Source organism: Diplotaxodon limnothrissa, linkage group LG22 (genome assembly GCF_057381915.1).
Source record: "Diplotaxodon limnothrissa isolate DT_005_m linkage group LG22, D_limnothrissa_male_GT1.1, whole genome shotgun sequence".
Lineage (NCBI taxonomy): Eukaryota > Metazoa > Chordata > Actinopteri > Cichliformes > Cichlidae > Diplotaxodon > Diplotaxodon limnothrissa.
In genome coordinates this window covers 16,793,549-17,081,906 of record NC_140616.1, presented here as the reverse complement: position 1 = coordinate 17,081,906, position 288,358 = coordinate 16,793,549, and the positions used below count along the sequence as shown (strand labels likewise).

At 42.5% G+C, this 288,358-nt stretch overlaps 3 protein-coding genes across 4 annotated transcripts in view; 1 reads left to right on the top strand and 2 right to left on the bottom strand.

Moving 5' to 3' along the window:
- Positions 1–13,455, bottom strand: part of mylipa (myosin regulatory light chain interacting protein a) — a 14,157-nt gene extending 702 nt beyond the window's left edge. The window contains exons 1-7 of the mRNA XM_085346036.1: positions 13,245–13,455; positions 11,905–12,095; positions 3,906–4,091; positions 2,844–3,041; positions 2,573–2,737; positions 1,367–1,790; positions 1–787 (exon numbers count right to left, since the gene is read on the bottom strand). The exon at positions 1–787 is cut by the window's left edge and continues 702 nt beyond it. Coding sequence (XP_085202162.1) covers positions 593–787; positions 1,367–1,790; positions 2,573–2,737; positions 2,844–3,041; positions 3,906–4,091; positions 11,905–12,095; positions 13,245–13,331 — 1,446 coding nt within the window. The 5' untranslated portion in view covers positions 13,332–13,455 and the 3' untranslated portion in view covers positions 1–592. The remainder of the gene's footprint in view (positions 788–1,366; positions 1,791–2,572; positions 2,738–2,843; positions 3,042–3,905; positions 4,092–11,904; positions 12,096–13,244) is intronic.
- A 38,898-nt stretch (positions 13,456–52,353) lies between these two features.
- dtnbp1b (dystrobrevin binding protein 1b) lies at positions 52,354–86,022 on the top strand. Its single transcript, XM_085346709.1, has 4 exons — positions 52,354–52,519; positions 81,436–81,603; positions 84,063–84,206; positions 85,682–86,022. Exons 1-4 carry the CDS (start codon positions 52,354–52,356, stop codon positions 86,020–86,022), a joined length of 819 nt encoding a protein of 272 aa, XP_085202835.1.
- Positions 86,023–90,050: 4,028 nt separating this feature from the next.
- Positions 90,051–195,189, bottom strand: jarid2b (jumonji and AT-rich interaction domain containing 2b). Of its 2 annotated transcripts, none has more exons than XM_085346878.1 (18): positions 194,570–195,189; positions 146,621–146,747; positions 138,647–138,773; positions 125,150–125,373; positions 112,826–113,038; positions 109,710–109,954; positions 103,274–104,726; positions 100,570–101,174; positions 98,460–98,552; positions 98,048–98,166; positions 97,817–97,887; positions 97,550–97,664; positions 97,284–97,389; positions 96,986–97,168; positions 96,223–96,353; positions 95,671–95,857; positions 91,902–92,009; positions 90,051–91,628 (listed from the first exon to the last, which is right to left on the bottom strand). In XM_085346878.1, exons 1-18 carry the CDS (start codon positions 194,612–194,614, stop codon positions 91,395–91,397), a joined length of 4,386 nt encoding a protein of 1,461 aa, XP_085203004.1. In that variant the 5' UTR covers positions 194,615–195,189; the 3' UTR covers positions 90,051–91,394. The 2 variants fall into 2 exon arrangements, with proteins under 2 accessions (XP_085203004.1, XP_085203005.1); XM_085346879.1 differs by having other exon boundaries at positions 100,633–101,174.
- Between the last annotated feature and the right edge of the window lie 93,169 nt (positions 195,190–288,358).

Below are 288,358 nucleotides of genomic sequence, written 5' to 3'. Positions count from 1 at the left end.
ATTGGCATTAAAAAACAAAAAATGTACATTAAGAAAAAATAACTGCATTTCAAGCCATTACATAAAAGTTTTAAAATGTCAAAGCTTCAAAAATAATTATTAAAAAAAACAAAAACACCCTCAATTAAATACCGTTTTTAGCCAGTCTAGGAGCTACTCATGATGGAGCATTCAACCAAAATACAAGTTCAAAAGCATAATTGTGTATCAGGTCAACTGATGCAATAATTTAATTCACAATAAGAGCCTAATCTTAATAAAAATTATACTGTGGCAGGGCATAATGATATTTAAAAAAATAAAATAGACAATGTTTGGACAGAATGACACACAAAGAGCAAAAAGGAAGGAAAAAAAATACTAATGAACCAGTGACAAACTGAACATCATCAAAAACAAAGAATCAGTGTAGTTTAAGTGCGGAGATCTTTAAATATGCTCAGGAGTTTCTATTTTTGGTCATTTCTGAAGTTCAGTCAGGGACAGAAAAAGGGAAAAAAGCTGATGAAAAAGCAAATGTTCCTTCTTTTGTATGAAATCTGTCTGTTATAACTTCAAAGTGTTCACGGTGGAGTTCTTGGTGGTGCCGTCTTTATGTGTGGTAGAGCTTGTGTTCATACTCTGTGGTGGAGCAGGTGTGAGGAGAGGCCGTGTCTCTGTGGATGGGCGCGGGAATATTGCTGCGGTGCTGGTGGTTGTCCGTCAACGTCAGGTTCAGGAGGCTGGTGCAAGTGGGCAGGTAGACGTGCTGCACGTGCTCCACCTCCGATCGACACACGGGACACAACTGGGGGGAAATAGAGGAAGAAAAGCATTTAAAATACATCTGTTTAAGAGGGGAAACAGGAAAACTGCACCACTTTCACAAACACGTAGGCCTCGTGATTTCAATGTTCAACTTTGATCGTGCTGCAGTGAGGGCAACACAAACTTAACCACAAAACTAAACTGTGATTCTTTCCAAAGAAGTAAACGTTTCCTTTTGCCTTAAAGTTTCGGAGTGATTCACACATTATTAGTTGGGTCACGTTTCCCCATTTGAATTAATAGAAGAGAGATTTGCCTGGCTGACATAATCCCTTCATAAGGGCACACTCACACACACCATCTGCTTCCACAAGATGGGCCACATTTAGCTGATTAAGTGTGGGGGACAATCAGGTCAGCAGAGTGTAAAGCAAGGCTTTGGATGTTGTTTAAAAGACCATAAAAAAAAAAAAGATAAGAATCTGGAGCTAAAATAATTTTAAAAGGCTTTTGGTGAAACTGAAAACTCAACGTAGGAGCAGAAACTGTTTGATTTTCAAGCAAAAGTCACTTTTAAGGAGTCATTTGTCAGCACATGTGACTGTGGAGAAATCCTCACCTGAAGCTGATTTGCGCAGGTCTGGCAGCACACCATATGGCCGCAGGGGCAGAATGCAGCATCTATCTCCTCCTCGCAGCAGAGCATGCACAGCAGAGCCTCTCTGAGCTTCTGCAGACGTTCCTGCAGGGCGCGGCTTTGCTGGCAGCTGCCACAGTCCAGCCCCTTGTCCTGCTCGCCGTCCCTGCTTGGGGAGCGTGAAGGGGAGTAGCGATCCCTGCTTTCAGAGCGGGAAATCAGGTCCACCACGCCAGAGTTGTAGAGCGCTCGCCGAGCGTGGTCGTACACTTCCTTGGCGGTACGTCGGATGTCAAAAACGTACTTTTTGCCCAGGTTGATGTTTTCGTTGAGGAAGAGTGAGGCGAGGTGGCCCTTGAAGTCTCTGCTGTACTGCATCATCACTGCATTGGTAACTGTGTCACACCTGAAAATAATAAAAAAAAAAAAAGCATTAATACTACTGCCAACGAATTTGAGCTTTGATTTCAGTTTAAGATAATCAATGCAAATTGTGACTTGCAACCATCCTGTTCCATTTACTACTAAAATACATGATTTGTCTGCAGAGTTAAAAAAAAACAAAAAAAAAAAAAACAACTATCCTGGCAGCTAAAGGACAGGTCTGTCTTTGTATCATTGTGATTGAGAACAATTTCATAGCTCAGCCATCTAAACTGTCCCTGCTCACTGCAAAGAGAGTTTTGGGGACACACACACACACACACACTTTTCACTTTCATATTTACTTAAGCAGGTCAGGCAGGGACACTTTATGCTCTCCTAAAGAGAACAAAACAAGTTTTTACAGAGCACATTTTAGGTTATGTTTTACTGCACCTCTCTAATAATTCACTAGTGTTAAGTGAAGGATAGTCCACAATAAACAGACTGGTGAATGACTAACAACAAAGACTGCTGACACACACACACACAGAGACACACACACGTGCATAATGATACACACACAGCTGTGCAGCAATGCATAAAAACTTATTTCAATATTTAAACTCATCTGGGCTCATGACATTAGGTGAGCTGCAGACTTTGTCCTGTGATTTCTAACATTTGAGATGCAATAACTTACAGTTATGGTTTAAAGCTTTGAACCACTTCTCTTAAATGCAGCCACATAGCTGCAGTACATAGGCTTTGTGTACTATATACACGAGTCGCTGATCTGGGATTAAATATGGCTCTAACCCTCACCTGTAGAAAGCATGCGTCTCTGTGATGGCTCGGTACAGGCCGCTGGCTGCCCGGTTACTGATCAGCTTAAACAGAAGCACAACGCTGTCATTCGTGTCCTTGGTAACTGTCAGGTAGACACTTTTCCCCGACTGGGTGGCGATCTGGATGATTGGATAGCTTATCCTAAAATAAGTTAACAGGAAATTGTTAAATGCTGCCGCGTCCTGTATTATCAAACATGCAGTTATATTAGAAACAAGGTTATTACTATAGATGTCGGTCGTTGTACCTGTTGACCAAGCTGAAATCCTCCTTGCAAATAGCGATGCCTTCAGGACCAACTCCTATTGCCATCCTCTGACCGTCTGCGTCGCGAGCCCAGTGCCACTCCACGCCGTAATGCTCCAGAGAGGAGACCAGCTGCAGGGCCTGATACTCCACTGAGCCCTGGCTCAGACCTTCTAGAGTTTTGTGTCTGGAAATGATACTGCAGGGGCAAAAAATGTTTTTAGTCAGTTGCAAAAAAGCACAAGAGTATATGTATTACCATACTGAGAGCTATAAAATATATAGAGAGACCGGGCCATTTGCACAACATGTAGGAAGAGAAGGGGAAGCTGTGTTTACACTTTCCCATCTACACGTGACATTTCGTAACAGAACGCGATCCATGTTCTCATACGTTAAAAACGCAGTAAAACCGTCGTCCTTGTTATATTTAACGAGAAAGTGGGAGGTTCTGTTAGTGAAACCCTGCGAGCACATGCTTTCTGATCTCCTGTCAGCTTCTGTTTGCTGATCAGTGTGTGCATTAGCTCACAGCATACACCAACCATGTGGCTGTGCGTGATGTGTTCTTATCTGAGTCTTTAAGTCTTTCACTTGGAAAAGAAAAAAAAACAAAAAAACAAAACAAAAAACTGCTGCAATGTAGGGGAAAAGTGCAGTCTAGTTTAAAAGACAGTTCTGTTTAACTGTACTGCTTCCTTTTTTGCTAAAGACAGCATTTTTATTTCTTAAATTATTTTAATATTGATGACCATTAGCTGCCACATTATGCCACCTTTGGCTCGTTGCCATGCTCCATTATTTACTTTTCATCATGCCTCCTCGGCTGGACTCCTACCCCCCTCAAAAATAGCACGGTGGCTTCAGTGACTTTCCAGTGGTACAGAGTGTCTTAGAAAGCATGTTTGTGGGCTATAAAAACTACAGTTGTCTCATAAACTAAGAAAACTTCACTAGAGGTAATGTTAGGCTGCAGCATAATTTATAACTTAGTACATCTTTCATGTGCAAATGTCGCATATTCACAAAGACATTTTATTTTCATGTTTGGCAAGTGCTGTACCTGTCGATGGTGGCGGGGCTGGGCTCTTCTCCACACAGCTCTGAATACCAGTACTGGGCTGTGTTTTGGTTGTAGTCGCCAAACTCCGCCTGTGCCAGGAGTGCACTCAGCTCCTCGGCTTGTTCCGAGCCCATACGCAGGTGACCGTTATGGAGGTCCTCCTTCACGTGCGTAAAGAAAATGTGTCTACATGGCAGAAAAAGAGGAGAAATAAGAATTTTTCACACTAAACTCAGCACTAGTGGAGATTTTATTTTGTTTATTTAAAAAAAAAAACAACTTTACCTAAATAACCAGTGGCTTAAAAAAATAAACAGAGGGATTCATTTATTACTTTTGACATAGTCATGCAGAACCAACTTCCATGTGTTATACTCAAGTCACCCAGACATGTCAGAGCAGGTGGTCATTGCAAAGCTTAAATCCCATCACAGACTGCAACTGTGTGTGCAGCAGAAGGAAAAACCACTTGGCTCGTACTCAGCGGTTACAACCACTCTCTCCGTTTCTACAACTTCCTCAAAAACATACACCACTAACTTCCTTTAAGTGTAATTTCACTGGAAACCCTAAAAGTAAAAGTTGAGAAACAAAGTTAAAGATGCAAACAACAGCTCTCTAATGTCATGCGCATTTAGACTTTGCAGCTCGATGGGAAACTGAACATGCACTGCTTGGGGCTCGATTACGTGACTGCCGGCCAGGCTCTGTGTGTAATCCATGTCCATCTCTTGGGCTTCTTGCCAAAAATGTGATATAGCCATTTAAACCCTAATTACGTCGTTACTCATGCTTGTGCCTAAACCAAACCATTTCTGCTCCGAAATGTGGAAGTTTTACAGTGGGCAAGAACTGTTATTGTTTTGAGTTAATGTTTTAACAGGGAACACACAGTTCTGGCGTGGTCAAGGAAAATATCTCCATACTCCAAAAACACAAGTCTTGACATGTCTTGCTATTGTTTTGACCAAAAGATGTAAGGACTTTTCTTCCTTCTAGCAGCAGGAGACAATACGTCAACAGGAACACCCTAAGTGACTCAGTTCTTACATCATGAAAACACTGAACGCAAGTAACCCAAACGATCCTTCCTCGATTCGACCTATAACAAAGTAACTGTCTATAAACCTGCTCTGCAGCTTCCACCGGACAAACATCCTGATTGTCATCTTTAGTCCTCCAGTGCTCTACAAATAAAACTTAAAATGCACTTTTCTCTCTTCTCAGCATTTTTTTGGGAGCTCCATATTCCTGATGTAGACTTAAAGCATATTGTGCCTCAAATTGCTCGCTATTTCGACTAAAGCAAAACCTCCCTTGGGCCAAAGTTCCCTTTGAAGCATGATGCCAAGAGAGACATTTTCATTTGTGCAAATCAGGTCATACCGTGACTTCGGGATATTTGAGAAGCTTTACAAGGACATTTATGAGTCGAGTGGAGAAGAAGCACTCACCACACTCTTCATTATGTGTGTACAAAGCCTTTGTTTTGATTATGTGGAAAACGCATCTACTTGAGAACCCCTATGGGAACTACAGAAGACATGGATGTGGCGTTTCCTCTGTCATCTCAGGGGAGCAGGAGGAGCCCACACAGAATATGCACATGCAGTGCATCAGCTTTGCAATGCAAAAAAAAGAAAAAAAACCAAAAACAAAACAGACACCTCCTCCAACACACATTCGCAGTGTTTCCAGCAGCAAAAAGCAGCTGTGGGGCACACAAACAGTCAAGTCTACACCATCCCAGATAAAGCCAGACTGTAACAACGAAACCCCGCAGCTGACTAGCCTCAGGCATAACAAACACTGCTTTGATATGGTGTTAAACATCCCATTCCCTCAAGCACGCGCACACACAAACACTGCAATCTATTGTGTCAAGCCCAGCAGGCGTCATGTGACGGCGAGCTGCTCGTTAGCTACCTGCCTGACGCAAACAATAGGACCGACTTGACGGAGAGGTTACTACAGGTTGCCGTAAAGGGTTACCATAGGGCAAGCCGCAGAGGTTACTCTAGTTTAAGTGGGGACTGCCAAGATGTACATTGCTGCCATGAACGGCAATTAAAATTTCAAAAGCGCCCTTCAGCACAAGTGCGGACCTGTTGGCTATCGCAGCGCCGATAAGATAAGACAAGACAAAGAGGAGACGTACCCAAAACTTTTACCTCAACATTGCTCGACTTGTGTCAGTGTGCCATGAGATGCACTTTTGGGCCCTTCCCTTTGGCTGCAGGGTAAGACACCAAACTTGTGTTACTCCAGTGTTGTGGGAAGCCAGATATGTGTAAACAGGTGTGCGTGCTTTGCTGAGCTCAGGCTAAAATAACTATTAGGAAGAAAAATCTTGAAGAAGAGGTAACTAGAGATCATTGCTAGTCGTTCCTGTCTGACGAGCCTGAGGTAACAAATATGCACTCCACTGAACACCACAAAAACAACTCGGCACACAACTGCTTCATGTGCACGCGTCCTGCTGTTGTGCTTTTAAACACTGGATTTGAACAGCAACACCACACAGTCACAAATTTAACCTGGTAAAAGCAAGTTTTATCACTTTTGTCCCTGTTAGTTACAAGGCAAGGACTTCCTGACCTATTTGTTGAATAAAGAGCTTTTCAGACAGCTGTGCTAGGATCGGGCAGTCTCAGCACCTGTCAAGATCCTTCCTATTAGACAAGCAAGAGCCCATAAATTCACAATATAACCCAACATGGGAGTTGAGCTTGATTTGCTGATGTGGTCTTGATCCAATTCAGGCAGACTTCCTTAAATTTACTGTGCAGCTTCCTTTTGGAAACACTGAGAAAGAAAGGAAGGATTTGTGACTCAGTATGTCTGGACGCATAAAAAAAAAAAAAAAAAAAAAAAAAGTGTTAAGTCTTTTACAAATCCTTCAGGGTTACGCGTCTTTTATAACGGCAACAAAAGACAACAGAAATGGACAAATAAACCCCCTCAGGCCCAAGCAAATTGGTTTCCAAGCAGATGATAAAGAATCTAGTCACCGTGACCCCCCTTTGAGTGACCGGAGAGCCATTTATCAGCAGCTAGACAGCTCTGAGTCACAGTGTCAAGGAGCAATGCATGATACTATCCAGATACATTTGCACATGCATCATTACTGAAGAAAGTACTTTTAGAGCTGCAGCCATCATCTCAGCATTTGTTTTGTTCTCTAGGCTGATCCAACTAGCGTGCACACATGCAGACTGAATGCCAGGAAATGTGCACAAAGTCTCGTGGCCTACTTCTACTGTATTACTTTGTATACACCCCATTGCTTTGTCTTTTAATGGAGAAAACCCATAAACAAAGGCTTAAAAGGGTTACTCATTTACAGTCATAACACTCGTCAGTGCCAAGAGAGCACAGGTGAAATGAAATCTCCTGAAAACAGAGCTTGTGGATGTTGTGGAGATCGTTGTGTGAAGGGCTGTGCAAGAGTTTCAATACTTGATTGCCTAACTGGAATAATTCAATTAAAGCAGGCCTGGGCCCTGAGAACGAATATTTCAAAATAGGTCACCGGCCAAAGAGCGGCGCTAAGAGGGATGAAGATATATTTTTCAGCTGATTTATTCTGCTCCGTCTTTGAACCATTTGAAAACACTGAAATATCCCTAAAGGAATTGTCCCCCCCTCCAGCAACTCAGTGAGAACCTTTAATTATTATTTTTTTCTAAATACATTTGCTCTGAAGAAGAAAACAGAACTTTTCAAAGTCAACTAAACTTTCCAGTATGTTCCACCCATCTATAAAAACCATTTCATCTTTTTTTTGTGCCGTGACCAACCACCAAGCTGAATGTCAACCGGTTCATTTCACAGGAGAACAAAACATCCCCGCAAACTGAAACCTAACACCTCCGCCTGCACTTCTTTCAGCCAATCACTACTAGAGTTTCCGACCTCATCGGTTGGACTCTCAACAATGCGGTTTGTAAGTTAGTCAAATAACACCCTGCCAGAAGCAATGTGTCGTGAGGTTACTAGCAGTCAGTGAACTATAGTTACCTCTGCTCATCCTCTCTGAAGCTGTGGGCGGTTTGATCGCATAGTTTGATGCACAGTTGCGCAGCATTAATGCCAAGCGCTAAATAAAACTTGCTTTTGAACTGACAAGTTGGACTGAAAGCCGACACTGTATTAAAACAAAGCCGCTGCTTGTCTGCAACACTTCTTGGGTTTCAAGCAACTGGCTGGTAAAATATTGCCATTACTGCCCAGCATCAAGTTCAGGCACCATAAAAATATAAAAACTGTCATGTTGTGGCTTCAAAAGAACCACGGCAAGGTTACTCAAGTGCACAACAAACAGACGGTAAGAAATTTATACAGAAGCTGGAGGAGAAGAATTACTGATTTTAGAGCTTGCAGATAAAACAACACTCAAAGACCCACAGGCATCATATGTGATCTTTGGCTTAATAGTCTGTGTAGCATGTCACAACGACCTGAAAACGATAATCGAGTGTGACCTGCATAAATTGTTTTTGTAGAACATTCACTCTAAGAGGCCGTGTATGAACTTTGTCAAACACGGCTCGTTCTTCATAGTCCTTATCTGCAATTGTGCGTTATAGAAACAAAACTGATCTGCTGAGAATACAAAAAAAAAAGAAGCAGTCAAATTGAGCTTTTTCTTCACACACACACACACACACACACACCAGCAGAGGAGACCGTTTAGGCAAAACTGTTTAGGGTTTGTCCGTGTCTTTTCTACTTGTGTCACCATCCTGAACAACAGTGATTCAAATAAACATTTTATTCAAAAGCCATAATCAATTAAAATAATTCTCCTTTAAATAAAACTCACTTTGAGTTTGATTTGGATTGATGTTAAACAAAGGCTTAAACCAGAGGAGGCACACGGGTTAACAACCAGGACCTCTGATACAGCCTGTGCTAATAGCTGTGCCTTCTGGGGCCATCTAGTTTTTTGTTTTTTTACTGCCTGACCAGAATGCTAAACAGGAGTGCTAATGAAGGGGAAAACATTCACATATTTAAACTATAAATGCCCTTTAGCAAGTAGCGTTTAATGATGCAGATAACAGAGACTGTTGAGGCCCTTCTGTCAGCATCCTTTAACCAATAAAAGCAGCATTATTCCAGTAACAGGTCAGTTGATGCTGGATGTTTTATAGAACTTATGGAACGAAGAACTTTTACGAACAGAAGAAAAATACATAAATAAAAACAAACAAGCTGATAGAGAGATGGAAAGAAGCCACCCCAAGTCAATTTTATACACAATAGCATAAACTGTTCTAGACAAGCTATATTAAACAAGTCTGCAAAAGAAAAGCAAACAGATAAAAAAGTAAATGAGGTTTTAGAAGCATGATCTGGGACACTTATCGCAGATGCAAGCTGAATTTAAGCCCCGCAATACAGTCACACTGCATACCCTCTTAAATACTATGAATTCAGGTTTAGAGTCTGAATGTCACGTTTATCTACCAAAGATTAAAATGAATTGGCAGAATGTGCCCAAACAGTCTGCTGCATCTGAGCATTAAGGCTTCTTTTAATGCTCACATGCAGGGTTAACACTTGTGACCTGCTAGGCTTAAAGCAGCAGCAAAGTGCGCAGCAGCTTATATAAGCAGCTCTGCAGGTTCATCAGGTTATGTAAGGTCTATAAAGGCCCATAAGGGGACAGTGATGGTGGCAAGGCTATCCTCCAAGCTCTGCATGGAATATTTACTAAAGTTCGCACACACTTGCTACTTATTGCTCAACTGAACACAAGAGGGGAAAAAAAATAAATAAATAAAAAAAAAAGCAGCAGAAGATACTCAGATGGGTACACAAATGCCCTCAAAATAATTATTGGATGTTCTGCTGCAGTGGAAGGTGTAGGGGTGTGACTAATAAAAAAGGTTTTTTTTTGTTGTTTTTTTTAAAGTGGACTGTAGAAGATGGCTTTGTGTCATGAGGCGTGTCATGACAGCATGTGTGCATTCAGAGCAACTTTCAGGAAGTCTTGTAGCTTAACTAGGTCAAAGGTGACAGAACAAGAAAAGGGAAGCTAGTCTGTCTAAGCACCATTTGCTTAAATTTTGAATTTATTTTCTACAAAGCAAAAAAAAACAACAACAAAAAACCAACCAAACAAACAAAAAAAACCTCCAAAACCCATCTTTCAGGAAAACGATGCATTAATCATCCATGCATTGTAGCTACACAATAAGCTAAAACTGGTCCTTTTGCCTTTCTTTACAAGTACAAAAAATTAATCAATTGGTGTAGAAGGTCCTTGCATGCCACTCTTTTGTAGACCGTTCACTAGCAAAGATGATGTTAAATGCACACACACGAGATAAAAATCAAGAAAAAAAAAAAAAAAAAAAAAAAAGATGCGAGTCTTTCATAGAAATGCCACCACTCTAAATGCACTAAAAGGATTTTCTGAGCCACGTGCGATTGTCCTCAAAATGCTGCTGCTGTAACATCAACAGCTTGGCCTTCTCTCTAAAAACTGATGCCAGTGTTTGCAGGCTCACCCCTCATATTATATCACATCTGAGCAGACGGACGGCATGAAGGCTGAGCCAAAATTAAACACCTAACCTCACAGCGTGGTGAAGTGTGACATGTGCGAGTATTTATTAGCAGCGACCCACCTGACCTTACCTGCAATTTAAAATCTTTATCTCACTTCTTTTCACCGCCCACCCCCCACGTCTTGACCAAACACCAGCCATCTGCTGATAACTCCTGCTAATCTACTGGAGGTCAGCGCACAGGCAGCCAAGTGTCCTCCGTGCCCTTAGCCCCCCTGACTGTCCTTTCACTTTCTTCTTCAAAAGGTTGCCAAATATGGGCTACAGTGGAGTGGAATAGGAAGATGGAGGGAGAAGAGCCAGAAAGAGAGGAAATAGGAGTGGGCACAGTTTAATCGCCCAACTGCAGCACATGAAGAAACAGTAGAAATCCCCTCTTTTTACATTTGATAGAGCACAGTGAAGGGAGAAGGAAGAGAGTCGGAGCAGTAGGTGAACCGGAGAACAACAGGGACAGTTTAGCTTGATAAATAGTTCTAGTGGAATGCTGCAGTTCAAGTGCTTCCTTGATTCATATCCATGGTATCAAACACTCACCACATCGCCCGGGGTGAACATAACATCGACTCCATCAAAACAAGTTTTTGGGACTCGTTTCAAAGGCTGAAAATTCACTTTCCATTTATAACTTTACAGTCTGTGGGCAGGGGACTACCGAGTCAGACAAGCCTGGGATTGTTACTTGTTTTTTTAAACTAGTCTACCAGAGAAGGGCACATGTTAAAACTACATGTCAACTCACTGTAGCAGCAGTTTTGCTTGCCATCGCCTAATGACCAATAAAGCACAGAAAGTGAACAAGAGTTATCCAGAACTTCAGCTGCAACTGTTATTCTAATTGACGGCATATTCTCGCAAGGGTAAGCACCCATCACACAAGCTTTTCCCCAAACCGCATCTGCAGAAAAAGCAGAAAACGGGAGGGCTTTTGTTCACACGAAAAACAGCCACGGCCAATTGAAACAAAAAGATATTTCGAGTTGAATGGGAGCAGTGACGAGAGGTCCTGGCTGTCACACAGAGGGTCCCTGGGGGTAGGCTCAGAGCAGCACACAGCACCAGAGCTGCTGGATCATATTTCCTGCCTGGTGCTTCACCAAAATGACCTATAGTAACCCCGGAAGGACTGGGGAAGAGGTTACTATAGGGCATTTTCACTTTGTTGGAAACAGTGATCAGATTATGCTCTGGGAACTCGCCAATGGTGGCTTTGTTTTGTTTCCCCAAACACGTGCTCCTCATTAAAGTCATGAAAAAGAAAATTGATGTCATTTCTTCGACCCGTTTTAGAGGAGATGACAAACACATTTACACACTCAAAACAATAAGAGGAAGTAGTTCAGAGTTATAGCTGTTCTAAGGCCTATGAGCAAATTTCCTTGCACACGGTGTCTTTACAGCGGGCAAACTTTCAAAAGTACCTCGTCTGCTCCTGCAGAATCAGATGGGGCTCCACGAAGAACTTGACCCGCAGCCTGAGCCGACAGGGTGTCAAATTATCCATCTGCTGGCTGATGCGGTTCCTCAGATTCAGCCACAGGTTTTCTCCTTTGCTGCCTGTGAACTGCAGCCCAAAGTAGTCTACTTCGATTATGCCCAACTTTCTGCAAACCTGAAGAAAGGCAAAACAAGCGGGGGGGGGGGGGGGGGGGGTCACAAAAAACAGACGAAGTGAGGCGTGAAGCTTTTCACCACAGGACAGTGACAGATGGTGAAGAGCTCCTTTAAAGAGGCAATCGATAACTTTTCTTGTCATGTGGAAAGTGACGAGAACCAACTGAGTAAAGTCCCACTGGACTTTTTTTTTTTTTTACAAGGAAATTCACCAGTACTGCTGTTACTGCAGATACGCCAACACACAAACCCCCATCAATATTCTGAAGCTCACGAAGTGAACTTGGAGAGCCCTCCCGGGGTACAGGGGCTCATCAAGCCCGCAATCCCACGCTCCTCCGGCGGCAGCAGCCATGGGTTTATTACATAACTGCTGCTGAAAGTCTGCACAGGGAGCCAGGAGGCTGAGATAAAACTCGTTCTGTGCATATTAAATAGATTAACATCATAATGAGGAGGGGAAATGGCAATCAAAGGAAATAACAGTTACTACTGTGTCCATGTTGAGTTGGGGTGGTGGTGGGTAGAGATGTGAAAAGCTAAGTTTCATCTTGAGAGGCGGCAGGATGACCTGGAGTAACCTGCACAAAGCCATCTGCCTCTGACTAAGCGAAGGAGCCTGAAGTGGCAGTCGGCAGCTTCCCAGCAACCTAACAAAACTTTTCTCTACGTGTTTCAGCTCCGTGTCTTTTTGACAGAAGTGACACTTTAGAGGGTTTGTATTATTAAAATAAAAGAATAACGAAAGAAGAAGAAAAGGACACGAAAGAAGAAAGAGTTGACCTTTTTTCTGCACTTGGCGCTCAGAACATTGTTTCCTCAGTCCTAGTTTGCTACAAGCAACAAAGCAGGTGACAGTTTTGTTGTAGCTTAAAGCTGAAGCTCAATGAAGCTGTGGCGAATTAATTAATTCAAGAAATAAAAACAAATAAAATCTTCTAATCGTGCAGAAACTCGGCTCTTCAGTCTTATTCGCCACATATAGTCGACTCATAAATGAGCGCGACACATTAGAGGTGAAGTTGACTGAAACATAAGAAAATATTTTTCGGACGACCCGAGCCGTGCTGGCTCACCGACGGACATACGGCGACGTTATTTTCACATTAAGACACAAAGAAGAATAAAACGTGCAGCCCGTCTTTACCTTGTTGAGGCAATCTTCACCGTTCGCCTTCGCATCAACTTCCACTTCCATCACCACCGAATCCGGACGAGTAACGTGGCAGAGCATTTTGACTGTTTTGTTTCTGAAAATCTTTGGTGTGCCACTCTTTAAAACACTCTACCAACTCTCGAGCCTTCGCTTAAAAAACCCCCACAACCCCTCTACATCAAGCCGTCATCACTTTCTTAGCCCTTTCACTCCGTTTGGTGTCCGCAGCCACCAGCTGTAGGGTATATCAATGAAACGCCGCGCACAGCACCGCCTATTTGACATCCTGAGCCAATGAGAAGTGGCGTATCATCCGCACGCCGCTCGGGCTCGATCTCGCCTCTCGTGCCTTGAACTGTGAGGAGTCCACTGCGCCCTCACTTGGCTCGCCTGTTACATGCACCTGAACTCACCTTGTCCTCGTGGCTGTGATGTTTCAGCGAGCTCGCGCGGATCTCGGGGTGAGTTTAATGGCTTGTGTGCCGTCTACCCTTCGTTTCGTGTGAATAATGTATGTGGAAGCAGTCCAGAAATAACTCCCATAACTGGAGCGCATTCAGCTTCGCTGGCTTGCTGTTTTCCATCCAAAGCTTTTTGTGATTTTTTTTTTAATATACATTAGCAACTTCAACTTTTCCATAACGCTGCTCCGTTTGAGTGTCGGAGAACGTGAAACTGTTTGATTATAGTGTGTCAAGGTGGGGGAAAAGGTCAAGATAAAACGACTAAGAGAGACTTAATAATTCACCCTGCTCTACCTCATCATTTCTTCACATCTTGCTATTTCATGATATATTATTCAGCATCAGTCTGCAGTGATGCCAGATAAGACACTGCAGAAAGCTGCAGCCACACTTAAACTATGGAGGCATAGTATTCAGCCAAGCTCTGAGTTTTCCTGCCAGCGGACATTTTAGAGTAGATGCAGTGTGCTTCTCTATATTTTTCTACTCCCCAGCCACTGCATTACTGCCTCGCCGAGTCCTAAAAACACTCACTTCATCATCTAGATATTGTATTAAAGCACTTACTTGGAAGGGATGTGAAAATAAGGTTCAGCTTTACATACTGCACATTTAAAGATGTATAATGTGTTCTGTGGCCCTTTTATTTGGATCACTTTTTGAATGCCAAAAAGCACTGACACTTTTCTTCAAATGAAGTAATTTCCTGGCAGCTGTATTTTTGTCTGTGCTAGCTTCCGATTTATCACATTTAAATCTTACCTGAGGATCCAGGTTTCATTTATTTATGCCATGAAAATCCTTGTGAGACGAGTAAAGTGATTTCACCCAAACTTGGGTTCCGGATAGATTTTGCCAATCTGGGTAGCACCATAAATTTTTATCAGGGCTCCATAAACACAAACAGAGTAAACAGGCGAGTTTATTGTGTTAAAGGTGGCTACAATTGGTCACGTCATGTTTATCTTTTAAAAAACTGATTGACGTGGAATCTGTAGAATGTGATGTTCATGTCATATTGAATTCACTTAAATTTAGTTGTATTCATATTTCAGGTTACTAAACAACAGTTGCCTTCAGGTGCTTTAGAGTGTACGGAAAGACGCTACAAAATTAGAAAGAAAACCCCAACAACCACGCAGCACTCTATGAGCAAGCACTCTGTGACAGTGGGAAGGAAAAACTCCCTTTTAACAAGGAGAAACCTCAGGCAGAGCCAGGGTCAGCGAATGGCAACCATCTGTTGCGACAGGGGGTAAGGAGAGGATGATGGGACAAAAGACACACTATGGAAGCGGGTCACAGATTAATAGTAACTAATGGCGATCGTGGCTCAATTACAAGGCCTTGTAATCGGAAGGTTACCGGTTCGAGCCCCGGCTTGGACAGTCTCGGTAGTTGTAAGGTAAGGTAACTTTATTTATACCTAAAGGCAAGGTAAATTTGCTTTACAGAAAAATGACAGCATTTGACATCCCTTTAAAAACACACATACCTAGTAAATATATAAAACTCACTGTGACACATACTTTAATATTTCGAATCAAAAACAGTTCTTATTTAATTCAGTGACAGCAACGGGGACAAAGCTATTTTTATAACGCTTTGTCCTGCATCTCGGAAATAGAAACCTCCGTCCTGAGGGAAGAAGCTGAAATTCACCCCTTAGAGGATGGGAACCATTTTTAAGGATTGATAAAGCCATCCTCTGTACCTGCTTAGAGTACAGGGAGGCTAAACAAGACTGTGGCTCACCTATCAGACGACTGGACCATCTCACTATCTGATTTAGAGAGTTTTTCTCTGTGACAGAGGTCTGACCAAACCATGCCACCAAACAAAAGGATAAAACAGACTCAATAAAAGAACGATAAAACAAAGTTAAAATTTTTTGGTCAATGTGGAAATGAACAAGTTTCCTAAGGCAATAAAGGTGCTGGTGACCCTTTTTACAAACTGATTTGCAATTTTGATCAAAGTTCAGTTTTTCATTGATTATGGTCCCAAGATATTTATATGATTGTACTTGCTCTATTTTCTGACCTTTAATTAAAGTGACTCCGTGCCCATTTTGTTGTTTCCTAAAATCAACAACCATGTCTTTTGTTTTAGATATGTTCAGCTGGAGATAAGACTCCTCACACCACTGAACAAAGTCATCAATGACTGGACCGTGGTTAATTTCACCCTCTTTCAGTAAGCTGACAATAACAGAGTCATCTGCATATTTAATAATGACCCTGTTTTCATGTCTGCCCTGACACATATTTGTATAGAGAGTGAATAATAAGGGCGATAGGACGCACCCTTGAGGAGAACCTGTGGAGGAGAACACTGGGTCAGACAGAACCCCATTTATTCTCACTCTTTGTGACCTGTCAGTTAGAAAATCTAAAATCCAGCCCACCAGGTTTTTCCTGATTTCAAACTGTTCTAAAAGTCTTTTAATTAAAATATGGGGCTGTATTGTATTAAAAGCCGAAGAAAAATCAATGAAAAGAAGTCTTGCAAAGGTCCCTTTACTCTCTACATGTTTAAGAATTAGATTTAGTAAAGTCAAAAGTGCGTCCTCCACTCCTCTGTTAGGCCTGTATGCAAACTGCATTGGATCCAGCTGACCTTCAGTCTCTTTCATAATCACATTTCTGATGATTTTTTCAAAGACTTTCATGACAACTGAAGTGAGGGCAACAGGCCTGAAGTCGTTTAGAATTTTTGGACGACTAGATTTAGGGACAGGAACCACGACTGCTTCTTTCCAAAGAGAGGGCACATGTTGTGTTTGCAAGGATTTGTTAAAAATAACCTGAAATATAGGACTGAGTTCATCAGCACAAGATTTAATTAGGCGGCCACTAATATTATCAGGACCCTGGCTCTTGTTCACATTGACTGTATGAAAGGCCTTTTTAACATCGCTGAGTTCAATGATAAAGTGCTGAGTATCTCTCAGTTTCTGTTTCAGTTCCAAAATATCCTCGCTAAAATCAGAAGAACTAAAACGAGCATAAAACATGTTTAAAGCATTTGCCAAGACACTTCACCCGTTGCCCGGTGGCGCCAGTGTCCGGCAGCCTCGCCTCTGTCAGTGCGCCCCAGGGTGGCTGTGGCTACAATGTAGCTTGCCATCACCAGTGTGTGAATGGGTGGATGACTGGTTGTGTAAAGCGCTTTGGGGTCCTTAGGGACTAGTAAAGCGCTATATAAATACAGGCCATTTACCATTTAATGATTAAATGCACAGAGGTGTGTAAACACATAGAGTGAAAAGAGGTGAGTGAAGAAGAAACACTCAGTGCATCATGGAAAGACCCCTTTAGCCTAGACTTTTCGCAGTATAACTTATAGAGAGGATTCATGGGTCACCTGATTCAGCCCTGACTATAAACTTTATCAAAAAATAAAGTTTTTTAAAAGTTTAATCTTAAAAATAGAGGGTGTGTTTCTTTCCGAAATCCAAACTGGGAGATGGTTCCACAGAAAAGGGGCCTGAACGCTGAACTCTGGGTCCCATTCTACTTTTAAATACCCTAGGAAACACAAGTAATCCAGCAGTCTGATAACAAAGTGCTCTGTTAGGATAGGTACTAAGAGGTCTTTAAGATATGACATGGCCTGATTATTCAAGATTTTGGGAGAAAGATATTAAATTGAATTTTAAATATAACAGGGATTTATCAGAAGAAGCCAATATGGAAGAAATATATGCTGTTTTTCCTAATCCCTGTCAGTACTCTAGCTGCCGGATTGTGGATCAACTGAAGGCTTTTCAGGAAGCTTTTAGAGCGATCCAATAATAATGAATCACAGTAGTCCAGACTAGAACTACTAGGTTTTTATTGTTGATCACATCAGATAAAACCAGTATGAGAAATGTTATTATTCTCATTTCAGTCATTATCAATTTCTCTTCCCTTCAACGACACATCGCTGCCTATATTCAAACGTCGACTCAACAGATTTTATCTGATGTAACATGTATGTGTGTCTTTCTGTGTGTGAGAATGTCAGCCAGCTTGGAGTAGGCAATGTCCTTTTGCCCCGAGGTGATGCAAGAAAGTGTGCAGTGAATGAGCAGAGAGACGTGACGTCTGAGCAGCCACCAGGACCATAAATGGAAAAGCAAGCATATAGCCAGTGACCTAACATTCGCTGTTAGTCTGGGACTCACTGAGCAGACTGCCCTCATAAGACCACAAACACACACGTACAAACACGTACTCTACTACTACAACACAAAGAGCTCCAACAGGAGCACAGCTGCTGTTGCTGTTATTGGTTTAAGCTTTCAAAAATTCTCTCTTTGTCCTACAGCACCCCAAAATAAAGTAAACACATGCACACACAATTGGACAAATGAACCAATATTTATGGCAAACACAAAAACATCTGGAGCAACTCATAGTGATTTTAATGATTCTTTTATTTTTCACTTTAATTAATTGGGTAAATAAAACATAAAATACTTAATGTATATTTTGGTAGCCTGTGACAAAAATAGACAAACTATTTTTGATGCATATCATCGCAACTGTAGCACAAAGAATAAAGCATAGAAAGGAAAATCGTTCTCACGACTACCATGTTGCACATCTAGGTCAATTTCAAGGGTAGGGCATCTATTTTTTTTTCTTGTACCATCTGCGCTCTTGCACAAACACAGACCATTTGTAGACTCCTGGTTCGAGGCTAGGTATGACATCATGCAATGTGACATCACTTCCCTTTGAGGCAAGTCACATCTCACTCGACTGAAGCATGAACACAGAGCCACGCAGGGGATTTGTGCAAGAGTGTGTGTATGTGTGCATGTGGGCACATGACATCACAACGTCATCACTGCCCAGCTCCACTGGCATAGCTGTGCCTGTTGAAGCAGATATTATGTCAGAATGTGCCATGCTAGCAGAGCTGCTGCGGCTGCTGTTGTTGTGATAGCTATTACTACTTCGCTTCTTTTTCTGTCAATCTGTCGCTGTTAAGCCAAAGGAAGAGTAGTACTGGGCAGCTGGAGGAGAGGAATTGTTTACCAAAGTATGAGGAGAGGCCAGAGGGCCAGCAGCTCCTCTGAGTCTGAAGAGAATCATCGGCCATGGTCGAAAAACTCAAAGGATCGGTCGTCACCGCGTGGACGCTCGTCAGAGGGAGATTCATCGTCAGAGTCTGATGTGGAGGCAGAAAGAGCAATGAAGAGGAGCCAGAGGTTCAGCAGTTCTTTCAGCTTTGGGGAGGATCAGGAGGCAGCGTCAAAAAACAAAGGTGAAGAAGCAGAACCGTCACCAAAGAACTCTAACAGAGTTTCCGTCAGAGAGGTGGTGGAGTCGGATTCTGAAGGAGAACATGCAGAAATGGAGGAAAGAAACAGTTTTTGTGACACCGATCAGCCAAGGTCAGGTTTATTCAGGCCTCAAGAATTATGGCTGGCGGTGACAAAATGTCTCTCCCTCCGGTGGCCCCCTTGTCTCTCCATCAGCAGACAAAGTAATAAGAAATTAGCCTACCAAGTGGATCTTGACCAATTGGAGGACACGCAGTCATCTGTCACCTCAGAATCAACCAATGAGAGTTCTTCTAGTACATCTACCTCAGATGGCAGAGATGTGTCTTCGGTGAAGCAAAAGGAAGACGACGTCAGAAGCAGAGGGGTTAAAAGTGGCCCGCCCACTCGTCGAGGGGTGTCTCGGTCCTCTCCCAGATTACCAAGAAGCAGACAAGCTGCAGACTCTGTGCTGGCTTCGATGATGTTGGAGAAAGAAATGTTCCTGAGGATTGAGCTTGTTGATTCAGGAGAAGAGAGGGATGATTTACGCTACCGGGCAGAATGGAAGTTATCAGAGAGAACTAAGGAACTGGCAGAGGGAGTATGGCTCTCTCGAAGCCTAACAGCTAATAGATTGACCTCCTAAATCAGAGGTTTGGTTGTCTTTGATGTGGTGGACTTCATACCATGCACCATGTAGGTTAATTATATTCAAATCTTAGTTAGTCTGACTGCTGATTAGAAATGGCCCAGATTTCGGTGAATAATCAGTGAGATTGTTTTTGCATGAAGACTGTGTAAACCACCGCCTGCTGATATAAACTGTGCTGATTCAAATGCAGTCACTGTGGCTAACTAATTAGAAATGCTATTTTCAGAAACGCAGCACTGCACAGTTAGTGTCAGTGTTTATTTTTTTGCCTTTCTGGGTGTCTGAGAAAATATTATACACATGGCTGGTTCCATGTGTGGGAGGAAAGGGAGATTTAATCCAATATATCATGTGTTTATGAATAAAAGCCTTTTTTGCAACCTGGAGTTTGTTTTTATGAGTAGTGAGAGAATAGTAAAACCACAGACGGTCATACCATGCTGAAATTTGAAAATAAATGCATAGAATAAATGAAAAGTTTAGATGAAAAAAGTGAAATTATTGTGCAAAACTACTACAATGTAAACCCAAAACCAATTCTAATGGACATTCTGTGCCTGCAGGTTATAGTAATCCCACTTAGATTTGTTGTGATTTGTACTGTATTGTACTACCAGTTACAAAGATCACATTAGGGAGGAATACTGGGTGAATCCAAGCAAGGAGTCAAGCATATCATTTTGTGTCCGCTCACTGACCTCTTTATTAGAGGCACTTTGCTAGTGCTGGGTTGGACACCCCTTTGCCTTTACAGCTGCCTTAACTCTTCATGGCACAACAAGGTGCTGGAAACATTCCTCAGAGATTTTGGTTCATATCAACATGACAGAATCACACAGTTGCTGCAGACTCTTTGGCTGGATACGTGTATATGATGTGGTTGTTTGAGTTACAGTTGTTTTCCTTTCAGATCAAATCAATCAGGCTATTCTCTTCCAACCTCTGACATGTTCATCACTGCTGATTCCCATTTTCTGGCTCTATGGGAAAATCCTTGTAGATCAGCAGTTTCTGAAATACTCAGACAAGCCCGGTCACCGTTCGTCCCCATTCTCATGCTCTGTTTGAACTTCACGAGGTCATCTTGATGGTGTCTAGATGGCTAAATGCACTGAGTCACTGCCGTGTGATTGGGTCATTTGATATCTGAGTTCACAAGCAGTATGACAGGTGTACCTCACATGTTGACCAGTGAGTGTATTCTTAGTATCTTGTACCAGGGACTTGAAACACTATGACTTGTGATGTGGGTGTGTTACATACACTACCAGTCAGCATTTTGGATACACCTTATCATTTAATGGTTTGTCTCTATATTTTTAATACTTTCTACATTGTAGATACAAACTGCAGGCATCAAACATATGAATTATGTAGCAAAGAAAAAAAAAAGATAAATAACTCTAAATTTGTCCTATATTTTAGATTCCTGAAAGTAGCCACCCTTTGCTTTGTTGACAACACTGCAAACCCTTGGTCTTCTCTCAATGGGCTTCACAATGCCGTCCCCTAAAATGGTTTTCGCTTCACAGGTGTGCCTTGTCAGGGTTCATTTGTGGAATTTCTTGTTGGGACCATCAGTTGTGTTGTGCAGAAGTCAGGGCTGTCAGCTGTGGACCAACCTATTTGACAAATGCAAGAATTCATACTCAGTTCATCATTACTTTAAGAACTGAAGGTCAGTCAGTCTGAAAAATTGCTGAAACTTTGAATGTGTCCCTAAGTGCAGTCGCAAAAACAATCAAGCACTACTATGAAACTGGTTACCGCCCCAGGAAATTAAGACCAAGCGTCACCTCTGCTGCTGAGGGTAAATTCATCCTAGTCACCAGCTGCAGATATTAACAGCACCTCAGATTAGAGCCCAGATAAATGACACACAGAGCTCCAGTAGCAGACACATCTCTACATCAACTGTTCAGAGGAGACTGTGCGAATCAGACCTTTATGGTCAAATAGCTGCTAAGAAACCACTACTGAGGAAAAGCAGCAAGCAGAAGAGATTTGTTTGGTCCAAGAAACCTAAGTAATGGGCATTAGACCAGTGGAAATCTGTGCTTTGGTCTGAAGAGTCCAGTCAAGATGGTTTGGGATGAGATGGACTGCAGAGTGAAGGCAAGGGCCAACAAGTGCTCAGCATCTCTGGGAACTCCTGTCGGACTGACTGTTGGAAAACCATTTCAGGTGACGACCTCATGAAGCTCATCGAGAGAATGCCAAGAGTGTGCAAAGCAGTCATCAAAGCAAAGGGTGGCTATTTTAAAGAAGCTAAAACATAAATGTTTTGAGTTATTTCACACTTTTTGACTACTACATAGTTCCTTAATTATTCTTTCATAGTTCTTGATGCCTTCTGTGAGAATCTTGAATGTAAGTAGTCATGAAAATAAAGAAAAACCATTAAATGAGAAGGTTGTTCCACACTTTTGACTGGTAGTATATGTTCTACTTAGTGTGTGACTTTTCTTTGCTGCTCAGAGCCACATGTGTGTGGTGTACAGATGTCGAAAGATGCATTTATGTAGGCGTTAGCCAGACTTAGATATATGCAAATTGCTGAAATGTTTTAGCACAGTGTGCAATTATGTTAAACACAAAGGAAAAAAATGAAGCCAAACAAGTGACAGCCCATCATGACTGCTCATTAGGCAAATGATACATGTACTGCTGAAAATGGCACAGTTTAATAACACAGTAAAACCAAATTGAGGATTTATAAGTAGCTATACCCTATTTGTGTGTGTGTGTGAGTGTGTTTTTCGTAGTTTTGTTTTCCCACAGTCAGTGTTTCTAAGTAATTAGCTGTACAGAGTGCCTCTTTTCCAGTGCATTATTAAATTTAAGTGCTTTTTGCCACTGTGGAGAAAGCCATTTGTATTTTTAAACATTTAGCAAGAAAACATGATCCATACTCTGGATTCCCTTCAAATCCAACAAGTTGAAATAATCACATCAGTTGTTATATTCATATGACGTCATTCACAGTCAAACAATATGTCTGGATGGTTTCTTTTTACAATAAAGTAAATGACACTAAAGAATGAAACAAGTACAAGTAATGCTCAAACACTTCAAATCAGTGATATTACCTTTTAAGACGTGGTTGGTTTACAGTTAGACATATCTGTCAGTAAGCAGACCGTGCTGTTTTCTTATGCCATAATTCACCAGCTATTGCTCGGCAGGACACTTTATCTCTTTGGCTGGCTATTCCAGGAACAATCAGCCACCTGACATCTCCTGGCAGGAGGCGTTCGAGGTTGTAATGACAGAGTGCGACTGAAAAAGAGAAGATTTTCTCATCTTCTGTTGAGAAGAGATGAAATGCAGAACACAGAGTGCCCCGGTCCATTTTCTGACGACGGTGTACAAGTGTGTTTGTAAACTGTGCTTGAAGGAACAGTCCCCAGAGATAGTTGCATAACATGGTGATAGACTGCAAATCCTAGCAGAGGACACATGTTCCAGTGGCCAAAGGACAAATGTGACTTCATGGAATTTTGAGGTCCTAGGAGGCCAGCCAGACAGCAATTGCTTCATCTCCTGAGCCTTTTAGTTATATTCTATTAGATTTAAAGCATTTTAGAGAACCCATTATACCATACTCTCAAATGTGATCCCGCTGCTGCTTTGCCAGACTAAGACTGTTGTAGATCATTAGATTAGCAAAATCTTAACTGGAAAAAGCACATCAATGTGAAAACTAAACTTTCTTCCAAACTTTGAATACTTGTCTGGGACTCTTGGTGAAATTCCAACTTCTGTAGAACTGTAAAGTGAATAAAGATGACTTACGCCCCCAGAGGCAACCCCCACCCAAGAGTACTTTAGGAGACTTGGTTGTGACTCAGCAGCCGGCGCTGTCACCTCACAGCATGAGGCCGCAAGTTGAATTTCCTGCCTCTTAACATCTTGGTATTGCTTTTAAGGTCTGCTCTGGTTTCCAACCAGCCATGCAAGTCAGATGGAGTGAAGGCATGATGGTGGCAGTTATTATCGCTCAGCAGAAATAAAATAGGAGTAAGACTGCTAGTGGTAATGTCAAGAGTTACTGTTTTTGTTAACAGATGTGCAAAGTTGCCATACCCCCGTCAAATGGTCATTATTAGGTTCATTTCTACATCTCAATTTTTTTCACACTGTGCAGAAAACATGGAAGAGAGGGAGGAATAGAAAAGTTAACTCGTGCATCTCGAGAGAATATAGATTGTTTTGAATCACAGGAAAAGAGTATGTTCGTGCATATATAAGTCTTCTCTTGCGTACTATATATGCCTGCTGTCCCATGAGTGGGTGTATTCTGCAGGTTAATTTGTATAGATTCTGTCAGGTACAGAGTCGGCAGATAATTCCCCATTTGCACCTTTGTATAAATTTTTAACTGAGGTAAAGCGAGGTTAATTCTCTTCATTCTGGCACACTGTGCTGCCTCTTATGTATTATAGATGTATCTTATTATTTGCGCACGTACGCATACATGAGTTGTACAAAGGATCTGTCAGTCAGACTCAAAAGTGTGCTTGCTTCTTCATGGATTTTCCATTTCAGTATTTATACTAGTAAAATACTAACTAACAGATGTCATGAAAACTCTGTTTTCAGCTAATATTGTTTCTGAACTGGAGATCAGAGAACGTATGACGAGATTTTATCACAAATCCTCAAGTGAGGCCAGAGAGGAAACAAAAACAACAGATATGCGACAAATTTTTTTCCACAACAGTTTTCATTTGCCACAAAGTCCACAAGCTCGTTATGTTTTATGGCATTTTCTAACTATATTATTGAGAACAGTAAGCAACGAGCAGCTCATGCTGTTCAAGGTCTTTGCTGGGCCAACATCTAATGTGAAACCTCTTATGAGCAATACAATACAAAACAGTTGGGCACTGGTGTAATGTAAAAGATTACATGAAATTAAAATTGCAACTTTTCCGACTGACCTGTTTATAATCTGTATTGTTAATTCCAGACAGCCAGACCTTATTCATGCATTTAAAAACATGCCCTAGCTTACTGACGTGCAGTAATGCCAAAAGTGTCATAGAGGGGCATGAAAAACTTGGTGAAATGAGCACGTGTTTTGGGATGATGAATTGATGTTGTGTGTGTTTACATTTGTGGTCTGTCTGTGGAGGACAAAGGAGAGTGATGGATGATTCCAGCAGGACATTTGTGGTGGTGGCAGAGATGAGTCAGCCATGGACACAAGCACACATGCACATACACACACCTGCACGCTTTCACCAACAGGCTTTGCAGATGGCCTGAAGTACTCTGGTGACATCCTTGGCTGTTGCTGTTTGGGATTCTTATGCGAAGTGTTTGTCCTTGTGGGTTCATAGTCTGCTGCGTGCTGAGGCGTGTGTGTGCGTGTGTGTGTATTTGCCATTTTGCTGCAGCATCAGGCTGGTTGATTATGTGATAGATCACTATCAAGTCAAGAGACTCCTCAGTAATGCCTCCTGCTGTCACCGGCACACATACATATTCTCTCCTACGACACTATTCTAGCAGAGGAGACTGCACACAGGCACTGTTGGTGGTGAAGTGGGTATTCTGCTGCTTTTCACATAGCTGAGCGGTTAATTTTAGCCGGCTGCAGTAATCACCAGAACTTTAACCCTCAAGTTGTCAGGAAAGGAAAACTTAAGCTGAGGATTTTGTGCCTCAAAGCAGTACTGGACATTCCTGCTGAGAGTGGGATGGGCGTGACGGATTTCTGCGAATAATTCCCATTAATATCACTCTTCCTCACTCGATTTTCTGGGTTAAGATTAAGCCTGAAGCAGCTAGGTTTGCTGTGTAGTAAGAAATTACCCTTCTGATATAAGACTCTTTATCATTTCTGCATCAGAACTCGTATAGCACTCTGAGTGGTGGTGTTTTGACTGCTTTTATGATTGCTTGCTTTTACGCTTTAATTTCCATAACCTTTTTACTTTTTTTTTTTTTAGTTATATCATCTTATCATCCAGTTACTCTCTGCAAAAGCAACGAAACATGCTATTTAAATGCAAATATGTTTTATTGAATTGACATTTTCCATCAGAAAAGGTGTGACCCAAGCTCTACATCAATCAGTGGCTATTTCTCTCTCAAGTATACACAGGTGGGTTATGGGAACAACATACTACATATAATGATATTTTTATGAAACTGTATTGTCTACTGCAGCGGTCCCCAACCTTTTTTGCGCCACGGACCGGTGTATGCCCGACAATATTTTCACGGACCAGCCTTTAAGGTGTCGCGGATAAATACAACAAAATAAAACTAGTTCCGGTACCGAAAAAAATAAAATTTATTCATAACACACGTGAAAAGACCCAGAAAAACCGAGTAAACGATAAAAACGATAACAAAATAACGCTGAAAACCGATTAAAAACCCTGAAAACTATACATTTCACACCTGAGCCTCAACTCTCGCGGCCCGGTACCAAACGACTCACGGACCGGTCCGAGGCCTGGGGGTTGGGGACCGCTGGTCTACTGCATAGAATAATCCTATAAGTTCATGCTGTGGCTTTACCCTACAATCTAAGCAATTACCTAATTGTAATTTTTCTAAGTGTGAGCGCCTCTCAAAGAGCAGACATTTTTGTAGTTTTCAAGTCTGGAGCGTTCAGATGTGTGTTAACGCAATGAATCTTCCAGGTGGTGGACGTCCCTGCAGGTTCACAGTCTACATTTCAGACTCTTAATGTGCTAACTGAGGCTTATAAGGTTAAAGTCCACAACAGTGCAATTAGAAAAAGACTGAACTTGTTCTTGTTTGGAAGCAAGATGGCCAGGAGGAAGCCTCTTCTCTCTACAAATAACGTGGCAGCAAAGTTTAGGTTTGCAAAGCTCCATCTGAAGAAACCACCAGACTTCTGGAACAATTCGATTTGGACAGATGAGACCAAAGTGAAGATGTTGGAACAAAATGTACAGTGTCACGTTTGGAGACAACCAAACACAACATATCAGCACAAACACATACTCATACCAGCTGTAGGCACAGTAATGGGGAAAGGGGGGAATTTGGCTTGTTTTGCAGCCACAGGACCTGAAGGGTGTACTAGGAAGGAAGTTCAGCACAGAGAAAAAAGACTTAAAAGATTAGAACCAAGTATAAAACATTTATAAATTTCTGCAACTAAATACATGCAAATTCCAGTAATAATGCAACACACAGTATGCACTTCTTTAACTTTACAGTGGGGCTTCATTTGATGGGTTTAGTAAGGTAGGGCTGAAAAGGTTACATTTATAAAACGTATTCCTACAGCAGTGAATCAGTATCTCTGCGGTATAAAAACATAACCTACTGTTGACAAGGATATGTATTCAGCACTTGTTACCACAGTGATTTATACAAGAAATAAAAGAAGCAATTTTTGTGACACAGAAAACTGAATTTAAACTTGACATAGTTCACTAACCTATTAATCTTTCTTTGTAGCACACCCTTCTAAGCTTCTCTGTATACTTGGGCAAAAGGATCATAAGCACAGCAGCAAATCTACAACAAAATGGCGAAAAAGAAAAGAATCGCGCTGATGCCGTGGCCCAATCAAAATCAAATGCTTGCAGCAGGACCTGAAGAAAGCTGTGCATAAACGAATGCCTGCAAATCTCAATGATCTGAAGCAACACCATGAAGAAGATTGGGGCAGGTTTCCTCCACAACCATGTGAGAGACTGATAAAGTCACACAGAAAACAATTGCTTTGAGGTATTACTGCTAAAGATGAAACTCTGTTTTCACATGACTGGAGCTAAGCTCTTTTTCACTGACTCTTTCAAGCTAGGCTGTTTAAACTGAATTAGCTCACTTACTGGTTGTAGTCTATGTTTAAGCAAAAGTATCTCCCACTTCATGGCAAGCTGCATATGTAAATATATTGAGTATACTAATGGAATATTTCATGACTCTGGCTATTAATGGGAAATACTCACAGTATTCTTAACAGTTATAGTGCCACAGAAGAGCTAAACAAATGATCTATTTATTTCAAAGGTCAGAACATCACCTCAGGAAATGTTTTCCTTTTTGTTGTTTAAGTGATATGTTAACTGATTCTGGTTTGTAGCTCAACAGAAGTTACATTGAGGGATATCTTTAGTTTCTTTTTCAGGTTTCCACTGGTTAAAAAAATCATGCATGGTTGCATTGCAATATTTCACATATTAAAAGAGATACACTGTATTTTGCCAAGGATTAGTGAACCTTTAAATGTGTATTTTACTGTATACTGGACCTTCTATCAGCGCTATCCATTAAACTCAGGCTGGAGCCTGTCCCAGCAGTCATAGGGTGAGAAGCTGGATACACTTTGGGCCAACACAGAGTGACAGATATCTATTGACATGGACAACTACAGCCAGCCATTATCATCAGTTAACCCAACATGCATGCATGTGTTTGGGCTGTGGGAGGTAGTTTGAGTACCTGAAGGGAACCCATGCAGGCAGGGGTAAAATATGCACGTTGAAAAGCTTACGGTGGCCGGTGGATTTGAACGCCTCTTGCTGTGAAGCGGCATTTCCAATCACCACACCACTGTGCTGCCAAAGATAATATTAAAGTGCTGTTATTCTCATTATTAAAGAAGTTTGTATAATTCATAAGTACCTTGTTTTCATGTTGGATTTAATTGACTTAGACAGAATAGCACAGGAATGTTGCACAGCCGGATTTAATCAAGTGAAAAATTGCTGCAATAGTAACCCACGCAATAAGTTGTGTCAGCCATGTTTAGCTCACTACACTGTCTTACCGTCACACAAACCGTACCTTTAATGAAATGTTGTAATTTATTGGATCCATGTATCCTTATATTTAGTATAAATATAAGCATGGATCCACATAGAACAAATTCTTGCTCAAATATGCATCAGAATTTCTTCTTAGCACCACTTTATGCAATAATTATTGTCTACTAGTATTAAAACACATTTTCTTACCTATTTATGTAAGAAGAAACATGGCTATCAGGTAGAAATTGTACAGGAGTGAGTGGATATTATTTTTTGTCAGACTCAGTGTAATGTGCGTTCTTTCTCATCATGGATCAAATGGCACAGCAGGGCTGCAGTGATGGAACATGTGGATGTCCTCAAGTGAAAAGAGGAGAGAGACCAGATGGGACCAAATAACCTGGCAGACTTGATCTGTCTCATTTCACGGGTTGTCATCTTCAAGAACGTGACAAACGCAGGCAGAGACAGGACCAGGAAAGCTGGTTTGTAGCTGCGTACGGTGGGAAGGATTTCTTCACATTTGATGCAGATGTTTACTTGGACTCGAGGATGACCTGGTTAGATTTAGGTCGTTAAAAGTCGAGCTCTCACTGATGTTACAAAACACTATTTTTGGACACGACTTGAGAATTATAAAGCAACCGATTCCAAAGGTTCTCAAAGTATCTAAAATGATGAATTAATGACAAAAGGTGAAAGGTCAACTTCACTGTGACATCATAAAGTTCTGAAATTATTATTTTTTTGTCTTTTCTGTTAGGCTACACCATAATTCAGTTCAGTTTATCCACATGTCCTGGTGCTTCTAGGCCTTTTGTGAAGAAGCCCCAGAGAGCATTATATAGAAAAAAAAACTGCAGCAGACAGAGTAAGCAGAACTGTCAGTCTATTTTTCTATTTGAAAAGAGCTACTTCATTCGTTGTCTACTGCTTTGTTGAAGATGTGTGTGTGAAAAGGATTCAAAATTTCAGCAGCCTCCTTTTTTTTTTTTTTTTTTTTAAAGCTTTTTTGGCTTTTGTGTTCCTCTAATTCAGCTTTACTGGCTGAACAGAAATACACTTAATAACTGTCACAGGCAGCAGAGAACGAGAGCTAAGCGCTGGATACTGGAAGATAATTTCACAAGTTTATAATTCAAAGAACACACAGGAAAACTTGTAGCTAGGGATGTTCCAGCGACTGGGCAGGCAGATCTTCAGAGATGACCCAAAGTTTAGTCCACAGAATAAGATGTGCTGTAGGAGGAGGGACAGCAGCTTCAGTCACAGAAATGTGCACAATAGACAAATGGTGGCCTGATGATACATCACCAGAGATCGTGCAACAAACTGGCACGACTGAAGGATTTCCACAGCCTTAAGAACACGTGGAGAAACCTGAGTGATTAATCACAGGTGAGCCAATTGAAGATCTGCTGTCAGGTGTGTCTGATAAAGGCGAAGACAGGATGCGCCAACGAACCACATCAGAGACAGATAAACAACGAGCCAGAGAGAGAGCAAGGGCGGCAGGGCCACCCAGGAGGACAGAGGGACCTTGACAATAACTTTTAATATAAATTTCTTCAGTGTTAACCTTCTGATATCAGTCAGCATGCTTTATACAGTTTGTCAAAAAGCCCCTTAAGAGCTGCCAAAACACATCAGGTCCTGAGGACTGAGGTGTGGAATGAAGGTCAAAGTCTGCGTGGACTGAGTGGATGAAACGCTTCAGTGGCAGGTACTGAATACCACACTCACATCTTCTAATATTTATTGGTGCATCAGGATCATGGGCGGATATGAACACATCAGAAGGGCTCACTGACCTTTTAGCAAAAATTATTTTAAGTTGGTGAGTCTTATAAGTCTTATTGCCAAAAAAAAGACAAAAAATGGTGATGAAGTGATAATCAGTGACAATTTTTAAAAAATAATAATTATCACTAAATCAAAGCCTAACATCCCAAATTTATTTATGATCATGATCGCTTAATTTGAAATTAATAATGTGTCCAAATATGTAAACTTGATATCTCCCATTTTTAGTTACATCACTCCTCTTAGTAGCATTAGGTTACACACACACACACACACACACACACACACACACACTCGGCACAATCACTTTCTTGCTGATACAGTGTATTAGGATATGTTCCCTTCCCTCACCGTGGCATATATGGAAAATGTTCTGTACATTCACTATCTGAAAAATAGCTATGTGCACCCAGAATAAATGGGCTGTCACCATACCAGCTTGGATACTGTCATCTTCGCAGCATAGTGCAAGGCTGAGAAATACGGGTGGGAACTAAATCAATCCATATTGCATGTTTTTTCCATACTTACTTTTGTATAGTCTTGGCTGCAACTTTTCGAAAGCATAAAATTAGTATTACAGATGGTAAGGATGAACTCTGTGAACTACAAAGATTTATTGAAATGAGTACGTGAGGTAAGGCTCGCATTAGGAATGCTGACGTCAAAAAAATATTATACAGAACTTATAAGAAAGTGAATCTCTATGTGATAGTGCAGTGGTTTATCTCTGAAGGCAGCTATGGTGTAGGCCCGAAGGCTCTGGGGGAAATCAGTGCATGCAAAGTCTGTGTCACAAAGTCATTGTCAGAAGTATTCCTCCTCCTATCTCTGACGTGCCCGTTCCCTCTGCCTCTCTCCTGCTTCAATCACACTAATCATTTTCCTTGTTAATTGCTTCTTTACCCCACAGTGTTGTCACGCCTGTGTGACAGCTCATTTTTTCCTGTGCTGTACCTGCTCCAATGTGCTCGTCCATATCTCGGTGTTTTTGTTCAAATGTAACAGTACAAAACGGTGGCTCATATAGCCAGTGTGCTTGGAAACTGATAGACAGTCCAGCACGCACTTATAGTTCATGTGCACTTAACTTGGACAGATGACACGCTATCAGTGAAACACTGGTAACTTTCATGTCATCACCGTATTGAGTAACAACATCTAGGGTGAAGACAAAGTTACTGCTAAGTGTTAGAGCTTGCTAAAAGTCATGTTAATGAGTAATGGGTTTACATTCCGGCTCCTTTAAAATTTGCATAAGACCTGGGACTCATTACAGCAATTAAGAAACATAGGGTATATAATTTACTGTAATTATCATGTAGACTCACAGATATCTTTGCTAGGTATAAATGTTTAACTGCTTGTTAATGCAAATATCAATCACGTGCCTAAATGCACTGAGTTGCTGCCATGTTGACATGGTCAAGACGAGCTTGTGAAGTTCAAATCGAGCACCAGAATGGAGAAAGAAGGGGATTTAAGAGAATTTGAACGTGGAGGTTTGTGCCAGATGGGCTAGTTTGCTGGGATTTTCACAAACAACCATTTCCGAGTTTTATAGAGAGTAGTCCAAAAAGACAAAATATCCAGTGAGCAGCAATCCTCTGGTGAAGAGAAGCCAGTAGGAAGGCAACAGTCGCTTAACTAAGTAACTCAAGTAACCACTCATTACTACCAAGGTATGGACAAGAGCATCTCTGGACATACAACATACCTGAACATTGAAGCAGATGGGCTACGGGTGCCGCTCCTGTTAGCCAAGAACAGGAAACTGAGGCTACAATTCTCATGGGTTAACCAAAACTGGACAACAAAAGACATGTTCCCTGCTCTTATGAGCCTCGACTTTTGCTGTAACATTCTGATGCTTCGGTCAGCATGAAAACATGGATCCATCCTGCTTTGTGTCAGTGATTCAGGCCCTGCTGATGTAAGGGTGACTTAAAATCCCTCAGTGCCAGCTGAGCATTGTTTAAACACCACAGCCTACCTGAGTGTTGTTCCCAACAAATGTCCATTCCCACAGTGTATCCATCTGCTTCAATGTTGTGTTTCCAGCAGGATAACACACCACGTCGCAAAACTCAAATCATCTCAAACTGGTTTCTTGAACATGAGAGTGAGTTCATTGTACTCCAATGGCCTCCATAGTCACCATATCTCAATCCACCAGAGCACCTTTAGGATGTGGTGGATCGGGATAAGCAGCCAACAAATCCGCAGCTACTGTGTGATGCTATCATGTCAACATGGAACAAAATCTCAGACGAATGCTTTCAGCACTTTGTTGATTCTGTACAACAAAGAATTAAGGACATTTTGAAGAAACGAATGGGTCTAGTATGAGCAAGGTGTAACTAAATATTTTAATTCTACTCCGGCATTCAGTAAGCAACAGCTGCAATACTGCCTGAAGTAAGTTAATATCTAACTAATTATGTTCTATAATCCATGCAGCTCACCAGTCAGCAGTTTTACCTTAAGAGAGCAAGGGGTGCTTTTTATTCTGCAGGTATTTTACTGCGGTGTCGTCCCAGTCCTTCTCTAGACAATGAACAGAAATCCAGAGAAACACATGATCGAATGCTGAACACATCAATCAATTATTACCTGATACTGTTTATCACTAACTGTTACGAATCATTACTGCTACTGTTTATCAAGCAAATACAGGGACTATAAAAACGACACCACCCTGTCCACCCTGTATGTAGTCATTCATAATATTATAGAGATTGAAAAGTTCAAATATCAAGGTTACATTTTTAACAATTTAGCCAACACTGCTGGTCGAGTGTTTGAGCAGGTAACAGGTCAGTGTGTTGCCCAAAGACCTTGTCAGATCACATTAGGCGATATCTCGATTAAACCTGAGCGCTTTCAGTCGCACCAGGGCAAGTCGTCGCTTCCTTTTCCACAACAAACTCAGAAGATGGAGACGCATCAGCATCAACACCGCCTTAAGACTGGTTAAGGTGCAATGACACATTGGAAAACCTATGATGTGAACCTCTGCCCCGCAGCTAAACAAGACATCACTGTCATATCTCACCCATTTAATATATCACCCTTCTCTGCTTCTCTAGCCTCTTTTCACATGCCCTTAGTGCTTCTGAATTCTTCGGTCAGTCCACGCTTTGTTCTGTACAGCATTTTTCATAGATCTCCGGTGCACAGAATCAATTTAGGATAAGAGTTCTCTAGCGCTGGTGGAAAGGCATTGAAAAGATGGTCAGACAAGTACAGTTCAAAGCTGACAAGCTGTGTCTGGATACACATTAAAGCTTATTCAGTGCTTTCTACATCTCCTTGCCTTAGGGCATTGAAACAGAGGGGGAGAGTGACAGAGGGGGAGAAATATTCATGACTGGATGAGCATCAAGGAGAAATGGAGCAGGAATTAGAAAGGGGCTATAGCGGCAGTGCATTCCCTGTAGTGTAGGCCCTGTGCACGCCAGTAAAATGTCTTTAAAACCTTTGAATAATGAGTATTAATGAGTACTGATGCAATTTGTTACACATATAAGTGGTTAAGAAGATGGATGGGTATTCCATATGTGTCCCAGCAGATGTATCCAGGCTGGGCTGTATATATGCCACAACTCAATCACTTTGTGTTTGGGAGATGGGACTGTGCCTGTGTGACGTGTCGGGCAGGCTCAGGTCCAAACTGGCACACTGCCTGATGACTGTGACAGCTGCCAACAATGGTGCCCATAAGGGGATGTGGCATAGAGTGTGGACCTCAACAAAGCATAAGGCCATATATCAATCTTTTCACATTGTGTTAAAGTCCCAAAGCACATCTCCCTCACGGCCCACTATTGTTTTGGCAGAACACAGCTACAAATGAAAGTGTGAGGCTTTGCTAATTCGTTGGCAATTAAAGCACAAAGGAAGTCATTTTAATGCAAACTCCAGATATTTCTGACCGGTGAAATGTTTTTATTAGTCTTCCCTGACATCCTGAGAAAAGATTAGTGATCAGTGAGACACCACAGGACAGAATTCAACAGCAGCTATAGTTTTATAAGCTGCTGAATATACAGTATGGTGTCCGCATACTATAATTGCATTTTCTTGTCAGTCTGATTAGATAGAAAATCTTGCACTGTATGCATGATACTACATCTGCACGGTGAAGCATTTATCTCATGCTTCCCCACAGTCTGTAGAAAGTGATCCATCTTAGAGTCACTAGAACAGTCAGCCTGTCCCTAAATGTTACTACTACTACAGAAACATCTTAATATGTCGGCCTATCCTGTAGTTCATTTAATGACAACATTATCTTGTCATTTAATATTCTGTAAAAACTTTTTTTTTTTCCTTTAACCTGCAGCTCGGCACCAGTTTGAATACTGACATAGCGTTTTATGAACACCATTTCTACCCAGCATGGAGAAATTCGGCGGCAGTGATCGCAGATTTGCAAAGTTTCCTTGTTTGCTCAACTTTGACATCAAATACATAAATTAGCATCTCAACAATGGTAAGCGGGTGGTGGCGGCGGCAGCAGCAGACCATCCAAAGCAACCGGTCATTTTTATGTTTGTATTCACATCAAACTTTTACAACACGTAATATAAAATCTTGCATAATTTGTCACAGTGAGCTGAATGCCAAACAACATGTGGGTGAATGCCTTCAGTTGTTTGCATTCACACATAACTTTGAGTTTTCCAGTCGACTAGAAATCAACGGTTGTGTGTCCTTGAGATGTTGTGAAGACTGACTGCATAACCAGCAGGATACATTTAAATTATTATTAGACTGGGGTGCTTTGTTTGTCCCTATAGAGGAAAAATTAACATGCGTGTCACAAACTCATTGCTTCCTTCGACATTTATTATACTTGCTGTTTATAGTCTAGTTCATCTTCTTGGTTATGTAATATTTAATTAGCTTGCGTGCTCGCTCCCTGTTCCCTCTATCTTGTCTCCATGTCTGTTTATCTTCTGTCCCAGTGCCAAGTTTGCATGTGTTACTCTGAGTCTCGCTATGTAAGTGTGTTTGTTCCTGTTTTATTTTGATAGTTTTGTGTCTTGTGTGCTTTGTATTGACTTTAACTTCCCTCGATTTTGTTGTAGCTGTCTCACACAGTGTTTCCCATCTCCCTAATTACCTGGTGTGTATTCAAGTTCTCAGTTTCTTTCTGCTCTTTGGCATGTTCCTAGTTTCTGCCTAGCCTGAGTTATTTTGTCATCCTTAGAAAGCGGCTATTGATTTTTACATTTGTGTTTTTGGAGTCCTGCGTTTGGGTCCTCCTTTGCCTGCCACACAGTTGTCCCTGACATATCATTGATGAAAGTTGTGTTGATTTCTTTCAGGATTGCATGTTGTGGTCTTGTTGTGATATTTACAGGGTGACGACTCCTGAAGAATGTTTCAGTCGTCTGGTTTTCCTCCCTTTTGTGGATAATTTATCTTATTGTGGATGGATGATCAGCCAGATCTTGTCAGGTAGAAATTCTTGTACAACTTCCAGCTCCATGCAGTTCTGTAAATCATTTTCTATGGTCCTGTGAAGCCTGAGCTGGTCGCACCAAGTAGTGTTTTGTGAGAAATGATCAGATTTTATAAATAAATGCTGATTTCCTGGTAATTAAACTTTTTCTTCTGAAAAGTATCTTTATTACTTATTCGTTTTTACCATTAAAAATGGCTCTGAGACAATTTAAGGCAGCGACTCATCATGCCACTTCTTGCTCAGTATACAGTATAAACTAGCTGCCCCAGTCTGCATGACCTCTCCACTGGCATCTGTAACTGGAAGTGTTTTCAAAAGCTGAGTAATGCAGTTGAGTATGCACAACCGCCCCATATTACCCGGAATGAACAGCAAACACAAGTCCCTTCTGACACACATGGAGTAAGCTTCACTTTAGATCTGAGTTCACTGAGTCGGGAGGATATTTCTAGGTCAGTGAAACAGACAAGCACTTGTATGCATTTCAGATGTGCTGTAATTTTTTACTCTTCTCTCAGCGATGGAGAGGGTCAGTTTACGCTTTATTTAGCTACATGAACTGTCAGCTCGCTCGAGCAAACTTGCTCGTGTTTTTATTTTCACGGCTAAACCAACATGTCACTGGTAAATGTTTAATTATATAAATGAGAAAGTCAGAGTGAACTCAACTTTTAACCAGGGAGTGACCGTTAAAGTGAGGAAACTCTGTTGTTTAAAAACTTCCCATCTTTAAAAATGCATGACCTGTAGAGAGAAGTATTTTTCTGGACTTAGATGCTGCAGGTGAGCTCACTTTCTGTTTAACGAAATGACAAAGCCTGGTAGATAACCACTGTGAAGTTAATCTGAGTCAGTTAATTTAGGTGTCTATAAAAAAGGCTGGATTTAATCAATATTTTAAATGTCAAAAATATCCAAATTTTGCCACAGCAAACCAGTTGTTGTATTTTAACAGCTGACACAAAAGAGCTGTGATTACTCTGAAAATATGCTGCAGTGTAAAAGAAAGTGACGGAGATGAAAGAGTAGCTTTGCTGTTGGTGTCACTGAAGAGACAAACATTACCTAATCTATACTGCCCTCAACAGGGAATAGGTGAATTCTCAAAGGTGGTGTGAGAAATATGGAGTAAGGTACAGTAGCTGATTAGTGGAGTTGATTTAATATTACATCACTGCTACATGTGCTGTAATTTTATTTTTTTTTACATTTGACTACATCTAAAGGTAATTAATGGAATTACAGATGAGGACAAAATTATTAGCCTCCTATGATTTATTGATTTATTGATTTATTTTTGTCAAAAAGTGCTTTTATAACATAGCAAGGGATTTTCAAAATGGCATTTCTTAACAGACTTTCTTTAGAAAGCATAAATGACTTCTATTTGCACACAATGACAGAATTATTTCACAACAAACAAAAACGACTCATGAAAAACAGACGTTTTTTTTATTGGGCCTTGGAACAATTGATGTGCTTTAACTTTGTAATCTTATAAAATCAAGTTAAAACTGAGGGTTACCTTTTAATTTGCATCGTGCCAAAAAGAAAAAGTCAGTTTAGACTTGAGAAAACGAATCGTTAGTGATCACAAAGCAGGAGATTGACTGTTTCTGAGTGTCAAGAACTGGAGTGAGAGGTTTCATCAAGACATTCAAAGAGGGCCACACAGTACAGAACAAGCCTGGCAGAGGTTGGAAGTAAAAGATTTCAAAGTCTGTGGAAAGTGGTGACAGACGTGAGTAAAGACCTCAGAACAATTCCAGAGACACCAGTGAATGACTTGACTATATCTCAAATTGTAGTCTCAGAGAAGATGATGACTGGAACCCTTAACAGGAAAGACTGTGAGGTTTCAGACTGAGAGAAACTTCACTTCTGCAGAAGAGACACCTTCAAAGCCACACTGAAGTACATTACTGTGCAAAAGTGTTGATTCTCCTCTTTATATTTTCCCTTGTTTAAAAATGGCTTCTTGACAGCCACCCTTCCACCAGATGAGGCTTCAGTGAACAGTAGATGGATCAGCTGAAGGTCCAGTTACGTCTCTCAGGCCCTGTTTCAGGTCTTTGCTGGATTTGCTTCCTTGTTTCTTAAGGAAAAGCCTTTCAGATACTGATCATCTGCTGATGGCCTGACACTTCTTCTTTTGTCCTCCACTTGTCTGTTTTTTTCCCCCCCAAGACATACTGCACACCATGCTGAGATATGCCAAGTTTTTAAGCTAATAGCTGTTTGCGAATCTCACTGGTGGTGGAATAATATTATTTTATATCTGTCAAACTGTTTTTTGGAGATTCGTGTAAGGAAATTAGAAAAAAAATATTAGTTTTGGCCCAGGCTGCTAGAAACAAAGAGACAGGTTATTGATGAAGCTCCTCCACTAAAGACCAGCATGACCAGCTGATGAACCCTGTGCCTGAAAAGAGTAATATTGTTACTGGATTAATTTGTCACTGTATCTGTGCTGCTTTAAAAAAATAAACCCAAACAAAAAACCTGCAAAATCAAACCACTAGATGGAGATGTTGATCTATTTAAATTCTTCACCCAAACAGTTTCTTTTCTCAGTGCACTGTGGGCCTCACTCACATTGTGAAGTGAACCAGGCAGACCAGATTACAGCTGGTGGGGTCTAAAGATTAAAGCCGAGGGAACTTAGGAACAAAGAAAGTTCACATAAGTGGTTTGTTTTTATACCACTTATCTGCAGTTAAAGCTGAAATCCATCAAATGAATTCCTTTCTAAATTAAATGCAGTCCTAATGTGATCTAAAGCTGAAACATTGTGTGGAGCTTCCTTAAGCATTTTGAGTTCAGACAGAATTACAGTCTAAATATTATTTATTTAGTTTAATGAGGATAGGGAAATTTAATATCTTAATTAAGAAAATGAGTAAAGTCTCCAGCTTGATATCAGAGGATATTACACAAAATTAAAATATAGAAGTATAGCCAAGTGGCGTTGCTGCAAGACTGTGATTTTCTGTCATTTGGGGCAGCACTGATATTGCATTATGCCAGTAAAAATGTTGGATTAGAACATATTTCACGAGTGTTGGGTAAATTATGGTTTGAATTAGCTCTCGTCCCCAGCTCAAGATGCATTTGTCAAAATCTCCCTATGTATAGATGGAGCATGTCTAATGGCACTGCTAAAAATGAATGGGGGGAAATATTTAAATGATTGGGCAGAGAGAAAAGTATTACCATAACCCTTTCTGATCCGTACATCACAGTAAAGATTGAAAAGAATCATGCCACCCGTGGTTGTGTGTGTGTGTGTCTGTGTGTGCAGTGCACTGTGTGCAATACCCTGGGGATCAGTCATGCTGGGCTTTTGATTGTGGCAGGGCAGTCTCGGTGGAACACACTGACATACTCTCAGTGAATGAAGAAAAGATGGAGTCTGCGTGCGCGGAAAGCCTGCGGGACTATTTTTTTTCCCCCCCCCTCACTTCTTTTTTTCCCAATGTTGTTTTTTTGCTTTGTCATATTACACACTCGTTGTGCTGAACAGCTCATTGTTTCCAAATATCAGAGCATGAAATACACACACACACGCACACGTGCACACACGCACAAAATCCTTTTCATAATCTCGTCTGCTTTGAATGCTGACTTTATCCCATTTGACTGAATGAATCTCAATATAGCCTCGCATGAGCACAGTATGTGGGGATGGTAACAGGAAAGAGCTGACTTCCGTATAAGCTCTCGACAGCAATAGGCTGAGTGAGTGGAAGAATATGCTGCCTGTGGATATAATGCCTCAATAAGCCGAAGATGTTAATCTAAAGACCTGGCTCCATGCATCTGGCATTTTTTTTTCTTTCGTTCTGCACCTTTTGCCATCTGCATTCATCCTGTTATCCTCATTAAACGATTTAAGAAGTTTAAACAGTTAGATTTAATATTTGTTTTTTTTTAACAATATGACAGAGATTTGCTGGGCTTTTTATGGAGCTTGCAAATTAAGGGAACTACAGAAGATCATCTTCCATGAGGCGTCTGATGGTTCACTCGCTCTAGAGCAAAAATCGGATGCTAACCTACTTACAACTGAGGAAAAACAATCTGTGGTTGCTTAAGATTTTCAGTAGTTGCTGTGACCAACTGGTTGCTCAGAAGTGGAAACAGAGACAGATTGCCAAAAAGTTAAATCATGCACCGTCTCCATAGTACTGACCATACGGCGAGTTGGTATCTATGCACATTGATGATTGGATCAGAGCTTTAAATTCAATTTTCTAACAGAAACTATGCGCTTCAGATTAAATGGACCTCCTCAGCTACGCTACGTGTGAAGTAGTTAGATGAGAGTGAATCTTGTCAGGAGAGAATCTAAACTTCCCTGTAGATATGTGCTCTGTTATTCCATCCATGCATACATGCACTGCGTAGCTCTGAATAGCGTAGCTGGACTAAACACTGAATGGATGTAAAAATATTGGTAAAAGAGGAACAGCTGTGTATCCACAACACAGAAAAGTTGCTCTGGGCCAGAACGCCAGTCATTATCTAATCTTCTTTGACGGAGCCACTGGCTGAATGACAATGCCGTGTTTCGGGACAGCAGCAGGGAAAGCCAATCATCTGCTCTATTTTGTATTCAGGCCTCGTCTTCGCACAAAGGTCTCTCTTGCTGTTGGCGTTTTCTGTCAAGTGATATTCTGTTCTCACCGCGTCAGGGTCACTCGTTTATTTATCCCAGAACAAACTAGCACTTTTGATCGGCCTGAAACATTGACATAAGAATTCAAGTACAATGTTTAAGTCGAGTTTTTGATTCACTGATGCTTTTGTGACATTTTTTTTTCTGTGTGCATTTTCAGCAAATATTTAGGGCATGTCATAATTTTATTATTATTACAACTACTATTTATTATCTTTCTATATTACAAGAATGTAATATAGCATGCATAAATATATAAATAATTACACTGTCATCTTCTTTTTGCTGTTCGCTTTATGGGTCGCCACAGCCGTCCCACTGCCTCCATCTCATATCTGCCATCCTCCTCTGTCACATCAACCCTCTTCACGGCCTTCTTCACGACATGCATTAACCTCCTCTATGGGCTTCCTCCTTAACTCCTTCAACATCCTTTGCCCAATGATGTTATTTTAAGAAACATTATTTTTCCCTGTGCATCTTCATCTCTGCCAGAGTTAACTCATCATTAGGGTCCTGCAGCTAAAACGGCTTATTTTGGATTAAACTCCACGATGCCACGCGGCAGTGTTTGCGTTTAGATGTTTGCGTTGATTTGTTTGTTTATTCAGGTTTTATCAGCAGATTGAATGAAGAACAGACTGAAACACAGCTCGTACATCATGAGCTATTATCGTTCTCTCACATTACAGAGTCGCATTTCTTTGTGCGTGTTTTAAGTAAATTTGGGGCAGACTATAGATAAGAGCACTCTGTGTTGTTGATATGCATTACATAAATCACTTTTAGATAAGGGAGTGAGGCTTAGTTGAGCTCAGTTTTCAAAGTCACCTTTTTAAGCATGCCAAACAAGGCTGTTTTCTTGATATATAATATATTGTTGCCTCTAACCACTGTAGATATTTACATTATTAGCCCAGTGGTAGCAGTACTATGTCTTATAACATTATTCTCACCAAAACAGAAAAGTCTTAAGGAGAGGAACTAGTTTCAAAGGGATGCAACATGAGGGCCAAAGTCTGTAATAAAAGGTCAGCTTTTGGAAAAGGTCAGGATCAAGAAGGCTCCCTGTGGCATGAAATGAGGAAAATTCAAAGTGCTAACAAGGGTAGTGACACAGGTCAGGTCATTGCTTGTGGCGGCTGTGTTACGCAGCAGGATCAGAAGATTGCAAATCTCTGTGTTTTAAAAACACGAGCCGTCGTCTTCTTCTTTAACGTCGCCACAGTGGCTCATCTCCCTCTGTCTCACCCTATCTCAAGCATCCTCCTCTGTCACACCATGCACCCCCTCCATCACTACTTCACTCCTGCCTCTACATTCAGCGTCTTTTGTCCAGTATAGCCACTATCCCTCATCTACACGTGCCCAAACCATCTCAGCCTTGCCTCTTCAACTTGGTCTCCAATCTGCTCAACCTGAGCTTCTATATACCATATACAAGGCTTATATATAACAGAATGAGCTGCAGGTCACCTTCCCAGCTTTTAGACAACATCGAGTGCATAAAATGTGAGACATCAAACAAAAATGTGTTCACATCTTTAAAAGTGTTACCTAAAATAACAAGCATTCAACCTTTAATACTGATTAATGCTGATTTTTATCGGCAGGTACTCTCCAAATCCCTAACAGAAAACCCGTAATATTAGGACCTTTAGGAATACTGTGCATTAGAAGAGAGAATTAATTATAATTTCTCCTGCAAAACCTGTAAAAACTCCCTCATATCATAGTCTTTGCAGTTTTCTCTGCCTGTTCTGAAAATGGCCCATAAAACATGTTTTTCTTGAACAGATTGTGAATAACGAACCGTCCCCACGTCCCTGTCGCCCAGTGGCTAATTTTCAATGGAAATGACGAAGGCTGGTGATTAACATGGGAGCCATATTGCATCCTTAATGATTCCTGAGTATGTGTCTCCTCGAATTGACTAATGCAAGAACAGATGGCCCCATGGGTAAAATCCAGAGACACTCACTGTGCCTGTGACAACTTTGAAAAGTGTGCCTATGAGTCATTTTGTGTCTGAACATTTGCGTGTGTATAAATGTGCTCACAAATGTGCTTTCCCAACATTTGCATCCTGTGGGCCATTGCTCTAAATAAGAAAGTAGATTTAGTGAGACAGCGTGGTTACATAAGAATAAGACAACGCTGCGTTTTTGTTCGAAGTGGGTTTGGGGTTGTTGGGGTTTTTTTTTTTGTTTTTTTTTTGTCTTTTGTATGCCTGCATCTATTGTCACGGGTTGTAGAGGTATCATGGACATTTTAGATGAAAAGGTTAAAGGACCACATGACTTCCTCTGTTTGTACACAGTCTGTCAGCTGTGTATGGAAGCCCGTTTCCGCCACTAAAAAAAAAAAAAAGGATCCATAACTCAAAATTTCTAGTTATTTTCTCGAAATTTCAAGTTATTATCTCGAAATTTCGACATATTAACTCAAAATTTTGAGAAAAGCAACTCGAAATTTCGAGTTAGCGCTGCCAATCAGTAATCTACGTGAATGACGTCATTTCCATGTTACCCGGAAGCTGAAGCCCTCAGCTACAAATGCTACAGCTAAGCTACCGGTATTACATCCAGTCGTGAATGCACAGATTGCTGAGTGTTTTCAGCCTGGCTTCACAAATGATGAAATCCCTGTGTTATTAGCTGAATCACATGGTGTTACTATCAGCAAACATACTTTAATTTGTTGGGATCCGTTTTTGAGTGCGCGGTCCTGCGCCATATGCTTCCGTGTAACAAGAAAGCGACCTCATTCACGTATATTTTTGATTGGCAGAGCTAACTCGAAATTTTGAGAAAAGTAACTCGAAATTTCGAGTTATTTTCTCGAAATTTCGAGTTATTATCTCGAAATTTCGAGAAAATAACTCGAAATTTCGAGTTATGGATACTAGCTTTTTTTTTTTTTTAGTGGCGGAAACGGGCTTCCATAGCTGTGGGCATGGGGATTGGCAGAAACAGTTACAGGTGCTGTGCAAAATGCTCATTTGAGCCTCTAGTTCCTCAAACACCACCAGGATGTGAAACATGTTGACTCAAGAGTTGCAGCAGAAGATGCTGACAGAAGCTCAACTGTTCTCAAGAAAGCACCCACTGGCTTCTGTAGCAGCTATCGAGTCGTTGACATAACTCCATTCTTTGCTGTGGGCAATGTCATAGCATAGCTTCACGAGATTCACAGTTCAAAAACAGTCATTACTTGTCTTATATTCAGACTTTGTGCAGCCTCTCAGTTCATCCAGTACCTGAACCAAACTACTTTAGCTCCAGCTTTCTTTTGATTGGGTGCCCTTTGCAAAGAGGAGGCTTTGAGTCAAGTCAGAATTGCCATTCTTTTGTAAATGCACCATTCAACCTTGGACACGCAGGCCAGGTTTAACAGCCAAGACACAGCGGCTGGGAGCAAGCCGCAGTAACTGAGCGAGCTTAAGTGGCAATGATAAAAACAAAGAAATAAAAACTATTTGCTGTTATGATTTTTTTCATAGTGAATTCTTTCTTAAACATAAATGGAAAGGCGTGCATCTTTGCACCCGTCAGCACAGCCTCACAGAAAGGTTTACCATGTCAGATTTTGGTGATAGGCTTCCACTACCCTGAGGCCTCATGTTGTTAGCCAACGGCAAATAGCCTCTTTTGTGACAGATCCAACTCTAGTGCAGATGCTATTTGTACTAGGTGTATTTGGCTTTTCCATAGTGTCATATAGTTTAACAATAATGTGACTTTCACTGTGATAGATATATCTAAAGCATTTTCTTAATTATTCTCCAACTTCTTGTCCTTTTGTCCTAAGGAGAGGTTTTCTTCATTTTAAGAGACATGGGAAATCTCCTGAAGGGTCTTCTCTAACGGCCTGCTATTCCTATAGGTTGGTGCAAGATGCCTCAGCATGTGACAACATACACTCTATAGCCAGCCATAAAGTGCTTTCCTAGGGGCTCAACGCCTTGTAAAATACCCACGATTGTTTTTCCCACCATGACTGTCCTAGATAGTTGAGGTTACCCTCTTTCTCCCTTCAGGGTGGCCCTGGCGTAGGGGATGTCCAGGCATCATGCATACAAACTCTGTTTCTAATGGATGAGACATTTCATTTCAGTCACACTGGACTAAAAATAGGACGGCAGCCTCCTCGTAACTAGAAAAGATCAGCAGTTGCCTGGCGATGGCACTGAATTTGATCACTTTTGGTGACAGATTGCAAGTAGTTGCAGTGATCAGCTGGTTGCCCTGAGATTTAGCGTGAAACACCGCCATGCTCTGGGCGAACACTTTCAATCTGATCGCAGGTCGCCTGGTGGGACGCAAGCTGTCTCCAAAACCGTTGCGGTCTGACTCAAACTGACTGCAGGCACTCTCAGACAGATGGATAACGTTTTGCAATTGCCATCTAATTTGTAAATGAAACAGATGTTGCAATCAATCTGATTCGGTCTGTGCTGCTGTTTATTATTGCTGTTTTATCACCATCTTGGCACAACAAAGAGGACAAGTGCTGTTTTCCCTATGGTGACTCTAGCATTAGCCAGGGGAAAATTAGGACTTTATGTAGTTGTAAATTTACGATTGTGCTGTTAGTCCTGGACGCTCGGGTTCTGAGAAGGTCCATAGGATGGTAATGAGGATTTGGAGGTCATCGGTCATTCTTGTTGCCCAACTGATTGGGAATTATTGATCGTTTGATTCTCGGTCATAGTTGTCAGACACATTGATTGTGCCATCTGCTGCTATCTCCTCATGGGGAACAAATAAGCAACCATTCAAATCAGAGTGGGCCAAATGACAGATAGTAACTCTTTAATGATTTTTTGTAGTTTGCTGGGAGAGTAGAAATCAGGGCTTTCAGTCTAAGACAGTCAAGTGAAAATATTTTTATTCCATTAAATTTTATATGTTTCACGTGTGTAAAAGCAGTTCAGCCAGTGTAAAATATCCTAGAATATTACTGATACTGTGGCAGTCTACTTCCTCTTCTTGTCTGCTTTGAGAAAAGTGGCAGATTGTATATGAAATGATACAAATTGCTGTTTCAGTATGTTTAATATTATTCTACTTTTATCATGCTTATTTTTCCATTGTATTGGGTGGAAAAAAACATAGCATGTGGTCTTAACGTGGTGTCCACTTCAACAACAAGCCTGCGGGCAATTATCCCTTGCACTGCATTGGTAATAGGTTATATTGTTATTATTTGGAGCATCTTAGCACATTATTAGCTGTATTTTTCAGCACATGTAGATGGTACAAGCCTGTAGTTGCTGGCAAAAAAAAAAAAAAAGTATGATGCATTCCTCCTCTAATTATGACCCATTTTACAGGTTGGTACTACACCGCCCACGTGGAGAGCTGCTGAAAAAACAAAAAACAAAAATTAATGAACTGCTGGAAAATATTAGGGAAAATATGTTATAAAGGACATGTAAACAGGATTGCTTTGACAAACACCTGGGTGTGATTTTTATCCGTGAGTGACTCATTATGTCCTAACATATTAGGATGGATGGCAATATCATTTTTCATATTCTGTTATTAGTTTGTCAGAATTATGTGCCTGTGAGCCGCTAATGTGCCGAGCTAATTTTGATCTGCGTAAAAAGTGAATATGCAGAGAACAGTTTTAATCCACATGACATTTCAATGAAGCTGAGGTGTGAATTTTGGCTGGGTTGATGCATCACCCTTTTCTGTTATAGATTTGCAGCTGTCCTTTTCTCATCTTCTGATCTTCTTGCCCCATCTTTAGCTCTAACACAGATGATGTCATATTCGACTCTAGAATGCTTTGGTATGCAGAGGAGTTCATTTTGGACTAAATGACTGCAAGATGCCCCGGTCATATGGCTGCGAAACAAGCCCAAATCACACCACACATCACACCTCCACCACTGATTGATAGTTGTTATGAGGTGGCTGCTTGGTTTGGTTTTCATCAAACTTGATGTGATGCATTATGGCCCTTTGAACTCATCTCTCCAAAGCACTTCTGTTCCAGAAAAGAAGCTTTCTCTTGCAACCCTTCCAAGCTAGCCTTACCTTTTCAGTCTTTTTCTAATTATACTGTTTAAAAGCCCGTAGAGTCTGAGATGTAATTCTTGGGTTTCTTTGCACTTTCTGTGAGCAATACATGCTGACCTTGTTGTGAATTTATCACAAGGTCCACTCCTGGAGTTATTCTCACTGTAGAATGATGTCATGGTCCTTCACAGATTGATGGGCTTCATTGCTGATGTCTGCCACACATTCGCTTTTATAGAGGTGCTCACACCTGTTGATGATCAGTTATCAAATGCATTTTATTAGAAGCTTAAACTATTCATTCATAAGGAAGCAGTAAAGGTGTGCTTAGTTTTCCCCATGCTGCTTCTGTATTTTGGCTCAGTCTTTCTTAAATAAATAACATGATGTCATATTTTTGAGGTTGTACTCGGCTAATTTTAAGACCTGCTAAAAATTAAATTATTGTTTTTATGTCCTGATACATAAAACCTTAGAATTAACACAGGGTGTGCTTCCTTTTTCACATGACAGATTTATGCTCGATCAATTTAAATGAGAGTTTTCTGAAATGTGTCTGACCTGTGTTCTTCTTCACATCTTTGGCAGTAACTTTTGCATTACCTATTTAATCTGCTTAATAGCACTCAACAAGTATGGCACAAGGCAGCTTAATGGGAAATGTATTTAATCTGACTTGCATATCACAGATTGCCCCTGCCTGATCATATGTCTGATGAAAAATAATGTGCCCAGAAGCCTGCAATAGGGACCATATATTTTAGACTGCTGTGTTGGTAAACTGTATTTGTTGCACTCATAAATCAATTGTTAGTGCCAACCTGCAAGAATTGTATTAACCTATCCATCCGATTTCAAGTCACATATCCAAGTTATGGTCATGGCAGTAATGAATCAAGCTGAGCAGTCTAGATGTACTTTCCCACATTGACGTCCCCCTGCTCCTTCTGGCGTTCACATGCCAGCTGGGAGGTGTAATCCCTCCGGCTGTGCTCCAGGATCTCTTCCAGTTTAGTCAAGAACACTCTGAAAAGGAAGCACCTTGGGGGGTCACCAGGCGACTGAACCACATCGAGCTTCTTTTCTCATTGTGGCAAAGCGCAAAAGTCCTCCTGAAACTCTTTCAGCTTCTCTTTTGTTAGCTTGTTACAATGTCAGCAACACTGCACCCACTGTAAGTGAACAGTGTCAGTGTCTTTTGCTCTTGCACCACATCCAACCTCTGGCATATGGAGTAGCAGGAGTGCTAGGGAACTCTCCGACATTTATTAATACTGCAAAAGCTACGTGTAAGTCACAAATCAACACTTAAAGCAGTTAAAATGATGTTAATTTACTGGGATATGTAGTTTGATTCTCTCCTCTCAACTGTTGACAAATAAGGATATGTAAATTGCAAAAAATGGCTAATTTAGGCTACTTATTGAAGTGGTGTTTCTTTGGGACTATCTATTTATGATATAGTCTGTTGGAAGTTTTCCTGTCCTGTTTCAAGATCCTAACACAGCATCAGTGCCAAAGAGCTTAAAATATCCAAGCCTGTCAGAGCCACTCAAACCAAAAAGGGGATTTTCAAAGTGTCACTGAACTGATAGTTACCTCAGCTACATTAATAAAATAAACACTTGCTCATCATTTAATTGTGAAATTTGTGGCACAGGTACATATCGGGCAAACAGGGTCAAACCCACGCCTCCACTCAGGCAGGGAGCTGCGATCAAAAATTTAGGACCATTTCAAAGAACTTGCGGTAACTTCAGCTTCTTTGCAAAGATGACGGGCGGGCGTAAACAAGGAATAAAGATGAATTTAGACTGGAATGAAAGAGTGTGTATGAATCCTATAAAAACACAGATTTTCTATGCTTGCTAAGATATTAGCATTTAGGGAAGATGAAGCAGGTTAGGCCAACTCCCCCGTTAATTATGTTAACAGTAATATGGCAAAAAGAGCAGCGCTGCTCTTTCCCCAGTTTTCGCTGGGCTTCTGGACTAAAGAGTTGAAAAGTTTATGGATGGCCTGGAGAATTTGGCATTTCTCTACACAGATTACATAAAACTGGTAGGCAGAATGTCAGTTTCCAAGGCAACTGTATTTTTTTAATTATTATTATTATTTTTTGTATGTGTGTCTTTTCTGTCATTCTCATGTCATTTCTCTGAGTGCACTTAGTTTTCATCATCAGCTGATGCCTCTGTGGGTTTCTAAGCTTTAGTAATGGTGGGTTAAGTTTCACATGGGAAAGTGTGTTTAACAAGCTGCGACTTTACAGAGAGATGATGGGGAAGGAGAAGGAGTTCAAGCAGCAAAGAGTTTTTGTATGAATGCAAAAGACTGTTGGATTAAATGAAAATGTTTGATAACATTTATTACTGTAATGTTTAGATATGTGTTCATCTTATTTTTTGCGTCTAGACGATGTGAGTTGTAAACAGGCTCCAGGAGAATCTCATTATGCTCCCAAATAGTGCTGCGTAAACATTTACCTGCAAATGTCAATGTGTGAATTAAAAGGCTTTTAACTGAGACTTACACACTTACCCCAAAGTATCCACTGACTGATGATGTAAGTGTGATCTTCTGATACAGGGTGGTAGTATATTCACATTACTTTAGAGACAGATGGCTGTGTAGTAATTTTAACATTCATACTATTTGCACTGTATGGACGGTTTAGTTATATTTTCCAGTTTACAGTGCAGTGAAGTTCATATTCTCTGTGGCCCGCCCACACATTTTCACACCACAAGCTGCTTTGTCTCGTTCTAAACATTAAATTCAGCCTTTTTTTCCTCTCTCAAATGAAACTGGGACAAAATGAATACATGAAGAATGTTTATACTTTTAGAAGTATTCGAACAACTTGATTTACAGGTTTATTAAAAAAGTACTGTGTATATTAGTAAAGCCTGAGCACACATATTCCAATGGCTTGCCCCAAGGATCCTATTTTTAGCTGCATTGCACCAGTGAGATATGTTATAGGACGTTACTGCCAAATTTGAACATACTTGGATACTAAATATAAAAGGTAACTCTGCTTGGAAATCAGACACATTCAAAACTGTCGAGTCTCGACTCGTCTAAAAGAAAAGTCTTAATTTGTTCTTTTATAGCTGTTGAAATTCTTTTTCTGCTTCTGTTCAAGAAAGTGCTTTGAGGTATCATCCCATGTTTGATGAATCATATATCTCCCACATTCCTTCTTGCTGGGTGACGATCTTATGCAGTTTTTAATATTGTTGATACTTTTCTCAAGGCATAACCATTGACTGATGATCATTGGTAAGTAGGTGAGAGTCCTGAGATGGGTTTGGGTATAGAGCTGGACTGATATATCGATCCCACCGATTGCACAGTCATACCTAGTACAAATAGAACAAAACACAGTAGACTTTAAAGTGGATTTTTTTTAAAAAGTGTAAGAAATGTGCAAGCAAAAAACGAATGATTTAATGAATAAATAAAGGATTAATCAAATGATTACTGCACATATTATTATTGCCCCCCAAAAAGCTGGAGGTAGCTTCCCCGAGGGAGGTAGCCAATCAATGTTAGCACTGATTAAGGCTGTTGCCCTGCTGTCAAAGCTGTCCTTGAGTCTGTTCAGAAGTTCCTGACGACTGTAAGTAACTTCTGCTCGACATACAGTAGGAAAAAACACATACATCCACACGTATACATATAAAAAATATTTAAAAAACAAAGCACCGAACGTGAAAAGAAGTAAGCCGCTGCGTCTGTGTGCGCCGCCATCTTGTTCGGCTGGTGATGTATTAGTATCGGTTTTTATAACAACGGATGAATAGGAATTGAAAGTAAAGACGAGACAGGAGAAACACCCTTCGATCATGTAATGAGTGTTGCTGTTGCATAATTTGTACACCAGAGGGCAACATCCCTGTTGGCAGCTCACCAAGCAGCTGTTCTGAGCACAGCTGAATTAGAGTGTAAAGAGGAAATCCACAAATTGTTGTAATAGTAAAACAAGATTGTTTGTGAACGGCATTGTTACATTATCTTAAAAAAGACTCGCATAACAAATGTCAGGGAACTGTTTATGTTTACTGTGTCTGATAGAAAATCATACGTCTGGGTCTACCAGTAAAAAAGGGAAGTCTTGAAAGGAGTGTAGCAGCTTCACTCACATTTATGACAAGAAGCTCACAGCAAACCTGGAAATTGTCACAGTCAGAAGTCGCTGGGCTTCTGAAAGTTATATAAGAAATTCCTGCTAAAGCCTTGAAAGGTTTCTTTAATCCCCTTTTTCTGTATTGATATGTTGTCCAGCCACAGTGCTATTAACCAGGCTATCCATTAATATCTGTACTTTACCACTGGTGAAAGAAAGAGTTTTAAATATCTCTCAAGGCAGCTCATTTCACTACATGAAAAAGCTAAGTCAAAACAACAGCTGCACACCACTGCAGTAAAAATTAAAAATATGTATGTAGCGCTGTTGATTAGTTATTCACAAATTAGCTGTTATATTTAGTCACGTTTTTCCATGTTTATTTCTTGGGTTGTGAGTGTGAATCAGGGCAGTTATCTGTTTAATAACTCGCTTTTTGTATTGCATGATTTCATACTCAAAGAGTCCATCCTCAATTCCAGCCGGTGCACTTTTTACCCCTCCCACAGCTCATTCTCTGCTGCAGTTATAATCACCCGTAGCTAATTAAGGGGCTTATAATATTTCCGTTGAGTTGCCTGCAGCTTTATTTGTGCAGCTGTGTCCAAAAGCTATCGATTGTGGCTGCTGGTGTTTGTAGCTTGTTTTCGAGCAGAACGGCCCTACAGGCGCTGAGAGCTTTGAAGGATCCTGAAGATGAAGGGTAAGGTTGACAAGGTTAGCTTTAGTGTGTGTGTGTGTGTGTGTGTGTGTGTGTGTGTGTGTGTGTGTGTGTGTGTGTGTGTGAGAAAAAGAGAGAGGTTTTAATTCCTCTTTAAACTCACTACCCTATGTTACTCTAATAAATAAAAACATTATATATATATATATATATATATATATATATATATATATATATATATATATATATATATCTCCATAATACTGTGTCAGTGGCACTTGTAGATCAGAGAGCTGTGTCTTTGCAGGTCCCATCACTTGAGCTCAGCATGCATTGGAAAAGAGGTGGGCAATATGAAAGAAAAGAAATCGGGAGGAGTTAGTGAAGGACATGAGAGGAGGCGACAGAGCTAGGTGGATTTGTGATGCTCTTCACAGCATCATGCTAATGAGGAGGATTATTATGTCCCCCCCCCCTCAGGCTGTGGAGGCACAGTGTGGGCACAAGTGTGTTTCACTTTTGATGCTGGGATTTGTGTGTAAGGCTGTTCATGTGTGTGTGTGTGGTACATGACAAAAGCAGCAAGCCTAACCTTTCAGAAATGGTTCTGTTTAGCTACCTTGACATCTTTGCTCTGTATCCACTTTAATAGGTGTTCATAATCCCTATTCATTAAAATAGCTTACTCCTCCAGATATATAAAGTCTGCAGACTGGGTTAAGAGGCATCCATGTGTGTTTAAAGGTCAGAGCCAAATGTGTTCACGAGTTACGATTTCTAAAATTGCTCAGCTTCACACACAAACCTACAAACTCATAAGCGTCTATGCTCCTTATTTTCTATCCTCCTTGCGTACACACCCTCTCTCCCACCCCCTCTTTGCCTTCTCTTTTCTACTCAGGTCCCCCTCCTCCCTCGCTCAGCAGCAGCTAGTGGTATGCGCCAATCGTCTTCGCTCTTCTCCCTTCTCTCTCTCTCTCTCTCTGCACTGTCAGCCTCAGCAGTCTCCACACCACAGCGAGACACTGGTGCAGCGCTGATCCCCCCACATGCACGTGCATGATTTGTGAGTGGCAGGTTCTTAAAAAAAACAACGCTCAGCACCGAAGTGTGTACAAGTGTGCATGAGAATGTTTTTCTGAAGCATCTTTTTGTGCCGAGGAGCATATGTGCTGGCCGAGAGACAGTGTGAGGATGCATGGTTGGCAGGTGTTGTCGTGATCGGTGGAGTTTTTGGTGTACTATCGTTGTGTTGTCTGCCTTCCCCCTTCTCCTCCGATTTTGGTTATCCTGTGAGGACAAAAAGCATCCTGCTGGGATGTCCACCTCGCCTGGTGCAAATGATGGGAGCCAAAGGAACTCTTGTAAGTGACTTTATTTCATCTTTTCTATTCGAGGGTAGTGATCTCTGTGTTTTTCCAGGACGTCAAATATCTGAATGGTGCTGATTTTATGCGAAAGAACCTTCCTTTTCCCATTCAAATAACGGATGTTATTTTGAAGGGAGGCCTGGTCAAGACAAAAACAGGACATAATTTAAGTAAATGTATTTTACCGTTAATGCATCGCTAGGGAAATAAAGACTGCACTTTTTACTGACAGTAGGAATGTAATGTCTGCTGATGTGTGAGATTTGGCTTGTGTGACACTGTACTGTATGTAATTAAGAAAATGATATGTAAATTAGTAAAAGTGAAGTAGTCCAACGTGTACAGACTGCTACATGTTTACATGATGCAGCGCTCAGAGGGGTGTGTAATGTGGGAGTCCGTGCGTGCGAGTGTGTTTCCACACATCCTGGAGCTTCTCCAGCTGTCGACGTATCGGGAAAGTGCCGTTCGTCGACTGACAACCAAGACAGCTGTATTTTCTCAGGAAAAGACCAGATGCTGATGTCATTCGTTACCGTCGAACTATCAAATATTTCATTTTAACACCTGTGTTTGGTGTAGTCGCTGTTAAAACTTATTTATTTTCTTGTGTTTTTGTGTTTTGTTTTTTTAGAATAAGCTTAAAAACTCATACGATGTCATTTTCATAGCGTAAATTAGTTTCCTTTGTAAGTGTGTTTGTACTGTATCGATAGCTTTAGCTGTGCAGGGCAGTGCTAGGTTGTGGAAACAAGAATATGGCTATACCGTGTATTCAGTGGGTGAAAGTGTGTGGGACTCATGTGCGTTTTTGTGAGTTTTAATGTTTGACTTCATTCTGGCTTCAAGTAACACACACACACACACACACACACACACACACACACAAAGGATTGCTGTACTGTAAGTGGGTAATTGATAATACGAAGTGAGTCATTTTGACTCATTTGAAAGCTCAGTGGGAACATACACACACACACACACACACACACACACACACACAGGATTACATTGACTGTCTTGACTGAGGCACAGATCACAGCTGGGAAAATGGGCCTTCTCTTATTGCTTTCATTATTATTGCACCATCCCCCTCTTCCTCCTTTCATTCCCCTTCTCCTCTGTTATTTTCAGGATGTTATTTACTGTTCAACCTTTCATAACTTGCCTGGAAACCTTCTGTGTGTCTGGGTGATGCATTAATGATCACACAATGACACACCCACCCACAGTAGGTATCAATTGTGTGTTTGCGACTGAGGGCTTTTTTTGTATAATTACACTGTTGTATGTTCTTTTATTTGGCTGAGTAATACTGAAGCCTCCGTTCTGCTCTTTCATGTCTAGTTCTTGGTTGCTTTGTGTTGAATTTGACCAGTTTGCTCCTTGTCAAGGCGCATCCATCACATTACCTTATCACAGAGCCGTGCTTTCAGAAAGAAATATCAAGTGACTGCAGGCTATGATTACTGATTTACTAACCATAATGTTACATAACCAAAAGCAGCATCTGAGGACACAGTGTAACCTAAAGAATAGCTTTTAGGAGAAGAAAACCACAGATTGAACAAGCGAAAAGGAAAAGATCTCATATCTAAGGTAGTATAAATAAAGCAGCCAGCGTGCTTGTGATCATGAAATACAAATTTAGTGCTCACTGCACTGAATTTATTGATTAAACCCTGAAAGCAAATCATCAGAGATGATACGAAGAGAGAGGATACTTATGAACTATTTATGGACTTGTGTTTTTCAGAGCGTCTTTTTTTCTAAAGTGGCAGTATTTTTATCTGCATCCTGTCATCTTGACTCAGTGTGATATTATCAAAGTGTAATGATGGTGCAGATCTCTTCTATCCTCGTTAGTTTGTGTCCTCTGTAAAGGAGCAACAGCAGGCACCTGCCACTGAGATGGATGTGCTGTGTCATCACTTCCTCAGCCAAATGATGGCTTACCTCACCTCTCTGTTCCTCTCCGCTATTTTCCCCATCTACTCACCTCTCTTACCCATCCCCACCTTTCTTTCTCTTTGTGCACGGTTACTGTACACATCTGCTCTCTTCACCACTGGTGTCCTTAATCTCCTCTCCTCTGCCCCCCCCCCCCCCCCCCCATCGCCCACTTTATCTAGGTTCACATGAAACTTTAATTGCATGTAAATCAAAGTGCTCCAGATATAATTAGTCTTTTGTGCTGCTTTAATAAGGAGAGTCTGCACTATTGAAATATGGTAGAGTAGCAGACTCCTGCACTATCTCAGATAGCTAAAGCCACAGGGCAAACTCAAGTTTTAATGCTGAAGGAAGTGACGTGAACTTTTGAAGTGAAGGTTTTTAGTAACTTAAAAAAAATGTATTCCTGGTGTTTTTTGGTTGTCCTTACTAGTGTAGGGTTGATCTTCCTTGTCCCTGCATAAAAATCTGTTTATGTTCACCAAACAATATTTGATAGGTAAATGCTCATTAAAGGTATCAGTATTGGGACTATGTGTCAGAAATATTGGATTTTAAAATATTGGTGTCTACTTTCAGCAGAACGGGAATGTTGGAAATGTGACAGCGAGCAGGCAGCAGCACAGAAGGTGGGAATTTTTCATGCTGAACCAATTATTTGCTCGTGCTAAAAAGTTAAAGCTCTCTAAATGACACGATTGTTGTTTGAATCTGGCACTGAAACGAAAATGTCTCCAGTGAGTAAGACACTGTAACTGTATGCTTTTATTTTTGCATACATTTCTCCTCCTCAGTTGCTTTAGTTAAACTAAAAGCAGTTAGCTTGTGAATTATTAGCATATTCAAACATTAATCACAGAGCTTATAAACACAGAGTCTGTGCACGCTGACGTGTGTTTAATTTGTCTGATCATTGTCAAAGACGGCCTTTGAGATTAGAAGAGATCAATATTCACTTCAACTGACTCCTCTTCTTGTTGCTTTGTTTTTGCTAAATGACAAAAAAAAATTGATTATTTTTAGACCTTTTTCATTGTTTTCACTGCTAGTCATTAAGCAAATAGGCTCATATTTGCACATTTAATAGTCGGGGGGGTGTTTTTGTTAATTTACCCACTTGTTGTTGAGTCACTGTCAGGGGTAGACATTTGTTCAAACACAAGTAAGAGAAATGAGACAACTGCAGACCGACTCAGAGTGTAATTAGAAAACGTGCGCACGGGTGAATGTCTCTGAGAAGACAAAACACACCGAGCACAGGCTTGCTTCCTTTATTTATAAGGCAAAAATGGGTTACATAGTACTTCCTCTTTTAACTGTCAGGGAAGAGGTTAAACATTAAATCAGCTTATCTGATCTTTCACACACTGGGATAAGAATACAGAAGTATATCATGCTTTATCTGACATCACAGACACTGAAGTGAAGAATGCATCATTATATCATGCTGTCAAACATCTCAGACACTGAGGTAAGGAATGCATCAGTTTTCCTTTAACAATAGACTTGGTTAGGTGATTCTTCAACAATAGGCTTGGTTATGTGAAAATATATGAACACACAAAATATAAGGCATACTTGGTTAGAATATAAGGCTTACTTGATTATATTGTATTATAGAGATTTGGTTATAATGTATAATGTAGAAAATCTCTAACAGTCACACACATGTCAGCCACGGATATGCAATATTTATGACATCTCTCTGTGTGCTCCAGGTTTGTTTATTATCCTTTTGTCCCCCTCTTCCTCCCTCCCTCCCTCTTTCCATGACTCGTTTCCACCTTCCTTCTTTCCAAGTCATGTCCACCTGGCTTAACAGGTGTTGCTGGCAAACCGTTAACAATATGTCTCCTCTAGTAACACTCATAAGTTTACTCATCTGTACTAGAGAGACCGCTTACAGTTTGTATCTGTTGCATAAATTGTAAATTGGCGATTTTTAATGTTTTCATTTGTTACTTTGTTATGCTTTTGTATAACATGTTCAATTTAATTAGGCACGGATGGACAAAGGGACGAGGGAGACAATAAAAAAAGCGAGACAACATTAATGGGGAGTAAAAGGAAGACGAGTACAAAAACAAAATGACATGAACAATGAAATGATAGAGCAAACAAATGACACTAAAGAAAGGAGAGAGCAGCGAAAAGGAAAAGGGATAGGATTGAAAACAGGTGGAGGGTGAAGGAGAGTGGATGATGAGACATGCAATTAGTGACTCGAGAAAAATAAGAGATTAATAGTAGAACAGGCCTTTAAAGACTAAATCAAATCGGGTAATACAGTAAAGAAACAGAATATTGATGTTTTAGAGCAAGACAGACACAATGTCTGGAAGTCTACTAATTGGTGCTGGCTGTGGTGGTGAAATAGAGGAACCCAGCACTCCTCCTCTACAGCCATGACAGGATCTTTCATTAATTTACAAATACCGACAGATAAAAGTGAGAGAACCATCTTGTCACACACGATGTCCTATCATTACTGTAGTTGTGACATATTTTCAGAGGTTTTGGCTTAATGCACTGTGGTTTAAGTGATTAACCTACAGAGCATTTAACACATGTAATATTATTACATAATACCAGAAGCTCTTCAAGCCCTTTTATATGTGCTGTCATATGTGCTTGTTTTTAATTTGGCATGCTAGGATTTCTGCTCAGCCGTTTGAATTGTTGAAACATCTCAGCACATTAAGAAGATATCGGTTGTTTGGTTCAGAATGTACAAAAAGAGGATCGCATGCACTCTCGTCAGGCCATGTGTGAGTTAATGTAGATTGTAATGGAGTTGTATAATCTTTCCGTTACCCTTTTTTAGTATCACAGCTACAAATAAGCTCCTGTTGCTTATCATGCTGAGAAATTATACTCTGAGCTGCGTGACATGACAAAGGAATAAATACTTAGATCCACACAAAGCGTAATGACTGTAATTAAAGGGACAATAGTGACTGATATATAATTTTACACACTAAGGAAGTGCGAGAGGGATGAATCTGAATTTAAGCTGTCAGGTGATTTCAAACACCCTCGCAAATGTGCCTGGCGGTGATGTAAAACTCAGGGACGAAGATGACAAGCTGCTTTAAATTCACACACACACACATTGAAGAGATTAAAAAACACCGTGCATTCTCATGCATAGAGCATCTATCCAAATGTGAAATCTCTTTTCTCATTGCACAGAAAAGAAGCACGTGTAATGGGTGTTTTTGTTTCAAAACCTGGTCACAGATGGTTTAAAACTGAATAAATAAATTAATGGGGACTTGCTTTTCGTCCCCGTTGAGAAGATGCATGGGTCCATGATGTCACTGTGTAAACACAAACAGATTCCCACAACATGAATCTTATCTGGAACACACACTCATATATACAGACAGATTATCTCAGTCTGCCTTTCGTTTACTCTGTCATCACAAGATGACAGCAGAGCAGCTCTTGAGATATAAAGGAGTCGCTTTTGTATATATTTATATAATAGTTGCATTATCCCACGTGGCTGCCTCTCGACCCAGGTTTATATGCACACATTTCTACCACGGTTATTCATAGACCTTTGTTGAGATGCAAATGAGGAGACTTCACTCAGGCAAGTCTGCTGGACCAGACGGAGTGAGTCCCCTTGTCCTCAAGGCCTGTGCCCCCCAGCTGTGTGGAGTCTTTCATAAACTGTTTATGCTGAGTCTGAGTCTGCAGAGGGTCCCGGTGATGTGGAAGACATCATGCCTCGTCCCTGTACCAAAGACGCCTCGTCCCAGTGGCCCCCAGGATTACAGGCCCGTGGCACTGACCTCCCACATCATGAAGACCCTGGAAAGGCTCATCCTGGACCAGCTGCGACCCATAGTAAGACCACATCTGGATCCCCTTCAGTTCGCTTATCAGCCTCGTCTCGGAACAGAGGACGCCATCATCTACCTGCTCAATCGTGTCTACACCCATCTGGACCAGCCGGCGAGCACTGTAAGGGGTCATGTTTTTTGACTTTTCCAGTGCTTTCAACACCATCAGGCCGACCCTCCTGGGTGATAAGTTAGCAGCGATGCAGGTGGATGCTTCTCTGGTGTCCTGGATTGTTGATTACCTGACAGGAAGACCACAATATGTACGTCTCCCACAGTGTGTGTCTGACAAGGTGATTAGCAACACAGGGGCACCACAGGGGACTGTCCTCTCCCCCTTCCTCTTCACCCTCTACACCACAGACTTCAGCCACTGCACAGAGACCTGCCATCTTCAGAAGTTTTCTGATGACTCTGCGGTGGTTGGATGCATCAGCAGGGATGATGAGACAGAGTACCGGGCTGTGGTCGACTCCTTTGTCACGTGGTGTGAGCAGAATCATCTGCAGCTCAACGTGGCAAAGACCAAGGAACTGATCGTGGACTTCAGGAAGACCAGGAAACACTTGACCCCTGTTTCAATCCAGGGGGTCAGTGTTGACATTGTGGAGGACTATAAATACCTTGGAGTACACATTGACAATAAACTGGACTGGGCTAAAAACACCACAGCACTTTACAGGAAGGGCCAGAGTCGTCTCTATTTTTTGAGGCGACTGAGGTCCTTCAACATCTGCCAGAAAATGCTGAGGATTTTCTATGAGTCTGTTGTGGCCAGTGCGATCCTCTATGCTGTTGCATGCTGGGGGAGCAGGCTGAGGGTCGCAGATGCCAACAGACTTAATAAACTGATCCGTAAGGCCAGCAATGTTGTGGGGATGGAGCTGGACTCCCTCAAGGTGGTGTCGGAGAGGCGGATGCTGTCCAAGATAAAGACAATGTTGGATAACACCTCCCACCCACTCCATGACATGTTGGTCAGTCACAGGAGCTCGTTCAGTGAGAGACTGAGATTACCGAAAAGCACCACTGAACGACACAGGAAATCATTCCTGCCTGTGGCCATCTCCCTGTACAACGCATCCACTTAACACACTGTTTGCTGCTACAACTACACATGTTTCTTTTCCAAATATTTATTTATAAGTGACTTATGTATGTATGTATGTATATATATGTATATATTGTACTATTCTTAGTTAGCGTATTGTCTGTCTTGTCTTAATGTTGGTTTAAAATGGAGCACTGTAACAAAAAATAATTTCCCCCAGGGATCAATAAAGTATTCTGATTCTGATTCTGATTCTGATTTGTGTTTGCGTTAGCATGGGCTCCTACAAAGAAAGCATGAAAGAAAGCTTCTCAATCCATAAAAAGGAAATTCATCAACTGAAAATTACACAAAATAACACATTATGGTCTCACACGACCTTCAGTTTGTGTTCTTCTTGGACATAAAGACTTTAACCGAAACATACATAGACAAATCTCAAATGCAGTTTATATTTACCTTACTGTAAAAATGTATTGCATTCTCGCTTCCACCTCTCATCAAAAGCACTTGTCTCTCAATTCAGGTGACGACAGAAAAATATGCAAACTTTAAATAATAAAAAGACCATGTTGCGTATGTGTCAGAACACCTGCTCTGGTTGAGCACGACTGTTTGTCTTTAAGCTAATCTATCATTAATCAACATCTCTGTCACAGTACGGCTGTGTGCAGGCAAAAGAAGGACCCAAACGCAAACTCACGGAGACGAAACGTAAACTCAAAAACACAGCTTTAATGCTGGCATAAAGTGAAACACAAAAAACAGTACTGAACTTAAACTGGGGAGACTAAAGCACGGGGAAAAATCACACAGCTATGATGGAGACTACGACACTGACAAAGAGAAACACAGGGCTTAAATACACAGAGGGATAACGAGGGAATGAGACACAGAAGGAGGGCACAGCTGGGAGAAATCAGGACTGGACGAGACAGAGACGCAAAACTAGAAACACTCACATGAGGCATGGACCTTCAAAGTAAAACAGGAAGTATCACACAGAGACGCGAACTAGACACAGTGGAGACCGCAACTAAGAAACAGAGACAAACCATAAGGCAGAGGTCTAAGAACCAAAATACACAGAGGGAAATACTCAGCTTTGAACACAAGAGACTAGACTAGAGGGAGTAACAAAAGACCAACCATGAGAACATAATGCACAATGCAGGGTGACAGAAAACAAGAAACTCAAACATGCAAAGACACACCATAAACAGAACAGAGGGGGCACAGAGAGACATGAAGGGCAGGGGAGACTTAACATGGGTTGAAACACAAGGGGGAACTAATAAGCAAATCAACATAGGAGGCCTAATGAGCTAAACATACTATAAACATCAAAATGAACTAAAACTCAAAACACTGGGTCCTAAGACCCAGGATCGTGACAGAGCCCCCCCTTCAAGGGCGGATTCCAGACGCCCAAAACCAGGAAAAACAAAACAAAACCAAAAACAACCCACCCAGGGCGGGCGGCGGGGGTCCAGGACGGAGGGCCAGAAACAAAGCCACAAAAACACAATGTCCATCAAAAACACAGGAGCGCAGGGAACAGTTCACAACTCCTCAGGGGGCCGACCCGGAGGGCGACGGTCCAGAAGTCCATAGTTCATTTGATCAGGGGGCCGTCCGTGCGGACGGCAACGGCGGCGACACGGAAACGGTTCAGGGGGCCGACCTCGACGGCGGTGACGTGGAAACAGGTCAGGGGGCCGGCCGTGCGGAAGGCGACGGCGTGGAAACAGTTCAGGGGGCCGGCCATGCGGAAGGCGACGGCGTGGAAACAGTTCAGGGGGCCGGCCGTGCGGAAGGCGACGGCGGCAACTCAGGCGATGGCGATCAGGGGGCCGGCCGCGCGGAAGGCAGCGGCGGCGCCCAAGTGTCAGGCGTACCGGCCGAGGCTTGGAGGGCACAGGACCAGGCGACGCTGAAGCAGAGGCTGGCCCAGGCGTAGCAGAAGCACAGGCAGAGGCTGGACCAGGCGTAGCAGAAGCACAGGCGGATGCAGCCGGACCAGGCGACGACGAGGCGGTCGCAGGTGGCGGCTGGACAGGCTCCTCGGACCCTCCAGCGGAGACAGGAGGCTGGACAGGCTCCTCGGACCCTCCAGCGGAGACAGGAGGCTGAACGGGCTCCTCGGACCCTCCAGCGGAGACAGGAGGCTGAACGGGCTCCTCGGACCCTCCAGCGGAGACAGGAGGCTGAACGGGCCCCTCGGACCCTCCAGCTGACGAGGCGTGAGGCTGGACGGGCCCCTCGGACCCTCCAGCGGAGACAGGAGGCTGAACGGGCCCCTCGGACCCTCCAGCTGACGAGGCGTGAGGCTGGACAGGCCCCTCGGACCCTCCAGCGGAGACAGGAGGCTGAACGGGCCCCTCGGACCCTCCAGCGGAGACAGGAGGCTGAACGGGCCCCTCGGACCCTCCAGCGGAGACAGGTGGCTGAACGGGCCCCTCGGGCCCTCCAGCGGACGAGGCATGAGGCTGGACGGGCTCCTCGGGCCCTCCAGCGGACGAGGCATGAGGCTGGTGTGGTTCTCCGGAACCACCAGCTGATGAGGAAGGCTGCTGGACGGGCTCCTCGGGCCCTCCAGCTGACGAGGCATGAGGCTGGACGGGCTCCTCGGGCCCTCCAGCTGACGTGGCATGAGGCTGGACGGGCTCCTCGGGCCCTCCAGCTGACGTGGCATGACCAGTAGGTGCAGAGACGACCGGCTGAACAGAAGGCTGAGCAGGTGATGGAGCAAATAACTGAGCTGAACAATGGGGAGCTGGCTGAGCTGCACAGTGGGCTAAGGGCTGAGCTAACGGAAGCACAGGAAAGTGAACTGTGGACTGGGCTGCTAACAGAGCTAATGACTGAGCTATAGACTGAAAAGCATGCAGTAGTGACGGTGGTGATGGTTGTGGACTGAACTCTGAGCCTTTAGCAGAAACAGGGACGGGTACAGGCACATGCCGGACACTAGCCACTCCCACCCGAGGAGTAGGTACGGGTGCGGAGACGGGCTGTATCCTGGCTGACCTCACCCTGGGGACCGGAACAGGCACCGGCAACGGCCGGGCAACTGCCCTTCCCACCCGAGGAGCTGGTACGGGTGCAGAAAGGGACAGAGCCTCAGCCGGCCTGGAAATCAGAGCGGGGACCAACTGGGCCTCCGCCTCCCCCACCCGAGGAACTGGTACGGGTGCAGAGGTACGCCGGGCCCGAGCTGCCCTGGGAGGAGAAACACGAGCAGGAAAAGGAGCAGGCTCAGAAAAAACAGTCTTAGAAACAGCAGGCTCAGGGTCGACAAAAATAGATCCATCAAAAATGAACCCGCCGTCCACTTCGTGTTTAGCAGTCTTAGTATTAGCAGTCCTTGTTTTAATAGTTTTCGGAATCCTTGGGTTAACGGTCTTAGAGTGAGCTGACTTGGGGATGACTGAACCAGACTTAACAAAACCTGAACTGACAGAACCTGAACTGAGTGTTTGAGACCTGGTGACATTGTTCACAGTGTTTCCTTTAACAGCATTTACAGCCTTAGGCGAGTGCTTATTGTCTTTGATCTCTCCCCGTTCAGAGGGAGCGAAATGAAAAAACTTTTCCCAGTCTACGTCATCATCCAAAAGGGAGACTCCAACCGTGTCTGGGGTGAATTTATTGTCCTTTTCAGTTATGGCTTCAGGTGGGATGTGTGAAAGGCAGTCATTATAACTCACCACCGGGAGTTGCTCAGCAAATGAAAAGTGACGGCGGCGTGAGCGTCGCCTCCTCTGAGGTGAGAAAGCTGACGGGGCATACAGCTGAGCCTCTGACGTGCGGGACGGCAATGCAGAGGCTGGAGCGTGAGCATCCGAAGAAAAACGGAGCACTCCCACCCGAAGCGGCCGAGGCTTGGGTGCGAGCGGGGCAACAGGCGGAGGATTTTGGCAACTTCGGGGACCTCCAAAAGCCAGCCGAGTTCCGCGGAATAAGTGCTCATAATCCGGAGCGCGCCACGGCTTCCAGCGGAGCTCCTCCTCCAGCTGGGCGAGGGCTGCCTCCTGGCGCTCATACAGCTGAGAGCGGTTTGCTGGGTCCATGTAATGGTCGTAGTCTTCTGTCACAGTACGGCTGTGTGCAGGCAAAAGAAGGACCCAAACGCAAACTCACGGAGACGAAACGTAAACTCAAAAACACAGCTTTAATGCTGGCATAAAGTGAAACACAAAAAACAGTACTGAACTTAAACTGGGGAGACTAAAGCACGGGGAAAAATCACACAGCTATGATGGAGACTACGACACTGACAAAGAGAAACACAGGGCTTAAATACACAGAGGGATAACGAGGGAATGAGACACAGAAGGAGGGCACAGCTGGGAGAAATCAGGACTGGACGAGACAGAGACGCAAAACTAGAAACACTCACATGAGGCATGGACCTTCAAAGTAAAACAGGAAGTATCACACAGAGACGCGAACTAGACACAGTGGAGACCGCAACTAAGAAACAGAGACAAACCATAAGGCAGAGGTCTAAGAACCAAAATACACAGAGGGAAATACTCAGCTTTGAACACAAGAGACTAGACTAGAGGGAGTAACAAAAGACCAACCATGAGAACATAATGCATAATGCAGGGTGACAGAAAACAAGAAACTCAAACATGCAAAGACACACCATAAACAGAACAGAGGGGGCACAGAGAGACATGAAGGGCAGGGGAGACTTAACATGGGTTGAAACACAAGGGGGAACTAATAAGCAAATCAACATAGGAGGCCTAATGAGCTAAACATACTATAAACATCAAAATGAACTAAAACTCAAAACACTGGGTCCTAAGACCCAGGATCGTGACAATCTCTAAATGAAAAGACCTGCAGTACACTCGCTCCCGCTCTTGCACTGACATGAGTTCTGATGAAAAATTCATCAAAGAGAACATGTGTGTGAGCCTTTTCTGCATGGTGTGGCAACTCTGTTATGTATAGACACACATAACACAGGCCCAAAAGTCAGCGCACTGCAGATTTTTCACGCCCCTTATGTTATAATATAAGCTCTAGACAGTTTTAAAAAGAGACAGTCGTGTCAGGGGTTTAAACTGAAGCATGCACTGGCTCCACTTGAAACTTTGCACATCTATTTGTAAGACGATTTTTACATTTTTATGCTCAAGTCATCCCACATTGTGCTTATGCTTCACTGGTTCTGTGTTTGATGCTGTACTTGTTATGCATGTATAACTCCACACTGTCTCTCACTTGATTGCTATGTTATAGCACATGCAGCTGTTTGTAGCGGGCAAGTCTGTACTCTTATTGGGGATACTGGCAAAATGACATGTGTTTTAGAAGGTGTTATTCATCACGTATGGTATACCCTTTAAGTCTACTTGTGCAGCAGTGGGGCAGAGTTTCTGCAAAATTGGCTGAAAGGCTCAGATGCATGTCATCCCAAAATCTCTTTCACCTATACGCGTCTCCTCCCTTTCATCAGCTTTGTAAAATAGGGAATAATCATGGAAAGGGTCAATAGGTCATTCTGGAGTGGCGTCTTCACTGAACACTTGCGGTTGTGTTTTGCTGAAGTAAGACTGTAATTGCATAGAAAAAAGAGGGCACCCTTGCATAATGCATCAAAGCCTGCATGAAATGTAAAATATTCGCATATTTTATGGTCCAAAACAAACTCAGCTTGTGTACAGATTCTAAATATATGAGCAACATGCATCTATTTATTTTCACGAATCCCAAATAATCTACAAGCACTGTAGTTGATTTAACCAAACTACAGTCCAACTGTAATATTCTAGCTTTTGCATGTTCACAATATCAGCATTAAAAAAAAATGCTGCAGGGCATGTGGTCAGTGATTTTGCTGTGTATTTTAGTCAGTGCAGTCTTCCAGAGATTTTAACTGCCTTTTTATAATTGCAAGGGTCAGGTTGGCTAGGTTTCCCAATTTACACCCAGTCATTACCACTTTACCCATCATTAAAAAAGACATCACTCTTATTGGTGTGATAAAAGCTCCCTTCAAGGCAAGCAATTAACACACTAGAAAACGCTCCTCATCCTCCGTTTCTTTCCTCCTCTTTTCACCCGCTCTTTTGGCCTCTGTTAAGAGTTCAGAGGTTTCTGTGATGTAAGCCTTTTTAATTGTCTCCCGGGGAGACGGGTAAAAAATTTTTTTATCTGTTTCGAACAGTACAGCATGACATAGCCATACTACGTGAGCAGATGTGCTAAGCCTTTGTCGAGGTGTCATTTGTGTCCACCGTAGTTCAGCTCCTCGTTGTTAATTGCTAAGAGCCGACTGGCTGATAAATGATTTATTTGGCAGAGCAGGAAGTCTCTTTGTCCCATATTTATCTCTGTGCACAGAGAAGAGTATGGGAAATGTAATTTTTTATTACTCATTAAGACACAGTTAATCTCCATTTGAAAATATGTGTTTAGCAGCATTTAAAATTGCAAACGAAGCAAGACTGGAACTGCCAAATCCTGATTAGCCCGAGAATTCAATATCCACTTACTAGGAAGCGTCATTTCTCAGACCTGTCGGGAGCATTATATCACACCGGGCGTTTGGTATAAAAGACAGGCTCGATGCAGTCAGCAAAATCTGCATCAGAGAGCGTGATGAGTGCTCGTGTGGGCAGTGCATTTTGTAGGCAAACGAGAATGTTATTTTTTAACAGATTGTGTGAGGCGGGTAGTTTGACATGCTTGTGAGGAGCTAGAAGAGCTGTCAGGTGTTGTCAGATGAAACAACTCTTTCTCCCTCTCATTGCATTTCTCTTTCACCAGATATGAGGAATGTTTCAAGGCCATGTAAACTATATATAGTGGTCTTATGTAACTGTGGGTCACAAAGCTGCAGTTTGAAGAAAGGCAAGTACAGATTGTTAGAATTTGACAATAGACTGTGTAGAAAATGACTTATTATATGCTGGACAAATGCTGGATATGTCCCATATGCTTTTTAATTCTCTGTGATTGACCCTATTTCGTTGCCCTGCTGGTGTAAACTTGGTCCTTTTAAGCATGCCTGTTGCATGACTTCATGTAGTATTGAATGTACGCATTTAAAGAGGCCAGATGCCTTACAGTAGTAGGAACGCATTTGAAAATGTCAGCTGTCAGCTAAAATATATTAATATTTTTTCATATTCTGTGCATACAGTGCATTTGTGCATACTCATACATGCTGCTTCGGGCTCTTTAGATGATAACATTTAGATTTTTGAAATATTTAACTTCATAGTCGCAGAAGAAAACAAAAAGGACCTCCCAGAGCTGAAGCTCTCTGTATCTGTGCAGCAACAAGACAGTTTTGTACACAAAGAGTCAGCTGAATACCACATGATGAACATGGAGTTTGTCAGATAATTATGCAGATAAAGCCTAATGCATGTTGTCTTTCTTCACTATTGTGCCAAGTCAGATTAAAAGTGAAATAGTAAACGCATCCTTTCATGTGTCATGTTATATAATTGCATCTGTGGGTGGTAATGTGTGTTTCTGCGTTTGCTTTGGGATGTACGTCTTTGTCTTTCAGCTTTCAACAAATGGTCTGTGCTCATACGTATGTCACACACGTAGATACTTTTATTTAAGCATTTAATACTCTGGTTATGCTTTGGACTGTTTTTCTTTTTTTACCTGGACTGTAGCTATTTTCAGTCCCTCAAATCATTAACAGTTGATACTGCTGGTGCTTCAGTTATTTCAAAGATAGTACTTTATTAGCCATCTAGGTTCTGACAGCTCTGGCTTTACCCCTTAAAACCTAGAGATTTTGAGATTTCTACATCAGTGTGATTTTAGTTATCCTCCTGAAAATTCTAAATAAATTGCACAATACATGTTCAGAGTGCAAAAAAATTGCCAGCTGTTGCAAATATGATACAAATGAAGACTCATATACAATCTTACATTTGTTCAATATTTACAAAGGTATCAGTAGGTTCAGTAAACACTCCATTTCCAAAACAATCTAATTTAATGGTTCATGCTTTAAAGGGTTGAGTCTTTGCAAGATCTCCTGCAGTGTATATAGTGTCGTTTTTCCAATATTTAACCATCACAAACCTTAAAGCTGGGGAGGACAGTTTGAGTTGAGTTGATAACTCGTAACTAATTCTAGTAATTTGAAAAATTCTCTTATTTTTGTAACAGGTGGCTTTTCAGAGAACACAGTCGCACAAAGTTGACACCTAAAGGACATTTTAACAAAAGCTCAGTGCATGTTCAGCCTTATCCGAACACATTCTGCAAGGTTAGACTCACATTTACAGATGTAACCTTCACCCCTCTCACTTGTGATTGGTACATTCCTAATTCCAGCGTGCAGCCTTCTGCTGTGAATCGTTGGGCTGCTACAGTAGCTGACACCTCTGATTTGCTGCCAGGCCTAGTCGTGACCCATACGCTCTATTAAAGAGTGTGTGCGTATTCATGTGGGTATCTGCACACATTCCTGCCTGTCTAAGCAATTTGTCTCTTGTTCCTTTTATGTGACTAATTGACAGAAAACAGTAAAGCAGGTAAATAATAATGGCAGCTCGCTGTTTTGTCACATTAGTTAAGGATGTGTTTCAATGTGGAATCAGTCAAAAAGAATTATTCACATCAATTAGGGCCGTTTACTACACCATTACAGTCTACGTGGGGTCTCTGGAACGTTAAGCCATTTTTGGAATGAAAAATGTCCTGTTTTCTGGTAGAGTTTAGACTGTGAATGACTAAGCAGGAGGCAAAAAGCCCTCCTACAGAGCTTTGCCTTACATGTTGGTGTGCAGTTGCCTGGTTACATGTGTAGCTAGGAAAACTGATTAAATGTTTGTTGATACTCTCACTTGATTCAATATTCTACTGGTTACTGACAGAAACACTGACAAGAGCATTAATGTGTGCCATCTTAATTCATGTGGACAACGCAACCATTTAATTTCAAGGCTGGGGATCTATTCTCGGCTACTCAGGGAGGAGAGGGAAGCGGTTTCCTCCTCATGCTATATACAGTGGGAACAGAGTGTTGATGACCTCAACGGTGGATATACACTGAACAAAAATATAAACGCAACACCTTTGTTACTGCTCCCATTCCCCATGGGATGGACGTAGAGACCTAAAATTCATTCCAGATACACAATATAACCATCCCTCCCAAACAGTGGTCACAAATCAGTCCAAATGTGTGGTAGTGGGCACATCTGCTATATTGAGATAATCCATCCCACCTCACAGGTGTGCCACATCAGGATGCTGATCTGACATCATGAGTAGTGCACAGGTGTACCTCAGACTGCCCACAACAAAAGGCCACCCTGGAATGTGCAGTTTTTTGCGCTATTGGGGGTCTGGGGACCCAGAACCGGTCAGTATCTGGTGTGACCACCATTTGCCTCATGCAGTGCAACACATCGTCGCATGGAGTCTATCAGATTGTCAATTGTGGCCTGTGGAATGTTGGTCCACTCCACTTCAATGGCTGTGCGAGGTTGTTGGATATTCATGGGAACTGGTACACGCTGTCGTATACGCCGGTCAAGCACATCCCGAACATGCTCAATGGGTGACATGTCCGGTGAGTATGCTGGCCATGCAAGAACTGGGACATTCTCAGCTGCCATCTGCCCTGAACAATGTGAACCATGATTCATCCGTGAAGCGCACACCTCTCCAACGTGCCAGACGCCATTGAATGTGAGCATTTGCCCACACAAGTCTGCTACGGCGACGAGCTGGAGTCAGGTCAAGACCCCGATGAGGACGACGGGCATGCAGTTGAGCGTCCCTGAGACGGTTTCTGACAGTTTGTGCAGAAATTGTTTGGTTGTGCAAACCAATTGTTCCAGCAGCTGTCTGGGTGGCTGGTCTCAGACGATCTTCGAGGTGAACCTGCTGGATGTGGAGGTCCTGGGCTGGTGTGGTTACACGAGGTCTGCGGTTGTGAGGCCGGTTGGATGTGCTGCCATATTCTCTGAAACGCCTGTGGAGACGGCTTATGGTTGAGAAATGAACATTCAATGCACGGGCGACAGATCTGGTTGACATTCCTGCTGTCAGCATGCCAATTGCACGCTCCCTCATTGCTTGTGGCATCTGTGGCATTTTGCTGTGAGACAAAACTGCACATTCCAGGGTGGCCTTTTGTTGTGGGCAGTCTGAGGTACACCTGTGCACTACTCATGATGTCAGATCAGCATCCTGATGTGGCACACCTGTGAGGTGGGATGGATTATCTCAATATAGCAGATGTGCCCACTACCACACATTTGGACTGATTTGTGACCACTGTCTGGGAGGGATGGTTATATTGTGTATCTGGAATGAATTTTAAGATAAGATAAGATAAGATAGAACTTTATTAATCCCTCGGGTGGGTTCCTCTGGGAAATTCGACTTCCAAAAAAAGCACAGCAACGACCAAAGTTACAGTTACAGAACTGTTTTATATATATAAAACACCCAGCACGCCCCTGCGGGCGGTTTATCCTTCAAGCTCGGGTCCTCTACCAGAGGCCTGGGAGCTTGAGGGTCCTGCGCAGTATCTTAGCTGTTCCCAGGACTGCGCTCTTCTGGACAGAGATCTCCGATGTTATTCCCGGGATCTGCTGGAGCCACTCGCCTAGCTTGGGAGTCACCGCACCTAGTGCTCCGATTACCACGGGGACCACCGTTACCTTCACCCTCCACATCCTCTCGAGCTCTTCTCTGAGCCCTTGGTATTTCTCCAGCTTCTCGTGTTCCTTCTTCCTGATATTGCTGTCATTCGGAACCGCTACATCGATCACTACGGCCGTCTTCTTCTGTTTGTCTACCACCACTATGTCCGGTTGGTTAGCCACCACCATTTTGTCCGTCTGTATCTGGAAGTCCCACAGGATCTTAGCTCGGTCATTCTCCACCACCCTTGGGGGCATCTCCCATTTTGACCTCGGGACTTCTAGGTTATACTCGGCACAGATGTTCCTGTACACTATGCCGGCCACTTGGTTATGGCGTTCCATGTATGCCTTGCCTGCTAGCATCTTGCACCCTGCTGTTATGTGCTGGATTGTCTCTGGGGCATCTTTACACAGCCTGCACCTGGGGTCTTGCCTGGTGTGATAGACCCCAGCCTCTATGGATCTTGTACTCAGAGCTTGTTCTTGTGCTGCCATGATTAGTGCCTCTGTGCTGTCTTTCAGTCCAGCTTTGTCCAGCCACTGGTAGGATTTCTGGATATCAGCCACCTCCTCTATCTGCCGGTGGTACATACCGTGCAGGGCCCTGTCCTTCCATGATGGTTCCTCGTCTCCCTCCTCTTTCTTGGGTTTCTGCTGCCTGAGGTATTCACTGAGCACTCGGTCAGTTGGGGCCATCTTCCCAATGTATTCTTGGATGTTCCTTGTCTCATCCTGGACTGTGGTGCTGACACTCACCAGTCCCCGGCCCCCTTCCTTCCGCTTAGCGTACAGCCTCAGGGTGCTGGACTTGGGGTGAAACCCTCCATGCATGGTCAGGAGCTTTCTTGTCTTTATGTCAGTGGCTTCTATCTCCTCCTTTGGCCAGCCTATTACCCCAGCAGGGTACCTGATCACGGGCAGGGCGTATGTGTTGATTGCCCGGATCTTGTTCTTACCATTCAGCTGACTCCTCAGGACTTGCCTGACCCTCTGCAGGTACTTGGTGGTTGCAGCCTTTCTAGCGGCCTCTTCATGGTTCCCATTTGCCTGCGGGATCCCCAGGTACTTGTAACTGTCCTCTATGTCTGCAATGTTGCCTTCTGGTAGTTCAATCCCCTCAGTTCTGACTACCTTCCCTCTCTTTGTTACCATCCGACTACACTTCTCCAGTCCGAACGACATTCCAATGTCATTGCTGTATAGCCTGGTAGTGTGGATCAGTGAATCGATGTCTCGTTCACTCTTGGCATACAGCTTGATGTCATCCATGTACAGGAGGTGGCTGACAACTGCTCCGTTCCGTAGTCGGTATCCGTAGCCAGTCTTGTTAATGATCTCACTGAGGGGGTTCAGGCCTATGCAGAACAGCAGTGGGGACAGAGCATCTCCTTGGTAGATCCCGCACTTGATGGTAACTTGTGCTATGGGCTTGGAGTTGGCCTCTAGTGTTGTACGCCACATCCCCATTGAGTTCCTGATGAAGGCTCTTAGGGTCCCATTGATCTTGTACAATTCTAGGCATTCCAGTATCCAGCTGTGGGGCATCGAGTCATAGGCCTTCTTGTAATCAATCCAGGCAGTGCACAGGTTGGTCAGTCTGGTCTTGCAGTCTCGGCTGATTGTTCTGTCTACCAGTAGCTGGTGTTTTGCACCTCTGGTATTCTTGCCAATTCCTTTCTGTGTCCCACTCATGTATTGACCCATGTGCCTGTTCATCTTAGCCGATATGATGCCTGACAGGAGCTTCCATGTAGTACTGAGGCAGGTTATTGGTCGGTAGTTGGAGGGGACCGGTCCCTTCTTGGGGTCCTTGGGGATCAGGACCGTCCGGCCTTCAGTTAGCCATTCCGGGTGTCTCTCGTTAACTAGCAGCTGGTTCATTTGTGCTGCCAGACGCTCGTGGAGTGCAGTCAGCTTCTTCAGCCAGTAGGCGTGAACCATGTCAGGCCCTGGTGCTGTCCAACTCTTCATACTGGAGACCCTTTCTTGGATATCTGCCACTGTGATGGTTACTGGACCCTGTTCAGGGAGGTCGCTGTGGTCTGCCCTCAGATCCACTAGCCACTGAGCATTGCCGTTATGGGTTGCATCCTTCTCCCATATGCTCTTCCAGTATTGCTCCGTCTCCAGCCTTGGTGGTGCTGTTCTCTTATTGTTCCCTTGCCACTGAGAGTACACCTTTGCTGGTTCTGTGGAGAACAGCTGGTTTATTCTCCTGCCTTCTATCTCTCTGGTGTACCTCCTCAAGCGGCTGGCCAAGGCTGTGAGTCTTTGCTTGGCAGTTTCCAAGGCCTCAGGTATGGACAGCTTGCTGTATTTCTTAGGCACCTTATTTGTCGCACCTTTCTGCAACTCCGTTAGTTGGCTAACCTCCCTCCGTGCTACTTTGATCTTGCCCTCTAGCCTCCTTCTCCATGGAGGGTACTGCCCCTTGTGGCTGTTCAACTTGTAGCCAAGCATCTCACTGATCACTGCTGCCGTATTGTAGATCAGCTTGTTAGTGTCGGTAATCGTGGTTGTAGGTATTGCCCGTAGTGCTGCATTAACATCATCTAGCAGACCTTCTGAGGGTACTTCACGTAATCTTGGTAACCGGCTACGGGGGATCCAGGTTTCAAGCTTGGCCATGATCCTATTTTTCAGGTCAGTTCCTCTCGCACTCAACGATCCTTCTCCTATCGCACTTGGGGCTATGTACCCAATCTCGGGTGGGGGTGATGATATCTCCCCCCTGACCTGGCGTCCTGACTCCTCCTTGCCGTAGCATTTGTGTTGTACCTCGTCAATCTCTAGCTGTGAGAGCAGTCCCTTCTTTCGAATGTTGGAACACTGAGCTACTAGTTGTTTCGCCGTCATTGTGGATGTTGGGTATCGAAGAATCCATAGGTCCCTCATCCTATTCATGTAGCCCCTTCCGCCGGGGTTACTTGCGTAGTAGCATTCCAACAACGCCCTGTTTTCGTCCCTTGCCCACCGATGCCTTCTTGTTCCAGTAGCCCACTTTTCGTCAGGGTGCCCTGGTTCCTCAACACCTGACGCGGACCTTGTTGATCCGGGCGACGTCCGAGCCGGCATGCCTTCATATTTATCTGTCTCGCTCATGTCTGCGGTAGGCTTGCTTAGCATAGGGGGTCTAGCCTTAGGACCCTTACTGGATACAGACGCCCCAGGCAGGAATCGAACTTGCGATCCTCTGTTCCAAAGGCGTGTAGTTTAACCACTACGCTATCCAGCTGCTCTATATATATATATATATATATATATATATATATATATATATATATATATATATATATATATATATATATATATATTTTTTTTTTTTTTTTTTTTTTTTAGGTCTTTTAGGTCTTTTAGGTTTTTTAGGTCTCTACGTCCATCCCATGGGGAATGGGAGCAAAAACAAAAGTGTTGCGTTTATATTTTTGTTCAGTGTAGTAAGGTGGTGGAAAGAATACTTCCAGGATCTCCTTGATCCCGCTGACATGCTTACTTTAGTGAAGTCTGGGGACGAGGGGTCGCCCATCACTGTGGACAATGAAGTAGCCAAAAAACTCTCCGGTGGCCTAGGCCCTGGGGTGGATGTGATTTCCCCTGAGTTCCTCAAGGGTCTGGATGTTGTTGGGCTGTCGTGGTTGATACGCCTCTGCAGCATCACGTGAAATCAAGCCTCTGGATTGTCAGACTGGGATGACGGTTTAAGAAGGGGACTGGAAAGGGTGCTCCAAGTTCAGGAGCATTGCACTCCTGCTCTCTGGGAAGGTCTGCACTAGGGTGCTGTAGAGGCGAGTCTGCCCGTTAGTTGAACTTTGGGCCCCAAGAAGAACAAAGGGTTTGTTTTTTTTTGCTCTGGTTGTTGAACACTGGATCCTCTCTTTATACCCTTGAGGTTGTCTAAGAGCGCACAGGAGTTTGCCCGCCTAACCTATATGTGTTTTGAGGATGTGAAGAAGGCATTCGACTGTGTTCCTTAGGGCATCCTGTGGGGGTTCTCTGGGAGTATGGATGACTGGCCCATTGTTCTTGGCCATCCAGTTCCTGTACAGGAACTGGATGGCCAAGAACAATGGTGGCAGTAAGTCAGGCCCTTTCCCAGTTAAAGTTGAGAACCAGAGGGAGAAATTGCTTCCCCAAGTGTAAGAGCTAGAGAATCTCAGGAGATTGACAGATGGATGCAGCAGTGAAGCAGAACCTGTATCAGTCTGTTGTGGTGAAGAGAGAGCTCAGCGTGAAAGCAAGGCTATCGATTTAGCGGAGAGTCTATGTTCTTATCCTGACTTGGCCATGAGCTTTGGGGAATGACCAAAAGAATGAGATTAGACTGAAAATGAGAGAAAAAGCATCCAGTGAGAAAAAAACAACTGTAAAAGACTCTTGGAAAGCCTGAAGAACTGTTGCTCAAGATTATATTAAAAAATGACAAAGTCTGAGTCCTTGGAAGTAAAATATAAAGAAATGAGCGTAGCTCAAGACTCAATAATATGTTAAATAGCCCAGGAGAAGTCAGTGAAAAAAATCTACAGCACAACACATTCCTGCCTCATACACAGTGTTTTATTGTTTTCATTTTGTCTGAGAGGCCCCTCATTAGATACCCATCAGCGACTGAGGCTGCTGCATCATTGCGAACACTTATTTGATTACAAACCAGTGAAAACTAGTTTCTGCGTGCTCGCCAGCTGTGAATGCCTAGTGAGTAAAGTAACAGTTGTGTTTGTATGCCAGTACATTGGCATATTAGCAGAGACAAATTGACTGTAAATATTTTGAATCTGTGACGGAGACTTGTGATTTATGGGGAGGGAAAAGAGCTGGGAATGAGACATCTGCCCGAAACTTGATCCAAAATTTGGGCAGTGCAGATGTAACAGGTTCTGTAGAAGAGGATTTAATTTTGTTTCCATACAGCATCCCCATCCAAGATGCTTTTAAGTATAGCATTCCAGTCCATTTTAGTCACACACACTTTCTCCATACATGTACTCCATTTTTTTCTGTTCCACCTCATATTTATTCTGTGCACAGTAACATTTCAAAATACTGAATCTAAAGGTTTTTTTCAGTTGAAAGTAAACAAAAAACCACAAAGAAATCAATTGCCCACTGTAAGATTATGAAAGCATGAAAATAACGTGGTAAACTCCCCCACGCAGCGTGTACTCCACAGTGTAGCCCACACGGCAACGCGGCCCTCTCGCGAAAACATTTCAGGAGCAGTAGCAAAATGCTCCAAACGTTAATGTGTCACAAAAGCCGCACAATGATTCAATATCATTTTCCAAATGAATTTCCCTGGTTGGTAATAGAATGGGCCACACACACTTTATAACCATATTCATCAGTTTTCCACGGTTCAGTTAGGTTTCTGTGTAAATTAGGGCCAGCAGCAAACGTGGAGCGTTTTTGGAGGGGGAAAAAATGTAATATTGCAGGAAGATAAATAGGCTTGTTCTTCAAAATATCAGAGACGGTGAAAGAGCTGCAGTTGCAATCTGAATCTCGTGTCCTGAAGCCAAAAGTTCTCAATAAAACACTATGATTAAAGGCTGTAGGAGGCTGAAAATTACATTTAAAACGTGCTGTGGATATGCAAGACACCTAACACATGCACACAGTTTTGTCGTTTTTGAACTCTGCTATATCCTAATCAGATGACACGTTTTATTTATTTATTGTCATGTATGTTATGTACTGTAAACAGCAGATAAGATGAAACTGCTTCAAAGCTGTTAGCACTTGACTGAGAGGAACTTCATGAAGCCGCCACAGTCGCGTTTTAGACACGAAAGAAGAAGTAAATTACAAACGAGACCCGTAGAGAGTTGCATGCCTGTGTACATGTGGGAGTAGTAAGGGTGGTAACAGTGAGCTTGAGCTGTTTAAAGATAAAGGAAGTAATAGCGAAGCCTGCAGAGTGCATGCACATGTGTAAATCAACCAACAATGCAACTTAGATTATTAGAAGCCAGCAGTCAGCATCAGAATACAAACAAATCATCCAGTCATGGTGAGGTCACACTTGAGCCACATAGAGAGAGAGGGTAGTCATTATATGTGTTTTATTTACATCACGGGGGCTGCCTTTGGCGGAAACCTGAACACTTGAGAGATATAGCGAGGCGCACAGAATCTAAAAATACCACGGCTGAGGGAGCAGGGCTTAAGAAGAAGAATAAGAAGCAGTGGCTGTCTCTACTGTCAGCCCTGCCTCTTGGTGTTCAGGCTGTGTGTTGCTGTCTCAGAATGAAATATTAGGCCTTTATAAGCAAACGGAAACAAATCCATGTGAGACCAGACGGCTAATTTAACGTGACAGATGAAACAGGGAGGGTTTTACATCAGATATATTGAATGTTTGATCTGTTTAGCGAGTCGGTGTGATGTAAAGTGTGCGAAACGGCCATAATGAGATCGTGGATGGATTCTTTGAGCTCTAATCAAAATAACAGAGGAGGGGGGGATCATTTGTGCTTTGAGTTTTATTCATGGCTGAAAAATGTCACCAGTGCTTTGTTATGACGAACTAAAATGCAGCTTTTTTAAAATATCTGTAGCGTCTCGGAGTAGATGAAACAGTTATTTTCATAAAGGTAACACAGACTTTGACATCAAATAGGAATACTGCACTTCAGTTTTACATTATGTGGCATCTCCAGCACTGCCGTTAAGGTCGTGCCCTGTAGCCATGCCCCTGTTCTCCTGTCATCTCTCTCCAAGAAAAGCTGGAACACAAGGATGAAAACGTTTCCCACCCACACGTTCTGCATCTCGCTGCCACTCCTGCATTCTCTTCGTGTCCTCCTGTGTATCACTCTGCTTTTCTAGCGCCTCACACTCATGCAAACGCATATATAGAAGCCTCCGAGGACCGGTGCATAAACGATGGCTCCAGTCCCAGGCAGGCCTCACAGGCAAGCTGGCTAGCAAGTCCACTGACGCCTTCATCCGTTTACCCGTTCATCTGTCCGTTTTAGGCTTCAAACCTAACCCCCTCTTCACTGGCAAAGCCCAAAGGCAGCACCTGATGTGTGAAGCGCACACCAAAGTGTGAATGAGTGCCTCAGCCGGGACTTGAATTGGCTGCTGATGATTTACAAAAAGACATATTTCCATTTGAAAAGGTTTCTTTAAGAGTTGCTTATCATCGCTGCTACTGTGTTTGTGCTCCGTCTGAATGCTCTTTTTACCTAAGGAGTCTCACCAAAGAGAATTCTGAAAGCTCTCTGATTAAAAAACCCTATTTTAAAAATGTGAGCCCAGTTTAGCACTGAGCCTCAAAACAGATCGAGCTAACCAAGTCTGCATGACTTGCTTTCTCGAAATAGGGTGTGAGAAAATGAATGTTTGGTCACATCTAGAGCTTGATTTCAATCCTAAAGACTGTAATTGCCCTCGGTGGCACGTCGGCCTCTTTAGTTTTCACCTGCAGACACTTCATAGCTGCTTCTAACAGTATAGCTGCTAAAAAAAAAAAGGGGGACAAAAATAGTGCACTTCCATATTTGGGTGCACGTTTACATGCCATATAAAAGAATACCGCACACTTGTAAACATAATGCAAATAAAGTGCAGACTGTGTTTTTATCACAGTAGTGGAGTTTATTGTCAATAAGGAGTAGGTACATTAAAACCACACACATAGAGACTCACACGCACAGTCGCCCACACAAGCATCCACACACACACATGCGTGCAGCCACACACACCCTGACACACCAGCCCCTTTTCCTGTGGGTTCTGCTTCCTGCATTTTGTAGAGCACGAACAGATGTTTCTGTAGCTCTGAAAGCAGATGATTTGAAATTCACACATCGTATTGAATCTGAACAAGAAGACTGAGTCTCTGTGGATTTGCTTTGCACACCGGAGAACCGAGAAAGAGAGCAAACTTTTTGGAGCACGTGATTTAAAGTGCGCTGTTTCCTCCTGTGCAGCTGAGAAAGAGAAAGCGTGTGAGGGGATGGTTACACTTTTCTTGGCCCTTTTTTTGTTTTTGAACGATGATTGTGGAAACCGATGCGCCGTCAGGTAGTAAAGTCGATGTTGCACTTCATGTTCATGTCATAATCTGCTGCAGGAAAATGATTGATTAAGATGTTTGGAGATTGTGTCGTTTTAGATTGCAGTGACGCAAGTGCCACAGAATCCATTTCTTTAAATAAAATCGTTATATTACTCGACATCATATGCTATGACTAACATAATGCTGTTGGCTCAGCTCCCATGAATCATCCCCACGAGCTCACCTTTGCACGCGTGAATCATCTGCACATTTGTATACTATGTCCGTATGTGCGGCACGGCTTCAGAAATTTGTTGGGACTTAATGACTTGTGCTCTTCTACTAAACTCATCAGCACAAACTTAATCCTGCAGGCTAAATGAGCGAGAGCTAAAAATAGTCCCTGCAGCTACAGTGCCATGCGTAGCAGGATACGGTTGTCTGGTATATAGCAGTGATGGAAGAAGACCGGTGGGGGTGAATGGAGGGATGAAGAACTAGAAAGATGACAAAAGAGGTCTTCATTAAAAGTAGAGTGGTTTTCATTTAAGTGTTTTGAGGTGGGAGTACTGGCATAAACCATCACAGTGTACGCCATATTGGAGTATATTTATGTTCTGATTTATATTTGAACCTTTCGGGAATCATGACTTTCATGGCAGTTCTCAAAAATCTTTGTCTGCGGATCTGACGGGGAAAGGAATAATAAGCTTCCACCGGTAGGCAGGCAGACAAACAGATGGATGCATTCAGTCAGCAGGTACATAGATGATGCAAATAAATAGTCAGGGGAAGCTAATAATGGATCGAGAATTAGATTAGAGACGGAGTGATTAAAAAAACGGGATCCTGCTCTATTGGTAATGCCTTCTGTCCACATGTCCTAATTATACCTAAATGCATTGCCCTGCTTCTCCCTTACTCCTGCTCGGTCTCCTGCTACTAACCCCACACAATGCTTGACAATCTTAACAAAGCTTCCCTGAGGCCCCTTATCTAATAGAGCAGTCTCTACAAGACACACACACAGAGACACACACATATGCATCGCAGCCAGCAGCGAGTTGAGGGGGAAAGATGAGGGAGTAATGGGACAAAGACAAGTTGTCAGATAAATGAGATAAATTAGACACTGAGTGAGGAACGACAGAGAAAGAGAGAGAGCTATTCTTTTCCAACTCTCCCAGGGTTGTTGCTGTGTGTGAGAGCTCTGGTGGGATCTCATTGTTCTTTTTTGTCCTTGTGTGTGTGTCCGTGTCCATCTGCTGCAAGCCACAGTGTGTTTTATCAGGACTGAGGTCTGGTGCTCGAGCAGAAGGACGCATGTGCAAATATATGCACTTGTGTTTAGGAAACACACAAAATCCTGCAAATGCACTCGTGATGGACAGTGTAGCAGATGTTAGTCTTTGTAGGTTTACTGTGAGCATCAGTGTCAAATTTCTTCACTGATTTTTGATATTAAATTCATTTTTTAAGCCTTCATTGATTCAATTTGATGTTTTTTGTCTATGTTAAACCAGGATCAAAGATATATGTCACCCATTGTACATGCGTTGGCATCTTGCCATAGTTACTTGGGGGGGGGGGGGGCTTATATAATGCTGTCATTTATCAGCAGGAGAACAGAGAACTAAAGAGACAGCCAGTTGGAGACCCCAGGCTGCCACAGTGCCCACGCACACAGCATCATGTTTCCACTGCATCACTAGACATTAAATTAGCTTAAATTTGCTTCCTGGAGACGTACTTATTACTGCAAACCCTAAAACTAATCCTTAACCTGGTCTTATCCAGCATCCGACCTTAAAACAAGTCTAGATACTAACATTTGTAAAACTTTACATTGAAGTCATTGTAATAAGCATTAGTTTAATCAGGTTTTCAGATATAAAAATGTCCTATTAGTTAAAACATATGTTTCATTAACACTGTCACTAACACATCATATGAAATGTCATATTTTGAGACAATCATACGCACTTAAAGTGTGTAAGAAGTTGTTCCTCATTTCACCATTTCATGCTATTTTTTAATGGAACTTTTAGTATTTTTGTTTAGATTAGCATATGCATGTGCTATATAGTTATTAGTAGTTAATCACGCTTTTTTAAGCTACTGAATCCAAAGAGCTTACAATACCTTATCATGTTAATCTAAAGAGCTTGAAAAGAAATGTGACTGAAGAAGCTTCTCAGTGGCTTTTCTTTCCAAGCTCCTTAGATTACCACAACCTGGATGACGGAGAGTCTACACAAAATCTTATTGGGGTTATTTTACACTTATTGAGAGTGTGAAAGGGGTTTAATACCTATTACCTTAACAAGGACATTGATAGACATTGGAAGCTGGATGTCGAATATCGCCCTGTACTCCAGAGTTGACCGTGTTCCAGTAGCAGCAGTCGGAAAAACAGGCTCTATTCTGCTTCCTAGCAAGGTGGAGCCATTCATCCATCACTATGAATGCCTGGAGTACAACGCAGTAGCTCTTATTCCTCATTTAAAAAAAAGAAGAAGTAAAAACACAGCTGCAGCACATTAGAGTCTGGTCCGTGCTCTGTGTATGGCTTATTTACTGAATCACAAATACATAACGGGGGTAGTACAGAGCACACGTTTTACACATTTGCTGCTTTTTACGCTTACTTCTTACAGTCTTTAATTTCAAAGTTGAGATTGGTGTGGCTTCACTGGCTTTCCAAGTGTGAAATCTGACCTGAGGGGGCGTTGCAGCTGAAAATTGTGATTCCAACTTCCAAAACGTGAATTATCCTCCTCCTCCACCGTGAGACATTTTCAGCTTCCGGGAGATGGCCAAGCGGGCTGCTCAGGCCAATCACAGCCAGTCTGAAAAGTCAGAAAGTCAAACATTCAGTATATGACAGGCCCTTTTCATCTAAACCCTAATTTGTGTCAGATTCAGAGCTCTGAGCCTCGCCTTTGATGCTACAGTACCGCTCAGGATACAGTCGGCAGGTTTACCCTCATGTGCACTCCACTGAGTGTGTGCCCTCCTGTGAAACCGAAAGGAGACAGAGTTTGGAGGTAAAGAGGAGGGTAGACCTCAGAAAGATGGGCATTTTCGGTAATACCAGGGTTCTCATCATTAGCCTCCCATAAAGACTGATGAGCGTGAGTTGGCATCCTCCTTTCTCCTGTGTGATGAGTCATTAACAGTAAAACATTTTGGAACAGAAAATGAAGCGCACAGCAAGTAGGCCTTGAGCCAAAGACATCCAGAAAATGGACGGATGAGCTTACAGAGACTGTTAGATTTAAACTTCAAGTCATATTGCGCCATATAAAGCTGACTATAGCTACACTGCAAATGTAAATCCACTTTTGGTTCACAGTGGATTGGTAGTACTTACATTGTCTCACTTCATGTGTTTCTAGTGGAGCTGGATGCAGAGCACGCACAGAGAGTCCCCGGGGCGGAGCAAGGAGGGGGCCTGCCACCCCAGGTGAAGGTGAAAGAGAGGCAGAAGTTCTTTGAGGAGGCCTTTCAGCAGGACATGGAGCAGTACCTGTCTACCGGCTACCTGCAGATTGCTGAGAGGCGAGGTGAGGAGGAGGAGCGGTAAGGTCAGACGTTTTCTGATATTAGTTTAGTTTCCTAGCGCTCCGTCGCCTTTAGCGCAAAAGGAAGATGTTGAGGGTTTCAGGTTTCGGTAGTATTGTGTGCTAATTCTTTAAAGGTGAATGCAAAGGCGTGAATAAATTTCTTTACTATCAGCTGAGACCTTCACACTTTAACCGCATACCATGAGATTGAGTCATAATGGCTTTACGTAGCGAGGAGAGCCTGTCACTTAACACACGAGTAGAGTCATTACATTTTAAATGATGCCACCATGATATATAAACGTACTCTGGGATTGTAACAGAATCCCGCTGCGCCTCCATGTATTTGCTGCCAAACGTCTACTGAAATACCCAAAGCATGTGCAGAAACAGCTCCCCGCACTGAGAGATGTTACAGACTCCACTGGCCAGTGTTTGTAATGTGATTTTTCTTCTTCTTTCCCTCATCTGCCCTCCTCCCCACATCACCCTGGAAATGGCTTAGAGAAGCTTGTGGAGAAGTAAGGACGGAGGGAGAGATGGAGCAAAAGGAAAGAGATTTAAGGAGCGTTCACTGAAACTCAAAAGGCTTTTTTATCAGTGCAGTGAGCGGAATAGTCACAGCTCATTATCCGAAGAAGCGTAGCACTGTATTGGCTCTTTTATATTAGTGGTACAAAAAGACTGGACATGTTTATATTTAAAGTGGTTAAAAAAATAAAATAAAAATCACCTGAAACCAACACCTCTCCATGACCAATGAACACACAACTCATAACCCTTAATATAGCTGTAAATCCCTACAGCAGGGCGGCGCTACTGAAGAGCAAAGATACAGCTGGAGACTCCGAGAGCGAAAGGGAGGCTGCAGATGTCATAAGCCGCTGAGCCATCAAAAGCTAGTCCCAAGGGTCTTACACACACACTCACTCACTCACTCACTCACTCTCTGCAATCTCACTGCAGGCAGAGACAGTCCTTCCCAGCAGGAGAACCTTTTAGGCAAGGTCACGGTGGTGCTAAAAGAAGAGCATGTTAGAGGCAGTCACATGGAAACGATGCTCTCAACGTGGTGCTTCCTGGACCTAGACTTTCACATAACATAACCACAGCTGTCAGTTGTGTATCCATGTGTGTGTCTTCCCGTTTGTTTGCCTATTTATTACATGGAGGAAACGGAGCTTTAAAAGTGAAACAAAACATCCTTCATGCTATGCTTTACGAGGCCGAAGAGCTACTATGGAGGCGACTGCGTGGCTGACAAAGCAGATATGGAAGCGCCTGTCCACCGAGGCCCACTGAGCAGTCTTTAGGCAGAATCAGAGCCTGAAACGTGTCACAGAAAGCACCACTGCTGTCCTCACTGAGCAGAGGAGATAAACGTGTTTGTTTCATTTATTCACTTTCTGTGCGTACGCATCAACAGTCACTGTGTATATAAACTTAATGTGCGCGTGCGGACATTCAGGCGAGTTACCCAAGTTGAGGCATCTGAAAAGACGGCGCTCTCCTGTGTCTGTGTGGGATCTTTTTGTGTTTTGTGTTACTATTTAAAGGGCAAGGAGACCTTGGGGCAGTCTCCACGGGAAATAACATTCCCCTTCTGTTTTTTTCCTCTTTCTTTACTCTTTTTTTTATTCTGCTCTCCCTCCCTGTGCCGCCCTTCTTCTGCTCTCCTCATTTCTTTGAGGTACGGTAGCCAATGGCGTCTTATCTCACTGCTCTGCAACAACCAGTCATGCTGCTTCTTCCTCATGCTCTCACAACCCCGTCCCCTCATCCTCTTAGTGTACCAACTGGCTGTTTACGACGCATGTGGCACATCACGATGTGGTGGGTGGGGAGGGTGGAGAACCCCCTCCACCCTCCCCACCTGTGCAAGGCGGTGAATCCAGGCTTAGCTGTAGTGTAACAGGAGTTTCCAATCAATCTATGTATTGGTGGACTATTAAAACATTAGACCCATTAAACATTCTGATGTGCTGCCTTGCTGTCAACAACCACACATTTGTGCTTTCATATATAATAAGAACGTCAGCAATCTGAAAGAAGCGCCTCAGGAAATCAGATTTCTCAAGTTTGTCAGCTATCTCTTTAAATCTCTTTCACATGCTTTAAATCACGATGTCTATTTTTAACTTTAAAGCAATATTCAGGCATTTCAGAAGTACTCTTAGCCTTCACGGGAAGAATGTTGTTACTTCAGTTAACGATACCTGCAAATTCAATATGCTGAATTTCCAGGTATTTCCTGTAGGCATGCTTTTGATGTTAAGGTAAACCAAATATGGTTTGTATGCATTATATACAAGCTTATCCACTTTGAATGCCATCCAGCTTGAACATGCCCATTTGCTTCTGCAAGAAAAAAACAATCCCACTGTTGCTGGACTCAGCCCGTGCTGCCGCGTTCTGCTGCAGTGTTCGCTAATACCTCATTTACCCTTTGCTGTGTACAGAACCAATAGGCAGCATGTCATCCATGGAGGTGAATGTGGACATGCTGGAGCAGATGGATTTGATGGACATGTCTGACCACGAGGCTCTGGATGTGTTTTTGCACTCTGGAGGAGAGGACAACAGCGCTGCCTCGCCTGTTGCAGGTCGGAAGCCGTGCACACAAAGAATGGCTGTAGCCTGAAGTAAACAGACTGGTTATTGTTATACTGGCTTTTGATTCAGTGCATAAAACTCACTTAATCTTAGCGATAGCGTTCTCAAACTGTGCATTAAAGTACCACCCGGGTTCATCTACAACAAATCACATATCTGCATTTGTATTTGAGACTACGTGGACTGATGTCAGATATATGTTCCGTCATAAAAGCACAGTCCAGATGTTCAACTGTCAGTTGTTTTACCCTAAAAGGACATGAGATATACACTCACTTGAAGATTTATTAGGTACACCTGCTGGTAATGGGTTGGACCCCGTTTGCCTTCAGAGCTGCCTTAACTCTCCGCTGCACAGATTCAGCAAGGTCCTGGAAACATTTCTGGTGTTGTCTTCTGATACCGTAGCCCATCTTCAAGTTTATTATTATTTGAATTACTGTTTCCTTCCTATCAGCTTGAAACAATCCTGACCTCTGCCATCACCAAAGTAGATCAACAACATATTTTCACCCAGAGAACTGCTGCTCACTGGATATTTCCTATTTTTCAGACAATCCTCTCTAAACCCTAGAGATGGTTATTTCAGAAAATCCCAGTAGATCAGCAGTTTGTGAAACACTCAGACCAGCCCATCTGGCACCAACAACCAAAGTAACTTAAATCACATCTCAGGGGAAACTGGCATCATGGATTTGCAGCCAACAAATCTGCAGCACCTGTGTGATGCTGTCATGTCAATATGGACCAAAATCTCAGAGGAATGTTTCCAGCGCCTTGTTGAATCTGTGCTACGAAGAATTTAAAGCATTTCTGAAAGTAAAAGGGGGTCCAACCCTTTGTCAGGTGCAAGGTGAGTGCAATTTCCCACCGATCGTCCATCCATTCACTTCCGCTCATCCCAGCTATTGTAGGGCAAGAGGCAGGGTACACCCTGAACAGGTCGCCAGCCTGTGATTCATAACAAATTCACTGAAGCAGAAATCTGACAAGCACACCACATGATGTAACACACGATGCACCATCAGCATCTGTCCAGATCTGCTGAGGAAACATATTGTTGCAGTCAGTAATCTTCAACATCTGAGTTCCTCTTCGTCTGATGCTACACTTTCTGTTTACAGTCGATCAGTCCGTTGCAAGTTTGAACTAAAGCTGTGAAGTCATTCCAAAGAAACGAGAGCAGTTGCCTCATTTTATCTGCAGCAGCCCTCGGCCTGAGACAGCAAGTAAATAATAAATAACCATAAATAATAGAATTATTTGGGCTATTTAAGGGAAGTGGGTCCAGTTACGCACAGACTCAGAGACATAGTTATTGTCTGTCCTCCTGCCACCCTATCAAAGTCAACTATTTAATTTCTGTTTATTTAACTGTTATTTAAACTAAGAAGTTCAAAAAATTAAGAACAATTTTTTTAGTTCAAAGTGTGAAGTTACCCACTTCCCCCCTCCTGTCTTTCAGGTCCAGACGTCGAGTCCTTCACCACAGAGATCAGCCTCCAAGTTCCCACCCAGGCTGAGCTACGACACAAGCTCTCTTCATTATCATCCACCTGCACTGACTCCGCCAGCCAGGACACAGAGGCCGGGGAGGAGGACGAGGAGGAAGAGGAGGAGGAGAGTGAGCAAGGAGGAGGAGGGGGGGGCGTTGGGGGATCAGGAGGAGGAGGAAGGAGGAGAAGACCCCCTGTGGTAGTGACCCTGGATGAAGAAGAGGTGCACCCTGACACGGTGCTGGTGGACAGGGCGGAGCGCGAAGATCAGACCAGCAAAGACTGTGAGGAAAGCAGGCCAGAGGTTTGAGGAGAGGCGGAGTGAGACACAAGCACCCAACAGCTGCCAAATCAAACTCAGAACCATATTGGCTTTGTTCTTAATATTCCTCTCATATGTCAGAGAAACATATGATAGAAAGTGCAACCTCAGTGCACTAACTGCCACATGACCTTACCTTGAGAGACGCCAGTTTTCAATTCTAATTGATCTTATAAAACTGTTTGTTTTATTTTTCCTTTTCAGCATAACGCCATCTAACGGCTGAGCGATTCTCCTGTTTCTTTGTTTCTCCTGCTGTATGTCGAGGCCTGTTACTGATTAACGACTGAGTAATGAGGACATAGAAACACACCAAAAATCACCCACACGACCCTTCTGCTATGCTCCATCCTTCACTGCGCTTATAGACTGCAGCGGTCATGTGTTTCCCATTATTGCTTGTGTTGGAGATTAAGCGTGGAGCCTAAAGTACCCCATTTAGCCAAAATAAAGAAGCTAGCTTTTAAAATCTAACTGCAGGTCAGAAATGTGAAGTCAGTTTTTAATCTGTAAAAGAAATGTTGCCATGCAAATTCACCCGCCAAAGATTTTATACTTTATAAAATCCACGTGTGTAAAACCACGGGGATAGCTTTGGTTCTGTTTGCACAGGTTTTCTCATGTATGTGCTCTATGAAACTGTTCTAGGGGTTAAAGCTCTGAAATGAGACTTTCAATTGTGCAATTTCTCTTCCACAATTCATTTTAGTGCAACAAATGCAAAGATGCACTACTCAAAGAAATGAAGGGAACACTCGATCATCACTTGGTATGACACAAAGTCATTTAAACCTCAGCATATCAGTCTTTCCTTTCATTTGAAGCAATGCTGCAAGTGAGTTTTTCTCCAGTCCAGCTCCTCTAGGACTGCAAAATGACCTCCAGCTGAGCTACTCGTGCATGTTTCTCACCAAACTGTCAGAAACAAACTCCACGAGGGCCCGATGTGCTTCAGTGCAGAGCCCGGCACCGTGCAGCTCAAGTATATCCGCCTGAGATCTGCCATCCTGGAGGAGCCGGACTGCTTGTGCAACCTGAACAGGCTGGAGGTACGATCCTCATGCTAGCAGCTGTGATAAGGAGTAAAAAGACAAACTAGAGGATTAGGAGGGATAAGGAGAGAGGATTTTTGTGGTGGTAGTCTTGTTGTTGCCTCTGGTAAACCCGTTATCACTATGATTTGCACCAAAGCAGCTGAAATGGATTCACAATGCTTTCTGCTTCCTAGCTGGACAGACTTATATCACTGAAGTTCAACCGACTATGATGCTCGAGCGTTCCCTTAATGTTTTCTTTGAGCAGTGTACTTATTGATCGCTTTTTTCTGAAGAAAAAGGATGAATATTTTATCACTTTCTGAAACTAAAAAGCCAAAAGCATTTCTTTCACTGTTTTTAAAGTCTTCTAGATCACGTCGGATGTAAACTAGTTCAAAATGGTTTTGTGCCATTACCCAGTAGAAACAAAGCTTAATAGCAGGCAGGCACCTGACAGTGGTTTCTGAAACACATTGTATAGCAGACATGTGGGTGGAGATCGGGTACAATGATAACAATGACTTACCACACACACACACGACAGTTAACCTTTGCCATTCCTTTGATATGTGATCTCTGGGTGAACTACTTCTGTTGAACGAGGACCAAATCCCTGCTGTGGACAGTGTGCTATGCACCGGACAATGTCCAGAAGACTGAACTGCATCCAGACCTCTGTGTCTGCAGTTGTTGACATTTGCCTAAAATTTCTGACTTGTTGCTAATAAACATTTGTCTCCCGGCGTTGTTTAATTTTCATCCGAGTTACAGCAGTAAGAAAAGAAAAGTAAGAAGTCTTGTTTTATAGTCCTACCATTTAACAATGGAAAGCTAACACAGTAAGAGAATAGACAGAGCGTTATTAATAAGGGGAGAAAGGATAATTAAATATTTTATTTTGTGTGAGTTGAATTTCTGTGTATATTCATTGTTTAAAAAAAAAAAAAAAAAGGGTAACTGGAAATTAGGGGAAAGCAATACAAGAGCTCAAAATGACTTTGAGGCTAAAAATGAATGCCTTGGTTTATTGTGAACAGTAAAGAGTCTGTGTCGATACACAACAGTGCGCTTTAACAGGTAACTGTGATGCTCATTTTGAGCCCCATGCAGAGCGTCCATGTGACAGAGGATGCTAGTGATAGGGTGAGGTGGAGGCAGTTGGTGCGCTGTGGTGACCAAAAGGGAGTAGAAGAGAGGAGCAGGATTCTGCTGGGAAAGCTTGCAATATGATTCACAGTTCAGAATAATCCTCCTTTGTCTCATACAGGGCCCCATCATGTGCCTGAAACTAGCTTTATCTGATTGGCTGCATGCCACAAACAAAGTCTGGACGGGGGTGTTGAGATGACCATATGACCATCATACAGAGTAAAGACTGAAACTAAAAAAAATTTAAGTGGCGAAAACAAGTTTCCATAAATTATTTTTTTTCCCTCAGAATTTAAAACAAACACTGCACATAAAGTTCAGTTTAACTTACTGAACCAAAAACCTGAAAAAATTAAGATGATTTAAAAATATTAAAATCTAATTGATTTTCTGTCAATTACCAATAACTGAATAAGTTTTAGGTCACGCTCCTGGGTAGATACTCCCAGAGGTAAGTGAGAAAAGACTGAGGTTATTTCAAAATGCCATCGTCCATCCCAGGGTCATGGGGAGGTTGGAGCCCATCCCTGTTGTAATGGGGTTCGAGGTGGAATATACGCTGGACTGACTGCCAGTCCGTCGCAGGGCTAATGAGTCTCCACATCCCTAAAATATCCATCTAATGTTACAAATCTCTGAACTGTGAATTATGACGCAGTTTGGAGAGTTTCTCCTCGCCATCCAGTCGGAAATCAGCACACCAAGAGACACACGAGCAGGTTGGAAAGAAATGACAGTGAATTGTCAGTAAGTTTTTATTAAACCTTAAGTACAAACTGCAAAAGTAAAAAACAGTCAATTTAACCAACATGAGACTCTCTTTCCGAATGAAGGGAAAGGCCGAGTTACCAAATAAATTAAGTCACCAAAGACCCCACTGTGAGCAAAGTAGTTTATACTGTAGAAAAGGAAGGAAAAAAACAAAGAAAAAAATAACTGAAGGACAAACAAAGAAAATCCCATCTGAATAAAATATATTGTAAGGCCATAAAAACTTGACAACCACTTTTTTTTTTTTAAATGTTGAAAACACCCGACTTGGTATGTCATTAAATAGTCCTAAAACAGTTCAGTCTTCTGCAAGGGACAACAACCAACAAACTGGATTATAGGATTTTTTTTCCTTGACAGTCACCACTGGCAAGCTCAGTGCAACATGAGTAGCTACTACATTTTTGTTGAATTTTCAGTAATGAAAATGTAAAAACCCATTTTTTTTGTGTGAACATATCATTTTTTTCCCTTTTCTTTAAAAAAGTAAAGCTAAACAAACAAAACTAGATCAGGAGGCCAGGGAGGAGGCGGGGCAGGTAAAGGGGGGGGGGGGGGGGGGGGGGGGGGCAGTCGTTGGCTACTCGATATCTTCTTTCTTAGCGATATAAGCAGCACTTAAAATTTTTATACACATTTACCAGAGCAACCCTGTAAGCGTCAAACTCACATGGATGAAGAAAGGGAAAAACGTAAGGCTTTTTCTTCATCGACCACTCTCCTCTGGAACACTTTCTCTCTTTCTCTGGTCCTTCCTTTCTTTCTTACTCAACCCCAGAAAAAAAGGCTCAAGTATTTAAAGAAATTTACAGGATTATGTACAAAAAAAAAGTTGATGTTTGTTTGCGTTGGGCTTTTTCTCCGCTCTTAAAAAACAGAAAAAAAAAAATCACTAATATATCTGGAAAGGGGAAAAAATAAAAAAAAATAAAAAAAGACAGTAGAAGAAAGAAAAACTTGGATTTGATATTTCACATTTTACACTCTTTGACTAGTGGCTCTACTTGAGATAACACATTAGATCAACAAAGCTTAAAAAAACCCCAAATAATAATAATAATAATAATAATAATATAATATAATATTAATGTTTACTGGTACAGATGAAACAAGAGGACTGGAAGAATGGAATGTTAACACGATTGCACATCTAGAACCAGAAAAGCCCGACGAGCCTTTCTGCCCTGTGGGGGTCGGGGGGCGCGTGAGCTAGCAGAGTGAACCAATAGCAGGCGCCAACCCCCAGATTTTTTTTTTCCTCCTTTAAAAAGAATTTTGTGTTGTTATACAGTAATTATAACCAACAGCACCAATAAAATGGATCTCCTTGCTAAGTATCAGGCACCATTTCCACTTGCTAGTGAAGAAGGGATCCCTCCATACTACAAGGAAGTGAGGTGACCTTTTCACAGGTCAAGCAGCTGCAGCTCTGCCCCTCTCACGTCCGCCGACGAACAGAAAACAAAAAAGAAAACGTCCACAATGATGACAAAAATAAAAAATATACACAGAAAATTTCTCACGACAAAACAAAACTATCGAAAAAAGAAAGCTAAGATTCATAAACTGAACTTGGGGAAAAAAACAAAAACAAATTGTAGCCAACCAACAGTAAACCAACATCATCTGTCTTTCAAGTTTTTTTTACCTTGCATCTCCAACCCACATTTCATTAAAAAGAAAGAAAAAATAGGCAGGAACTGCATCAAGAATACATTAAAAGTGATTCCTCTTCCTCAAATAAAGGACAGAGAGAAACTTTGGGCAACTACTTGATGTCATTTTCATTTCACAAAATCATGGGAGGGAGGGAGCGGTGGTGAGTGGGGGGAAGGCCGCCTTTTCATTCCTCCTGTGTTCACAGTTGAGGGACATGTGATGTATCAGTATCATGGGTGAGAGGAAGGCAGGAAAGAGTGATGCAAGAAAAAGGTAATTATTGTAACCTCCTATCAGCTGAGGAAGGGTGGAGGTGGAGCTAAAGGGTAAAATGAGGCCTGTCAAGTCTGTGAACATTATACTTAATGCTTTCAATATTGACTCGGAGAGAGAGAGGTGTGTGTGTTCTAAAATCATCCAAAATAAAAACAAATTCTTCTTTCACACTAGTGCAAAAAAGACATCTTGCTTTTCTCTTTTTAGTTCCTTTTCCTTATAACAAGCCTGTCATTACTAAAGGAGAGGAGAATCTCTTGCTTATTAAAGAGATGGAGACTGAGGTCAGGCAAGGGGGGTCTTCAAAGCTCAAAAACAATCTCTAACATCGGGCGGTGAAGAAGGAGCGGTTTGATAGTGATCCTGCTTACTGTGGAAAAACAAAAACACAGGGATTCAGAGAAGTGGAGGGGGTGTGGTGGGATGTGGGCACAGCACACATGGGTGGCAATGTTGAGGCGTCCCGCCTCAGGACACGGCAGCGGCCTTGGGCATGTGGCTGGACGACAGGCGGGCCAGAGACACCTCTACGGTGGCGCGTTTTCGGGGTCCTCGCTTGGCTGGCGATGCTTTGGCAGGGCTTAAGCCGTGGCAGGGGTCCCCTCCTCCGCCACTAACAATGACTCCTCCAGCGTCGATGCTTCCTCCGTTCTTCAACATGGCTCGTCCGCACACCTGGCTCACCAAACTGTTGATTTGCTCCTGTGTGGCAAAAGGAAGCAGAAAAAAGTGAGAAAAAAGGTGGTAATGAAGCAAATGCACACAAATCAAGAGCAGAAGGTAAAATGGAATATGGCAAAGTACAGGTGTGTCTACTGTTAAAAAAACATAAATAAAAATTTGAAAGTCTGATTACACCACAGGTACAACTCAGTATAAACATTTTCAGTAGCGGTGTGAAAAGCTAGCTGATGTCTCCCCCATCTGGACAGAGGGAGAATGGAAGCATAGCAGACCCACACAATGGTAGCTTACCTCATCATATCGATACATCATCTTAAGGCCTCTGCAGGATTTGTGCTTCTCCACATAGCGCAGGGCACACTCCAGACAAAAGACCACATTGTCAGTCTCCCGAACCACCTAAACGGGAAAAAAAGGCTTTTAGTAAAACAAAGAATTTATTTTCTTAGTGAAAAGTGGAAATATTGATAAATCTCTATAATGTCTCATACTCATCATGCTTATACTGTTATCTCAGTAGTATTAAGTATGTTTAGTAAGTTACCTTTAACTTACAGAGCATACTGCAGGAATAATATGTACAAACTGAAAAAAAAACAAAAAAAAAAAAACAACAACAACTCCTAGCGCCAATTCACAACAACAGTTGCCTCAAGGCGCTTCGTGCTGGACCCCACAATACTATAGAGAAAACCCCAACAATCAGATGATCCCGTTTGAGCAGCACTTGGCGACGGTGGGAAGGAACAACTCCCTTTTAACAGGAAGAGACCTCTGGCGCAACCAGGCTCAAGGAGGGGCAGCCACCTACCGCGACCGGTTGGGGGTTAGGGGAAAGAAGAGAAAGGAGAGCACAGAGAGACCATGGAAAATGCACAAGCTACGGGAGAGAGTAGACAAAGGTTAATTAATATGCAAAATTGGCAAACAAATTCATCAGGATTGAAAAAGAGGTCACTGGAAAACAAGTGCATTATGGTCCCTCAGCAGCTTTTAGCAGCATAACTAAGTGATGCTTCAGGATCATCCAATCTGATACTGGACACTTTATGAACCACAGGTAGAGTCGAACTTAAACTCTGGATTTAGAGGGGCACCAATGAAGAGAAGCCAGGATTGGAGAAATACACTCTCTCTTTCCAGTCCCTGTGAGTAGCTTTGCTGTGGCATTTAGAATCACCTAAAGGCTTTTAAGGGAGCTTCTAGAAAAGTCCAATAATAGATGTGTGTTTAATGTGCGAATTAAACGATATATCCCAGTTTAAAAAAAAATTAGTCCAAGATTCTTCTGTGTTTTTGGAAGCCAAGGTAATGCCATCTAAAGTAACTTCATGGCTATAAGAGATTTTAAGGTCAAATACAATAACCTCAGTTTTTTCTTAAGTAGAAATTAAGAAATTACCAAATCTTTTTGAATCATCTGGCTTCATAGATGGATATGACTTGGTATCATCTGCATAACAACAAAAAATGTATGCAGTGTTTTCTAATAATACAACCTAAGGGAACCACATATAACGTAAAAAACAAAAACATTTAAAAAAATTTAAAGTATTGGGCCCAGGACAGAACCTTGTGGAACTCCATGAATAACTTCAGTGTACGACGAAAACTCCCCATGTACATGCACAAATTGGGATCCATCAGATATGATTCGATAGATCGATTGGGTCTAACAGACATGTTGATGTTTACTTGAAGTAATTACTTCAGTGAGATCAATTGGCAAGAAGCACTCTAAATATCATACATCTGACATTTTTCAATAATGGTAAAAATTGTATTTGAAAGGAAATTCGTGAAGTCATTATTACTGATAGCTAACAGAACTGAAAAACTGATTAGCCTGACTAGTGCTGAGAAGAAACATGGGGTTGTTCCTGTTTTTGTCTTATCAGTGACAAACAGCATGATGGCCTAGCTTTACTGAGGACTTGTTTTTCATAAGGAATCAAGCTATTTTTCCAGGCCAGATGACAGTCTTCTAAATTAGCGGATCCCTAATTTCCACCATCTGTGTGAACTGTACCAGGGAGTCACACATTAAGATTAAGAGATCCTCTATCGTATCCTCTGTATAGACATCTACTGTATAGAAATGTTTTCCAGAGCGCTGTAGTTCATATTTTAAACAAAAGAGGTTTTTTGAGAAATACATTAAATGCTCAGTTCCTATGCAATATGTCGGGACAAGGTCAAGAATGTGATCAAAATATTGAGTTGAGGGTAGTAATGAATTAAACACAGTGTTGAAGTTGTTGTTTTCATCATCTACAAGCATAAATCTGCCAACAGAAACTTTTTGTCTTTTACAGTTCAACTGTTTAAGGCTAAGGATAATTACAGCTGTCTGAGTCTTTGCGGGATTAATAAACTAGAGTGAGAGATCACTGCCTTCATTTAAACTTAAAGTGTAACAGAAAATAAATCAACATGTTGATCGATTATTACATCATTTACTAACAGGGACTTTGAGAGAGTCCTAATATAAAAAATAAATCAATATTCAATTGTTTTGCTCTATTGAAATAGTTTTCATATATTTCTGGGAGCAGATGGTCTCTGTGAGTTTGGAGGGGGAGGGAAGCTGCTGAGAGACGTGTAAAGTTGCATACATACTGGAAGCGATTTGCTAATAGGGGTTGAAATTTGTAAGCATTTACTTCCTCCTACTCCCCTTTGAATGGAAAAAGGTCAGTATTTTTTCTAAGTGATGGAAAAAATACAGACCATTTTGTTAATAAACAAAAAAAATTATTTTTTGTTTATTAACATTTTTTTAAATAATATGTTTGAAATAAAGATTTGATTCAGATTCAGACTCATCGTGCATCGCTTTGAAGCTGATCGTTGGTCGCATGCAGACTTTTCAGGCTCCGGTTGCCTAGGTGACCCTCTAATGTATTGACTTCCAGGTCATACGTCAACCAACTGTATTCTTCACTCTCACTAATAGTCTATTCAACTGGTCGCTTTGAAGTTGAATACAATCTATTGCAGATCCCTCCCACTTTGTGTCGTCAGCAGTTTTTGCGCCAAATAGTGTTCAGATATTGTTTCTGTGATCTCTGCTGTTGCTGCAAAACCCTTCCAGTGTGTACACAGCTTACAAATGCAGCTCTGCTTCCTGTGCTTGACTCTGCATAGATCATCCAGAATCAAACACATGATTTTTGTTTTTTAATAAATTCAGCAACATTCATAGAGATGAGAGCTGCACCACCCATAGTAGGATGGTTGGAGTCTCTCTAAAAAAGACCATGTTTTCCACAGAAAGTTTTCCAGTTACCCACGAAGCCCATATTGTTTGCTGGACACCTTCCAGACAGCCTGCAGCTAAAAGACAACATCCAGCTATGCATGTCAACCCAGGTCAGACTGGGGAGAAGACGCTGTTAGTAAAGTCACACACTAACTCAATGTTAGTTTTAGTGACTTGTGATTAAAACAACTGGATGCCATTACTTTCAATCTGAATTACAGTCTAAGTAAATCTACGTTTATCTTTAGTTCAAACAAATGCTCTGCTGTTGGAGTCTGCAGGTTCACGTTTCTAAGTATGAAGCTGCCAATGACCAGAGTTTTTTTCTCTGCAGGTGTCGCTGAGTGGAAAAAAACACATGGTTAGAATTTTGAACGTGCTAGTTGTGTACCAAGGGCTTCTCTTTCGGACTGCGCTTCCTTCCAGCAGCAGCCGGCCTTTCTTCCCGGCAGTGCATTTGGGTGACAGCTAAACTACTTTGGGCCTGGCTAGCCATTACAGCTGCAGGTTTACTTTCAACGATGTGGAGCCATGCCTCCAATTCACCAAGCCTGGCCTCCAGCACAACAAAAAAGGTACTATTATTATACGAAACATTATCACTAAAGCAGGTCGAGTAGTAAGAGACCTACAATTACAGCCACACTAACCAGATGTAGGATTTCATTTATAAATATTTAGGATGAATATGTTGACTTGAAGGAAGGAAGGAAGGAAGTCCTTTGCAGGTAAACTGAACCCAAACCATTTAACATTTGACACACTGTCATGTTAAACCCCTGGGCGTTGTGCTCTCACCATGGACAGGTAGCAGAGATGTTGACAGATCTGGCAGCGCCTCTCTGAGGACTCCAGTGTCAGCCATTTGCCGCGAGGCTTCTTACGTCCCTCGATGGGTCCCAGGCTGCCATCGTGTGTGCCATAACGGGCAGAGGAGAGCAAACCTGCCTTGTAAAGTTCCTGACGTTGGCGCATCTCTATGTTCCTGATGGACAAAAACACTCTGAGTGAGAGCGGAAGTAAGTTTGCTGCTATCAAGGGGAAACTATCAGAGTGGAGCTTACAGAGAATGGCACTTACTCAGATCTCAGTACAGTAACACAATGGATATAATTGTATTATAGCCAACTTCAATCACAATTTATTCCTCTTCCTTTACAACAACAGTACATTTAGTCATTATAAGGTGAATTAGACCACACCTATCTTATGAACATAAGCTGACTCAAACAAAACCCAGAAGTTTGATACATAATAGGCAGTGTTTGATGTGGCGATCTTTAGAAATCTAATAAAACTGGATTTGTAGCTTTGCCGTGTTTGTCGTTTGTATGAGTTGTTGCATCATACCTGAGGTCTTTGAGAAGGGTGGAGATGGTGGTGAGGAGTAGGCCGTTGTCCCTCTTGGACTCAGCTGTGGCGATCTGATACAGTAGCTTCTCCATTGAGAATGGTTTGGCTATACAACGACATTTCAGGTCCTGTGAGTGGAAAAAACAAACAAAAAATCAGCCATTTAATATCTATTTTTGTCCAGCTTTCAGCCAAAATATAAAGGTGTGGACTAATATACTCCAAGAATGCTGACAATGTATAACAAAGAGAATATTTGTAGTGTAACCAAGATCAATGTTTCTCATCCTCTCCTATGATTCCTCACTAAAAATGTTTGTAATTTGCAAGAGCGTGTTTCAGGCAGTGCTCCACAGTGCAGCACATTTTATGAATGTCACATTACCCTGAAGGGTAATCTTAATGTGGCTGTGGGTATGATAGCATTGCTGAAGGTAGATGTACTTCCATCACTGTTATGCCCATAATGACAATGGGGAACATTTTCTTCTCCTCTATTGCAGCTATAATGAAGTCCAACGAGCCAAAGGTTTACTCGGGAGCTCTCTCACGCTCACAAACATGAAACAGAACTCAAAGGTCAAAACACCGGCTGAATTAAGTTCATTTCAGTGTTAATCACCTCTACCCAAATTGAATCTTTAACAGCTGCAGTCCACAGCACTGTTGCGAAATAAAAACAAACAGTGATGTAAAATGTGTCATTATTCATCGAAATGGCCTTTGGTTCAGCTTTGTCGGCCCTGATTTATATGCTGACCTTTGCGGCTTGGTAACCCAGGTTCATCCAGTGTGGTGTGGCAAAGTGCACCGTCTCTGACACGCTGTAGCCACAGCACACTTTAGAGACAAAGGCACCGGGGAAGCAGACCACAAACTGGCCACTCCGCTGGACAGTACGATAAACCTTGATGCCTTCACGGCACAGCACCTCTGGAGATATCTGGAAGAGTGAAATAAACGGCGTTACATTTCCAAGTGACTCTGCAAAGTTTTAGGATCAAAAGCATCGCTTCCTTCCAGTTAAAATATATGTGAATGGATTTTTATAGACTTACCATGATATTCTTCTCCAGCATCTCTAGTCCTGGCGTGCCATTGGCCTGAAGCAGTGTATGGACCACCTTGTTCAGCTTAGCCTTCTCCTCAGCAGGGATAGAATACCTGTCCGAGCACACACACAGACATCAGTTTCAAACTTTTCACTTAGTTTTCCTTTATTCAAGTCTATTAGTTCTCTCGTCTAATTTTACACATTTTTACCATATTAACAAGTTTTTGGTGCACACACTTACACTGAGACAACGCCTCTGTGCATACTTACCAAATGCAATCAGCACCAGTGTGTAAGTAATCAATATATGGAAGGCGATTTTGGTCTCGAGACCAGCATGAGGTAGAAAAGACCATGCCAATGTTTAGCCAGGGAATGGTCACCCCTGTAGAGACAGGAAGGTTAAGTGAGACAGAAACATTAATATCTGCAGGCTAAACAACAGAAACGGCTCAAACATCTGGAGTGATCAAGATAACACAGACCATCTACATTTGTAGAGCAACGTACAGACTGTGCTATGAAAATAATTCTCACCAGGCACAGCACCCAGATGCCTCAGTATGGATCCAGAGTTATTTGGGAGGACATTGAGGTTCCATCCATGTCTGAGGAAAGAAGGAAAAGAAGACGTTTTTATAAGAATGACTTTTGAGGAAGCAGATAGTTTGACTGTTAAAAAGTTTTATCTGACCGGTGATCAGGTAAAGACTTTGCTGCAGGTAGAAAAATGTACCCAAACTCACAAGATGGATGAGAAACACTTACTTTGAAAATGGCTCTGACTTTCCTGTGGGGAAACCACTGCCATGTGTACTGGTGTCCACCTTCCCACAATGCACTGCCACATGGCAATCTCTCTGTTCCACAATCCTCCAGTACTCTTGCTGCAAGAGGACAAAAACAGAAAACTAGTAAGAGAAAGTATGCATGAAACTGAGTACAGGATTCAGGTGTGCCTCATGGTCAGTCATGCTGGTAGCTGACATCGAGAAGAAACCAACTCACCTTTTAAAAATGATCTTAAAGTTACGGTCTGCTTGATTTCATTAACAGATGTATTATTTGATAGGGCTAAATGTTTTCTCATTTAAAAAAAAGTAATTACAACAAAGATTTAACACTGAAAGCTACTTTAGATAATGAAGATGATGTTTGATAAAGATGACAGGATGCTAACCTCAACCTCAGCAGCAGACGGTTCCTTGTTAAAGCACATGGTCATGGTGTTCCGCGCTATCCTGAAGAAGTTGGTCAAAGACACCGATTTCCCCTGCAAATCACATGAATTTAAGATTAATCATCAGTGGAATCTATTTTTCCCATGATGCATGAGTCATGAAGTCAAATGGAGGGCGATAAGGATAAAACATTGCATATCTGACTGTGTGTGTTTCTATAAGGATCTCTACTCCCTTTGTTAGTGTGAGACACAATTCCCCTGGACTTGACCCTCTCCCACTGACACCCTGCTACACAGAATCTTTGAAGGTGACCATAAATCTGCCAACTCTGAGCCTGAAGATGTGCAGACCAGGCTGAAGTTTGACCTTGTGGATTCCTAATGTTCACAGTGACATTTTGTTTTTTTCTTCTTTTTCCCTCTTATGTGTTTGCAAGTACTATCTGACTTAGTTCTTTTTATGATTGCACTAGCTTCAGGGTTGTGAAACAATGCAGTTAAATTACAGTCTGGTGCACTGACAAGACTTTTTGTCATTCAGTAGCGGCGCTTTTTCGAGCTTTTTCCCAGTGTAATTACAGTTAATTACACCCTTGACGTGCACTTTGTCCTCTCGATCGAAAAAGTGAAACATAAGCTCCTCTTGGGGGGCACTTGTGATGAATAATAGCCACAAATCTGAGCTCTGCAAAAAAGTGATGAGTCACGTTTTGACAGGACTTCCAAGTCAGGACAGTGACAGCCATTCACATGTCACTGTGCACTGAGCAGTACTTGTATAACTACAGGGTCACGTTTGTTGGGGGGTGGGGGGGGTGGGGGGTGTACATACAGAGGGATTTGGTTACCAAAAGGAAAGGACAGAAAAAAAAAATCAAATGAGATCCAGATTGGAGATGGGTGGGGTATTGTGCAGTGAGTGAACACAGAAAGTTTAATTACAGTTTCGACCCAAGATGCTGCTTCAAAATAAATGTACACAAACAGTCACATGGCCCATTTTTGTGCACACAGAGTGAACAATTTCAAATTTCCACATGCGCACAAACTACTGGGGGTCGAATAGGTACGCAGAGAATTTGGCAAGAGTGAGAGAAACTGGGTGGGGGTGGGGGGCTGTGGAGAGGACTGGATATTTGGGAAAATAGCTGAGAGCAAGGACATGGGCTGAAGGAGAGAAGCCATGAGGAGAGGGCTGGACGCAAGGAGCTGAAGGGTTATGAAAGCTTGTGGAGGCGGGGCTTTGGAAGTGTGGGGGGGATGGGTACGCGCTGTTTTGGGGGCTGCCATTTCTCTGACCTACATTTTCAGCCAGCCATAATCAGCAGGCCTGCAAGCGGGCTGGGGAAATGCATCTTATGTGGTCCACAAATACACACATGAGCAACTCTACAGACCACCTTACCAAACACAGCTGCACAGAAATATTAAAACAAAACCACAAGAAAATAAAACTGCCGGCCCCTCACTTCAATGGCCCAACTATTTCTGTGTAAAAGCAGGTGTGCATACTTCTGAGGTTTGCTTAAACAAACCACGAACTGTGGCAGTTAACAGCACGATATTGTTACCAAGAGCACAGTAAGAAAATTCATCTGTGTGGTTAACAACATCCCAACAATGTCTCCGAGTGAAATCCACTTTGTTGAAAACAATATATAGCACAAGCAAACAGGGTGTACATTTGGTCGCTTAAGATGTGACAGAGGAAACAGTCAAATTAAGTGTTGAATGTTTACACCTCATGAGCGATATATATCTCGATTCACTGAAGTCTCTCTAAAAAGGTGCTCTGGCACTGACGACAGGCCAGAAAAGATAGCTCCAACCGCACATTTACCATATAAACAAGACAATGTACATCAGGTTGGACCAAAGGAGTAAAAGAAACCCAACAATGCCTGCCAAAGTGGTATGAAAATAATACTAAGGGCGACCATAACATAAGGAAATAAGGTAGACGTCACTTGTTTCCATGCCTTGGAGCTGATCTTTAAACAGCAGGTCAATAAGAGACAAAGGGTGTTAACAGCATGTAATGACTTATCACAAGAAAAGTGCAGAGAGCAGAAACGTATGCATAAGCAATAACAAAAGGTAAACTTACGTGCCTCTTGTCTGTATGCTTCAAATGTGTGCCATAAACAGCAAGTGTCGTCTTCATCCTCACCTTGTAAATACATTTGTGCTGGTCACTGAGAACACCCCTGTCCTCCACCTCCTGCTCTTCCGCATGCTGCCTGTCCTCTTTGCCTTGTTTTTCCTGAGCGAAGAGCCGGCGCCGGCCTGCTTTGACCTGAGCCTCCAGTTCCTTCAGATGGTGATACACTCCATTGGTGCGGTGGTTTCCTGTTGCCCCTCCCACTATCCCGCCAACGAGCCCGTTTTTGGGCTCGTAGCGCGGCAGAGAGAAAGCGCCAGGCGCTGAAGAATCTGCGAGGCCCTCCAGAGGGCCGCGGCGAGACTCCAGGTCCTTTTTCTCCTGCAGCACATCAGTCTGCAGTCTCAAGCGCTCCTCAGCACCGAGTGAGTCGTAGGACAAGATGTACTGCAGGTAAGCCTCCTGCAGCTTGGCCAGCCGATCCTGTGCAGACTTGGGGATGCGCAGGAGGTCGGCGAGCTTGGTCCACTTCTTCAGGTCCATCACCTGCTGCATGCCGCCCATGTCATTGATGAGCTGGAAAAAACGAGACAGGTCCACTTCGCAGCCACCTGCATGGAGCAGAAAAGGAAGGTTCAGTAAGAGGAGAACATGAGCAGCACTTACAAAACCAGCGGCAAGTGGTGGTTTTGGAGTGCGTTCAACAGAACATTTGTTTCATAGGCTAACATGAAAAAGTGACATAAAATAACAATTTTGACTCGTAAAATAATGTCGTGTACATAAAGAAGTTTTCAGTTTTCACTAATATAAACTCCGCTTTTTAAAAAGTCGCAGAAATCAAGCTAATCTAAAATAATGGGTCATCTGCTCCTTTGGCTAAACATGCCGTTCCCTCCTGCCCAGTTCATTTTATTTGAAACAGCCAATCCACCTTTCAAAACGGATCTGAACCTTCATTGTGCCAAACACAGACACAAATTACTGTTAATGTAGAACTGATCTGCTGGGGACAGTAAAAGAAGTCATTTGAAACCAGGGTACCCTGGCTGGCTGTGCTGTGGACCGTTGGCTGCCAGGTTTCTCTGGCCAACAGCCCTCACTCTAGCCCTGGCTCTAATCTGTATTCAGCTGTATATAAAAGCTACACACAGCACAAGAGACTGCACAAACTCAACCAGGGCAAAACTAAACAGCCACTTGTTTGCACACATGAGAATTTGCACATGCACAAAGCTCACACATTGGATTTCCGTCCCGACCCGAGGCTGTTTAAATGCTCATAAAACGCTTATGTCATCATGAGAAATAGAAGGTGACTGAGCAATCTGAGAGAAATATTGTTTTCATTGGCCGCCAGGCTCCTTTCTGATATGTTCCACATTGTTGCTGTCATCTATAAAACGGCGAGATACAAATCAGGTCGAATACTGCTGAAGCTCTCGGAGAACCAGTGATATCAACGGAAACAATAAGTAGTGCATAAGTGTCACAGTAAACAGTTTTATAGAGCAAAGGAGGCCAAACCACAGTTAAACTGCAGAATACAAAGGTTTTTGTGATTGTAAATCATCTTCTTTGTTGTACTTATCACCATAAACAGCAACATGTGAAAGACCAGGATCCAGGAGAAATTAAATTAGGAGTCTGTGACAAACCATACTCTGTGTGTGCGTCGATAAAGTACTGAGCAGATGTTGCTATTTTGTAACCTGTACTTGCACATTTTTTCCTATAAAGAAATTGTTTATTGAGGGATGTGGATAGCCATGTTTTGACTGGGTTGAGTGTGCTTGTGTTTATGTCTGTTTACTTGTTTGCTAATAATCACTCTTAGAAAGTAAGCTCTGGTTCTACGTGACAGTGTGCAGGAAGAAACCTGTGGCCTATCACTCATCACTCAAACTCTGCACATACTTTACATGCTCAGTATGCTCATTTACAGTTTCATAAATACATTCGGGAGTATGATAGAACAGCTTTACATTCTTTCATATAGAAAAAATAAAAACTAAATCACATCATATTCTCTCATGCTATAACATTGCTGTTGCACTCATTTCTCCCTCTGAAACATATCTCATGTTTCTTTAACAGCCTTCTGAAAAATCAAGTCCGTTCTTATTGGTCGGCAGGCAATCTGACAATGAAATGAATGAACAGTGCTTGAATTCAGTAATGCAGCAACAGAAATCAGCGTATGATTCTAAATGGCACAAACTATGTCATTGCACCACATCACACCATTTATTTTTCATGCTTACACAAAGAATCAGCAATTCTGAGTTCCCCCTTCAGCAATATGAGAGCACTGTGTGACCAGAAACAACAACAATTCACTGGATCTTCAGCTCTTCTGACTTTTATGTTCAGTTGTGCCAGAAAAAATAAATAAATAAAAAACACATGTGGCATCATCATGGTCAAGACTTTTTGAGGCAGCTGCTCCTTGTTTGTGGGCATGCTAAGCTGGCATTTTTGCAAATGTGTTGCAAACAAGGGTTTAAAAATAAAAAATAAAAAAAAAGCCCGGTCAGCCAACTAAGCATTTTAGACTGTTCAGGTGCAGCTTGCAATTTTGCAGAGCTTTAACATCCCTAAAGAAAAAAAAAAGTCAACTCCAAACAAACAACACAGCATCTTACACTTAACACCCTAGCATACAGTACTGCTACTGTACATTCACATACACATGTGCGTGTTCACTTACCAATGACAGGTGGCTCATCCATGGTAATGCCCTGAGATTTAAGGTGCTTGCGGATGCAAGCCAGCCGCTGCACATTGGGGCCCCAGCGCCGGCCCAGCATGTGGACTCTCTGCACCTGTGTAACAAAACGCATCTCCTCGCTCAGCTTACACTCTGGTCGCCAGTCTGGTGGTGGCGCCACACGGCACATGCCAGCCACTTCAGCCTGTTCCCTCACTGCATCCAAGTACACCAGGGGGTCCTGAAACTCCCTTGGAGCCGGCCGGAAAATGGGGACTTCACCCAGGGCTGCCCAGCCCTCCGGCTTACTCCGGTGGCGCTCCCACTCCTTCTCTTGCTCGCGTTCCTTCTGACGCGTCAGCTCTTTCTCACACTCCCACTCCTTGTCACGGTCAACAGCCCGCAATGCTGCCGGTTTGAGCTGTCCAGGGCTGTTGGTGGAAGTAAGAGGAGAAGAGGTGGAGGAGGACACAGAGGTTTGTTGGGGGTCTGAGGTAGTGCTGACGTGACTGGGGTTCGGTGAGTGATTCTGGCCTAATGAGGGGGAGGAGGCACTCCGACCATGGGACCTGCTCTGCTGCTGCTGTGCTTGTCGTATCAACATCAGCTTGCCAGCCGATGCCCGCTTAGGTCGCTGGTTCACCGGCTCCGCGTTGGCTGCTGGTGTAGAAGGAGGCAGGGTTTGTTGAGGAGGGAGAGTAGAAGATGGAGGTGGGGTAACAGGTTGAGTTTGTTTAGGAGAAGGGGGTGTTTCTGATTCGTGTCCATTAGAAATTGGAGTGGTAGACGAGGTGTTTTGCGTGGTAGCTTTCTCTTGATTGGCCACCTTCTTGCTGCTGCTGCGGGTCTCCAAAGGAGTGGATTGGAGCTTGGCCTTCTTGGCCTCAGTGCCATGCGTTTTGGCTTTGTGCTCAACCACCCCCGTCCCCACCGAGTTGAGCAGCACCTCCAGACGCCGCTTGGAGTTCCGCAGTCCTTCTCGACCATGGCACTCCCCCTGGCCCTGCTGGCACAGTTTCTGTGCATCCTCCTTGGCCAGGGTGTTGTGCCGCTGCCCATTTAGCCTGCCGTTGGGACGGCCGCCGGCAGCCACATTGTGCAGCCCATTGGATAGTAGCACCTGTTTGCGGGTTTTTGCATTGCTGTGGTGGGCTGGTGCCGCTGCTTTTCCTGAGTTGGCCAGCCCATTGCTGGCTGCTGGCTGGCTGTGCTGATTGTGATTGTTCGCTGACGATGGTGCCGAGGCGGCGCTGTTGTGTTTGTTGCTGCTGCTGAGTTTGGTTTTCTTGCCCAGTTCTTTCTGTTTGGCTTTGGTGTAGGTGACGTGGCCCTTGGACACGGTGGCTGTGTACTTCTTCACAGTTTTGGAGGGCAGTCGGAAGTCGCGGCTCTTTTTGGCACCATTGACGGCTTGTGCCGAGCCCGCCCGTGTCAGCCCGTTTACTTTAGAAACCTGAGATGCACAGAAGAAGCAGGGAGAGACAATTGAGACATGTTAGATGTCATAGAGTGACCAATCTTACAACAATCATGTGACTACAGTACGTCTGTTTTAGAAAAAGGACTCATTGTAAGAAACAACAGTGGGTGGCATGCTGACCGAGTTTAAACAGAACAGAACTGCTGTTGTCAGGTCAGATTCCTTTCATTGTTAAAAACACTATTACAGCTAACATAGTATAAATGATTTTCCCAAAACGCACACACACGCACACACAGAGAGAGAGAGAGAGAAAATAAAATTATCAGAATGTACAAGCCAACACATGCAGGGGCGTGGGCGCACCCACACTCCATGCTATGAAGAGGCCAAACATTCAGATGCTAGCTGTGCAGTAAAACATTTGGCTGGTCAGACCAAAGCTATTTGCGGAAACCGTCGCTATTCATTAGGGAGCCAATCAACTGTCTAGATTACTATACTTTTAAAATCTGCTGCACTTTTGTAGACTGCTCTCAGCACAACGACTGAGATTCAGCAAAGGATATGTGCAAACCAAAACCAAAGCCACTACATCCTGAGATAAACAACAGTTTAGAGCGAGAGCGAGAGAGAGAGAGAGAGAGAGAGAGATGGCAGACATGAAATGGAAAGCAGGGATGGCTCCTTGATTTCTGCTAGCAGATGGCTGGACAGTATGAGGTAGAAGGTGGGGTCACTGGGATGGAATAAAATCCCATCAGGACGTATAAAAATAGCCTTTTATTTGGCTATCGCTTTTTTAAAAATGCCAGACTTCATTTTTTGGGGTAAAAAGGTGTTTTAATGGACATGATGGAGAAGTATGGAGAAGCAAGTGAGTGTATATTGAGCCCATGTGTGTTTAAGTCTTTAAACCACCAGCTGTAGATCTGAGGTTTGGTACAGTGGTGTCTAGTTCCACCGCTAGCATACTGGGATGCAGCTGTGGGAAGAAACATGGCCACCCTCTCCCTCAGTTCAAAGAGCTCTACAGCTGCCTCAGCACACGTTAAACTGTGTTGTTTTTTTGTCTATTTTCCCATTAGAGCGTGGCTCTTTCTGATGTGCCCATTATTTGTCCAGCTTTCACTCACATTTCTCTTCATAGCTTTATTTCCTGCCTGTCTCTTTTTCCCCTCCCCCCAAAGGTATTTCATCTCTATACATATTTCAGAACATTATCCCCTCTCATCCCACCTTAAAAGCTGCTAGAGGTGTCTGTGGAGTAAAACATCCCTTGCACTCTAGGCCAAAGTATAAACACTTTATTTTAGTACCAATACCAATATCTATTGGCAAAAAGCTAATATCTGTCAGGGCTCTACTTTTACCTTCTTTTTGGTTAGCCTACACATGAGAATGATAAGAAATCTTAAGATCTTAAGAGTTAAAGATCCCTGTTTGCTTGTATGAAATGGTAAAGTGGGAAACACGGCTCTGTAGTTATACCAGTGAAAGCTCCTTCAAATACAAGCCAACATGATTTTATTGTATGTCTTTTTTCTCATGTTTCAAAGTCATGCATTCAAAGCACGGCTAGGCAGATTTGTACACAACACATGAGAGCCCTGCTTTTCATTAGAAAACATGAAAAACAAAATGCGTCTGTATTTTATTGCTGTCATTCTGCTGCGTCTGTCTGTTTGGACTAGCTGGAGGTGGACCACATGAACAAGGCGGGAGGGAGGATGGGAGAGGATGGAGTTATCAATCACAGCCAGGGCGCCACAGGAGGGAGGTGACAGCCGGTCCATTGACAGGTTCGCCTTTGAAGGGCTCTCGTGTCACGTGTGTGTGTGGATTGTATTGTGTTTGCCTCAGGTGGTGGGGGGCCGACACAAAGACCAGGCCATTAAAAGATAAGGGGGAACTGAAACCTAACCCTGCCTCCGTCAATCACTCCCCCCGTCTCCCTACATACACAAACGCTTCTTCTCACAATGGAGGGAAAAGAACGCCAAAAATAAAACAGGGGGACAAGGCAGAGGGAGGAGTAAATGCAGATTGAGTAGAAATAGGAGCAGATAAAGTAAGTCTGCCGGCTAAAACGCTGTTTTCATGAGATAAACAGTGACAAAAAAAAAAAAAAAAAAAAAAAAAACTCCTACGACTCCAAAACTTGACTACTAAAAAGAATATATCCACAGATAAGAAAAGTTTCAGGCAACAGGTTATTTAGGGCAACAACGATGTCTAAACAGCTGTCTGTCATAAAGCTGCAGGATAAATATGGGAAGTATTTGTCATATCTAATCAGCAACTTTTGCTGACAATGTGAGAGACAACAAAACTGTCATGACACCTTCCTGCCACAAGAGGGCTCAGAGGACCGCCTCGCTTAAAAAGGGTGGGGGGGGGGCTCTCAGCAGGTCTCCCTCACTTTTTATTTGGTGTGGTGGAAAAGGAGGAAGGCAAGAGTGATGATGAGGTAGAATATGAAAGAAAGAAAGGTTCACTTCTAATAGCGACTGGCAGCGAGAAATGAAAAGAACGACGAACAGAATAAGAGAGACAATAAAGAGCCAAAAGGAAAAAAAATAGAGCACACAGAGGCAGGAGGCAGGCAGCCGGAGACTGTTCATTTGCACGTGAGCGGGAAGGAGAGGGAGGGGGAAAGGAGGTGGGTCTAGATGACATCATGTGTTGCTATAGCCCAGCTGAGGCCTGCCAGGAAGATTTTTAACACAATATCTGCAGGAGCAGGCCCTGAGAAGGCGGGGGTGGGGTGGGAGATAGACAGCGAGAGGAGGCCAGCCAGAGGATAGAATAAGACAGCAGAAAGTTTAACCCTTTCAAAGCTTTGCTGACTCACAAAAGAAAGGAAAAGAAAGAGACGCAGGGGAAGGCAGAAAATCCGGCCCTACATGCAAGATTATTGTGTTTGACAGGCACAGAATTATTTACTTACTTTTTTGTAAATTGGTGTGTTCTAGTAAGTCCATAAAAATGTGTGTGTGTGCATTTTGATCATACAGAGATTTGGTCATCTTGTGTGTTTTCTGATGTTTATGGCTGCTCAAAATAAAGACAGTGCTGAATGTCTGATACGCAGCGTACAAACTTATCCATCAAATGTTCCTGTGATGCAATGACAACTGGTGGGTTAAATCCTATTCTGAACTCTAAACGGTCTCCTTTGCTGGAGTGATTTATGATGCAACCACCAGAACACCTTAAAAGTGAGGCATGAATCTGATTTAAGTCTTCAATTTCCTGTCACTTGCAAAGCAACGCAATCCAGGCAGGTCAGGCTGATTTTTAAGCAGTTGAAGAAAGGTCACAATAGCCCAGCACCAACAACGTACACAGTTTACTAACCGGCTCATAGGAGCTTGCTTGAAAGGATGCCCTGATTAATGCAACACGGGCATTTGAATAAATAGTGGAGGAATGACCATATTCAGTATTCAGAATTGCAAATTGCATTCATCAAACTCGATGCCCTACCCAAGTTTATTATCTATGCTGCACAGTGTGGCTTGCAGTAGTTGGTGCCTTCAGAGAGGTTAATTGAAGACTGCGGAGAAACTAAATAAGTCTTCTTCCAAACAATGGAGTCAGTCCTGCTGCTTTTTTTTTTTTTTTTTTATTAAAATGGATCAAATCATGTTGTTTTTTTTAAACTGTATATACAAGCTGCTATTAAATTAGTGAGAATGACCATGAATTGAATTATGATCATGTTTTACCCCCTTTTTTTTTTTAGATTAAATACACACAACCACAGAGTTTGTTTTACTGCTACAAAAATCACTTGACCTTTTCTATGGCTTAGCCTGAACTGTCACCGTTGGTAATGTGTCTAAATTTGTGTGTCTTTTGAACACACATGGTTAACACACAACTTGTTCATGATAATTGGAGGGAGAGCGAAAAAGAAAAAACAAAACTAATCCTTCCAAATGATTGGAGCCATGTTGTCAAGGGCAAAATCAGTCTGTCTGACACAGGAGAAGAGAGAGAGTGAAGCATGAAAATTGGTAAAAAAAAAAAAAAGAAAGAAAGAAAAAAGAAGACAGTGAGGATTGCTGAATGAGAGAACATGAGGAAAACCAAAACACACCGTGCGATAGAAGCAAAAGAATAACACTGGGTGCCAGCAGTGTGCGAAACGGAGCGAGGGAGAGAGTAGAGGAAGAACAGCAGAACAAAGGCCGGTGGGTAAGTGAGGCTGAAGTTTGTCTTGGCAGGCAGTCACTCTCATTGAAATTCCTTGTTGGGTTTGCTGGACAATTCCAGCCACTTTAAAAACCTGAAGCACATGTCTGTGTTTACACCAGCAGCAGTGCGGTGGAACAACGAGAAAACACCACCGCGAAATAAAGGCTGGCATTTCAAATATGGCGGGTTAAAGACGAAGCAGGAGCGAAAAAGGAAAGCCGATCGAATGCGGAGCCTCAGCAGTCACCTGCCTTTAATTAGCCAGCGTGGCCAGAGGAATGACACTTATCAAGCTGAAGACATCTCCAGCCTCCCCTTTTCCTGTTCTTCCCTCTTTCACTTTGTGGGGTTCCTTGAAACCTGCTAAGTGCCATGGAGAGGCAGGCAGGATTTCACAGCCCCTAGCCAGCACTACTAAATATAGCTGCAGTCGCAGCAGGCCAAAACACAATCATTACTCTCCCAGACACAATGGATGGAGGAGAAGGGAGGCAAAGAGAGAAGAAGAGAGGAGCAGAGGAGGAATTAAAAGTGTTAAAAATAATAAGATCTGTAAGAAAAGAGCAAAGTAGGAAGGAGGTAATGTAAAGAAAGCACTGCAAATACACCACAATACATCAGAAGGTAGGCAAGCACGACACAGGAGCAGTTAGGAGAAACCACAGAGAGGAAGATTTAAAAAAGATGGAAGATGGGTAAATAAAAATGGGAATCTCTGGAACTGTTTTCACTCTTTTCCATCTCCTTTCAGCCTATCACAGCTCTGACACGATACTGAGAGACCAGCGCTGGGCACTTCTGGCCACACACTACCTGCTTGCGCAGGTCCTCTGAAGTTCTCCTCAGTGGCAGCCCGTTGGCTGAACCTCTACTGTTGGCCATGGCCTGCAGCTCCCTTGCGTGCTCCCGCGCCTCTGCCCGCTCGCTGCGTTCTCTCAGGAGGGGCGGAGGTGGAGGTGGAGGGGGTGGCAGTGGCGGGGCAGGCGCATCCCTGCCGTGAGCGCCGCCCTTGGGCCTCGGACTCTCCCTGGTCCCCGCTTTACTGTGGCTGTGAAAAACTGGAAGAAGGGGCAAAGATGAAACACGAGGATCAGGTGTTTTGCTTTTGCAATTCTTAATAATAAAAAAATTTAAAAAAATAAAAATTGCTGCCTGCCAACATCTATGTTTTCGTATGCCTCAAAGAAAATCAGAGTGAGAGAGGAGAGAAGAAACAGTTCTGTGCTTTCCAGATTCTGGAGTAGAAGTTTCTAGTCTGCGGAAGCCAAAAGCAAACAAACAAATTAAATAATTAAGCTACTGCAGAGACTGGAAAGTTCCAAAAGTACATACTTCATATATATATATATATATATATATGTATAGGACATATAGTATGCTTTTCAGCCTAGCATCTGCCTGTGCCAAAAAGCAGAATGGGTTTTACCCATTTGGGACTAAACCACAACGACCACATAGAAAACTCTACACAAACATTTGAGGTGACAGGCTTTTGGCAAACATATACGCCCCAATCAGTGAAATATGCATGATTTAAGGTGGGCATGAAAACGCCTTTGTGCTACGTGTCAATGAATCTGTTCAAAATAGACTTCGACTACATAAACCACCCCCGAGATGATGCTAAGCGAGCCCAACAGGAGAGCGGCAATTAACATACATTGAATGGCTCTCTCTTCAGCTTTTATGAGGCTCAATTTTAAAGTTTTACAGTCTTAAAATCAGCTGCAGCGCGAACACGCACACAGCACAGTATGCGTTTATTCTGAAAGGTGCGTCATTGTTAGTTGGTAGGTGGATGTCATGTTTTTTTGTTTATTTTAGCAGCAGTGCGTGTTGATGTGTGCAAGCGTGTGCATGCTTGCTGCATTGCACGTGTGGTTCGATGAAAAATGGGAGAAATTCTGACATTTTGAGAAGTGAGCTAAGCAAGAAACGGAGCCCAATAAAAGCTGTTTAATTTAGCTATGTCAACATGGCACATGGCCCAGAGAGAGAGGAGACAGAAATGAAGGGATGGCGCCCTGATGAATGGCCTACAATCTCAGGCCTTTCCTGTCTCTACCTCCCAGAATAAAACCTCTCTCTGCGTCGCCATTTCTATTTTCCCATTTCCCTCACCCCCGCCTCCCATTGAGCCCATATAACTGTCCTCCTGCTGGAGATTGGCCCAAGCTGCATATTAAAGTGTCACGTTTGACACAAATCTTAATACCACAAAATGTACCGAGGTGTGAGCGTGTGTTTTTTTCCTCCACGAGCTTAAACACTCTTAACCAAAGCAGCGACCAGGTCGTCGTTGACTGCGTGCTCACACCTACTTGTGTACACTAAATGCCCGTTGCAGTGTCTTTAACCCCCCTCTCCCCCCTCATCTAGAGCGTCCCCTTGCAAAGTATATCTACCGATTTACCCCTTATCTATTTATTTAGCATATCACAGTGAAGGCGCCGAGGTGCTTTGCAAACAGTGTTTGTATATGAGATAAGAATAAGCTGTCCTCCTGCACAGAACAAGCCTGGGTTGGTTCAAACAGGTTACACTACCCCACCGTGCGTGCTACTTATACACATGCGTAGCATACACACTATATTTTATGTTTAAAACTGCAGCTACAGATGGTTTTTAAAAGGATGAGGGGGAAGTACGCGTAGATAGGAGAACGCCAGGGGCCGGCACTGCTCGGGAGCGAGTGACATAAAGGCAGCGAGAGTTTAACGTTTAGCAAATCAACGAACCTCTCCCTCCCGCTTTCTTTTAATCCTACCAGTGTCTCCCGTAGTCTCTCTCCTCTTTCACATTCCACTTGAGAGGATGACCGGGTTGGGAGGGGGGGGGCTGAGCAAAGTGTTCACCTTTCAAATCCTTTCTGGCGGTAATTTTACAGACTTAGAAGGGAGTGAAAGTCAGGGATGGAGGAAATGTGAAACTAGATACAAAGCCCTTTATGGGGGGATTTTATATCTGAAAACTATATGAGACTAATGGTTTGTAAGGGGAAAAATAAAATAAATAAAAGGACGAGATTGATGTGAAAAAGAATGGGGGTCAGAACATACGTTACAAACCAAATAAATAAAGTAACAGGGACAGTAGAAATATTCTGGATTCTTTTAAATCTGCTCTGCTGTGCTGCAAGTCTATTTATAACCAGACTGCTGAAATTGTGTCATGCTTCGTTTCAGTTTGCTAAAACCCAAATTTAACTCCTATTGGAAAAAACATATAAGAAAGCCACTTGTTAATTTGCAGATTTCTATGTAACATTTCTGCAGCGTTTTGCACAACTCTGTATGTGTATTCATCCAAATGTCTATTTGCCCCAAGGGGCATGCTGTAACTGTGCTGCGTATGTGTATCAAGGGCCCTGGCCAGCTGTTGCAGTGTGTGCATAAACACCTTGTTAGGGCTTAGTAAGCTAAGTGTTAATTGGGGTGGAAAGAGTTGATGCGCCGCTCCACTATCCCCATGTGACTGTGCCTCCCCCTCCTCCTCTGCAGTTCAAAACAGCAGTGCTTAGGAAATCGCTCACATGCGCACATGGGCACATGGGCAGAGGGACGCACACAAACATACTCTGACATGAACTGTAAAAATCAGGCTCTTTGTCGCGCGACTCATTCTGTGCTCCTACATTAACTCGATGCTTTTCCATGGTTTCCATTTCTCCGTACATATTAAACCCATCCCTGGAGTGCCCCATCTTTTCCTCCTCTTCCCTCAGTTACATCTCGTAGCACCACTTTTATTTTTCTGCGTTCTCTCCTCCATTAACTCTTCTCACCGGGGTCTCCGAGGCACGTTACACCGACAGAAAACATTCCCCCTTCGTTCAGCGTGTGAAGACGGGAGATGCGCTTTTGGTAATAGAAAAAAAAAAAAAAAAAATACACGACGTGCTTCGTTCCGAACTCTGACGCCGTCCTTACCGTGCCCATTAAGCGGCTGCCTGGCGGGAAGCTTGCCCTTGCGGGGTGTCGAGTGGCAGGAGGAAGAAGCCGAGGCTTGGCTGCTGCTTCCCGCAGAGTGTACGCCACCTCCATTCCTCACCTGCTCCTCCTCCTCTTCGTCGTCTTCCTCCAGGTCCTCCTCCTCCTGGGAGCTTCCGAAGTAGGCCATATTGCTGGGCAAGGCAGAAGAACCTGAGTGCAGAGGGGAGGTGGTTAGTAGGGGGAGGAGCAAGGAAATAATTACAACTTAAAAATAATTTAAAAAAAAAAAAAAAAAGAACACCTCTCAACTGGAAGTTTAGTCTATTGCCAGTCTGCTGTCCTACTTCACCACAATACGCATTAGGGAACCCCAAGTGCATTTTAATCTCAGACGTCATAAAGGGAATCAACATCAGCACGTAAGTGGTGAAATATTATAGCAAAAATAGAAGTTGCTCAGGGGTTTAAGAATAATGGGGCTTTTCATCTGTTATTATCCCAGTTGGTGGCTTATTGATGCTTTGTAAACTGCTCTGCACACAGCAGTGCCATTGTTGCCGACAGTCAAGTGGAGAAATGCACAAACACAATTAAGGAAATGTATAGCACAATGTCAGAATGATGACAGAACGACAGGATATATGCGTATATCATATATACCCCGCTCCCCCCAGTACGTTCCCAATAGTTCATTAGATATTGTACCATCAGCTTCATTTATAGAACTGTCATTGTCAGTGGGTTAGCTGACCATTGTCTTGTAAACTTCTCACTGGGCCAAAGAGTTTGACAACAGCCGCTGTGGTTCTAGCAATATCAGTAGCAATGCAGTAGCAATGCAATGCACTGTCACGCGGTGCTAAGGGAGAGGGAGAGAGATGACTAGCAACTATTTTATAGATAGCTGGAAGCGCTGCAAGTACGCAACAAGCCGTCTTTCCACAGAGGCTCTTGATGGTGACAGTTTTATTGAGAAATATATAATGTACATATCTAACTCTGGTTTCTAAAGTAACTCTTCCACAAAGCGCTGCTCCCTCGCTCTCTCTCTAGCTGCTGAACTAATCCCAAATCTGTCGCGTTCACTCTTCCAAACAGGATTACTGTCAATCTCCAACTCTACTGGAGAAGAAAACCAACTTTCTCTTTTTCTTTTTACTTTTCCTGTCACACTCAATCACTTTCATTGACATCTGAGAAATCTAACTCGGTACGGTGTTTGGCAGTGGGTTGCCTATAACATTACCTCCGTTAGCTCGACGCAGACATACAATCGCTCTCACAAAAAGGTCATAAAGCCCAAAGCTATGTTGTTAAATCTCATAATGTTGTACTCGTAAATCAGCGTGCAAAAACAGCACATGCAGGAATAAAGAACGGGAAGGGAAGCATGCAGAGCGCAACGGCAGTGATGTCTACGAATACAGAGGCGCAGTAGGAAATCGCTCAATGCCTCGAACTGATTCCAGAAAAAGAAAACAAAAAACCACAAATACAAATACAAAAATCTAAAAATGAGTAATAGATTATGAGTTTTCCACCTATCGCTGCAGGTACTCTCGGCAGGCATGTTTGGGTGAGTCTGTACTCAGTTCGTCTGTCGTCCCAGCATATCACCACATCACTTGGTGCACTTACATTTTCGTTCTGAAGATGGGATTGAGTTTAAGAACAACAACACGAGGACATGGTGGCAGAGGTGAGAAATCGAGCTAAAGAAACTGAATGCCAAAGCATCTTATCGGCTTTCGCTGGGAGGTTGGGTTTTTGCAAGAAACAAATGATTTTCTCCCGAGGACTCTCACTGCATGGACTGTAAAAATCGGTACTCACCAATACTACAGATCAAGTACAACTCTGGATCCCAGAGCAGACAATGAACAGCCCATTGTTTATTGTAATAAACCCCTGAGAACTAAGTGAAGGAAACCGACCGCTCCCGTGTGCAAAACGCTTGTGTATGCAACATGCATGAGTGACCTTGGGCACACTTAACATTTTTAACTTTTTAACTTGTACAATTAGTTTAATAATGTAATAATAATGTAATTCTAAAACTACATGGTTACGATTGTCGATTTGTGCTTAACGGAAATGTGTGATCATGCCACATTCTCACAGCTTTAATTAAATCTGGCTGCGATCAGGAAACCGTGGATTTGTACAAAGTTGTTGGTCGTTTATGACTAAATCGATTACATAGCATGAGCGACCACTGTGGGTCTATTACCCTTTTCAGGGGTTTCAATGTGTAACGGGCAATTAATGAACAGTAATGTGTGATTATACACCAATTAAAATAATCTTAATCCTCTGAAAAATAGGCTGAATTCAAATAGCCTGCCTTAAACTGTGGGCCTACTTAAATTTACATAGTGGATCTAAATTTATCCAAGCACATTATTTAATTAGCTCACTTGTTTTTCGAGAATATATTGAATATATGTAAGACCATTTTACATCTTATGAATGTAATACATTCAGTGGATGAATTAGGTGTTATACTTTCTGGACAGGCTATAATTTAGCAGGAAAATTACACTTGGAATTCATAAAGTGTTAAAAGGCCGGATAAAATGTTTTAGTGAGTGACAGTAATGCAATCATGTGTTGGTGATATGTAGAGTACTGTGCAAAAGACTTGAACCACCCTTCATTTCTCTGTATTTTGAGAGGAAAAGGGTGAAAAAGGTGCAATAATGTATAATAATTTAAGCTTTCTTGTAATTTCCTGAAGTCTTCAGGAATAGTTCTCCAGGATCAAGGACATTCAAAGCTCTTCTTTGGATGTTGGCTGCCTTTTAGTCTATTCTGATCCAACACTGCTTCAATAACAGTGAGGTTCAGGCTCTGGGGAGGCCAATCCATGACTGATAGTGTTTCTATCAATGTCACGCTGATAAATGAAGCCGTTACCAATCAAACGCTTTGCAGATGGTATTGCATGGTGGATCAAAATCTGATGACACTTTTCTGTGTGTGTGGGGGGGAATACCCAGCAAAGACCTGACACAGGACCTGAGAGATGCATCCGATTTCTCAAGTTCACCCAATTTCTTAAGGACGTTACTTTCAGAAACTGTTCATCTGCTGTAGACAGTTTTTCTTTTGTTCTCCACTTGCCAGGTTTTCAGCCTTAAGAGCTCTTAAGGAGTCACCTTGCAGGTGCAAAAGCACTATTTGATGCTCGTCAAACTGAGGTTTTTTTGTAGATTCAAGTACAGAAAATTGGAGCAAATGGTGTGTTTTTGCGACAGGCTGCTAGTAACAAAGAGCTGAATGATAATTGGTTCTTTGTTAAGCCGTCCGAGTTTTGGACAGCACTGTATCAATTTTTTTTCTGTTTCTGTTTCTGCTCAATCGAACTCAGTTTCTGGTGCAATTTTTGTTACATTTCTGTGCTATTTTGTCCTTTGACATTGTATTTTTACCTTTTTATATTATTGTAGGTACTTCTTCATGCTTTGGCTGCTCTAACATAAGAACTTCCCAGCTTTTGAGATTAATAAAATACTTCTCATCTGATCTGTGAAAAGTGTTCCACAAAGTGCATTTACTTCACAGCTGCCTGGATACATTCAACATTTGTGTGTGTAGGTGAGATTACAGTCACCCTTTAAATGATATCCTGACTAAGGCTAGGCTTTTCTAATAACTGTTACATCCTGAAGAACTCAACTTTATGTAACCATCACCTCAGAGTAAACGGCATGCTTTAGAAAAAGAATCCTTAGGAAGATTGCTGTAAACCAACAACTTACACTGGCACGGATTTGATGGCTTCCTTTTCGCTTTGGAGAACAAAAAGAAGCAGACTCGCTGAAATCATTATCCTAATTTTCCGACTTCCTTTTCTGAAGCGTGTACTACATCTTTAAACATAGATTAATTTTCGTTTTAAAGTGCAGTGACTATTATTGGCTGGCGAGAGGACATGTGGTTAGCACATGTCACGTTACATTTATTTTGAAAACTCGGTTTAAATAGCACACACATATCAAAGCTTTCCAAACACAAACTAAAGCCTGGTAATAATAAATCTTGTTGTGCTTTGGATCGTACTTGCTTTGGATCGTAGAGAGGGAGAGAGAGGGAGAGAGGGGGGAGAGAGAGAGGGGGGGAGGGAGGGAGGGAAAAAAGTGTGTAGTGGCAGCAGATTCCCTGAAAATTGCTGTTTCATCTGCTCTGTTTAACTTCGTACAGAGGTCTGACAGAAGTAACTGTTCTACATAGTTTAATACAGTCTTTGCATTCAGCCATAAAGTAATGCTGCATTTCAACATCAGCTCACACACTCCAAAAGAACTAACATAAGAAGCTAAGACAACACACGTTCAGTGAGTGTTTATGTTGTGGTTTTGAGCATGTGAAGCAGAATGCAGACAATTATGGGAAAATTACAGTGGCACTTTTTCCTGCTACACGTTTTCTGGCTTGTAACCGTGGATCTGACCTCCGCATGCACAAACCAACAAGATCCAAAAAGCACCAACAATTGTCCCTAGTGCCCCCCCATAAACACACACGCCAACAAACACAGAGCATGCACACCTCGTTTATCTTGGCGACAGAGCAAACGCTCGTCTCGTAGACCAAACAAACACTAAGGCGGTACGCACACCGGCCCAATCAGCTTCTAATGACTTGCTTCATTAGCTAAATGGCTGTAATTTACTGCCCTAAGCAGGGGTCAGCAGGCCAACGGCAACAGACCACAGGGGCACCTAAGGGCAAAGATGGGGGTGGGCGCTTGTTTTTGGATTCCAGGCAAATGGAGATGAACCGGTGAACATGTACAAACACTTTTATCTTTATGTGAACCGATTTAATGGGATTACGGTAAGATAATTGTTAGGACTAGCTATTTAGCTTGTATATTAAAAAACAAAACAAAAATAAAATAATGTCAGATTGGTACAACTGAACAGTTGCGAGCTGCTTGTTTTCCTGTGCGTGTTTAATTGTGAAAGAGCCTAAGAGTTCAACACAAATCATTTAGTCTTTATATTTTTAATGAAACAAAGGCTAAAAATTTGTTTTGTAATTTGCTGTGGTGATGTGCTGGGAAAGAAGAGAAATGCCACAAATGATAAAATAGTGACTGAAGGCAAGGTTCAGACAAGCAAGGGGATGTCACAACAGCACATGGGCCTAGAGACCCGTCAGTAATTTTGGCAGCCTCTGGTCACTAGAGAAAAATCCGTATTCTAGTCCTAGTTGGTGGGTGTGGTTGCTAGGGGCTGTTAGCCATCGCTCGATGAAATCTGTTGAAATGATGATTTTGCACCAAATCTCTTAACAGTTGTTTTTGTCACAAGCAGATCTGCAGTAGTTGCCTATAGTTTCCATGGAAGATGCATGCAAGCTTTAGTGAAACAAACTGGAAACAGAACATTTGTCTTCAAATTTAAAGTTGCGCTTCACCACTGCAACCAACACATTTCACCGATTCACGCAATCGCCTGCCAGCAACCCACCAGCAACCCACCAGCAACCGCTTGCAACCGGTTGGGGAATGCACATTTCTTGCCCACCGACTGGTGGTTGAGAGATGGTCAATGACAGATCTCTAGGCCTGCGTGAATGAGGGCCCAGTATATTCAAGATCCCCACAATAACACTGTCTGGGATTTTGGAGAGCAGCAGAGGGAGGGACAATTACACAGACTGAGCCTGCCAAACATATTTAGTGATCCAATACTGACCACTGGCATGACCACAGCAGTGGCAACAATACTTCTGGAGCAGATACCAGACATTTACAGCCCTCATCTATCAGTGCCTTAAAACTGTACAGACACACTCACCCATGCACACAAGGTGGAGAAAACACAGCTCATTCTTTCCCCAAGATCTCCAACAGGGCATGTGCCCAATCCCACAATTACACCAGTTTTTCATCCACCTCATTCCAGACAAATCATAATTAGGTCTGAAAGAGTCTATTAGGATTGTCATTTTTAACGGGGCTCTTGGGTGGGGGGCATAATTATAAACCCTCCATTCTCTGGCTACCCTTCTTTTGTCCCCTCAACTGGAATTGAAACAATGAGGACAATTTAAATAGTCAATCAGGAGGGTTTAGCTGCCATGGGGACATGTGGTTGTGCTGACTTAGTTGTAAGTGCTCGATGTGTGTTCAGGAAGTATGAACGCTGTTTTGAAGGGAAGGTAGGAAGAGGAGGTAAACACGGGTCCTCCGGTGAGGAGAAGTTACAACAGCTGAGCTGTGCCAAAACTCTTCATCGTTCTCTTAGAGGGGAAAAGGGATTAGGGATTACATTTCCAATTGACATTCCTTTATGTCAGCTAAACCATTAACTCCACAAACAGCGGCTCTGCTTTTAGAAGAGAAAAGCAGACTCCGTGAGTGTTGCATGAGGAACTCCTCCACAGAGTCATTACTGAAAAGAAAATCACAAATGTATGCACACACATATCGTTCCAGGCCTTAAATCAAAACAGCAATCATACATTTGGAGGAGAGAAAAGTGCATTATCCCTGAAGGAAACACAGCTGTCACAGCAGCAATGCACTTAAGAAACACACGAGTAGCTGTCAGACTTGAATCTTTTTCTTTGAAAGCAGTCGGACGAGTGAAAGCAGTGAAAATGTGTTTCTAGTTTGGCAAACAATTTCTGGCAATAAAATACAAAAAAACCAACACACACACAGACATTATTAATTCTAACAATCTAGCCACAAAGATAAAGATCCTTTAAATCCAATAAAGTGCCTTTATTAGAACTAGCTGTTTTTTGTTGTTTTTTTAAAAAACAGATGTGAACAACTCCTCGGTTGGTTTTGGTTCACATGTGTAATCACAAATGGGGATTCTGAGGTCTTTGGTTCACTAGGTCAGAGCTGGGAGGTTATGTAAGCAGAGTGGATGGATTGGCCTCACTGAACCTGAGGAGAGGCACCACACTGGGGCTGGCAGGCAGAGGAGAAAGCCCACAGGGCAAAGAGCTAAGCGCTGTTGTAGCGTTCACACGCGCACACAGGCACAGGAAATTACAAAAAACAGGAGTCTTGCATAAGAGACTCATTTGCAATAGTGTGTGCACACAGTTATTAATTTACTCCCTAATCGTTAAGCTCATCTTCGGTACTGTGTGTACTCTGTGTGTGCATTACTGTGTGTTTGTTCCTCACTGAAGCAAATAAAGTAAATGACAGCTTCCCCAAATGAATCACATAAAGGTGAAACTACTCAAACAGCTGTTATATCATTTATAGCCCATCAGCAGGGTGCATGTCATACACTCAACATTAAGAAAACTGGCCTCCAGGGCTTCTATAAGCTTGGTTATAGGTTAAAATTTAAAGATTACTGGGCAAAAGGTTAAATAGGTTTCAAAGGCAAGATAAAGGCAAGAGAAGGACATTAAAAAGGTGAGCATGGCAGCAAAAGCACCATTATGGCCAAAATGATAGTCATTGTTATTTTGATCTATATTGAAATCACAATTATAACGCTGCTTTCAGTAACATTCTTGCTAATGTACAAATGCTGCACAATAAAATTAGAAACCCCCTTTTTACTTAAATCAGGGTGTCTGTTACAGGAAAAACATACATTTCAAAACTTGAACACAAATTAAAATCAACAGAACGCCATCACATTTTTCTACATTCTCCTGTTAATTAGAACATCTCTGCTGACAAATAAGGTGTTTGTTTACCTTGCCTAACTGCCTCTCCCAGAAGCAAAATAATTCTTTCTTTGTACCTGCTCGATGGATGTGACTAAAACCTGAAGCAGAGTACTTGACAGCTGTGAGATCGCTCCCTTTTTCCACTGTAATGTTTTGCATACAGCGCAAGTTTTGGAAAAATAACTGTGCACAGAGATAACGTCTCTTTTGTCCACCATGTTGACCATTGCCACAGAGCCTTCGACGCTCCCCTCGTTTAATGGGCTCTTTTCTTTGACCAAATGCGATTGTGTTGGTGAATAAGTGTGTCTTTGTGAGTGGCGTGAATACGCTGCACGACTACGGACGACTAAGATGACGTTTGACAAATCACGCTAGCAACCACTGTGTGTTTCTCTTGGCCTTCATGCATTCATTTTACTGCCATTTGTGGTGTGTTTTGAGAAATTGAATAAGTTAGTTGTGTTGCTCTGTGGCGCACGCACAACTCACTCAGCCGCACTCTTTCCATGTGATTTATTCACAGTTAACATCTCTTGCCCTAAATCCCAAGTATTTCCAAACAACTGGCGACATTAGATTTTTGTTTTGACAGCCTGTTATCGGTTGCATATCTGCCTGTTAATGTAGTGTTACTGGTCCGGACTAGCCCAGGAAACTTCAAGCTGCGCGGTGCAGGGAACAGCTGTGATTGGCACATGCGGCCGTGCTGTCAGGCGGTGATTTACGTTTGCTTTGTGTTCTTTTGTCGGAGCACGCATTTCCAATATCGGTCGATCGCGTTCATTTAACTGTGGGAGGCCAAAAATCAGGATTAAGATTAAAAATTGATTTTCAAGTGTCTGCAGTTATTGAGGATTTTGTGTTTGTGCAGTTTCGGGTGCATTTTTCTTTTGTGTGTATTGTAAAGACTGGGGAACACTTGGGTTATAAATGATGCAGTGTGTGCCAACAATTACGGTGAATACACTGATACCAAGTCAAACATTACTCAGTTGATTTTTTAGAAAACAAAAGCAATCGAAACCATGTCAAATCATTTTGACTTTGACTGTGGGGGTAACTTAAATACTGAGCATCTCAATTTGAAATGAACACCTTCACTCTGCTCTCATCAGTATTGCCCCCACCCTGTATGCAGCAGTACTACACTGTTACAACAGGCAGACAAGGCCAGAGGCAGACTGTCTGGCTACCACCCAAATGGCTTTCTCCATGGATATAAACAGCCCAAGTACAGGCCTGGACCACACATAAACACCATTTTGAGAACACAGGCAAGGACTGCGCACTCTGGCTTGTTTGCTACGGTGTGTGTCTGTGTGTTTGTGTGCAGGAGAAAAAGCTGAACAGTGGGATAAACACACATTGAACATAGACCCAAGACAGTGTGGGTGGTGAGCATACATGATGTGCATCCTTCTATATAGTAGATAGAAATCTCTGTTGCTGTTTTTTTGTTTCTTGTTACTTTTCTGTCCAGTTACTCCCACGTTGCATCAGAATAATCCAGCACCCCCTGCTCCCCCATGGAGGAATTAAAAATAGCTTTTCCTCAGATACAACAACAACAACAACACCACCACCACCACACAGCAGTCAGCCAATTCATTATCATAGGGAAAACAAATCCCACAAGAGCAAAATGGCGTCAATAAACAAGCTGGGATCGGATGAAAAGGTGCACCAACAACATGTTAACTGCAATTTCTCAACACAGACTGACACACGAGTCCTGCTTCTTTCACAACATTTCTTTTTCTTTTTTTTGGGTCGCTCACTTTATCGCTTCAAATCTTTCATGTTTTAACTGCTTTTATGTGGCTGTCTGAATGAGTGATGGATAGAACCCATTGGGTGGATGCTTAATGTTTTCCAGATAAGATAAGCAAACAACACTGCAGTGGATACACGGAGGGGGAGGAGGAGAAGGGGGGGGGGGGGGGGGGGGGGGAGAATACAAATTTATGCTTACACCTTGAACGTTTGACCTGGGTCACACCCCAGAAATCACCACTGATGAGATATTCTGGGCAGAAATGTCACTTAATGCTTACAGAAAAAGAAAAAAAGCTAAAAATCTGATCAAAATGAAAGGGAAATCAGGGCTATGATTACACAGCTGGAGATTCTGTCAGAGACATTTTTGGTAGCTGACATGAAGGAGCCTAATGTGTGTGGTGGTCAGATCACCAGAGACATGTATCAGAATCTTAAAGGGGATTGGAGCTTTCAGATATCAAAGACTGGAGTCTCTTTGAAAAGATTAACCAGGCTAACACAGATGTCCTCATGGGCTGCGTCTCCCTATATACCCTGCATGCTTTGTGCAGGTAGTTGGCGCGTAGACATAACCCCCCACCCACACACGCAGAAAATGGTATGAGGGCACACAGGAGATAAGCAGGACAGGGCACATCAGTGGTTGGTGTGGATTTGCGCACACACACACACACACACACACACACACACACACACACACACAACCTCAAGGGCTCTGCTGACATTCTCCCATGTCCCTCTCTTGGTAAGGGTCCCTGCATATGGGTCACATGAGAGGCCAAGGGGAAAACTGAGCAGAAGAAGCCCTGCAAAGGAAAATGTCATCCTCACAGCATGGATGGAGCACACACGCACAGAGAGCCAAACTGGTGTCTATAAATACAGTGGTAGAACAGGGAGCGGCAGCACTGGGGGGGCTGTGGAAAACTGTTCAATCGTTAGCTTAGCAGCCTAGCTCTAAAATTAGCATTAAAGTGCAGCAGAGTGCAGCTAAACACTCGCTTGAAATCTGCTCGCAAAACACTAATTCAGCCCTTAATTATAAAGAGAGACAACAGCAAAACTGAGTCAGAACAAGTCACCCACGCTTCATTAGCCTGCAACTGCTCGTGTGTAAGGCACGGCGTTAGCTTAGCACCAAGTGATTAGTCTAATTTCAGCCACAAAGTATATGGGACATTGTATCATTAGCCTATGTAACATCATGGCCTATATATGTAAATCAAGGCTCATCACACGGAAGGCTCGAGTCCATTTTAGCAACTTCCAATTACACGTTTCTGAATGAGCCCTGTAAGGTTAAAATGACATCCCATAATAGGAGTATTCTCCTCAGAACAGGAACATATAGCCATTACGCCCGACAGACTTTAATCTAAATTTTCCCCCCTCCTGAGTGTGGAGCGGACTTTTGTGGGAGGGGCAGAGGTTAATAACGATAACGGCAAATTAATCTATAGAGCAAGGTGTTTCTGTCTTTCACAGGAATTAACTTCGGTTGCGAGGACATTTTAAAGAAAAAAGGGTGGGTGAGATATTCCACGAAGGATAGAAGTCACAACCAAGGTTGTTTGAGATAAACGGTCCTATGTAATGTTTGGACCTTGGGATGAACGTGTCACTCCCTCTCCTCTCATTTTTCTTAAGAAGGGATGATTGAGAGCAAGGGGGTTATCGTTACATCACAACACATTCAGACAAGACATGTAGTAGACGTAGCTGTTTCAACATATACCTTACAGTGTAAACAGGAACAGCAAATTAAAGAGTGCACATGCATCAGATAAACCTAGAAACTGTCAAGCCGTCTCTATACTGAGCCATGATTGTCTCTCACCGATTCAAGATCGTATCGGCCTTGAATCCTGAAACTCTTGCATATTCTACAGAGGTTTTTGCGAGCTAAGATTGCAGATTTTTAAAGAGAATTTATAGTCCTGGGTCTTTTAACCTTGGCCTTGGAAATGTTTTAAGGTAATAAAATAAGTAGCACTTCATACTTTTAGCGCAACAAGAAAAAAAAACTTTTTGCAGTGTCCTGGCAGAGGACTAACCCCCTCTGTATCCCGGCCAGCGGAGCATAGATCATAAGTAACATGAGCCCTTCATTAACTCAAGAGGGAAAAAAAGAACAAGAGTTGTTTAGCAACCTTGAGCGTCGAGGATATCTGCGCTCCTTTGAGTGACTGCGCTCAGTTTATCAGGTATCCTTTTGAGTTTTTAACCCAAATAGACAAACAATGCTGCTGTATGAGACAAAGAGGAGCAGCGCACACACGCGTAACTCATTTGACTGCTAATTGCTCTGCTGTGGCTTTTCCACTTCATTTGACATCAAAAGTGCTACACAGTGTCAATGAACCTGTGCAGAGTTTGTAGTGCAGGCTGTGTGAGTACTCCATGTTCGAAACAGCTGCTGTAGTAGAGGGTGATAGGCAGGGTGTTAAAGAGACAGACAGTTGTTGAACGGTGGGAGGGGGAGATGTGTAAGCTGATGAAATGCAGGATAATCTTAGCCATGGGCAAGTATGCAGTTAGATGCAGCATGTGTGAAGGGTTTTGTCTGTGTGTGTTATGAGTGGGTGGAGGGTGATCAAAACCTGACTTAACAAAACTTATTCTAAGCTCCCTGGAGTTGCTTATGCACGCATCTTTATGTGCATAGAACCAAACAATAGGGAAGCATATCCTGGTGTTAGGATAATTAATATGCAACATCCCCTTTCTAGCGTTAGACCTCAGCCCCGGTCCCTTGAATAAAAACCTCTTTAATATCATATCTGCAGCGTTCTTGTTAAACAATATGCTTTCCCGCTCTGCCGCTGGTTGTAGGCACGCATGTAATTATGTCTCCATCTGCTCCACTCTGCTGCATCTTACCTCTGAGGCAGAGGAAGGTGAGAAAGTCCTCCGTCTTGGGCTTGCGCCTGGAGAGGTCCTGGATGGAGGAGGACGGGGATGAAGCGGAGAGGGATGAGAGGGACGTGGATGGCACCGTGGAAAGGCCGGCGTTCAGGCCGCCCGAGTCAGCAACTTTGATGGGCGTAGTGCTGGGCGAGTTGGGCTGCGACTGGGCAAACTTCCTCTGGGCCTGGAGCCGAGGCCTTGTTGGGAGGGGAAAGAAAAACAACAAGTTAGACCCTTGGATCCTTTGCACATAAACACAGAATTTACAAGTAACATAAGCCAGTGTGTTGGAAGAAGTACAACATTTAACCCCAATGCAGCTCCGTCTGCAGCTGACTAAAAATAAAACAGAATGTGACTCTTTTGCATACCTGCAAACCCACTCTATCATTTTTACTACTGTGGCCCACTGGCCATTGTCTCACTGTAGGGAGGTTTCGTTGAAACAATTACCCTCTAGCGAAGAATTGATTACTCTGTGCGTGTGTGTATTTGTTCAGTGAACGGGAGCGAATCCATCATGATCGCTTTGATATGCAACAAGCGCACATTCAGTGGCCGACTTGCCCATTCTCACCGATAGTGTGGGTGTATTTAAATGTGTGCATTTACATGAGCTGACGATGTTTTCACACATGTAGTTGTAGTTCCTCTTTTTCATTCCTGTTAAGCGCTATTGAATAAGAAAAGAAAAGCGCCTATAAGGCAGAGCCTCTGCTGTCAGTGGCAGCTGATAAAAACCAACTACACAAGGACAGTGTGCCAAAACAATCACATGCTAACCGGCAACAACTTTCTTCATCTCCCCATTTTTCTGTCTCATAATTTTTTTTCCACCCTCGTCTCCTCCTCACTCCTCCTTCCCTCACTTCTGTTGCTACATTGTACGCGCTTTCCTCTGTGATGCACAAAGCCTTTGAGACGTCGCTCTCATTTTTCTCTCTCCTTGTCTCTTTTCTGTCTTTATTTCACAGTGTGTGCCAGAGGAGGCGATGGTAAGAGCAGAATATTAAAGAGGTAGATGTCTCAGAAAGCAACGGACTCGCTTGTCACACACCACCTCTCCTTGATACACGCACGTGCAGGCACATGGATGCAGACCCTCCCTCTCCACGCGCACTTAAAAAGTAGGCGCGTGCTTATACACGCATGGAGTATAAAAGTCGCAGAGTGTCAGGGGCCGTGTGAACCATCAAGTGGCCTCAATCGATTAGCGCTGAAGTGAGAGAGAGAGAGAGTGAGTGTGTGTGTGGCGGGGGGAAGCTATGCTGTAAGTGTTGTGGAGTAGTGATAGAAGCAATGCGATATCCTGGTATTATTTGTCAATTTGCTGCGGACCTGACTGAGGTAAGGATAGATAGGATCATGTCTGGAGAACACCCACAATGCATTTGGCGTAGCCACTGAAAGGTGCAGCGCTCCGATTACACTCCAATCAGAGAACAGAGCCGAGTCAAAACGTGTCAATTTCCTGGCCTAAGCTCAATATGTGAGAAATTGAGAGATGATTGCTCACACAAAGCCCTACATTTGGTGGCAAGGTTTGAGGAAAAATTGCAGTTTGTTTACCAACAAGCAGTGAACACTGAACTCTCATCAGTCTGGATTTTCATAAAGAAAATTTATTAACACACGAGATCCTAATTTAAACTGTAAAGTTTTAGGACTTGCAGTGCTCGAATAAATGTGGTATGAAAAGCCATTTTCATACAGGAGGTGCCAATAATACTGTTACGCAAAGACGACGACTATCAAATACGCCACTGTGCCTCCTCCTGGGCCTCCACCTTTTAGGTATAAGATATCCATTTTACCCCCATCGGAAATTTATGGGAAATTTCGCATAACTAACAAGTGAATTCTGTCCCCATGTTGTCTGATCAACCCCCCCCCAAAAAAAACAAAACCAAACTGTTCAGTCCAAGTGCATGTTTCTCCTAAATTTAAAGAAATTCCCCCAAGATGTTCAGTAGAAAGGCGTGGACAGATGTACGGAGAGGTAACCCCGAAAAAGCAACGCCTAGAGCGTGGGCTGTCGCCGGCACCGAGGTGTTAAAAAGGGAACGTGACTATTCAACAAGCAGAAACCGCAAAATGAGGGCGGGTGTCAGTTCACACAAGGCTGTGATCTACTTGCAAAAGATAAAATAAATACGAAGGGGATAATAATAATAATAATAATAATAATAAAAAACAGACATGGAGTAAATGAAGTGCACAAAATGCAGAAAGCCAAGTTTTTCCAACCAGTCAAACAGGTTAGAATGAGTGGTAGTAGGAGGGGGACGAGGAGAAGACATGGGGCAAGAATAGCCCTGCACTCACACAGAAGCAAGATGTAGTGAATGAATGAAAGAAAAATCAACATATTATCAAGACCATAGAGGACTTTTAGAAGAAAAAGTAGAACTGGAAACTGATTCTTCAAAATCGTAATGCTCCAAGCTGATCAATGCCTTGGGTCATATTTTCTGGACAGTAGAAATGAGTTTGACAGTTGGGTCAAAACACATGAAAGTGAAGCTTCTGCACACCCGAGTCACTCTAGGCAGACTCTGCGGGTCTTCCAACTATTGAAAACCAGTGAAGAAACCACAGAGAAAAATGGAGAGAAAGAGCTGAGGCAAGCACAACACTTACAAATGTAATCAAAACTGGCACCGTTAACAATAAAATTAAGCTGAAGCCACATTTGTGTGAAAGCAAGAACAGGAAATGACGTGACATATAGAGGAGAGAGTGTGTGTGTATGAAAAGAGGTGAATCGATCATAGTAACATTACCCAGAAACATCAAACTTGAGCACTTCGACATATAGACGAAGAGCCTGTTTGCTGTAAACCGTTAACCCAAAGTCCAAATTTCAAACTCGCCAAAGCCAACAAACTGTTTCCATCTCTCGTTTTATATCGCAAGCAGTCCGTCTTGATGTGATTACAGCATTCGCTATAATTGATAGCGAGCCATGAACACTTTCTAAACAGTAAGCAGAGGGAAGATTGAGCTCTCCATAAAAGCCTCTTAGGTAAGCTGAACCCTGCAAAGTTTTATTGCTGCAGCCTTACATAAATAGGATCCTATTTAACAGGGGGGAGGGGGGGGGGGGGAGAGAGAGAGAGAGAGAGACACACCTGGGATTATGACAAGCAAAAGGATACGGATGGAGACAGATGAGCTAATAAAGTGATGTGTTTACTACATCCCGTCTAGACCATCAACCACAGCCGGCCAATCCGCTGTTACCTTTAAACTGACATCAAAGACACTTCGTGCTACCACCGAAATATTAGTGGAAACATGCACAAGTAGAAGTTCACTAATTGGGCTAAATTGTGCAGTGCCAGGTCTAATTTCCTCATTTCTTCTTTTCTTTAAAAAAAAAAAAAAAAAAAAAAAAAAAAAAAAATATTGGTATTCCAACAGCAGAGATATGGCTAATAAAAAAAAAATTAAAAAAGGTAATAAAAACAGATCTGCTTTGCCGATGATGTGATAATGCAGGGTTACGAAGAGAACATAAAAGCAGATAAATTAAACCACAGCACTTATATTGCAAGGACTACATTTCAGCTAGCAGGTTATTATTTAACAAAACAAAACAAAAAAGCAGCTCTCTCCCTCGAAAACAGCCTAACAGGATTAGTGTCATCATCATTACGAAGGTGCCAGGAACTTAAGAGCATGAAAAACATTTACAGCAACGAGTTCAGCCAATTGTCCAACCAGTTTTGCCACTGGAATCATGTCTTTCTAGCAGTCATGGACGATCAAACGTGCATGAGCACAGCAGACACGGGCGAAGCAATGCATCCAAGAGACGGGAGGATGGTAACGTTTAGAAATCAGCAGAGGAGGAACAATTTGTAGTGACTTTACTGTTTTACTTCATGCCTGCTCCCACTGCACTAAGAGCCGAGTGGTAATATGAACCCCTGATTTAGCCCTCCGTCTGCCCAGTGGTCTGTGTGTGTGTGTGTGTGTGTGTGTGTGTGTGTGTGTGTGTGTATATATGTGCAGAAATCAGGGTACATCACGTTCCCAAGCGTGTTGAGGTATAGAATACTGGCTGGTATGGTGCCATAGGAAGAGAGTGAGGCTTACGCAAGTTAAAATTAAACTGATTGCCCTGACTGACGGAGAGCGAGAGGCGAGCCGGAGAGACGCGGGTAGGGAAAAGAAAAAAAGAGGAAACTGGGCTCCAATAGCGGCAGAAAAAGAAAAGAGATTACAGCAGGATGTCCTCATTCATCCCTTTCTAATCCACCTATCATCCATCCTTTCCTCCCTTCATTCCTTCCTGCTGCACCCCCCCACCCTTCAAAGGGCTGCTCTAATGTCTAATATTACACAAGCCACAAGAGGCACGAGAGCATTGATTATCACTGAGAGAGGTAGAGTGAGAAAATCTGACGACCCTGTCAGCCAGAGATCCTGGCAAACGGAAGGAAAAAAGGCAGAAGAAGAAAGAATAGAATAAAGCACTATCTCACTAACATATATAATGAAGTGGGTGGGTGGGGGTGATGATGAGGGAAGAGAGAGAAAGATGAGACACAGCTAGTTCAGTGTGCTTCACTTAGAAGAATTCCACTCTGTTTAAGCAGTACAGCTGCGGACAGTTGACATAGATCATCACAAGCACATGGACCCTGTCAGTCAAACGCGGAGCAACTTCAAGCTCTCGTCTTCCGTCTCCATCTTATCAACATCCTCCCAGTGACAGCCATTTCCGTGGGAGTTTCTAAGATGGCCGGGCTTCTCTGTGTGGTCAGACTTACGAGGGTGCTGGCAAGCTTCCCCGCCTGCTGAAATGGCACAGAGAAACACGCTGTCTACAAGCTTCAGTAACTGACCCTCATCTTTGACCCGTGCCACTGGAGGAAGGCCAGCAACAACTGAGTTTCTTCTGCAGACTCGGTCAATAACTCAATAACCCGCAGCACAGCAGAGCGTTATCGCAAACACAAACCTCCGGTCTAAACTGGCTCCTTAAGTCAGCTTCAGCACATCAGCAGGGTGCAGAGTGCAGCGGGAGAGGGGAGGGGGAAAAGATGACTAAGCAAATGTGCCTGTTTGTTTTTAATGGAGCTGAAACCAGGAGAATCATTAAACCTCATATCAACCCATTTGTTGCATAAAAAGACTGAGAATGAATGCAAAAGAAAATAAGTTAAACGCTGATTAAGCAGGACTGCTACACTAGCACGTTTTAGTGACTGAATATGCTGTAGCTTTGGCATCTTTCCATATTGATGAAGCTTCATGAAAGCATTATTTAATTTTAGCATTAGAAAAATAAAAATGGCCTGTATTTGTATAGCACTTTACTAGTCCCTAAGGACTCCAAAGCGCTTTACACACCCAGTCATCCACCCATTAACACACTGGTGATGGTAAGCTACATTGTAGCCACAGCCACCCTGGGGCGCACTGACAGAGGCGAGGCTGCCGGACACTGGCGCCATCGGGCCCTCTGACCACCACCAGTAGGCAACGGGTGAAGTGTCTTGTCCAAGGACACAACGACGAGACTGTCCAAGCCGGGGCCACGATCGCCCATAAATAAAAAATAGAAGTTCGAAACAATCCTGGGTGCCTTTGCAATTTTAATAGAAACCTGTGCAACTTCAATGTTTTTCATGTAAGAAGACCTTTAATGAAACTTGTGTCTGTGGACTTGAGGTCAAATGCGTGGAGTCGCCACAGTGGAGCTCTGGCTGTCTGGTTTGTTTTCAGATATTTGTTGCACCACTGCAACCAGATATTTAGATGAGGCTGGCGAGGGAAACACGAGCTAGCAGCCTGTGTGTTGATTTGCGCACGGTCTACTCTTAATACAAATAAATAAATAAAATAAAATAAAATAGACAATTACTTCTAAACTAACTTTGCATCGTAACCACCACAATCTGAGAGAAGGAGAAAATAAACTAAAACCATCTTAGACAATGAAAATCTGGGTGCTAATTTTTTATCGTCTTCGACATGAATACGAGCACATCTGGAGAGACACTTTGTCTGCAGCATCTGTGGCTGGGCTGCACTCAGACTTGGCGTTCACTCCCATGATAAAAGGTTATAGTTTGAGGAGATGAGAACTGATCCAGAGTCTGCACCTTAGGGGATGTATTAATTGGCTCCAGATGGCCCACATGGTCCTGATAAAATACCACCTCACTGCAGCTGAGTGTGAGAGTGTGCGTTTGTGTGCGCGTGTTGAGTCCGAGTGGTTTCTGTCCACTTAAAATCACTCCGTTAATGTTTATATGCAGCGATAAAGCCTTTCTATGTTTTTAATCTGCTCTTCTGCCTGATTTAGATCATCGGTGAGAGCATGTGTTGTACGGCAGTTTTAGCAGTTGTTGTACACAGAAATTATATGAAGAATTTCTTAAGCCCATAAGACTTTCACTCATGAAAATGCAACGAAAACAGTGATGACGCTGTAACTGTTAGACTGTATGTGCAAACAACAGTGTGAAAGACTGTATGACAGAAAAACCTTAAGCTACTATGTTTGATACCAAACCAGAACGTTGTATTAAACAGCACAAGATGTAGCACGCTACAAAGTTATAAATAACACGTTACTGCGATCACATTACACTTTTCAGTGATTAAGTGATGACATTACAGTACACCTCAGTTATATTCTGTTGCAGATACAGACAGGGGTGTTGGGGGTCACTGTGTCCTCCCCCAGCTGAATTTTACTGATATACTTCAACTAAAAGTTACACTAACTTATACAATTTGGTAATGAAAATGTAAACACCCATACAGGGTCCTGCAGTTTGCCTGGTTATTCAGTACACAGTAGTTTAATGCTTCTGCATGACTGAGCAGATCGTGCTCGTGCAGCTTGTTTTTTTAAGCATGACCCTACTCAAAAAATTGCAAAACAATTGGAAATCCATTAAGGATATTGATCCTCACAGACAGCCGTCCTAGCGTGTGGCGAGTTCACCGAACCACTTCTGCACCCTGGAAAAAAGGTCTCTGATGTTTGTCTCTGCGATGTAAGGTATTTTTGCACTTTTATAACTGTGGGTACATCAAACATGCCTGCGTCCGGGAGAGTAAAAACACTGCTGACGACATCGGATCTTTGCAAGGATGTGAACAGCATGCTAACATAAAGCTAGACAAGCAGCTCTGCCCAGCAGCACTCAGTGACAAGCATTCAGGCTTGCAGCACTGTCGCCTTCATTTCTGCATGTTCATGCTTCTACAGTAAAATCGTAGTGATGAGCGCCTCGATTTCAACTTTACCTTGTGTTATCGTTCACACTTTAAAAAGTACAGTTTTGTTTTTTTAAAATGCAGAAATAAATTTGCCTTTAGCGATGCCGTTTTAGCCTCAAAGCGGAATAACCAAATTGTGTATAAGTGCCCAGATTCACAAACCCTAAAGTTGATGACGAGCGCTCATTATGAGCAGTTTTAAGCGAACGCTCATTTAACTTCCTGTGTTTATTGCTTTTCTGTCTCCATCCATTTAGAGGAGGGATGGCACTGCAGTGATCTGACCGGGTCAACCCTGTGACCTTTGTGTAAACAAACAGCCCACCCATAGACTCCCAATCACATATACAATGAGCATGTGCACAACAAACAAAAATAAACACAATCATTAACTGTCATGAAGACAAATATGCACACGGAAAGTCTACCTCCTATTGTCTCGCTCTTAAACAAAGAGTAGTTCACTAAAACAGGCTGTTACTAACCGCAGTAGTGATGCTTACACCAGCATACAGTTTGCAATGCTTAACCGCTCTGTGACAACATCAGGATAAATAAAGATGAGTGTTACCAAGATGTGAGTGTGTGTGACTGTGTGCGAGTTTGTCACATAAGGAGCTTCGGTGGTTTCATGCTTCAAACAGTCACAGTAAGACTGATTTTCATTTGAGATTAAATATATAGCAGAGCCTGTGTGCACATTTAAATATAACCTTGCCCCCACCCTCTTTTTTTTGGAGCGGGGGTGACGAGAGGGAAGATGGTGTGACAGGCAAATGTGAAGAGAAAGCCAAGCCATCTCTGTGAATATATAAATGCTATATTAGGTCAGATGGAAGTCACCTTTTGTCCCCTTTGTCACAAATGAATGAGTTGTGTTACACTTGGGCTAAACGCCACTGAAATAACCACGTTGACAAAACACCAGTGGGTTCAAAGGTTGTTGAGAGTGATCATATAGCAGAGAAGATTAAATAAAAACGTATTTCCCGCTTTGATTCCTTTTTTATCCTCGTGGCACTACGAGATAAACACGAAACCTCGTACTTAAATGTTACCTTTGCTGGCAGGCACAGTCCATTGGGCGCAATGATTTGGAAAGCGCCTCTAACCTCGAGTGGTTTTAGGGACAGTGCTGTATGCATCTTTGCTAGTAGTTGCTGGGTGAATTTGGTTACAACCTCCGTGACATATTGTAGGAATATATATTTCATTCTTGCAACTGGTGGTTGCAGGATGGTTGCTAACCAGTCTCTAGGCCTTTTTAACCCTTAACAAGACACACTGCTCAATTCAAACCATTTGACTTCTGACCTAGTCCACCTTAAATTTCTCATGGGAGTGGTGTGCAGGCACGGCGTTAGTCCAGTTACCCAAATTCAATATGGCATGCAATATGTAGACCTTCAGTGACCTTAAGTTACTGCCAATGATTGATAAGTAGGTAGGAACATCGATAGAGTAATAAAATAAAGACTAGGGAGATCAACCATAAAACAAACATTTGAGTGCATGCATTTTCTGCTACATGAAGAGCAGAAGTACTGTGTTCTGTCATGTAACTACCAGAACAAAAACAAATAACCTTACAGTACACGCACACACATTGATTGCTCCTAAATGATCCATCTCCCACTTGTGTTTCCAATTTGCAGAAGATTCCCAGGTTGAGATGAAAAACCGACCCAGTCAATGGTTCACCGCTCTCTGCTGCAGATCATCTCTGTCAACACACTGAAACTTTTCCCCTCCTCGCCTTTTCATGCACACCTTTCAACTGAGCTCTGGAATTAATATTACAACAAAAGGGATGGCTTGCATACGAGGTCATGCTTTTTTCCCCCCTCCTGAAAGTGTTATCTAAATTTAGATATTCTTATCAAATCATACATTGATTTGAATATAATGACAGAAAAAAGGTACTTATGCTCACTACAACAGTCTGACACATCTCAACATTTTGGCTTACAAAAGATCAAATTAGTACTTTACGACTGCGTAACAGTAAATCCCAAGAAGCGTTTAGACTTTGTTGTATGATGCCATAAGGAGCGCCACGCAAACCAGTTTTCACATGCTCAATCTGTGCTACAATTACACTAGCATTTGACAGTGATTACGGGAGCCAGTTTGTGTACTGAGTGACATTATGCACTGTGGCGGATGGTTAATACTCCTTCACCCTGCCATTTATTTCAGTGGCAAGGAAGGCTTTCATAAAGCCGCGGCAAAGCAGCGACAACGAGAGGAGAGTTTAGAGGAGATTTTGGTGAGTCACTGACAGAAAAACCAGAAGAGATCATTTAAACTGCAACGGAACGACTGTCCAGCGTGGCCTCACGTGCTGTAACTATATCTGAATCTGCTGTATTTTTGCAGCAGCAGGTAAAAGCAGCAGAATTGCAAAATACAGCGTGAACATTGTTATTCATCCATTAGGCGCTGGTGGAACAGCTAGGTGCTGCGGTGCATATAGGTCGCTACACGATACCATCTAAAGCAAATTAATAAGCACATTATGGCCCTCTATTAAAACGCACTCACTGTGTGCGTGCGTATTAGTGTGCACGTGTGTGCAGGCCTGTGCGCACATGCATGTAATCCCTCATAAATGGAAACGGTGATTATGCGTTACTGACAAGAGGCATTGGTTATGCTAGACAAGACAAGTGTGTGTGTGTCTCTCCGTGTGTACACACTTGGCATTCATTAAGTCGAAACAAAACAAGCAGCAGCAGCTGAGTGTGTGTCTTGGCTGAGAAAACAGAGAGAACAGATTCAAAGAGAGCCAAAAGTGGGGTTCAGTAAAAAAGAAGGGCGAAAAAAGAAAAAGGAAGGAGGAGAAAAAAAAAAAAAAGAGTGAGAGAACACTAAAATTAAGCTTAGATGTTGGTCTAACATAGATACTTCTGCCCACAAACACACAGCGCCCGAACTTTTGCCTCAAAAGTTTGCATTTGCTTTCACACACAGCTGAACTACTTGCTAAAAGTCAGATTAAACAAAGTAAACCGGCTTCAATAAATCTTGAATGATGTGATCAAATATGCTGGAAAGTTTTAAACATTTACAGCTTGCCCAAATAAAACCAGGTTAATGTTTATCAAAATTCAGCAATGGATTTCCTACCCACACGCGCCTCTGTATACAAAACCAAAAATCTTCACGTCATTTAAAAGTAAACCACACTGGAATCCGGTTTTGACTGAACCATGAGAGCGGCAGCACAAAATTCAAACAGAAGACTTGTGAATGATTTACTCATTTCACTTAGGACTGAACCAGATTCATCGGATGATGACTAACTGTGGTAATTATTTGAGGGGACGCTCCTGTAAAACAAACACACACACAATCTTAATATGAAACTACAACCTCTTTGTTATTGACAGGTAAACACACGTCAGGCCGTTTTATTAATCAACCTAAGTCAAATATGGGAGAGGAACAGAAGAGCAGGAAAACAACTAGGTCAGTAAACCGTGGCATTAAAGAGACTGCATAGGGTCGTGAATCTAAGAGAGTGTGTGCGCGCCTCGACTCAAACTTGGCAAGGGAGCCCCATTTGGAGAATATGGTCAAGCTTGTAAGACAGGGCTACAATAAGCTGGCATGTTTGACGGGATGTCCTGCCAGTCTACCCACCAATCTCAGGAGCATGGGAAGGTAAACACAGAGCTGATCTCAAAGACTTCTAAAGAGCGCCGCTTCCTGCCAAAAATTACTTGCACCTGTCCTTCTGTCTCTGCCCCTCTTCCTATCGCTCTCTCTTCGCGGCTCCACCCAGCCTCTCTTCGTCTACACTCGATCCCTTCATCCTCGATCCACAAACTTTTCCTTCACGCAGAATTGGAAGGCGCTACGCCATCGCTCCTCCCTTCTGTTTTGGCCAGTGCCAGGTGTAAAAAGCTCCTGGCATCGTCACAGTTAGGCCCGTTTAGGAACAGTGCAGGGGCGCCCACTGCCAGGGCACCGGAGTCATCCTTCAAGCATAAAGCGCACACACAAAATAAGCTTTTTAAGAGGGCATTAGGCATTGCCAAGTACTGGCTAGGCTTGTGTTTCATTAGCATCAGATAGAGAGTCTTTCTTCATTCAGCCCCACTGTGAGTATGTGTGTGTGGTGAACTAATGAAAACCACAGAGCAGGCTGGCCTCTAACTGAACTCCACTCAACACAGAGCACTAGAGGCCACCAGAGCAAGAGAAAATGAAAATGTGAGCTCATCTTTATTATAATTTACTCCTTCAGCGCTTTTCTTCCTTACAGAGATGAGCATTTATGCTTTACCATCTATTTAAGCCACATGATCCTTTGGTTATTGCCTGGTCAGGCAGCCCACACTGCAATTGTGACTGTACAAATAAACAAAGTTGCTGTGTCTGACTTTAAGATCGACTGTACAAGCAGTCAGAAACCGCAGAACTTCACCGAGGCTGAAAACTCCCTTCAGAGCCTGTGAACGTGTATGCAGTCCTTGGATCCAGAAGAATATATGGATCCACATTAGGATGATCTTTTCTTGAGGATATCAAAACAGAGTCTCAATTTTTTCATATTTCCAAAAGAAACATTTTCCCTATCTTGCAAAACCTTCCAAAAACATATACCCAATAATAGATCTGGATCGTCTCCAAACGCTACTCAGTTCCCAGCCAAGCCTCATTTCTGGTAAAATGTCCAAACAAAAAGAATCACTGAACTGATGAAGTGAGAAAGAAAAGGGGGGGAACATTCCCTTCTTTCTTTTATACTTTTATCTTGTATAAGTTGGCCCAGGGGCCACCTGCTTCAAATCAAGGTAGATGAAAGCTCGTAATAACCAAAGTGAGATTTTGAGGTTACAGTATCGAATGACAGCTAGGAGGACTTGGGCAGGTGCTTGATGCGCGGTGAATGGAGCCTGTATGGGCTGCTCATTACAGAAGGACATCTGCTGCTGTCCGGCCCCCAGACTCCGCCTCCAGCTTTACACTGACGCTTGGATATCGTGTCAATGCGTGTGAGAGACCAGAGGCAGAACAAAACCACACACACACACACACACGCTTGCACAACAGGAGGAGGCATGTGCTCTTACTCACATTCACACCTGCTACCGACAGTGGCTGTCAGCTTGAGAATGAAAGTATAAATTTAAAAAGAAAAAAAAAAAAAAAAGGTTTATGGCTGCTGCTTTTGGACACAGAAATGTAAGGAGGAATGCATGATGTTATCTCTGTGTGGATGCATTGCTGAGGTACACACATAACAGATAATGTGAAATCTGCTTAAAACTCTGTATCGTTTACTTCATTGTAATCTTATTTCAGCTGAAGATTTCAAGCCTTTTTTTTCCTTTTCATGCTGAACACATTAAAAGCATCGCATTTAAACATCATTATATCACCCCCCCCCAACCCCCGCTCAAGAACAATCTCTGAAAATGACTGTTGTTTCACAGACTTAATCATTTTCAATAATTCACGCATTACATAAACGCCTTCATAAAAAAATAATGCTGGATGGAAATTAACAGCTTTTTTGTGCTCAATTCCAATTTTTAACCGATTCATTCGGAAATGCATGGGAACATTGTTTCAAGTGGCTAATTATAAGTGACTGAAACTGTGTTTGCATTAGGAGATTTAAAGGGGGGGGAGGGGGCTCATTAAGAGACCTAAGCGCTATTTAAAGGCTCATACTATTTACGCAACTGTCGCAGAACTCAGAGGCAACTTGCTCCACATTTCACCACAAACATTTGGGAGAGAAGAGGGGAGAAGTCAAGTCAGAGGGGAGAAAAAAAAAAAAACATGACAAAGTGTGTATGTGCAGCAAGTTCATAAATCAGTGCAATGTTGCAGTGAAACATTTTGGAACTGATTTTTACCGGGGATGTTGTAACGGGGGTATTACGAGGGGGGGGGGGGGGGGGGGGGTGGCATGGGGAGACAGATTGAATAAATTATGGAAAGAAAGAGCAGATGAGAGAAAGGGGAAGACGAGGCATGTGTCTCAAAAACAATGAAGAGAACCCAAAAGCAGCTGGTGTCATGTGGCAACCTATGAAACCTCCGAGCTCAGAAAAGTCAGCGCAGTTCTGCTGCACTTACAATTTATACCAAGTGTGCACAGCATGCTCTCAACTTCTCACAGTATTCTTTCTGCATGCATTTAACACCCAAACATTCTGCAAACTTCTTTATAACTCAGCGACACAGAAACATCTCACACACACACACCTCTTTTTTGCAGGACTGTCCTCGCAGTACTCGCTGCTTCCTTTCAGGCCCTGACGGCGCAACGACCCGTCTTCTTTGTGGCTGCCCTTTGACCCCGAGCCGTTGAGCTGCCCATTGGCGAGGGAACCTGGAAAAAAAGGAAAATGGTTACAGCCTGGCCAGCATACGTTTCCAGCTTTCTGCCGCCATTCATACAAAACGCTTCTTTGTCAATAAAACATTAGACCAGAGAATCAATGCTGAATATCTAGATACATCTTGAGCCTCTGGGGAATAAACAAAAGTTTATATATGACAGTGTTAAAACATCCTTTTTTGATGTCATCATTAATTACGGTAGTTCTGCTTCATCTGAGAGTGTAGGGCACAGAAAAAGAAATGGCGAAAGAGTGACGAACACAAAGAGAGCACAAATTAGTTAAACATCTCAAATGCACAAGTACACCTGAGCCAGACATACCTGTATTCACCTGTAGAGGTTGTTGCAACATTTTTTTTATTTTTTTTTTTGCATATACTTACATACGGGCCTTCACACCTCATAATGCCACAGCTTTTTGCAGCATCATGGGGTAGTTTTGAAGAGGATCCGAAGAAGTTAAACCCTATGACACTTGTAGTATAAAGAACAACTTTACTGCTTGCCCGACTTGTATGTTGCGTGATGGTCCTTCATCAGGGTCACGCAACATATTACAGACAAGGAATGTTTCACTACATATCGTACTGTGTATGACTGTGTACGTGACAAATAAAATTTGAATTTGAATTTGAATGTGTCACACATATCCACATACACATCTGCTACTGAGGCAGCAACTGGGTTGGGCTGATCATGTGGTTTGGAGTCAACCGTTGCCCCTGGCAATAGGGAGAAACCAGTGGGAAATTTGGGGTGGTACCTTATATAGCCATAAGCTGGAGAAAGTAGAACTGCGTGGTGGTGTTTGAGTTTTGCCCCAAATTCAAAAGATCTGAACTGAAAGAAAACTTTTAGATGATACAGGAAAAAGAAAAATCCTATGCGAAATATAACGTGATTAATAAAGAACAGATCATAAAACCATAAAAAGACAAAAAAAAAAAATAGAAATCTCTGAACTGCTATAGAGCCACCAGTATCAGCCCCCTGGCCAGCTTAGGATAGAAAGGTACTGAATCTCCTTCATACTGACATTTCCCTACGAGCAGCTGTTGTTGTCTTTGACTTACAATATGTGACGCTTGCCCTCTGACAAAGAATTTTTATGAACAACCTAAAGCCATTCGCAGAAATGGCTACTGCTGGGCTTGACGTTCTCCCTGAGCCCAATTGACAGAGCCCTAATTAAATATTTAGCAAGCAACTCGCACAAAACAAAATAAGCCCCCCAGACAGATTCTTAAATCAAAAGCAACAACAGGCACCGAGAATTCTAATTAGGTCAAATGTAGGAGTCGAAGTCAACGGTAATTGAGGCAGACAACCAAATAAAAAAAAGATATCAACAAGATTTGGTTTCAGCGTACGCGGCTCCTGTAGTTGTTGGAAGGTGTACGCAGGGGCTTGCCCGATTTAACAACAGAGCGTGAGTGGGCTTGCTTATCAGGGAGGCAATTGGACAAGTTTAAAGCTTTTTGGGGTCATTACAAAACAGGACAGCGCTGCCAAGGAGACCAATCGACTGGAGACAGAGGGGCAGTAACACGTTTAAAAATGTACTTCCCTTGCCAACTCAAGTGTCACTTTGCTGAGCGGAAAGTTGAAGATTTATATCAGTGAGTAAAACAACACTGCAAACATTTGACACAGGGGATAATTCATCCGATTTTTTACCTCTTTTGACCTGTTTTGACAAGCATTTCTGCCTGGCTGGACTTTTGGTATGGCAGGCTGCTGAATTATTCACATTCATTTTGAAAAGAGCAACAGTGACTCACTAAACACTCACATCTCACAGGGGTTTGTTTAACAAGAAACTTCATAAGCCATCATAAACCCTTTTATTCACTGAAAGAACACCTCCCCACTGGTCTATCACCCTCTCTCTTTTCTCTGAGTAACTCGTAGTTTTCTCGTGACACCCGGCCAAATTCCTTTTTGACTGATGCTTCTGAAAACCCTGCTTCACAAACTCCTAATAGTGGGTGTCAAAAAGGAAAACAAATTATTACGATTAGCGCGGAGGAGCACGGGTTAGAATAAGTGGCAACTTGAATGATATCCTGCTAGCAAAGACAACTGCTGCCGAACAAGCCCGGGCGTCGTGTCATCTGAGAACGATCGGACGGGAAGCGGGGTGGCGAGATCAAATGATAACGGAGGAGACAGAATGAAGTTGAGTGATTGTAGAGCAGGTTAAAAAAAAAGCAGGTTTTCAAACATATGATTTAACTGAGATTTATAAAAGTGCTCTGGGCTGAATGAACACACACACACAGACAGACACACACACACACACACACACACACACACACACACACTTTCTCATTACTGCATAAACAACCGGGCTGTTGGGGTTTGCTCACACACGCAAGGCAGGTCAGCACCTGACTGCGGAGATACAGTCATCAGATGTATCTTTGCGCTCATAAAGTTAACAAAGACCGCCACGATGAGTAAGGCCATCGCACTGCTGGCAACGCTTTATATGTTGGTGCTGGAGAGCCTCTAAGTCTATAGGCCTGGGGTGAATCACTGCCTCACAATGTCTTGGCTGGCACGAAAGGCTTACATTCGTACTCTTTTAATGAATCAACTCCTTTGAAGTCCCCTTCATAAAAGTACTATTTTATAAAACGGGGGTTAAAACATGTTCATTCAATCAAATATTGGAATATATTCTAAATATTCAATTAAATTAAAACATCTTTCAGAGCTTAATATGTTGGCATGAAAAATGGTAATTAGATTTTTGAGGGGGGGGGGTCATATAAACCGATATGAAAATGGGCAAGAGACTCATTAGAACTTCTGGACAGGGGAACTCACACCAGAGCAAACACAGAAATAGCTCATTAACTTTAATTGTGCTCTGAAAATGACTGACGCGTGATGTCCCCACAGAACGCAAACAAATAGGCAGAGGCACATTTCACCAGCCCCACCGCCCCTCCAGCTTTCCATCGCTTTCCCCCTACCTTGCCGCTGCCATACCCCATTCCTCCAAAGAGTTGTTCAACATATGCTGGTTGCACATGAGTGCCCATCTGAGGGGCAGAACGGAGCATCTTGGGGGAAAAAAAAGAAAAAAAGAAAAGAGGGCCGGGGATGGGCAAGCGTGGCAGAAAGAGGGGAGGGTCCTAAACTCAAGCCCCTGGAGCTCCTGAGGACCAGGCCAGTGGGGCATTCCAATGGCTGGTCCTATTGGGAAATAGGTGGGGTCTAATCAGATTTTAGGCATGCTTAACTAAGCCCATCGGATCCGCCGCGTGGTGCTCACCTCGACGTCTCGAGAGGATGGGAGGAAGCGAATGATGGGGCTGAGAAGAGAGCGCAAGCTGCAGTACTAAGTAGAGCTATAACTACATTCATGCCATGGGAAAAATCACACAAAGTAAAAAAAAAAAAAAAGAAAAGATGGAGACAATCAGGGGCAGAATGTGTCCTTACAACAAAGAATACATGAACAAGAGCTGCATGTGCAAAATCAAAGATATGGTATCAGACAGAGAATCCAATAAAGACCTTAAATACAGCTATGAAAAGAAAAACAAATGGGTTAGCAGACGTATGGGAGTAATTTGTCTGGTGACTTCCTAAAATTCCATATTATGCTATTTATTCAAGTAGCCCTCCGTGCCTGTATACAATTAAAGTGTGGGATAAAGTAAAACAAAAAAGATGGGCAGCTTTATTGCAGGAAAACTCCTTGTATTATCCATTCCCAGACTCTTTTTTTGAGAGTAGAAGCACATACCAAAACTTACTGCCTGGCAATGGGATTTGAAATAGCCCCAAATATAGTGCTCTTCCTTCTAAAATTAGACCTCATAGTGCAGCTATGACCACAAACCAGAACAAAAAGCTCGCAACTATGTGCATTTCTGTAACACGGCATCTGCTTTTGTGCTGTTCAAGGCTATAACTGAAGCATCAAAGGTAAAGAATGGACACTATCATGGCTCGAACTGTTGTGGGAAAGCGCGAGAGGGCCGAGTAGACACAATCTCTCAGCCTCGCTTGAAATCCAAACTCGCCTTCTTCCAGCTACCGTGATTTTCTTTTATCACCACCTCCCTGTCTGTGCTGGTATACCTTCATCTGTCGTCCTCTGTCCGGCATCTTATCACCAGAGAGAGAATAGAGGTCCCACACAGTGCTTCAAGCTGCCACGGGCTGCCACTCTGGACGTGCAAGCGGGTGGCAGCACGGGAAATGCAGACAGACAGCAGAGAGACAGCAAACTGAGAGCTGAGGGAAAGGCCATGATGTGCATTAAAACGGGTAGGAACAACAAGTCGTGAGACTGGCAGCCAGACGAGAAAGGGGAAAAAAAGAAAATAGAGAGCGAGAGAGAGGGGGGACAGTCGGAGAAATGGGCAAACAGGGAGCCCTCTCTTCAGCGCCTCCTGGAATTTGGCCAGCAGCCAGTTCCTCCATCAATAGCACTCAGGGAAATGGAGAGAGAGGAAAGGAAAGGGTGGGTGTAAGCGAGATAGCGAGGTAGGGATGTGGCTACAGAGAGATAGCTTTGACGAGTCAGAAGAAGAGGAGACTGAAGGGTGGCAAATGGCGGAAGAACGGGGCAGGGAAGGGGAAAAGGGTGAGAGGGTTAGGGTGACAGGTAGCGTAGATACTTGGGACAGAAGGGGCAGAGTACAGGAAGGACAAAATGGAAACGGGAGGTAGATGGCGAGAAAGACGGAGACAGATGAAAGGAGCTGTGGGAGAAAAAAGGGGGACTGTGGGCGTGGAGATACATAATCGAGGAGATTGAGCAGCAGGCGGGAGAGAGGAGACAGGAGCTCGCGGAGAAGGCAGTAACCAGAGTCCTATTGATGTGTAATGGAAACCCTGCGTTGGAGGAGGGGGGTGGGGGGGACAAACGGAAGGACAAATGGATGGAGGGAGATAGGGAAAAGTAGGAAGGAAAAAAGAGAAAGAATGTGGCTGCGATGCGTGGATTAATGAGCAGAAGCTGGGATGCAGAAGGGCATAATGCTATTTGATAAATAATGCAGGGAAGGAGGCACGAGAGGCAGGAAGTGTGATGGACACAGACGGACGGCTGCCAGCTAGCAAAAGGTAAAGTGGCTGGGGAGATGGCATGATTACTGGTTATGGACAGGGAGAAGGCTGGGGTGGGCGGGAGATAGACCGGCACGTGCGGCTGATTGACAGGCCGCCACAACTCCCTCTAAAATAGATAGCTGCTGCTGCCACACAGTGACGGAGGAGGGAGGAGAGAGGAAAGGGAGAGGGGATGGAGAGATGCCCAAAGTAGGGGCAAAAAGCTGCTTTAGAAGCTTGGTTTGATGACGACCAGATGCCACGCTTTCAATCAGATCTGAAATAACATGAATTCAATCGTCCATTGACAAAAACACTCTGAAAAGCTTGATTTTTTCAGCGTTCTGTCATTGGGATTAAAAAGAAAATGCCAGTCCAAGAAAATGGACTGTTTGTCATTTTCAGTTTAAATAATCACAGTTTTACAAATTTCGCTCTTTAAATTTTTTTGTCAATTAAGTAAATAAGCAAGGAATTTCCTGCCTTGCATCATTTCATCAATGTCCTATCCAAAATGGCTGATACTTCCACACAGACGACGACGCCTGCATGAGGCTGAAAAGTGCGGCACATGTCTGGCCCCAAAATATGCCCAGTCTCTCTAACCCGCAGTCCTCTAAAACAGCAGGGGCTGCCCATTCAGGATGTAGTGCATGCTGAGTGTGATCCTCCAAAATGGCTGACAGTTTCACCACAATGTCTGTGCGAGAGAGGAAACTGTGCCGCTCGCACTGCCTCCAAATCCTCGCTAACCCACGGTGCTCTAAAACAGCAGGTCCCGTCTATTCAGCCCGACTCCCTTTTGTGTCAGTGCGGGCTGCTGTCGTTACCCCCGGTGCGACAGGCTGCCAACGCTTTCTAATGAGTCATTTTTATTCAGGCGATAAGGTCAGCTACCCGCGGCGGCTTAAAAGGCCCTGAGGAGCTCTGGAGTGGCAGCTATGAGATGCCAGACAGACGCACGGAGATGTACTGGCACACAAGGAGGGGAGGGAGGGGGTGGCACTCAGAACCACTATGGACAGAAACACTAAAGGATTTTTATTTTATTTTTTTTTAATCTTTGTGTTTAATAAAGAAAAAATGGCAAAAATAAGAAACGAGGAAAAGGAATAAGCTACATTTCAAAAGAGGTTCCCACCTCCCCGTTTATGCCCGTCTCTCTTTCTGCCGAGCTGGAAGACTGGGCGTGAACTTTCAGAGGCTCTTTTTTCCCTCCTGGTTTCTTTCTTTCCACGTCTGGGTTGTGTTAATGTCAACTGAGAATAGCTTCTGAGGCACGTGTGAAGTTCAAATCACCGCTGTTGGCTGGCTAAGGGCTTTTGTGTGTGTGTGTGAGTGTATGTGTGTGTAGGAACACCAGTGTCAAACAAAGACATGGTGGCAGCTTGGTTCAAAACAAGCTGTTCATCCCCCCTGTGGACTCACTCTTCTCATGTCGTTTCAGCCTCTCTTTTTTTAAAAAAAAAACACACAAATTCCCTCAACTGTTTCTGGAGCAGGCTTCGACCATGGGATTGGATTTATGTCTTTAGTAAGTAATTTCGGGTATTAACTCAAGTTAAGGCTTCTGATAGGCTCGTGTTTTAATGAGCCCTGACCCCAGGATGGGTGTAAATGTGTAAAGCTATTGAGTGGAGGTGGAATTAACAACACCTATACACATGTTTTCTTGTGTGTGGCACTGCTGGAGACCTCATCTGTGTCCCTGTGTTTGATGCACAAACAACTTTTTCAGAAACAAGAGGGAAATGCTTTCAGCTCTGAGGATGTGACACTGTCCCGAAAGACGGCCCAGTGACCAGAAACAAAAAGGATAATGAATGAAAATGAAAAAAAAAAACAAAAAACTAGCAACTGTGACATTTCCCCCCCTCAAAACATGACTGCAGCCATTCTTTGCCTCTGATTCTGTCACAACAGCGTGACAGTTTTCAGCTTCGCACACCTTCTGCACAGTTTCTTTTTACTGTGGCAAGCTGTTAACAGCACACTAATTGGTTTCATTTGTTTTTCTCTCTTTGCAAAGTCATCAGCTACATAAAGAGCACAAACGGGACTTTTCCACTAGAGGAACCATTATCCTTGAGTAGGAACCTTGGAGGAACTTTGTGTGTTTCTACTAAAAACATCCCTGCTCTCGCACTCGTACCTTTTAAAGGTTTGGGGATCTTTGGAGGTGGTGTAGAAGTGTCACCTGTGCCTCACTTTCTATCCTATTACCACTGTTTTTGCATGACTACCACCTAATGGACTGGAGCGGAGCAGTTTCAGCAAACCCAAGTCCTTGAATTTTCAGATGGGTTATTTTGAGGATCTAAGTCATTTCTCTGGACCTTTATTTAGACCCTTGTCCCCGCAGTAGAAACACAGCAAGTCCCTGCAAAAGGTTTTAACCTACAGAGAAAGATAATCAGTTCTCCAAGAGTTCTCAATTCCATTAACAAAACAGCCAGTCCTGTGTGCTTAAGGGTTAATCTGTAGTATACAGCAAACTTGCATATGTATAATCACTTACTGAATGCTGCTGATGTGAACAAATAGGCCAGTTTACCTTATTTCACACTTTAACACTGATTAATTCAGCAAAGTATTACTGCTGTACAGTATACACCTACACATCTACTCAATCTGCTCTTTTGTAGCACCCAACCCAGAGACAGTAACAAAAGAAAATGTTAGTGCAAAGATGAGCTATGCAGTATTGCATTTACCTCCTTAATGCTCTCCTTAGAGCATTAAGGAGGTGGACTTAAACCCACCATTAGAGTTTGTGGTTCCATCCCCATCCAGCTGCCGTTTTTGTGCAGTCCTAAACTCCTTTAGGGAGAGGTAAAGCACCTTTCGCATAACCCGCTCCTCCGACCACGGGATCCCATCACTGTCATCCTGTGAAGATATCAAGAGGGTGAAAATGGATTAGTATAAGCCCTCATTGCAGAGAAAAACCACAAGCAATGTGCATTTCCCCATTTTCTCTAACCATTAACTCTGTTTCTGTTCACATCATGTTTTGGAAAGAAAAAAAAAAAAAACTTGGCAGACAAGAACATGAAAAGCACATAATAAAAGACAGTATTTGTAAGTTGGACAGCTGTTTATGGCGGGCCATTTCCTTTGTTTCTTTTTGCAGGGCAACAGAACTTCCAAAGTAGTGTGGCGTTAGGTCAAGGTCAGGAAATGCTCACAGGGCAGCCAGGCTTAGATTTGTCTCAAAACAAAAGAAAGCTAAAACTAACGTCAACAAAGTCTGTACATTTTCACATTTTTATGAGGAGATAACCACATAATTACTCAGCACATTCAGTGTAGCATAAAAACTCCAAAAATGACCAAGAATTAAGGAATTACTTAAGGGGGGAAAAAAAGTTGTTTTTTTAGCTAAACTATGAACAAGCTATTACAATTAGACAATGAAAACTGAAAACTAATTTTAAATTATTTTATGAATAGTTAACGCAGAAATAAGGAATGCAATTTTTTTTAAACAGATGGTCAAAACAGAACAAAACGGCTAGTTTGATTAAAGTACTTGTAAAAGTTGAAATTTTTAGCTAACACTGTGGATAAACAAACGAATGTATTAGCAAGACACAGTGGATATTTGTAATAATATTAGATAAAATTATGAAACTTTTAAATTATTTAGCTAAAAATATGGCGTTAGCAATGTAACAATGACCTAACAGAGTGGAGAAACAGTTAAAGCTGTTAGCTTACAATACAAACTAAATATAGCTAAATCAAGAAGAACATCAGATAAATAATCCGAGTTTTGGGTGACGGCTGTGCTAATGTGTGAGTTATGATAGATTTAGTAAAGAGAGGAGAAAAAACAAATAAAAAGATCCGAGTACAATGGGGACTCCCTTCCATATTGTTCTTATTGCATCCTTCCCCAACATCTCTCACTACATAGTGACATTAGCATGACACACTATTAGCATAACATAGCATTAGCTTACACACGGGGCAACACATTTGCATAACAATACATTAAGGGGTCGCATTTTCCCCACAACGCCGTGATCGGAGAGCATTAAAGCGATGAATAGGTAGGAAGCAAATGAAAAAGGCATCATGGGACTGCGAGTTTATGCGTTGCTAATCTCTCCCAGTGAGAACGAGACAAAAGTTGTTATTGTCAAAAGAGGTCACCAGGAGTCACATGCACACACACACACACACACACACGCACAACACATCCTTCTCCGAGACATGACCCATTCAACTCGGTCTGGGCAACAAACACAAGATGGTTGAATTTGCAGCACATGGAGGGAAAGTTATTGGAAACACTCATTGCTGGCACTGAGAGTTTTAACGGCTTATTGGAAAAAAATATTCCAGCGCAAAGAGCATTCTTAAAAGGGTCTTTAGTGAGTGTCCAACAGCAATCACCATACTTCTTTCCTCCCTTGCTGCTTACACTCATTGCTCTGACAGCTGTGTTTGATGTCGAACAACGCTAATGACTAAAGGAAATGAGATTAGGACATGCGCAACAACAAAGAGGTATTAATAAATAATGGAAGCTGGAAATAGCTTTTCTCTACTCGAGTCATGGGGCGAGTGGTTTTCAGCTGTTAAGTATCAGAAAAGAAAAGATTTGCTGCTTTTATGTAACCAAAAAAAAACGTAATGTATGCTAATTATCTGAATTAAAAGCACATTTCTAGTCCTGTCGACCCATCTCAGCAAGCACATTTCCTTCTGTCTGAGTCAAATGTAAAGAGGCAGACTTGTGTGGGAGCACACTGTTTGTTCATCCAGTTGACTCAGACCACTGGAGCTGGCCCTGCTAAGTGGCTGGCGGACACTGCATTATTGGGTGCATTATTTTAAAAATAAATATTTAAAATTCCACATCGAGAAAAAAAAAATTTATAATAACACTCATATCAAACTGTTTTACTGCTGCAAGATAACAACGATAGTATTAAAACAAATTCTAAAAGATAAATAAATAAAAAGTCCAAAAAAGGAAAGAAAAAACAGAAGCAGGGGAGTAAAGATGACGAGCTGTGGGAACACAAACTGTACTTCTGTGTGCGTGGAAGATAGAGAGCGATGTAATCTTATCCTACTGGTATGGATTCTCCCACAGGCGAGTGAATAAGCCCGTTGTTTCCGACTCCTGGGGTCGGAAATGTTCTCTACACACAATCAAACATGCAACTGAGATATGATAGGAAGGAGCAGAAAATAGTGTGAAAGTGGTGGGTTGCCTTTACACAACTTTATTTAAAAAGGAAAAAGAAATAAGCCAGCACAGTACAAATTTTGGATTACAGGCCAGATGCCAACTTCAGCGATATGGTGTCTAATTTAAATCTTATTAAAAGGTCGCAGAGATATCTTGAGTGTTTTCTGTTGATACGACTGTAACACTGACAAAACTGAAGATTCTCTTTGTTGTTTCCGTCTCTTCGGTGGATAAAAATAAGCTCCTGCCTTTGTTTTGATTTCTGAGGTCTGCCCGGGGACCCTTCGGGGAAAGGCCTCAAGAGCTGGTGAGGGGAAAGGTGGGCAAATATTAAAACCTGAGTGTCTGCACATGATGGAGCTGGTGGGTGACAGCCATGTCTGCCTTTATACAAGACACACACTCGCACGTGCACACACACACACACACGCTCGCATGTGCACTCGCACGTGCACACACACACACACACACGCTCGCATGTGCACTCGCACGTGCACACACACACACACGCTTGCATGTGCACACACACACACACACACACACACGCTTGCATGTGCACACACACATGCTAGCAGACCTCCCAGTGCACTGATGCTTCGCAGCCTCTGACAGAGGGTGATCGGGTATTTTTTGGGGGCATAACGTGCAGTCACTCATTACACTGTCGCACACGCACACACGCACACACACTAGAGAGACAGATAGTGGGAAGTATTCAATTATGCCATTTTCTCCTGTAGTTAATGTCATCTAATCCATTCACTGTGTGTGCATGCGAGTGTGTCTGTGTGTGCATGTGTGCAAAAGCCTGCCAGGTAAGCACCAATTACCTAGACAGCTCACTAGCACTCTTTCCCTCCATGGTGTGGCAGAAGGCACACACACACACACACACACACACACACACACACACACACACACACACACACTATATCTCAGGGTTACAAATGCTCTCATATACAGATTCTATGGCTCGACACACACACAAAAACACCAGACACAGCTGCATTGGGAGAAAAAAAATGACCTTAAAGTTCATCTGTATTTCTTTTCCTCTCTGTTTCGCTGTGGTTTCCTCACAGTAGTTGGCAGATTGCCACAGATATTTCCTGCACTGTGTACACATGCGAGACTGGGGGAAAAAAAAAATGCAGGGAAGAAATGCTGACCGACTTTTTACCGAGGGGAGAAACGAAAAGAAAAAAAGTGACGGTTAAAGCTGTGCTCCGCTGCAACTGCTCTAACCTAAAACTTCCCAATACTTGCTCATAGCTGCACGAGATCAATTAAACACGTTTCCACAGCCATTTTCTGACCCAAGACAAAAATGGGCCTTCTGATCACAAGAACCTGCCTGCATGTGTGCGTGTTTGACAAAATGTTGGTCAGCATTACAGAAACCCTCCATAACCATATACATCGTGTTACCAGAGGACAAGCTTAGCATGAGACAAGAAGAGAAACATCTACTCAAACAACCAAAACGAGCTGCACCTCACTTTCCCTGACAAACACAGCACACCGTGCGTGTGCACGTATGTGTGCGCCTGCGCTTGTGAGGCATTGCCAGAACTCTTCAGAGACCGCTTTTACACAGAGCTACCTGGCACTGACACACACATCTACCCTACAACTAGCTCCCACCAGGCTAGTGGAATTCCACTAATGAGCGTGGGGACCTTTTCGGTGCACACAGTGCGTATGTATAACCAAGTGATGCCTCAGGATAATTGTGCGCTTACTGTCACCGAGCAACCCCACCCCCAACTCTTTTGTAATACACAGGTAAGCCATCCTACAAAACACACACAGATACACATAAATGCAGGCGGATAGGTTTAAAGCATCCATAGGGATAATGCGCATGAAAAAGTGTGTCATATAAGATCATTACATCTCTTATGTCCTGTGATGTTGCTCTCAATTTAAGTATGAAGTACAGCTCTAAAAGGAAAGAAAAAACAGCTTAACCACTGGGCTTCTTAAAATACTTTTTCTGCTCCATTTCCTGACATTATCCTGGAGCTGGCTTAAACGGCTCAAAGTATAACTGGAGCCCATCTTAAAGGTGGGCAGCAGTAGCCAGGCAAAACTAGAGTTTTGCCAACAACCGAATAATCCCGGTCAACACAGGTGTATAAACAGAACTGCGCAAATGTTTAAAAGCAGTCTTGCACTGTGCCAGGCATAAGCCCTCAAGAGTCTGCGCAGGATTACATCCATCGCTGCATCAGCACCAGCTCATTAGCTGGATAAAAAGTGGCGCCGGTTCCACTTCATAAGTCCAGCCCCCGTTCAAATGCTCCTCTCTGCAAAGCAGGCAAATCCAATAACCCAGAATGGAGACTGAACACATGTTCTAAATGTGGTGTAAGACACCAGGGTAGGGGCAGAGAGTTGGAGAGGAGGATGGGGTTCTGAATCTTCTGGGCATCCACTCAAAAAGTTGAAAGAAGAAAAAAAAATTTTTACTTGAGCATTCAGTGGGAATAAACGGTGACAATACAGATCTCCTCAGAGACCATATTTAACTCCCATATTAAAATATCACACGCAAACAATGGATTCATTTCGCACAACAAAAGCATGTTGAACACCAGCCCAGTCTGATTTCATTACCAGTATAAAAATACCCCAGTGCCAAAAACTCAAAGCTGTACTTTGCCAGTGTTTTGTTAAGTACTTTTTTTAGAAGTGTGTGTGTGTGTGTGTGTGTGTGTGTGTGTGTGTGTGTGTGTGTGTGTGTGTGTGTGTGTGTGAGAGAGAAATTACTTATTACAACATGAAGCAAAATACGCACACACAGAAGCTGCCTTTAACACAGAGACTCACTGTTTATCCCTGGTGCTGCTACAGAAGAGATGATTAAACCCAATACGTGCTTTCTCTTTTTATCATCAAGATGATATACAACTCATGAATAACTAAAAACACAAGAGAGCTACATGTAAGCGACACCACTACTGAATGAACACAACTCGTTAGCATTTCAGTCTACCGCACGTATAAAGCCGCACACTTGCGTGTGCATACATTTCTGTGCAAGTGTGGGTGTGCGTGCGTGCGTACAAGCTAGCGGTTCTATAAATAGCTTTGTGCTGCTGCCGACTGTGCGGATGTCACAGCAGAGGAATGTGGGCCATGCGCAAGCTGCGATCCACTCTACAAAACTGGCCCAAAAAAATCTGTTATTCTAACACATTTCCTGTTGGAGCACGGACGGAGCAATAGCAGGACAGATAGATGGAGGAGAAATGCTATTTTAGCAGAGCCTGGGATTTTGTTTTCTAGTAGTCGGGGACGGTCCCTACACCACTACTACCCATCTCTTTTCCTTTCTGCACATGTTGAGCTTTCTTACCACTAACACATGGTCCCCAGATGACTGCAAGGACTCGACTGCTGAGGGTTCACAAGCAGTGCAGATGACGTTGATAACAATTATTTAATTCCCAAATACATGACTGGGGCCTCTCTCGCATTCATGACCAAGCGTTTCTGGATCTGAAACATTTAACCCATTAAAAAGACAAAAACCAGCGACAGAGTGGCAATGGGAGTACTGATGAGGCTGCAAAAGGTTCAAATTATGTCCGACTGAGCACTGCTGGGACTCCTTGTGAGTGACGGATACATATGCAGTATCTAAGCAGTGCAGTGATTCACTTAAAAAGAAAATAAAGAAAAACTAGAAAACTTATTTTGCCTTTCTGAAGCTTATTTCCAACGTCGAGTGTAAACAGTGGCAGCTGTTCCCTAAAAATCCCACTTGTCCTCATCCTACATCAGCAAGATCAACTAAAACCAGGCCAGCTTCCTTAAGCATGAAGCATGTGTTTGCGTTGAAAATTTACATTCCGATCCTAACTACATCCTGGTCCCCACTTCCCTTACAGCTTCAAGTACACCGGATGCTTAGCTCAGCTTGGACCTCAGAGAATAGCCGAACGGAACAAGGTTTCGGGGGTTGCCTGGGACAAGGGGCCCTATATAATCGCCTCATTATACCACAAGCTCACTGCAATGGAATGTGTGTCTGTGTGCACACACACGCACATCTGTACAGCCAAAGGGGCCTTCCCTCTTCCCTTTAAACTAGTCATGCTGGGATAGCCCTAGCACTTTCAGAGTATTTCCATCTGCAGAAGAAGAGAGAGGAAACAAATGCACAAAGACTACAAGATGCCTCCTGTGATAACGTGAAGACTTTAAAAATCGAGATCTTCCCGTGGGCAGAAATGCTGTTGAACGTCACTTTGTCGACATTCAGCAGATCAACGTTTCTCCACGAGAACAAAATGCCTTCCGTCTGGTCACGACGGCCGCTCGTGCTGAGCCGGGCTCGGTATGAGACGCGCGCCAACCTCCTGCGTCTCCCCGCTGTCAATCATATCAGCTGTCTGCATTTCCACATTCACGCACGCACGCACCGTCTGAATCTGAGCGCACGTAAGTGACAGACTGCCAGAGCTATTCAGCCCTGTCGAGCATTAAATGCTATCAGGCTGGTAAAAGTGGAGCACGGAGAGTGAGACAGAGAGATGGAATGAGGGTGGGAGCTTTTAACACACACACACACACACACACACACACACACACACACACACACCTTAATTTGACTGAAAGAAATAAATGTCACAGAGCTTTGAAGAGCCTGTATGTGTGTCTGTGTGCATCTCCATTAAGCCCGCTAAATAAAAATGTTGCTTCTCATGGATGGAGGGCAATTTACCTCGTTTCTGCATCTACTTCAGTCCACATTAACATGCCAAAAAAAAAGGACTGGTACTCCTACAAGGCATGTGCCAATGACCCTCAAACAACCATGAAAAAGCAGAGAAGAAGAAACAGCACATAATATTACATAAATTCCAGCAGCACCAGCTACATGAGCAGGTGAAGCCTCTTCTGAATTCTGGGCCGTTAGCCTAATTCTTCTATATCCTGGAACACCGACTCAAGCTTCCTAACAGCATGTGGAAGGAGTTGTAGGTTTTCTACTCTGTGCGCGTCATACCACACCACACTGGAGGAGCATTAGCCGAAAAAAGAAAAAACCTGCACTCAAAGCTTTGACTGTCGCCAAGCTGAGACAGGACAGCAGAACTGCTGCTGAGGGAATTTTAAGTGTCTCTCATAAAGTGAAATGTTCAAGGAGTGGCGTGGTATCAACTTTGCAGTGGCTTCACACCTTGTTGCCATGGCTTTTAGGGCTCAGATGAGGAACATTCTTCATACTGTGAAGTTACATTTGGTAGGCTGAGCCACGCTGAGCCACGTCTGGCCTTACAATAGGCCAAAACACATCAAAACGCCTCATGATAGGAATTGTGCATTAAGATATAATATTAAAAGAAAAACAAAAAAAACAAAACACTGTGCGCGTGTGTATGTACACACCAGTGTGCAGACTTTCCCTCTTTGATCTGACAGACTGCACAACAAATGGCTCTCGTTTAATAATAACAGCCTCATTCAACACATTTACTCTCCAACTCTGTCACAATATCAGTTTCACTTTGGCTGCACGCCGCTGACCAGAGGTTTAACTCATTTCTGTACACCACGCGTGCACAAACACACACGCACGCTCTCCAACTGTGGTCACGTGCAGTAAGCTCTGATCAACGGCACTACCCAACACGCTGCCATTCATCACGGCGGCTGCTACGTCGCCCTGCTGTTCCGCCAGGATCCCTGAAGAATCTGCTGCTGATCGCATCCAACAGAGCTCCATTTCAAAACACACAGACATTAGGTACGGCTTCTTATCAATGGCAACAGCTTACTTCATTAACTAAGGAAATGTGCTCTTAGGTTCCGATCAGAATGTTCGGCACTAGTTGCCGAGTGCGTGATTATGAAAGCCATCGCGTGCATTTATCATTGAAAATATGGTAAGAAAGTGTCGTAAGATGTAAGATTGTATGAGGCCGCAAAGCAGATGGATGGGTAAGGTATCAGGCAGTCAGAACAGTTCTTGAAAATTATTGTAAGATTTTACAGACACAGACTTTAAATGAGAACAGAAAAACCTTCCAGGCCAAAGTAATCCTATGAAATGATGAGTGGAATCTTAGTTAACTCTGTTAGATAATTGATGTAAATGCCAGAGGGAAAATGCAAAGTGGGATCATTTCCACAGGTGTGCGTTAGCCTCGTCGCGCAGCTGCTTGCCAGCTACCACGACACTTTGTTTTGTAAGATTGATCATATAGAAGCTTGTGCTAAATTTGGTTTCTCATAATTGGTTTTTCGAATGATTTAATGCTCTCTAGGGTCAAAAACTAACTAGGCATGATGATGATCATGAACAAGTCGCCAAAGATGAGTAACCAAAACAAACTGAAAAAACAGCAGACAGACAGAAACACGACTCCCTCGGTTTATTCGTTTAACTGCAGTGATGCAGCCCATAGCTTTTACTAGCCGCCAGCTTTAATTTGACAGATTCTAGTGCTGTTAAGAGCTCTTATGATACTGCTAGAGACAAATAGTGCTAAATGCTTGCTGCGGTCTGATGTGCATGTCCCGTGCACACAAATTCACATGCCTAATATGCATGAAGAAACTGTAGGCCTACATTAGACTGTATAGACATATCGTGCCAGAGTTGAAGCCCCCCCCTTCCTACAAACAAGGAGGGGACAGGAAGGCAGAAACAGGAAACAGAGTAACCTCATTAGCCTCATGCCTCGTCTGACAGGAACAGCCTGCAGGCTCACAGGCCTCGTACGAATACACAGAAAACCACCAGCCTTTGGTCAGTTTATGCAGCACCCGTCTGCTACTGGGGGAAGACGTCTTTTGTAGGAAACCAAGTTGCTGTGAGGGCAACACCTCAGGGAGACTTTTTGTTTTGTTTTCTCCGTGTTAGCCTTACATAGCCACGCTCTGAGAGAGCACCACAGGATTACATCTGGAATCCAGTTCGGTAAAGCTGTAAACAATCAGACAGGAAGAAGCACACAAGTGCCATCAAGAACGGGGTCTACTTTAAAAACAACAAAAACAACAACTCATACCCCGAGGCACGAACCTCATTTGGTCTTATTCTGCACAGGCACGGTGAGCTGCTTTTACTAGAAAAGACACATTAATCCCTCACCACCACCACCTTTCCACAGCTATGGCACTGAAAGGATATTGAGCGTGTGAAAGAGCGCACGACTTGCCCACATAAAGGAAAAGTTACATGATGTGTGCATTGCCAGAGAGGGGTCAGATCAACCCGGATGAATACTGGAGGTCGGCGGGGGGGGGGGGGGGGGGGGGGGGGGGGGGGGGGAATGACGACTCAGATATCGAAAGTATCGATACCAACGCTGGTATCGGTATTGTGATTGATACTAGTGCGATAGGATCAATACTCTCTTTCCATCCTCCAAGTTCAGTAGGTTGTTCACTGAACTGTGTTTAATAAAATTCTTTTGGAAATTAAAAAATAAATAATGCTGCAAAGATGCACTCGGGGAAATGTCACACCAGTTTTATTTATAGCCTATAGCACAGTAAAACATCAGAAACTCACACAAAGTGCCTTTAAGAGAGGCGTTTTTACATTCCAGGTCTCCAAAATAACAGTTTTGTGGTGTGTGTTTACTTGCCTTAGCTAATTATTGTGAAAATGAAAGATTACAGCGATTTAGTGGCTATTAAAACATTTTCAGAATTCACAAATTAACAAGTCTATACATCATACTGCATAAGCGGCCTTTATAGGTTAAAAGCATCAATATTGGTATCAGCAATACTGGTACTGTATTTACTTGGTATGAGACCGATACCAAAAAAGAAGTAGAAGAAGAAAAAGAACCTCTTGCTGATCACAGAGACAACTACATTTAAAAAAAGTTTTTATTATCTGAATTCTGCTTGCATCTCTTCAAATTCAACAAATGTGGATGACCTCTGACCCTGCTTTGCTCATCTTTAAGGCCCCTTCTTGCATCTCTTCCAACCAAAATAACCAGCGTCTAATATGCTCAAAAGGTAGCGCCTTTTGTTGTGAAGTGAGTCGATTCAGGCTTTAAAAAGCTTGTGTTTGTGTGTGCTGATGCACTACAGTGGTAGCCTTGGCCCAGGCTGGTCAATGAAGTCGGATGCGGTCATTGTAGCTACAAAAGTGACTTAAAATATCCCTTTTCACACCTTCAATGCTCATGTGCTTTCACACTCGCCACTCTACACAAACCATTTTTAGGTATTGTGACAATTTGTTCTGAAATTTAAAAAAGAAAAAAGGAAAAAAAGCAGTCCTGTGGGTTAAAATAAAATGGGTTTAGAAACTTGCCTACTTTTCAGAGATCTTTTTGAGAGATAGTATTTTGCATCCGCTGAAGATTAAGTGAGCCTCGTCAGTGAAATCAAAGGCCATTGGTCGACACTCAGAAATCACCTAATGCGTTTGAAATTGCTGTATTCGAAAACAAAACTGTTCCACAAACAAAATTACTGTTATTACTTTTAGACAGTGGAAACCGTCCAGCGATGATGTAACACCGTGATTTTTGGCTCGCCCTCTGCGCTACATCCTTTTTGACTCGAGCAGTTTTTCACACTGCAGCGCATGTGTGAAAAACGGCTCGCAAGAATGAAAACGTTCGACGCAGTCACATGGATCTTAAACCTGACAACTCCCTGGTACGAAGCCTGCGTGAGGCCTGACTGTCCTGTGCTCTGCACAGCAAGCAACAGTCTGTATTAATAGTCTGTGAGAGGTCATATTGTGTCCTGCTTTCTTGCGCTAGTCAGGAAGCTTCTCAGTTCCCTCAAGTTCATGTGCGAGAACGGTTTCAGTCAGCACAGGCATCACATACTGTGCCAAACTGTGAGTGTGTGTACAGTGGTCCCTCTACAACCTTAGCGATGTTTACCTTGAAACCCTTGCTCAGCATCCTTATGCAAACCTCTATAGTCATACAAGGATAAGTCGAGTTTTTTGCAGCAGTTTTGATGACACAAACTAACAAGAAGAGGGGGGAAAAAAAACAAAAAACAAAAGCAACTTGCCAGACTCAGAGATGCGTTGCTAGGAAAGGTGTAGGAGACAAGTGAGCAAGCAAAGGAGTGATGGAAGGCCTGCTTTTCTTTGCTAGTCTGTCATGCACCCCCCCCCCTCCGTTACTGCATGCCGCAATGCTAGGTAATACACTGCCCAGTGTCATTTATTAGGATGGATGGCAGTCCTGAAATGGCCTGGATCTGTGCGAGAGGAGAGGCTCTTGTGTGGCCACTCTGGGCCTGGTGCCGGGTGGCATTGGTTGGCATCACCCCCTCTGCAGCTGGTAGCAATATTAACCCGCCTGTTGGCAGACGGCTGGTGGGGCCGCGCGGGCAAAGGAGCAAGCCAGACAGGAGGTGGGGTGAGTGTGTGTCCTGAGTTGCCCTCTGTTGGCCCTGATGCGTTTGCACACTTGTGGGTAAGTCACTTGAGGGTTAGTCTGACTTTGTGTATCCAACTTCACAGACATGCTCTGGGTGTGGTGTGTGGCTACGGGAGCCTGCATGTAGCTGCTTGTAGTGGTAGGTGGCGTGAGGATCCAGACCATAAACAAACCAAGCTGAGATGGGATGAGAACATGACAAAATATTGGCTAAAGATCCAAAGTCCCATTTAAAAAAAACAAAACAAAAAACACTGCAGGCCTACATGGAACATACTAAGTCATAAAAAGCTCGGGCGAGCTTCTCTCAGAGGTTTTCTTCTTTTGGGTTTGACGTCTGATGGGGGTCTTGTTTACTCTCTCACAGGGACTTGCAAATTCCTAAGATTGGCAGATACAACTTCCCACTGGTGTACTCAACAATACCACTACCATTAACAAGATTCCTTTAAAGTATAAAAACAAAACAACAACACATAAATAAAAACAGTCTTTTTTTAAACAACAAACAACAACGAAGACTGTAGCAATTTAGCAATTCACCTCTACGCAAAGTAAGCTTGTTTTGGGAAAAACAACCTGACACCGATCGTTTTTTAGCCTGATATCACATGCCGCTGAACGTAAAGCTGAGAAGAAAGAAAGTCTCTATGCTAGGACTGCTTTTCAAAGTAAAGAGACCCATTTTCCACTAGCGTGAGTGGGGCTGATGACAGCAACAACAGAATAGCTTGTACAGACCATGTAAGGTCAAGTCTCTCTCTGGCTGACAATCTCGCTAACAAGCCCATTGCAACACAGCTCTTTTGACACTGTACACACACACAGATCATCTCTGAAGGACTTAAAGGCTCACATTATAAAAGAGCTTGTCTCGATCATTACAGACAAACTGTGTCCTGCTATGTGTGTACACACACACACACACACACACACACACACAGTCAAGGCCACAAGGTGCGCATCCATCCCTTTATCCTATCAGCTACAGCGCTGTGAAAAACTCTTAAACCACCCCTCATTTATTTATATTTTGCTCCAGGACTTTCTTACTGTACTTTATTTTTTTAAAGGTGGTCTTGAGCAATAGTTCTGCAGGCTTTCTGAAGGTCTTTCAGCATTTTTCTTGAGACAGTACTCTTACCTGATCATATTTGTGTTTATTAAGCAACTTAACACAGACTTATGGGAATTTCAAGCTCCAAGTATATTTCAGGATGGTTGTGCAGTGTGTGCTTAAAAAGGATTTGAGGAAACTGGACAGCTGGGGAACAAAAAGAAGTAGAAGTAGGCCTAAAAGCTATATATAAAAGTCACATAAAGAAAATTGTCTGTAGGTAATCATATGTATTCAAATATAGCTTACAGATGACTCAAAGAATCTATACAAGTCAAGAGCACACGCCTTGTCACCTACAAAGAGGAATACATTAAATCCTATCCTGTACCCATCCGCCAAGAAACCTGAACGTCTGCTAGCAGAAATCCAATTCAGATTACATGCAACATGTTTATTCAAGCCTTGTGTAGTTAGTGGCATTTTTGACGACTCGCCAATAATTTCTCTATTATTTCATAAACAACTATTATTTTCGCAGTGTTATACTGCTAAATAAAAAAAAATGAATCAAACTATTTTGAATGAGCTACAAATACCAGCTCGGTGGCAAGTTAATTACCCAATTTAACAAAACAAATAATCACCCTCTGGCTCTGAACCAGTCTACCGAACTATTTTCCTTATGGAAATGAGCATGTTGTGTGCACACATAGGCTTGCATTGCATTGGGGGAGGGGCTGACATCAGCTGAGCAATTCAGAGAAAAAACATGCATAGGCTCTGATGAGTCAATAGTTAAGGCCTGCTTTTAGTTTGTTGCCTCTTCTCATTAGTGAGGTAATCAAAGACAAACTTGGAATGGGAGGAAGCATGTGTTGAAACGCTGTCTGTTAGCTTCTCAAGTAACTCATGTACACACACACACACACGGGGGATTTGCACTGGACGTACACTTGCAAGTACTTCAGGCATTAACCACATATAGTCACATATTAAAAAAAGGATATACGCTATACACCAATTACATTTTTGCAGAATTTGACATTAAAAACCAACTCAATCATGAAACTTTCAGAATAGGCAGCTGTGACTATCCTGGAAAATTCTTAATTAGCGGCGATATCCAGCAAGTAGGCTGAAGTGCACCAGAGTGAGAACAATCTCATACTTCAATCCCGACAAACTTTGAAACAGCTAACACAGTAAGGAGAGTAAATAAAACGCAGTGAAATGGTGAGAGCAAGCCGTAAATAAATATGGCAAAGTGCTACAAAAGCACTCTGTGACCAATCTGGAGCCATTCACAGGGGAATGGAAAAATCTACGCAACCTCCTACTCACACGACCTCTCGCCACTTGACTATTTATTGCAGTCCAGATGAATCTTGTTTATTTACCCAAACACCGTGCCACAATTTAGTCCGAATGAGGCAAATTAAATCAGACCTTGTGAAATCGCTTCACTTCCCTGCCCTCGTTTCGTCCATTAAATTGTCATTGTTGGCCATCCTTTTACGAGACGTGGTTAAACAAATGCAGTGCTCAAGGAGGCGAGCACAGCACCAGACAGCACAGCACACCCCCTGCGACCCGCCTAGGTGGGTGAGAGGTGGAGTACCTGGGCTAAGTGAGAATTTATTTTCTGGAACATTTAGTTATATGCATTTTTTTTTTTTTTTTTTTTTTTTTAAATTGGTACCATAAGGTTAAGCAGAAACCACAAAATGTAAACATATGGTCAATATGCCGAAAGAAAATTAAAGCTATAATATTAACAAAAGATTATTTGCAGAAATAAGCAACTAATTTCCAATCAATCAAAGACCACGTGTGGTTTAAGCGCCACACTGATTTCATATCCCACAAAAAAAAAAAAAAAAAGTCCAGCTAAAAAGGTCAAGGGTCGAGGGCAAGCAGGTGGCCAGAGAGGTGGGGGTTAAGGTTGACCTCTCGGCAGTCACGTCAGTGGGTGGGTCTCAGTCACTCTGTTCAAAAGGACCCGTCAATCACAGTCACTCATTTAACATGCGTCGATTTCTGGTGGCCCCAGGGATCCGGCCAGCTATTCCTCTCTGGCCCCTTTACCCCCAACCAGAGGCAGATAAGGGCCTCTTTACATGACAAAGTGCTGTGGAAGAGCAGGCAGAGAAAAGAAAGAGGTCCCTTTCAGTTGCTGATGGGGGAGCAAATCCTCTGCCTGCAAGGGGGTTTTGATCACATGGTTCTTAATTCCAAACGCAAGGTGAAATTGGGACTCCTGGATTCCTTTCCAATCGTTCATATTAAGCAACTTTATATTACAGTCGTTCAAACCACAGATCTGAACTTTCTAAAAATGCATTGAGTAAAGCTTAAAGTGTAATCTTTATTAATCTCTTCAGGTTCCAGCTGGTCACAGCATAATAATCAATATTTTCAAGTCATGCTCTGAATGTGAATACTGTGGCTACCGCAGCACTCTTGGCACAATTTTAGATCGCAGCTGCAAACTTTCACCTGGCACCGAACCTCTGCCTCATTAATGATGTGCAACGTGCTCAAACTCCCGGTGCTTAAAAGCAAGAGAGACGCAGCAAATTGTCATCTTTTGTCTTCAAATGCGTGCTGGAATCGGTGAGCCGTCCTGGCCACGTGGCGTGAGAGGAGGAAAGGGAGGAAGAAGATGAGAGAAAAGGAAAAAGGGAAAGCCTGGTTTGCAAAAACTGGCTGACTAACAAAGCGTCTGTTGTTATGAGTAAAAAAAAAAATTTTTAAAGGAGGGGAAAAAAGCAAAACAAAGAAATGTATTAGCACAGAGAAGATCGGGGGGGTTTGGGGTTCAGTTTTGTTTTTAGTCTGAGCTGGAGAATCTCCCGTTCGAGCCATCTGCCCGTGTGAAAGCAATCGTAAGAGTCAGACAGTTTCTGCCAGCAAAAAGAAGAGAGAAAAAAAAAAGAAGAGGAAATGAAGCGATGCCACAGGGGAGTTGGTAGCAGAAAAAGGAGGGAGCGAGGACAGGTAGGCATTGTGTCTCGAGTTTCCCTTTCTATTCATTCACCCTGGTTCCTTTTTGGCCTCTTGGGGGAGACGGTAACTGAAGAGGGTGTTAGAAATGTTTTGCTGCTCAGATGCTGTCATCAGCAGACAGAGGAAGTTTTGTACGCGGTGGCCTGTAAGGATGAAGGAATTCAGAGCTGATAAATATAATGTGGATATCTTTTACGATTTCAAGGAGACGTGGCACGCCTTTCCGGGTGGATCGTACGCCTCTGCGAGCGTTGGATGATAAAGCAAAAAGATGAGGCCTGTTTAGTGGCGTTTGTTCATCTTTAAAAACCAGGCTGACCAATATTAAAAGGCTTTTCCTCGATATGCACAATCAGCTGGTTTCTTTGATATAAACAATATGCACCACAGGAGGGGGGAGATAATTGTTGACAGTCCCACAGGGCAGTGATAAAATTGTGATTGCTGAATTATTGCTGCACTGCTGGAAGGGGGAGGGGGCATTTAATTTCAGACAAGGTGAGGGTATGATGGAAGGTTGTCCTATAGGCCCTGCTGGCGTTTCTCTCCCTGGGGAAGTTGATTTTTAAAAACAGCTCCCCCCTCCTCCTCCTACTCCTCACCATATTTCACCCACATTTTCAAATCCGCACAAATCTTCATCCATCACCGACAGCGAGGCAAAATAAACAATCATACTGTACATCCATCACTGTCTGTTTAATGCTGCACGGCTCTGCAAGGTGGGGACTCTTCAGCGTAGCGGCACGTGTGCGCTCGCTAACACACATCAGCTCAGCGCGCGCGCGCACTTCTAGCGCCGGTGGCGAGAACACAATCCGTAGGGGTGGGTGGCATGCTAAAGCAGAGAATTTCTTTTGTGGATAACAAGCCTGATCCAGAAATCAGAGAAAACCTCGCCGTGTGCGGCCAATACGAGGCCGGCGCCACACAAGTCAAAACTTCCCGGCGAAAGGAGGCACAATCATCCTCTCGCTCAGCGCCCATCACCTCTGAGAGAGCAGGCATGAGTTACATTCTAATTTGACTCCGAACTACCGACGCGTCTCTGGTGCGTCCTTCCCCCGGCAGCCGGCGGTGAAAAAGAAACATTAAACACTACTGTAAATACAGGCCACCGAGAGGGGCGTCGGGTGTGCTGATATCAGTGCTGCCAGGGACTGATCCTGTCTTTAATCTAAACCTTAGATCTGGGCTCTCAATCACAGCGTCTGCTTCAGACCCAGAGTCTACTGGCCATCGTCACCTGGCCTTCCCTCCTCTCATCTAACACTTCATAAAGACCATTCATCCCACCATCCTTTCATCCGTCTATACCAGGGGCCTCGTTAATCCTCCTCTCCATCCTGACCCTGTACCACTCTACTGGACTGGGACAAACTTCAAAGAGCGAGAGAAAAAGAGAGAGAGCAAGAGAGATTGGGTGGGTGGGTGGGCGGGCAGCTGTGTTGTGCTTGGCCTACACCACAAAGCCTTTAGAGGACACACACACACACACACACTCTTCAGCACTAGTTAATCTTTGAAGAAAATGAATAACTAGGCGTAGTAAACCTGGACCAATTCGCCACAGATCTGGCACAGACCTGCGTTTCAGGTCTGCATTCCATTTATGATTTAATTAATTAAATATTACTTTATTTCTTTAGTACTCAATAAGTTGTTTCATGTCAAGGAAACAAATAGAGAAAAATCTTAAAGTCTTCCTCAGTTTTGGTGTCATAAGTGTCGATCTCTTTGAGAAAGGTGAAGATATTTAGACTATTAGAAGGTCATAAAATGCATGTTTGGCCATATTCACAAAAAGATGTTGCACATCTGTCACATGTGTAGCTAACTAACCCTTGGAAAACCCCAGAATCTCTAATGGTCATTAAACCAAGAATATATTGACGTGTCAAATGTACAAGTATAAACAGCATTAAAACATGAACGTGAAAACACACAGACGCACACAAACGAACAAGCAATTGATACTGGTCTATAGATGTATTCTGGCCATTCACTACTATCAAGGACATCGCTTTCCCACAGGAACATGTACCATTTAACCAGAGAGTAGAACTGGACAATATCCCCTCAGTGATGAGCAGCCATTAGCTGCTCTGGTACACAGTGTGCTAAGCTAATGCTTGACCCCATATGGGCTGCAATGTGCTTTGGGAAGGGGTACACATAGAAAGAGAGAGAGAGAGCTTTGACATCCCAGCTAAAAGTGACAGCCTGTGCAAGGGGGGGGGGGGGGGGGGGGGGAACCTCACACAAACACACACATCAAAACACACAAACACACACAGCTGATGACAGCTAAGGGAGCCTGACATGCCTGCCACTGGTAGATGTATGTTTATTTTATTAACCTGCCACAGACTCTCGGCATGCCGGGGGGAGGAAGGAGAAGGGGGGAAAGGGTTGGTGTGTGTGTGTGTGTGTGTGTGTGTGTGTTCTGCTTGCTGTGACCTGTTAATGTACAAGCAACGTGAATTAGGTACATTTATTTGGAATATTTCACTTCTTCACTTAAAATGCTTTCCCTCCAAGCGGGGAGAAATTTCAAACTGACACTTAAATTGTGTCCACATACAAACACGGGAGAAACCCTCCACGTTACAGCTGAAGCCTGACTTTGCAGTTACGGAACAACAAAGAGGTCTGAAACGGGTGAAAACGATGGGAACGAACAGGCACGCAGCACTCAGCTGGGGTTTATTTTGCCAGCATGTTTCCATCGGAACTTCACAACCGCATTAAGCGGCCCGCTTTGTAGTAACTTCTCCAAGCACTGATAAAGCCTTTTTCTCAGCATCGGCTCAAGACGGTTATTTGAATGTGAATGACTCATCGCCACTTCTGAAAAGATACGAGTTTTATGCAGAAATGAGCCATTCCTGTGTCGCCTGCCCTTCTTGCCAAACTGCATTTGTGACGCGGACCCACAGTATCGACCAAACCGCCTCGCCTTATCGCTCCAGCCTAGAAACCGACACCCACCCAGCTGCTCGCGACACGCCCCGTCTTGATACCAGCCAGTCCTGCTCTGCTCATATTGACATCAGCTCTTTTCCTGCTGAGGGTTCTACATGCAGCGATGAAGAGCGTGCACGCGTGTCCGCTGCGAGCGCCGCACCTCTTAATTGATTCATGTGCTTTAATAAAAATTTTTTAGAAAAAAGCTCAAGCTCTGTCCCGCCTGGAGGACTGCACCTGTCACATAAAATCAGCCGACAGAGTGAGAACAACACGGGGCTTTTAAGGTCCTGTGCTGCAGCTACCAAGACAAACACATGCACAGGAGACGAACAGCACAGGTGTGTGTATCTGAGGGAGAGAATAGAAAGTTGAAGCTGATGCATGTGAAAAGTGCTGGTCAGCTGTTGCTTTCTGGCCAGATTAACATCTCTGTCGCACGCACACACGCACACAGATGTGCGATATAACGGTCTGTTGACAGTGACAACAGCAGATACACACATTTATATCATGAGGGTCCAGTCTCCTCCAGTCAAAAATTACTTCTGGCTCAGTGGTTTTTCCACCTGCCTTTTAGCACTTCCAAGAAATAAGCTGCCGTAAGCGTAAGTACCTTAAATTGTACCCAACGTACCATTTAAAGCAAAGCTTGTGTTTTTAAAACGTCCTGAGCAGGGCTGCGTGATTTACAGAGCTCTCATAAAATGTACCATTTAATTTAAGCTGATGATCTGTTAGCAAATGCTCACAATCGTTTTCCTGTAGCTGCTCAGCGAGAAACCTTTTGCCAGTTTTATTTCTTCTCCGCCGTTTATAACCGAGGGATTGGAAAAAGAGGAGGGAGGGGAGGGGGGGGAGAGCGGTACAGAGAAGCAGACGAAATACAAGGGCGTAATTGCACGCCACTTGCAATCAATTTGAACTCTGCTTTTTGTGCTGTTTTCAAATAGAAGAAGAACAAAAAAAACACACGCTAAAGACATCAGAAATATGGAATCAGCTCAAGATGCTGTTTCACCACCTCTCAGATTCTCACCACCTCTACCAGCCTGTCCTTCCCCTTTTTAGAGCAACTGTCAACTTACATTAAAGTAAGACTGAAGCAGAGACGAGGCGAAGCGGCTAAAACAAAAGTAGAACATTTGTCGCACGTTTTCATTTGCTGGCTCGAGGCTAAATATGTGTGAGTGGAAAAAGAAAGTAGAAGCCTTTGTCCTGACTTGTCCTTCAGTTACATTTGTTAACTAAAATTACACGAACGCTGGAAATAATTCAGGTACAGTGCAGACCTGAGGAGTCTGAACCGACACCATTTCTCAGCAGTTTCAGGGAAACTTGTGGAGCTTGTTTCTGCAGTTCTGCCAGTTTCAGTTTCAGGCCCAAATTTTCTATTCAGCAAAGTCCAAAACTCACAGTGATGCAGACATTTCACTTCCTCTCTCCTGATATAAAGCTTTCTAAACGGAGGAAACTGCTGAGAGTATACCTAAAAAAAAAAAAAAGAATTTAAAATCCATATGTATGGGAGCGTCGCTTTGTAAGGCAAACCAACTTCTGCTTCAATGGGACTCAATTAGCAGAGTGTTAAAAACTACAGCATGCGAGGCGTTCTGCTCGGCCCAGACAAGGCAGTTGGAGACATGTGAGCCAAATCACGAATGCTCGTTCAGATGCTCTCACCTGCCAAAAAGTGGTCGTAAATATTGCTGGAGGCAGGCGGAGCTGGCTGGGGAGAAGCCTGAGGCTCTCGGGCCAAATAGGCCACTGGCCTTTACAAAGTCTGGTTGTTTCCAAACCCCAAAACATGCCCTTCCCCAGCCTGCCAGACACTCAGTTTTGTGTCTCTCACCAGCATACTGCCATGGTAGAAAACAAAAACACAGTCCAGACAGACAGGGTCAACGCATTACATCGCAACTACCCTTTTAAATCATTTATTTGACCAGTTAGACTTGCAATCCTCCAGCTGACAGCGAGTCGGCTAGAACAGCAGCAGCTGGTTATAAACCAACATCATGCCAGCTAAAGTTAAGCTCAAAAGTCTCACTTTCCCCTCTGATAAATGGTTTGATTCCACTCTTACATCATATGAGAGTCCAAAAATGTTACAAAGTTTCTGCAACGCTGGATCACTGTGGCAAAAATCATCAGGCTTAAATAGCAAAGCTCAGCATATCAGGATATTAAGTAAATACAAGGCCAGTAATGCAGATACCAATACTTAACTTCTGAAGACAGCTTATGTAGGAGAGAGAGCGAGCAGTGATGGTTTATGAGCTTAATCGTCAGTTTGCAAATTCCGAACACATTTTAAAGACCACTAAATCACTCAGTTTCACTTTCCACAACAATTAATTAATCCAATACAAAATACAGATTTTCATCTATCTTGAAACTGTTTTTCTGGAGATCTGGAACGTAAATGTGCCCGTCTCTAAAGCATTTTGGGTTGTTTATATGTGCCATAGGCTATAAATACAACAGAAAGGCTCAGACATTTTTCATAGTGCATGTTCGAAATATGTTTTCATTTCCTAACAAAAAACAAAAAAAGACATTTATTTACGAGAAGTCACGGCTACATACTGAACACAGGATAGAAACAAAGCTTCGATACTATCGCACTAGCATCGATCCAATACCAGCCGTGGATATTTGGTTCTATCTGCCCACCTGTCTCCCTCGGCATCACTGTTATTGGACATCAGTGAGCTTCACTCAAGTGAGCCTTTCACAAAGTTGTACAGCCTCATCGTGCCACACTGGGTATTTTGACATCTGAGGTAAACGGTGAGCTGAGAGCCGCCACTACAGTATAGTAAAGATGTTGATAGCCTGTTTTTTTTATTCCTGATTTATTGCTAAGTGGTGATATTATTCAAACAGTAGACAGTACTACAAACTTGCTGGGCACCCGGGGCCATTATGGGCCTCGGAGGGTCAATCACAGTGCAACTGTACAGAGTTCTACTTTCATTTAGATTAAAACACATGTGAACTTAACACAGATGGCACAGAGGAGAATCTTTTCTTTTAGATCAGCCAAAGAACTAAGAAAGAAATGAATGAGCTTATATGGTACATGTCAGAAGGAATGCTATCCGTGTAAAGCATGCCACATCCCCTGTGGGCGTTCTGACCAACATGTGTGAGGAAGTGCAAAAAGGTGTTATTGGCTGCACAAAGTCAGTCAAATGCATTTCTTTTCTTAGTCGTAATGATGTCAATTTAGATAAAAACAAAGTTGCATTGGTGCATCAAAAGTCTTGAAGAGCTCTTTCCAATGCCACTGCCCCCCTTGCTTCAGGAGACACCGTATGCTTCAGCTGCCCACAACTCCCTGCCCTAAGCATAAATGGTCCAAACCCATGTGCAGACTCACACTTACACAGATAGACACACTTAAAGCCTGACAGCCTGGCGCCTGCTGCCAGAGGTAGAAGAGAAGCAGCGAAGGAAAAGGAGAGACAGACAGACACGACATCCAGAAGGCGCCGCCGCAAAGGGCTCCTAAGTGAGGTCATCTTTTTCCCATGGCTGTCATTTCTATCCATATCTGAGACAGCCGCGCCTTCACTTTAATGCCTTCCAATAGATCCATTATCACTCAGCGCATCTAGATGAGATCAACTATACATACATGCTCAGGGTATCTATGCAACTACTACCACCACCCATATGGGTTCTGCTCCTTAATGAGATTTGGGGAACGCTGGAGGGGACGAATGAGCTGTGAAGCCAAATAAACTTCTCTGGCTTTTGAAAATTTTTGCTTTGGGTTCTTGATAAATGAAGTGTCGAGCAGCCGCCGGTGGTATTTCCTGTGTGGCGGAAAAAGAAATATTCAGCAAATTTAGAAATTAACCTTCTCGCGAGCGAGCTATTGCTTTTTAAAGGTCACGTCAACTGCACGGCCGAACAGCACGCGCTTATGAAACCTGGTGACGTGGTTCCGCGGTGCTGTCCGATGTTATTCTGGCACAACAAAAGCCGCCGTCTTTGCACGGAGCTGTCCGCAATTTAAAACTCAGGCCGATTCATTGTATAGAAAAACAAGCAACAAGGTTAATAAAGAGCTTGTGGTGCACTAATACAACCTTGCGCTTACATAATCGCCAAGTCAAAGAGCCCGGGTCCTCTAGCAGGTAAAGCGGTTTCTATGCTTCATTAAGCGTGCCGCGATTCCCTAGGCCCTTTTTTACCAATTTAGACAGGAAATGACATTGTGTTGTGTTAGCATTACCGAAGCGGGGCGGGAAGTGTTTATGAGATAGAAAGAGGGAGGGACCCTGGGGGTGAGGGGGAAAGAAAAAAAAAAAAAAGGAGTCAGCAAAACTAGACTTCGAACAGTCAGAATGTTTTCCACAATACCGTCAAAGTGAAAGCGATTGATAAAAATCAATTAGTGATTCAGCACACAGTTGTGGCGGTGCACAGGAAGGATCCCCGGCGTGCCGTTACCTCAGCTACGACAGCAAACAGAGGAAGGACAGAAAACAAGAGAGGTGGACACAGAGACAAAAGAAAACAGGATGCCAGAAGCAGGCACACAAGCTTAATCACATTAACACTGACTGCAGAAAGGATGGGGGGGGGGGCAGAGTGCTGTAAGACAAAGCCGTATTGGAAATCAAGTCTCGTTCTGTGAGCTAAAAAGGTCAGCATGGTCACAGTGCATGTGTGTGTGCGCACTTAACAGGTTGGGGCCACTGGAGAGCCCAAGGTCTGCAAAGTAGAGGAGGTCGATAGTGCATTACAGAGAGAAAGAGAGACACAGACAGAGAGAGCTGCTGTGTGTACAAGGTCCTGTCTGTCTATTTGTACGCCGCAGCAGAGGCACCATCTCCACTGGGAGTCGACACCCGCCTGAGTCAGTATGCAGGAGTTTGACAGGAGGAGGCTGAATGAATAGGAAAGCTACGCTCCATCCAGTGTCTTCACAACAGCTTTTATATCTACTTCCCCCGAAACACCAACTGCATTTGCAAAGAGGGTAGAAGAAATTTTGATACACACACACATGCACACAGAGCCTTTCAGCTTTAGTCAGCGGGTTGCCTCTCTTGGTAGACATTACATCATGAGGCGTGGCCTGAGAACGATGTGAGATAGATTCTCACGTTCGCATCCGGCACTCGTCCAAATCCCAAATTCCCATCCTTCCATTTCGGCGTAAGTAGCAAACCCTCGCGGATTAACGTGAAGTCTCACTAATGAACGGCGCGACGGAGACGGCTGTAATTATGCCCTCATTTTCCTGCGTGGAACTTGGTTGATTTGATTAGGATTTTAGAGGCGGCGAAAGGACAGCCAGAGAAAAGGAAGCAAGCAGAGGAGGAGGAGGAGAAGGGGGGGGGGGGGGGGGGAGGAATGGTGAGAAAGCAGAAGAGACGGAGATGCGTGGGAGTGTAGTCGCAAACTGACTGGCAGTCCTGCTGAGGGCTAGCAGGAGGTGCGCTCACGCACACACTTATTCACACAAACACTCGCACACATGCAAAAATGGGCCAAGGCATCTGTGCCGGAGACCTGTGTGAGTCAGGCTGACTAGATGATGAGCAGTCGCTCAGAGAGGAATCAGACCCGAGCGAGGGAGAAGTGATCTTGATGTGCAGCCAGCAAAATGTGGCTTCGTCGCAACAGAGCTCAGGAAGTACGCAACTTGTCAGACGGATACGTTCACTGAAACACACACAGACGGGCAGGAGCACAAGGTCTGAACTATAACTGCTTGTGCTCGTACACCTCGGCGTAGTGCAGCTGGGACATCTGATCATCTCTTCACGAGTACACATGAGCCACATGAAAACACACAAACGCATGAAGAAAGACTTTTTCCAGCCTCAACGAGACATTTTGGCAACCCTAGAAAAAGCTTCGTGTCATGTGGTACAGACCGAGTTACAGCTGGAAATTGGGGAGCAGCTGCATGGGGGTACTATTCAATACAAGCCAAACGTATCTGTTTCGCTGCCTCCCCCCTCCACATGCCTCTTCCTATATACTAAATTATTTCCAATGACGACCCGGTTTACCATCTTTCAACAGCAAGATCCCACACTCCCCTGCAACCCTGAGCGCTTCTGCATTCCGTGGCTCACAAAAAGCTTCGGTGTAATCCTCCCTCACTTCACTCAAAGCTCTGCTGCGTGCTGTAAATCCATATAAGAGCATCAGCGTTTCCGCATTGTAGCGTAAACTGCATTCCACCGCTGCCCTCGGTGTCCCCTCACTAAAAAACACGGACAAGACACTCTGGCTCCGGCCCCGGCCATCCATCTCCATTTACTTGCCACTATGGAATCACGATCTCGAGCTTTTCTTTCATGGATGGATGAGGGTCGCAATAACCTATTGAGAAGGGCACGCACATTTATCTGCACTCCATCAAATGGATTTACCAAAATCTACCATTAGATACCTGAAACTCCTCGTTCAAATGCAAGCTGGCACAAGTTAGGGTTAGGATCTTGCACACATATACACCCACAGACAACTGTCTAAACTCTGGAGCCGTCTGCTTAATCATCGACCACGTGCGAGGGGTGGGGAAGGGTTTACTCGGCAGGATCAAAGGAAAACCTAAATAACCAGAGGAGCACGGTCAGGTGAGGGATATGGCGTCCCGACCACATTAAAACTCCCCCTAGCTCTTGACTTACAAGCCACTTTATAGGGTCTCTAAATGATTCCAGCCAAATGGACTGTTAATGAAACACAGAAACTCAATGGGAGAGCCCTATGCAATGTATATACAATATCACTGGTGAGTAAAAAGAGCCCGTGCTTTGATAAGGTTGAGAGAAACACCAGCCAGGGATTGAGGTCAGGTTCATGTCAATAGACGAATGAGCAGTCTGGTTAAAGGTCTACAAATGCTTAGTTTAATATGTCGGTTTAGACCACAGCATGCGGTCCAAGTTTGCTTCCAAATCCCCTCTTTTTTTCCCCCCGGCGTCTTGCATCACTGCATAAGGAAGGAAAAAAACCAAAACAAAACCCAGATTTGTCAAGTTAAACATCTGAAATCTTTCCATGAGTGAATAATAGGTGGTGGTGTCTCCGTCTTTAAAGTCTGACAACAACCCAAAAAAAGGAAAAAGAAAGAGGGTTGCTGTGACTCAGACAAGCTACAAGAGACAGAAGCAACCTGAACCACAAATGAGATTTTGATATTCACCACAGACCGAGCTGCAACAATCTGTTTAATATCCCCAAAAATAAAAATAAATCCTGCGCTGCGTTTCATTTCGTCTGTTCGGTGCAATTTCGGCCCGTTTCATCTGCCCCACCCAGATGATTGACTTTTTCCTCTTGCCACAATTACTGTCTTTCTTTAGCGGGGAAATCGCATACTCAAGAGGATGGTCAAACCACAATGTCAAACCACGGCGCTAATAATAACGAAAACAGAAAACACGTTTTAAACCGATGCCAGGGTTTCGTGTTTATCTCCAACAGAATCTGACGTGGGGGGAGGAAGTGACAACACAGGAGTTCCCACTTCGTCATCAACCCGTGCCCCGAGTTTAGGAAATACCTCCAAAGCGTGACTTGTGTTTGTCTCAGAAAAATGATGCTACTGCAGCAACCACAACAAAGCCTTCCTGATCATTGAGCTGACTCAAATCGGTCCCCCTGGTTACGGTGCAATGAAACACTATGATTATGAAAGGAGGGGGATGATGCAAAGCCGGGGGGGGAAAAAAAGGGGGAAAAGAAAAGCAGAGGGAGAGTTGGTCGTTGGAGGCAAATCCAGGTCTGAGTCAGAATCCCCTGAATCGTTCTTTTCATGTCGGCTTCATTATTTAATGAAAACCAGAAAGATTTCTCATGAGGAAACATCCAGCAGAACGGGGTTAGGAACGAGTGAGCCGAGGGAGGGGAAAAAAAGTTTGTAATTTTTATTTTTATTTTTTTTATGTCGACTGTGTGGGCATGCTGTCGTCAAGCTTTGAAAAACTGAGCTGACAGGTTTCTGTGAGAAAAAAAGACAAAAAAGTTCCACTGGTCATGTGTGCTGCTGCCAGATTTTTAAAGCTGGCGTGAACAGCAGCAGATGTCCTAATAAACTATGAGAGCATCCAGAGACCCAGAATTTTTTTATTTTTAAACAAAATCAGAGTGTCATGTCAAAATTTATCTCCCCGCTAACATTAAGAAAAGAAAAAAAAAAAAAAGGAGGCATAAATTCCTTGATTTAACCTGGCAATGACCCCTTTTCCTCTTGATTGTCATCTTCCTTTCCAGAGGAGGAAACGCTGGTTTCTCGTTCCTGGTTGTAATCAAAACCGTTTTTCCCCTCTCTCCTTTCCGTCCATCAAAAACACACCCACGCACGGAAGCTGGAAAAGTGCCAGAGGCTGAGACCTGAGGAGCACGTTTCGCCGAAGTAGAACACGTTTAGGGCTTCAGACAACGGCAACAACTTAAAGAGATCTACCACTCAAACTACACTTTCCATCAAGCCACGACTTCAGAGCCAAGAGCGCAGAAAGACAATCAAATGTGTGCTCCTGTGCATTTCAGTGTGTGTGAGAGACAGTGTGTGTGTGTGTGTGTGTGTGTTCTCATCTCAACTGAGCAGGAAGAACAAGTTCAAAATGATTTGCAAAGCGTTTATCCTGCTATAAAAAGCTTAAAACACTTGTGCACTCTGCGTACAAGCTCATTTTGTCCGTTTTTGGCCCAAAGCAAAAGGTCACTGAAAGCGAGGTCCTCACAGGTCAGCATGGAGAAGCGCCTTCGCGCTGGCCCGTGCATAAATAATCAGTATTAATCTATCGAGCCCCATTCATCTCACACTGACAAAAAGGGAACGGAAGGAAACCTGAAGCAATACAAGAAAAATGCGATGTAGTGAGAATGACGTGGCATTAAGTGTGTTTATGCGCAGATGCTGAGGTCTGCGAGGACATTCCTTAGATTCCTGAGGTTAAGCATTTCGGTCTTACCAGAGGAACCTGACAACAGAGAGAAGAAACCCCGACGAAAACATTTAAAATATGAGAAACAAATTAATGCATGTGTTCCTTGCCAAACTGGCATCTGCATTGTAACATCGAGCTTAGTGTAATGTTGTTAGGCTCGGGGTGAACTCTACACACCCTTGGAGATGGGAGGTAAGTGGGTTGGGGGTGGGTGGGACATTGTGACTATGACCCTTTAAAAACCACAATTCCCAGGAGGCACTGGCAATTTATTGGCTATGGGGTAGTCTGGGAGTCTGGAGCTAACAGAGTCTCTAACCAAAATAACTGGGAAAAGAAGCAGAATTAGCACAGGAAAGGCCACAGGGGAGTGTGTGTGTGTGTGTGTGTGTGTGTGTGTGAGCCTGCACAGATAAATGCTTCTGTGCAGTGTCTGCTCGCAGCGGAAGACAGGCCAAAGTGCTGCTGCCCCAAACATTTAGGGAACAGCCATTGATCCCTGTTCTTCCCCCACTTGTCTCCCATTCGCTCTCCCTCCACACCTGCTCCCCATCTTTTCTCCTCTTCCTTTTTGCCTACAACTTCGCCTCGCCTCTATCACACCATACCTGTGTCCTCTCCCTCTCTCTTTATTTTTTTGGACAAGCTATGTCAGTCACAGCTGGACCATTACTCCAATAAACAATCGTCGCTGAAATCAAAGGTTTTTAAACCTTCCCTCCCCTCCTCCATTTCTAGTGTAAGTGGTGAGTTTGTGGTGACTGATAGCCACGCAAACCACATGCACATGAAAAAGAAAAAAAGAAAAAAGAAAAGAAAAGGAAGGCCTTTGGGTAAACCCCCCCAAAACCCGCCTCCCCTCAATTTCCCAAGATTTTTTCCCACACTTTCAATCCCTTTGCGCTTGTGCAGACCGATACAAACCTCAGGAGGTCATCTTTTCTAGCCATAAAACCAACTAATGCGTGATGCGGGAATTTTAAAAAAAAATTTTAAGGTTCCCCCAAGTTTGCAATCACCAGTATCCGGGTTCCCATTCCCACTAAAGCTTCAGAGCGCGGGGGAGGATGGCATCCTGTCAGAAAGATTCAAAACTGCTCTGTGCGAAGACTCAGTAGGAAGAGAGGCCGGCACACTGAAGCCTTTGTGATCCAGCCAGCCACCCACACGTGGTGCTAGGCTAACAGATAGCAGCGTCTGAACGACTCCGCTGTACATGCTAAAACAAGGTGAACTATTCTGTAGGCTGTACGGGCAATTAGTGTGAGAGTTTAGAAACAAGACTACTAATAAAGGAGAAAATGACATGATTTTCCACTCTTTCAGATTTTCTTTTCCCTTGTCAAGATGTTTCAAGCCATTTCTCCATTGTTCATGGTTTTAAGGGTTATTTTCCAGCTCTGAGCTTTTCCATTTCCTCTGTGCATGGCACTGTTACTCTATCTTTTAAAGAAAAAAAACAAAAGAAAAGCACCTTTATGATAACTAGAATACCCAAGTTTGCCACTTTAAGCTCAAAATCTGCCGCGTACAATTTCCGTAGGTACTTGGGGCCAAAATGCCCCAGAAAATAAAGCTTTTGTAGAACCACCGACAAACTCAGATCTCACACTTTTTTAGCTGTAGCATTTGGGTGGTGTGATCCAACTGTAAACATGCACTTTACCACATGAATGCATTCACACAAACACACTCGCTTGACTCTGGGCTTTCTGCATCCTATCTGCACAGCTCATCACAATGGAGGAGTATGTGAGAGTGCGTGGCTTTGCATCATCTCGGCTTTGCTCATCACAATGGAGGAGTACGTGTCAAGGCGCTTACGTTTGTAATAACTGCACTGTACTCGTTTTCCACGCCTCCACTCACCGAAGAGGTCGCACCTGCCACTCCCCACCCCGCCAGGTAAAGTGAGCAGCCGATGGAAGACCTGTTCGCCGAGAGCCATCGCGTCCCGTCGTTTCATACAGACACCCCCCCCATCAGCTTGTGCACACCTACACACACACACACCGTCGCTCACTCTGCCTTGCATACACAAACACGAGCTCTCAGAAATTACCATCTAAAAGATGTAATGATGTGGCTCGGCGTATAGACACACAGCATGGTGCCGTTTTTCTTTTGTAATCCACAGATAAGTGGGATCAAAGACAGAAGGGGCAAATGTCAGCATGTGTTACTAGCAGTGTGTCTGCGTACAGCTCTCTGTGGTAAATTCACCTGCATAAGGACTCGGCATCATTTGAGGGGGGAGAAAGAAAAAAGAAAGCTACGTGGGATCTTATTTCCTGGCAATCAAGTGTAGTGTTGGAGAAGTGAGTGGCCCAAACGTAATAGATTGTGGATGTGACTATTTTTTGGAAAACCAGTGGTGACATAATCAGATTTTCCCCTTCTCTGAGCTCTTGATGTTTATTGGTGATGGAGGCTTTTCTTGCCAGCTGTGTAATAATGAAACTCATTTGAAATCAGGTAGTCTTCCTGTCAATACAGCTGAGGAGGAAGAGGAGGAGGAGGCAATGGTGGCGGTGCAGGGGAAAGTATACGGATGACTAAGAATAAAATATTATCTGAAAGTAATGTTTCATACATGCATGCAAGACTGAAACCAGAGATACAAGTAGCTCCGTAAACATTTAATGGCGGCGCACACAGATTCACAAATTCACATTTTAATAAATAAAAAGAAAAACTTGTACTCTTCGTGAGATTCACAACACCTGACGCAAGTTAAAAGACAACCATTTTTCACTCTTTCAAAGCAGTTTGCGTGTCGAAGCTGCAACAGGAGGGCCGAGAAGGAGGCCCCTGCTCTATCCCTGGGGAAACCCTGTGCATGCTTGCATGCCAGGCAACTCTCCTGCTGGTTTGAATAATTAACTTGAGGCCTGTTCATCGTCTGGGCTCATTCAGAGGTGCTGGACCGTTGAGTCACCCTCTTTAATTCCACCAGGTTTTAGCTTTAAAATATAGATAAATATATGTATATATAGGGAGAAGGGAGTGGGCCTTATGGGACGGCTTAGGCACGCCACACACAAACTTTCTCCTCCTCAAGGTGTGAAAGTGTGTGGTTTGTGGTGACTGTCATTTCAGAAAGAAAACAAAAAAGGCTGATACACAGCTTCTCTGATCAGTTCCCAGTAACCCAAAAGACGGGGATTTTTGCTCAATGTGGACGTGCCTTTGACACTCTTTCGGGGGGTAAACAGCATATCGCAGATATGATGAGAATGGTGTATGAACAGAGGTGACAGCAATGGAAAACCTTAGAGTTAGAAGAAGAGTCACAATTAGCAGGAATCTGAGTTTGTCATCTTTCTTCCAAATACTACAAAATGACCAGCTTTTATTTATTTTTTGGTAAATTGTTTAAACGTTATAATCATCAGTGTGACTTTCATTCATGAAAAGTTAGGGAAAAATACAACACAAGTTTTCCGGACCTGAAGTCTCTCACCCAAACACCTGCACTTCCGAATCAATGACTTATTGACTGGCCAGAGGCAAGCAGTGGTTTTTATTGTATTTGGCAGGTCATTGATTAGAGCATGCCCTGATCTCTCCCCTCATCTACATTCACCTGGACAACTTGGGTGTCTTAGGGAGACTGAAGCAAAGAAGAACACACAAGAGAGATCTGTGCGCTTTGAATGTCATTAGCACATACTTTTACTGCGTGCGCTCACAAATCGCTAGAATAAAAGGAAGAAGCTACCTCAAAAATCGCCTCCCAGCCTATGGAAGTAGAAAGATGTGTAACAAATGCATTTTTAAGCATTTCTCCTGCTGCAAACAAAGCTTAAGAAAACTCAGCTCTTGTACAGTGTACAACATACCCAAGGACATAGCTCAGAAGCCATTACAGAGCAATCTCCAGCTCTGGTTTCACTTCCCATTAGCCATTCAGAGCCATGACAATACCCAGGGGGGAGAAGGTGCAGCCGTGGCTTTTCCTCTGCCAAGGCCCTCACATCAGTCAGTCGTTTAGCCCTCTGTAGCTCAGCAGTGCCATGTTGTGCAATACAATATATATATTTATATATTTTTTTAAAGTTATTTACGCTACCTAGTCTATCTTTTGATACTTTAAAGTGAAATTTGTATGAGGTAGCAGTCAACCACCCACCTTCACAACTCCAGGGGCACATTAGGATTTGAGAGGTCACGTTTGGAAACTGATGACAGATGCTGCCATTATCATGAACATTCAGAATTAAGCATTACTTGCACATATGCTTTAAACACTAGAGCTAAAAGGATGAGTGGCGTGTGTTCTTTAAAAATAAAGACTTAAACTCTTAAATCTGAGCCGTTCATGTGTTTCCTCTCAGTTGTGCGACCACAGCCACATTCTTGTCCTGTACAATTGTCCTGATTCCCAGGTTAGGCTTACCTTACTGCTGCCCTGAGCCCCGGCCCCAGATTACCCCATCAATCCCATTTTATTCCTCTGGCTCAGAGAGCCCACCAATCAGATGGCAGGATGGGGAGGAATATGATAGTGGATTGGCTCTTGTGGGGGGGAAGGGGTGGAGCAGCTCAGCCATCCCCTAACAACAGCAGTGCGCTGTGAAATGAGCGAGTATGAGAGACATAATTTACCCTTCCAGTTTTACCTCTTCCTCTACATTTCTTTGCCTGCCTTTCGTGCCAGTGCCCGTTTTTACCCTCTCTCGGCATTCCTCAAACAAACACCCCATCTTTGAAAGAGCAAAAAAAAAAAAAAAAAAAAAAAAAAAAAAAGTGCTTTCCCTGTCCAGTCTCCGCCTCCTCTCATCACTGCCTCAGCTATCAGTCTGCATATGACTGCTGACTCTGTTGCTTGTAGCGATGCTGAGCAGAGCTCTGCCGTGGCTTCGCTGCCACACACACACACACACACACACACACACACACACACACTGAAGCCGGAGGAGGTCAGGCTGATTCCTGGCGGAAGGAAACAAATTACACACCGTGTGCCCACACATGTATGCAGTTGCACATGCACTAGCACTAACAGCTAAGCTCAAGCCGAATGGGATCTCTTCTCTGACCTACTTCTTTACCGTCGCACAGAGGGAAACACTGGGCAGGCTCAACATAAACTCCGCAGAAAGACAGCAGGACCAAAAAAATAAATAAATTTAAAAAAATCTGCTGTTCGTGTGAATGCTCAGGAATAGAAGCAGCTCCTAACCCAATGTTTCAATCCCCCTACTTCTTTTTCTTGTGGTTAAGAGATGGTAAAAAGAAAAGGAAAAAAAAAAGGTGCCCCCTATGTCGGCTGGAGGTGTAACAGCCAGCTCCAGCCTCAAGCAGCCATCTTGTCTGTTTGTGTACGTGAGGAGAATAGAAAGGTTTTTTTTTTTGTTTTTTTTTTAAGAGAGAGAGAAAGATTTCTCATCACCGCAGCAAAATGCACCTTTTAAGTTTTAAGGCCTCCACTGTTACAGCTTTCAGGTTTTGTATTTAGAGATCACATTTTCTAATCCTGTGCCTTGATCCTCAAACGACAGGGACAGATTTTTTCCCCTCTTCATCACTGCAGCTTTGGATGTCCCACAAGGCATCTCCATTCAGAGAATTTTCAACCCCCCCCAAAAAATTAAATGGCCTTGATGCGTTTTCTGCACCGAATATTCATCCAGAACTGACAGAGAAAACATCAGAAGTGCCGTTAGATCCATCTTTTTACACGGCGTATGAGAGCACACGCACCACTTCAAGCACTAATAAAACTCCTCCTGGCTTCTGTTGGGATCCTTTTGTTGGTTACATGTTATTACACCTGAAAATGTAACTAATTCTCATAGCATAAAGGGTTTTCTGCAGATAGGCTGATTGACTGAGTTGTGGTCAAACTAATAGTCGATTCATGGATTACAGCCTGTGAATACAGAGTAAAGGTCTCTTGCATGCCTTAACAAAAGCAGTTCTGCTATTCATATTTATGAAAAGAGCAAAATGATAAAAGGTTAGAAGGTTTGCGCTACAGCTGAAAAAAGGCAAGCTGCTCGTGCTAAAAGAGATTCTTAATAAAAAGCTTTTAAAAAAAAAAAATAGTTTCAGGTAGTTTCCAGATAAAATTCGATATACATGAAATCTGTCTAAAAATCACACAAGTGTAAAATTACCCCACAGCTGTGTGTATTTTTATTTAACGGCGTTGCGGTTATCCACGGTCATGGTTGATCTTCAGTTTGCCATAACACCTGCAGCTAAAACAGGTGAACATGACAGAGGGATGAGAGGTGCTTCCCAGTCCCACAAAGCCCTCATCACACACCTCCAACCATCACACACACACACACACACACACACGGGAATCCCACAGAGGGGGAAGCATGTGCCCATTGTTGGGAGGGGGACGGGGGTCTCACGAGCCCCCCCCCTGCTCTTTGAGAAGTGACAATAGCTGCATTGAAAACACCTACCAGCCTGAGAGATACTAAAGGAGAGGGCGAAAGAACAGAAAAGGGGACAAAGAGAAAGCAGAAGAAAGGAGACTGCAGACTCCAAATGGATACGCATTCACCTCCTTGTCATGCAGAACATTCGTCCCAGAAGGAAAGTAAAGTCTGGTGTCAGCCTAACTTTACTTTGTACTCTCTCATGAGAAGAGGCAAACAAAATAACCGTTTCCAAAAAAAAAAAAAAAAAAAAAGGTGAACTACAGCAATTTAGAATCGGCAAGTCGTTCAATATGTCTGTTAACTTCTGATGGGTCAGGTTGGACCTGAATCACAATAAACTGCGTCTGTGAGTGACAGACGCCTTCGCAAATCAATCCATCTGACAAGTTATTCATACATCAACGCCTTCATTTATGGAAATCGCATGCAAGCTCGCTGTCAAAGCAGTGGACACGTCCGCGAGGGCCGGAGTTGTTTAATCCTCCAGACTCACGGTCGTTTCGGGTTTTTAAACCGCACTGTAGATGGATTGTTTATGGGATTTATTCCACCGTCGAGAGGAGAGAGACGATAACCTCTCGCTGTTTGAACCTCTCGCGATTTTGCAACCACAAGCGCAGCTAGGAACTCAGAGGGGGGCCTCACGTCAACAACTCGCTCTGCACTTGAAACAATAAATATCTAATCCCTGTCATGTTACAGGGCCCCCCTGTGCAGCTCTGGGCCCCACGAATCGATCAGGGTTTCCCCCTTTAGGTGCCCCCATCTGTGACACACACAAAAAGGGAGTATTCAGGGGGATTTGGTCTGCGCCGCAGATGCGATAATAACTCGAGTAACTAAATGAGTGATGCGTTTTAATTTAACTATTTGTATAGGAGGAGAGTGAGCAGGTAAGATTAGTTTCTTGCTTTACAGAAGTGCTAAGAATACAGGAGTTTTCCCATGATGCCACACGGTATTTCAAAGGGGCTCTGCTATAAACTGTCATTCTGTGGAATCCTTGTAACAGCCTCAACTTTTGTGCGTTTTCCCATAAAAATACAAACAATTTCGAGTTAAACTTAAGAAAAAAAAAAAAAAAAAATTCCCAAGGTGTCATGTTTCACTACGCTGATTCGGCGCTACGGGACACCCAGCAAACGCTCCGGCTCCAACGCCACTGATCGGAACGAAGAGTACGTCACGTAAGCCGGAGTCGACACGGGAGATTAAAAATTCAATATAGGCCAAGTCACTCGATATCACAACCATCATATTTCAGCCGCACTAATCAAATTCACAGGCATGACCTCTGGGGTATATTAAATGTGTATATACAACATGTGTCATCTCTCAAATGTTTTGCGGGGGGAGATATCCATCTACTGCGGTAAATACAGTGCGAAGGAGAGCCAGCAGCAGTCACAGTAGCTACAACAAATTTGCTCCCCATAAAAATGAGCAGTGGATGGATTTCAGCGTGCAGCTTGCCAGAACCACGGGAGGGAGACTAAATGATTATGTTACAACAACACCGCCCCAGCTCTCAGAAAACAACAATCACGGTCTAGGTAGGATATTGCGGCGGAGTAAAAATTAAAGGGGAGTGGGAGCGAGGCAGACAGACGGGAGGACGGAAGGGGGGAGAGCGGGAGGCATGGTTTTAGGGAGATCATCAGGGGCTGCGAGCACGTTTTGGCTGTTCGTCTGTAATTGTGGTGCAGACTGAAGCCACGACAGCGCTTCATGTCCTCTCATTTTAAGTTCGTTGAGGTATGGGGAGGAAAGAAAATCCTGTGTCCAAACAACTACGACAGACTCATCCTGTAAAGAGCCCGACATGTCAGTCAAACTCGATTTGGGCCTTTCCACACACCAAAAAGTTCAAACCCCAAATGTCAACATTTCCTGTCATCATTCAGCACCCTTGCCCCATTTTAAGATTTTTTTTTTTTGGGGGGGGGGGGGGGGGGGGGCTAATAAATACATTTAGAAAGTAAATCTGCGTCAACCCTTTCAGAGCAGAAAGGGTTGAAGCAGATTAGCAGGGAGATAAGACTGCCAGCTGATCGTTAATGGAAGCCACCATAGCGCTTCTCTGAAGGTTAACAGGAAAAGCAGGGCCTAACCACCAACACAAATGCTCCTTCACACCAGTGTCACAGGTTCAAGCCTGTCGCCACAGTAAATGTAGATCTTCTGCTTTATCTACATTAAACTCATGCACGCTGCTGCACATCAAGCTGATCTGCAGGGCCCAGATTTCTCAAAAAGCACCTCCAAACAAGTGAAATGGGCCGGGCACATTAATCAGGGGCCACATCACGCTCCCATTTAAAGTTTGAAAAACGTTCAGATAGAAAGAAGATGGTCTTCAGCTAAAGCAAACAATCTTTCAAGACACTTTTAGCCTTTAGGGAAAACACGCACACAAACTAACCTACCCTTACACCTTCACAATCACAGGGTTAAAAAGGTCAGACTCTAGAGCCGGGCAGTGCTTTCACACAGAAAAGAGAAATCACTTTGCCATAACTGATTATAACAAATAAATAAAATAAAGTAGGCCTTCAGAGTTTGGAGACGGGAAAGCTGTGGGTCATAATGCACATCTCCTTAATTCCTAATGTGCATTTCCAAATCTATTACTCCCGCAGGGAATAACATACAAAGCACGTGACCGTTAAAGTACAAAAACAAAAGTGACGTTGCCTCAAAACTTTTTACAAAAAAAAAAAAAAAAAAAAAATCAAGAATGTCAAAACTCAGAAAACAAAGATACCGACGGCTAAACTAACAGCTCTCACACTGAAAACAACAGCTCATTTACATCTCACCTACACCTCAAAGTGCGAAATCAAAGCCCATTTTCTTTGTATTCTGCGGTGTCCAACATCTTAAGCCCTTTTAAAGCCGCTGTGTGTGTGTGTGTGTGTGTGTGTCTGTTGTTGTTGCTGCAGTTGTATGACTGCAGATTACAGTGTAGCCAGAGAACGTTACGAAACAAAATCAGGGCTTAGGCGAGGGAGTCCCGCTGCTTTCGGACCTGCGGCGTAGGCTTCAGGAGTACAGGGGAGAGGGGGGAAAGAAAACAACAAGAGGCAATTAAGGAATGATTTTCAACTCAGTTTGGGACAAAACCCTTGCAACTCACCTCCCTCAAACGCACACACACACAGTCTTGCTCAACTAGCTACACTGTCGAACACAAAGGCAAATTCGGGGGCCTAAGGGGCCCAGAGAAAGGGATGTGGTAGCGAGGGGTGGGGGGAGGTGAGGGACACTGCAGTATAAATGCTGAGAGGAGGTTAGAAAGATGTGTGTTAACGTGAAAGAACAGACGGCGTAGGGGACAAACCGCGTGGAGGGAGAAGGGGTTTCAGAAAGAGGTGAATAATGGCATCGGTACAATGGGAACGAAGAGCGAAGGTGATGCATGAGGGGCTATTAGATGGCGTCAGCTGAGCTAGCGCCCTACAGGAGAGCGACGCGCTCACATGCTTACATCACACTCCATCGAGCAGTTGATCTCAAACTGCAGTCAGAATAGGAAGTGAAAAATTAATCTAAGGCTGAGCAGAGAGGAGGGAGCGTAAAGGTAAACCAGTAAAAGAAATTAAAAAGAGAGACACTTATTATCGATGTTTTTGATATTTTGCTCTCCAACCAGCTGCTGGTTTGATCCCGAGTCACCCGCAGGGTGGTACTCGTGTATAAATTAGGTAACTGCGTTACTGGCTGCACTTGTCTGAGTCAGCCTTTCAAATAAATCCATCACTGAATTTCTCAGTATTTAAAAAAGAAAAACCCAAACGGATCCAGATCAAGAGCTAGCTTCTCACGTACATTACAGCAGTGCTGTAAAATCTGTTATCAGCGGTTGATCGCGCAGCGCATTGAACCTCAAAATGTAGATCACCATCAGACGTGTCATCACTTGTGGGCGATGCTTAATGGTGCCGGTTGCATCTTTTTTCCTCCAAGATTTCCATTTTGTTTGTGAGCGAATTTTTCCAGCCTATACGTTTATTATTAGCTCATCTTAAAGACAAAAGTCAACAATTTCTCTCTAACATACAGGCTCAAACTGTGGCTTTATAAATGGCATGAATGGGCTCCAATCAACCAAAACATCAAAAATATAAATCAATCAAAAATACCGGTTAGAGGTGATCAAACTAATAGCAAACATGGGCTAATCTTAAATTTCACACACAACTCACAATATTATTTTTGGTGGCATACAGTTGGGTTTTGGTGCCCATGCATGAAATCTGACTCAACTTTGACACATAAAGACAGGAGTGACAGCTGCAAATTTAAATACAGCTACAACACTGCACACATACAAATCTCAAGAAGTGAGAAAAGCAAGGAAAAAAAAGAAGAAGAATGAAACCATCTCCTGGAAAATGAAACTATTCTGCAGAGAGTAGATCTACTCTATTGATTAACGGTGAAATTATGTAATAAGGCAGCAGTTCTCCACCACTTGGGTCTCCAGACAGGAATTTTTTAAAGCAAACGAAATAACAATCGTCATAAGTGACCGAGCGCTATGACTAACATGAAATTCCACTCTTGATTTCTGTGACTGAATGACGGGGTGCTTGCTCAAAGTGAAAGTGTCTGTCAATAATGTTTAAAGCAAAGAAAGGGCTTACGGTCAAGAAATAAGGCATTGTCAGAAATTGCGAAAGCCTAACCGTTTCCTATGACTATCGCAGCTTACGGAATATAATCATAAGATCTGTGTAATACAAGAAAAAGGATGAGTAAACAACAGAACAGCGAAAAGTACATTTTCTATTCTAAAGAAAGAGTTGGTTACTGCTGCGCTACTTTCTCTGTTTTCCTCCATAGTCTCACAATTTCATCTGCAGCAGAGTCTTTAGTCTCAATTTTAAAATTTCTATTTTTAAAACTATTCTACTGACTTGTGTTGAAACAAAAATTTTAAAAAAGTTTTCCCTTCTCAACTACATGTTCTCAGTTTCACAAAAAATTGATTACTCATATCACTACAAGACAAATCGAGTAACTTCCCCAGAATGCAGCCGCGATCCTGATGCTTTAACAACAACCTAAAGAGAAAAAAAAACAAGAAGTCGTTTGCTCAGAAATAGTGTCTGCGTGTCACTTTCTATAAGCCGGGGGTGGGAGGTTCAAGTCCCCACCTTTCGTGCACGTAAAGCTACACATCACACGCATAGCCAAGGGGGAGGGGGGGTTAACCTCCTGCTCTTTGGCTTGTCATTAATGTTTATCCAGAATTTGTTTCTACATTACTCATTACAGTGTGTGAAAGTCGTCATTCTGCATCTGTGACAATCTGGCTCAGTTACCTCATTTCCTTTCCACATCCTCAAACAATTACATCTTTTAAATAGACACACACACACACACACACACACACACACACACACACACACACACACACACCCCAAACATAGAGGTTTACATCAGCAAAGAGCTTCAGTCTGAAGGAGCAGGCCTTGCCTTTAACCAAGATCACCATGGCTATTCTACTTGAAATGGTGCCTAATTTGATTATTGTTATCCTCCTGGATTTCTTCTCTCTGACGATCACAGGTTGCACATTCCAGAGCCCACTTCTCTCACTTCTCTCCCTCCCTCCCTCCCTCCCCCGGGCCTTGTAACGTTTGATCCGGGGCCAGGGGGAGGCCGGCCAGACATTCAGCCCAGAGTCTGGCGCCCTCTCCTCAGTGTACCATGCACTATAGCTCCCTGCTGCGCGGCCTGGAGGAAATCATGCAGCTACGAGAATTGTAAAAGCCCTCATCTATTGAGCAGAGGTTAAAACAGGGGGAACAATGCCTTTGACTCACATTCTGCTTCCCTCTGTGGAAAGCCTTAAAAAGCACCTTAGAGAGAAGAAAAAAAAAAAAAAATCAATGGGCAAAAGAAAGGAAAGAAAAGTCGATATTACTTCACCAACTTATCTATTCATACCCTTCTTAAACATGTTTTCCATTTGTGGGAATAGAAAAAAAAAAAAGATTCATGTGACTATTTAATAAAAAAAAAATGTGAAAGATTTACCAACTGTGGCATCACAACCCCCGGAGACTCGGACTACATGCCCTCGTGCGTGTATGTTTGAGCGCTGCGTTTGTGTCGGGCTGGGCGCTCACACAGATGTGTCGTATCAAACTGTAAGAAGACTGCGAAGTTTTCTTTGGCAGTGCAAATCAAAACAAAGCAGATGGAGGAATGCAAGATGTAAGAGGAAGAGCTCCGAAACTACCAACAACCTAAACGTGTCGCTGAGCAGTCTGGCCTTTCTAACAAATTATTCTCATATGCAACACACACACACACACACAGAAGACAAGGAAACAGATTCCAACAATGCACGGGCTCCTCCTCTGCAGCTCCTCTGCAATTTCACAGCTAGGCGTGGAGAAAAGAAAAAAAAAAAAGAAAGGGTCCCCTTCCTTATTCTCCTTGTCCTCGGTGTCTTAACAGAAAACTCCCCGATGCCTCTCTATCTCCAAAGCTGTGCTGAGTAATCGAGCAAATGAGCTGAGAGGGAGGAGGGTGAGAGATCGAAGTGGAACAGATTCAAAAATTCCACTCTGTATTCCATTATAAGACATGATGGGAGCCGGGATAATGTGATGTTTTTTTGTAAGAGAATGTGGGTGCAGGAAGGACGCACTGAGGAGGAATGAGCATTTCACCTGCAAATCAAGTTTATCCTGCCGCTACCTTCCTCATCCCTCCTGTTCTCGCACATCCGCGCTGACAAGGGAACCGGGCACATCCGACAGCTCAGGAGCAGGAGCCACAACACGGACCCCTCCCCTCCCCAAAGACTGCGTTTCAGCACAGAAACATGTTCGGCTCCACTCCTCTACATACTGTTTGAACTGTTGCAAGAAGAGGGCCAGATGCAGTTAACACCTCTTCTGTGAGCAGACATTTTGCTCTAAAGATCAAGTCAAGATTTAGACTCGCTGTTCTGTCTCTACATATTCCCCCCCACACCCCAGTAAACCCCCGTTAAAAAAAAATTCTGCAAGAGCTTAAAAATAGAGATTAAGCAGCAACACTGGCCACCCAGCCACTCTGCTCCAATGGCTCATTACGCCACATGACTAGGAGGGGAGGGATCTGCCATCCTGAATTAAGGCCTCCCCCTCATGAGAGGCCAAATGCTTGGTTATTTAAAATAAATAAATAAATGGGTTATATTTGAGTGCTCTTTAACTGAGGGAAGGTCACCGACCCATGCACGTTTGAGAGCTACAAATGGCTACAATGGGAATAAAAGGGATAAATGTAACTTTAAAAAAAAATTAAATTAAAAACAAAAAACAAAACAAAAAACAAAACACTGGAGTGAGGGGAAAAAAGATTTAATGAGAGAGCAATGTGTAAGCCAAGTGAGCACCGTGCCAAAGAGGGGTCTAAATAGTGTGACCAGTGGCTTGTTAGCAGAAAGAGACAAGCTGCTCTATCTATCATAAAAGAGTGATTCATAGATTACTGTGCTTAGCAGAAAGCTTGCGAGACTGTAAACGCATAACAAGAACAGCTATGAATGTACACTTCATGGTAAGCGTGAACAGGATTCCCGGAGCGGTATCTGATGACACTGTGCAACCAGCTATCTTTACAGAAAACACGATACGTCTGCATTCAAAAAGGAAGCCCAGGGATTTCCTCATCTGAACCGGCTCGGCCGAGATATTTCGTGAAGTCGTGCGCGCGGCCGTGCGGGCGACGAGAGAAACGGTGATATTCCAGGCAGAAAGCTAAGGGGAGGAACGGAGGATCGATAGTGACTGAGCCTCTGCTCTTGTTGCTTCATCCTCCCCTGAGGCGTAATTCACTGGATGTTTAAAAAGGCGACGGGAGTCACAATAGGGGATCAGATGGGATTGACCACGGGATGAAAATGTGAGGAGTGTTTATTAAACTGATGCGGTCGAGATGAAAAGCGGGGAGAAGGTGAGCGCAGATCGGTCAAGAGGCGCGCACGATGGTCATTAAAAGCTAATGCCGGTGCGAGCGACAGCGGCTCGGTGATTCCAGAGAGCATAGATTAAAAAGGCTGCGCTGGAAACAAAAGCAACCGTAGGTAATGTGAAAAGAAGGCACCTGACAGAGCTCGGAGGATGATATCATGACCGATAATAATTTACATCCTCCTGTGGATGAATGTCCTTCGCTGGCCTTCTTATGGCCAAGGCCAAACCAAAGACAAAGCTAAAGTGTTGATTCAGCTTCACGGGGATCCTGAACGGATAAGCTGTGGCAAACAAACACACACACACACACACACACACACACACCCACCCCCACTCGGGGGCTGACCAGCTGTCTCACACTCCCCTCCCCAAAATCTCCATCCAAACCTAGAGGGGCAGGAGGAAATAAATCACTCAAATGAAGATGCACACAGAGGGAACGCAAGTAGTGTACGTCACACACACACACACCTCTATCTGTATGAGCTCTCCACTACTGCAGTGTGTCCAACTACTGGACTGTTTCCTCCTAAAAGACACACCTACGCAGGCTTATGCGCACTACACCTGACCAAAATACACACACACACACACACACACACACACACGTATAACAAGGAGCGTCACACCCAGTTTTATTTCACTGCTCTTGCAAATAGCTCGAGCCGCTGATACCCACGAAACGCGTCGAGGTTGGTTTTAAAACCAGTTTATCTCACCTACTGACTGCAGGTGTACACCTAAAGACCTTTGCCTGTGCGTGTCTGTGAGTGTGTGCATCAGTGCCAGCAAAGAGCCGGAGATTGTGCTCGGTGCCAACAGCTGATAAGAGAAAAGGTCGTGTTGCATAACAGGAGTTTGTGCTTTGCGCGCCTGTGACATAATGGAGTAGGAAAGGGATGCAGGGAAGAAGGGGAGCGAAGGCAGAGGGAGGTAATGGGTACGAAGGGGTTTATGTTAGAGGAAGTAGCCGAGCTACCTTGGCATTAGAAGGCCGCTGAACACCTTTCGCCGATCCAAATTGAAGCCGGCAACTCACAGAACGCTTTATAATGATGCCGTAAACTCTCCACTGGCAAAGCAGACTTCATTTAAGCATAAAAGCCACACTGCCTTCTCATTTAAAGTGCAAACCTAATAAATACGTACATTTAAAAAAAAAAAAAAATATCTAAAAGGAACGAAGAAGATTGGATTAAAATTAGGCTGGGCTAGCCAACTTCACTCCCAGAGATCTTTCTGGCAGCGCTTGTCAAGTTAGCAGGCCCTGTGAGAGGAAGGATGAGGCCAAAGGGATGTGAGGCTGGGCCTGCAGTGTGGGAAGGCTGCTTCTTCTCTTCTGCTTCAACACACAACTGTTCGCATGGGGACACATTAACTAACGCCTGGTGATGTTCACATACCTGCCAACTTCAGCTCTTGATACATATGGCTGTGTTTTGTATGTTTGTTTTTTTTTAGGCTTTGATTTCTCTGCGCAGTGCAAGCAGCACATAAAATCGCGATTTTGTTTCCTTCATTTTGCACTGTGTGCAAACTGCCAGTAATCTCCATGAGGACTTTTATATTTTGCTGGCAGTTGCTTTTATGCCATGCTGTTACAACCTGGCAATGCAATAAAAGCAGGTCCAGGTTTTATTTTGCCCCCCTATCGGTGAATGTAAAAACAAAACAATACAATAAAGGAGAGTAATGATAGTTTCAGATTAAAAGAACCCCCCTCCATTGCTTTTCATTCGATCCCACCCAAAATGCTGCCATTTCAATCCTCACCTTACCCCCCCGTCCTCACGTTCGTGGAAAATATATGGGAAGCACCTTCACAGAAGCGGTTGCGTGGAACTCAACTGTAGTAAACAGTAAAATAAACAGGCAGTAAAATGTCGCTCTTGCCACGGTACACTTTGCTTTTGCCCCCGTAGTCATAGTGACAGAGAGGTTGGAAAGTGAACCCTGCCATGTTGCACACGTGAGGAGAAGAGAGCTCATGAAAGGAGAATTTGCATTGAAACATAAGGTTAAATGAACCGCACTGAGGCTCAGGCACGGTGAAAAAACAACCCTGTGACCCTCTCTTCATGGTCCTACATGAGGCCCACATTTCATTTGGACAGCTCAAGAACGAGAGAGAGAGAGAGCGAGGCCGAAAGACTGGGGGGGGATAAAGAGAGGAAGGAGGAGGGAGAGTCTGTGCCTTTGCACTCCCCCATTCTTGCCATGCTCTCTATTTTTGTTTCCTCTTTTTGTGCGTGCTCGACGCACACACTCACAGTGCAATGGATTTTCAACTTGGCCCTCATCAGTTGTGCGCCTGATGAAACAAACACTGACAGCCTCTTTACATTTGTAAAGGCCCCTGCAGCAGCTGTGCTTGTCCCACACACACACACACACACACACACACACACACACAGAATCAGAGGCCTAGCCCCTGCTGGGGCCTACAGGAAGAGCAGACTCTGCACAAAATGGCCTGACTGCACTGAGCAGCTACTCTCGCTTACAACACTCACACACACACCAACACAGTGTGTCATGTTTCGTTAGACAGGACGAGTCTGCCACACATTAGTGATACCTCAGCCATTACACAGAGCTGACCCCTGGCTCAAGAAGGCGCCAACAAATAAGAAAATAAACCTACAAAAATAGATTTTTCTTCGCTGACATGAAAGCAGGAGACAGGTGAGCTTGTCCTCTGGATTTGTTCTCTCCACACTGGCGTTTGCAATCCCTGTGGGAAATGATGATCGCCCTGCATTGTTTCGTTTTGCTTTTTTTCCCAAAAGAACTCGCTCACTTCACTATTTTGAAATCGTTTGTGACCGTTGAATCTTCAGTGTCATTCGCAGACAGCGGGCGTTCATCGGGTGCAGAAGGCAAGGGTGGCAACCCGCACTCATGTTTCAGGGGGAAATGGTTAAGCCAAGCATGTATAATTGTCTTACGCTAATTACCGGGGGAGGGGTGGCTCACTAAGGGGCCAAGAGTCCTGTCTCAAAGCATTGGGGGGGGAGCTGGGCCTTGACGAGCTGGACTCCTCCAGGTTTTTGTAAATGCGTTTGGGGGCCTAGTTTGGTTCGGGCCAAACATTATGCATTGACTGCAGCTGCAGAAAACACATGACAGATGTGAGACACATGCACACAAAAACACACATAGCACTGGGATGTGCATCCTGCAGTCAAGCAGCCCCCATCCCAAAGTCCAGATGCTTTGTCACCAGAGCTAATACTACAACGAGTTATTAAAAGGCTAAATTTATTTATTTATTTATTTTAAAACCCTTCCAGTTTTAGAAAGCCTGAAACTGGCTGGCCACAATGCAATGCCTCAATTTTAGACGGGGACTTTTATATCAGTTAGTCATAATTTCTACAGCACATCCTGTTTCCTCAGTTCAGGGAGAAGCTTACACATAAGCGGATCCGATCAAAAACGTGTCATCTTTGCAACACTCATCCCACTATTACAGCACAAACGTGCACACACGCGCACAGCAGAATTTATGGTCAGTTAACATCAATGTAACTGAAACTATCCGGTCACGCTCAGAGGAAGATTGTGTCAGAAAGATCACCATCGTGGCTGAACATAATTGATATAATAATAATAATATTTTCACCATGGGGACAAAGAGCACTTTATTTCTGTAATATTCACGTAGTAGTGAAGTTCCAAAAAAAAAAAAGGAAAAAAAAGCCTGAGCTGCAATGAATAACCGGCACTTATTGAGTCTTTGCTAAAGATGACTCTCCTTTATGTTGCTTTCCAGCAATGTTGATGCCAGCAACAATAATTTATCAGTGATGGGTCAGTAACATAATGCCCTACTTTTCCAACACTTATTCATAGGACACAAGGGGATACCCTAAAAAAATAAAAAATAAACAAAAACCAAGCAACCAAAGTGTCCTTAATAATTCTCTGCACTTGTTGCGGGGCAAACAAAAAGCTCACGAGCAAATGCACGGACGCAGACCCCCCAATTGTTCACACAGACCTGTTGCTCGGTTTGGCCCTTTGCAACACTTTTTGAGACTATGATTTTGAACGCACCCTGCTCCAAAAAATAACTAACTAACAATAAATTATAGAAGAAGTGCACACTTTTATAGGTGTAGTCCACATGGCGTTTAAGTGAGGATGGGTTTTGGAGGGAGGGGGGTGTGTTTAGCTCTGCTGATTTCAGTCAGTCGAGCATTAGCGCACGTGAGATGCCTCGTGCCTCGTGCAAATAAAGGCAACAATGTGTCCGGTGGGCGCACAGCAACAATCTATACATCAACGAAGTGCAAAAAAATAAAGTATATATATTTTTTTTTGGGGGGGGGGGGGGGGGCAGTCATAATTTAAAAATAAATAAATGATGGTGGCTAAAGTACAAGCACACTGCGAGATTAAAGTCTTTGTTTAGGTCACGCAGATGGACCGCTATAGCGAGACTGTAATTAAAGCCAGGGCCGAGCTGGACTAGCTCCTGGTTTCACAGCCCCTTCCTCCTCTACAAAATTCACCAGTGTTACTTGCAGGGACACACACAGAGAGAGAGAGGGAGAAAATGGTCGCTTCATACATGAACCTCTGCAATGCGACTGAACACAGTCTCTTTAAAAAGATGGAACCGCTTAGAAACACTTGTCTCAAACATGTCCACCAAGTAGTGTAGCGTTAAACCGAATTAAGCAGCCGAGGAGGACCTAAAGGCTAGTTAGCTATCGCCTCTCCCAACACCTCCCGTAGTATAGCAAAGGAGAGAGAGAGAGAGAGAGAAATGGAGTTATCCCCTCAGCGAGCTGCTGCAATATCTGCTCCTTCTCAGAGGTCACACGAAGACCTGCCAAAATCGCCGACACCGGCGCTGGACTTGACTTGTACAACGGCGGTAAAAGCCGAGGGCAGGCGTGTAGCAAACAAACAAACCCAGGAGTGTGCCCGCAGCGTTTCGAGAGGTGGAAATTGAATGAAAATGCCTAATCGCATGACCCCCTTTTTCCTGCTGCACGGAGAAAATTAAAGAGCCACAACAGTCCGCGAAACATGTCGGTTTGTCAGCCCCACGCCAAAAACACACACACACACACACACACACACACAGAGATATATATACACCCTGCGCCAGGACTGTAACACTTAGCCACCCATAGACTCGAGCATGAGGACGGGTTATAGTAAGCCATATATTCCGAAATGCTCAGCATGGGACGAAATGAAGTCGCAATAGCCGAGCCATGGCCGACAGGCTCGTCTTCACGACTCTGAGTAGCAAGAAACGGCTAGCGAACAAAAGCGTATTCTGGGAAACTGTTTGCCAAGTCTTTTAATTTAAAACCTTTTAGGGGCCTTGTAGCACAGCCGAAGCATGCTATGCACAAAATCACGGGTTTAAACCGGCCAAAATAAGCGAAGCAATGCCCCTTCACTGCTACAACCAGCACCACTAAAGCACCCGATGTTCAAATAGCCTAAAACATGGTCGGTGTCGAAGAAACGCTGCAGCAGACGTTGAATAAACATTGCTGTCTCTTTAAATTAAAAAAGGAAAGAAGAAGACATGTTATTGTTAACACGTCGAGGCAACTTAAAGGCGTTACATTTTGGAGGATATTTGACCCAAATGGAGCCCAGGCTGCATGATGGTAACCTTCACCAGCCCGTGATGGAAAGTTTATGCGTTTTCATCGAGGCGAGCAAAGGCAAACTTGAATAGAGCCGATATCAGTGAGCATTTCTGGCAATAATAATAATAATAAAAATACCAGCGTTCACTTACATATTTCTTTTGGATGATATTCCTCTTAGGTCGTTCCTTGCTCATTATGCAATCCCCCAAAAATGTTTGGCTATAGAGAGAATGGCCACATGAATTTCTTTCTTTGACTATCGCTTCTCCCGGAGCTCCAAAGGACGATTTAAATCCCCGGCTCTGTAAGGAAAAGCTTGCTGGCTTTGCAGAATCCTCCTTCGGTGTTTCCCCGTTTGAAGAATTCGGATTAAATCCCCCGGAAATATATATATCTATATATACAGATGTATATATATAAATATATATATTCAAGAGTCGACGACGAACAGAGACGGACTGAAGCCAAACTCACTTGGGGATAACATAGTCAAAACAAATGCACAACAATAAGTTCCATTCGCTCCGACAGCTCGGCTTCTCGTCTCTGCGCACTCGCTCCCGGCTCCTTTCAAATGCATGAATGTAGCTGTGGTGATGTCAGAAAAGTTACATCTTGTTTGAGGCGACGAGACATCGAGAAATAAATAAAATTACAAAATAAAACGTTAGGTGTCACGTCGCTTTCCTTTTTTTCCCTTTCTTTTGGAGGGGGACTGGGGACTGGAGCCTGAGGTCGTCGACAGATCCAGCGGCACTGCTGTGCTTACCGAGAGCAGCTCCTTTCTTTCACTGCCTCCGCCTCCTCGCACAACACCGCCACCATCAGCGGCAACTTTAAAAAATTCTCGAGAGACAACCCCGAGCACGTAGCCCTGCTAGATAAGCCTATACCGTGTTCTTTTACGGATTTATGGTGTGTTTGTGGTAATCGTAACAAGCATTTTTTTTTCTAGTAATCCTGCACTACATGGCGCGTTTAAAGTCCTATGCAGCAATAGCTTGCTAAGGTCATTTCGAGGAAACACCAGTGGTCACAATAAAGTTTATCTTCTTCTTTAAAAAAAAAAACAAAACTCTTGTGTCTTGGTTTTGATGTTAAGACAGTTAGTTTTATGCTGCAGTTTTAATGGGATTTAACATTTCCACTAAGAAGTTGTTAGGGGACAAAAAGAAAAAGTGAGGGTTCCCTAACGCGAATTTGAATGCGAATGACTGCCCCCCTCCACTCCCACACCACAACCACACAACCTCAGAGCACGTGGTTAAACATTAAAGCTCGACCTGAATGGTGGGAGATGCTATACTTTTAGGAACTTTTCAACTGAGAAAAACTTATTGTTATAGAGAAGAGAGTTTCACGCCCAGTGTAATGATGTCACTGGTGCAGTTCCACAGAGCGACTTTGCAGACCAGCAAGAATAAAAGCATGATGTGATCTGAATGCATTAAGCAGCTTCATATTTTTAAAACTACATATACACATGCATGCATGTGTGTATATATTTTCAGATATGCTTTCTTGGATTCTTTTTAAAGCACTGTGTAGTGACTGTTAGCTGACTGGATGTCCTCATCCCCCTCAGTATCAGTGGGCTTGCTGTGGTATTACTCTAATGTACTGAGTGGGATGGTTGCTCCGTTTGAACCACAGAGGTAGAGGTAGTTAAAAGTAGTGTGTGTGTGTGTGTGTGTGTAGAGGGGGAGGGGATATTAAGATGAATATGCAGCTTTGTCTCCATGGTATACCCGAAGAGAACTCTAACTGTATAATGATGCTGCTTTTTTAAACTAGTTGTTACTGAGCAGTGCTGGTTCACTGAAAAGTGTGTTTAGGCCACCAGAATGGAAGAAATATTTCCACTACAGTTTTTTATTTTCTCCAAGAGATTCACTGCATTGTCCATAAAGCTTATTGATAGATGGCCTTGAAATTTGCTACAGAGCTCCACCGGGTCTGGAGGATGAATCCTTCAGACTTTTTTAATTCCTTTTTGCCTTTTTATATAACCAGCAGATGAACATTTTCTCTGAAATATGTCAACATATAAACAATGAGCTGGTGGTATTTCAAAGTGCACATAGGGGTGATCTGCTTAAGAAGTACTGGGTGGATTACAATCAGATTTGCTACATATATTCATTTCTCTCTGTGGAAGAACTGCAATAAATTTGTTTTTACCCAAGCAGAAACCTTGGGTAAAAACTACAAAAAGAGCTGGTCCCAATAAACAACCATGCTAGATTGGTCAGTTTTAAAGCAGAAAAAAACATAGTTACAGCCTGGCACAAAGAAAATGTTGCATTTTCTTAAAAAATCATGTTAAAGTTAAGACCAATCTATCAGCTGAATGCTGATAGATTCTCACTGGCCACTTCATTAGGTACACCTTGCTAGTACATTGGTGGAGCCCCTTTTACCTTCAGAAGTACCTTAACTCTTCGTGCCACAGATTCAATAAGGTGCTGGAAACATTCCTCTGAGATTGTGGTCCATACTGAGATGAGAGGATCACACAGGTGCACATTCATGATGGGAATCTCCCAGTTCACCACATTCCAAAGATACTCTATTGGACTGCAATAAGGGGACTGTGGCAGCCACTTGAGTAAAGCGAATCATTGTCCTGTTCAAGAAACCTGTTTGAAATCATTTAAGTTTTGTCTCACAATGCGGTAACCTGCTGGTAGCAGCCAACTGAAGATGGGTACACTGTGGTCATAAAGGGATGGACATCATCAGTGGGTTTAAATGATACTCAGTTGGTGCTAAGTAGTCTCCATTATACCATTATTACACCACCACTAACAAAATCCTGAAATATGAGGCGGTGGATCCATGCTTTCATGTTGTATACAGCATTCTTGACCCTACCTCAAATGTTGAGGCAGAAATCGAGACTCAGTTTTCGTGCCCTGTGTGAATTTTTGCCTCAGTTTCCTATTCTTAGCTCAGAGGAATGGCACCCACTGTGGTCCTTTGCTGCTGTACTCCGTCTGCTTTTTTTCTCTTCTTGGGACCATTCTCTTTAAACCCTAGAGATGGTTGCATGGGAAAATCCGAGCAGATCAGCGTTTTCTGAGTTAGTCAGACCACCCCATCTGGCTTCAACAGCCATGCCACGTTCAAAATCACTTAAATCAACAAGTCATGTTGACCATGTCTACATGCTCAGATGCACTGAGTTGCTGCCATGTGATTGCCTCATTAGATATTTGCATTAACAAGCACTTGTTAATGAAGTGGCTGGTGAGTCTATGCACGCCATGCTTGTATGTTTTACTGATCCATTTTACGGATCCAGGTTTGTTCCAAGTTAGCAACCATGCGCTAACACTTCTGATCCAAATATGGTAACTTCTGGCTTCAGAGAACCACATGGCAACAGCTACACCACTGAAGCGTCAAAAAGAGGTATGGCAAAGTCCCGGTGGCTATGTCCATCTTTTATATACAGTCTTTAGTGTTTCCCATAAGCCACTGCTGCAGCTTGAGTAACAAGTTGGCACTGACTCAAAGTACAATTGAGTCTGATTCTCTAACTGAGCTACTAGTATGGGAGCCACCTCTACCACTTGTGAAAGTTACAGTTGGTGATATCTATCTTATTTGCCTGCACCCAAATTACGTATTAGGACATATCTGCGTGGGCTCTCTGGCACAAGTCAGATAGTAAACTGGGTGGGGTTTGAACATGCAGGCAAATGTCAGCAGAAAGTGTTGCTTTAGTTAAACCTAGCAATTAACCTCATAGTTCAGCATTATCAAAGCAGACAGCACATGCAAGTTAATGTATTGAGATGTGAGCCCTTTCATCTGCGGGTGATTATTTATTAGTCTTTGAATGCCTGTTCTCCTCAAGCTCGCCTCCAGAATTAGACCCAGGTCCATCCCAGTACACATACTGCATGCGTTACTGGGTTTGGTTGGTTAGATATACAACAACTCAAAGAGTTAACAGTGGCACACACATTTAGACTTACATTCACAACTACAGGCATGTTTTTACTTTCCAACTCTTTGCCCTGGTGTTTGCACGTACGCGTACAAGTAAGAAATCCTAAAAGAAGATTCAGCATGTCCCCAAATCACGTAAAAGCTGAAGTATAAACAATCACCAGCATCCAAATGATCATGCTGATTTCATTATCATTCATGTAATGGGGAGGAGCTATTGATTCCTGTCCTCTGTTTGATGTAGATTCAGCGTAACGCACCAAATGATCAAAGCGCCGAACTTACCCTCAAATGCACGAACAAAGACGCCAAATCAATAGTCCACGGATCAATAATTCTAAGCATGGTTTGTAGATGACATGATATTTATGTATTCCCCCCACCTTTCAGTCTCGACCCCTATTCCAGTTCTGCTGATAGGAATATGTGGATAGAAGGGATAATAGTAGCTGCTGATCATGTGCACTTTTATTTTATATGCGTTTAAAATCACGTTTTGCCTAATCAATCATGTCTACAGCGTCATGGACATGAATGCTATTTTGAGACAAGACTATGTAAGCTGCCTTTAGCCCCCCCCCGTCACCTGCACTCTCCGGAGGGGGGGTTATCGGGGTCTTCTGCCCTGCTGGTGCTGACATTTAGGCCCACATGAATCAATAAGACAAGCTGAGGAAGGATGCCTGAATTTCGCAGCGGTCGACCTCACAGTTCACATTTAGCCCACGGGCAGAAGGGTTGCAGGCTCTTCTCTAGACATTTTTAGCCTGATTTTTTTCCCCTATGTGCAGACCTGTAATATGCGGTTTTCAAATCTTCTTGTTTGCACAATATTTCAAATGTATATATTTATATATCATAACTGGGAAGTTCGGTAAAATGTGTCGTGGGTGTGCTCATAGCACAGATATGTTAAACACTAGTGGTCTGAGTGCATGAAAGCATCTGCAGCACAATTGTTGCTATAGTTAACAAAAATGAAACTTTAAAACTAAAACTAGATGTAAAACATTTGAACTATTTCATAGAAATTAAGACAAAATAAAAACTAACTGAACTATATGGACACTTTCGCTCTTTTGCCTTCAGAACTGCTTTAATTCCTAATGGCACAGATTCATCAAGGTGCCAGAAACAATGCTCAGAGATTTTGGTCTATATTGATGTGGTAACGTCATACACCAAGAGGTGCTCTGTAATCTATGTTCAAGAGACCAGTCTGAGCTTTGAATTGAATTGAATTGAAATTTATTTCAGTCAACAACAACAACAACAGATTATAATTTTACATAAAAGTACTAAAACAGAAACCGAAAAAGGAATAGGCTGAAGCCTTATGGCTTATACTTATCCTATCCCTTACCCCCAGCTTTGTGAGATGATATGTTATCATGGTATGTTATAAATAACTCATCTGTGAAGCTTCTTCTAGCCAGACTTAGCTGAAGAATCTGTTTTTAAAACTAAATGCAAAAAAGGTACCAGGGATAGCATTATCAGTTTGCGTGTTCTCTTAATTGCACAGAGACTTTAAAGATTTAAACTCGCATGAGTCAGTTAAAAACAGGTTTACACCAAGTTCCTGTTTTGCAGCCAATAAAAAAAAAATCCTGAATCACATCACAAAACAAAGCAGAACAAAATCAAATGTGTAAAAACTATTTAAAAAAAACACCCCCAAAAATATATATGGCAAAGACAGTTGTATATGTTTTGTGTGTGTTTACTTGTGTATACGTGTGTGATAGAGAAGGCCAGGGATTGATTAGAGCTTTCACTCTCAATGTGGTTAATTGCCCAGTGAGGCTTAGCAGACGGTGCTGGCTAGATTGATGTCCGATAGCCAAGAAGAGGGGGAGTCTGGGTGTGTTTGTGTGTGTGCGTGTGTGTGTGAGATGCAGGGAGGGAGGGTGGCGTGGGGGCAACAAATCCCAAATTAATGTTGAAAGATTGAATGGTTAAATATCGCACACTATGGAAATAAACCCAAAGGAGTTTCCTTTCAAATAAAAGAGAGGAAAAAAAAATCCTTGTAATCACATCTGCTGAAAAATAAAGGGAGATGTACTGAAATGGGAAAAAAAGAAAGAGCCATGTCACCTTTTGTTTTGTTCAGCGCTAAAATAGCTCGAAGATCCCTTTGGGATCAGTTTGACGACATCTTGATGTTTTCATCTCTCCTCGGTTCCTCTGAACTTGCTTAATCTTTAAAAGCAATAGTTTCGTTCTGGCGCCGGATCAAGCGGCTCAAATCCTCGTTAATCTATCTCTGTCTTTAAGTAGATATTAGTGGGCTTGCCAGAATGGCTAAAACATCTCAAATGGAGCTAGATTTTAATCTTATGGTCAAAAGTTCCTGGAAGTTGAAAAGGAGGAGATATGTATGTAAGGAGGGCCGGAGTTATCTAGCTGTGTGTGATAGCGTGGGGCAGCTACAAGCAAGTGTCAGGGCTGGCAGGGTGTCTGAGGAAGCAGTAAACTCATGGATGGCTTATACGGTCCTCTGCTTTTCACACAGGGTATTGAATCTCTAAGTAATACGAGCACCGGGGATATTGAATAGCGCATGTAAAAGAAAAAGAGGAAGAGAAGAATAAGGAATAAGGAGAAAGGAGACAACAAAAAGATTTCATATGATAATATATAAGTATTTACGACTAATGGCAAGACATCTGAATTCTTTTTGTTACCGGTAATATTTTTTAAACAGGATACAGGAGGCCTGTTTGTCAGTGTGTCTGATAATCATAAACAGGAGCAGGAGTCAATAAGATCTTAACAAGTGGAACAAATTCTGCCGGCGCTGTAAGTTTATTGAAGCCTGTTTCCAATACAAAATTGGTTTCTAGAGTTTTTCTGAGTTAACAAAGGATGATGTGAATGGCTGTTGTGCTGGTAGAGAAAGACTAATTTTTATTAGAAAAACACAGGAACTACATGTTCTCAACCCAGTATTCGTGTTTCTAGTCAGGAATAAACGTGAGAACTTTTTCCTTAATTTAGATCTTTAATTTAAGCTCAAAATAAAATCTTTGAGACCTTGACCTTGAATTAAACTTGCATTTCATTGGAAATGTGAAGCTGAACAAGTGCTTGTTAAGTGATGACATTATTGGCCCCGTTTCCAGTCCAGGCGTCTACCGTGCTGAGGCTGTTGCTTTTTTGATGAGTTGTAATGTTTTGTGTTTTGTTTTATTTAAATAAGATATTCGAATGCTTCAGAAAAGAACGACTCTCAGGGCAGCTAATATTTCTCTGTGAACATTAAGCTTTTTCATAGCAAATAATCGAAACCATGAAACCACATATTAATGACTAACCTCGTGTTATGGAAATATCATCTCAGACGTTCTCTCAGCTGAAGTTTGGTCCATTTTCAAAGTCTTCCTTTTGCCAGGTGATGACGTTTGTATTGAAACTTGTTTCTGCCACTGAAGAAAACTTATTTTTCCATCTGTAAGTCAAAATTTCAGGTTAGTGTCTCAGAATTTTAACGTACTAATTCATCATTTTGTGTAAACGATGTCAAAATTTTGAATTATTCAGCTATAACTCAAAATTTAAAGATACTTAAAAGTTTTGAGATGTATAACGTGTTGATTTCAGATATTAACTTGAAATTTTGACTTCTTTTCAGTCGCAGAAACAAGCTTCCATACATTTGTCTCTGCCAAATCAGTTACTCTCAACACAAACTTATACTGAGAACAATTTAACCCTTGTCCTGCATCTTTCCTATGCTAATGTAGCTTAACTTTTGCTCTATAGCTAGCCACCAGACTATATTCCCAAATAACTCCACTTCTCTAGCCCTCCAAACATCAGTGCTATTTAGTTTTATGTCTTTGTTTAAGTCCAAAGTTATAGCAGAGCTGTATGCGTTTTAGAAACACTGCAGTCAGAACATGGTTCATGATCTTTAGGTGGAAACTAGCTTGCTAACTTCCTGCTAACATCTGTTGCTGCTAACCCTTCTAAGTCCTCTTTTTCAATGATAAACTTGATAGTAAAACGTGAGAACAGACAGACTGATTGTTTGATTGGAGCTGAAATAATTTCAGCTCTCGATGGTGCCTTGGTGTTTTCTTGATGTTTGGGAATCCAAGGAGAATTTGGACCCGGATATGGCTAAAGACGTCAATCTTTAAAAGTCAGTGTTAAATTCAGTATTTTCTTAGATTATTGTTCAGTATTCAGGAAAATTTGTTTGTGCTTAATGGCAGATTTATTTATTTATTTTTTAAGTTTTCTTCTTTTTCAAGGTCCAGTGATACAACAGACAGAGAGGAGGGTTGTGCAATCTTCAAATTACTCGTGCCGAAATTTGAATCTTACAAGCACACTCATTAAATTGAGGTTAACCTTCTCCATAGCCACCTCTTACCACTCCCTCTCCGCTGTTAAGGGACTCCTTGGGATCACAAACTATTTATTTTTCAACCACCCCTCCAACACACATCGCCCCTTCTGAAGGGACTTGACAGTCCCCACTCTACTACCGTGGATAATTGGACACCTTCAGCATGAGAAATCCCTTGCTGGAACAAAACATGCACTGACAAATTGTGTAGACTCATATCAGGTTTGTCAAATATGAGCACAATGGTGAGGATGAGACAGAGGAAGACACAGACTTGACTGAACTTTAGCTACAATCTAGATGTGAAAGGTACACAAAACCCCCTTTGGCAGTGGTTCTTTCTGATGCGATGCACACACTGAACATCTCACTTCCTGAGCTTTAGTGTGGTATATGGCAGGATCAACAGGACGAAGATCCACGCCCTCAGGCTCCACGGTGGAGTTGTCCTGGGGGCATGTAACTAAAATCAGCACGCTCTTCACTGTGCCCTGCATTGACCCATCTGGAAGCTAAATGCAAAACTGTGTGAAGATCAGAGCCAAGGGATGACCTGCCCCTATTTCTGCCCCCAAGGCTGCTGTTGTGTTTTACTAATGAGGCAAATCTTCCCAAGCTCACCTGGCAACTGCAATCCAAGATAAGTCTCACTGTTTAAACTGCAGGCATTAAGAAAAAATAGATGTCAACGGGGTCTTTTTTAAAAACCTTTTTGCCTGGAAATTTCCTATGGTGGTTAGATCAAATATTACATTATTAACAAAACTACGCAAAGAGTTATGTAACTGTCAAATTATTAACTGACAAAATAATAGTGCCTACTAATCATCAGGAGTCTTATCATTTATTTTACCTTGGTATTCATTCATGAAATGTAAATAACTTGCCTCAATCTTTTTCTAAACCTGACCAAACCTGAAAATAAAGGAAGAGTCCAACAGGACATGGACAAGATTCTTGTGATTTACTCCAACATCACAGAACCTGCTAGATTTTGCTCATTTCAAACCAGTTTCATAAGAATCATTTGGAACTTTATGATATTCATCCAGATTAAAGCAGTTAACCCACCCAGCTTGATAGTTCTTGGTTTGCAGCCCCAGGACCTGGACAACTTGCAGTTGTTGAGTCGACCATGAGCTCCGCTGTATTCCAAAGTATTCTAGAGTCAGGTATGAGGCCATCTGTCTAACAGCCAAAGCCTGGCTAAAATGGGGTCATGCAACAGGGCAATGATTCTGGGCACAGCATCAAATCTGCAACAAATGGCCAGAAAAGAGAAAAATCAAGGTGCTGCAATGCAACAGGAATAGGCCAGGCCTCATGCTGTGGCAAGAACTTTAGAGAGCAGTGCATGAATGAATGCAAAACCTCATTGAAATGAAGCAACACTGTAAATGATGATGTAAGAAACTGAAAAACTTAAACAGAAAACGATTGCTTCAAATTATTTTGAACGAATCATGAAAGAATCATAGAGAGCACTTGCACAGAGTCCTGTTTAAAAAGAACAAAAACCTCTTTTTCACACAATTGTAAATGGTGTAGTCTACTGTCAGTCCAGTTTCCTCATTCTCTTTACGATCATTCAACAGTTTTGTTCCCTTTTTCTCACCTCAAACCAGTCTAGACTGGTGTGCAGCGTGGATGAGTAGCTAACCATGAATCGCTCATGAGGAACAAGCAGCTCTGCAGCATTGCCAGGTCTCTTGTGTGTATGTGGCGACACAGAGAATAACGGCTTTAATAATAGCATTCAGCCACAAAGGTTTTTTTTTTTTGCAGTGAATAACTGGCTGACTCATGTGGGTCAAGACCTGCCACAGGTGGGGGATCCCAGGCTGAATAAACTCACCCCCTGACGGTAGGCAGCCATAGCCTCGGCGGCCCTTTTCACCCACCCAGGACACCTGCACTTGATACAAAAGCCATCCTTCTCCGATTCTTTTAGGGCATGAGCAGGGAAAGGGGAAAAGATGTGGGGCAGAACAGTACAGGGGGGGTTAGATGGGTTGAGGTGTGGAGGGAGCAGGGTGTGCGTGCGTGAGTGGGGGGGGGTTCCTCAATCGTAACCACGCGGAAACAAAGTAACACAAACTCAAGCCACAGCAGGGGAACAGCTGGAGCACACATAGACAGCTTTCTGGGTGGTCCAGGAGGGAGCGAGAAAGAGATTGTGAGAGCTTGGGCGAGAATGAAAGACAGAGAGATAGAAAGAGACGGAGAGGGGTTTGGGCGAGGACAGAGATGTTGAAAATCGAGGCCATTAAGGAGAGGTAGTGCAGGAAAAACACAAAGAAGACCAAACAAAAAGAAAACAGGAGTGTGGAAAGCTGCTACTTGTGAGTTTTCCCTTTATCCCACCAATCATGGCAAATCAATACGAATCCATATCTAATTACTCAAAGCACCCTTTGCACCAGCGGCTGCTATTAGAGGCAGAGGTTTCACTCAAAAGTGCAAGAGAGGAGTGCAGAAAAAGCTACCAAACTGTTAACGGGCAAAGATGGAAAACGTCGAGAGGTCTGGTCTCTAAAAAAGACACACAGTGAAACGGCTCTTCGCCTTCTTCCTAACGTTCACAGCGGCTGTGTTAAAGTTGTAAAAATTCAGCTGCTGTTATAAGAACAATTCTCCTTAATCCTTTCACACGGGCAAAGTTGGGCTGTTGGCTATTAGGAAAGCATTTGATAACCTCATCACAAAAGGGAGGCATTCACTGGCCCACACTCCCTGTGCTTTCTCTTACGAGGCTTATCACACCGACATGGCTTGCATGATAAAAAAAAGAAAGAAAGAAGGTAAGTCATGCGGGAGGTCCTGCAGATTTGCATATCCCCTGGGTGCACGCTGTAATTTACCTACATATGTCCCTTCCCTAATAGGCTGCAGTTGGCTTAACGTCGGCCTGTGTTTTTGGAAGCGACCTTACTTGATTGTCTATTTGGATTCACAGCTCTGCTCTGATTTGCAATTGAAAGGCATGTAATTGTACTTGAACTAACTGAATAACTATAGGGTGTTGTTTTTTAATAGGGTGCATGAGGGAGAAAAGGATTTTTCCCCCTTGCATGCTTGGTTGAAGCTTGTCCCCTCTGAGTGACATCTTCTCCTTCATAATTCAGTTTCTTTCCTCGTGTTCTGTGAAAAATGCAGCGCGTCGGAGTGGAGCTGGCCTGATTGCTCAATTTGAGCACAATCATATTTCACTCATGATATTACTAATCTTCCAGTATGTTTCACTTGGTGATACATCGCACGTCGTACTCAAACAAGTAAAGTGATGTTCGTGATTCGCATTCGTTTATTATGACATTCTCCTTTCACCTCCTGATACGTCACCAACTTGAAACCGCCATAAACTAAAGACCGACTTTGTTCCTGGTCATAGTCCTCTGCTTATCTCCTACATTTGACTACCATAATTTCCCTCTCAACTGCACTTCTCTTTGATTGTTGTGGGTGCCTATAACTGAAAATGCTGATCCCATTGATGCAGGAGCAGTCTTGTATGTGTGTGTGTGTTTGTTAATCCCAGCTTGTTATCCATGACATCAAATCCAATTTATCCAGATTTAACATCAATTCCCAGTTCGATGGAAAGGAAAAGTAGCAGAATATGAATATGTTTTATTGCTTCTCTTCATTTTTAAAAAAATCTTTAATAACCGTGCCTCTCCTGCAAAACAGTTATCACTTTTCCCGTTTTGATATTAAACAAGATTAGGATTGCTAAAAGGTTAATGAGATTCCCTTCTTTTGAACACACTATGCTTTATTTCTCCCGTTCAGAGGAAGTCATAAACATCCTCCCTGTAATAACGAATGGTGATTATGCCGATGATATTAATTATCATTACTTTCAATTACTACACCCAGCCAGGCCCTGTCAGTTATGAGGGCAGCTCCCTGCGGAGGAGCCGCCACCCGCCGCATTCATTAGCCGAGCCGAGTGAATGTGCGTTTGTCTCTCTCCTTCTCCATCTGCCTTTCTTCTTCTCTTTCTTCCTCCTTTCTTGGCCTTTGTTTCATCCTGTTATCCCCTGCCCTATCACCTGCGCTTGGCTAGCGTCGGCGAGCAAAGGAAGCCGCACGTACAGTCAAGAGTAGCCCGGTGAATGAATGAGGTGAAATGGATGTTAATTGTAGAGAGATATGAGATGAGCTCTGAGGGAATCCGCTGCACAGATTGTGCAGATTCAATTCCCTTTCTCTCTGTCCTTTCCCCTCCCTCATCCTATTTTATTCTTCTCTCCCATCTCATTTCTTTGTCATACTTCTTGTCATCGGTCTCTCGCTCAGTCTATTTGCTTTGTCGCTCTCCCTTTCCACTCTTGCTCACTCCTGACATGAAGCATCCATTTTCGCCCCATGAAATATGGAGAGAGCCCTCATGAATTGTTTACAGGTTAGCAGCACGCATGCCAGTAGCAGCAGGGGGACAGGCTCAGGTTTGCAGGAAGGCTGCAGTGGGTGAGAGGACTGGCCCTCACAGATATGCTCAAAATCTGCTAGGGACTGATTAGTTTGGTTTGCCACTTTTTTTTTTATTGTGGCAAATAATTTTTCAATAGATGCACAAATAAGCATGGTGTGTTTATCTGACACACAAGCCCGAGCTTTAGGTGTTTTAAGCCAAGCTTCAGTTTAACCAACTTGTTTGCATCTGCCTGGGGCAGATAACTAAAAGCTGAAAACGAGAGGCAAACTGTCATATTGTTATCAGGTGCAATGGTAAGTTTAAGCCCATAGTTTAGAATCAGAATCAGAAAGGGTTTTATTGCCAAATGTTGAGCAGGTTTACGACGCTTAGGAAATTGCTGCGGTACTTAGTGCAAACATACTGTCAGATAACGCTTAAATAAACATAAAAATTAAAATTAAAAGTGGGATAAAGACCCAAAAGCAGCATAGTAGAAAAGAATGCTGGATGAAAACAGGTAAATTGTAGAAAAACAAACGTTGATAGCAACTCTCCGACACACTCCAACAAAGGTTAAGTCCAACAACATAAGGTCCAGTGAAGCAAGCCAGATAAAAATCCAACAGGTCAACCACATAGTGGAAGATGAAACCACGCAGAATCACACCGAGAAATACACAGAGAGAAAAGAGATCAAGTGGATAAACTTAGAAGAAACATGCAAAGATGCAGGATTAGACATATAAGGACTAAATCGGAGGCACAGGTAGAAACATTCAAAAATGAGGAGGTCAACAAACACAGGAGACAAAGAAGGCAGGGAACTTTAAAATAACATCTCTACAAGGAGAGATATGAAATCTTCACATAAAGAAAGGAAGATGCAGAGAAAACATTCACACAGTTTTCACACATGAACTTCCGACAGTTTCAGGGGAATCTGGCTGGGATACTTTTCACAGTTCTCCTTTCCTCATCTGTAGCAACACAGCAACAGATCGTCTGCTTCAGACGTGCTGTCGCTTTTGAAAAGACTCCATGCTGTTACACTCGAGGACCCTGCTTGGAGAGAATGTGCAAAAGCCACACATGCGACACTCACTAAAATGCACTGAGATATTAGCTATGCCGTTACCACGTCAGCACGATCCGGTTTCATGTGGACTTTGAGCTGGGAAGCCCCAATTATTAGAACCTATCTTCAGTGACAGTGTGAATAATGAACCCTGCCACCGATGCTAGGGGTTAAAAATGGGGTTTCGGTTATGGTGTAGATCTGACGCAGAAGTATAATTTATGTGTAAGAGAAGCAGAAAGTTTGGCGGCTGTGGCTTAGGAGGTAGAGCGGGTGGTCTACAGGTCAATGATTCGATCCCGAGCTCCTGTAGCCTGCATACGGGCAAGACACCGAACCTTGAGTTTCCCCCGATTGTGTGCACGTGTTGAACATGATGATGATGATGATGACCAGAGCTTCATTTTTGGGTGATATTTAAACAATCAGCCACATATTGGTAGCTTCTGCGTACTCACTGCAATGCTTTTCTTCAATTATACAAAAGTTGGAGATTTGCATAACATTAGACATTTATGTTTCATGACTCAAGTCAGTCCCAGATAATATGCCAGTGGATATATAATTCTTAATAATGAATAATGAAGCACACTCTTTAAAAAAAAAACATTCATTTCATTGTGAAAAACTTAGTAAAACCTAAGGAATGGCTACTAGCGTAAGGAGACTTATGACTACTTTCTATTGCTGCAGCACTAAAATGTTCACCTTCCGAATGCCCAAAGGACTGAAGAAGAGAATATGAGGAAATGGGCTGGGTGCTGTAATGTGAGTGCTCAGATGGTCCAGATTTATTTGGTTGGTCTCACTGGACGAAACTGAGTTGGTTAATATCCTTCTGATGAGCTTGTAGATCACGTCAGCGTTGCACCACAGGGATACGGAGGATGAATATGGAAGCATCAATTAAGATGTACTTCGGTGAAGGTTTTATCAGTTGTGGCTTTTTTTCCTCGGGCCTAATAGCTTCTGATTGATAGCAATGAACTTGAGCGCGAGGGGTGTGCATTTCAGATGGACAGATAGAGCATTTTGAGGGCTTGCTGACTAAAGTGCTTTACTGCAGCTTGTGCACTTGTGGTTTTAATGGAGTGCTTGGGAGCCACACCACTTGAGAGGTTGTGCGGCTATATTATTAATCTGTTCCCTTCACAATTTCTGTACAGTACTGAACTGCGGTGCCCGGTAGAAAGAATACAGATGCAGTGCCGTCATCCCCTTATCTGTCTCTTTCAGCCTCTATCCTCTCCCCTGTCTTTGTCACTCAACCTCTTTCTCCGAAGGCTGTCTGAGGGAAGGAGCTGGAGCTGGAAGAGGGAAAGAGGAGATGATCAGATCAATATTGCTCTCAGGAAATGGGCTTCGACTGTCTGACTCTTTGGGTGTCTCCTCCTGCCTCTGCCTGTCTTTTGTATAGCTAGCTTGTCTGACCGTATCATAGGAGCGTCGTAGGCCAATTTCACAAGTAAGCCAGATAAGAAGCCATTCTGAGCATGTCAGCGTTAGTGTGTGACAAGCCTGACACGCAGTTCTCATGCAATGGGTGGGAGGCAAAGACAGTAAGAGAGATAAAGAAAGTGGCGAGAAAGAGGAAGAGTGGACAGTTTCTCAATGTCACGAGGAAGTCGTTTCGAAGTTGGGTAGTGACGGCTGTCTAACGAAACCACATTCGATTTTGAAAGGCAGCGAGTGATACCTCTGTATGCTGTTGTCACCAAAGCTTCTCAAAGCTTTGTGGATGCGAGTTTATGGAATTAACACTTTCCTAATATTCAACCAAGACATTCAGAGTAACAAACCTAAGAAACACAACCAGCCACTTTATCGTATTAGAGGTTAGTTACATTCTCTTCTCAAGCCAATTTACATTAGCGCTGGCTTGTTTTTCCATGTTAATGAGCTGTCATTACTCCCTGCAGCATAAACCGTGACTACATGTGGGTGTTGTTCACTGTAAAAGATCAGCTTAATAATGTCTGTTGGTATAGTATAGTTCTTCAGTGATGTGCCTGCTGGTCATGTTTTTTGGTGTTACTTATATAGCACTATCTAAAATCTTTTATCCTAGGGTTATAAAACATTACTTGCACACAGAGATGATGATTTATTTTAATTGTGATGTACTTTATGCTGAACCTTCAGTTCAAGGAGTCCATTATGTGCAACTGCACATGTGCAGCTCCCATGTCCCTTCAGGTTGACGTACCTCTGGTTTTCCAGTGTTTGGATTCCTCCCTGGAAGTCCCATTCTGACCCCCTGTATGTGCACACTGGTGTGCATCACATCCAAACAGCGATCCTTCAACTTGAATTTCATTCTGGAGAAGAGGACTAAAGTCCCCCGAAGCCAAATTTGGAGAGCAGGGCATGTGGTGCAACAGTTTCCTTGTACTCCTGTGCTTTCAATGCGCTGCGAGTGGCACTGGTAACTTTTTAGGGTAATTATTTCCCCCTAGATGCCTCTGAACATTTCAGTAGAAGTCCTGATTGTGGCCAGTGTACACATTGTAATGTAAACATTCAAGCTCTAAAAGCGGGACCGTCCTAATCTGAAAAATAAATTAAAATGAGGTTTTGCTTTTCATGAGCCGCATCTCTGAATTCTTAATTAAACCTCATACTCACAGCAAACAGCTGTAACATAACTAAATTTGTCATTTATGTGGAGAAAAGCAAATGAAAATCATAATAAGGAGGCAATTTTTTTCTGCACAGAAGACCAAACTGCAATTAAAGGAATTAAAGAAAGGCGTCAGAGAGTGATGGATGAGCTCGACTGAGGTTCAGACATCGGATGCTCTGTGTGTATTTCCTAATAGAAAGGTGCTTTAGATAGAGCCATCGCTTGCCCTCGTCAGTCACAGAGCGTGATGAAGTGTTCGTCTGTTCTAAATCCAACATTTCCACACGCCGAGGTAAGCAATAATTTACTGTCAAACATAGTTATATGCTTTAACTGTTGAGGAGATGAAGCTGTAACCACAAATTGTGCGTCAGCTGGAACATCGTGCAGATGTCAGGCCCGGTAATGGCTCGTAAACTGTATTCTTATTAAATTAAGGAAGCGTGTCGTTTGTCGGATATTTGTGGTGTAAGATCACTGGAAAATAACCCAAATGATGATTAGGAATCTCAGGTTTTTTCCCTTTGGTTTTGGTGCTGCTTTGCTGCTCACTATGTGTGTGTGTGCATACGTGCACAAACAGCCAAGTGAGAGAGGAGGAAGACATTGTGTGAGACAACACGAAAGTTGTGGAAGATTTTGTTTTTGTGCCTCTGTGTATACAGATAGGGAAGTTTCCACTACAAACTACTGCTGTTGTTAGTCCAGGACAATCATCTCATCTCTGTCACTCTATAACACACACACACACACACACACACACACACACACACACACACACACAGAAACACATACGTCTTCACTCTTATGGACCTGCTACCTAGAGATTAGCTTCCCCACAGAGGGGTGTGGCTGTGGTGTTGACCACTGTCCAATCAGGCGTGACCTGGAAATGACAACCAGCCAACCACCACTTCCAGATCCAACTGGTCTGCCAAGGGGACGTCACATGATGGGACCAACTGTCACCACACATGGTCTCTCTCACTCTCAAATCTGTCCATTTTAGTCTGAGTAACAATCCTGCCATTTATCCTTTTATTATTATTATTATTATTTTAAAAACAGGGAAAACAAAACCTCTGCTTTTTGATTTGCCTTTCCCCCAGCTGGAATGAAGACTTAAATAGGAACCAGCTTATTTTCTCCCTCTTGTACGTTCATGTTTTGTTTGTGCACAATGCTAAGAACACACTCTGTGCTTGGACATTTAAGTGATTCAGACCACTGCTTTCACTCCCCTGATGGCGTTAAATCCTGCAGAACTCTCCTGCGCCTTCTTCTCTGCTTTCCAAGAGTCAAAGGGTGCTTTTTTTTAAGAAGATAAAAGTGAAAGGACTCCCCTCTTTCCTTTTGCTTGGAATTAAAAACACACACTGCACTTTGTACAAAAGATTTTCCACAGGTGCACAAACATCATCACATTCTTTGTTGTAGCCCACAGTGACCTGACTGATGACTTCTTATTTGTATCTGGAGCACCTAGCCATTTTCAGCTTCATTTGATTCTAAATACAGCAATTCTGCTCTGGATAGTCACACTACATTAACTTTCCAAGGAACGACAAACGCGCTGTTTGTTTTGGACATAAAGTAAAGGCCATCTTGACCTTCAACGATCACTCCAGATAAAATATCACCATTCAAGGCAACGCTTTGTTCCAAATCAAACACAGCCAGCTATTCGCAACAGTGGGGTCCTTCTGCGGTTTCTTGAATCTAACCTCTCTTGATCTCTGTTTGCAGGACTTACCGGACTTACTATGTGGTTAACCTGTGATTATTGGGAGGATTATGCTTATACTTTCCTTCCTGTGCAGGTTGACAATGCAAAATTATGCAAAAGGGAGAAAATGCAGTGTTAATTTTTTAAGATTTACTGAATGAGTAAGGCTATGCCATCAGTTAAAGCTCTTCTTAAAAAAAAAATAAAAATATATAAATATATATATATCTCGGTTAGCAAGCTGGACATATTATTATATGTATTTAAATGTTTAATTTACTCAGGAACTCCTGCAAGCAAGGCTTGAGCAAAAGAACTATCCGTCTAGCATGCACTGTCTCCCCACGTCTGGAAATGATTAAGGCTGTTGGGGCAGCCTGGAACCATTACTGATGTACACTGATGAAGTCCCATTTGTTTGAAGTGCAAGCACTCTGCCTGAGCTCTAATACTTGTGTGCACGTATGTGTGTGTGTGTTTATGTGTGTGCATGAGCAAGCCTGCATACATCTGTCCGTCCCTGTGCATGAGCACAGTGTGTTTGTGTGTACGAAGTCCTCCTTCTCTCTCTCCCTTTCCTTTGTCAAGCTCACACCCCTAAAAACTCGATGCAGGGAGGAAATAGGCTCATGAGGAAACCTGATCTCTTTGAAGTGTCAGGCTCGTAGTTCAAAACCGTTGCCGGCCATCAAATATATGTCATCAATTCCCAGTTTACGTATAAAGCGCTTCCTCTGGCAGCGGACGCGTTTTGCCATTGTTGCGTGGCCCCTGTGCTACGACAAGATAACCCAACAGCTTTTTCCTGTCGCTGACATTGTTTTAGCCACAGGACATCAGCGTGTAGAAGAGACAGGTTACTGGTACAGAGGAGAATTAGGTAGACGTCTCAACATATGTTCCACGCTTTTTTGGACAAATGATCGGGATCTGGAGCGCATTCTCCGAGTGTTGGTGTGATTCACTGCAACTGTTCGCTTCAAACAAAAGAGCCATGTACAGTAAATCTGTTTCAGGTTGTTGGCCAGAGGATAAAAACTGAAGCTGGTCTATTTCATTTGTAGTCAAAGGCTACGGTGCGCTCTGTTGTGATGAACGTTTGCCCTTGATCCGCTGCATGTGTGAACAGAAAAGAGAGGAAACATCTCTTCAAGAAAATAACTCAGTGGGATTATAATGCTTAAAGCGTCTGATTTTCTAAGAAAACCCTGAGATTTTTACCCACACAAAGCATTAAACTGGTGTTTTTGGATCTGTGACCTCGATATCTCTACGTTAACTTCTCTCTATCGTAGAGAGATGAAGGTTTATATGGATTAAATATGTTATGATTATTCAGAGAGCATTAGAAGTAGATGTAGTTTGTTACTTTAAACAGAAGCCAGCCTGACTGTTTTACCTTGGTTCCATCTATTTTGCTAAGGCCTGACAACCACCAGTTGCTTGGGAAAAATTAGTATATGTATATGTGAGTGGTTGTTGGAGGTTTCTGAAAACCTCCCTGTGATTGCTTTGGTTGCTAGCAAAAATGAATGTGGTTGCACGTAGTTTGCACAGAAGATGCTGACTTGTCTGCAAATATCCACCAACTGGTTGCTGCTGCAAAGAGTTTTACTTTGAAGTTGGCTTCAAAGTAAAAGTTACACCTTTTGAAATGTGCTGTAGTAGAGCAGTAAGGCGCAACCTTTACTCTAAAGTCAAACTGTCTCAATTTCTGGTTAGTGTTCAACTTTTCCACATTCACTAACGTTTGGCGGATAGTTGGAGGGTGTTAACAGACAAGTTGATGTCTTCTATGCAATCTGTTAACGATCAAAGCAATTACAAGGAGGTTTTTGGTGAAGCATCCTCTCTGAGACGGATTTTATCTAGCGAGAGCTGACAACCACTCACCAACCAGCTGGTGAACATACTGATCTGAGGCCTAAGCTAATCTAACTCTGCTGGTTTTATTGTAATAAAAATGTGGTGCCAAAAGAATCTTGAATGTAAATCTATAGGAAAGACAGTCGTTATCTCACTTCTGCCTCCAACAGCCAATCAAGAGCCAAAAAGCGAAACAGATTAAGCTGTTATGTTTCATTTCAGTTTTTACTATGCATACATAGTACATAATGTAAAGTAGTAAAGTAGTAATAAAGTAGTAGTAAAGTAGTAATGCTACTACATAGTGCATAATTACTGTTTTTTTCAGGCTGTGTCTGTAACCCTAAATAAGCATGGCATTTGTCTGAGCCATGAATGAGGTTGTAATGTAGTACAACTTAACACTGTAGCTCTCATTCAACTCTTTAGACAGAAGCATCAAAGTAACTGCCCCCCCAACACTGAAAAAATGCACAATTGTTGTTTATAGCTTCATATTTACTTTGCTTATTTAATAGCAGCATTGTCATTTAGGTTGAAAAAGGATGTTTGTGAAGTTAGCTGCTGAATCCTGTACTGTATTTTATCACTGTGTGGTTTCAGCCTCTATTCAAGCTCCAGCATACAAAGACTCACAGGTGCGTGCTAGAAAAACACAAGAAACTGATTAAATCTCGAGTGTGCTTTCCAGAATCTTCCTGTTTGTTTCTTTGCTCGTCTTCTGACTGTGATGCTCGGACATTATCACTCACGAACTATTATTATTTTTTCGCCCCCTCGTCATAATGGACCGAGCCATTTAAAATCATTAGTATGGCTCTTTAATTGTCAAAGCTTGAGCCTTGTGTTCAAAACCTCGCTGGTTCCCAAAGAGATTATTCTGCCAGTGCAGGTTAATTATTTTTATACAATCTAATATTAAGTGAGAAAAGAGGAGGAAAAAAACCCCTCATAGGCACTTTCATCATTTTCTCATTGTTGATCTGTCATCTACTTACAAAGCCTGAAAGGGAGAGAGAACGGGGAAGGCAGAGCAAAGGGTTATTTAAAGGAGACCTAAGGATGTCCTCACTAATGGATGATGCTCTTTACTCACCAGAGCACAATACTGTACACTTCCATTTAAATTCAAATTACGCCATTTGAGGTTCAGCACGAGGGTGTGTGTGTTGGTGTGTGTGTGTCTGTGTGTGATTGTGAAAGTGTGTGCGCGTTACATGGGAGGGCCGTGGTGAGGCACTTTGTAGTGTTTATTGTCGACAATGAGGTTGAACCCCTCTTAAAATACAAGACAAAAGCGGAGAGGTGCTAAAGGGCAGGAAACAGCTCACTACTTCACTTCCATTTCCTTCAGCACCGCACACACACACACACACACACACACACACACACACACAGTGATGTTTATGTGTGTGTTGATACTATAAATGCAGTGCTTTAATTGGCTTGTAAATAGCTTCACTTTTTATGAAGTAATACACTGCTGCACTGTTTAAAATGTATTCGTAATAGAGGAAGTCTACCTTTCCTCTTTATTCTTTAAAGTCACGTGAGCGTGAATTCAGTGTTTGTGAAAACAAGCAATGTGTTTTGTTACGTGGCTCAGATCGGCCTTCTGAGTAATGTAGCAGTGTAAAATTTCTCAATCCAAGATCACGGGATCGGGATGCATGTTAAAGATTAATACTGTGACTGATAAAGTTTGAAGATAGTTACTGGATTATAGAATCACGTCACAGGATTAGAGGCCTAAATACTAGAGATGGCACGATACCACTTTTTTATGTCCGATACCGATATCATAAATTTGGATATCTGCCGATACCGATATGAATCCGATATAGTGTTTTTTAATCAACAAAACTGTTTTTTAAATATCTTGCTGCATTTTGTATAAGTTCATACTCAAGTTTAAAACAACAACTACACTAAAGCTATTCTGTTATACCTGTATGCAAAAAAAAATATTTCATAGTTCAGCAATACTGATCAATCTAATAAACTTAAACCTACACCATCCTCCCTATTCTGGTATTTTAAAGAGTACTTAGCATAAATATTAAGCAACCTAACTAACAGGGTTCCAACTCCCAGCAACAACAAAAATAAAAAAATAAAAAATAGGGAACCACCCCTCACGCCTCATGATGCTTAATCGACGTAATCAACCTTAATTTGATGCAGTGTGAAAAAAAATGCACAGAAATCAATTATTTTTCAAGAAATATTAAATAGATTCAACATCTTTCTTCAACAAAATTGCAGACTGCACAGATGGTACCTTCCCAAAGGGAAAAAGTACTATAGCTTACTAGGGTATATATATTAGACTTAATAGTCACTATATACAGTAATGGACTTCTATTCATTTTGCATCAAATTAAAACTTTGGGTGTCAGATAATTATTTATTAAAAGCTAGACATTTTAAATGAGAATAAGAAAGAAAAGTATGTCTTTGTGCCCCCTTTTCCCTGTTCATGCCCTATCGGCCCCCCTGGCTAAACTTTGCTAGATCCGCCCCTGCACAGTTACCAGCGTCAGCTACGTAGAAAAAGATCCTCGAGTAGAAAGTAATATTAAATACATTCTAACAATAGCTGATCAAGCTTAAACGTGCTGCTGTTGTTCAGCCGCTGGTTTACTCTTTCTGGTGCAAAGTGGGCCAAAAACAAACTAGAGAGACGGACTCGCGACAGAAAAGCCGATCAGCTGATCGTTAAGCAGTTTCATGATTGAAGTAGCAGCAGAAGAGGCAGTCGCTCCATATATCGCTTGTTAAGCTTAACGCAGGAATGCTTTACATTCAGAGATGGACTTACACACTTGCTTTACTTCTCTCGGGGATAACTTTGTCGGAGATGAAATGCTGGGTTGCTAGCGAAGCTCCAAATGCTATCCAGACCACCGACAGGTCCCCATGCCACAGCCGCTCTATCACGTGATGCATACTGCTCCGACGTGCTAACGTTCTGAGGTGAGTTAAGGCGTGTTGCAAGTTTTGTGAGGTGCTTTCGTGATATTTAATGGATCGGATTACATTTTTTATTTTTCTCCGATATCCGATCCAGTAATTTAGGTCAGTATCGGACCGATACCGATACGTAATATCGGATCGGTCCATCTCTACTAAATACAATGTTTCAATCCTGCATTTCTGAGCAATAAAATAACAAAATGATAAATATAAATGAAAGACTTTTGAAAATACTTTTGTTAAGCTAGATTTTAAATGTCACTATGCATCAAATCTGTGAATTTAATCATGATTAGCTCTCTATTTGTCGAAAGTATTTAGCTATTTTATCAGCACCTTTTTATTCGTTTTCACCCTTTTAAGAAATGTGGACAGGAAATCTGCCTTTACTTTGTTTTGTATGAAAAAATTTAAGTTATATTTATGGGAAACAGGCCATCATTCCTTATTCTTAAGCTAAATAAATATCATAAAAATCCATACTATGTTAAGGATCATTAAAGAAACATGCCTCACATTCACAAATAATAAAATCACAGTTTCAGAGTACAAAAATAAAAGATAGTAATGTTCCTTACATCTTTAAGTAGTGATAAAACTTTTAAAAAGAGTGTTAAAAATGTAAATACCAACAACACAATTAAAAACGTTTGATTTTTATACTGTTGAGATACCACTAGCCCTACATATTTATTCATTATGCTTCCATTTTAAGATTAAAAGGAAAATTCAATTTTAAAATACATCATAACTGCAACCAACTCGACATCATATTAATACAAAGCTCAAAGCTCTTCAAAGGAACACAGAAGCCCAACATAAATGTAAAAATACAAATCACCCTTCCACTCCAGAGTTAGTTTGCTTTAGTTTAATAAAGATGTGGTAATATGATTGCTCTGCGTTTGCAGTAAGCAGGTAATTTCTTTCATGACTCTCTAAGAGAAAAGTATCAATAACAGAAAGTGAAAGATTAAGACACATAATTACATCTTCATAGTTGCTCGAGAAATCCAAAATGCAGATAAATGGTGTAACATGTCAAAGACCCCACACAGAGTTTACTAGTGGGAATTATAAGAAGTTCAAACAAACTCTTTCTGAGTCGCTCTTCTCCAGCAGACTGAAACAGGCCTGGTATATTAACACTGCACAGCAGCGGTGAGCCTAAGGAGTTGCTAATTACAGTGTTTCTCTTCACCGCAGACTAAATCGAGACTTGGTGGGTAACCTAACTCGATGCCACCGCTTAACCTTCATCTGACCTCCCTGCAACCAGCGACAAAAGTTTCTCTGTATTTGAATGCAAATCTAAGGACCACCAGATTATCGTGTATCCAAAACACTCGTGCAAGCAGCAGCCTTCACTGAAATTAACTTCTAAGATTCCATCTTCTGTGCTAAAATAGCCAACCTTGGGTTTATATAGGAAATATAGTCAGAATACAACCAGTTGCCAAGTGAGTCAAGTCCTTTTGCACAGTGACATAGACGAGTTGCACTTACTAGACTAAAATACTCAGCAACGATGTGCCAATCTCTCTCAGAGGGACTGCTGTCAGTCTAAGCTGTAAGTCTAACAGGAAACAGAGATCGTTTGCTTCCAAAGTAAAAGCTGTGGCTTACTGCTGCAGCCGCCATGCTTGAAGGCAAGTATTCTCTGTTTTCAGTTGTATCAAACGTTTTACTGTTTCGCTACAACTGGGGAGTAGTTCATGTTTGCAGATCCTTTAGCGTGACAGCAAGTTAATTTCACTGACCAACAATTTTCATCATAGTTTCCTTTTTTCCCCTGATGAGAAGAAGACAATAACTAGATAAATGCTAATGCACTAGGACAAAAATTAGGATGAAATATACTGACACTTTTGTCAACAAATAAAAATGAGATGGAAATATTCTAATTGAGATCCAATTAGAAGAAATGAAAACACAACAAAATGTCCTTGGAAGAGAAGAGCAGACATTTGATGTCAAGGAAAATCAGAAGCTTGTAATATTTAGTCAACTAAAGCCTATAACTAAGAATTCAGATGCCCAAACTAAGACAAACTGAAACTAAAGATAATTTTAGTTAAGAGACTAAAACTAAATCCAACTAAGTCAAAAATCTGCAATTTCCTCGTACATGTACAATGACAATAAACGTCTGTTCTACTCTATTCTAAAATTAACACTGCTGCTAGCGAGCAAAGCAATCCCAAGGAGTGTTTCAGCACCGCACGCCTCTATGCAGCTGATTTCACCCAGCAACTTCATTGTGGGAATACATACTTTTCCCTAGCGACATGTGGTTACCAGGGAGTTATTGACCAGGCTCTAGGACCGTGTGAACGAGGGCCTGCTCGTCTGTCATTGGAGTGTGCTGTGAACCAAAACTACACAGAGAGGAGATTCCAGCTGGATTATCCGGAGAGTGTTTTAAAACATTTACTATAGTTACGTGTTCTTAAAAAGCTCCAAACTCAGCGTCTCGATTTGTCTTCATAATGTATGGCTGTCAACGCTTCACAGCCCTCTGAAAAAGACACCAGAGAGGCTTGCCCTTAACTCTGGGCTTTCTAAAAAAGAGGCATTAGTCCATGTTTGGGAATGAAGAATACGTGTGTTTGTTTGCACACAATGCCCCAGGGCTCCAGGTGTGCTCACCCATCTGCCATTTACATCCCTTCAGGTAGAACAGAGCAGAGTGAAGGCAGTCAAGATGTCCAAAGATCAAGTTACACTTCTCTCTCTCTGTTCCTCATCACTCACGCAAAAACACAGCACACACATAACAGAGCGTGCAGGAGGTCCATGATCCGTGAAATGGGGAGTAAGGGCTTGAGGCCAGAGTGATGGCTGTGGAGAGGAAGGGAGTGGCATGATTGATGAGAGAGATCAGGAAGTTATGCAGTTAGTGTTACAGGTAACCGCGGGGATGTGGGCGGAGATACGGCTGCGGCGTACAATGAGTTTATTAAATGACACAGAGGGAAATAAAAAGAGACGCTCACGCGGTGGAGAAAGGGGAAATGAGAGTAGAATATCAAGCAGTTTATGGAGTTTGCAGGCAGACGCTGGTGAGAACTGAAGTGAAGAGTGAAGGGTGGAGTGACAGAAACAGAGGAAGCACATGACTGGATGAGACCCATCTGTGGCCGTGGTAACTGAAGCTTCTCACGGAGGCATAAAACTTGAACGGATGCTAAACAGGACGGCAAAGCTGAGCACTGGTTTTATCTTTTGCTGACGTTTGCATGAAAGTTTGATATTTTTACATCTCAAAGTGTAGATAACCAACTTGTAGTCTATTTAGAGACACAGATAGTGGAGATAATTGGATTTTGACTTTTCCCCTTGCATCAAAAGTTGATTTTTTCTAAAGTGGGTTTTGTAAAAAAAAAGAAAAAAACACTAAAAGAATCAAAAGAGAATATTAGAAAGGAGATGAAAACCAATTAACAAAAGGAAGGTCGAGGTAGTGGAGGGGTTCTTGTGTAAATTTGACCTTACTATAAACATTTAATTTTCCAAGACCACAATTTCCTGTTTTCCCAGGCGATTAGAGTGAAGTGTAAGCCTGAGGGAGTCAGGCCACGGTCGTGTTTCCTCCTGCTCTTTAAAGGGGCTGAAAGAAATAAGCTGATGAAGGCCAAACTGCTCTGAGCTGTGCTGAGCCAAAACTTAAATATGTCTGTGCTGATGAAATCATCAGGGCCACATTGTTTCACTTATCTCCCTCCGTGGGTTTCTCAGTGTGTGAGTGTGTTGCATAGCTGTTGTGTGCAAGTTGGCATCATGTCACATGAGTTATTTCCTGTATGCATCATTAAAGAATCTATAGCAGCAAATGTGTTATACCTGCTTGGAAATAATGGGGATGACCTGCAGGAGTAAATGTCCAGCTTTACTGAGGATGGAGGATTATACATGCTTTTCCATCTCATCATGTTGTCATGGTGATGTAACCTTTACTGAACCAACTCAAATCACTGCTGACATATATTTAGCAAATACCAAAAATGTTGATATTGAATGTATCGGTGTGACTTTTCCTTGCAGGAATTTATATTGTTCCAACAGAAATAAAACTGATCCTGTAGCACTGAGGTGCTCAAGTCACATTATTGAGTTAGGGTAAAGATTAGATTTGGTTTAATCTAGCAAATGTCCACTGCAAGTCGAAAAACAATATGTTCATTTAACTGAAACCATATTTCTTCTCTATTTAGCACATTTGTTGCAGATATCCAACCACTGGATTGAAATCCAGTCACACACACAGGCTTAAAGAAGGAGTCCATGCCAAATATTTACTAAAAAAAAGACAAAGAAAGCAAATGTCAAGAGAGCCTGTGACATGTAGGCCAGTTTATATAAGCTGGAAGACCCAGGTGATGACCCTCGCTAATGACCCTTTCATGTCAGCCAATTGTCAGTGAGAGCAGGTCAAGACCACCTACATAACAGTGGCAGAGGTGTCACAATAGTCATGCACCCAGCCTTCACCTCAACCATCTCCTGGGAAGAAGGATGCAGTTCATAAATGCGATGCCTCATTTATTCAGAATTATGAACATATCTTTGAGCATTACGCAGCCAGACATACTGCACCCAAACACTCCGGGCAGAGGGATTTAGTAGTATGGAAATGAAACTGTGGTGTGGCATAAAGGAAATAAGTCTTCTCTGTGTCATTTAGTTTGTGCTTGTTGCTGTCGCCCTTGCAAATGGCGCCTCATGCCAAAAGTAAATGCTCTGCACTCTTTTCAGCCAGGTTGAAAACATAAACACAAACACAAAGTGTTTGTTCTTTTTAGTTCAGATTACAAGCAGGGAGGTACAACAACATCTTGAAAAGATACGGCTTTCTGGAGAAAATTGAGAAAAAAATCTCCTTTTTAGACCTTGTCTATTCATATCCTGGCACTAAAGCTTGTCCACGAGAAGACTGCAGTAAGTCTGGTGCCCCTTAAGCACCAGTGGTTACAGGAATATGATGACTACACAGCTGGTGGGCACCATGACCAATCCAGTGATTATAAACTCAGCTTCATACACTCACTCATTTCAGTGCTGTTGCTCTCATAAATATTGCCAGTAGGTAGCCTCCAACGACTATTGTGCCTACACAGGGCTTAAAGTGGGCCAGACTGGCATTCTGGCACCTTCAGTTAACGAACATCTAAATCTGATTGGGAGATTTATGCACATTACTGTTGAATAAGTGATGCGTTCATGGTGCAAATGTAAATAAAGCATCTAGCTGGTGCCATAGCACATGGGCAGATTAAAACGTGCCAGGTAATTTCAAATGCAAAACATGTGTCTCACCCCTAACTGGTTACGGTAGATGGCTGCCCTTCCATGAGCCTGGTTCTGCTGGAGGTTTCTTCCTGTTAAAGGGGAGTTTTTCCTTCCCACTGTCGCCGAGCGCTTGCATTAAAATTGCTACTTACATTATACTTTCTGTGAGTTGGAAATGGCTCAAGCCCCCAATCACCACCACTTTAACCCCCAGTCATACAGCGTGCTGAACAGAAGTTATTGAAGAGTGTTTCCACTTTAAAAAATGCACTAAAAGAATTTTTTAAATAGCTTTGGGCTATGAGATGTGAGTTTGAGATCCATCTTTTAGGGGTTCATTTTCTTCTGTTTACTTTTGTCTTTAATCACAGTTTCCGTTTATGCTCTCAGGCTTGGGCATGGACTACTTGGCGAGGGTTAGGAAAAACTAATAGTTTGAGTGTTAAAAACACTCTTTGTCTTTCACTACTTTAAAAACAAAGCTAACCGAATGTTTTGAAGTTCACTTTTCTTAGTTGAGGTGAAGAAACACAGCTTCCAACAGCCGCTAGAAGCCTGCTCTACAATATGTGTGACTTTCTGATCAACTCTGATAAGAAATGATGATAACTGCTTACTGAGACTGCTAGTAGTTGCAGGAGGACTCTTGATGTATGCGGCAGTGATAACAACTGATAGGGACCACTCAGTGCAAATGATAACCTTTAAGAAAGGTGACCTGCCAGTGGACCAAGTCAGCACAAACTCCCAGTCTCACAGAGGCTTGATTTCAATTTTATGTCTGATTTAAGTGGCTCCAAAATGACCAATAATAATCTAAATGAAGGGGTTTGCATTAGACAGCTAGAATATAATGGGATAGTGTAGCTATAAAAGCACTAAGTATTTGAGCAACTGCATTTAGCTCAGCATTTATCTTTAATTAAAGAGAAAAAGTACATGTCAACAGGTTAATTTATTGACTCTAATATGCTACGAGAAAGTTTCAATAAACCAAAAGCGCTGAATGAGACATTACTCACCTTTTACTACAAGAAAACAAAGGGACTTGACAATAAACCGAGCTCTGAACCAGACATAATTGCCATTCTGACATAATGAATTTTCCCCTTTTCTTCTCCATTCACACAGAACTAAATTCATCTTCCACGTCTGTAGGCGACATCTGGCATCCAGAATAGGCTCACACCTGATACTGTGGGATCACAAGCAAACCAACCCACAAGATGAGTCACCTCTGACTAAATCGTACAGTTCTTTTCTAGTTGTTTTAACCCGACGAATGTGTCACTCTTCTCCTCTCTGAGGCTTTTCAGCAGCTACAATATGCTGTCAGGACGACATAATGGGACGTCGGAAGAGGAAACTTTAGTCACCGTGTCTATCGGAGATGAGCCTCGATGAGTATTTTCTGATCCAATTTACAGTAATAACTCACCACTTGGTAAAGGCAGCAAATGATGGTACGCTATCTCTGTCTGGGTTTTAATATCAGCATTTCTTGCCTAGATAAAAGGACATTTGGAAGTCCTCAGAGACTCCCTTATCTGATCTGTGCCTTTATTGGAGTTTCTCTGCTACCTCCCTGCCTCGTTTTGCTCCTCTTTATCTCTGTCATTTCATCTGCCTCCCTCTTTTCTCTCTATCTCTGTCTTTTCTTCTGCAGGGCTTGTGCTTACTATCTCTGAAACAGCTTCTTTTATTTCTTCTCTCACTCTATTTGATCCGTTTGATCCATTTGTCTTTTGTGGACTGTGTCTTAGTTTGTTTCTGACTTTTGGGATCTGCGATTTCTCAGTCATGTTTTGTGGGCTCTACTCTAATTTCTACTTCTCCAAAGCAGAAATGAGAAAGAGAACAGAAAGGGAAAAGAGAAAAAAGGGGAGACAAAGTGAAAGCAGAACTGTGAGGTTGCCTCGAAAGAGTGTGCCATGTTGCCCCCTTCACCTCCCTCTTCTCCCCTTCTGTCTCTCCCTTCGAGCCTTATCCCTCCTCCCACTTTTTTTTTTTGCTTCCCTGGTGTTTATTGCCACTGGTGTGTATTTGTGTGCCTGTGCACGTGCACTATAGTTCCTTTGTGTGTGTGTGTGAGCATGCGAATCCATGCACAAGGGAAAACCCTGAAAGTTGGCCCCCTGACAAGTGACCCCCTTCTCCTCCTAAACTCCCCGTGGCAGAAACCATCAAGAAAAGCAGACAGTGCTGCACACACACAAAAAAAGGAGAAAAAAGAACAGGAGATGAAGAACCGAGTGGAGAAAGAGAGCAGGGAAGGAGGACAAGGCCAGCTGTAAGCAGCACAATGCGAACGAGGGCTTGGCAGAGGCTCAAAGCTGCTCCGTACGAGTGCCTCTAACTAACCCCCTGCCTGCACTCCCCCACCCTTCCCTGACAAATTAAAAGCGTTTGGTGCTGTAAAGCACGGGGGTGAGAGGGAGGGAAGAAAGAGGAGGAGAAAAGAGAGGTGGAGGGAGACAAGGCAGAGGATGGGATAGGGAGAGGGGACATGGGAAGGATTAGGAATTAATGTGTTTCTGCACTGGCTTAATCCTAATGATTACACCAAAATAAATACAACTCGGGTCTACTTTTTTTTTTCTTAAGCTTTCTATTTGATGCTGGTGACAGATGCTGGGGGCAAAGGTGGTAAGAGCGAGCTTCCAATCAGAGTGGATCTGTTTTGTTTAGTTTTTTCTTTTTTCCAAATTCTTCCCAAAACGATGTAACTGAAGAAATACAATGGAATAAGGAGATTGGATCGGAAAAGAGTCGAAGAGCAAATAAAAAAATAGAAATGCATGAGTGACATGAAGGATATAAAAACAGCGGGCATATTGAGAAATGGAGGCTTATGAGCCAAACCTATACAGACTTACACACTCACACCTGCAAGAGTCACGCCAAGCTGCTCGCACAGGAGGAAGCCTCGAGTTAAATGAGCCGCAGATGAACCCAACCCCAACCTAGCATTCAAGTTGAGAACACCCCGTCCATCTTCCAACTTCTAACCATAAAACATAAAAACACAGCATTTTCAGAGAGGAAGCCATTGGTCTTCTTAATGGCATTCCACATTTGGAGCTCGTCCTTCGCTGTCAATACTTACACAGCAGCAGCTGTGGCTGTGAAAACAGCGAGTATGTTTTAGAGAAACCGAAGCCACCGAGGTGCTGAATGTTATGTGTTACTGATAGTTAAACTTTGTCTGAAGACTTAACCAAACCGGGGTTTCATATGGTTGAATGAAAGTAATGTATTATTTGGTTATCTTTACTCTACATATAAGTGCAGTTCAATTCTCAATCTTATTCAAGATCGATTGCGAGAGTTTTGATTTGATCGTAGCTGACTACATTTTAGCTGTCTGGGTTTGAGTGTTTGGATGAGATATGATCAATCAGGTATGACTCTGACAAGGGTGTGCACTGAGCACTATATCTGGTATACAAGTGCATCGGGCTGTCGTGGCATTAGCCGGGAGCTTGTTTATTAGCGATTTTTTACCTTGAGAATGCTGAGTGTGTCTGGGGTTTGTAAGAGCTGAAAATAGGTCACTGGAACACGACATCCAGTCCTCGCGCGTTCCAACTCCACCCATCCCTTCCCTACTCTCATGGCCTTCTCTTTGCCCGCGTGTGAAAGGGAATACCCTGTCCCAGCAACACAGCCTCGCATTCCTCTATAGCAGATGATGAGTTGGAGGGCCCCCGTCCCACCATCGGCACAAACCCTGCTGAGTCTGCAGCCTGTGGTTCAGCTGCCTCTGGTTTTACCTGAGGAAAATCCCACTTTCCCACTCGACAGCTACGGCTCCAAAGTCAACACACATTCCAGGCAACATCTCGTTGCCTAAATCTTCGTCTTTTAAGTTGCACTTGCTGAAATCCTTGCAAAAAAAACAACTAAGCTCCATCTCCACACATCGTCATGATCTATTAGTCAGCAGTGCTATGTTTAGACCGTGCTTGTCATTCACTGCAGGAAGGCTGTCTGCTACTGTTCTGGAAATGCACAGTCCTATAGAAGATAGTCAGAGATTAACAGCTGAGATTGCCTCAACTCAACACAGCAAGAGAGGAATAAAAGCTGCACCACTGCTCAGACCTAATACTTGACACACAGAGCAATCATTGACATATGCGCAGCACGTCTGTGGCTGTAACAGGAAATCTGAGGGAATTATCAGTTTTTTCCAATAACTCAGTTTACACAGCTTTAAACGTGTGTCTGTGCGCAGCTACTTTAGTAATAGATGTAGACCGATGTTACGCTTCATGTAAGCGAGCGTTTTCACATTTTCCAAAATGGTTGTGAAGCTGTAAAATCTCAGTTGTCGTTCCTTCTTCAGTTGGCAAACAAATGATTAGCGCACACTGACAACATGCATATTCGCTCGAATGGTTATATTATTATTGTGACTGTCGTACCTTGATACTCCACAGCAGGTTAAAGCTTCAGTCTGCTGCTAGAGACAGTCTGTAATCATAATTATTTTGTTTTCTTTGGAAGCTGAACACACATTTAAAGCTGTTTTCAGTGATATCTTGCTTTAATTTTGTTGTCAGCGGGTAGCATTGTCAGCATGAATCATCGTAGCAGCATCATGTAAGGACTTTCTATTATCTCTTTTCTTACTCAGACGACTCGAGATCTGGGCTTTTAAAAAATCATATGGATCTTTGATTAAATCGTGCTTATATAAACTATAAAAAATCTCTGTTATGTTGCAGTAAAGCATTAGTAGCAGTCAACACCAAACTGACAGTGTACCAATGTAATCTACATTGCAGATTACAGTGCTTTCTGTGCTGCTTGGTTGATTTTAAAATGTTTTAAAATACAGAAGATCTATATCTAATCGCACAGCAAGCGACTAAAGTAACCATCGCACTTAAACATTAACATTCCCATTAGCCATGTCCTCTCCTGCACTTACCTTTTAATTTCTTTACACTGGCTGGGTGCCAGATGAGGTACTGGGACTTGATGCGGTATCATTTTTCAATTTAAGCAACAGACTTAACCAAAAATACTGTAATAATTTCATTCAGTTTTATTTGTATAGAACCAAATCACAGCCATGATCACGTGAAGGAGCTTCATATTACAAGACCCAGCAGTGTAAGAGGGAAAACCCCAACAATCAGATAATCCACTTTGCATGTGGTGACAGTGGGAAGGAAAAACTCCCTTTTAACAGGAAGAAACCTCCAGCAGAACCAGGCTCAGGGAGGGACGGCCATCTGCCGTGACAGGACAAAAGACATGCTATGGAAGAGAGCCAGAGATTGATAACAAGTGATGATTCAATGCAGAGAGGTCTGTTAACACATGAATGTCTGTCTCCTGAACCCAATCTGGGAGCTGGGTCCACAGCAGAGGACTTCTGATAGCTCGAGGCTCGGCCTTCAGTTCTGTTTTTGGAGGCAAAAGTAAGCCTGCAGGCTAAAAGCGATGTGCTCTATTGGGATAATATGAGGTCTGTAAGATCTGATATTTTTTACTGGGGGTATCAAAAATAAATAAAATGAATAATAAATACATATAGTATTAGTACAGTTACTTAAACCTTTACAATGATAGAAAGGGAAGTGTCAGGGGCCCGGCTCACTTAAGATCAAAGTTGGCTGCATGTGGCTCATGATGTAAATGAGTTTGACATTCCTGTCTTTTACCATGAGACTGTACAGCAGCTTGCAGTTAAGGTTAACATACCTTATTCAACTGTTTTAAAAAACAAAACAGTGAAAACGTTTTTGTTTTTTAAACTTTTTTAAAAAACTTTTTTGTTTTCATAGAAATTTGAGTCTTTGGACGTGTCAAAATCTGTTAATTCCAAAACATCCACCTTTCTTTGGGATCCTTGAAACATGACAGCAAATCCCTATCAGTTGACATTAAAATGATTGATCAAACAGCTGTCAGCTGTTTTGATGACACTTACTCTTGTCATAAAGTTAATAATTGCCCAGAAAGAAAAAAATGTTTTCTCCCAGTGTTCCACATTCAAACCTTGACCACGCGTCTTCCTCTTTATCTCCCAACATCCTCGTCCCTCTCTTCACTGTTCGCGATGTAATGAGTAAAAAAAAAAATGCCAGAAAATTCCTCATCCATCTTTTGTGCCACGAAGTGCGGAATTTGCAGGTTGCCCGAGGACACATCCATTCATTAAGTCCCCACACTCCAAAGGAGGAATTGGACCGTGGGTTCCCAAGTGCATCACCATGTCACCTTGAACAAATCCAGATGATTAAGTGACAAGCACTCCCACGTGAGCCCGTTTTATTTCCCAGGAAACCCCAGCACTTCCCCTCCCATCCAATTTTCAGGATGCAAATCTTGAAATGTTGCGCTATGAAAAAGAAAAGACAAGGAAAAAAACATGCTGTCTCCCTCTCACCATCTTCCTTTCCCCTGCCATGTAAGCAGTACTAATTGCCTTTCATAATTAGGCTGGTGACAATAATTGTTGAACTGATAAAACCGAGTGCTCTGTGTGTGTGTGTGCATGCTTGGTAAAATCACGTAACCCAGCTCTTCCACATTCTTTCCCTTATGCCTCCTGATAAAGTGGGTCATCAGTAAAACACCCCACATTGCACATGCATACATTTCTATGCATAGATCTTGGCAAGTTTTCACATTGCTGTTTCTGTCCTGCCCTACACCGTTTACTCTCTATGTGCTCTAGAAGAAGAGCGACGGGAAGTGCGGACTTTTACTTGAAAAAATACATCTCGAACAATGGCGCCTCTGCAACCTCAGACACAGAAGCCGGCATGTAAATTTGGGGAAAGCAAGACATGGAAGAGTTTTAATTAGCCCGGTTAAGTAGGGGCTCACGAAGCCGCCGGGGCTCACCAGGGGGATTACGACAGATTTATTTAGCCAAGGCTGCAGGAGACGCTGCGATATGATATACTCCAACAACAATAGCTCTGTAATCACACTCCTACCCCAGAACTCCTGCTAATCTATTCCCGTGTCTCGAAACGAGCTCTCATTTTATTCCCTCTCATCTAGAAGTCAAGAGTTTAGTTTTTTTTTCCTCCTTCCCCCCTTCCTCTCCTTCTTTCCTCCCTCCCCTCCTCTCTCCTGCGCTCAACCCTTGTGGGCAATTTAGTGAGGCACTCAGACATGCTAACACAATCAACAATCAGGTCGTTTGCTCTCTCTAATAGGCACTCTGGTTTTCAGTAAAAGAAGCCATATTGTTTATTTGATTGTGTTCACCAGGGGGAGAGACCGCTGGGGAAGTATTTGTTACACGTTGAAGGCGGAGGTGGGACTGTACCGGCAAAGCATTGTTGCCTTTGTTTTGGAAAGACTACTACAGGATGTCTGAACACTGAGGCACAATGCAATGCAAAGCATAAAAAAAGAAAAAAGGTTGGTCAGTTGAAAGCTCAGCATTCAGAGCTCGGTGTCATTTCGAGGTGCTTGTGGAGTAGTGTGGCTAAAGAGAAAGTAGCTTTTTTTAAACCTTCGGGCTGAATTACTGGCTTTTATTCAGATGTTAAGTTGTTAAAGGAAATTTTCAAAGGCCTGGCTACACTGTACTACCTTTGATGTGATGCTGTATTCCTTGCATGGAAACCAGCGTTTAAGTTTTGATGTGGTGACAAAAACTGTAATTTGCTTCCAGGCTACTAGGAAGTGGGAACTTCTTTACAACTTATTTTACTATATGTAAAGGTATAACAGCATTGAAAATACAAATGCATGAGTTTGTCCTTGCACATTGTGGCCTAGATGGAAGATCTTCTCACAAAAGCAGCCTGTGAGGGAATTTGACAAGCCTGTTGTTTTCTTTTCAGGTTTTTGACATGTTGTCACCTGTCCAAATACCCATCAAAACCATATGGGACCACACACACACATACACACAAACGGGAGAAGAAGATATATACACAGTAATTATTGACAACACGTAACACCTGTTTCTATTCCGCATGGGTAGAGCACTCGCAAAAGCCAAACGAGACATGTTGTTTATCCTGAAAGGCTTTAGAAGACCAGGACATGCACATGCTTAATGCTCAGTGAAGAAAAACTCTTTTCAGTCATCAAAAGAAAATGATTATTCCATCTGAAATCATTTATATTCGTCTTTATTGATTATTTCTTTGACCTTCATGACTTTATATTTTGCTTCCAAGGAGCCAGACTTTCCTGTAATTTTTTTGAAAGTTGTCTTGAGCACTAGTGCTCAAGACTTTCTGAAATAAAATATCTACAGCAAACGAACAGTATCTGAAAATAATGTTCTTAAGGACTAGGAGCAAAGGCCTTACACGGGACCCCAGAGATGCACCTTAATTTGATCCATCTACTGGAAGGGAAACAAGAGGAAAAGGCTGAGGTTTGCCAAATTACACAAGAACTGGACTGAAAATCAGCTGCAATAACTCATGCGGAGTGATGAATCCAAATTTGAAATGTTTGGTTCATATTATTGTCAATATAATAGGGCTTCGGAGTTGACGTCACGCCGCAATGCATTGTGGGAGCGCGGCGGCATTTTCGGGGTCTACGAATCAAATTAAACACACTGTGTTGGAACGACGATTACAAGATGCTTAAAAGCAGCTTAAAAGAGAATGGACTGTATAGAGACCGATTGCGTCCAGAGGCGAAGCAGCGGTACTTGCAGAAAATAGCGTGCATTGGCAATGTGGACCCGTATGAAATACGGCCGTGGAGTAGAAACCCTGAAGACCAACCGCTATTGACGTAGCCTGATATATTTCATACCTTATCTGTGGAGTCAGCGCGTACAAGTCGTCATTCAATCAAAGGTAAGTCAGCTCGAGTACAGCGAGTGAAATGCGTTTGATTTCCCTGCAAACATTCAGATTACTGCAGCATAAATTCATTCATGAGGGGAAATTACAGTGAGAACATGTGGAGGCTGTTAGGTGGATAACATAGTGAGTTCAGTGCATTGATGAGACACTGTCCTGAAGGATTTAGTTATTCTCTATGGTTAAAGAAATTGCAATGATTTATTAATGTTTATTATAAATAATTCTAATTATACATCTTGCTTCCATATTTGTATCTTGTGTCACTAAAAATACATTTTATTTTAGTTTTATACTTTGATTAATGACCTGCAGAATCTCCTTAACATATTAAGTGATTCATAATTGTCACTTTATGCTTTCTCCATCTCTAAAGTGATGACATCCTTGCATTACATACTTTAGGTTCATTTTCTGCAGGCAGGTTTCTGACAGAACAGACAGATTTAGACTATAACATGCAGCGTTCTATAGATGGACACATAAAGAAATGAAAAATCACATGTATGTGCTAACTTTCTTGACACTTTGTTACATTTATGATAAAGTAGATTAAACACATTTGTGTCGGCCTTGGCTCATAGTTCTTGTCTTTAAATGAACTTTGTGTGTGTTTCAGGTGCTGCACTCTAAGACTGAATGAACCAGCATTGCAGCCATGGGTCACTGTGAGCATCACAGGGAAGGTTGAAGCCGCCCGCTGCACCTGTATGGCCGGAGTCGCAGAGACCTGCACCCACGTCGCTGCTCTTCTGTCTAAAGTAGACGGAACAGTGTTGATCCGTGGCACAAGGACTGTTACAGATGAACCTGCATACTGGGTTTTGCCTGGTAATAATACCAAGATACACCCAGAGGTTGGCCATAAGATAGACGACTTCTCTTCAGCTGCCCAAAAAAAGGCTCTTGATCAAAACATACACAGACCATCTGTAGTGACAGGTAAAAGGAGCCGTCCTCAAAAAAAGAAAAACCCCACCTGCTACTGTGGAGGAGTTGTCACTGCTATAATGCCATCATGTTTTATCTAGGGGTCTAGATGTATGCCTGTAGTGCACTGCTGTGTAAATAATTTGCATTTACTGAATATGTACTGACTGAGTCCCACTGTTCAAAAGTTGAATAAAGAAACTAAATTATTTTGCCTTTTTTTTTTTTTTATTAAAACCACTTTATAGAACATCACATCAGTAACAGTGTAGAATCCATGTCATTTACAGTTTACAAATGACAAAATGTTTACACCAAATCATGAGTGTTTACATGATATCACCCACTACTAACATTACTTTATTTACTGTATCTTTTGAAAAAATAACAGCACAAGACTTAAGAACATTTAACAGGAGCAGGTTTCATTCTTCTCTGGTTTTATTATCACACTGTTCACCAAACGCAGCAAACCTTCACCATCTTATCCAGAAGGGTCACCTCTTCACCCTCACATGGAAGAAGTAATCTGATTGGCATGGTGGTTTGTTTGAAGCAGGTCCCTCGTGTAGCGCTGGAAACCAGTCATGATGTTTCATCCATTTCATCGGCTGGTTTGCTGCAATAATGCCAAATAATTAGCAACTCTATAAATAGACGGTAGTTCTGCAAAATCACTCAGTAGGATGTTTGTTCTAATTTGCTATGAGCTCAGAGCGCATCGAAAATGAAACTAATAGGCTATAAAGAGAGATATGAACATATTTAGAACTTACCGGAATGAAAATGTCTGGAGCACCAACAGATATTTGGAGATGGAAGAGAACTGGAGCTCGTCTCACAGCTGCTATCCAGGCTGGACGCCTTCGTTTGCTAACATCGATACACGAGCTGCCTCATGTCGCTTCCAGGTTGGGAAAGCATAAAAAGACAATCCAACCTTATTCCCGTGCCGGTCGTAAGATCGAACATTGCAGCCGAGCACACAGCAAGTACGAACCATGGCTATGCTATCGCTCCTAGCTTAGACCCCCAAAATGGTGAATCGGGCCAAAATCCTTTCCACGCCCACCCCCGTGACATCACGCTCCGAAGCCCTATACATGAGGTCAGGAGAGAGCTACAACAGTGAGTGTCTGCAGCCATCTATAAAACACAGTGGTGCCTTGGCGTTTATCTATCAAAACTGATGAACACAGAAAAGTGCCATTGGGTTTTGAGCCAGGATGCAAAACCGATGCCAGTATGGTAGAAGGTTTTCTGGATAGAAATTGGCCTTGCCAGAACTGTACCTCAACAATACTGAAGCAGTGTGAGATAACCAAGAACAGAAAGACAGCCAACATCTTTGAATGTCCTTCAAGAAGCCTGGAGAACTATTCCTGAAGACTACTTAAAGAAATTACATGAAAGCTTGCCTAAGAGAGTTCAGGCTGTGTTAAAGAATAAAGGTGACCATACCAAATATTAACTTTCAAGCTTGTTTGAATTGTACACTCTATTTTCCTTAAATACTTTATTTCATATTTGGTCATGTTTCAAAAAGAATTGCTACACCAGTTTCCCATGTTCTGAGAAAATATCAAGAAATGAGTGATTTTTAAAGATTTTCAGTAAAAAGTTTTTTCACAGTACATGGAAAGCCAGTACTTAACAGAGTAAGAATCCATGACAATAGACATGGCACTCATCACATAAACAATGGTGAACAGTGGGTTGCAAATCAACCATCAGGAATGAACCTTGACTTCATGGTCTGCCAAAACTAATGCTATGCTCAACTTTTGCTCTGCCGAAACAGATTTATATGTAATGACCAGATTCAGGAAAGTAATGCATACTTTTTGGCATTTTTGTCATAGAGGAAATCTGAACTAAGAAGTAAATTGACACACATCTTGAAAAATTCTCCAATTAGTCACAGTTTAACACATATTTGAAAACCACCAAAAGCTGTGTAATTTATCAAGCAGAGGTCAGGTGTTGGTGGACGGGAAAAATACAAATCTGCTTGTGCTTCAAGCATGCAAGTTGGACGCGTTTTGACTGCTTGCAAAGTGAAACGCTTTGAAAAAAACAATGACTGACCAAATGTGTTTAGTTCAGCCTCGCTTGTCCAATACAGTCACGTCCATTAAGAATAAACATGAAGATCGAATGACATTCTTGCCCAGTGACTCTCCGTCCAAGTAACAGTGAAATTAACATACTTCAGAGCACTGAAAAAAAAATCATTTGAGACAGTGTTTAAAACACTGTGTTCTTCCATGCAAACATATATGTGAATGGTAGGCCACAACACAGACTTGCTCCTGGGGCAGAATAGTGATGCTGTGACTGCAGCGGACCTCCCTGGGATCAAAACGAGTCAGGACCGGCTGCAAAGGGAAACATAAGCTCAAAGTAAACAGGAGACAGACAAGGGGTGGGGATGGCTACAATTTAACAATTACCAACTTCACAGTAATTGTGTGCTCTTTGTTCTTTTGTCTGTGTGTGTGTGTGTGTGTGTGTGTAGGCTGCCTACATGTGACTGTGTGTGATGATGATTCAGCTCGTGGTTACAACCTCTGCATCACCGTCCCACGTTAGTGATTAGAGCTCTTTTATTAGAGAAAATGCGTGCGCGCGTGTGTGACTGTTGTGTGGTAATCCAGTCAGCGAGTCTCAGAATCAATGAAATTCAGGAAAAGAGAGTGGGAAATAGGAAGTGATGACAGTAGGTGAGAAACGTGGTGGCCTCTCTGCCCTCATGACTCCTTCTGATTCAGGCAACGTTGGCAATGTCAGTAGGAAAAATGTGATCGTGGGCAGACTGGTCCTTAAAAAACACCCCTCCACATGCTCTCATGCCTCATTTCACACCTTGCCAAGAAAAAAAAAGGAAGAAAAAAAAAGCTTTTTTTCCTTTTAACTTGATAAATTATGTGACAGCTGCATATACTGGAGCACTTTCTTGATCCAAACAACTCATTCTAGCCACAGCTGCGTATGCATACGCTGCATTTTTGTTCTTTCTTTGGCTTGAAAAGCATGCGCTGAGGTGATTCATCAAGATGATATACCTATGGGGGAAATGCGGGTTTTATTACTTAAAAACTTCACTCAAAAACATTACTTTTAAAGGTTGCATCTCATAAGAGCTTCCGTTTTCTTTAGCAAACATCATAGATCAAGGCTAGCTTTTGGCTATTTGCTGGGAACCGAGGAGGAAGCGAGGCGGGGGGCATATTTGACATGTCAGGGAGGAAAAAAGTAAACCTTAACAGACTGAAGGTACTCAGAGGAAAACTTACAAATTAGCCTCCGCTGAGGATTCTGACGTGCCTTACCCGAAAATGAAAGGCCACAACAATTATCATGAACCTCCCCGTCCCAGCTCAGCCGTCTGCCAAGCCGAGCTTGAACTTGAGGGGGAGCGCGCGTTTGCTCACGGTGTTTGCCTTCTCCCTTTTCTTATTAATTAACACCTCAGTTACTCGGGTTGTCCTCAGAGGGAGTCTGCTTCTTTTTTTCTCTCACTCTCTCCTGGAAGATCGTCACACCTGTTCAGTCGGCAGGTGTTCAAGTCATCTCTGCTGAGATGGAAAAAAAAATTAAAAAGGGGGGGAGGGGAGAAAATTCCAGAAACAGGACCCGCTGGAATGTGAGACTGGAGTGATTTGAGCAGAAATGTTGGGAATGCGTTAAATGCAAATACACACACATGCACAAGTGTGGCTTAATTTGCTGGGTTTCGCACACTCTGATCACTTTGATTTGGGCCTTAAATTCAGCCTCTCGCTATTATTATTTTTAACTTCTATTTATATATTTTTTTCCTCTTCGTCTAAATGAGGCAACAAAACAACAAAATTAGCTATTCAGTTATTCTGTTTTTTCTCCCATCGCAGAATGCTTGAGTGTCTACATTTGAATATCGACCAGGGCTGTCACACAGCTTTCAGGTGAGCGCAGAAGCAGAAATATACAACCCAATAACAGTCCTTGGCAGCTGCCGTATTTTTTCTTTTGTTTTCTTTTTTTCCCCTCCAAACTGGATACGAATGCATATTTTGCACCGTTAACTCTCGCACTGTATCGTTTCCCGTCAAAGGACTTGTATTGTGTTCATTAATCTAACCCACCTGACAGTTATTTGGTCCAAATTGGATTTGCCGGTGTTGGTTTTGATCGCGCCCATATTGGGAATGATTTGAAAGCATTTCAGCTTCTCCTGAATCCATAATGAATTTATTGCACCTTTTACGGAAAGAATTTGGTTGCTTTAATAATCTGTCTACAGTCATATGCTGCCGAGAAGAGTGACACAGATGCCTTTCTCGATTATATTTCACATCAGATTTCTCTTTCTTTTCTTTTGTCTCCTCTCACTCTGTCCCCAAGTCTATCCCTCTCTATATCCTTAATCCTGTAAAACATCTTTCCCTCGTCTCTCTTCTGGCATATCCTCCTCCCTCTCCCAATTAGACATATGAAATCATCCTTGGCGTATCAATTGGTGACTTTTACACCCATTAATTTGCCATAATTATTTCATTTCAGATTGATCTGACTGTGCTATCGCAGATGGCGTGCGCGGTGAAACTCTGTTCCCTCTGCAGATCAAAAGGAGTCATTTTAATTGGAGGCTTTTCAACGCTAATTGTTCTCTCTGTTGTAAATCAGTGTCTCTTAGTCTCCCCAGGTCTTTGTTAGCAAATTGTCTTGGCGGTTTCCTCGTTTCATCTCGGATCGAGTGTTACAGCCTCGACTGTGTGATTGACTGCGGTGATTGTGATGTGCAATCAGAGAATTTGGGGATTTGCTCCCATGGCATGCAAAGTCATTTGAGCAGCAGGTTTTTTCTTTATAGGAAATTATAAATGTATTAGAGACATATGGAGATGTTATAGACAGCTGTGATGACAGTTTTTGTTAGTTCAAAAAGCCTGAAACTGATTTTTTTCTTAGTAAACTGTGTTACTTGACACTTCTACATGCTGCTTTGTACTTTAAGTCACGGAGAAGCCTTTAGCTTTATTGTCCACAGCTCTGGCCAACAAAAACAGCACCTGCCTTTGAATGTCCATCAGTGGTCCATTAACTCATGTCTGGGGGAAGCAGACTCTTTAAACTGACCAGTGCGTAGCCGGCTGAAAGCCTCCCTTCTACCAGCCCCGTTGACGTATGGAGATAAATGGACTCCAGCTTGCATTGTCCTGCTGACGCGCTCGCATTCAGTTTCATTGGTCTTCGTGACAGGCCCAATGGTGGGGAGATGCAAATGAGACAGAGCATTCAGAAGAGGGGGGCTCTGCTTATTTCCATTTTGATTATTCATCGCCTTTGCTCTGCCATACTTTGTAGCTGCTGTTTGCAAGTTCCTGTTTGCCGTTCACAAAAATATTCCCTTATGTCCTGAAGGTGTTTTTAAGCAAAAATTTGAGTGAAGCAAACTGTTCGTGTTTGTGTCTTGCATGAATGATTTCTGACCTGCGACCTTCCCTTGAGAAGGGAGTGGGAGAGCTTTTCTTGGGTTTGGGATTAGGTTGGGGTCGGGGTGGAGGGATGGGGTGGGGTTGGATGACCGCTAGGCTGAAGGCAGGAAATGTAAGCCGATACACATCAGGCCCTCATTTAGATCTGAAGCAGCAATTTCTCATGCATGACGGCAATAAGAACTCTACACTTCATATACACTTGGTAAGGCCACGCCGGCTAGATCATTAAAGCGGGAGTAATCCTCGAGTGTGAGACTTGATCCTGAAAAACACTTGTAAAAATCCATCACTTCAGTACAGCTGTTCAGGCGTACATTTGCTCTTTGGTCTGCGTTCACGCCAACTTTGCACCAATGCACGAATGTGTGAACAAGTACAGGTGTGTAACTGCATGTGCCTGTGTCTGGCAATGTAAAAGACTTCTCAGCTCTAATGTGTTATTAGGAGAGAGTGTAGTTTTGTTTTTTTTTCTCTTGGAAATCCCAGTTGGCCGGCTGGTATTTTTGTTACAACAAGAGCTCAAATCAGTGAAATCTAATAGTTTCTCTCTCCCGGAGGAGTATTGAGCGGGACTCAACAGATTAAGACCTGTTGATGGATGGCAGCTTAAACTATAGAGCCATTACACCCCCAGCTCCTCAGAATAAGCGCCCCATAATGATACCAGTGAAATGAAGCAAGAAAAAAGATGAAGGAAGCAGTTGTAGCAGTGGGCTTGACAACTTGACTTTTGTCGTTGAGTTTTATCTCTTTTAGAGTCAAAATTTTAACCTATCTTACTTTTTACATTGTATTAAGGCTTTTTTTTTTCTTTTAGGTGCTTGGCCACGTTCACAAACAGGTAGATGCCAAAACAAGCAGCTACATCTGCACTGGTTCACCTCACCTAATTGTGCGGTTGCTAGGGAAACATGCATGTTATTAGACCAGTTGGCAAGTGGGTGCTGGAGGTTGCTGGTTTTCACAGGGGGAAATATTAGTTGCAAAGAGGGAGCTGCACAAATTCCCCCTTTGTGACTGCTTTAGTTGCTAGCAGATTGCCGCGGTTGCTTGTAGTTTGTATGGGAGATAGTGACTTGTCTGCAAACACTCACCAACTACTACCAGAGCGGTGGGAAAATTTGAAAAGTGTGATGTCGTCTGGAAGCAAACGTTTGTCTTAAAAGTAAAAGTTATCGCTTATTGAGGCAACAACATGCTTCGAAAGGTATAACCTTTACTTTGAAGTTTCTTTTCACAGTCTCACTGCTGCTTGGAAAGTAGTTGACGAGTATTTACAGCCTAGTTGGCATTTTCCATGCAACTAAGGGTAACCATGGCAATCTGCTAACAACCAAAGCATTCACAAGGGGGTTTTCAGCACAGCACCATATACCTACCACACCTAGTCTCAAGCAACCATCCACAAACTGTCCAGAATAAACATTTTTGCTTTGGACTGTTGGTCAGATAGTCTCTGACCAGTCTCTAGGTCTGTGTGACTGGGGCCTAACTCAATACCTCACTCTCTCATCCAAGTACAGTCACTTCTAAACTAAACAGAACTAAGTTTTAGCTGAACTCATTCTCAGAATCAGAATCGCATATACTTGGCCAATAAACGTGATTCTGAGACCTCAAACTGAGAATTCAAAGAACATCCAACCATCCTTCATCCATCTCGTATATACGGTATATGGATAAAAGCAGCTTCCAAGAACTACCCAGAGGATTATCCAGATATGCAGCTCTGGCTTTGAAAAGCGCTGTAGAAAGCAATCCACTTCCTTATCCCCACATCCTATTATCAAAAGATGCAATTTATTCATACTTGGACTAAATGAGGACAATACGTATAGGGTTAGCTTAGTAGAGAGTGGCACAGCGATCCAGTGGTTAACACTATTGCTTCACAGCAAGAGACAGTAGCTCCTGGTGTGCTGGGGCTTCTCGCCTGTGTAGGTTGCCTCCAGGCGCCCTGGTTTCCACAGACCTACAGTGGGGCAAAAAAGTATTTAGTCAGCCACCGATTGTGCAAGTTCCCCCACCTAAAATGATGACAGAGGTCAGTAATTTGCACCAGAGGTACACTTCAACTGTGAGAGACAGAATGTGGAAAAAAAAAAAAAAAAAAAAATCCATGAATCCACATGGTAGGATTTGTAAAGAATTTATTCGTAAATCAGGGTGGAAAATAAGTATTTGGTCAATAACAAAAATACAACTCAATACTTTGTAACATAACCTTTGTTGGCAATAACAGAGGTCAAACGTTTACTATAGGTCTTTACCAGGTTTGCACACACAGTAGCTGGTATTTTGGCCCATTCCTCCATGCAGATCTTCTTGAGAGCAGTGATGTTTTGGGGCTGTCGCCGAGCAACACAGACTTTCAACTCCCGCCACAGATTTTCTATGGGGTTGAGGTCTGGAGACTGGCTAGGCCACTCCAGGACTTTCAAATACTTCTTACGGAGCCACTCCTTTGTTGCCCGGGCGGTGTGTTTTGGATCATTGTCATGTTGGAAGACCCAGCCTCGTTTCATCTTCAAAGTTCTCACTGATGGAAGGAGGTTTTGGCTCAAAATCTCACGATACATGGCCCCATTCATTCTGTCCTTAACACGGATCAGTCGTCCTGTCCCCTTGGCAGAAAAACAGCCCCATAGCATGATGTTTCCACCCCCATGCTTCACAGTAGGTATGGTGTTCTTGGGATGCAACTCAGTATTCTTCTTCCTCCAAACACGACGAGTTGAGTTTATACCAAAAAGTTCTACTTTGGTTTCATCTGACCACATGACATTCTCCCAATCCTCTGCTGTATCATCCATGTGCTCTCTGGCAAACTTCAGACGGGCCTGGACATGCACTGGCTTCAGCAGCGGAACACGTCTGGCACTGCGGGATTTGATTCCCTGCCGTTGTAGTGTGTTACTGATGGTGACCTTTGTTACTTTGGTCCCAGCTCTCTGCAGGTCATTCACCAGGTCCCCCCGTGTGGTTCTGGGATCTTTGCTCACCGTTCTCATGATCATTTTGACCCCACGGGATGAGATCTTGCGTGGAGCCCCAGATCGAGGGAGATTATCAGTGGTCTTGTATGTCTTCCATTTTCTGATGATTGCTCCCACAGTTGATTTTTTCACACCAAGCTGCTTGCCTATTGTAGATTCACTCTTCCCAGTCTGGTGCAGGTCTACAATACTTTTCCTGGTGTCCTTCGAAAGCTCTTTGGTCTTGGCCATGGCGGAGTTTGGAGTCTGACTGTTTGAGGCTGTGGACAGGTGTCTTTTATACAGATGATGAGTTCAAACAGGTGCCATTCATACAGGTAACGAGTGGGGGACAGAAAAGCTTCTTACAGAAGACGTTACAGGTCTGTGAGAGCCAGAGATTTTCCTTGTTTGAGGTGACCAAATACTTATTTTCCACCCTAATTTACGAATAAATTCTTTACAAATCCTACCATGTGAATTCATGGATTTTTTTTTCACATTCTGTCTCTCACAGTTGAAGTGTACCTCTGGTGCAAATTACTGACCTCTGTCATCATTTTAAGTGGGGGAACTTGCACAATCGGTGGCTGACTAAATACTTTTTTTCCCCACTGTAAAACATACAACTTAGGTGATTCTAGGTGTGGATGTGAGTGTGTGTGGTGTCTGTCTGTGTTAGCCCCTGTGACGGACCTGTCTAGGGTGTAAGTATCAGCCTGGCTCTAGCCCTCTCATTGAGAGAGAATCGGACACACGCAGACACACAAACTCCCCCTCAGCAGTTTTCTTACTTACCCCCTACGGTGGACACTACTTGTGCTTAGAAGGTATTCTCCCTATATGGGTGGACCTCTTTCACTTAAACAGCATTCATCAATCCAGGCCTGGTCTGTTGCTATAGAATGTGTAAGCACTCAAATATCGACCGACTGAAATGTAGAAACACTTGGTTCTGCCAGCAGAATGACAGAGCAAAGATGAAGTAGATGCGGTGTGTGTGTGTGTGTCAAAGCTCATGAGATATTCCCCAGCCCACAGTCATTATCCTGACACAGCATGGACTGTATTTTTTATCAGCCTGTGAATGGTGCATGTTTCATGGAGGCACGTCACAGGAAAACACGAGTCAATGATCATGCCATACATGGAAGCCAATTGACCTTCTTTGACTGTACATCAAAGGCTACATTGACTCTTGTAAATTATTTCACATCTGGCCGAGCTTTCCTTCAACAGCCAGCTATAAAGACATCGATTTTCAACAGTCAGCAGTGGATAAAGGGAGACAGAGTAAAAGAGAGACAGATTTGTTAAAAAAGAACTGACTTCATATGAAATTTAATAGACCAGAATAAAAGGCACCAATTCTTAGGGGAAAACAAATGAAAGAGTACATTTTTAATGACTTTAATTTAATTTGCATATAAGCAAAAAAAATAAAAACCCAAAACTTCAGGGTTTCATTTGGAGACCAAAGATGGAGTTTCTGTTGCCACTTTTGTGGAGGAAAGCTCTGAAAAATCTCCTTAAATGGTTTGGAGTAGAAGCACCATCTTCAGAAGCCTGCTTCTATGTTTTGGCTTCAACCATCTGTAGCAAATGCCAAGATGTATAGATGAGAGGCCTTGTCCAAGTGCCATGCCAATGCCCTAAATGGTTAAGTGCCCCAAGTGCCATGCTGCCTGGCACTGGGACAACTGGCTCACTGAGGTGCCCCCCCCCCCCCGAATTACATTACTGTCAGTGAGAAATAGGACGAACGCTTTTCATTTAAATTAATGCTTTCTTTTTGACAGAATACACGGGAGAGCTTGTGTTATAGTGATCCTCATAAATCTGGGCAGGGCCTACTGTGCCAGAGTTAGGTTTCCCAAAATGTCAACAAAAAGGGAGAATATATGTTTTTTTTAACTACTAATCAAATATAGCTCTGAAATTTATATTCATATCACTGTTTTATCACCAGTTTATGAGGTAATGGTAGTGAAAGGAAGAGTCTAATGAGAAAATTATATCAAATTGTGTTGCAGCTGTTTTGAAACCTACTTTGATGTGATTTAAAATTAACAAACTGTGGTTCTTTTTATTATACTCTCTTATTTCTTCAGTCAGTATAGAATAACCCTTAGAGAAGGAAATGTCAGAAGGGGGAAGAAAAGGCTGAAAAATGGTGGGAAAATACAGTCTGAGGTAGTTTAATAAATGTCTTCTCAGTTTGTACATTATTATTGTCTTTCTGAGTTTATGCCACAGCACAGTGACAGTGGCAAACACAAAAACTAATAACAACAGCTTCAGTTTGAGTCACCAGTGTATTAAATTTATTCACTATAGTGTCATATAGACACATTTAGATGTAGGAAATACATTTTCAGTACAGCAAATGCAGTAAAGAGGAAAGTAGAGCTCCTGAGCGACCGACTTACAGAGTTGTTCAGACATCCATACCAGGCAGACTGGAAACTGAGCGTCCTTCAGGCTTTTTACCTCGCATGTGAAGTTACTCACTGACAGGTGGAGGGAAGGTAGTGACAACTCCATGTGTAGCAGAGGAGACAGGTGTCTATTTAAATTCTCTACATGCCAACAATGGGAGCTAACAATGACAGGAAAAGGTACCATGCAAAAGTCTTGAGCCAGGCCTCATTTCTTTGTATTTCCTTAAGAAAATGAGAAACAGGTACATCATTTATTGACATATATATTTACACAGATATGAATACAGTGTATAAGGCAAAAACAGAACCAACATCTAAAGCTCTTCTTTAGATGTTTGCTACCTTTTGTTCTGCCTTATGTTGATGATCCCACACTGTTTCAATAATGTTGAGGTCTGGGCTCTGGGGAGGCCAATACATGACTGGTGTTCCACTGTCTGTTTTTCTGTTCAAGTCTGCTATTACGGCACTGAGTGTTTGGGATCACTGTCATGCTGAAAAATGAGGTTGTTTACAATCAGATGCTTTCCAGATGGTGGATCAAAATCTGATGTCACTTTTCTGTCTTCATAATTCCATCAATTTTGACAAGATAGCCAACACCACTAACTTAAAGCCTTTTTGACCTCCTCAATACATGCTGATGACAATTTAGACCAAATATACAATTTATTATTGGTTCTTTGCCAAGTTGTCTGTTATGTGTAGACTGGTTCATCCCTTGAATGAGGTGCCTTTTTTATGCTTAAATCATTCATAGGTCAATGTTAGCTCCTGTTAACACAGACAACAAAACATTCCTCTAAAAATGGTCGGGTACAAGGAATGAAAAAGCCACCAATGTCCAAAGGAAAACCTTGAAAGATCTTCAGAAAGCCTGAAGAACTATTGCTTATATTATATTAGAAAAACCCACAAGAAAGCCTGGCACCTTGGAAGCAAAATATAAAGAAGATTAGTTTAAGACTTTTGCAGAGTAGTGTAAATATAAGCCAGTCTACGCTGGGTCAAAATTCTGACAAGATAGCAATAAAATTAATTTAGCAAAGATAGGTCTGTAACCACTACATTTTGATGCCCTCATTAGCAAGGCTACCTTACATGAGGTGGGATATCAGTTGCTTTCCTCTATGTCCTCTCTACAGAGGCAGAGGCTCACAGATGGCCTGTCGCGCATCATTAGGCCTATGAAGCCTCGGCTGCTAGCTTAGCTAAATCAGTGCAGTCCACTCCAGCCCACAGCTGGACCCAGGAGTGTGTGCACGACTGTGCGTGTGCACGACTGTGTGTGCATGTGTGCGCATATGTGCGTGTGTATAATCCACAGGTGCAGAGGCCTCCTCCTGACGGAAAAGAGAGCATTAGCCCAAGGCTATGGAGGCAGGGAGAGAGGCAGAGAAAGGGGCAGGGCAAGGCTGTTTCAGATGCAAATGGCTTGCCCTGTTCCTCACAAAAAACTTTCTCCAGTGGCACAGCTTGTAAAATATAGCACCCTGTGGCTTCATTCAAAGAGATACACCCACTAACCAGGGGCTGCAGAACCACATGGCCCTCTGAAACCACTCAGCCATAACATAGAGAAAAGTAAGCTCTTTTTCAGCTATACCAAGAGTGAATACACTGAAGCCTATTAGGTGAGCAATTGAGATTCATGAAATGTTTTTAAAGACAAAAAATTAAACTCTCTTTGCTGGGAATTTTAAAAAAATGATTTTTTTTGAACACCTGTAAGCGTTGGTATCTGGGGGGATAAAAGTCGAAACAACTATGAACAAAAACTGAAGTGGGTGAAATGAAGTAGTTAAAAAACAAAAAGTAGTAAAGTGATGAGTGAAAAAAGTAACTAATCGTTTAATACCTAATGGGAGTCAGTGCAATGCAAATAGCTATAATGTATCATCTCCTGGCAAAGAGTAAGTGCTGGCAGGATTTTAAACACCTCCTGATAATTTAGGAGATGTTGACTGCAGCACATGTTTGATTAATAATGAGAGATTGGAGATCATTACGGATTTAAGCAACAGCACTTTATTTTCATAATAAGTGGGCAACAAACTACATAATCATGAAAAATAATTAGCAATTCAAGAAGATACATAATCTCAGTTGCAGTACTTCTCCCTTAGCTAATGTGCTATTTTTCATTGTGTGATTTAAAGCATTTCCATTCAAACTTGTTTTGGTTGCTTGCATTGAAATCAGGACCGTGTTTTAATTACCGTTCAGAGAAAAATCGCAGTTTCCCTAATGATCATCTAATATATTCCTCACTTCCCAAGCTTGCAAACATGACTTTAACTGCATGCTTTGTATGTTCAGATCTTGTATCGTTACTCACCCACCAGTGCAACTTCTTCGTAACATTTAGCACTCAGTAGGACGCCCGATGAGTGTTTATACATCTGCTATGGCTATCACAGCAGCCTGATTGCCAGCAGCCTTTTTTGGAAACTGCCTTTGTTTTTAAGACTCCCTCGACATGCCACTCACCGATACATAAACTAAAGGAAACTGTTATCCTAAGCGTGACTTTGATGCCGTTAACATGCACAAAGATGGCTTTGTGAGCATGCACTGAACAAATACCTTTTGTTTGATGCATCCTGTCAGTGATATCATGGCATGATATCATGTGATAATCTAACGAGAACTTTTACTTTTTAAAAATATATTTATCTTATGGACCTTTATTTTGATATCAAAGTGGAGAGAAGACAGGAAAGCTGGGGAAAAGACCAGTGGGGAGACATTTAGTAAATTGCCTCAAGGCAGATTCAAATTCTGGCCTTTGCATTAGCCTTACAGAAAATGGACTGTGTGTTCAGCCCTATGAGCAAATTTTTTGCTGCCCTCAAACTTTCTACACTGTTAACCTTAAAAAATAAATAATAAAGAACATCTTATTGCAATGCAATAATCTCTTTGTATGGGTGTGCATGGACCCATTCAAGGATACACATTTTATGTCAGCAGCAGCCTAAACACTTAGTTCAGTCAAATTATATTCATTTAATGTCAAATCACAATAACAGTTGCCTCAAGGTGCTTTAGGTAAAGACCCTACAATAATACAGAGAAAACCCCATCTTTTAGATGACTCCCTACGAGCAAGCACTTGGCAACAGTGGGAAGGAAAAACTCCCTTTTAACAAGAAGAGAGAGCAGCAACCTGCCCTGATTGGTTGGGGCTGAGGAGAGGGAGACAGGAAAAAAAAGACACACTGTGGAAGAGGGCCAGAGATTAATAATAACTAATGATTAAATCCAGAGTGGTGTATAAACACATAGAGAGTGAAAAGAGGTGAGTGAAGAAGAAACACCCAGTGCATCATCGGAAGCCTAAATCTATTCCAGCATAACTAAAGGTATACTCAGGGTCACCTGATCCAGCCACAACTATAAGCTTTATCAAAAAAGAAAGTTTTAAGCCCAATTTTAAAAGTAAACAAGGTGTCTGTCTTGTAAATCCAAAATGGGAATTTGTTTCACAGAAGAGAGGCTCAAAAGCTGAAGGTTCTGCCTCCCATTCTACTTTTAAATACCCTCAGGTCAGTGCTCCTCAGTAGTATGCATAAACTGCACAAAAACAGCTCAACTTACAGAACCAAGAGTTCAATGCGATGACCTGCCTCCAAATCATTCATCGAGCATCACTGAGGAGGTCCCATCAAGGAACCCGCAAGACCCAAAGGATCTGCTGCCATCATCCTGGTGCACTGATATATAAATATAAAAGTCTGATATGCCATACACAGATTAAAGAAATGTTTTTACTATTTGGGGAGATTTATGCAGAGGCACAGTGAATTGTCTGGAAGAGTAGTCTGAGGGCTGAAGGTCAGCGACTGGTGAGTTGTGCACTGAGGAGATGGCATTTTATTAAATGACAAATGAAGAAGGGGACTGGCTCTGCCATCTTACTGCAGAGCAAAGGGCTCTGCGTTTTATGAGTGCTTTTTTTAAAATGCAGCATACAGATAAGTCAGCAACACACTTAAATCTCAGAGCTCTTCAGGTTTGTTTTTGAAAAATATGTGTATGTAATCAATATTAAAACCATCTTTGTCAGGAGTTTGTTCACACTGTAAGTTGTCCAAACAATGCAGCCTGCTTACTCTGATTACCTGGATTCATATGTCTGGATCCAGGCATGCAGTCTGCTTACTGTAAACACCATACCCACGCATAGTAGAAGAAAGGAGGGAAAGGTATAAAGAACAAATGTTTGTGAAACATTATTTTAATCAAACTGACATGGATTTAATTAGCAATGGCCAAGAGCTTGATCCCTCCAATTAGATACCTGCAGCAGGCTACATAGTGGGTATTTGTCTAACAACTCATGTCAACCATCTAAGTGTTTGACCTTTAAAGTGCACCTGTCTTTAATGAGCCTCTAATTAAGACTCCCGTTAGGATCAGAGAGCTTGCAATTAATAACTCCTTAAATACAGATACAAATACAGATAACGATTCAGGTCTCTGGTGGAAAATGGAGGCACTCCGCACGGAAAGTGGGAGGCAAAATGTCATCTAACAATTATATAAAACAGAAGCAGAACCATGTGAGCAATTTAGAAACTAGGTCTTACATGAACTGTCACTGCTGGAGAAATCATTAAAAAAAAAAACATAAAAAATGGCTGAAATGACCCGACTTTTTTTATCTGCCATGGGGATTGTGATTAATATGTAAACCACTCCTCGAGGTTAATCGAATGCGTAAATGCTTAAACACAGGTATTTAAGTTAAATGCTACTTCTTTAAAAGTGCTATGTAACCCTTCTTTTTTAATTGACAATGTGTTAACTGATCGTACCATAACTAACAAAAAAAAAAGAGTACCATACTTACTAGTCTCCCTTCACCAGCATGTGGACTGATTTATAAGGACACATATGAAATTTGGCAGCAAAATCCATAGGATGTTACATTTACGGTCTTTTCTGAGTACCCCATATCACTGCCTCTCTTTGGCTCTACAGTGATAGCAGTTAGCAAGATTAGCTAAAGTTAGCTTGCTAGTACCCTGTCACACAGGCCTAGAGACCAGTCAAAGACCATCTGGAGACAACCAGCTGCGAGGTAAAAATGTGTATTGTCTGATTGGTTGCCAAATAAATGAAGGTTGATTGCAGTCACTGTGAAATCAATTGCTAAAGCCCCAGTCAAGCATGTTGTTAAGGAAAAATATGTATTCACAAACTGAAGTCACCAGGTTAAATTGATTGCAAACAAGTATATTGTACTGAGCTGATAATTGTTTTGATTGATTACAGATTGCCACACTCACACACAGTTTGCATGGAAGGTGCTGACTTGTACGCAAACATTTGCTAAGTACTCTCCGAGTGATAGCAAAACAGTGAAAAGTGCAACGCAAACCATAGATGGAAATCTTTCACCTTCAAAGCAAAAGTTGTGATTTTAAAACACATTGTAGCGGTGAGGTCCAGCTTGTACTTTAAGGGTCAATAGTGTGTGCTACTAGCTAGTAATCTACAAGCAACTAAGGCAATCATAAGGAGGTTTTTTGCCACTGGGTCGTATACCCCTTTGTGACCATTTTCACCGCCTGACAGCAACCTCCATCAGCCACTCACTTTTTGGCGACTACACATTTTCTCTTGTGGCTGTTACCAGATGGTCGCCAACCTGCCTCTAGGTCTGTGTAGTTGAGGCTTGACCAAAAGAGTCCGCTAAACAACATTTAGAAGTATTTTCTTTAGTGCTAGGAAATAAACATCAGCAGTTTCATGCTTGATTAAGCCATGTCAGCAGGGATAGGCTGCCCTGGGAATTCCGGACATCCTGCATGAATGTCCATCCAACCAGTTTCTTAACTGCTTATAAGAAAGTGGTTGGATAGAAACTCATGCAGTGTAGTTACATCTGGTTGGCTAACTTACCTACCTAACCTGTGCTTTCCTGCCTAATCATATCTTAGTGGAAAGGTTGTTTCAATAAAGAGAGTTCATTTAAAGGAATTGAACATGATTTATTAGTTAAAAAAGGCGATTAGACTGATGAGGCTGCATAGCAGAGCTGTGTCCAACAGTGGTAGGAAGTATTACAGGACCCCTGGAACCTAGATGTCAATGGTGGCAGGGACGAAGCAGGTGGAGATGTGGATGAGGATCTCTATCTGGCCAGGATGAGGCAGAGATGGGATGGAGATGGGCCGGACAAATGAGATTCTAAAAGGCACAATAACAGCTATGAGATTTAAAGCACAGAGAGAGAGAGAGAGAGTGGTTGGCTTTCAGAAGATGGACAACAGAATGATTGGGCTAACATGAGACATGTTCAATGTTGACACATCATGTAAGAGTCCAAACAAAGATGTACCAACAGCCAGCTACCTGTAACATCCGAGCAACACTGAACCTGAGATGATGGATAGTGATGCTGTTTCCACGTGGAATAGAAGTGTGGTCAGACTATTTCAAACACATCACTGCAGTGAAAGAATTAAAGACACGTCTTCGTTTTTTAACCCACACTTCACTGGTATCTTATTTGATTACCAAATGTTGTGAACACTGTCACACAACGTCTTCTCCACGTACACACCCTAGTTTTACTGAAGTCTGTTTTTTTTATTTAAGTCACGTAAATTTATGTACATCAAAACATCTCTTACATGTTGCATTTTACATGTGGTTAAGTGCAACATGACTCTTACAGCTGCTGGCCTCTCAGTCTCTGTATATCATGCATGAATTCATTATGCAGCATGACAGTGCAGGATTGTATATCTTGCTGTTTCGCCCAGTCCCAGCTGCAAACATGAGAAAGATGACTGCAGTTTATTTAACATCAGGTCTGTAGTCAAGCATGAATTTCAGGCTGGGAGAACACACTTTTTTTCTTGGGGAGAAAATGCAGTCCTAACTTTTCTGTTCGTGTGCTCACTGAACTTCTTCTGGGCTTCTTCACCTGCACATCGCTTTAAGAACAGCAAAGAGATTATATAATGGTCAGATAGAGGAACAACTGATTCAGCAGCACAAATATATTAGTTAATCATTTAATGTGGACAATCATTCAATTTGACTTCTCTTTTCCTCACATTTAGAATCCATGTATGCTGGGCTTTTTGTCCCAGCAGTCTTATCCTTCTCAGTTCTTCCCAACAGGAATAAGCTATTTGTTAAGGAAAGCAGGTTATGTTAATGTGCACCAAGGTCAAGATTCAAAATGTCTTTAAGGATTGTTTGTTTGTTTTCTTACCTTCAACTCACTGTTGATGCAAATTAAGCAAATTAAAGGAAATATGACTATTACACTTACTTGGTCTCCTCTTGATAAAGTGTCCAAAATGAAATGACTGCAGCTAAACGATTTGGCTGAACTAATTTGAAGGATTTGGTAACATCTAGCTGATCTGTTGCCATCCAGAGGTGGTGGCGGTGTAGTCTACTTTTAGAGCAGATGGGGTTTTTTAAATGGCCACAGACTTGGACATGGGCAAAGCACTGCCACGTAAACAGGAGATGAGGAGGAATGGTGATCAGAATCATGTCTGGAGTACCATTTGATAGCATCATCAAGGGTGTCCACATTTTTATTACTGATGGTTAAATATCTTAAAGAGGGAGTGGGTGGCTGTGTATGCATATTTGTGTATATGTTTATAGTATTGTGTCTGGCCTAGCTTGTTTCTTTAAGCCTGAATGCCTGTATGCATCTTGCTATCTGATATTGACTGTTTGTGAGGCTCACTGACCTTTGCCTGGATAAGCCAAAGTCTCCATCCGTCCAAACACTGGGTCAAACATTGATATTTTCTTCCTATGCATGACTAGAAAAATCTGCACAACAAAGTCCTCTTCCCAGCCATACCAATCGAAAACAGAATAAGTTTTGTTCTCCCCCTAGTCATTAACAGATAAAGCCCCTCTTTCTTGCCCTTTAATCAAACGAGCAATGGCTTGACATGGCTGGTTAGCTCCTCGATAGAGTGCTCATTGTGCCCGCATTGAAAAGAGCTATAGAAGGCTTGTCTGCGAGCAAATCATGGGATCACTGGATGTGCATTCCTCCCTCCCTCCCCCATCCCGGCCTCCCTCGCTCCATCTCTCGTCTCCTTCTTTTTTTTTTTTTTCAAGTCATCGTGTAGAAGAGCGGTGTATTTATTGCTCATTTGCATTCAGGCATACACTGTGGGCGTAGATTGCCAAGGACAAATTGACTGCTAAAAACAAGTTAGCGAGAAGAACGAAAAGTTGTTTGTGGAGCTTTTTTCAGGCTAACACGGTTTGGTCACCCTCACACATGTAAAACAAGCCAAATTTGCCCGTCTTTTTTTAAAGGCATTCCTTTATAAGGCTTTGTGTTCAGTCACCCTCAGCTTTAGGTTGCATGGCTGCCCTGCTCTCCTCACACACTTCCCCCCCCAACAGGATCGAGAACAATGGGTTGCAAGGCGAAGGCCCTTCGTGCTTGCTGTCTAGTTTGTGATGGACCCTCAGGGGCAGGGACTCCTGAGTATTGTACTTTGTCCTTTTTCTTTTTTTTCTCTCCTTTTTTAAAGCTTCTCCGGAGGCAGATGTGCTCAGTTCAATTCAGACACAGCTGCAGATGAAGAGGAGCAATATTGGTCGGGCAAAGCCCAGCAAGATGGAGCGAGTATGAGGACCTGGGGGGGGTGAAGACAGCTTGTGAAGGAAGTAAGAAAAAACAGATGAGAGAAACAATTGAAAACCAAGTGAGTTAGAGGCAAAAATAAGACAGATGTAAGACGCAGAACAAAGAAACTCAGGTGAGAGTGCATTAAGGTGAGCGAATAAAAGAGATGGAATATGTGAGAAGGAAAAAGAGAGACGTGGGGACTGAGGCAGAGAACGATGAAGAGCTGTGAGGTGGATCGGAGAGCACTTTTTTTCCATGCTGCATGTAAGAAAAGAAGACGGTTGAGAAACAAGGTATTGTGGTTTCCCTGATCTAAATATAAGCATGTGGTCGAACCCACTAACTGCTGTGTGCCTCTGTAAAGTTTTTTTTTTTTTTGGTTTTTGTTTTTGGACCACACACAAACTATCGAAAACACTGCATTTAATTATAAACCAATAAAATTTAGTCAGGCTGTTTTTCCTACCTGCCTCTCTGTCTATTTTCACTTATGATGAAGTAACTCTGGCAAATTTATGCTGCACTACACTCAGAAAAATAAAGGTGCCAACTGGAACCAAAAGTGGTTCTTTAGACTGATGCCATAGAAGAACCTTTTTTGGTGCCACAAAGAACCTTTCAAACAATGGTTCTTTGAAGAACCATTTCTTTCAGTGGTTCATTGAAGAACCTTTAAAGGTGCCCCAAAGAACCATCAAGAAATGGTTCTTTGGGGCACCTTTAAAGGTTTTTCAAAGAACCTTTTTAAAAATGGTTCTTTAAAGAACCATTTTTAAAAAGGTCCTTCAAATGGTTCTTTAAAAGAACCATTTTAAAGAACCTTTTTTCAGTGGTTCTTTAAAAAACCATTTTAAATCTTTCAAAATAAAATGCATCATAAATTGAATTTGAGCAGGGTAAAATAAATACGAGCACAGCATAGACATATATTAATGGTTTATTGTCATTTTGTAGTTACCAAAAGACAAAAAGGCATTTTAACCCTCAGCACAACATCACTACTAATACATGTCACATATTAGTGTTTTAAACAGTAATAATTAAATATATTTGCTATACTATAAATAAATATATATAAATACTATAGCTACAGATAACACAACAAATAACACATGTATTGTTTAATTAATAAAACATCAGAAAGTGATAAAACACATTAGAAATAGCTTCATAACAGACCAATAAATCAACACATTTTCATCAGCAGATGTTTGCATGTTCAGTAAAAACATTTCAACAACAAGTTTATGATTAAAATGATCAATGAACTTCAGCCTTACGCTCTGTAATGTACGTTTCATGTTGTACTCATGGCCCTTTGTTAGTCCAGTTTAGGACAATGTCTCTGACGTATGTATCATATCAAATATATGTCATATCAAAACAAGCCCACACCTGCAGTTGTTTCAGTTTTTCACTGGTGTTTCCTGTCAGCTGGTCAACCTCACTCAGGCAGACATCCATATCAGCCAACCAAACAACAAGTTCCTCCCTTTGTGCTTCAAATCCCTCCCACTCTAAGACAAGGAGCTGAAAGAGAGAGAAAAGAGTCAATTATAAAGAAGAGAGAAAAGTGAAACCCTCCTCAGAAGGTCTGACTCACATACCTGCAGTTGACCTGTGATGGACTCCAGTTTGGCGTTCACGTCATCCCTCGTCGACGCCAACAGCCGAGTCTGCAGGGTGCCCTGGAAGAGCTGAGTTAATGTTCGACTCCTCCTGGTCAGGCTCTCCAGCTGGATGAGCCGAGGTCTCCCCTCTCGCTGCTGCCTCTGAACACACAAACACAAATTGCATCTGAAGCAGGAGGTGCAGATTTTTTTTGCTATTCTTTTCTAAATCCAGGCTAGATCACGTGGAGGTATTTGGAAAACTGTTTTGGCCAGTGGACGACTGTTGTCTTGCAGAAAGTCAAATCAAATGTATGCGATACACAATCAATTCACAAGAACACATAAAAAATAAGTCCAGTTCTTGCCTGATTTCAAGTGAAATCTGCAAAACAGGGTGACAGAAGTAAAACGAGTGCACAAAGCCTCACTTTGTACAAGCCTGCTATTACAGTTCTCCTCTATGCAGACGACTTTCCTGTTTTCAAGGCACAACTTGGATCTGCTGTACGAATCTTATGGATACACACTAAATGAAACAATAGTGTGCATGACTCCAGATTCTGATCCCTCATCCTAATATGGTCCCAACATAGCAACAGCAATAAAGCAAATGTTGAGGCTTCAAAATACAAAGTCCATAAACTAATGGCTGACATGGGTTTTATCATAAGGGTGATAAATATACAGATTTCAGTCTGTCTTAGAGATTTGATGTTCATTTACCTGCAGATGCACTATACGTGCCTGCTCCATGGTTTTTCACAACATTTTGCACATCACTATTTAATACAGGAAGTAGGTGAACTAAAACAAGTCATCTTTCTTTGTGAGAGGACCATACTAATGAAACAAACCTCAATGACATCATAGGGATCCCTAAAGATGCTCCTGCTGCTTCTCTTCCTCCTCATCCTAAGCTTCCTTCTCCTTGTCCTCGCCTTCCATCCAATTGTAACTCAACCTAATTGTTTTTCTCCCCCTCCTCTTCCTCATTTTGTTGGAGCTGTGAACACAATTAATGTGAATCTGGATTAATTTGTGCAAACAAGAAAAATCTACAGCTTTTTGGTCAGAGGTGCTCTTGTGATTTAAGCCGGGTAGAGTAGATTTATGTGTTGATGCTACCTGCTTCAGCTCTGGCTGCTGAGTGATATTTACACCCTGGCTGGATTACAAACTTTAACCATGTGCTGAACTTTGGCCCAGCGCTGATACCTCTTGTTAGTATAACGACCTCTTCTTGGCTTGTATGTATGATTTATGATGGTGGATAAATGAAATATACAAAAAAATTAACTATATTACAAAAGAACATCTATCTTGGAAACATCAAATGACCGGAGCATAACTTGTCAACTAGTCCGAAACTAAGTTATGCAGGAACAGTCAAAGACACACCTTCTCATGTCACATTTATTCATTTCTATATAATTAGATAAGACAATAAAGAGTTACTGTATCTAATCTAATTATTCATTCAAAACTCTTATGCATAGCTGTATTTTATACAGCTCTTACAGAATTCAAAGTACAGGTTCATGTGAGTATTTAATGTACAGCTCAGATCTACAGAATTTCAGAGTTTCTAGAGCAGACACAGAGCTCACGTCACAACAGGCTTCAGGCGCCATTTTAGTGACTTTAACAATATATTAAATTTTAATTTCGGTCTAGCTGACATTAGGTTATGTACGCAGCACGCAATTGAACCACATATTTTAGAAGCCAAAGGTTCAAATTAGCTGGGAGCAGCTTCACTTAATTATAACAGTGGTTTTGTTAGGAAAACAGTTGGATACTAAATTGCGCTGACCTCAACTGCTAACGTATCTAGCTAATCGCTACTGTTAGCACATTAACAGCAAGCTACAATGACGAGTAACAACAACAAAACAGTAATAAGGTTTTAATGAAAATGTTTTACCTTTTCTAACAGTCCCAGAATCCACAGCTTCAAAGTCTAGCAGGTACTGAAGACTGTTATCCGTTTCGCTGTCACCGTCCGTGAGTTTTTTTCCCGAAAGGTCAAGGCCCGCCGCTCGCACACTCTGTCTGCGCATGCGCATCCCAACGACTGACCCCCTCCGTACGCTCCCGGGAGGTTATAGTATGACGTGTTCTGACGTCACTCTCTCTCCCTGTCATTTATTTGGCTCGAAACACACATTAACAAATTGCTCAGTGATGAACAACTACTCAGATCATTTACCTAAGCAGTGCTTTGTCAAAACGAAGTGTGTGTTCATTACACTGACATTCTGTTCTGCAATTGTTATTCACTTGTATTTTATAATTTGACTTTACAATAATATTGTAACGTTTACAATAACTAGTATTATCATTATGCTATATTTTCAAAATTGTCGCATGCCGCTTTTCCCTGGGCTGGGGTGTAACAATATAATAATCTCAAAAGTAATGCCTTGGAGTAGAAAATAGTAATGCTTTATTAAAATTTAAAACTAAAGTACAGTATTTGAATGTGTGTATTGTGTCTACTGTTTGCAAATATTTCTAACTTTTATTTGAATATTCAGTTTCCTACCATCTTCTCTTAAAGGGTAATTGCCAGGTATCCCGCCCTCCCCCTTCGCACACACATGCACACAAAGAAAATACACAGTATAATTCACAGCCTCGTTATAGTGAATAAATATTTATGCCATTTACACCATCAAACTTAGATTGCTAAGGATGAAGAACCCTTTGCTCTTTAAAGAACCATTTGTAATAGCTGAAGAACCATCCACAAAATAAAAAGGTTCTTTGACGTATTATGGTTCTTTAAAGAACCATGAAGACATCTGAAGAACCATTTAAGAACCATAATTTTTCTGAGTGTATAATAATCAATGTATAAGTAAAGACTTGTTTGTAAAAGTTATATGTAGCCATACAACAACATTAAAATTAAAATGTAGCAAAACAGGACTGAGATGACTCCTAGTGAGGCCAGAGACATTTACATTACATTTCTCTGATTCCTTATTTAACATCATTTGTATGTTTTGTTCATTAAATGATCCCCCTCCTCATGAAGACTTTTGTTGTTGTTGTTGTTCCCTGTAAACAACAGCTAATGAAGTTTTTGGCTGATGTTCTGTCAGTGCTCTTGCCACTTGGGAGAAATCCTAGTATTTTTCCATAAACATGGAAATAAGATGCTGAACAAGTGTTGGAGTATAATTGTGAATATGTGGTCATGTGCATGTATATGTGTTTGTGTGTGTGTTTTGCTTTCTCTCCAACAGCCAAAAATAGAACAGGGAAGAAGCACAACTTCCCTGCTTGCTGGCTTTTTACCCGTTTGTAGAAAGGCCTCATCGGCCTGCAACATTCTGCAACAGTAAAACTAGTGTTTCCCCTCGTCTGCACCCCTGCCATTTCAGTTTGTGTGCGTCTATTTTCAGCATTGTTTTCTTGAAGATTTCTTCTTTTTTCTCTCTCTCTCTCTCTTCAGACCACGATGATGGAGCCTGCCGCGCTACAGGACAACTTGACTGAACTTTTCAGAAACGTCGCAAATCTCACACAAACCCCGCGACTTCAAAGTTGCATCTGAACAGTTTCAGATTGCTATCTGCCTCAGGCACAGAAAAACAAGTTTTGAAGTAAAAGTGGATATCCGGCTTTAACTGTCGGAGCCCACATGCCAGACAAACATAAGTATTTTAGACCATGTGCAGGCTTTATCATATTGGCATGAACATGGGGTTTATCATTTGATCACCCCCCCCCCCCCCTTTTTTTTTTTAAATCTTCCTGTAATAGTTCTTCTGTCTTGTGTGACCTTTCTACCTAAGTCACATAGGGAGAAAACATTCAAAATCTCACTCTGCGTATGAACATAAGGGTTAAAGGGGCAATCGTTGCCTTGTAGCAATACAGTTTCAGCGCAGCTGTCGACGGCTCGCCTTTCTGTGCACGAAGAAACTTGCACCTGGTCCATTAGATGTGGGGTTATTATAGCAGCACGCACATACATGATGCCGTTCACCTAAAAAGCCACAAGAGCTGGTAAGGAAGTTATTAACCAACATTCCTCACATGTATTTTGATAAAACCATGTAGCTGGGGAAGGGAAAGTGTTGAAGTGGCTATCCGAGCTTATTTAAGGGCTCCCCATTCTCTAACAGAAAACATCTGGAGCCGTTTCTGCACATCATCTGTGCAGCTTCGGCTGCGTGCGAAGTTCCGTTCAGTTCTGTGAAGTTTTGGAAAAGTCATCTCCAGCAGCGCAAAGTGTTTCTTTCTATAAATGTCAGCCAAACGGATTGACTTGCTTTGTTTAAGTACGATTTTTTTGTTTTTTCTTTCCTCTGTTTTAACTTTTGAGTGTCTGGTACTTGTCAGCAATTTCACACAAGCATGCAAACCACCTATCAGCGTGCTTTTTCCCCTTCCTTGCATTTGCACCTCTGATTGCAGCAGGATTCTCATGCACAGTTCAAGCTCCACTCACTTTACAAAAAAGCCACTGCACACCATATAAGTTTTATTAAAAGCGATTACATTCATTGTATACATACCAGCTGTGGCTGTCAAGCTGCTCTGATTATTTAATTGTTATGTACACTGCTGGAAAGATAACGCACCGGCAAGGTAATTGAAATGTTATCCCAATCTTATCTGCGATGATTACTTAAACACTACATTTCTAATGCATGTTGAATTAGGCAATTACATGCGTTTAACGAGAGCTGGTGAGTGAGAGCGAGTGAAGGGGTGGGGGGAGGGGGGAGGGGAGAAGAATTACCAGACAATGAAATAGGAATATTAAGCATTTCAGCCAGTGAGTGTGGGGTCAAAGATCACAGGGTGCTTATAGGCATATTAGCCACTTGGTTATGATAAATTATGACTGTGTCGCTATGGCAACCAGTAGCCTGCATTCAGCCAAACGATAGTGCTTTAATAAAAGGCGGCCAATGAAACTAGTGCAGTGGTGTAAAGTCAGCTAAGTTCTCGAGTTGGGTCAAAAAAATGAATAAACAATTTTTATTGTGTGTTTTTTTATGTGGAAGCGGGACGGCGTTCAGAGTTTGTTTTGGGGTTTTTGTTAACAAAAAATCATCTCATACCTTTATTTGAAGGGGAAAAGACGAAACCCATCAAGGTAACAGAGGCTAATGTTTTTTCTGCCGCTACTTTTTTTTTAAGAGCTGATTTCATTTATAGAGACTGTGACTGTTTGTGTGTTTCTGTGTGTGTGTGTGTGTGTGTGTGTGTGTGTTTCCCTATAAAATTCCAGATTCCCCACTGTCTGCCATATTACAATGATTTGCCACTTACTTGACAATTAGACGCTAGCAGCTGGATGCTGATTTTTTGGGGGGGGTGAGAGCGGTGGGCGCTTGTCGCCGCAGTCATGTCACGTCCCCCGTGAGCTCATTAAGCATGTGTGGAGCGAATGGCTGATTGGCTTAAAATGCTGGAGATGGACAGACAGGTCTGTGTTGGAGGGAAATAAAAGAAGAGAGGAAAGAAAAAACTGATTTTTTTTAACCGCCTCCATGTCACACACAAATAAACAGCTATCCTCCTGTTTATTTGTGAAAGCCAATACCGATATACTTACACTCCCAGACAGTATGTCATATGCTTTAAAATTAGCTGATTAGGCTTTGACTTCATTACCAATGGGAGAGTCTTCTGCACACTAATCAATTTCCAGCATCTAGTAATGGATTAATGCGCAGCACCGGCTGTCAATGGCAGAATTAGCCACAATGCTGTGGGGACGAAGCACGTGGCCGGCCTGTTGTGGGATTTGGGGAGAGAGAAGTCTGATTAGCAAGGATGATATCTCGACCCATTTGCATGCAATCTGCGTTTCCAGTGCGCACTAGTACATCTGTGCACGCGCTGCTTTGCATGTGTGTACCTGGCTGCTCTCATTTAATAGCACATCCTGCTGCTGCCTGTTAAGACTGGCATTTTTACAATCTCATTTGACTCTTACACTCCCCAATACAAGCAGGCCAACAAACGCAACCCGCCCCCCAGCTATTTCCTTTGTCTGGGCCCTCCCTCTATCCAATTTGCACTTAACAATTTCTTTCTATTTATTTCCTTTCAACAGCTTCTCTATTCAAATGTATTCAAAGACATCTATTCTTTTTTTTCTTTTAGATGTTTTTCTATTTCACTTTACTCAGTTACAGGGAATTCTTCTCGGCCAGTGATTTTTAAGGCTTTTACTCCTTTACGAATTTTAGGAGTGGCTTTATGCGAAAGCTAGAATTACATGGGGACCATGGAGAGTCTGATGAAAGAAACAGCTGAGTTGTGCTTTCTAAAGTTTCTAAAACTTGACCCATTCTGGAGAATAAGGTCATTTTCGCACATCAGCTTTGGATCCATTACAGGAGATCCAGGTTGGCACATTTTCCACAGCTATTCTGTCTGACGTGTAGCGTCCATCGAGCAATATCTCAGCTCCAAAGTGGTCTCTGTGTGTGATTTAAGCAAGGGACCAGTGAGCTCAGCCAGTCACACATCACATGGGCTTAATATTCAGGAGCTGTGAGGTTCAATAATAGCTAATTTGTCTGGAAGTTTGTGCTCTCGCATGCACATTAGTTAGATGATGCTGAGAACAGATAAGGGCTGCAGTGTATGTGTGTAAAAGGCACGAGACCTTGTGCCTTTAAAAAACAAATTAGTTGTGGCTGTCTCAAAGCAACACTGGCAGTGAGATCTGCATTTAGATTTCAGTCCATCTGAAACGCTTCTTGATTGCGTTCCCTTTGCTTTGTTGAGATCTCTATCAGATCTGCTGTAAATGCATAAAGTGACAAACTGTATAAATGGTTTAAATTTATCTCTAAGTCACCCGATGTCCATTTAGGATGCTGTTATTTATTTCTTAATGTAATGATACTTTCTATTTTAAAAAATAAATCCAGAACGGGTGGATTTCTTTTACAATGATATTTTGTTTCTGGAAACAAAAGTTTTCAGATATTTAAAAGCCTTCAGAGTGAAGTGTAGCAGTTTTTGCAGAATTAAACCTGGAAGAAGTGAACTTAGTGGCATCCAAAACCAGGTTACTTTTAGGAACCATTAAAGGTGAATGGGCCAGAATCAAACCAATGGTTCAGCATCCATTGTTGGTCTCTAACTGTGTGCGAGAGCCGCTCAGGAAGTGAATACTCGTACATAAACAAGAGAGAGAGGGAGTTAGATGAGGAGCAAGTAAAGCCCAAGGGAGGAAGGAAAATGCCACATTGGTTCATTAACAGATGTTGCAACTGGCAGCCCCCGTTTTTTCTTTTCTTTTCTTTTTTTTTTTAATGAAAAGGACATGTTGCTCAAGTGTTGAGTGAACATCTGAAGGAGGTGTAGGCTGCAGGAAACCTCTTCCAGCACAGAAATGCCCCGACACAGACCAGCCACAGGGCCCCAACAACACCAACTCCCCCTTCACTGATGAGCTCCTCTGCCACTGGACAAAAGCTGCTGCAAGTCAAGCATGAAAGAAGGGGAGGGGGCGCCAAAAAGAAATTAAGGGTGTGTGGGAGAGAAAATAGCAGGGGGCATGAACCGACAGCTGTTGTGTTCAGCGCTGAATTCACGGAGTAAAAAAATCTCAAAACATCCATCTCGGACAGGAGAAGCCCAGTTCTGGCTTCAGGTGAAGTCAGATCTGATGCGTCATTAACAGGCCTCTGACTATTTTCTTATTTGCATGCGTTGATCAAATTAACACAAATTCCCCTACAAGGTGTTTTTCTGTGACATTCACTTCATTGATACTAATGCCCCGCAGAAAAATTGGAGATCTGAGCTCGAATCCAGGAAGCAGAGAGCCCGGAGAAGCAACCCCGGAGCTTGCTGGGAGTTGTTGTCGTGTTCAAGGACACGCGAGCAGGCTAGGGGCACGCTGTCACTGCCGACTGAAGCTGGAGCCTTTGGAGCAAGTATTGTGTTCCTCAAAAGTCGCCTCAAGTAATACATCGAAAGCACGCAGCATTATGCTGCCAAGGGTTGCGCTTACTTGACAGGACAGTTTATGGAGCCAACACAAAGTGCTTGGTGTCATAAAAATGTTATCGCCATTCTGCTTTTAGAAGAGGTGGGTCTTAAAAAACTCATCTACTTCATTGTTTGGTCGTGTCCGCCTTTCTCACGCTCGTGGCTTTTGATTTATGTTGGTTGTGTTCTGTGCATGGAAATTACTCACGGTGTGTAAACCTATCAGTCAGTTTCAGCTCCCCAGATAATCTTTGAAAAGCAGCTGTGGTGGCCAACACTTCCCAACCCCTTTTCCTCGAAAGTTTTGACTCTGTCATAATTATGTGGCGCTGTTTTGTTTGGGTTTTTTCTTTTTGTTTTATTTGTTTTAGACAATGTCTGCATCGCTGATTACATCATGGACGGGAGCGAGTAAAGGAACAAGCCAAATCAGCCCCCTGAAGTGACATGTATTGGCTCGGGAGATGTATTTTTCCCCGTGTTCTCTGCTGTAATCAAAGGGAGTGACTCTCTGACTGTGACTTCCATCACCACAGGCTAATGGCTAATCAAACAGGAGGGCTGACAACTCTCAATGGATTTCTCAAGTTGTCCTGCACGCTCTCATTTTCTCCTGTTTATATATTCAGAAGACCGAACCAGCATAACTGACGTGCGTGCCATTTTCTTAATGGGATCCTTTCTTTTAATGCATATATTTTGTGTGACACTTTAATGTCGTCAAAGTGTGAGTCCGACTTGAAGCTTTTTTCCTTCGTTCCCAAAATATCAGATTTCTTGCATGTCGTTATTTTCACACTCTGCTGTGGAAAACGTGCAACTTTTGCTCGCTCCCTTTGTCTTTCAGCCTTTGTGAAGAAGCACAGTTCAAGGGTCAAAGTTCAAAGGCTCTGTGACCCACATATCTTTTGAAACGTCACATCCCATCAGTTCTCTGGAGCATTCGGAGGAGGATTTGTATGATAAATCAAAAGGCTTTTCCCCCCTCCCACTGATCCAAACTCATTGCTATCCTACCGTGAGCCCTTCACAACACACAGTCAAGTCAGCAAGGGGAATTAACTTTACGACATAACACTTATTGGCTTATCTGGGCACTAATTTGATATTCCTGATTTTGAAAAGAAAGAGATCAAATTAGAGGAAAGACAGCCAATAATGTCGGTTCCACACAAACCCTTGTTTTAAATGATCCAATCAGAGGTTAGATTGGGCTGGAACGATCTGGAACGGCGTTCCGGCACCTTTAATTAATGAGCAATTCAATCTAATCCAAATTACTGTCGAATGAGTTAATTTTACGTGTGTTGCAGCCTGGCGTTGCTCCCGGTAACAGCATGGAGGTACTTGCTCGGTAATAAGAAAATAATGGCGTCTCATGAACCTGCTTACACCTTCAACATATCCCGTTTTTCATCTCATCCCTGTAACGCGTTCATGTTGCAAATGTCAATAACGTTACGGCTGCGCTGCTTCGGCGTCTAGTCAGCACTACAGAAGAGGAGTAAAGCTTTTCCGGGTGACACTTTACGAACAGGCCAGTGAATATGAAGAAAAACACAAACTGTTTCTGAGAGATGGGCAAAGAAAAAAGCAAAACAAACTGAACAATACTAGTTTTGTGTTATTCGAAGTCTCAGTGAAAACATCAGGCAGTTCAGTCAAGATTTAGTGAAGGCTTCACTCGTCCGTTTGCAGCATCAGGGTGACGTTTCTAGTGATGTATTATGCAGAGTGGGCTGCGGTGTTTGTGGTCAGCGTTAGGTTACATCAAGGCCAGAAAACATAAATTTATATTTCAGGTGATGATGCTTGTTTGACTCTTCATCATCTTTTAAGCTAGTTTCATAGTGCATAGGGGTTGGAAATCATACAGCTCATGCAACATCTGCTTATATCTTTTTGAATACAGCTGGCTGCATCCACAAAGAGCAGCGCATATTGAAGTAACAGAACCACATGTCAGCTGATCACAGCCTGCACACAAAGAAAAATGTGCTAGAGCTCACAATAGAAATTATTCATTTCCCCACACTGCACTACTACACCTGATCCAAGGTTACCTCACCCACTTTAACCCCTGGGTGTCATATTACAGCAAACCATATTATTTTATGTCCTGTTTATGCCTTTCACTGTACCACAGAGTGCTTCAGCATTTCAAGCTGATAGCGATCCTGCTGCTTTCCTGAAATCACCCAAAATCTGGATAAATCGTACTAACAAAAATTATGTTAAAAATGTAAAACTTCTGAGCAGGCTCAGTGTGGCACATTCTGGCATGTGTTGCTTATTTGGCATTCGCCAAAATGTTACCGCAGTGTTCACAGTCTGGCTAATCTCAGAATAACGTCTGAGTTATAGGTTAACAATTAGGGAATGTTCTGCTGCTGAAGACAGTCTGGATTCAAGATAAATTGGCTCTTTTACTGTCAAGTTGTTTTGTATTTAATGCCTTCCACCCAACAGATTCCTCTGTGGCAATAAATTTTAATGGTCTAGCCTTGCCTCAGGCCACGGAGGTTGAGTGAAATTGGAGAGCCTGGTGAAGACTAGAGTTACATTTATTAAGAGAAAACAGTCATTATATGGATAGAAAAACAGAGTTTAACCCATTACAAATCTGCAAAACCAAAGAAAGCTAAGAGATCAGGTGGGTAATGAAACACGTGTTTTTTATTCAGGTGTTTAACAGAGAGGTCCCTTTTCTTGTCTCTTTGTCCCGAACACACACGCTCAATGGCCACAGCCATGACATGTGGGGCACAGCAATGTGGTGAACAAGTTTCAAGACACTCCCCGCTGGTCTCAGTCTGTGGTGCCGACCGCCTGTCGGCCAACCTCTGGCCGCCATCTGTATCCCATTAGAGCCACGAGAGGGCTGCGGTGCAGAGCGCATGAAAAAAGAAAATCCACTGTGTTCCCCTCAAAGTCATCCTGTATTATTTAATTACAGAGCACAGTCCATAAACTTCATGTTATTAACACAGTGGGAGCACATAAAATTATATTGGATAAAGGGACACCGAGGCTCAATCAGTCACTGACTCGTGCAAACAGAGGATTCAGGCCAGCGATGGTCAGTTATTGTTTTAAACTCCTGTGTAGGAAACACGTATTGTCAAACTTTGTCATTCAGAGTGCGTTCGCAAACACTCGGAGATCTTTTCTTAATTAGGACAGCTAAAACAAATGCCGCGGAGCATCTTTATTCATTAAAGCAAAAGAAAAGCAGGTCATGCACACAGGTTTTCATTGTGAGCTGGCCGCTTGTCAAGTCTTTTCGTCTGTGCGTGGAAACTCTACGCCATCCGTCAGAAAGCTGCAGACGGGATTAGGGGTCACAGGTTTTTGAGGCCACACTTCATGACCTCAATCAGCGCTGTAGGGGACATTCCCAAAAACTAAAACTATCCAGATGACGACCTTTGACCTCAGCTCTGCACTCAACAACCTCTGATTAAGGTGGACGTTGCCTCTGGCCTTGGGAGACCAAACACCTCCATTATGTAGCCCAGGATCGGGCAGAGGATTAGACTCAGGACCCAAACGTACGCACACACAAGTGCTGGCTATTCTCCCCCTCCTCTCCTCTTTTCTCCAATGCAGCTTTTGTGCTTTGCCGGCTCAGGGGGAAGTTATTTGTCTCCGACACTTTATGTTGTTTAGATTTTGCAGAAAATTAAAACAGAACCTGTCAACTGCCTGTTCGTAACCGCAGAAGCTGGCCAAACACAACAATTAGCCAGCCTAAAACTTTTAAACAATGCCATGACGGCGTGTTTGTGTAACGGCTGAGCAGACGGAGAGAAAACACAACACACCTGAGCTTTGTTGGCTATACTGTGAAAGCACATTTCAACTTCAAATGATTTTGCGGCACGCAAGAAAAGACAATGGCCTGACCTGAATAAATATTGGACAGGCTGCGTACCCAACCCAAAAATGGAAATCAGCCGATTGATTTCAGGATAGCAGCGTGCATTTTCTGAAACGGCTTTTTATCGCTGCTCCTGAAAGTCATATAAGGAAATCTAACGTCTCTGTAATGTAAATATAATGCCGCTAATCTCCTAAAGCAGGCATGCAGCAGCTCCTAAATATGTAATACCGTTAAATCAAATTAGAATACCAGTGTCTGACCAGAACAGAAGCCGGCGTGCACCTAACATTGGAAGATCATTCAACAAGCGCGCTGAGAGGAAAGCAGATTAATTTGCACCAAATTTATCCAGCAGATTGTTCCAGCGAACATTTCCATTTTTCAGTCAATTATTCTCTTACTGTTAGATTGGCAGCAGAGCAGCACAGAGGATATCACACCTCTTTTGTCAGGCTAAACCCATTTTTGTCACTGGCTTTGGCAGAGAAGGACTTGTATGTGACATTTCAACCTCCATGCCAACCCCTGCGGCAGGCAATACAGTGGCTTCTCAGCGGCGTGGGCATGCTGCCTTTGATGGAGGCTGTCTGGTTCTGAGTGGCACAGTTGGCCCGGATTGGGTTTTAATACCCGGCATCAGCTTTTATGTGTGTGTTTTTGAGATTGTGTCGTAGACATAGAGGAGAGAAAAGGATTTACACAGAGAAATCACTGCATTCAGTGACAGAAGCGGCACATCACTCAGGTTTCTTCCAGACTAAACTGTGATCAGCTTTAGACGTTATATCTCTCAGCGTGTTTTTTCCATGAGACCGTGGCTGAGGTCAGCAGAAAGAAGCACATATGTGCTACTAAATTTGCCAAGTTAAAAATGCTTTCTTTCTACTCTTGGATCTTTATAACTGGTCAGGCTGTGAGTGTAGAAGCCACATCCACCTGCTGTTCTGTTGGCTGGGACAGCCAATAATAAGAAACCTGTCTTAAAGCGCGGCCTTAAAGGAGATGAGCTTCAAGGATGAAAATATGGAGGTGGAAATGAGTGCACAATTAATTCTTGCTTCTCAATAAATGAATGCTTTTCATGCTATATAGCACTGTGCAAAAGTCTTGAGCCACCCCTCATTTCATTATCGGTTGTTTCCAAGGAGCCAGATTTGTTTTGATTAAGTGTGTTTGAGCATTAGATTTTCAGGCTTTCTTTCAAAGGTCTTTAAAAAATTTTCTTTGGACATTCTTTTTTTAGGCACTTTGTTACAAGCAGCTTGTCACAGAAACACATAATTTGTTGCCACAACTAGCTATTAGCTGAAAACTTGGTTTATGGTTTGTATTTGATTTTCAACCTGTGTTGTTGGGAATCTTGCCAAAATTTTGGGAATTATGGACACAGACAAGCACATCATATTTTGATCCACCATGCAATACAATCTGGAAAGCATCTGATTGGCAACAGCTTCATTTTTCAGCATGAAAATAATAATAGTGGTCAAGCTAGTGTGAATTGTACAAACTCTGTTTTTGTCTTATATGCTGTATTTCTATGTATCTTTGCACATTTCTAATGAACCTATTATCCATTATTTTTCTAGCAAAATATAAAGAAATGTAACAAAATTCAAAGCTTTTTGCACAGCACTGTGTGTGCTGATACCGAAATAGCACACACAGTGTAGCACAGTTTGCAGTAAAGAAGTCTATCGTCTGCAATTATGGATCTTATTAATAACAAATACTTTGCAAAAAATGTCACATCCTGTCAGCTACTGAAATAATTCACAAGTGTTCTTTATTTGAGCTTCCACTGATTTGGTCTTACACATCTTGCAGCCACATGTGTTGAGTCAATTCAAATCAACTGAATTTGCCTCGTGATTTGAACATCACAAACATGTTTCTTCTTTGTTGGTTGGTTTCAAAGACTGAATAGTGTCACAGAAAAGTTTTGCACGAGTTACACACGCACGCACACAAACACACACACACACACACACACACACACCGTGCACATATAAACTCATAAAATTCTTCAGGGCCGGTCATGTGCTCGCGCTCTCCGTTCCACTGGAGGCCTTTTGTGGTTAAATGGTCGCCTGACCCCAAATGCCCATTCACACACAAGCAAGGCCCTCACACGCTGACACACACACGTATGCTCATAAAGCCGCACGCAGCACACACTTCTGCGCGCACAAAGAGGCACATTCACAAATACTCGTGTCTTGTGCATCTTTTTTCGGTGCTGATTTTTTTCCCCTGTGTAGAGCAGATGGGTTGAATATCATTGAGAGAAATTTGACAGATTAAAAAATTCACATCAAAGCATCTTTAGAAACCGCCAACGTGCAGCTGGGACAAATGTTGCTCTCAGTTTCAACAGATGCATCAGAAACACAAACATGGATCTGAACTGCCCGCCTAATCTGGTGGACAGCGGCCGCCAGTTTCAGTTAGAATAACGCCTTTTTATTTTCTGCCAGTTTATTTTCTGATCATCTTACGATTGAGCACATGGATTTTATTTTACCGCACCAGTGAAAAACTCATTTTAAGGCTGCATTTGATTTATTTACTATTGTGTGGGCTTCATTGCTCCGCAGCTGTCAGATCTTTCGTCTATGCCGGCTGGTCACACAGCTGGCAGTCAGCTGAGGTGTCACTACAGTGTCCTCGTGTGTACTCGCGTGTGAGAGAGTGAGATGCTGTAAATTACTTTTAATGCATGTTTGACTTTGTGACATTGTTCTGTTAATGAGAATACACACCCCGCTGAAACTACTACGGCGGTACAGCTCAACATGAAACGTGAAAATCGTTCAGTCCAGGACGTGAATGCTTGTACCTAAAAAAACAATCTTTGGTGTACACATTTCAGTGTATGCTGTGCGCTTCCTCTCCACACGGGATTGTGCATAATGGGGCTTAGTCCTTTCTGTGGTTTTGCCTATGATGTTTGCTTTGCATACAGGGGTGTGGTGTGGTGTAGGATGGATCAGGGCGGGGGGATGTTTCTGGGGACTTGGCCTGGCTCCTTATTTTCAAAGCGTCGTGTTAAACCGCAGGAATGCTCAGGCAGATGCTTTGCTGCACTTGACAGTTTCACCAGGCGCTCGTCTCTGCGGAGGAAGCTCTCATCTGCATTCTGTGGCAGCTCTTCATCCCTGAACTACTGTCTGTGTATGAGTGCATGCGTGTGCATGAACAGAAAACAGTGGAAAATGCTCTCTATTTTGACGCTGGAGATTTTCTCTTCACTTTTTTCCCTCTTGCTAAGTAATTTTAGTGTCTGCTTTGCACCTTCCTGCACTTTATCTATTTTAGGGCAGTTTATTATTCGAAACTGAAGTTGCATTTTCACAGGACTATGAAAAACTAAGTACACCCCATGATTAACTAGCTTTTAGAACCACCTTTAGCAGAAATACCCTGAAGTAATCATTTTCTGTAAGACCTTATCAGTCTCTCAGATTGCTGCAGCACACTCTTCTTTACACTGTTGCTTCAGTTCATTGAGGTTTGCCGGCATTTGTTTAAACACAGCTTCCTCATTGCACAGTTTGAGGTCTGAACTTTGACTGAGATCTTGCAACACCTTCATTTATTTTTATTTTTCCACCATTCTGTTGGAGATTTGGTGCAGCTGTATAACCCAATGTGTGCCAAGCTTCACATCTGACTCAGTTATACTTTGGCATACAGAGGACCTCAGATCCTGTGGGTGCAGGGCAAGCCCAAATTATCACCCTTCCACCACCACTCTTGACAGTTGGTATGAGGTGTTTGTGCTGATGTCCTGTGTTTGGTTTTCACTAAATATTTTTACTTTGGTCTCTTTTTCTGTCCAATAAACGCTGTTTTCAAGTTTTGTAACTCGTTCAAATGTATCTTTGCACATTTTTAGAAAGACAGAAGGAATTCTCCTGCCAGGCAGTCTTTTTCCAGTTATACTGTTATGAACTTCAACATTTGACATGCTAATCTGAGTCTGGCGTGTAGTTCTTGGGATTTTTTCAGTTTATCTGAGCATTGCACAATGTGCCCCTTATTTGCTCTTCTACTCCTGGGAACATTTTAGCATTGTGTTAATACACACCTGACTTACAAAACTTCTGCTTCTGTAGATTTGCTCACACTTACTGTGCACTTGATCAATTATTCAAGTCCATTTGATTTGCAGCACCTGGCTGCCTATGAAAGCAGTGAGGGAGTAGTCTCACTGTGTACTTTTCATCGGACTCTGTACGTCTTTAATCGTACTTTATTGTTTTTTTTTATACTATCTTGTGTTTCTTTTTGTTATTCATTTCTCTTTTGTGTGTTTTTTTTCCTCCAAGAAATGGTCCAAAATCCATTTATCATTAATGAAGCAGTGACAACTTCAGTAACCATTCAGAGATTCAGCAACTAATTTTACCAACAAACTGATTAATAAAACCTTTAATAAAATCTTTATTCCCTGTGAAGCGCTGCCTATATTTCTTCTCTCATACTGTAAGGGCAACCCTGAGATTTGCTTTAAAAATCATCTTCTGCTGTCAATAACTCTTTCACGCTTACAGAAAAACTATACTGTGTTTGGCACTGTGTAGTTTATTTGCCTACTAATAAAGATAAATGTAGCTGCAGCAGCAAATGATATGTCATGCAGGAAAACCTTGTGCAGTTTGAAATCACTTTACACAGTTCACACACACATACATGAAAAGCAGGAAACACGATTTACCCCCAACTTCCATGTTAGTGCATCATTAATACCAACATACGCGCTCATAATGACATGCAAACATGTTTTTATGGGCTCCCACCTGTGTCAATAGCGTGTCAGTTTATTTAGCTTTAGCTGTGGGCTAAAGGGTTAGCTGTTTCCTTGTCGGTACGCCTCAAGGGTGCAAGTTGAATAAAGATTACATGTGTCATTATATTAAGCAGCGGCAGCCCTTGTTCTGTGCACAGTAATATAGGGTGACATACATTTTACATGAGTTCCACTGACCGGCTACTGCTCCAAGGTTGCTCACTTCATTTAAAGCATGGATAGAATTAATTAGGTAAATGTCTCAGAGGTTAATCATTTCCTCACTTCGCTCTCTTCTTTTTTTTTCCCCAAGAAAGTGTTTTCTCTCTCTTTCCTGTGCTTATAGGGTTTTGTCTCAGCACATTTCTATACATCATGATTCAGCTCCTGTTTTAATTTTCATTGTTCCTTTTATTTAATCCCCTCTCGCGTCCTCTCTCGCTTAAATTACATCTATTTGCGTTTAAAAGTCAAACCAGGTGACCTTGTTTGATTTCTTACACTATTGCATGCACACACACACACACACACACACACACACACACACACACACACACACACACACACACACACACACACACACACACACACACACACACATTAAGAGCCATTTCTCTCTTTCGCTCTTTCTCTCTCTCTCTGTCTCACACACACACACACATATAAGCACAGTGATTAGAGGGTGGTCTGTAAAGCCTGAGGTTAAGTTGATTAATTAAAACTGATATAGATTAATTAGCTGTGGCGACACTTTGATCTATGAAATCACCTCCATATGTGTAGCCAGCTATGTATTTAGCACCGAGGTGGCCCGCATATGTAGGCAGGAGGTGAGTCTCCCAAACTGTCATGACCCAGCATAATGACAGATGGTAAACAATAAATCTAAAGATATTTTGCATACCGTTACACCACTCTAATGTGTATTTAAGTGGATTCAGCTGACAGTGATTTTTAAGAGATTTCTTTCTGAGTAAACTAACTTTGGCAAAATAAAAGAGACTTGCTACTTGTGATACTAATCCTGATTTTATAGATTTCACAGAGATCTTTTTAAAACTTTAGTTTCAAAGTGCTTTAGCCGTGCAAAATCAAGTAAACTGAAAAGATAATCGTTTAAACCAGGGATGTCAAACATAAGGCCCAGGGGGCCAGAATCGGCCCAACAAAGACTCCAATCTGGCCCGCTTGATGGCTTTAGAAGCTTTTTCTAGTTTTTAAGATATCCAGCTGTCCTTTTTTTTTAAATTTTACAGCCCTTTCTATTGATAAAGACCCACACAGCCCATTGCCATCCACACTACACCAAATAATTTGGACATTTTCTATAAATTAATGAAAAGTTTATTTCATTTGTATGATCTACCAGAACCTTTTATTTAACGCTTTATCGTTTAATTTCACTGGTCCGGCCCACTTCACGTCTAAGTGGTCTTGTGTTGCTTCGCTCTGTCAGATTTTTTTTCACTGGCATTTTTAAGTTGACAGTGTCAGGATTCAGTGGGTTCAAACTGTGAACGAGTGGTTCAGGGAGCAAGGATTAAGCACTACAGAGTCCAGTTAACTTTAACTCCAGTTAGAATCTTTGGGATGTGACTTCATGCAGTGGTCCAAAAATTAATACAACTCAGGATGGAAAAAAATGCTGTGACATTACTTAATCACTGTGAAAATGTGCCAAGGTGAAGGTGTACTGCCAAGGAAATATTAGAGTATTCCTTTGTTTTTTTGACCAGGCAGTTTTTAACAAGATAAATTTAAAAGGAGTCGATGACTCTTCAAAGCAAAAAACGTTCAGGTCACTTTATTTTTGAGTATTTGTCCAAAAGCATCACAGGAGCCGGTCTCTAAGCTTTGCATTTAAGACAGAATAGACTGAACTCCCAGCTGCTGCCACGCTTCCCCAGATAACAGGAATATGTCAGGTAATATCGGCCCTTCATAAAGGACAAAGTTCAAGAGAATAACTACACCCCTCTGAAAACTAAACCTATTTAAAAGCAGTTATTAAAAAAATAATTTCAACAAGCACCAGTGAAAGAAAAGTGACTCAGCTCATCCACCCCGATCTCTTTTTCTTTCCATCCAGCTCACCCTTCATCCTCCTCAGCAGAGAGAGGGTCTACCACTGGCTTGGATCATTAAAAATCAATATGGCTGCTTATTTAGAGTTTGAACTGCGTGTGAATTGGTGAGAGAGGGGGACAACTCCCCGGTGCTAAGCCCTCCAAGTCACATGTGGTTTGTCAAGCTTTGTCAGAGGACAAAAAGGGAGAGCGAGGCAGCGACAGAGGAAGAGAGTGAAGGAGTGTGTACCTCCCTCCCTACCGTGCCACTGTGTGTGTGTGTGTGTGCTCAGTGTAAGGGTGAGAGTGCTGAGGATGAGTGGGGAGGCATAGCTGCTGGGGTCTCCATGGCGATGATGCTAGTTAGCTAGGTAGCACTCAGGGGCCCTGGAGAAAAGTGACAATACAAGGGACTTAGCAGCAGCCGCAGCCCAGCAGCCGCGCTGCATTAATGAGATTTTTCACACTTATTATATACACACACTCCCAGCTAGTGCCAGAGCCGGAGCGGCCCAGTGATGAGTGCTCATTGTGCACCCAGGCAGGCCCTATTTCTCCGAGCGTGTGTGTTTGACAACAAAATTAGGAGCAGCTTGCGATTGTTTACAATTAGATGCACAAAGAAACGTATACAAACACGCATAATCAGTGTTTTTTTTTCTCCTGTAAATCAGTTTTCAAAGTCTGTTATCCTTACACAAACTACCAAAAAAGGTAAACAAACAAAAGAAGGCTAAATTATACAGCTGGAGTCCAGGCTGTTGTTACGAAAAATATTTTGCTCCCGTAACATGCAGTGTTGCTTTATCTCCGTGGTAAAGCTGCACGAGAGAGCAGCCCTGTCTTACTCTTCATCTCCTCGAGTTAGGTGCTAGAAAAGGAAACGTGTGGGAACAATGGTTCAGCAGCTGCAACCATCTCTCTTTTGTTTGAATACCGGAGCAGATCCGTGTTCAGCTATATTTTGAAGCCCTACAATCTGACCTCCAAAACATATTTGGCCCAGGATAACAATCCGGGTTAGGAGCTAATCAGTGATTCGAAAGAAACAGGAAGATAAGTCGTATAATGTGGAGTGTGAGGATCGTGTATGAGCTACGGTGATAAATAAAAGGTGAGGTGTTTATTTTGTTCAAAAATTTAAAGATACACAAAAAAACAGCAACCTGAAGCCAAACAGACAGAGGAAAGGGGTTAGGGCAGGACTATTTATACACGTATGACCGAAACAACAATGCAGGAGGGTACACTCGAAAAAAAAAAACTCCCTAAATAAACTTTGAGCAGTGATTTGAAGTAAAAATCCAACTGAAATGTGTAAAATCACAGGTTTATTTATTCTAGTACAATACTAATAGGGTTGGTGGGGGTTAAAATGAAATGCAAGACACAGAAGATAAATTACTACCAAAATAAAACAGAAAGTAACAAACCATAACTGAAACAGGGAACCGCGCAAACATGAATGAACCTGACAAACGAGGAGACATACAAGGATGAGACGGAGGAGACACCGGGGGACCGTAAATACAAACTGGAAGTGAAAAACAAAACGGCCTAATGACTAAAAACTAAATCAAACAAGAACAAAAAAAAAGAGAGAGTGTGAGAGAAAAGCATCAATTAGTTTCCCAGTGAGGAAAATGTAACAAAGCCTTTGTTTTCCCTTCTGGCTGTTTGTTATTGCTTGTGTTTGCTTTTGATGTGTAATTTTATCAAGTCGTTCCGGGTTAATCAAATACTAAAGCAGTGTGTGAACTTTCATGAATTCTGGTGAAAATTGTGAGATAAAAATAATAATAAAAATATTGACATGCACTAAGTGAAATAGGGACAGCACAGGTTCAGTATAAACATGTCTAAATTTGAAGTGACACTTTCATTTTAAATTCAGTTCAGTTTTATTTATATGGCACTAATTCAGCACAACAGTCACCCCAAGGCGATTTATTTTATAAAGTAAAGACCCTGCAGTATTAAAAAGGCTCCTTGTCTGCACGATAATCCTTAGAAAACAAATGGGCACAGCATTAGGATTAAAATCAAATTTAAATAAGATGAACCATCTCGTATATAATCTGTTGTTTCTCTATAGCGTAGTCAGATTAAAAGGATTTCTATTCTGAAAGGTTTAATGGAGGCTCAGAAAGTCTTTCTTGTATATATTTGGTTTTTTTTACTTTGTAATTATGCATCATTTATGTAGTTTGATTCTTAGGCTTAATAAAAACTTACACAGGCTGAAATTGTTTAATTATACTCCGTGATTTAATATTGAAGGAATAAAAGGACGAACTCCCAACTTTCTATTTATTGCTGCATCTATGACAGATGACAGCATCCTTATTAACTCTGTCAAATCACTTATAAGCCAGAGTTTAAGATTAATCCTCAACATGCGGCTTTTTAGGAACAGTGCTATAAGTGGAGCAACAGAGTTTGTGTGACACCGAGCCCGAGAGCACACCAGGAGGAAAACCAACTGCGTGCAAAGGAAATGTGAATGCGACTGTACAAAGGGAGTGTTCCTCTGCTGCCAGGCTGCTGGCTTAGATTAAAGCAGCTGTCAATTGATCAAATATTTACATTTTCCTTCCCTTTTCCCCCTCCTTTCTCTTTCTCCCTTTTTATTTCCTACATTTGTGTTTCATGTGTGTTCATTCTAACGCTGGAGAGAGTGCACATGCAGACACATGCATTCGAAACATAAACATGTGCATTCTGTAGCATCCATTTTCATGAAGTCGGGGTGGGAGGGGGGCCTTTTTTCAGCACTGATGGCACATGCCCCCTAAAGAGTCGCAAAGGGCAGGGGTCGGAGTGCAAAGGGCATGGCCCTATCACGGTGCTAGTGTCGTTCTCAGGGGGAACATTCTCACCAGTGTGAGGTTACGAAATCACTTGTAAAGTTAGACGGGCCGAGCTAAATGCATTTAGACTGCTGAATTTCTGCCCTTCATCTTTCAACTGCCTATCTCACTTTTTTGTAATAACAGGTTGTTTCTTGTTGATGTTTAACTGGTTGTTTGATCTTTTTTGCTGTGTGATTCTAAAAAACTGAATGAAGCGTTTACAAGCGGCATTTCGTGGTTGTTAATTATTGATCAATAATCAGCCAAGTAATATTTAACTTGTGTGTAAACAGACTGAGAAGCTTAAATGAGAAAGACTTTGATCTGAATCCAACAGGAGTTTAGTGAGTTCAGATATTTGCGAGTACCAACTGTCACTGAGTTTCGATTATGTAAGCGAATAAAAAAATGGGAAACAGATCCTGCAATCATCTCATGGCATTATCGGTTATGAATAAAAGTACTAGAGACCAACTGATACAGGATTTCTTAATACCGATACTAATATTTACCAATTTAATATATCAGCTGACATTTTTTTCTTTCAGACACACAAAACATAAACCGATTTCCTTATCATTTCCTACATGTCGTTATTTATGAGTTCTTATTATGACAACATGACAATGCGAGTTAAAAATAATTTCATTTTATTGTCACAACAAGAATGACTCATTTATCCTCTGTCCAACTCTGCTCGTATCAGCTGGTAGTTGGATTCCAAACACTTGTGTTGCAACCAGGGTGGTTACCTTCTGGTGGATAAACTATATCCACCAGAAGGTAACCACCCTGGTTAATGTTGTATAAACTATACAACATTAACACAACATTAACACTCCTGTGTCTTCTTTACTTTTAAAATTTTCATTTATCGACCATCATAAATCTCTACACAGATATATTGACAAATAGCCAATATTGGGCTCTATTTTAGCAATTTGCCAATATCAACCAATATATCAGTAAAGAGCCAGTATCGGCTGACATATCAGTAAAGAGCTAATATCAGCCAACATATCTGCAAAGATCCAGTATCGACTAACATATATTGGCAAAGACGCAATATCGGCCGATAAACTGACAAATAGTCAATATTGGGGGCTATTTCGGCAAATAGCCAATATCAGGCAATATATCAGTAAAGAGCCAATATAGGCAGAAATATCCGCTAGGTAAACATATTTGTTGGGCTCCAGAAAGTACAAAAAGCAATCCCTTCCTGTCAGTCTTTGTTGAAGGAAACAATTGGATTAAAGACCTGTTGAGTTTTAGGGGGAGGAGGCTAGATTGTCATTTAATAGCAGGAGGGGAATGCTGATTGCGTCCTCCTTGTGTGTGTGTGTGTGTGTGTGTGTGTGTGTGTGTGTGTGTGTGTGTGTGTGTGTGTGTGTGCGCGCGCACGTGTCAGTGGAGAGTACATGTTTACAGCCCATGTAAGTGTTTGTGTGCCTGTGTATCTATGTCTCACCTCCTCCTCACCCTGCTCCGCTGAGAGATGAACAGATGGACACAGTTGGGGGGGAGGACGGAGTCTAGCGAGGCACAGCGAAAACAAAGAGAAGCAGGATGGAGTTTTCTATCTCGTCTTCCCTCCTTCCACCATAACACAAGACACCAAGCTGTGCCTCAGACGTGTCAGACTAACAGGTGCTACAAAGGTGTCTTTTGAGGGAGCACTTGGGTGACAGTCGGACGATGCACCTGGGTGACAAAGGTGACACCGTGTTAAAGAAATGACACCGGAAAGGTGCGCAGATGGCACAAATGTGATTTGCAAGGTGCTCACAGGTGAGGTTACAATGAGGCAGATGAGAGACATGCATGAGGAAAAATTAAGTTATTAAAAGTTACATTGTTATAAATGTGGCTGCTCTTTATTCTTAGATTAGCTGTCTGGAAAATAGAACTCTGGCTTTATTTTGGTCATTTGGAAAATTTTAGAACACACTATAAATAAAGACTGTTAAAAAAAACTCTTTTAAGTACTCACATTTATACAGGGCTTTTCTAGTTTACTTGCCACTTCAGACTACAAGTCACATTTTAACCATACAGGACTTTAGCTGCCTCACAACCATGGCCAATTTAGATGTGCAGTTACACAAACATGCACGTCTATGGACTGCGGGAGGAAACCCACACAGGCACAGGGACACATGCAAACTCCGCAGAGAAAGGCCTCAGCCGGGGCTCGAACCACAAACCGTCTTGCTGTGAGGCGACAGTGCTAACTGCTCCGCCCCGGTGCAGCCACAGCATGCAAAAGCACTGCAGCAATGACCAGAGAGCAAAGAATATCATCAGTCGCATAATGAACCGGTTTGTTTCTGTAATTCTTTATGTGCAGTTAATATCATAATGCACATTTTCAGCAAAAACATTAAGGGATTTGTTTGATTGGAGAAGACTGGCCTAAAGAAAAGCAGACTAATGACTCGTAGATATGATCTAAGATCATTTTGGTCGAATTTTTCCCTTTATTATTCGTGATCGCTGGCTAAATTACAGTAGTGTCATTTTGGTTTAGTGTGACTGGACCACATCAGTGCTTGTGAGCTCACTTACAGTGTCACATGACTTTACAAATGACATATGTTTTACTGGTTGACTGGGAATATGAAACTCAAAAGCCAAAGAAAAACTAGAGCGGAAAAAAGAAGCAACTTGATACAACACTGAAACCATGAATGTGCTCTGTTGAGTTGAGGTTTGGAAATGTAAAAAAAAAAATGTCAGGCAATTTTTCATATTGTACCGCTAGATTATACCGCTCAGCCAAAAAGTCACTCCTTCTACCACACGCCTTTCATTTCAGAGCACGCTCACGCCTTTGTTTTCATCATGCACTCTGTAAATACATGTGATTTCTTAACCATCGTAAGCTGGTGCAGCGATACAGTGGAACGTTTTGTTAGTTTACACTGTCTTTCACTATATATATCTTTCACTATATATATATATATATATATATATATATATATATATATATATATATATGGTTGAAAAGAATGAGTGAACATGTTACTAAAACTTTTTAAAACTGCAGTTCTTCAAATGGCCACTTGAGGGTTCCTGAAAAAGTGAGTCAGTACCATAGGCAGGATAATGCTCTGCTCCTCTGCCTCGGAAGTCGGATCTTGTAGCTGAGAGTGATGTCACTTCTGAGTTTGGCACATTCAGAATAATTAAATAATAAATAATATATAATAAAGTCGGGAAAGCAAAAACAAGAACATCCTTTATCAAAGGTAGAGCCATTCATGCAGAGTTAGCAATACAACAACAACAACAACCTTTATTTATAGAGCACATTAAAAGCCTTAGGCATACCAAAGTGCTTTACAAAAAAATACAATACAATACACCACAATGTTTGATTTGTGCTTTAAAAACAGCACTGCAGCACATTCATGGTTACAGTTTTTCTCAGTCGCTTTGGTGCGTTTCTCAGAACACCATTAACATTTGCACAGCAGTTAGTGCATTTCCCAAAACAATTAGTGCAAACTGCAAAACCTAGTGGATAGCCTGCAAAAGCACGTCACATGCACAGAATTGATTATCCATACCTCAAAAGCAAGTATCCATGTCAATGAAACTGTCAGTGCCATCAAAATGAAAAGTCTTGACACCATCTTTATGAACAAGATAGTCAAATGGCATTGTCATGTTTCCACTATGACAGTTTATAATTTCAGTGTTTCCCATTGCAAAAACAATTGGTGACACCTGAAAATGCTGACAACAGCACTATGGCCTACCTGTACAGCCATCTGAAATGTGCAGTAAAGTCACTGTAGATGTTATGGGAGTCTTGGGAGTAACTAAGACACTGAATACGTACGTTTCACATTTCCATTGTGTAGAAGTGTTTGTAATCCTACAGAATTGTGCAAAAGAAAAATATGCTACAGTCACTTGTTCACTGTAGAATACATGTAAACATAAAATCACCCATTTGGTAGAGCCTCCTCATGAGTGACAGCTGTAATTCACCTGAGATCAATTGTTCAATTTCGGAGACATTTCCAAGAACAATGATACAGAAAGGTATAGGATTTGCTTGACAGATGGCCAATATTTGGCATGTGATAACTAGTTCAACAATTTTGTGTGTGATGACTTAAGCAATGGATGTATGACTATTAGTTTTATTGGGAATGACTATTCAGCATCCATAGGTATGATTACTTTTGACTGACATGACATAAGCAAATGGAAATGTCAGAAAGCAGCAGGGAAATGTATGGAAGCAACTGATTCATGTCCAAAATCATTTGCAGTTTGTTCAGAGAGAGGAGAAATTGCTACTATGATGTGCACAAATGACTGAGTGTTGTGGAGGTTGAACTAATAGTTATGAGAATTTCAATTCTGATCTGAGAAACGCACCAAAGCGACTGAGAAAAACTGTAATAGTCTGCATATAGCCAGTCCAAAATACCTAAACATATATACAGTTGAGGTTAGTTTTACAAATGTTTACCAACAGTAACGCCATCTTGGATTATTAGGTGAGGGAATTTTCTGGGTAAGAAATCTTCAAAACCCTGGAATTATGACTTCCGACTTTACATGGAATGTGCTATAAAACATGGATGTGCGAGGAAGTGTCTGAAAAGCTGCATTCAATCCGAAGGTCACCAGATGGCGATAGTTGTGGTTGGAGGAAGACTTCCAGGCTGATAGAGGTATATAGGGTATACAGCGTCTGACAGTCTTACATGTTTTCCTGATGAGTTTGAGCTCAGTCCTCAGTCATTTATTTTGATTATCGATAAAGATAGATAGATAGATAGATAGATAGATAGATAGATAGATAGATAGATAGATAGATAGATAGATAGATAGATAGAGAGAGAGAGAGAGAGAGAGAGAGATTGAGAGGGAGAGAGCATTATTATTAGTTTGCTGATTAGCAGATGGCTCAATGAGCAAGCAGTGACACAGTCAGACCTGCACCTCCTCACCGCATCTGTTTGTTTAAAACCAAGAAGCCAAAATGAAAATGTTAATTGGAAGCTTCAAAATGAGACTTCAGAAACCAATAGGTGACTTTATATTCATTCTCCACACACTCATATGTTAAAATGACTAAATTTAAAGCAGAAATATCCACTGTTACATCCTGCTGCAAAAATAGTTTTAGTCTCTTTTGCTAATTTTACCCTCTGGAAAAAGGGAACTCACCAGTTTAAAGAGAAGTAACACTTAAATGTATTCACTGCTGAGGATGTGCAGGACTTGCAGTGTTTTAAGACTACAGATATTAATATATATAAAAAATAAAACCACAGGGACTGAGATGATGAGTGGATCTATTTTTTCCCCTTTATTATTAAAGCCATTGTGCAATAGAACAAGATTAACTGCTATCTAGTCCAGATATACAACAATAGCATGGAATAGATTTTTGTATGAATGCATTCAATTCAATTTTATTTATATAGCGCCAAATCACAACAACAGTCGCCTCACAGGTAAAGGTAAGGTAAAGACCCTTCAATAACAGATTGATTGATATATTTTATACTGGCTGCACACACACAAATCACAGTGTTGATGTCACTGGTGTCTCCATCCTTCACCCTCCTTCAAACACCACCCTCCACTCGCTCGCTCCTCTCTCCTTCTCTTTATTTCCATCGCTCTCTCTCTCAAGGACAGAGAAGTGGCAGATTCAGATTCAGCTGTGCTCTCCAGTCATCTGCAGACCAGGCAAATTGAATAATTGCACGGAGCATGTGCCATCAGGGCATGTAATATTTTCATGTAATTGACAGTGTGTGTATGTGCGTGCGTTTGTGCGTGAGTGCCTTCAATGCCACCTTCTGTGCATCATTAAATTTAAAACAACTTTATTGAGATATCTATAACGACGCACAAAAAAAATCCTGTATACATCCATCAAAGTGTGTAATGCTGAAGGCTGATGTTGTAGCTTTAAATGTGCTTTTATACATTTCCTAATACATACAAGGTCACGCAGCTTTCTGTTTGCTTGTTGCTCCGTGTGTCTCTGTCAGCTCTGTTAAATGGACGGACATATCCGCTGTGCTCTCTCTCTCTGCGCCTGGAAGTGAATCTGATGGGTTTTTCCTGCGACTGTGTCAGCTCTGCTTTGCTCTGACAGTCTCCTCAATTTGAGCGGGAATTAGATTTACTTCCCTCTGCCAGCTTTGGCCTTTCATCAACACATACAGGACAGTGAGATCATATTTGACAAGTGCAGCATAGGTAATCTGTGTCCGGACCCATCATTTTAAACTTTTTTATGTCCGGCATTGACGGGGCGTAAATCTGGAGGCAAATATTTATTGTTAGAAGGATGTCAGTGAGCTGAGAGCTGCCTGACGGTCAGTGAAGGCCAAGTGGTGCCCGAGAAATCAATTCAAAATCAGCTCACAGTGCATTGGTAAGAAGTGGATTTCTGGTGTGCGTTTTATACTCCTTTTTTTTTTTTCAGACAGAAAGCTAAGTGAGTTTTCACTTCTCTTTGTTTGTATGAATTTCACAGCTGGATCATCACTTGTTTCACCCCCCCAAAAAAGACTACGCAGCTCTTACAGCCATGAAGCTAGCTGTCGAAACTGAGAGTGGGAGTCTGCCTTTGCGTTTCTGTTCGTTTCTGCTTCTGACTGAACTCAGTACTTACTCACCAGAAACTCTTCCTGCTAATTCATCTCTTTTCTTCTCTGAACGTTTACGGAGCAGATTCTTAAAAAAAAAACCCTTCGTGGATTTTTCAATGAAACACTTTTTTCCCCCCTATGTTGATGGGGCTTTATCTTTGTCAGTCGCTGCTCCACATAGTCAATAACGCACGCCAGCATCCTAGCTCTGTATACGTATGCTTCTACTCTCTTAATTCACTAGAAGCATACGGTTCTAGCACAGCGATGATAAGTTGCATCTGTGTGCTAGAACTTCACTGTTTAAATATTTTATCTTCTCATATGTCTCTACTATCATTTTTATAAAAGTATTAAAGTTTTTCAGCTTTGTAATAATTAACTTTTAATATCACAATCCAGGAAAAACAAAGAGAAAGTCTTTGTTTTGATTAGGCTGATTTGATTTGCAAATAAATTTGATGCTTGCCTAAACAAACTACATGTAAAAGGACTGATGTAGAAACAAAGACGTACTATTTCATATTACGCAATGTCCCAGCAAGCTCTGCTCTTTGGAAATATTTCAAAGAGCAGATGGTATGAAACTGCATCATTTTAAGGTAAGTAGAGAGGGGTGGAGGTGGGGGGACTACACAAAGGTCAGAGTACTATTAGTATTAGTAAGGAGGATGTGCTTTTTCTCCTGTGGTGGAAAAGACATGTTTCTAACTTGAAAACTGTTCCCCGGGGTGCTAGCAGGTGGTTTTGCGTGACTCACAATTCCCTTGTTTTCGGCAAATTTGTGACACCTCACTTATGTTTGTTATTATGACCTGAGCCTGTTTTCCATGCATCCACCGTGGTATTTCCGCCCAACTGCAACGAACAAAACGTCAGGTCCACGCCATCCCCGTGCTGCTCCCTGCATCGGCTTCCACGAGGCCTTGTTTTTATCTCGTTTTCTACGGGGTGGGGGTTGTACGAGTGCCGAATTGCTTAGTTCAGCCTCTGCAGATAGCTATCACTTCTGAAGCTATTTGCTTGTAGCCCCTGCGAGGGAAGCCAAGATGGATGCGTTAGCGATTTGTTGATGAGCGAAAATAAAACTTTTACGCTTGACAGTTTGCTCCAAAGTGGATTCCTTTTGCTACCTGCAGGTATGTCTGGGGAACACTTATAATCCATCTGATGCTGTTCAAGCATGGGACAGCGGGCAGGTTTGCCTCTGGTGGTGAATTCCTTCTGCGAGTGTGAGAGAAGGAAAGATTTGTATGCTGCCTGCGTGAGTAAAGCGGTAATATAGAGGAAAACAAGATGCTCAGATTAGACGCTTTGATAATTGTGTGTTTAGATCTCCTTTTTACTCTGAAAACAACCACCCTGGCTCATTTACATTAAATATTTTGAAGAGCTAAAGCACCAAAGTGTACTATTGTCACACTAATCTAAATTAATGTACTGATAGGAACATAATTTAGTGGAAGGAGCCAGAGTGACACAGTGTGTGTAAAGTGCTGAGACGATCAGTAGCCCAAACCACCGAGCTGATTTACACACTCCACAGAATATGCAGTGATTATGCAGCAGTTTGACCTGGTGGAATAATCAGCCTATTTTCTTTCCTCTCTCGCAGCCCGACACTTGTTCTCCAAGTCCCGCTCTCCTCCGTGCATGTGCTTCAGAATATGCGTTAGAGCATTTCATTAACCTACGATGGAGATGTTAATAAACACAGCCTGCGGGCAAGCATCGATTGATCACAATTTCCTTACTGCTGTTTTGCCTGGTGTGTCACAGATACACACAGAGTGCGCACAGATCTACATGAAGGCTTGTATGTGCATGAATAATCACCAGCACAGACATGCACAAATGTACAATAAAGCGCCAGCACACAAGCCCACATCTTCACTCACCCTGAGAATGATGAATTGCAGTGGATTCTGGTTTTCAGACAGATAGGCATGAAGAATTACACTGATCATCGTTTTAGTAATGCAGTTTTTTTTCCCTTCTCTTTTCCTAAACATGGTTCTCGTTTGTTTTGGCTTCTAAGATCAGCACAGCGAGCGGGGAACAAACCAGAGTCGGTGTTTTGGCTTAAAGGAGAGCCACTCATTTTCTGTGTTTGCACGTCGCTGAACGCTGAGGCCTCATCGTGGTGCTGCTGGTAGTGAGGCTTGTTTTGCATGCTGCTTACATGGCTGCACGATCACTGTGTGTGTTTAAGTTGTGGGTGAGACACCGCAGCGGTTTGACATATATTCTCCTGGGTGATCGCACACACAAACACACATACACAGGAAGCAAGGTGCAGCCTGTGTGAGATGAAGGTGTTTACATGCATATTATAAAGCTGGCTTAAAAACATGTCTGAGACGTTCCCAGCATTTGTAACACATCACTGTCACACAGTTCAGAGAGGTATACATTGTGTGAACAAAGCGAAACTTCCATACTTGCACCCAGGTCACTGTGGAGTGGGTGTGCAAAGGCGATAAATACACTCTTTTTTTTCTTTTTTTTCACGCAGCTGCAGTTTTACAGTTGCTATTAACGAAGATCCAGAGGTACTCTGGCTGACACAGACTCTCACATTCGAGATTAAGATCTCTTTTTCAAAAGGAAACCGTGTTCAAGAATAACATGTATGCATTAAACATAGAGATAAAACAGAAACAGAAACACAGAAGAGAAATTCAACGTGACACGATTTGCATATACAGTTCAGATAGTCTACAGTGTGGAAATTAGGTAATTCTGCAAAAGGCTTTGCACCAGTTTTCAAGCAACAGAGTCAAAATATCCTGTGAGCTGACATTATGTAATTTCTATATAAGCGTGGGAAGTGAGGATCATGTTTTGTCATAGTTATCACACGGGCATAGTGTGTCTTTACATGCAGCCATGGGAAAAAGACACTACACCCTAGGAAAACGCAACCTTAGATGAAGAATAAAACATTACAAGTTACATTGTGTCATTCTTTATGTAACAAAAATTAAGTCAGCGTGTGAAAAGTTAAGTACACTCTTACTGCTTCTATAGGAATTAAGCGGGTAAGTAGCTGCTGGGTGTTGCTAATCAAATACACTTAACCGATCATCAGCACCTCTGTAAAAGCTGAAGTTTTGGCAGTTTGCTAGTCTGGAGTGTTCAGGTGTGTTAACACAATGCCAAGGAGGAAAGATCAGCAGGATCTTAGAGAAGCAATTGTTCCTGCTCTTCAGCCTATTAAGGGTTATATGGCCATTTTCCAAAGCACTTTAACGCTCTACAGTTCTACAGTGAGAAACATTTTGCACAGATGCACAAAAGATTTCAGACAGTCATCCCAGGAGGGGACATCCCAGCAAATTCAGCCTGAAGTCAGACCATGCACTACTCAAGACAGAATGCAAAAAATCCGAGAGCTTCATCTCAGACTCTACAGGCCTCGCAGAATGTGACATGTTAAAGTTCGTGACTGTACAATTATTAAAAGGCTGAACAAGTATGACTTGCGTGGAAGGATTGCCAGGAGAAAGCCTCTCCTCTCTAATGGATATGGCAGCACAGTTTAGGTTTGCAAAATTGCATCTGGACAAAGTACAAGACTTCTGGAGCGATATCCTTTGGACAGAGGAGGCCAAAGTGGAGAAGTCTGGCACCACATCTAGAGAAAACCAAACAGTATATCAACTAGGGGTGGGGGAAAAAATCGATACTGCGTAGTATTGCGATATTTTGTTTGCTAATAATGTATCGATACAGGGACAGCAGACATCGATATTTTGTTCCAAAAACTTCCAGTCCACCAGATGGTGCAGTTGAGCTTTTTCTCTAGTGAGGTCAGCAGAGGTTAGGTCAGCACATGGGAAAATTGATCAAACAGCCGTACCCAATCTCTACATAGATGTGAAGCGTAAAGTTGAGGAAAGTTTGAGCACAGCAGAAAGGGTTGCATTAACTTGCGACGCATGGACCTCGCGGGCTGTGGATTCATATGTGACTATAACAGCTCATTATCTCACAGCGGACTGGCAACTGCTGTCTTACGTTCTCCAAACTCGAACATTACATGAAAGTCACACCGGAGCGAACATTGCAAATCTCCTGCAAAATGCAGCACAGGAATCTGGTGGTTGTCACCGACAATGCTTCTAATATGACAATTGCCACTCAGCTAGCGGGATACCTGCATGTGAAGTGTTTCGCCCATACGTTCAATCTGGCATCACAACGAGCCTTAAACCTGCCTGCAGTAGCCAGGGTCTTGGGGAGAGTGCGGCGCATAACTGAGTTTTTCAATAGAAGCACAGTGGCAAACCACGCTCTGGAGCAAAAACAAAAAATGTTACAGCTCCCGACTCACAAGCTCAACGCGGACGTCTGCACGAGATGGAACAGTGCTTATGACATGCTCCAGCGTTTCCTTGAACAACAACCTGCGATTTGTGCAGCGCTGCTGTCTCCCGAAGTCAGAAAGAGTAGCACAGATATCTTTACTCTAAACGAGACGAATATTGGGAACATTGAAGAAATTGTCCGGGCCTTGAAGTCAATGCAAGTCGCGACTACTGTGATGTCTGAGGAAAAGAATCCTACTCTGTCTCTCGTAGCACCGCTGCTAGCACAGCTGTTGCACGACACCCAAGACAACATTGGTGACACAGCGCTGGTCAGAAACATCAAGCAAAGTATCAGTCAAGATCTTAAGAAGAGATATGCCAGCACAGTTGAGAGGAACACCCTCTACACAGCATCAGCTCTCGACCCACGCTTTAAAACCCTGCCGTTCCTGTCACTGGAGGAAAGACAGGAAACCTATGCCAGAGTGGTTGCTGAGGCTATAACCCTTCAGGTAAGCAAACATTCTGGTGTTATAATTTAAATAACTTACTTACAATATTAGTCGATCGGTGATATTTTTGTCATATTGGTAATATTCTATTTAACAATTAAATACATTAATTATAATTTGCTAACATATTACTGCATACTAAAAGATATGAAATATTTATTTTCTCCCTCTCTCTGTATGTGTGTGGGTTTTCTACAGGAAGAAAAGAGGCAGCAGCCCATCTGTGAGCCAGAAGCCCATGAACATCATGAGAAACCTGACGAGACTGAACAAAATCCCAGACCCCCTCTCATACCAGCCAAGATGAGGAAGTCTTGTGGGTTAACAGACTTGCTTGGTCAGACTTATGGTGATGTTGGAGCCCCACCAAAATCATTATCTGCCACAGCTGAGGAGGAGGTGAAAAGATACCAGGAGGTCACGACACTGGCACTCACAGAAGACCCACTAAGCTGGTGGAAATCCCATGAGGAAGTCTATCCTTTCCTGGCCACGCTGGCAAAAAGATACCTTTGTATCTCAGGTACTAGTGTCTCGGCTGAAAGAGTCTTCTCAACCGCTGGAGACATCGTCACAGCAAAACGGAGCACTCTGACTTCAGAGCATGTTGATCAGCTCCTTTTTCTGAGCAAGAATGCTGACATTGCTTCACTGTCCAAATGTGTTTAACTTTTTAGGGCAGCAACAAACAGGACAGTTTACTTATTTATATTTATTTACCTTGGCTTTTAGCACAGCAGGACTTGTTTATGTCTCTTAATACGTTTCTTATTAATTATATTATTTTTAATTTTAAGATATTTTATATGTAATTTAAACTGTTTCCTCTCTGTTTTATATTTGTAGCACTTTGGTCAACATTGTTGGATGTAAAGTGCGTTATAAATAAAGATGCTATGCTATGCTATTTTAATTTAAGAAATGCTTTATTTTATTTAAATTGAAAACTTTTTTATTTAATGTAAAATTATATTTTGTTTTAAGCTATAATTGTACCAGATAGTTACGTTCAGTTAAGTTGGTTACTAGACTGTTATACAAACCGTTCACTTTGTCAGCAATAAAACTGACTGACATGAGAGAAAGACTGAGTGTGAGACTTTATTATTAGATAAAATGAATATTGATAAAGTTTACCTTTAAGGACAAAATCTGCAGTAGAAAAAATATGTGATAAATCACAAAATATCGTATTAAAATACCCAGAATATTGCAAAAATATATTAAAAAAAAATCGCAATAATATCGTATTGTGGAGGTAAGCATCAACGACACAGAGCTCTCAGTTCTCACTCCTTCTTTATTCGTCTCCAACATCAACTGCGCATATCGCGCCACAAAACACAGGAACACACTTCCTATACACTGGGTGTGAGTGGAGCCCTCTAGTGGTCCACCACACATGCCCCCCCCCGAACACCCAGCAGAACTAGTCCAGGACCCGGGGCTTAAGCAAACAGCTGGAACGGCTGAACTGGGGGGGTGGGGAACTAACAGAAGGCAACCCAGCCTGGGAGCGAGGCTGGCACTGGCGGTCAGAAAAAGCTGCAGACGACTCGGACTCCGTTGATTTTGGGTCGCTCCTGGGGGAAAAAACAGAATCCATCAGCCTGGTGGCAGGTGGGCGGCCGCGGCGAGGGGCCTGGGCCAGGACCACCTGATCCTCTTGCATAACATGTACAGGCTTAAGTCTGTCAACAGAGACAACTTCCTGCCGACCGCCAAAGTC

What these genes read in the sequence shown, in the direction of transcription:
- dtnbp1b (XM_085346709.1), top strand. Translation starts at nt 52,354, where the DNA reads ATGGTTGGCAGGTGTTGTCGTGATCGGTGGAGTTTTTGGTGTACTATC. An exon ending in TGGGAGCCAAAGGAACTCTT is followed by an intron (nt 52,520 to 81,435) that starts GTAAGTGACTTT and finishes ATGTGTTTCTAG; the next exon opens with TGGAGCTGGATGCAGAGCAC. An exon ending in CGCTGCCTCGCCTGTTGCAG is followed by an intron (nt 84,207 to 85,681) that starts GTCGGAAGCCGT and finishes CCTGTCTTTCAG; the next exon opens with GTCCAGACGTCGAGTCCTTC.
- jarid2b (XM_085346878.1), bottom strand. Translation starts at nt 194,614, where the DNA reads ATGAGCAAGGAACGACCTAAGAGGAATATCATCCAAAAGAAATAT. An exon ending in GGATGAGCCACCTGTCATTG is followed by an intron (nt 101,175 to 103,273) that starts GTAAGTGAACAC and finishes TGCTCCATGCAG; the next exon opens with GTGGCTGCGAAGTGGACCTG. An exon ending in AAGTCAGAGCCATTTTCAAA is followed by an intron (nt 97,888 to 98,047) that starts GTAAGTGTTTCT and finishes TTCTTTCCTCAG; the next exon opens with ACATGGATGGAACCTCAATG.